This window comes from Furipterus horrens, unplaced genomic scaffold, assembly GCF_987537825.1.
Source record: "Furipterus horrens unplaced genomic scaffold, mFurHor1.1.pri manual_scaffold_1, whole genome shotgun sequence".
NCBI classification, from domain to species: Eukaryota; Metazoa; Chordata; class Mammalia; order Chiroptera; family Furipteridae; genus Furipterus; species Furipterus horrens.
This window is the reverse complement of record NW_028327171.1, coordinates 3915279-4197005: the sequence shown is the minus strand read 5'-3', so window position 1 is coordinate 4197005 and position 281727 is coordinate 3915279. Positions and strand designations below refer to the sequence as shown.

Below are 281727 nucleotides of genomic sequence, written 5' to 3'. Positions count from 1 at the left end.
ATGCCGACACCTTGGGAGGCTGGAGAACCACTGCGTGCAGGTCACGTGGCTGGAATCCACAGAACTGGGGGAGCAGGGGGGTGAAACTAGAACCAACGGCTGCCAGCCACCTCCCCAGAGTCACCCACCCACCAGGAGGCTCCCTGCCCGCCCACAAGGGTCAGGGAAAGAGAAGGAGCAAAGCAGAGAAAGCAAACCGTAATTTATTTATCTGGGGTCACAGGCGGGCAGGCAACACGTGTGCCTCACGGCTCAGCTCCGACGTCATCCCTGCCCCCAGGGGCTCCGTCCTGGCCTCCCAAGTGCAAAGCCACGGCCCTTCGTTACCCTTTGCCCTACAGAAAAGATCCAGGTGTTGGGTGATGAGGAAGGACAGGGGGCTTACAGGGGGAAAAAAGCAGAAGACGAATTTCTAGGCAGTCCTGTGAATGAAAGACAGAGAGGGCAGACGCAAGACCCAGGCCTGGATGTGCCCAACGGACGCGCCCGGACCGGGGCTGCTCCCCTCCCTGGCCCGGCCCCGTCCTCCCCCACCTTCGGCACCCCCCGCCCCAGCTTCCTTCTCCACACTGCATCCTAGCTCCCTGAGAAAACTGGAGCATCTGTCCGCACCCCGAGCGCCCGCTGCCCCAGCCCCAGACTCCCTGCACCGCAAGCTCCTCTGCCGCCGCGAGGCGTCTGCCCTCGGTCTCTGCCGGCCTCCCTGTGGGCACACCAGGGTCCCCGGCTGTCCCCTCTTCCAGGACATCTCTTCAACATCGTGTTTCCCTCCTTACGGATCGTTCGAAGGCGTACACGCAGGCTCCGGCTTCCCTCGTCTCCCCAGTAACAACCAGACCGAACAAGAGAAATCCTCTCCTGACCACACGCCGCGCCGGCAGCGGCCTGGGCTGTTTGTTTCCGGTGTCTGTCGTGTTTACCGGGCTGGTTGCTCGTTCTTTCTGGGACCCTCTGCCATTCTAGAGAAGCCTACGCATCTCTTCTCCGAGCAATGCTTTTACATATATAAAATAATGCACAGGATTATAAAGGAAGTCAGCTAGTATATACTGCAAGGCAGTTATCAAACTCGGTTAAAACCGTTTTGTTCATAGCAACTGATGTGCTTCTCTACCGAGGCATCACATGACGGAACCCAGCAGGGGTCGGACACCCGCCATAATTTTGAAGTAGCGTCACTGGTACATGATCTTCCCAGGCACCCGGAACACCTGTAATGCAAACCGTCAGTGATTTCTCTTGGTGATAAAGTCATAGGCACTGCTCATATTGCTGGAGGGGGCTGCTGCTATTCGCAACACAAGGAAATGCTTGTTTGCAGGGACAGGTTGATGAACTAAAGCATACAACGTTTCTTCCCGTCCAGTTGGCAGACGAGTACCCTGAATTCTATGGCCCCTGGACCCCAGACTAAGAATCCCCCTCCCCATCCTACACCTGCTTCATTTCCTGGTTCCCCTGGATGGTCCAAGCCCTCGAACGAATTCTCCGGGCTCACCCCCTCCTACCCCATCCCGATCCTCTCCTGAACCCATTCCAATTACTCTACCGAAACTGGGCTTATCAGGGCCTCCGGTTTCCCTCCCGTTGCTGAAAGCGCCGGTCACCTCTCGGTTCTCCGATTGCGTGATGACCAGACACAGTGGCTTGCTCTCGCGGACCTGGCGCTCCCCCTCCCACCATCCTCCCTCGCCCCCCCCCCCCCAGGTCCCCCATCGCTCTAACCTCTGAGGCTGGAGGTTCCTGGAGTCAGTCTGTGGCCCCTGCTGCCCCCTGTCTCCGCCCCCTTGGGGCTCTCAGCTCGGCCCAGAGCTTCCCATCCTATCTCTGTGCTGCTGGCTCCCAGGTAGGCTTCTCTTCCTCGGGGCCCCCCCTTGAACTCTGCACAGACCATAGATATCCAACTATGGGACGTACCCCGCTCCCCGCCGGGTGGGGAGAGCCATCGCAAACTCAGCGCATCTGAAATGAAACTGTTTCCTGCCCTGTCCCCTCCAAACCCAGCCCGGGCTACCTCCTACCCTCTCAGTACCTGGCACTCCATTGTCCCAGGTGCCCGAGACAGAGGCCTGAGGGCATGACTGACACCCGGCAGCCGACCCGTCAGCAGACCCTGCCAGCCTCACCTGCAAATGTGTCTGGGAACACCCTTGTCCCACACCCACCTTTGTCACCGCCAGACTCCTGACCTGGGCAGGCGCAGGAGGGTCCTATTTGGGCTCCCTGGTTCAGCCCAGCCATGGCCTTGGACGAGTTCCCGAGCCCCTCCAAGCCTCAGTCCCCCCATCTCTAAATGAGGACAACACACACAGTGGATTCGTGGGAGGATTCAGTAAGTTAGTGCCCATGGCGGCAGTTAGCAGTTGTTTCTCAAGGAGTAAACACCCCGTAAACCCAGCTCCGATCGCTTTTACTCTATTAACACTACAGCTTCTGTGCACCTGGGCTTGAAAGGCTAAACTGACAGAGAACGAGCATCAAACGTCGTTTTTAACCGCATCTTATTTAGCGCTGAGTAATTCTCTGTTTTACGTTTCCATTTGACACCACATTCTTCATCCCAGCTCTATAGTTCCACTTCGATGCTCAAGTAAATAATTTTCACAATCTTACAAAATTCACAGAAAAGTTCTCTTCTTCACGGAGGCCTGCAGCGACCGTGTCGTTTCTGTTTCGATGGACGTCGCAAAGGGAGACCCCACGGAGCTGTCCGGGATTTCCAACGGAGAGTCGGGACCGCTGTCTGAGTCACCCTATCTAAGCCTGGCCTGCACCCCGAATCTGGTCTTTATGGCCTCTGAAGCCAGGATCTGTGGACTTAAGCCAACCAGACAGCCGGTCTGAAAAGGCCAGCCATGCCTCCATGCAGCTCCACGTGGACCGGAGATCCGGGCCCGCGCCCACTCGGGGTATCAGCCAGGCCACTGGCCCACCACGTGGGTTGCTCAGCGCACCCGGCCCTTGCTCTTGAGTGTCCACAAGTACAGAGGACCTTCCAGATTCTTCCTCCGCCATGTCCTCTAGCCCCGCCCTACATTTTGTCCTCCACACTTGGGGACGGGAAGCTACCCACTGCCTTGATGTTTGCTGTGACAGACGTGAAGCCACCAGGCCGTGCTCGATGCCTTTCTGGAAGGGGACCCACTTCTTCTATTCAGACATGAGTCCCCTGTAGGGGTTCCCAGGGCTGCCGAAACAAGTACGCACGTCACAAACAAGGCGGCTTAGGACGGCGCAAACCTGTTCTCTGAGCACTCTGGAGGCCAGAGTCCAAAATCAAGGTGCCGGCAGGGTCAGTTCCTTCTGCAGGTCCGAGGGAGGCTCTGGCCCGTCCTCTCTCTCAGTTGCTGGTGTTGCTGGCGATCCTTGGGGTCCCCGTGTCTGCATCACTCTGTGTCCGTCCTCACGTGGTGTCCTCGCCACTTCTCTGTGTCTTCCCATGGCGGTTGTCTTAGAAATCCGGTCTAACTGGGTTAAGCCTGCCCTCCCCCCACATGACCCCATCTTCACCAGTCGATCTTCAATGACCCTAGTTCCAAATAAGGTCCCGTGCTGAGGCACTGGGAGCTGGAGCTTCAACGTGTCTTTTTCGGGGGGCACATCCATCCCATAACGGCCCTTATGTAGCAGCTTTCCCAAAGAACTCCCATGGTTCCTCATCTGATGACCACTGAACACTCGAGAACGTATGCTTAAGCCCATGTTTTTCCTCTTCTAATATTATCTGGTAGAGCAAGTTTTCAGTCGCCTGCACCTTGAAAGATGAGAAAGAACTTGGCCAACCTGCACAGCAATCGCGTCGGGAAAAGCCGCTATGCAAAGCGCCGATGTGGTTGTTAAGTGAAGTTCAGTAATTTCATTTTTAAATGTTGATCGAACGCCTCTCTCACGGACCCTAATGAAATCCGGCGAATTGGAGTTGGAGAGACAATGTCTCCTGGGAGCTGGCTGAGAGGTTTTGGCGGCTGCGGTGACGTTGCCTGCAGTTCTCACTGACTCACCAGCTTGCTCACTCCTGCTGAATTGAAAATGGCCCTGGCCCTGGCTGGTGTGGCTCAGTGGATGGAGCACTGGCCTGCGAACCAGTGGGTCGCAGGTTCAGTTCCCAGTCAGGGCACAGGCCTGGGTTGTGGGCCAGGTCCCCAGTTGGGGGCACATGAGCGGCAACCACACATTGATGTTTCTCTTCCTCTCTTTCTCCCTCCCTTCCCTTCTCTCTATAAATAAATAAGTATTCAGAAAAAAAAGAAAGAAAGAAAAGAAAATAGCCCTGGCAAGGATTTAACCACATGCCATGATTTCCATTTGAATGAACATGGCTTTTCCCCAAATCAGTTCTTGTCAAGAAAAATAGATTCTTCTTTCCTCGTCCAAAACAGAGGGCAAATTTTAAATCTATAAATTGTCATCTCTGTAAGATTTGGGCAGGCTATTTCACATTGGCTTTCCTCACTAACACCAGCAGGTTCTGACTGCTACGCTGTAATACATTAATCATACAATTATTCTGTCTCTGCCTTGCTCGGAAAGATTGCTGCGTTTCCGTACCATGTGCAGATGGCATAGAAGTCCTCGTAAATTCAAAATACAGATGCCTGCCAGTCTGAAAAACCACCCAAGGAAGGTTACAGACATGTCGGGAGCCGGAACGCCCACAGCACGGCCCATCCTAAATGAATAGGACGTGGGTTTTCCAACGTGTTCCTGGATCGCTTTCTCATGGTCCACATGTACTTGCGTCAGGTACACTGACGTAGCGCCTGCGGAGTGAGCTCCGAGGAAGGGTGGCCAGCAGGCCTTGCTGGGAAAAATCATGTGTGTTTAGGGATTCCTAGTTGGAGTGGCTTCATCCCGACGTGATGTGGAAGTAGTTTTCTTCTCTCCTGTTGGGTGGTTTTGCTAATTTAGCTCATTCGAGTGAATCCAAACCTCCCTTGAGTTTGTTCTTTGTTCTCAAATTCTAGCATTTATGGAAAATCTAATCAATAAGGAAGAGCAGTCAGGGGGGGGCAGGAAGGATAAGAGTGTCTTGAACGAGGTATTTTCTTAAGTTGCTGAGCATCAGCGCTGAGCCAGCTTGGCCTTCTTGCGAGGTGTCAGGGCCAGGCGCCTCCGAAGGCAGCTCCTCCTGGTCCCAGGCAAACTCTAGAAACAAACACGTGGGCTGTCCCACAGCACGTCAGGAGCCCTCGGGGCAGACACAGGCATAGTGACCCATCGTGCCCCAAGGGCTCTGACTCCGCTCCAACTGCAGGGCCCTCAAAAGCTGAACCGAGGCAGAGTGACCAAACCACCCACCCCTTGACCCAGACAGGGGCCACCCAGGGTGTTCTGGGTGAAGAGGCTTCTGCCGAGTCGGGCCAGCGCCCCACTTCCCAGGCCTGATACTTCCTCAGCAGTGTGCGAGCGGCGGGGAGTGGCCAAGGGGCCACATGTGTCCCTCTTCATCCCAGGGGCCCAGGGACACTGGACAGTAAAGCAGGAGCGGGGCCGGGCAAACAACACATCTGTCCCTTGTCCCAGCCAGGCCGTCCCCACCGGCCCCTGCTGTTGCAATGACACCTAATTGGGAGAGAAACTCCGGGACTGACCCAGCTGGGGTCCAGGCAGGCTGGGAGTGCAGGGTGGAGACAGAGCTCTGCCATGTGCTGAAGGGTCCTGCCCTTTTTTTTTTTTTTTTTTTAATTCTTGCCTTAAAAAAAACATGTAGCCCTGGCCAGTATGGTTCAGTTGGTGGGAGCATCGTCCCATAACCGAGGGGTTGTGGGTTCGATCCCCGGTCCAAGCATGTATGGGAGGCAACCAATCGATGCTTCTCTCTCCCTTCCTCTCTCCCGAAAAACAGTGAAAAAAAATGTCTTTAGATAAGGATAAAAAAAGCCATGTAGCTCACAGACAACAGAGGACAGAGATGACAGAACTTTATAAGGAAAAGCACCCTTGCCTCTTGGATCTGGGGCTCATCGAGCTGCATCAGCGTGTGGGGCGCAGCAGCCCTGGGGTCTTCAGAGCCTCCCCGGGGGCTGGCCCTCCTGCTTGAGCTCATTCACCCTCCGGAAAACCAACCTGTCTTTACTTTCAGAAGCCCCGTCTCATCCTTGCTCCATTAACCTTCCAAAGGGCTGACAGGCTCCGGTCCACCTGCCAACGTGAAGTGACTTCAAGCTGTCCCTCGGAAAAGTTGGGGGGAGGATGCCTCCAGTCAAGCAAGTTTAGAGGATGCCACACGGGAGACTTTTCCGGGAGAGTCACGGGGCACGTCTGCACATTAGGAGCAGTGAGGAGTCCTACAGTCACCACCTTTTCTCGAGCCTGCCTGGCCTCCGTGTCCTCCCCATGTGACAACTGGCAACACAGCGTCCCCAGAAGCCGTCCCCAAATCCTGCTCGGGCATGCCACCGAGCCCCACCCTGCCCCCCCAAGGGCTGTGCTTTGGGGTCTCTGCGGGCCCACATACAAGACCCAACACTGATTCCTGAAATGTGTTGCCTTGGTACATCAGCAATCCCCACTCGGCCTGACAAGGTCTTCACAGGACTTGACTCCCAGAACCACATGTGCTTTGGACTTGCATCTCTCCAGCAAATGCCTTCACAAGCACACACACGTCTGCAGGGAAAGGGGGGGGGGGGCGCAGGAGAAGCCAGGCCCCCAGCACGGCCAGTGGGGCCCCACACGCACTGGGAGGCCACGCCTGGCTGGGTCCTTCCAGAGCATCAGAGATGAGTTTTATGTGGTTTGCAAGGCAGTTCATTCACTTGAAGTTGTTCTTCCAGCAAATAGCTGCAAAGTGAAAAGTGGTGGCTGGGAGGTTGAATTATGACCTAATGGCAGGAGCAGCCGCTGTAACTAACTCCGGGGGCAAGGAGGTGAGGGGCTGGTGTCTGGGAGTCGGGGGCTCATTAATACTCACTTCTTCAATTAGCAAGTCCTTCCAGCACATGTTTAAAAATAGCAACCTAATGGTTTCTAAAATTAGCAGTCACTGCTCTCCATAAATATTTAGGCCTCCAGTAAACTTCGGGTCCACTTCCCTAGACTAATGGGGTCAAGCAGGCTTAGCTGTCACGCCGAATTCTTTAGGATCAGGCTACTTAACGGAGGTTGACCTTGACAGGGAAGGGCTGTGAGAAGCCTCAGAACGTCCTGGACCAGGGACAACAGCCTGTGGGGCCACCAGCCAGCAGGCAACCTCGGGGGGACCGGGAGGGTCTCAGAGCCATTTGGAGATATCTGCAGCCTCCGAGCTACTGAGAGGAACCAACCGCCCTGATTTGCCTGGGACTGTCCCAGTTTCAGCCCTAAAAGTCCCCTGTCCCAGGCATCCTCTCAGTCCCCAGCAAAGCAGACCAGCCGGTCACCCTGGCCATTGAAACCAGTACAACAGGCCCAGTTCTGAGACGTCTTCAGGGAGGAGCGACCATGGACGGCACCCCCCAGAACTTCAGTCCTGCTGAATTGAGAAAGATGGTGCGTGCAGGAGCAGATAAACCACGGGAAGGACTCGCCAGGCCACGCCTAGACTTCCCATCCCCAGCTTTCCCGCGCGTAAGGCCCTGGGTCACTGTGGGGAGGATAGTGGGCAGCCCATGCCCCTGCTGGGGAAGCACCTGCCCTCGCTCAGGCCCAGCGAGCGCATTGGGTAGGTGGGCATGGCCGCTCTGGCCCCCTCAGCGGGCCCCACCTCCTCCCCAGCTGTGACCCAGGACGGCAGTAGCCTGGGGGTCTGCCCAGCCGGGAGCCCAGCACCTGCACAGAGCACGCTCACTGAGCTGGGGGACGGAGCCTCCCTAAGGAAAGTGGGCACTGCAAGAAGCCAGCGGCCAGTCAGCAGAACGTTTGTGTGAGAAAAATGGGTCCTGACAAATAATCATTTAAAACGTCCGCAAAAGCCTCAGCCCTGTCCCCTGACCGCACCACTGCACGTCCTGGGGGCACCACATTGTTTTGTTACCTAGTTTTGTTTGCTCACCTGCACAGAGCCAAGGACTGCCTCTCGTGAGGCTAAGACATTTAAAGCCTCTGTATATTTTATTTTAATTATTTATTTGTTTGTTTATTTTTAGAGAGAGGGGAAAGGAGAAAGAGAGGGAGAGAAGCATCACTGTGTGGTTGCCTCTCACTCGCGCCCCCAACTGGGGACCTGGCGTGCAACCTAGTCACGTGCCCTGACTGGGAATCGAACCAGCGACACTTGGCTCGCAGGCCGACGCTCAATCCACTGAGCCACAGCAGCCAGGGCTAAAGCCTCCGTATATTTTAAAATCCATCTTTTGAAAACAGATGATGGTATGGGCTCCCAGCGGAAGTATCCCCTGTTTGTTACTAAGTGAGTCCTTCGTCGCAATTTAGTGGATTTCTTCTCCAGGGGCGCAGAACTGCAGACAAGAAGGATGAAGGATCCCCAGAGCCAGCGGGCGGGGAGCAGCGGCCTTGCCTGGGAGACGCCCTGCCGGCCCGTGCTGCCCCCTGCAGCCTCCCCGCTGAAGGGTGGGCCATGGCTCCCAGCAACAGGAAGAAGCGGGATTTTCACCAGCGTTGGACGCTGAAGGGGCTTCATCGGCTTAGACACTCGGGGTCCATGAGCCCCACCTTGCTCATTTTAAAGAGGAGGGAGCTCAGCCCCAGAGAGAGGCCCCAAGTGACCAGGGGCTGGGGGCAGCACGTGCCCAGGCAGAAGAGAGGAGCTCTCACGCCCACCCTGCCTCCCATCCTCCCTCCCGAGATTTCTTGAGCATCCTCTATAGGCTTGACACTCCCTAGGTGCAGATCCTTGCCCCCAAGGAGTGCTCTGGATTTGGCCATGAAACAGCTCTGACAGCCTTGTTTTGTAACAAGCACGCCCCTCTGCAGAGGCGTATGAGGGGAGGCGCCCCGCCGGGCAGGCGGGAGGGCCACTGGTTTGTGGTCCTGGTTGCAGCCCCAAAGGAGCTGGTGACCTTGGAAACCCCTGTGCCCTGGCATCACGGAGGGTCTCTAAGGTCACACTCAGCTCTGGATTCTGGAAGGCAGCATCGGACCCATGGATGCTAAACTCCTCCCTGCCTGAGCACTCAGGGGGTCTCCCACCGTCAGAAAGTCTTTGTTTTGACGCTCAGTCCAAGGCTATTTTCTTAATCATAAGCCGCGTAGACATGAGCATCGTCAGTCCTCTTGTGGACTTAACAACTGCAGTAATTACTGATGAAACAGAATAAAATGAAATGCCAATGCAGCAGAAGCCTTTGAGGGTGGACACGAGGTGGGACTCCCCCCGTGGGACTGGTACGTGCTGAGAGATCAGAAACCAGGCGCTGGCGTGCCCTTCCCTGCGATCATTGGGGGGTTCAGGCTGGCCAGACTCCCACTGTCCCCCCTTCCAGGAAAAGTATCCAAGATGATGAGCAGCTTAGTCATTCACCCAGGGAAGTCTCAGAAACTATTTTTTTTCAATATGTTAATTGTCATACCAGCTGCCTGTGGGGAATGAATGCACCGGGATAATCTTTAACCTGTGTCCTCTCTCCCTCCCGCCACCCCCGCTTCCCTAGGACTCCCGCGGGCGCCTGAGCGAGCGCTGCAGCCACCCGGGGCCATGGGCAGCACCGCCGTGCAGCTGATGGGCTTCGTGCTCAGCTTCCTGGGCATGGTGGGCACCCTCATCACCACCATCCTGCCGCACTGGCGTCGCACGGCGCACGTGGGCACCAACATCCTGACGGCCGTGTCCTACCTGAAGGGGCTGTGGATGGAGTGCGTGTGGCACAGCACCGGCATCTACCAGTGCCAGATCTACCGCTCGCTGCTGGCGCTGCCCAGCGACCTGCAGGCGGCGCGCGCGCTCATGGTCATCTCCTGCCTGCTGTCGGGCGTGGCCTGCGCCTTCGCCGTCATCGGCATGAAGTGCACGCGCTGCGCCAAGGGCACACCGGCCAAGGCCACGTTCGCCATCCTGGGCGGCGTGTTCTTCATCCTGGGTGGCCTGCTCTGCATGGTGGCCGTCTCCTGGACCACCAACGACGTGGTGCAGAACTTCTACAACCCGCTGCTGCCCAGCAGCATGAAGTACGAGATCGGGCAGGCCCTGTACCTCGGCTTCATCTCCTCGTCCCTGTCGATCATCGGCGGCACCCTGCTCTGCCTGGCCTGCCAGGAGGAGGCGCCCTCCAGGCCCTACCCGTCCCAGCCCAGGGCCACCACCGCCACCGCCACGGTGCCCTCCTACCAGCCGCCCGCTGCCTACAAGGACAACCGGGCCCCCTCCGTCATCTCGGCCACGCACAGTGGGTACAGGCTAAGCGACTACGTGTGAGTCCCCGGGGCCTGTCCCTCCCCGAGCCTGGAAAGGCACCAGGACCCAGGACCCAGGACCCTGGCACCAAGTTTACTTCTGGGCTGCTTTTGTGCCCAAAAGGAGAATGTGAACATGGGGAACTGGGCTTAGAACACAGGGATCTAGGGAAAATAAGAGGAGAAAAGGTCTATATACCAAAGACTGAAAGAAAAAAGAAAAACCGTGCTGGTTTTGTATTTATTATATGTATTTATGTGGGTGATTTAAAAACAGCTGGAGTGAGAGCAACTTGGGAGTTTGGTCAGTGGGATTTGTTTGCAATACAGGAATAAATCTTTGGGTGTGGTTGTTTATGAGATGGATAGTGTTCGTTTCTGTTTCCAGACTGTTATTCTCTCTGCTACGGTGCTGGGAACCATAGCGCCCTGTCCCGTCTTCACATTGCAGAGCATGGGAACCACTCAGGGAGTGGCCGGGACCCCACAGGACGGGACAACCAGAGCAGGGCTGGGCCGGGGTTCATCCGAGAGGCGCTGGAGTGACACCCCGCCCTCACCAGGTGCCATATCCTGGCTTACACCCCGGGGCAGGGCAGGAAGTACAGGGCTTCCTTGGGATAAAGATAATCGTCATAAATCACAAAGTAAAGACCGAGTCATTTTCTCCCAGTAGGCAGGAGGCCCCCACCCGTAGGGAAGCAAGTCGAAAGGCGTAAATGACAAAGCAGAACCTGCCTGGGAGCTCGGCTCCCCACGCCCTGGCAGGGAGCCCAGCGAGGAGTGCTGCTCACTGCCAGGGGCCTCAGCAGGCTGTCCCGGGCTCCTTCTCTTGGGACAGAGGCAGGATGGCAGCGGCCATCAGAGCAGGTACACGAGTCTGTCGACTGTTCCATTTGCAGAAAGATTGCTGGGGGGGCCTGAGGAGGTCTGATGACTTTAAGAACCCTGATGATGCTTTCTGGCTGCGGTCTAACTCATGGGGTCAGAGAACTGTAGGTGATCACACACATGTGGACATGCACGCACACACAGGCATGCACACACAGGTGCACACATGTATGCCACACTCGTGCACACACGTGCGCACAGGCACACGTGTGCACACACGCCCATGATGGGCCCTGATGGTGCCCTGCTCATGCCTCTGTCCCAAACCTCAAGCTCTGAATGTGGAAGGAAATACCCTGCTCCGTGGAAGGGCTGAGCCTGAGACCCACACACAGAGCGGCAGTTACATGAAATCCCTCCCTTCTCAACAACGTTAAAAAGCAGGGTGTAAGGAGCCGTCCTACACACGCTTCTTTCCTGCTTCTTGTGACCTCCGTTTGGGAGGAGGGGTGTGTGTGTTTCGGCTTCCATCTGACCGCATGGAAGGCCCGGGGGCTGGGACCTGCTCTCCCAGTTAGGCTATACATTTTTTTTCCAGAAGATCACCATTTATTTATCGTGAAACAAACAAATTGAACCTATTGTTTAAATTGTAAAAACAAACCTAAAAAATAAATAAATAAAACCTTCTAAAAATCAAATGATGTTCTGTCAGTCCTACCTTGATGGTCACAATTTAGAATGTTTTGTGAAGTTATTCTAGTAAATAAGCCTATTACAAATTAAAGAAACAATAAAATCACTTTTTTCAAACTTTTTCTCTGAATTCTATCACTACTAAAATAAATGTCCCTTTCTCCTACTCAGGTGAAAGACTAACAGTAAGACTGATTACAATTTACTGAGCACTTGTGTGCTAGACATACCTTTTGTTTACTGATTTGGTCCAATGAGATACATGAGAACCCAAAGAGAGAGATGCTAGTCTCATGAAGAAGATAATTTAAAGCACCTAGAGATTATTTGCCCTGGGCCACAGAGCTAGTGAGTCAAAGACCCAGGATTCAAACCCAGACAGGTAAGCAAGGGGCAGATACGTAACTGAAGTAGAGCAACGACCTATAGACTATTTACTTTTACCTTTAGACTATTTCTAAATGATCAAATGGATTATTTATGGCCATTTTTGGTTCTTTCTAGAACCATCACTCTACCAAACTACAGTTAGCCGGTTCTGGTTAGATTAGATAAAACATGGTATTGGACCCAGAAATCCAAGTCTGAATCCAGATAGAGAGCAAGAAGTGGCACACAAGAAGGGACACACAGAGAGCGCTGTTCTGCCGCTGGTCTACCAAACAGGAGGTCGATCCAGATAGGACCGTGACTGCCCCCCTCAGGTGCCAGGGTATAAGGAGGTGGCTCCCAGCTTCCACTTGCTGCTTTGTTCTCCTTTAGCCCCAAGACAAGCACCTGAGGTCCTTCGAGACCCTCTCTCGCCACATTACCACCCAGGCCATCAAGTAGACACTCCTGCTGCTGCCCAAATCACCAGGATGAGGCAGTTCAAGCCAAGGTTGTCTTGACAAAAGTCTGGGCTCCTTCTGCAGCTATAACACAGCCCCAAATCTCAGACTGGGAAGGAGACGAGAGTCCGACTCCGATGTTTCCCAGGAAACCATGGTTGTGGATATAATTACTCGTGGGGCAAAACATGCTCCATTCCTTTGCTTCTCTTAAATCCAGTTTGGCTCTCCTGCAGAGACATCTAAAGCCGGCCATCTTTCTTTTTCCGCCCACCTGCATTTAGGAGGCCCCAGGGCCCCTGGACTTGAGGGAGGGAGGGGTGAAGGCCAGTATCTAGTCCGTGGGAGCACCCTGGTTACCCACTGACTGTCAGGTGCAGGTGCCGTCACAGCCCGGGGGGGCCCCGTGCCCATCAATCCCCATAGTCATCCACGGCAGCCCCAGCCCCTCCATGTCCCTGGGTGCCAGGCAGTGAGAATGGGGGCAAGAGATGGGGGTTTGGACCAGGCGGCCACTGTGGAGGAGAGAAGGGATCAGACATGTCCGAAGGCAGAGCTGGTAGGATTTACTGACAGCTTGGTTGCGAATGGGAGGGGGAAAAAAGAGCCTGCAAGGATGATGCCAAGATTTGGGGCGGGACCAACGAGAAAAATGGAGTTACCGTTTTCTGAAATGAAGAAGACTCTGGAAAGAAAAGGTTTTGGTCTGCTAAAGCCGACTGTTTGTTTCACGTGTTTGGTCTCAGCTGTCTGAAGGGAAGAGGTCAAGGGGGTCTCTAGACATATAAGCTGGAGGGCAGGGAGGGGTCAATATGGGGGCCACCAGCCCAGGAAGCTTCTCGAAGCCATGAGCTAGAAAAGATCTCATTGGAAGTGAACATAGATGAGGAATCAAGGGCCCTCCAGCCAGGGCTGGTGGGTGCAGAGGGTTCCATTTGGGGGGGGGGGCGAGGCGGGAGGGGGAGGGTTGCAGTGAAGCAAGCAGGTGAAGAATGCGTGCAGTGAGCAAGGATGTCAGAAAGGACAGCATTCTGGAAGCCCAGGGGGAGGGCGTGGCCAGCAGGGCTAGATGACTTCCTTCAAGCTTCACAGTGACTAGGAGGGGTGGGCTCATGATTGTCCTCATTCAACGGATGAGGACACTGGGCTGAAAAAAGTAAAGAAGCTTCCTGAGGGCTGCTAAACCGAAGAGTCAGCAGCCAAGTATGGAGAACATAAAACTGAGACCAGTTATGTATAAAACTTATTCCCAGTTCCTAAGGGCATGATAGCCATTTTAAAATACGCAGGTTCTGCTTTGTTCAGGGTGGCTCAGTGTGTTGGAGCATTGTCTCATAAACCAAAGGCTGCAGGTTCGATTCCCAGTCAGGGCACATGCCTGGGTTGCAGATTCAATCCCTGGTTGGGGCACATGTAAGAGGTAACTGATTGATGTCTCTCTCACATCGATGTTTTTCTCCTCCTCTCTCTCCCTCCCATCCCCTCTCCCTAAAATCAATAAGCATGTCCTCAGGTGAGGACTGATAGCCTCCTCTTTCTGCATAAGCATCAGGCGCACCTGGGCATGGGCTCCTCCCCAGGTCACAGAACAGGGCCTTCTCACTGGGTTTCTGGCAGCCCTAAAGCCACCTGTGATTGTAGACTCCACTTCCGACTAATACTTTTACATAGAAAGAAAAAATAAATACATAAGCTTTCAAAAGAAAACCAACTCTAGTGAAATATGTTATCAAGATATTTAAAGAGTGTGAAGAGTAATATTTGTGCTCCTTTATAAATACACTCAATGACAATGTCCAACAGGGGTTTTAATAAATACTACGATTTGAAAACAGTAATGAGCATGAAGGATAGTTCAAGAAGCCCGCGACAACTATAGTTCAGAGTGGAAATATGTGTGAGTTCCAGCAGCAATAAAGTCACAAGGTCTAAAATGCCCACCCCCCACCAGTAAAGCAACCTGCTCAGGTGAGTTGAAGATACACGTAAAACCCCTTCGTGTCAGTGGAGCAGACAGGTGTTCTATTAGAAAACTGTCCACCAGACATGTATATGACGGCATTAACCAATGTTACCCCAATAAAGTTAATTTTAAAAACACCTTCTCTTGAGAAACTGTTCATGCAAGTGGACATGCAGATTTCGTTCTGCACATAAGGGATAGTTCACTTAACTGAACCCCAAGGGCTACCTCGGGACCCCAGAGGGCGTTATGTGTGTGTGTCGGGGGTGGAGCTGAGCACCGGTCCTGAAGGCAGAAGAAACCTGGTCCCGCATGAATTCTCAGAGAGCCCCTTCCCTGGTTTGTCCAATGAGGAGCGATACACCTGGGAGGTTTGTTCGTGGGGCACCTGCCGCGACAGAGCCATCGGGGTGTCTCGGGAGAAATGGACCACAGGTTCCCAAGGGCAGCGCCTCCTGGTGGCAGGAGGACCACCGCCGAGCGTCGTCAGGTAGCCCAGTCCTGGGAGTCAGGCGCGGTACCCCCGGCTGTCACTGCTCGGTCCCTAGGGCCTGGGAGGGGGCTCCCTAAACCAAGGCCAGGAGCAAGGGCAAAGCCAACGCACAGGAAACATCAGTGTTAAACAAATGTGATTAGAATTCGCAATGCTCTGTAGCTGCAGGGTCACTTGGGGGGGGGGGCGGGGAGCAAGCAGAGGACACCTCCGGGCAATGACCAGCCGAGTAAAACAGCTTTACCGAGACTTCTAGGATTAAAAAACCAAGCTGCGCCTCATCTCCTGTGGTATCCTCGCCCCGTTCTTGTTGAAGAGGAGCCAGTGGTGTGTGTGAGAGACAGACAGAGAGATTCAAATCTGAGTTTCTACCTATTTGAAGCCATTTCTTGAATCAAAAAGCACAAAGCCAATTACTGGGCAACTATCCAAAGAAAAACACAGAAATTTAATTCTAGTACATTTTTTAAAACACTACCAACTGGCTTTTGCAGGTGTGTGTGGCAAGGGAAAGGCATTAGCAAACAGCCGTTTCCTGCCCAGGGAAAGGTCAGTGGAGGTCCCCCCATAAATCTGGGAGTGCCCAGCCCCCGGGGGCAAATCACCCTCCTCCTCACACCTCTTGCTCTGCAGCTTTGCCCCAGGAAAGCCCAGCACCGTACACACTTTCATTCCCTCCTGCTCAGGGGCTTTGGACTTAGAAGCTGGCCACCCTGCCACCCGGGCCCGGTAACCACCTGGGTGAATGACGGAGGGCTGGAGTGCTCCATCCCAGCAGGTGGCCTCCCAGCTCCTGCAGGGAGCATCGGCTCCTGCCTCAGCTCCAGGGAGGTCTGCAGCTCTTTCCAGTCATCCCAGGCAGTTTTGCAAAATAAAGCATTTGCATGCATCTCCCACCCAGCATAATGAATAGCAAGAAGCAGCTTTCACGGCCAGGAAAGCAGCAGAGTTTTGGTCTAGTGGCTTCAACAGGTGTCTGGGAAGCTGGAGCCTGCTTTGGGCAGGAGATTGCCTGTGACCTTGCTGAGCACAGATGGCAGGCAGTAGGGAGCCGGCCCCAGGACAGGGAAGAGGTGTTGGGGTGTTGGGAATGGGGAGCCCGGTGCCACACCTGGGAGTTCTAGAACCCAGACAGGACCTGATTCTCAGCCCTCTTCTCAGATGACCCTCTCAGAGGGAGGGGTAGCCTCTTTCCCACACACACTTCCATAGATACTTCTGCTGTGAAATGCAACACTCAGGTTTGACTTTCTCCATCCTGTCCTGGCATGAGAATATCACATGCTTTGTTTTTCTAAACTCAGATCTGCTGTTGATTGAAACCATGAGATCCCACTGCATGCCCACAGGAATGGCCGAAATTTAAAGACTGACGATATCGAGTGTTGACGAGGAGGTGAAGCAACTGCAACTTACATTTCCAGGAAGGGTGTAAATCGGTGCCGTTATGTTGGTAACTGGGAGGGGATACCTGGGGGGCTCCTAGGTGCTGGTGATGTTTCCTCTCTTGACCTGGGTGGCGGTTATATTACCACTGGCAGTTAGCTAATTGTTAATAAAAAGGGGAGCAAAGGGGAATTAGACTTTGAGTTTAATGAACTGGGGGACATAAGCCTGTTTGCTTCACACCCCAGGGGACCACAACATTGCTCCAGCAAGGGGATAAACACTCCTTCCTTCCGCTCTCTGGAACAAGACTCTTGGGGGGCGCATGGGGAGTGCTTCACCAAAGAGGCCTGTCAGTCTAACTAGGGGATGGGCCTAACAAATGCCCACAAAAGCTTCAGAAGTTGATTTGTTCTTTTGACAAAAGCACCTGGTCCATCCCAAACCCAAGCTAATATAACCCTAGGGGAACAAATAACCTCTCTCTCTCTCTCTCACCCACCCAGTAACACATTCACCCCATCTATTCGTGGGCTCTCTCTCACCCAGAAGCATGTGATCATGTGGGTCTAGCAGCTACCAGGCCCCACAGCCGCTGCAGGCCCCAAAGGACTGAGCTTTAATATGAAGCTTAAACTCTGGGCACTGGCTTTGCTTTGGCCTTGCTGAGGACATGGTAGGACTTTTTTCTAGGTGGGATGAATGGAGATGGGAGATTGGAAACCCAGGGGCCAGCTTCTATTTCCACATGAATAGACCGCGTTACCACTCCCCAATCTCCCACGCGTGGGTCCTTGGAGTGCTTTCCTCCCAATCCCATGGAAGAGCCTGATTTCCACCAGCAACAGTTACACAGCGATACCCACTCTGTTGTTATTTATCCTGGTAGACACTTGTAGTTGGGGTCTCTGTTTTTGTTTTCTTTACACCTGTCTTTTCCCCACTAGACTGTGACCTTCCTAGTCACTTTTTATTCCCATGGCCTTGCCCTCGGGAGTTCTTCAACAAGGGACTTGTCACTGAATGAGTGGCCTTGTGGTTTACAGAAGAATACCACCGCTGAACAGAGAAGGAAAACTCTGATTCCAAAAAAACCTCCGCTGCCTTGCGGCATACCTCTTCAGGGGAAAGGCTAAGGGAGTAAACCCCGACAGAAAATCCGGAGCCGGAGTCCCTAAGGCGGTTCGACGTTGTAGTCAACACCGGCAACTCCTGCGGCGCACCTGAAGCCAAGCTGTATTGACTCCGTCTTTCCCTTGGACCCTTCAGCTGCGAAGAGAGGGGGGGTCTGCTGCATGGGCAACAGCAGACCCTCCATATCACCCTGCCCAGGTTCTGTAGCTTCAGCTTCACTGGAGAGGACACTCCAGCGTCATCGCAAGATGTCGATTCAACACGGGAGGAGACAGATACCGTGTCACTCCCGAGTCGGACTGCACAACCATTCTCGGCGGTGCAGATAGACTCTTAAGAAGCTACACCGTCGTCTCTCGAGATGGACGGCTGCCGACGACCACCGCTGAATCCCTTTAGAGATGCAACTCCTCATGTATTTTACATATAACTTAGTTTATTTTTAAAATCCACATGCACAGCCCTTACGGGTATGGCTCAGTTGGTTGGGCATCATCCCTCAAAACGAAAGGTTGACGGTTTGATTCCTGGTCAGGGCACTTGCCTGGGTTGCAGGTTCAGCCCCCAGTTGGGGTGTGTATGAGAGATAACCAATTGATGTTTCTCTCTCACATCAATGTTTCTCTCTCTCTCTTTCTCCCTCCCTTCCCCTCTCTCTAAAATAAGTAAACAAATAAAATATTTCTTTAAAAATCCATGTGCACAGAACTTCCCAAGACCATGGTTATACGGAAAAACAAGGACTCCTGGCCCCCTGGGGACCCTGCACCATTGGAAACAGGGCCAGATGCTTAAAGGGAGGAGAACGGCAGGGCGATGCATTCTGTATGGCGCCCAAGAGCCCCTCCCTTCTCCGAAGAGGAGGCTGAACCTCATTTCCCCAGGAAAGTCAATAACAGACAGCAGAGAGAAGCACACCCCCCTGTGGGCCCCAATGTGGGCAGGGTTACGGTCAAAGCAGGGCCCACGGGAAGGAGCTCTGATGTGTGAGTCTGGTGCTCTACAGCATCTGCACATATGGTCTTTCATGCTCAAAATCCTTTCATGAAAGCAAAGCCTTTCCATCCGTGTTTAAAGAAAAGGCCTTACCCTCCCCAAACATGAAATCCTCCACCCCACCTGTGTCTATTTCCATCTCTTCCTGCTTGCTTTCTGCTCCGCTCCCTCTCGAAAGCCTCCTTCACACAATTAAAATCCCAGTGCCTCCAGATGTATCCAGGCTGCCTCCTTAACTATTTCTCCCTGTCCTGTGTTGTTTAATTCTTTTATGTCCTTCTTGAGTTTCTATTTGTTCTATTAATTATTGAAAGGGGGTATTGAAATGTCTGGCAATAAATTGAGGATCTGTTTCTTTTTACAGTTCTGTAAGTTTTTACTTTATGTATTTTGGAGCTCTGTGTTTAGGTGACTTAGAAAAGCCAAAAGTAAAATTATAAGCAAAATTGTAGGTAAATGATATGTAAAATGATGGGCACCTGGTACGCAAAATGGTAAATAAAAGGAAATCAAGGGAAGAGGTATAAGATTGATATTAGAGGAATTTGAATTCAACAAAAACTCATTAAGCTATACACAAGGGTTACTTCATCATGATGAATTTTATAATGTACAATAAAAAGATATCTCTTGAGACTTCCGGCCAAGATGGAGGCCTAGACAGACACACTGCATCTCCCTCCACAACTAAGAACGAACACAACTACCTCAAAACTAGAGACAACCAGAAGTTCCAAAAATCAAGCTGCATGGAAGTCCAGCGAACAAAGATATAAAGAAAAATACTCGTCCGGACAGGTAGGAGGGGCGGAGCTGGGGTGGAGAGGACATGGTGTGGTGGCAGCGGTGGTAACAGCAGCAGGCTGGCGGAAAGCACAGCTCCACGTTTTAAAAAGTCAGGAGGGACACCTGGGTAGTGTTCCCAGCTCCTCACTGGACCTCACAGCTCACGGTCCCAGCACCAAGGAAAATCAAGCCTCATTGCTTCTGACTGTGCAGACCAGTGGGGGTTGCGGCGGAGGGAGAAATTGCTGGTCTCTCAGCAGAATCGGCTTGTTTAAAGGGCCCCCACGGTCCTAGAACATCCACAGACCCACCCACTCTGGGAACAATGGCCAGGGCAGCAGCTAGAGGGGCGCCAGTCCGGTGCGGAAGTGGGAGAGGTGCCTGGAAAAGGGGAGAGTGCTGGACAGGTGGCATTGTTCCTCTCAGACCCCTCCCCCACAGCACCACAACATGGTGAAACAGGTCACCCTATACGGAGGAATACCTAAGTCTCCGCCCCTTACAACATAACAGGTGCAACAGCTCTACCTAAGACACGAAAGCAAACACACACAGGAGACTTCTGGCCACAATGGAGGCCTAGACTGACACGCTCCATCTCCCTCCACAACTAAGAAGGAATACAACTACCTCAAAACTAGAGACAACCAGAAGTTCCAGAAAATAAATGGAAGTTCAGCGTATGAAGTTGTGAAGAGGTGGTGCTCGTCCAGAAAGGTAGGAGGGGTGAAGCCAGGGCGGAGAGGTCAAGCTGTGCTGGCAGTGGCAGCTGTGGCGATGGCAGCGGGATGGTGGTAAGCAGACACCCATATTTAAGGGGAGTTGAGAGGTGCCTGGGGAGCACCCTTGGCTGCAGACCAGACCCATCAGCTTGCGATTCCAAAGCCGGGGAAGGCAGAACCCATCTTGTACCCCCACTCCCATAGAAATTGCCACAGCATGGTGAGATGGGTCGCCTGGCTGTGACGAGTGCATGGGGCTCCGCCCTCTATAGCGTAGGAGGTGAGACAGCCCCACCCAGGAAGCAAAGGTAAACACAAAACTGTCAGGATGGCACAGATAATGATAGAGATCTCAGTGACGCAGCTGACCAGAAGCAAATATCTAATCTAAGGAAGCAGCAGATAGGAAATCTTTCTGAGGCACAGTTCAGAGCTTTGGTTATAAAAATGCTTACAGACCTAACAGAGAACTTAAACAAGACGGGGAAGGAATGAAGGCTAGTCCTGCTGAAATGAACAAAAACACATAGGAAACTAGTGGTGAGGGAAAGAAAACCAGGGACCAAATCAACAAATCAGAACATAGGGAAGGAACAAATAGTCAACCAGTGCAGAAAGAGGAAACAAAAAGTGAGGAAAATGAGGAGAGGCTCAGAAACCTATGGGACATCTATAAGCAGCTAACATCTGAATCATAGGGTTGTCAGAAGGTGAAGAAGGAAGAACTAGAAATTGAAAAATTGTGTGAAAAAATAATGAAGCAGAACTTCCCTAACTTGGGGAAGGAAATAGACTTACAGGTCCAGGAAGCACAGAGAGTTCCAAAAAAAGTGGACCCAGAGAGAACCACACCAAGATACATTATAATCAGAATGTCAAAAATTAAGGATAAAGAGAGAATCTTAAGAGCAGCAAGAGAAAAGAAGAGAATTACATACAAAGGGGTCCCAATAAGATTCTGAGCTAATTTCTCAAAAGAAACTCTGCAGGCAAGAGGGGACTGGCAAGAAATATTCAAAGTAATGCAAAGCCAAAACCTACAACCACGATTACTGTATCCAGTGAAGCTGTCATTCAGGATAGAAGGACAGAGAAAGTGCTTCCAGGACAAAGAAAAACTGAAGGACTTCATCAGATCCAAACCACTATTATTTGAAATGTTAAAGGGACTTTTTTAGGAGAAAGAGGATCAAAACTATGAACATTAAAATGAAAGCTGTATCACACCAACCAGCAACAGAAGCTAGGGAACCGAAACAAAGGCAGACTAAGTAGGCAACGAGAGTGGGAAAAGAATTATAGGTATGGGGATCATTTTGGGGGGAGGTCAGCGGGGAGGGGGAAGAGGGAAAGGGAGGGAGATGATGCAGGAATTAAGAAGCACAGTAGGAGGGAGTGGAGTAGACAGGAAGATGTTGAGAAGAACTATATGCACAACCAATGGGCATGGACTAAGAGGGGGGCAACTGGAGGGAGGGGCATCACTGGGTGGAGGGGAACAAAGGGAAAAGAAATTGGGACAACTGTAACAGCATAAACAATAAAGCATATTTAAAAAAAGATATCTCTCAGGAAATGGATAAAAAGGCAGAGACACATTAATACTAAGATATTTTAACTCACTTTTTTTCAGTCCCTATCAAGTAAGACAAGAAAACAAAGAACAGAAATCAGATGTAGATGGTAGGAACAATAAGATGAACAAGGTTGATCTTATATATGTACATCTAATTCTGTGTCCTGAAAAGAAAGAGAAAATACAGTACATAGTCTTTTCAAAAACAAAGAAGACTTACACAGTTTTATAATATATTAGATTACAAAGAAAACCTCAATAAATTCCAAGAAGTGACACAGAAACCAACTTCTCAACCTGTACTACAACTAAACATAATAAAGTTGAATCAAAAATATTGATACCCAACCTGTCAGAAATGGGAAAAAAGGTCTGTTTTCCCTGGAAATCAAACGAGAACAGCAGCCGACCTGGGAAATTACAACAATGAGGATCATGTATCAGACCGCGTGGAACAGGGTCAAAGCTGAAGGCAAAGTAAGAATCATATCCTTAAACACGTCCTGTAAACACTAACCAAGTATTCTAAAGGGAAAAATAGAAAAACCAATGTAAAACTTAAATAAAACAAGGGGGAAAACACAGAGGAATTTATAACAAACTTAAGATTTAGGGTTTTTTGAAAAAGAAAGTAGAAAGACCACAAAATAGCTTGATTACTTTTTTTTTTAACGGGCGTGGGAGACCACAGATACATAAAATTTGGATTCAGAAAGGGAAATGCTGATAAAAAACAATACTGTAGGCAGCTGTGTGCCAGTTAACAGTCCTCTGTGAAGGTATGTCTCACTAAACCTGACTGAAGAAGAGGTTCGCCCAGTGGTTTACATAAAAAGTTGTCACCCTGTCAATGAACTAGCCCCCCACAAAGGCCTCACGCAAAGAATTAATGGCAAGTCTTCTCAAACTTTGAAAGAACGGGCTTTGGAGGCTACTTTAACTATTTGAGGGCATGGAGAAAGCAGGGAAGGCTTCTAATTCTCTTTATTTTTAAATGTCTACTCTCAGGTCATTAAATAACTCAGAAAGTCAAACAGTCAGACCTTAAAGCAATGTTTTTGATTTCCAGTAAGACACGGTGTTTTTACTTATTTATTTTGCATAGTGTAATTCACTCTCGATAAGGCAAAAGATTATTTCCACCCTCTGCAAATTTCTTAAAAAGAATGGAAATCAGGGGATTTTACCTCCATTCACAGAACAAAGTCCCAGAGGAAGGCAATGCAGTACATTATCAATGAGTTGATTCTAAATACTGTATTTTTTGCACTATAGGATGCACCTGACCATAAGACGCACCTAGGTTTAGAGGAGGAAACCAAGAAAAAAATATTCTGAACCAAATGGTGTACTAAAATATTTAACAAAATATAACAGAATAATATTTCAACCATGTAAAGTGAACAGCAGTCAATAGCAGTATTAAGAACCATCATCACTGTCATAACAAATGAGGAGAGACTTTAAGGTTCAAGTACTCGTCTAGTTTTCTGGGAACCCCAAGAACTCATCATCGCTAGTGTCAGAACTGATAAAGCTCTGCTGCTCACAATCACTGGTATCACTTCCTTCACTGTCTTCATATATGATACTGTCTTCAGTTACATCTAAGGCCCTGCTAATGCCACATTTTTTGAATGACCGTACAACAGTTTCATCCTTCACTGACAGGTCAGGTAACACACATCATGGCCTTGACGCGATATTTGCTCCTAAGATGCACAGACACTTCTCCCCACTTGGGGGGTGGTGGTTGCATCTTATGGAGCAAAAAATACAGTAGATCTCAGAGGTCGTACAGGTTAGAAAAGAAAATATAATAACAACCATCACCAGAAGAGCCATTATGACATTGGATAAAGCTCCCACTGCCTTTTTTCATTGGAAAAAGAAGAAGACAAAGAAGTCAGGAAAAAGGCTCTTTGTATTTGCATAAAATATTCTGGAAAGACACACAAGACACTGATAACTTTAGTTGCCTCTGGGGGTGGGAGCAGAGGACAAAGGCTGGAAGACTTTTTATTTTGCTTTTTGTACCTTGTCCAAAGGGAAGGAAACCGGGTTTCAAATCAATGATTTGTAACACAAGGAAGCAAAAAACAGTCAACCAGTGCAGAATGAGGAAACAAGAATTGAAAAAATGAGGAGAGGCTTAGGAACCTCTGGGACAACTTTAAACGTGCCAACATCCGAATCATAGGGGTGCCAGAAGGAGAAGAGAAAGAGCAAGAAATTGAAAATCTAAGTGAAAAAATAATGGAGGAAAACTTCCCAAATTTGGTAAAGAAAATAGACATACAAGTCCAGGAAGCACAGGGTGTCCCAAACAAGCTAGATCCAAAGAGGACCACACCAAGACAGTCGTCGGCAGCCGACCGTCTCGAGAGACGATGGTGTAGCTTCTTAAGAGTCTATCTGCACCGCCGAGAATGGCTGTGCAGTCCGACTCGGGAGTGACACGGTATCTGTCTCCTCCCGTGTTGAATCGACATCTTGTGATGACACTGGAGTGTCCTCTCCAGTGAAGCTGAAGCTACAGAGCCTGGGCAGGGTGATATGGAGGGTCTGCTGTTGCCCATGCAGTAGACCCCCCCTCTCTTCGCAGCTGAAGGGTCCAAGGGAAAGACGGAGTCAATACAGCTTGGCTTCAGGTGCGCCGCAGGAGTTGCCGGTGTTGACTACAACGTCAAACCGCCTTAGGGACTCTGGCTCCGGATTTTCTGTCGGGGTTTACTCCCTTAGCCTTTCCCCTGAAGAGGTATGCCGCAAGGCAGCGGAGGTTTTTTGGAGTCAGAGTTTTCCTTCTCTGATGTGCCCTGACTGGAAGATCGAACCAGCGACACTTAGCTCGCAGGCCGACGCTCAATCCACTGAGCCAAAACCAGCCAGGGGCACAAGGAATATATTCAGTATTCAATACATATTAGCTTTTGTTATCATATGAAGAATAGAGCTAAACATTTTCTTAATGTTTATCCATCTCAGAGGTAGCTTTTGGTTTGTTTTGTTTTGAATCCTATATCCTCATAGAAAGTTACATCAGCCTGATCCCTTCCTACCTTTACCCAGGGGCTGGCATCTCAGTGTCCCTTAAGGGGCACTCGATGTAAGCAAGTTGTTTTTCACCAGAAAGGCCAGGAGAAAGAGGAATTGTAGAGGCTCCTGTTAATAAGCTCGGACATGATGGGTGAAAGGTTGGCTTTCACTGAGCAGATGGCAAGGTAGAGCTACCATTTTAGGAATCTTGCAAATGGACCAGCCCATTTCATTTATCATTCATCAATTCATTTAAATGGGCTGGTCCATTTGCAAGATTCCTACACCAAGACAAATCATAATTAAAATGCCAAAGGTGAAAGATAAAGAATCTTAAAAGCATCAAGAGAAAAGCAGAGAGTTACCTACAAAGGGGTGCCTATAAGACTATCAGCTGATTTCTCAAAAGAAACTTTGCAGGCAAGAAGTATTCAATGTGATGAAAAGCAAGGACCTATAACCAGGACTACTCTATCCAGCAAAGCTATCATTTAGAATGGAAGGGCAGATGAAGTGCTTCCCATACAAGATAAAGCTAAAGGAGTTCATCAGCACCAAGCCATTATGTGAAGTCTTAAAGGGACTTATTTAAGAAAAATAGGATAAAAACTATGAACACTAAAATGACAACAAACTCACAACTATCACCAGCTGAATCTAAAAAATAAAAACAAAAGCAAACTAAGAAAACAATCAGAACAGGAACAGAATCATAGGTGTGGGGATCATTTGCAGGGTTATCAGCTGTGAGGGGGGATGGGGAAGAAATGGGGAAATGGTGCAGGAATTAAGAAGCACAATTGGTTGGTACAGAATAGACAGGGGGAAGTTAAGAATAATATAGGAAAGGGTGAAGCCAAAGAACTTACATGCACAACCCTTGGACGTGAACTAAGGGGGGTGGGATTGCTGGAGTGAAGGGGGTACTGGGAAGAGGGGAGCAAAGGGAAAAGAAATTGGGACTACTATAACAGCATAATCAATAAAATATACTTAAAAAAACAAAAATAAAATAAAAATTAAAAATTAGTAAAAAAACAAAAACAGATAAACAAAAAACAATGTGTTCAGATAAAGGTATTTATATTCCTAGCCTCCGTACAACTAGATTTGGGCCAGTTAAATATAGGAAGTTGCTTTAGCCGATATTTTAAATCAACACTGGAACACAGATGCAATGCTGGAGGTGTGCAGCCACACTGTGCACAGGAGGAGGTGTACATAAAGTACCTGAGTTTTATGTTTAAACCCTTCAGCTCTCTATCTGGTATTCACGTCAAGATATATAGGCAGGTGCCCTCTTCTTAAGCCACAATGTGAGGTTTACTTGGTCAGCTATTATTTGTTCAGAGATGGGTGTTAGCTGATCCCATGGTACTGACCGCATCCCAGGCCTGACTTCTGGGCCCCGTAACATGGAAATTAACCGTAAACAGACTTACAGATGTGCTCGAAGCTCACCAGGCCAGAGGATCTTCTTTCTCCTTAATCTGCCATGGAGGGATTCCGAAATGGAGAAAGAAAATGCATAACTCTAAGAGCTGACCTCCCCTCTGATCCCCAGGCCGGAGAGCGGGGAGCCAGGTGCAGACGCGGGCAGGAGCAGCCTCGGCTGGGACTGGCTGGAGAGCTCACAGACATGCACATCCAGGCACCTCACGGCATCGGCCGTGGTGGCCGGTGTTCCGGAATGTCATCGCAAACAGCTTCCCCCTGTAAACACACTCTTCTGCTGAGCGTTAGCACTGCTCAGGGGGCCGGGCCCCGCGCCACCCCCGGCCTTGTTACAGGGGTGCAAAGCAGAAGCTTTCCAAGAGGCATTTCATTGACACACGCTGGTCACTGCCCTTTGGTTGTTACGTTTGCACGGCCGTTTCCTCTCTTCGCCCTGCTTTTTCATCTCCAAAAGTACATTTCTTTTCCCCCATGAACTAAGGAAATAAGTCTGTGACCGGTGGACTCCGCAGCAGGATACGGGGACACGCTGGTGGGCGGGAAGGGAGTGCACTTGACTGGGGAGTGGGGCGAGCAATCTCCTGTGAGGTGTGCTTTTGAAGCTGGGAGACAGCCTGGGTTTCTCTGGCCGGAGAAGTAACCCTGCACAGTGCAGCTTTCTCTGCAGGATGTGCTGGGAACGCAGCCTCAGCAGAACAGCCTAGAAGGTGTTGGTGAGATGCTGAGAGGCTGCGGGGGGGCGGGGGTGGGGACCGGGCTGCCCCACGGCTCTCTCCCTGCGACCGTCCGCCATAAACCACTGGGCTATTCTCAGAAACCTCTCTATCCTGAACCAGGGCCTTGGCACCCACTTCCAGGGGTAAGAGAATACCCGAGGTGGCATCGAGGTGACTCAGTCAATGGAGGTTGTCATCCTTATGTGAAGACACGAAGAAAATCAGCCTGTTTGCTCCCAGAGGCAGGACACTAGGCGCGGAGTCTGCGTGTGGCAGAAGGCAGGGAAGCCCCTCACACACACAAAGGAAGCAGCATCGTGTCCCCTCTGAGGCTGTGCCTTTGCCCGGCAGGGTCCGTCGCTCCTGGCTCAGGGGACAGTAAGACACAGGGGCTCGGGTGTCCTCCGTAAGCGAGAGCCCTCTACTGGGCAGCTCTGAAGTCCCGGCAGGCTTCCTGACACTGTGCGGCTCCAAAGCTTCCTATTTCATCCTCGGGGGCAAGGGAAGAAGGGGGGCTGCCGGAAACAGCTCCCAGGGCCCTGGAAGATGTCATCTCTCTCTGTAGGTGGGAGGTTTTCAAGCACCAAATACTGGGTCCCAGGCAGATCCGAGGGCTGATGGTTGAAGGAAGCCAAGCTATGGCCGGGCAGGGGCCTCCCTCATCCCCGAAGTGGTGAGGCCCGCAGGGAATCCTCAGAAGTCTCCTTGTTTTGAAGGCCTGTAGCCTTTCCCTGCAGGGCCTCCAGTGGGGACTGCCCTAAGCCCAAACTGCTGCTCCCACTGCAACACTCAGAGCCAGTCGGGCACATGAGCAAGCCCCAGCCCAGGGATGGGTGCCGGGCGTGGGGGGGTGAAGGGTGGGTGGCCGGCGGACAGCAGATGGGTCGGTGGGTCCGCTGGGTTAAGTGGACGGGAGGGCAGGAGGTGAGAGCCGGATGAACTGGAGCGTGGGGGGTTCTCTGGCAGGTGGGTGTTGGCTGGAGTGGTGGGTGTTGGCTGGAGCGGTGGGTGGGTAGATGGTGGGTGATGGTAGGTGAAGAGGGGGTTGGGCAAGTGAGTTATTAAGAAGCCATTTTTGTAACAGCTCTCAGAGAGACGTGACGGATGTTTATTCCCACAAATCCTCTGGCTCAAGAGCAGCGTGAGAGGTGAGTGCTCCTCATCATTTGCATGTGCTCCAGCTGCGGGTTGTCTCTTCACAAAAGGGGGGTCTCCAGCCGCATTTCTGCTACTTCCGGCCATCGTGTGCCGAGTCCCACAAGGGCGCCCCGCTCACCTCGATGGGCAGTTCATTCATCTGACAGCTCTTCATTTTTGTCTAGCTTTGGTCAGGCACCATGTCTATGTTGGTTCTACTTTGTTTTCCAATAAAAGGGAAACACTTGTAGTCTGGAGTAAGCAGACAGAAAGCATACAAGCAAATGAATCTTTAAGTATCAACTGTGATCAAAGCCATGAAGAAAATGAGCGTGGAGCAGAGAGAGAGGGACGTCCAAGACTCAGCGAGAAAGAGGGGCCGGCAAGGCTGAAGCCAAGGGCGGAGGCCAGCAAAGAGCCCGTCGCGAGGCAAGCAGGGAAAGGGCCCCCAGACCCGGGGCACAGCCAGTGCAAAGGCCCCGCGCAGCTCAACGGCAGACGGGAGGACAGTGGGGCTGAGGTGTGAGGCCCAGGCTGATGTGCTGGGACAGTCCCAGGCAAGGCCTGTCATCCCCGCACTTTCAAGGTCACGTGATGATGATAAGCAGGAGAGAAGCCATGAGCAGCAGACCAGAGGGGAGGGGTGGTGCTGACACTCGGCGAGGACTTGCGGCGCTCACGCCCTGCGCACTGAGGAGCGACTAGATGGCGCTTCTGCAACAGCCCAGCGTGCCGTCAACACTTAACCCGAAGGCCGCTGGCAAGTTCAAGACCAGGGAGTTCCCCCCATTCATAAATCAAGACGTATGTATTGAGTATACCAGACACTCCGCTCTGCACTGGGGATTTAAAGAGGAGGAGGATAGACAGATGGCCAATGAGCACGTGAAAAGAGGCTCAGCATCATCACTCTTGAGGGAAACGCACATCCAGGCCACGGCGAGAGACCCCTACACCCCCCGAGGACAACTGAAATAAAGCAAAGCGAGGGGAACGAGGGTGGGGGACGGGACGGAGAAGCTGGGAACTGTGCCCACTGCCGGTGAGAACATAAACCAGCACAGCCCCGGAGGAAGGCAGCTTAGCAGGGCTGCACGCAGAACTTGCAGGCGCCTCCGTTTGCCAGGACGGCCGTGGCAGAGCGCCGCCAGCGCGGGGTGCAGGCGACAGAAGTTTACTGTGTTGCGGTTCTGGGGGCTGGAAGGCAAAGCTCAGGGTGTTGGCAGCACTGGTACCTGCTGAGGCTGTGGGCAAGCCTCTGGCCCCTCCTCTCGCCTAGCTCCTGGTGGCCTCAGGCGTTCCTTGGCTGTTTATAGCTGGCTGTCTTCTCCCTGTGTCTCTATGTTGTTTTCCTTCTGTGTGTGTCTGTCGCTGGGCCCGAGTTCCCTTAGTTTATAAGGACACAGGTCTTGGTGGGTTAGGGCCCGCCTGAACGACCTCATTTTAACTTGATTATCTCTATAAATCTCCAAGTAAAATTACTAGTTGTTGAGACATGAACATGGTCTATTTGGGCGACACAATTCAACCCATTAGACCATACAACCCAGTATGTCAGGTCTATGTATTTACCCCAAAGAACTGAGAACGGGGACTCGAACAGATGATTGGTCACCAATGTCACAGTAGCCAAAAGATGGAAATAGCCCAAGCGTTCAACAAGTGAACAGATGAAGCAAAATCAAATCTGCTCTATTCCACGCGAGGCTCTATTCAGCCATAAAAATGAATTAAATTCTCATACACGCTGCAACATGGATTAACCTCGAAAACTATGCTCCTGAAATAGGTCAGTCACAAAAGGACAGGTACGGCATGATTCCACTTCTATGAAATATCTAGACTAGAATAGGCAAATTCAGACAGAGAGTAGAATAGAGGCTGCCTGGGACAGAAGGAGAGGGGTAGGGGTGTAATGCTTAATGGGTACACAGTTTCTGGTTGGGGTGATAGAGTTCTCGAGATACATGGTGGACAGATGGTGGACGGATGACGGGTGCTTGATGAATATAATTAATCCCAATGAATTGTACACTTAAAAATAGTTACAATGGTCAATTTTATGATATATATGTATATATCTGCAATTTTTTTTAATGGGAAGATCCAGTCCCTGCTTTCCGTGAGCTCAGACTGTGGGCAGCGATGGGGTGATGGGCGAACGGAGCAGGGAAGGGAGGCTCCTTCCCCTCTGGAGATGCCCCTTGGTGGCTGTCTTGGTGGCAGACAAGGGCCTGAGGGGAGGCTTCCAGGAGGCTCTGCAGCTGGCGGTGGGTGTGCGAGCCCCACTCTGGGCAGAGGGGCGTGGGCCAGCTCCAGGAGAGACAGACGACTCCTAGATTTTCTATCAATGGCCTTCTGCACAGAATGCTCTGACTGTCTCATTCTGTCCTCACGGACCTGGGAAGACAACAGTTACCAGGACCCTAAGTTTTCCCCAGGGAAACTAAGGCACAGAGGGGCCACGTAACTTGCCCAAGGCCACAGTTGCTCAGTGGCAGGCCAGGACCCCAGTCCAGCTCTTTGTGCCCAGGGCTGCCCCTCTCCACCAGCAGAAGCCCAGCAGATCCATCACAGTGGGAGTGGGGATGGGGGTGGGGACTGTGTGAACTGCGTGGGGGCGGGGTGTTTCTGGCAGGTGGAGAGCTCAGTGTCCCCCTGGTCATCCCACTGGCCGGGCAAGGCCCTCCACAGAACACTCGGGGCTCGGCAGAGCTCACCCCAGGACTCCACTGCACGTGGTACCAGCACTAAAGCCCGACGTGAGCACGTCCGGGGACAGGAAGGAGGCCGTGAAGAAGGGCCAGTCCCGACCTCAGCATCGCAGGGCCGGGCGCAGGCGGACGGAAAGGGGCCGGCTTCCCACTCCAGGCGGGGGCTGGGGCGTCCCGTCCAAGGCTCTCAGTTCCACTTCCCCATAAGCTGGGCACGCAGCCAACCCCACGTCGCACCAGAGAATACAACTCCTGTGTCCAATTCCCCGAGCTGACCGGCAGACAAGCCCAGGAAACCAACCAGAAGACGAGGCCAAGGCCACGGGGGCAGCGGCAGCAGCGCAGCGCAGAGGCGGGGCCAGGCCGCCGCACTGAGCTCGCTCGGCCCGGCCAACGCCCGCTGGGCCTTGCGTTTCTTCCACGTGCTTCAGCTGCCAGGAAACAGGAGCCGTCAATCAGGCCGAAGCTCCGGCCTTAGAAGTAAAAATAATCCGCGACTCACTGGAGCCGGGACCAGACGCAGCGGCTTTTGTCACTTGGCGGGGCTGCTCCACGAAGCCGCTGTGTCCCCCACACTGAAGCCCGGCCACCACCCTGGGCAGCGCGGAGGGTTGGCAGCCCGTCAGCGTGGAGGCCCCACTCTTCCTGCGTCGTGTCCAACCTGGAAGGGGATGCCCTGAACGGGAAGTGGGAACATCTGAAATGCAGGCGCAGACCACCTGGTGGGGCACAGAGGACACTGCCAGAGCTGGGTGATCCCGCTGATGGGGCCCTGACCACCCACACCACGTGGCGACGGAGCAGCCACCCCACGAAGGAGTGAGCTCCCCGCCCCGGAAGGGCTGCAGCAGAGGTGCGGTGGGATGGAGCCCCGACGCGCTGCACCTGCATCCGGAGGAGGGTGGGCTATGTGAGCAGAACTGGGGGGTGGGAAAGAGCGTGGCCCCAGGGCTCCATCTCCCTGGAAGCAAGTTTGACCCCTGCCCGTCCTACAGGGAGCGTGGGCCTCAGTGCCCCCATCCTGGATTAAGGGAAGCGGGCAGACATAGCCATCCCAGCAGACTGGCAACTTGCGGCTCTGAAACTCAAATCCGAAAGACCCTGCCAACAAGGGGGTACGGAATCTCCCATCATCAGCAAACACTTAACTACAGTAATTAGTCAGAATCACTGCAGTTGTCAACTTTTCTTCCCGTTTTATTGAGATATGATTGGCACGCAACATCATATTAATTTTAGGCACACAACACGATTTGATTATGTATATACAGTACGGTGAAACTATTATCACCCTAGGTTTAGAAACAGTGTGTGGTGATGGGTAACTTTTTTCTGGCGATGAGAACTGCCAAGATCTACTCCTGGCAGCTTTCAGATGGAACATTCTGGAGTTAGAACATTCTGGAGTTAGCCCCCGTGCTGTGCATCTGATCCCGACTTATAACTGAAAGATGTTTCCTCTGGCACCCTTCTTAGTGCCGCTGTCATCTCGATCTCAAACGCTCAGGGGTGCCCGCCCCTCTGCTCCCCGCCAGCGGTCCGGCGCAGGCCCACCCACGGCGGTCCCCGTGGGTCCAGCTGACGGCTGCGTACCATCCCCGTGCTGTAATTTAGCTCATCTCCCGCTGGCAGACCCTTAGACGAGTCCCACTCGCTTTCCATCTCAAGACGCTGCAGCTAATCTCAGCACATGTCTTCACAGAGTTGTGAGGCACCAGATATGCCTGTTGCTCAGGTGTCGGAAACGTCATTAAGACTTTTTTGGTGGAGAAATTAATAAACGGTTTTGAGGTTAGCTTCTTCCAGCTCATCATGCCATTGGTTGCATTTAACATAAACACCTTTTAAACCCAGCTACGCGTAGGTGCAGTTCTCCGGGAGTGCTGATCCCGTATGCGACATGGATCTGTGTAACCCATTGGAACAACAAAATAGCATTTAATCATAGAGAAATAAACATGTAAATGCATTGCAAACGAATAATATACTGCTTTGATAAGAATAGGATTAAAAAGCCTTTCATTAAAAAAACCATAAAACCAGTTAATAAGTTTGACAGGGGAGCTAAGGGCTAGCAATGCCGCCCCCTGGTGGCTTATCCGAGGACTCGTCCCATCAGGACTGAAATTCCTCACTTTCCTGTAGCCACAGTTAATAACGACACGGGGCCCCCCGAGGAACTAGCTTTGGGACTGGCGTCAGAGACCCGGCATCTACTCGTTCCTGTGACGTCATTTGGAAGCTGGGTGGCTTTGGAGCTCGAGTGGCAAAGCTTCCTTCAAGATTCAGCGTCCTCTTGGGTAGCTGAATACAGATATTTGTCATAAAATCAGTGACCTCAAAAGGATTTCCAGGGCCTTTGCTGCCGTAGCTCCCAGATCTGACGTCTCGCCAGCTGGTAGTTCTCCGTGCCGACTGCCGTCCAGTCTGGTTTGTTAAAGGCACGGGCCTGGTCGGGTGGCTCCCTCTCCGTAGCTGAGTCCAGGGCCTGGGCGAAGTCCAGACTTGAGGGTGGCTTTACAGGTGACCGGGTGAGGGCAGGGAGGGAAGAGGGGCCGGTGGGGGGAGGGCCGGCCTGGAGGGCTGACCCGCGCGGGCTTCCTCCCACGCACGCAGTTCTCAGGCCTGCCAAGGGCACCGGCCAGGGGCGGAGGGACCCACACTTATTTAAGCGGCAGCCTATTTGCTGTACTTGTGATGATGCCCTTCCCAGGTACCGTCCCATGACAGAGACATCAAGTTGTTTAGCCTAAGAAGAGGGCGTATGAACCCCACGTCATTACTAAGCATTTGTTGCCACAGCTTTTAAAGGGACGAGACTTGGTGCTCCCCAGGTCTCTCCGAGCCAAAGCCTGGGGAGAAAGGACTTCTGTAGGGACCCAGGGAGGTGACTGCTTTTCTCTGCATGCTGACAAAGGCAGGACTCGGGTGCAGGGCCCACCCAGTCTGTTGAACAAGGCTCCCCTCTGCGTGTGGCCACCAGGGACTGAAGCAACATCCGAGGCCACTCTGGGTAAGCCCGTCCGGGACGTGGACCACGGGGAGGAGGAAGAGGGGTAGAGCCTCAGGTCGAGGTGGCCCTGCCACGGGCAGTGGGACAGGGACGCCCAGTGGCCATGGCGATGGGCACGCATGTGCGCAGAGAGAAGTGGGATCCTCTCACTTGTCCTCTGACCCCGCCCCTAGGAAAGTGGGCCAGGCCAGGTTTTTAGAGCCGTAACAAACTTCTTCAGGTGATGTCATTCGTCCAAGGCCTGTCTGCCTTGAAGACAGACACAGACAGACGGATGCACACACACGCACATGCCAGGTGAGAGGGAGCAGAGACTGACATACAGCAAAGTAACAAAAGGGAAGCCGCGGGGCCCGGGAGACCGCAGGCCAGGAGGGCGGCCTCCCCTCCTCCGCCCGCCAGCCCCTGAAGCCCTCAGAGCCCAGGACTGGGCGCCGCCGTTTTGGCGAGAAGGGCCCAGCGCCCCGCTCAACGGCAGCTGCGCTGCTGGCAAGGACTGCGCGGTGGCCGGGAAGACGGGGCACGACCGCCGCTCCTGCCCCTGCGGCACACCCTTCCTGACTTCCCCCCGAAATGCTGTCCTGCTGGACACCTTGCTCGAGAGGGCTTTCCCGATGGCCTGGGCCTGGTCACGGACTGCCTGCCCCCCCGCTGTGTGTCCTGTGTGGTGTGGCAGCTTCACACTCTGCAGCCCCCTCCCTCCTGCTACCTGGCAAGCCCACCAGCCTTCCTCCCTCAGACGCAGGGGCGGGGACAGGCCCTGGCCCCCACGCCACACTCCCAGACCCCGGGGAAGGCATGGCAGGCCCCGCTGGCAGCCTCACCTGCCCCTGGCTCCCAGCAGCAGGGGCTCCGACCCCACGGAACAGCTGCCGGACGCAGCAGGCAACACCGTGCAGAGGCCAAACAGAACGCCGTCCAGCTACCACCTGGGGGCCGAGGTCCTCCCCAGCGGCCGCCCCGGGGAGCACGCTGCCCAAGCTGCGGCCTGGGCCCCGCGCCGGACGCTCCCGGTGAGCCGCCCGGTGCAGGCAGGCGGTGCGGGTCAGGACACGGAGCTACTGCTGCTCCGGCACTTGCTGAGACGCTGTCATTTCTGTCCGAGGTGACGGCTGCGGAGCAGATAGTGGGTCGCCTGCAAACACACTTCAGGCTGAAGGGGCCCTGTCGACCCCTCCCCCATTACTGATGCAGAGACAGACTGTGGAACCAAAAACACTCCCCTGGGGGGTAGCGCCCCAAGAGCACGGGCCCCAGTCACTGCTGCCTGCACAGGGACACAGCTGCCATGTCACCCCCGCCATGCACGGGGAAGTGAAGACGACCCCTCTGCCCTGAAGAGCCGGCAGCATCACCCTGGGTCGCCCTTCTGCCTGGAGCCCGGGGAAGCAGCTTTCTTGCTGCTCAGCGACAAGGCAGAGAGTATGCAGGGACGGGACAAGAAACGGGCTTTTGGGGGAAAGCGCGCAGCAGGAGACCACATCCGGGGACAGATTTCCCTCCCGAAGTCCCAGCCTTGGCTGCACATCGGCGTCCCTCGAGGACCTTGAAAGGGTCCCAAGGTTTAGGACAAGCCCCAGACCAATTAGGCCAAGCCCTCCAGAGGGGGCCCAGCGGTCACTGTCTTTGTCAGCCTTCAGTGACTTCAGTGCCCAGCTAAGGCCGAGAACCACTGGTCAACACAGACAAACAGTTTAAAATACCCCCATACTGTGTGTGACCCACCCCTGCGTGGTGACAACTCCGCGGGCCATCCCCTTTCAGTACTCTGCATGGCCAGTGGCCCTTAGCTGGCTACCTTTCCGTCCAAAAGGGAGGCAAATTTCCTCTCTTGTTAAGACAGGCCACGGGCTAAGCAACCAATGATGCCTGCCCCCAATTCTTTCCTCGCTGCTGACTGAGTTAGAGAGTCTTCTCCCCTTCCTGGTCAGAGGTGAGGCGGGCGGCCCTGAATGCCGGCTCACGGTCACTGGCCGTCGGCCAGGTGGGAAGGAAGCCCTGGCTGTGGCACCCTCACCTGCCCGACTCCTGTCCACTGTGCCGGGGTGACAGCAGCGGGCTGGCACTGACCTTCTGCGGTGACATCCCCTCGCAGCGTCACCTCCTAAGCTGGGGTTCCACCAGCTGCCACGGGGGCCGCCTCCTGGTCACCCCGCCCTGTGCCTCCTGCAGCAACAAACCCACTTCCCTGTCCTCCCCACAGAAGTAGAAGCCTTGTGACCCTCCTGGGGATCGGAGGGGGCAGAGGCACAGGCGCACATTGCCAAGTTACTTTCTCTTGCTTTGCTAAATCAATCAAAAAAGTTAACCTATTTGGATACCAGACTGTATCTAAAGTAAAATCTCAGCCCTCTCCATAAAACAAAATAAAAATGTGAAGAAGGAAACATACCAAAAGAGTAACAGGAGCTCCTCCTGGGGGTGGGATGATGGGATTCCTACACACAACCTTTTTTTTTTTTTTAAATTGACTTTAGACTTCTGGCCGTGATAGAGGTGTAGACAGGCAGGCTGCATCTCCCTCCACAGCTAAGAAGGAATACAGCTACCTCAGTACTAGAGACAACCAGAAGTTCCAGAAAATCAAGCTGCACGGAAGTCCAGCAAACAAAGATATAAAGAAGAAATACTCATCCAGACAGGTAGGAGGGGTGGAGCCGGGGCAAAGGACATGGTCTGGTGGTAGCAGCGGCAGCAGCAGCAGGCCGGCAGGCAGCGCAGTCACATGTTTTAAAAAGTCAGGCGGGACACCTGGGGAGCGTCCCCAGCTCCTCACCAGACCAGACCGTGCAGCTCACAGTCCCAGCACCAGGGAAAATCAAGCCTCATTGCTTCTGACTGTGCAGACCAGTCGGGGTTGGGGTGGAGGCAGAAACTGCCGGTCTCAGCAGAGTCCGCTTGTTTAAAGGGCCCCCACGGTCCTAGAATGCCCGCAGATCCACGCACTCTGGGTACAATGGCCAGGGCAGCAGCTAGAGAGGCACCAGTCCGGTGCGGAAGTGGGAGAGGTGCCTGGAAAAGGGGCGAGTGCTGAGCAGGTGGCATTGATCCCTCTCAGACCCCTCCCCCACACACAGAGCCACAATGTGGTGAAACAGGTCACCCTGTACTGACGAATCCCTAAGGCTCCGCCCCTTACAACGTAACAGGAGTGACAGCTCTGCCTGGGACGCAGAGGCAAACACACACAGGAGCCTGTCAGAATGAGGAGGCAGAGAAGTATGGCCCAAAAGCAGGAAAGGATCAAGCTTCCAGTGAGAGAACTAAGTGACGAGGAGATAGTCAACCTAACAGATGAGGAGCTAGAAAACCTAACAGACGCAGAATTCAAAACACTGGTGATAAAGATGCTCACAGGCTTGACAGATATGCTTGAGTATGGCAAACACATAAGAGAAGTGAGGGCTATGCTAAGGGAAACTAAGGAAAATCTGCATAAAACCAATAATGAAGGAAAGGAAACCAGGGTTCAAATCAATGATTTGGAACATAAGGAAGAAAGAAACCATATGTGTAGAATGAGGAGGCAAGAGTTGAAAAAACTCTTTTTGCAAAGGAGATGGACACACAGGTCTGGGAAGCACGGAGGGTCCTAGGGGAGCTGGATCCAGAGGGGACCACACCAGGACGCATCGTGACTGAGATGCCAAAGGTCAAAGATTAAGAGAAAGTCCTGGGGGCAGCAAGAGAGGCGGAGAGTTGCCTACAGGGGGTGCCTATAGGACTATCAGCTGATTTCTCAGAGGACACTTTGCAGGCAGGAAGGGACTGGCAAGCAGTATTCAATGTGATGAAAAGCAACCTGCAACCAAGACTACTCTCTCCAGCAAAGCTATCATTTGGGATGGAAGGGCAGAGGAAGTGCTTCCCAGACAAGGTGAAGCTAAAGCAGTTCATCATCACCAAGCCGTTATTATATGAAATGTCAAAGGGACTTACTTAAGAAAAAGAAGATCAACACTGTGAACACTAAAATGACAACAGACTCACAACTATCAACAACTGAATCTAAAAAATAAAAACAAAATCCAACTAAGCAAACCAGAACAGGAACAGAATCATAGGTGTGGGGATCATTTGGAGGGTTATCAGCTGGGAGGGGGGAGGGGGAGAAATGGGGAAATGGTGCAGGGATTAAGAAGCATAATCAGTTGGTACAGAATAGACAGGGGAAAGTTAAGAATAATACAGGAAAGGGTGAAGCCAAAGAACTTACATGCACGACCCATGGACATGAACTAAGGAGGGTGGGATTGCTGGGGGGAAGGGGGTACTGGGTGGAGGGGAGCAAAGGGGAAAAAAGTTGGAACAACTTTAACAATGTAATCAATAAAATATACTTTAAAAAATTTTGATTTTAGAGATTCTCCCATCTGTTGTCCCTCTTATCTACGCATTCACTGGCTGCTTATTTGTGCCCTGACCAGGGATGGAACCCACAATCTTGGTGTCTAGTTTACTAACTTTTTAGAATGAACATTATTACCTTTAAAATCAGAAAGCAAAAATTAAATGTAAGAAACTTCCAAAAATTAGTCAACTATTTAGAAACTGAATCTAATAACTGTTCAACACTCCGGAAGTCAGAGGAATCAAGCTTCACGAATTGCTTCCCAGCTGCGGCGTGCGGAGCGTCTGCCCGCGGCGTCCACACTTGCGGTTTCAGGGGTGGCCCACTGGCTTCTCATGGCAGATAATGCTGAGCTAGTCGAGGGTCAGAGACTCAACAACCAGAGGATGTGGCCTACAGACAGGGCCGCCTCTCTGAGGTAAGGTGCATGCTGACCCAGGAGGAAACACTTCTGGAGGGAAACGGGTCCATGGGTATCTTGTTACAGAAGCCAGTTTATGAGTGGCTGCCAGGCTCTGTCTGACGCCCAGGTCTGGGGTCTTCGGCCTCATACCCTTCCCTGTGCGCATGGGAGTCCCCAACTGGGCAGCCTGAGTCCTTAAGGGTCTGGACCTTGGGCACTGCTCTTGTTTCCCCCGCGCTTGGGCCGCTTTAGTCCTGGAGAGCTGCCCTGAGGGTCTCCAGGCATCTCTGAAACATTAACAAACGCAAGGTTGGCAAGTAAGTGAAGACGTCTTTAAGTGAAGAGCTGACGTTCACAAAATAAATTCTGAGACCAGTCCTGGCTGGCGGGGCTCTGTGCAATGAGTGCCGGCCTGAGAACCAAAGGGTCACCAGTTCGATTCCCAGTCAGGGCACAGGCCCGGGCTGTGGGCCAGGTCCCCAGTTGGAGGATCACAAGAGGCAAACACACATCTTTCTCCCTCCTTTCCCCTCTCTCTAAAAATAAATACATAAAATCATTTTTAAAAAACCTCTGAGCTACAGACAAGTAATTAAACCACCTGGCAAGGTCCTATGTGCATAGATGTGGCAGGATCTATACCTGCGGTTCTCACGCAGGGGCCGCTTGGCTCCCAAGGGACAGTGGGCACTGTCTGATGACATTTTAGAATGTCACGAGTCGGGGTGCTAACAAGCATCCTACAACCACAGGCCAACCCCCACAACAAAGAGTGGCCTTGCTCAGAACATGCGCAGCACCCAGGCTGAGCAGCCTGACCTACGTCACCCCCAGACACGCCACCCAGCTCACTGGGTGCTTTTGGGGAAGGTGGTCCCCCCGCTGAGACCGACGGGCAGCAGCGGGCCTGGTGACGTGCCTAGTCAGAGGCGTCCTTGCGGTCTCAGAACTGACTTAGAATGAGCGGACACTGACTCCCAAAAGGACAAACGAGAAGACAGGCTACCTGGAAGGCTTTGACACCAGGACCATGATCGCTCACCTGGCAGAAGTTCCTTGGGGGGAGGGGTGGAAGCCACGCTGCCCGGGTCGGAACGCGCAGTATCCGTCTTTAAGGGCGTCAAGTTCATTCTCCTTGATGAAAAGAAGTTGCAGGAACTGTTTGAATAGGATACATTTCCCAGCGACCCACAGGGAACACTGGAGATTTGCGGCTGATCCTGTCAAACCAGGCACTGCATGTACGGCCGATGGACCCACGGGCTCAGACGCTAAGTGGGGCACGTGCTACGCTAAACCATCGCCGGTACGACAGCCAGCCTAACCCCCAAGCAGCCGTCCGAGGGCTCCGAGGCCCGTGTGCGGCTAATCACCAGCGGGGCTGCTACTGCAGAAAGCCCCCAGACGTAGGCAGTTCTTTCTAAAACCCGCAATCTTAATTTTCAACAGTTATTATTTTTTTCAAAATTACAGCCGCAAGAAGCTTGCCAGACAGGAAGAGGGGAAAACTTGAATAGCAAAAATATTTCAAGAAACACCGACCCATTCCCTCCCCCTCCCCCTAGAAACAAATAGAAGGAAAAACGAAACGTTGCTGCTCATCTGCAGAGACGCTCGACTCACAAAGCGCTGAGCACCCCCCAACCCAGGCTGCGGTTCTGCCAGTTAAGTCACGTGATCTGCCAAGGACGTCATGTGCACATGGCAGAGAGAGGGACATGGCACATGTAGCACCTTCTGTCAGCCACCCCTGCAGCCCGGCGCCTCCCTGTGCAGTCTGTCTGGAGGCGGGGAGGCGGGGAGGCGGGGGGCTAGTGGAGGAAGCAGCACACAGCGGGGGACCCTGGCGGCGGCAGCGCTGCGGACAGAGGCGCACAGGGCGGTGTCGGCACCCCTGCAGTGGGGCCAAGCAACTTGGGCACGTTTACGGGCCGCCTGCCGAGAACAGGGACCACACAATGCACCGCCACCGGGGACGATGTCTGTCAGGCCAGTCGCCCTGTGCACCGGGAGCCGGTCTGCCGGACACAAGCACCAGTCCGAGACATCCCTTTGAGTCCCCACGTCCGGCAGAGTGACCGCTTCTGCTCTGGACAGGACACGGGAACAGAGGGGGCACTTCCTGCCCTGGGGACAGGAAACCAGCAGAAACCAAACCCGGCCATGAATGGGACGTGTTGTGGCAGAGAAGAGGGCTGGGCTGAGGGCGGACCCCGGCCGCCCAGGGGAGCGTGTGTCCGGGGCCTCCCAACGGAAGGTAACGGCGGAGGCCTCCCGGATGCAGCCTTCAGGGTCGGGCTGCGGAGGAAGGCCCTCGGGCCCAGGAGAGGGACGGCTGACAGTCCTGGCCAGAGGGCGGGCCACCGTGTCTCTGCCACAGGCAGGAAGCGGGGCCCACGGAGGTCTGGGAGCAAGGAGGAGGCCCTCGGGGAGCCGAGGCTAAGAAGCGTCTCTGGCAGCAGCACAAAGCGCCTGCTCCGTGGACGGTCACCTGCTCCAAGCAGTGGCCTTCCCATGGGTCCTCTCCCACCCCAGGTCCTTACCGGGGGTTCTTGCTCCAGGTCTGCAGCGTGTTCAGGGTGACCCTCCGGGGCGGGGGTCCTTTCGTGTTCTGACTGCCGGGCTGCAGGGTCTTCCGCTCCTCTGAAGGCCCGGGCGCGGAGCTCCGGGTGGCGGCGGGGGTCACGGGCATGTCCTTGGCCGCCGCAGGGGCTGGAGGCGGCTTTGCCTGAGCGGGCCCTGTGCCGGGACTGCCGGGGTCCTGCGTTCTGTGGGTGGGGGTCCCCTCTGCCGGCCGGGGTCCCGGCGGAGACCCTTGCTGCGTCTGACTCTTGGTTTTCCTGGCTGCCTCAGGGGTTCCCACGCTCAAATCCGGCTTCTCCTTGAAAGGCGTTCCAAGTTCATCTTTATCAAACGTCACGAAGGAACAGTAACCGTCGGTGGAAGAGATGGCCAGGAAGGCCCCGTCGCTGGACCTTTGTCCCCAAAACAGGAGGAAAAGTCAGAAACTTTACTGAAGTCTACGGGCTGCTCTTCACGCTCCCATTACCAGTGACAAACGGGAAGGCCAAGCAGAGCCACCAGCTTTGTCTGACGGGAAAAACACAGCCCAGAAAGGGTGCGAGTGGGCCTGGGAAGGCAGGGCTGGGGGCCTCCGTGGACCTCCGTGCGCAGCTGCCCTCAGACAGCACAGCGCTGGGCAGCGGGCGCACGAGCCAGGTGACCCCCCCAGACGACAGCCCCCCTCCCCGAGGCCTCCCCCCAGGTTATGAGAATGAATTCTCCCCGCGGGGCAGCCTGTTACAACAGGACGCGGGTCTGTTCACCAAAGACGGGTTTCCTGTTAACGTTCCTTCCTTTTTAAAAATTTGGTAAGTGAGGGCCCCAAACGCCTCTGCAGCAGTGACAGGCTCCCAGGCCCGAGGGTCTGCCTACTCCAGGGCGCGGACACCCCCCCCCGCCCTGCCCCCCGCGGCCGTGCCACAGCGCTCACCAGGAAACGTCACTCAGGGTGTGGTAGTGGATGTTGGACACGTAGCCGAAGGGGAAGAGCTGCTGGGTGTCGTAGAAGAGCACCGAGTCCTCCGAAGCCACGGCGAACACCAGGCGGTAGGGCAGGTGTGCCAGCGGCCCCTGGGGCGGCCCGTCTGCGGGCGGTGGGGACAGAGGGAGGACAGTCACACGCGCCACAGCCAAGTTCCCGCAGGACACAAAGAGCAAATGCTCCCCTACAAGCCCGCCCTCAGGGGACACACGCGACGCAATTTTACTGCTGACGCTTTACGAAGGAATTCACGTCTTTCTGTCAGTTTCCATCGGAATGCAGGGCTGAACGAGAACCACGCGTGAACCCAGAGTCCTGGGCGCCCGAGGTCCAAAGTGAAAAGACAAGAGGACGCGTGAGCGAGGCGGGCACTCCCACTGGTCACCCTCCAACAGGGAAAATAGGGTCACCTGGAAACACTGTGTCAAGTGACATCTGAATGCGCCTTCCTGTTAGTTAGATTCATTCACATAAAAGACTAGACAGCTGAAAACAGCTTTGCTTCCAGCCCTGTTCAAAACGATTGCGATTATTTAAGACGCTGCCCGTCCGCCGTGAAGGACGGTGTCCCCTGAGAGCTGGGGGCACTAACGCACTAAGTGTTACAATAGCCTCCGCTCACGCCTGGAGTTTCCAGGCCCAGCAGGTGCCCCGAGTGGGGGACACAGAACTGGGGACACAGAGCTGGGGTCCAGGCCACGGCAGAGACCAGAGAGCTGCAGAGGCTGGCAGGGGCCCTGTCGTCTGTGGCTGAGTGCTGGTCGGTGCGTGTGTGCAGGTGAGGAGACGGGAGAGCAGATCAATCCCCGAAGCTCCAGCGGGCCAGAAACTGCGCGTCCCCCCCACCAGGGGACAGGCTGCTATTTCGCCGCAGCAGCGGTGAGCAGTCAGAGGGCTCCGCCTCAGGACTGGGGAAACCCACCCTACTCGGTGTGGCTGGGATGCCCCAACACAGCTTAACAGCAGGACCCATAAGGAGCAAAACTTATCCAAGTAATTTCACCATGTCCCGGAATAAAGTTCAAGAATAGCTGTAAGAATACCAGAGGGGAGGGGGAGGGGGAGAACGGGGGAAAGAAGGGGAAGGGTCTAGTCAAGGAAATAGTGTAACGACCATGGCCATGGACAACCGAGGGGGGAGGGGGGCGGGCCAGGGGCGGGAATGGGACAACTGCAATAGAACAATCATTTTAAAAATGAAAAAAAAGAATATCTGGAAGAATAAAACGTACCCAGCACCCACTAGGGTAAAAGAGCAGGAAAACATGACCCAGAGTGAGGAGGAAAGAACAAACAGTCCAAACCAACAGGAGTTACAAAAACTGGGCCGCGTGTCCCAGGAGCAAGAGGAAGGCAAGGCGCAGACAGAACTTCAGAGGTGCGACCGACAGCGTCCCCGACACTCGCCGACGGCACCGCGGGCGGACACACAGAGGAGATTAGTGAACACAAACAGCCGCCAGACTGGCCACGGTAACACCCCGAGGGCAGCAGGGAACCCTGGGACTGCACACGGCCCAGGGTGTGTGGCCAGCGTCGCTGAGGAAGAGGAGGGAGAGGACGACGAACAATACTCGAAGAAACAGTGGCCGAAGCCTTCCAAACGGGAAGAAACAAGTTGAAGAACAAAGAAAAATGCACTGCATACACAATTCTATTACATACAAAATTGGCAACGGATGACTTTCAACCCGCTTCAGCGGACACCCAAGCCAAGTACTGAGATTCCCTCCCAGCTGCTTCCAGCAAAGGAAGCGTCTTCCAGGCGACGCCCACATTCTGGTAACATCGGCCTCTGCGCCGGCTCCTAAGAGCAACAAAACTGAGCCAAACTCACATGCTCACCTTTCCCCGCGAGACACAAACCCGTATCGCACCCCACCTGGTGACCCACGCAAGCCCTGCATTCCCACGTACCTGCTTCCGGCACCGGCCTCAACTCAAAGTAGACGGGGCAGCAGCGGACCGCGAGCGTCGCTTTCCCGGGACACGGAAGATGGGCGATGGGCCTACGGATTAGAGCTGGTTTCAGAAAAAGGCGCCAGGGCTCAGCAGCAGCAAAAAGAAAGGGGGAACGTGTCCAGGGGTTCTCCCATTGCCTACCTCTTAAGATTCTTCCTGGAGAAAACGTAAGTTGTGTTGGTTACATTCTCACCGGACTCCACGCACCCGGCTGGGGAGGCAGGGAAAGGCAGTCTTACCAAACTGCTCACCAGAGAAAAACCCAAGACGGCCAGTTCTGGGGCGTAAAATAATGTCCCCAAAGACGTGTTCCCCGGACCATGTTACTGTGACTGGGGAGGAATACTAACACCCTGTCACAGCCTGGGCTCGGTCCTTGCTCTGGTCCTACCTGCCTGTCCTCTCACCTGAGCGTCATCTCCCCTGGGGGCGCTCGGCCGCCCCCGTAGCCACTTCCAGGCCGGGGCGGGAAGGACGTAAAGTGGGAAGCCCTGCTCCAGAAGAGCTTTGCCCGAGAACCCAGCCTGTTCCTGCTGACGGGCTGTGACTACATCCCCGGCTCTGTGCCCCGGATTCCCCCTCCGCTGCCATTCAGACGCTGAGACAGGCCTTTTCCCATCTGCCCGAGGGAGCCACGAGGTCCAGCCCTCTGCCGAAATCTCCAGCCCTGCAGAAGCTGACTTGGCTTGGTCAGGGGTCGGGAGTGGGGGGTGGGCAGCCTGCACCAAACGTTTCTTCTACACTCACCCCAGGGTGTCCTTAAAACCAGGTCAGACCCTGGCAGAGAATGACCGTCGAACCCAGCTGCTCTTGGAAACACCTCCCTGTCTTACGTTGCCATTTGCTGATGCAGATACGCACGCACCATCTCACACATGAGCGTTCTGCATCTCCCGGGGAGAGCAGGAGCGATCCCACCCCGTCCTTCCTCCCCCGGGTACCCACTCTGACCCACCACTGCCACCTCCGGATGTCCTCCACGCTCCCATAATCATGGCAGCCAGTTATAGCTGAAGTGCATGTATGCGCATATGGTGGGCTTTTTAGTTTCTTTACGTTACAAAACGGAGTGAGTTAGATGTCTCCTTGTTTGGCTTTGCTTAGGCCACGCCTCGCGACAGTGAACTTGCAGAGCACTGATGCATTCCCTTTCTCCCGTCTTATCCTTGACTCTCGTCCTCTTGTATTTTTATTCTGATTTTTGCCTTTATGTGATATCCACACATTCTCTCTGATATCGGCACTCATGGTCAGGCACCTGGAGGTGATCTAGAGGTTCACACCCTCCGGCCAGGCCCTGGCGAGGCCCCGCTTTGTCCAACACACCTGGCGTGAGGAGCAGGGAGCCATCCGGGGTGAAGGTCAGTCGGCGGAAGAAGGACTTCATGCTGTCGTCGTGGAACATCCGGTAACTTCTCGCCTGTGGCATGAAGTTTAAACACTAATCCAAACCCTTCCGTGCCCAAGAAAGGCTTACTGGTTTCTAGATTCCATCTGAGCATTGATTACTGACAATAATAAATAAAACTTGAATGATCTATTACACATCTAACACTCCTGCAGGAATGCCGGAGTAATCGTTCATGAATTGACTCCCCTTTTTTCATGAAAGCTGTGTACGCGTGAGTACGTATGCATGTGTGCATGTGTGTGCGTGTCTATGTGGGCATGTGCATGTGTCCATGTATATGTGGGCATGTGGCTCTACAGTGAGTTTAAAAACCCTCTGTCACCGGTGGTCTGTGTGGGGAGAGACCGGAAGGCAGTGGGAAGACGACCAGTAGTCCTTTGCTTGTTATCTGTGTGTACGATTTAGAATTCTCAACCAAGTGAATACTTTTTAAAAGGAATATAGTTGAGCCCCGGCTGGTGTGGCTCAGTGGACTGAGCGCTGGCCTGCAAACCACAGAGTCACTGGTTTGAATTCCAGTCAGGACACAGGCCCGGGTTGGGGGCCAGGTCCCCACCTGGGGGCATGTGAGAGGCAACCACACACTGATGTTTCTTTCCCTTTCTTCCTCCCCTCCCCTTTCTCTAAAAATAAATAAGTAAAATCTTTAAAAATACAGATACGTACAGTGAACGTTAAACTGGTTACCACAGCTTCCCAGACATTCCCAAACACCCACGTGAGTCTGTGCTGCCTTCACCAACACTTGATGAACATCAAGACTGAATTCCCGAGAATCCAGGGAAGCACTACTTGCTTCATAAAGCGGGTCCCCGCCAGCATCAGCCAGCCCGCGGCCCCCGCGGCCTTCGCCTGCCACCCTGGGACTGGACGGGCCCTCCGGCCCTTTCTTTTGCCAGTAACTGACCGGCTGGGTTAGGCTGGGGGCCTGCCTGGTAGTCCCGATTCCTCCACTCGCCAGTTTTCTGGAGCAACATCCCTCCTACTCCCGAAGGCCAGCCCAGCGGCTGGGTCCCTGCGGTAGCTACTGGGGCGCTCTGCCCCCCTGCCAAGACGCTGGATGGCCTGCTGCCAACGGCTGCTATGCGGCCTGCCCACCTTCCGCGCCTCGCACGGGGATCCTCCCGGGCCAGTGTGCCTGACCCCAGCTATGCCTCGGGATCCCGCAGGCCCTGCCCGCCTCGAGCTGAGTGGAGCACATCTCTGGGCGTGGAGACCAGGCACCCATATTTTTTAATGCTTCCCAGGGCGGCCAGGGTTGGAAACCAGTATCCTCATCATCAGCTCTCCTCCAGCCCCTGGTGTCCCCATTTCCAGACAGGCCAGCCCCTGACACTAGCTGAGCCTTGACTGTCCGAGAGGAAACCTCACTGGGGTCCGGGTGTCACTGAGACAGTGATTTAGCTGCCAGATACAGAGGCGATCAGGCTTCCTGTGGCTCAGCTAACGCTCTGCTGCAGAAAGTCAAAGCTGCTGCTACCTCTCCTTCAGCGCCCGCTCCGGACAGCATCTTGGACACGTTGAAAGCCACCCGCTTCTTCTGTGTGCTGTACACCCTCAGGGTCCTAAGCAGAAAGGAAAAGTCAGATTGGCTTCTTCTAGCAAAAGAGTGAGGCTTCACACAGACACGACCTATCACCCAAAGTGAAGACCGCCTCAGTCCTTTCTGGCCTGCAGAGCCATTTACCAGCGACTCGCCCACAGAACTGCGCAATGAGGACAGAAGCCGGGATGAAGAACGGCTGCAAGGACGTCACTCACGAAGTGGAGAGATATGCCCCCTTACATTTTTTATTGAGTGCCTCAGTTTCTCGGGGAAGAGACATGCTAGGCCTGGCCGTTTGGCCATGGCCGTCGGTTTGAGTGTGGTGGAGTTTGTCACACGTGTCATCCTTGGGGATTAGCAGGAGAAAAAAAACCCAGCAGGGACATGTGACCGCTGGTGGTGCGTCTCATTCCCATCAGCCGGAAGCAACGTGTTTCCCTCCCGAGCGCCGGAGTAACGCACTTAATCAGAACATAAGAGACATCGGAACGATAACGGAAGAATCCGTGAAAAACACACACCAACTTTCCCATCTTACTTTCCTTCCAGGGCCACCCGAACTTAAATTTGCTCTAATAAGTAGTCAATAAACATCCCAAACGACTATTTTGACTGATGAATCATGTGCCTGGCACTGTGATTTTTTAAAGTCTTTGTTCTAAGAATATAACTCAATGCCATTATGCCAGTAAACACAGCAGGACGCCCTCCTTTCAAAAAAGACAAAAAATTTTATTTTTATAGTAATTCAAATAATCTCATTAAAACCGCTGCCGTAGTAAACTATAATAAAAAATAAATATCTAACCCTACCACTAGATACCTCTTCTTAAGTCCTATTTATAAAAGACTTTTTCTTTAAAAGTTGCCTGTGAAATTCGAATTTGATTCAAAGCTCTTTCTGCATTCACTCACCCATTCAGTAAAGATTTACCAAGTCCTGACTTCATGTAAGGCACCGGCCCTGACCCATTTCCCATTTTCCTTGTAAGAACAACAGACGACAAAGTTCTTCATGTGAAACCGAGAACAGAAGAGTGAAAGCCAGACTACGCTTTGTACCAGCTAAGCTGTGATGAAACAGCCCTGCAGACAGTTCCAAGTAAACAGATCTAGAGCCAATTGGTCCCATAGTAACGTACCTGTCACAGCTCAGGGTAGCAATATACTGTCCCAAAGGGTCCCAGGTTATCCCTTGCACGTAACTTTTATGTTCGTTAAAAATGGAGATCTTCTGTCCTACGAGCAAAGCACGCAACAGTGTCGGAAACCCCGCTCAGTACCAACGGTGCCCTCTGCCACTTACGGGTTCTCGCCTTTACATCAGCACTGCTCTGCATTCGGGAGCTGGGGAGCCCCTGCAGCACACTCTGGGCCGGCTGGGCTCTGGGGACACGGAGGGGACTTCACACAGCCCCCACCCCCAAGGCACTAGAGCCCCGCGGCAGACCGGCCCACGGACAGTGAGCGCACTGCGGTGAGACAGGGAGCGTGCTCACGGTCCAGGGGAGGCGGGCGGCTAATGAGCAGTGGGGAGGGTCCCGGGCCCGCGCTGGGCCCCGTTCTCAGGTCAGGCAGGACGCGGGGGTCAGGGAGCGGAAAGGAGGTATTCTCAGCAAGCCGCGGGGTACGGGCCTGCTCAGGTACAGGGAGCGCTGCAGGGACGGTTCTATGCGGCGGGGCCCTGGCTCCCAGCGGCACTGGAGGGCAGCCAGGGACCTGTGGGCTGACGCGCCATGACAACGGGGTTAAGCCAACGTCCTTTCACGGGTGCTCTCCTGTGACACACTGTGGGGGCCCAGATGGGGGGATGTGGGAGAAACCACAGCGCACGGAGCTTCTGCAATAAAACTGGATCGACCTTAAGGAATTTTACCTGTGCTACACACACACACCCCCTTCACAGAAAAATGAGCACAGTCCGGGGCGCTGGGGCGGGACCCCGATTTCCACACTCCCTCTCCCTGCCAAGCAGGCTCCTCCCTGCACTGTCCCAGCACAGGAAACAGCGCCACCGCGGTCACCTGGCTGTCAGAGAACTCAGAGCCACAGCCAATGCGTCAAACCCTGTCAGCTCTTCCCACAACCGGCGCCCCAGCAGGGCCCTTCTCACCCCTTCCATCACTTGCAGCCGGGCCCAGGCCACTGTCACCTCCCCTGAATTCCTTCTCCGCTCTCACAGCCCCCCCTGCTGTCTACCACCTGCGCTCTCCTGGGACCAATTTGCCACGCGCCACCCGGAGACATCTTTTTAAAACGTAAATAAAGTCCCATCACTCTTCTGCTCACAACCTTCAGCAGCTTGGGTCACACTTGGGGTACAACCTACAACCTCCTGGGGCCTGGCCCACCCCCTCTCCACCCCTACCTCCTGTATGCTACACAGACACACACACACACACACAGATGCACACACACAGATGCACACACACAGACGGCCTTCTCACTCACCGCAACGCTCTTCCCAAAACAGCGCACACAGCTCGCTCCCCAACTTCATTCAAGTCTGTTCAAACCCCACGTGCTCAGGGAGCCTTCCCGGACCCCCGACACTCTCCGGCTGCTTCCCAGCTCCTCTGCTACCTGACACCCCACTGGAAAGCAGCCACCTTGTTCCTGTACTGTCCCAGCACTTGCGACAGTGCCCAGCATGCTGGCAAAGTTCAGGGCCATTACAGGGCTCCACAGGGGCGCTGGGGGGACTGTCTAGGACAATGGCAAGATGTGAGGACAAGACGAAGTGGCACTTGTCCCTCATTAGAAAGAGCATGACAGAGACAGGGTGACAGAGCAGGGCAAGCTTGGGGACAATGTAGCTGGTGGCCTGGAACCGGAACAGACTGTGACAGCGTGGGCGAAGACTGTCTGTGGCAGCGAGAGAGTCAGCAGCCTGCACAGCAGAGCCACGTGCAGGAGGAGGTCTGGGAGGACAGCTCAGGCCGAGGAAAGGACTCAGGCACCAGCCACTGCTGACCAGTCCCTGCATTGCTCTCTAGACCCTGAAACTTCTCATGGGTCCCTTGTGTCCCCAACTCAGGGACAGGCTCTCTGAAAGCAGCGAGGTGTCCTTCCTCTCCCGAAATGAAAGCCTGACCCCACCGTCCCCAACCTGGAGCAGTCCGCGCCCCGCGATGAGGACTTGCTGACCCTCCCCAGGCCTAAGCTCCACCGCAGCAGGGACCCGCCTGTCCCCATCACGGCTGCACCCTGGGCACGTGGGACTCACGACTCCGTTGCTAAGCCTCTTACTTCCTGACTGGGACCCTAAAACTGAACTGGGCCCACTGCACACGAGCTAAACCCGCCCCTGTTGTGCCACTCCCCCGTTTCAGCTCTTCTTACGCCTTTACAGAGCAAGCAGGTGAGGCTTCCTAGACACTGAGACCGCCGCGTCCCCTCATGGGGACAGAGCCCGCCAGCTACCTTTGCCGACGTCCCACACGATGGCCGTGTTATCCACGGAGGCAGAAGCCATGAGGTTCCCGTCCGTGGCCCAGCAAATGTCATACACATCTTCCAAGTGGCCCCTGGAATCCCGAGGGAGAAGAGGGCAGAAAAGAGAGAAAAATGATCCAATATTTGGAAACCGGCTCAGAGACCATTCATTAGGGTGGGATTTTAGAAACCGCCACTGCTACCGTTAGCCACAGCTATAACCTGCCACATCCTAAGACAGCTGTGTCTTTAAAACGGATTCCGTTTCGTCTTTTAAAACTGTTCTCTCCTTTGCGTCTTGCAAAAGTGAAAGCTTCAAGTTGGATATAAAAGTCAAAGGACCCATCAGGCGAAGGCCCTCAGATCAAGGCGAGTCGCTCCGCGGCCCCACCCCACGTCACCTGAGGGTTTTCACGACGGTCCAGTTCTCCTTATTCAGCTCGGCCTCATCCTCATCCTGAAAGGCCAGCTGCTCCGGCTCCTTGTTATCGTTCACCTTCCACAGCAGGATGACAGCGTCTGTGGAGGGAACCATTCTGGACACCTCGAGCTTCGCTGAACGCGCCCCCCGCCTGGATGTCCAGGCTATTAAATAATGTTTGCGGTCCCACTGGGACCGTGCCGAGTGGCCTCTAAGGACCCTGACAGCAAAGGCAGGCTTGCCTTCTGGACTGAGGCTCCAAAATCAGACTCATCCAGGACCAGAGCTGCACAGTCACCTTAAACGGAGGGTCCCGGCGAGCCACACGCCACTGCAAAGCGACCGCTACCCTGACACGTCTAAAGGCAAAACCTAGACGTGACTGAACAAGAAAAGACAGCCACGCAGAGCCACCAACAAACACAAGGGCTGGCAAATCATCGCTAGCCGTGGGACCTTCAGCAAGTCCCCTGAGACCTCCGCTTCGGCACCTGTGAGATGGGGACCGTAACAGAACGCTCAGGAGTAGGGGGGCTCTTCTGCACAGAGCGCTGGAAGCACAGTGTCGTGGGCGCGGCCGCCTGAGTCCTCACTCCCCACGCTCAGGGCCCACGCTCACCACGCAGCCTCCGCCCCGACTCAGCTTCCCCCCGAGGACGGCCCGCAGGAGGGCAGCAAAGGGGACCGCTGAACAGACGCACATTCTCCCTCTGCACCTGGAATCCTGGGAGCCAGGCTGAGCGGAGAGGGGCCCTGACAGATGGACACTCTTCACGCACTGACGGCAGCCTTCTGGGCCTCCGGGGCTGAAGGACGTCGCTGCCCCGTGCAGCCTCACAGAAGAGAGCTGGTCGGCCCCGCCAGGGCGCCAGGACACGGTCCCCACTCACCTCCTTTCCCTCTACGCTCACGCTCAGGACATCTGGCACTGAGCTGAATAACCAAGCCTCTTTCCCTCCTGCCAACAAAATCTGGGATTTCTGTTTCCTTTTGTGCTGACTTCTAGACTGTTCTAGGGTGAAAGCAGGGAAAAAGATGGACTTTCCCGTACAGCTGGAATAGCAGAGATGGGGAACATATAAAATGAAGTCATTTTAGCCAAGCTGCTAAGATTATTCACATCGGGAAGGTTGAGGCGGGAGGAAAGACTATCCTTGTTCTAACTAACCTGGGAACTAACTTTTTGAACTTCCCAGTCCTGAGTAAACACCTGGATATGCATCTGGACACACACCAGACCTCCAGGGAACCCTGATGGCCCAGACGTGATCAAAGCCATGGCGCCTACCCTAGACCACTGGCACCACCCTCCTCACTGCCTGACACCTGACTGATGACCGTCCTGGACCAATCTGTGCACTAGGAATGCAGGATTGACAAGTCTCAAGAATGTACTTCTGACTATCAGAAACCTTACCTTTCCTTTCCTCACAGAGCATTCTGGGGTTTTGCGGACCTGTGTTCCCAGGGTGTAAACACTAAGACCCTTGAATAAATCGCTATCATTTATCACCAGCCAAAGGCTCCAGCCTCGTCTTGAATTCGCTGGACAAGTGTTATGGCACTTAAGCACAAGCAGAAAATATAAATCAATCTACTTCTACCAAACAAACATACGTTAGAGGCCCGAGTGTGTGATGCTCCCTGAGCCAATTAATTAACTAATTATACAGAAACGTGGAACAGACGGGGACCACTTACAAACTCTAAATGAACCATCAGGCACGGCTGGAACAGTGCCGTGAGGCTCCCGCAGATCCCTAAGTGCCATCCTCTTGTGTCCCAGCTGGCCAGGGGCGCGGGGGGCACGTGGGAAGGGACCCACGCTCACATGGGTCTTCTCAGCTTCAGTTTGCTGTCTTCCATCTGCTCACGCTCCCCAGAACATCATTTTTATCTTACTAAACTCTCAGGTGATCGATTGCCAGGGTGTCAAGCGACCTCTCAAATAAAAAAGCCTCCCTGGCTGAAATCTCACTATTTAACACGAGACACACGGGTATGTAGTGGCTACAGAATTTTGAGGTACGATTACTCACCGTCGCCCCCCGAGGCCAACATTTCCCCGTTTGGGGAAAAACGCACGACGTTGACAGCTTTGGTATGGCGAGCGAGACTGGATAAAAATTCAACAATGGCCTTTCCATCCGGTCCTTTCTCCACCTTCCAGATCTGTTGATACCAAAACGTTCGTGCAGAGAAATAGAGTGAGCACCGACCACACCGTGCACGCGAAAATACTACCACGTGACGCGTATTTTCAGGAAGGAAATTAGGTTTTTCTTTTGAAACCTAAAATGAAGGCCCCTCTCCATGAAACATAAGCCCACAGTCCCACTGCCTGCTGTCCTCCCTCCTCCTGCAGATTGTTCCCCAACAGGAACCTGGCACGGGACCCCGAAACAACGGGCATCCCGGGTCCCTGCGTCTAGGAAGCAGGCCCCTCGGAAGGGAGAACCTTTCTTCCGTTTTCATGGTTGGCGCATGGCCGAGGCTTAGCCCTGAGACTAGACGAGTGGGTCGGCGTGAGTTTTAAAGAAAACACGGGAGACGGCCGCTCCGGGGCGCCGCCTGGCTCACCCTCACGACCGTGTCGACCCCCGCGGACGCCAGCCGGTGGGTGCCGCCGGCCGCCGCGGCGCCGGGCTGCAGGTCCAGGCTGTACACCGGCTCCTTGTTGTGCCAGGCGATTTCGCAGGTGATGACCTTCATCCTCCCGCGTCGCCGAGGCGCCGGAATATTCCCCGGGCCCCGTTCTCTTCCCCACGGCGGAGGCGGCACGCTGGAGATCGCTGGCGAGGAACTGAATGTCACGGCGGGGCACGGGAACGCTTACTGGGAGCCAGGAACCCCAACCACGGAAAGGAGGCCGCGCGTGTCTTGGGGCGACACCTCGCCAGTTCCGACTGCACGCTCTGCTGAGCCTGCGGCTGTTCGGATTGTTCTGCTACGTCCGTCCGCACACGGAGGAAGTCAGGGGGCCGCCCCCCATCTCTGCACCGCCCCCTTAGTGAGGATCGGGGGGGCGGGCACCCCCGGAGAGCCAGGGCGCCGCCGGGGGAGGGAGTCCCCAGGAGGAGGGGGCTGTCCGGGGGAGGGGCGATCCAGAAAGGGGGACTGGAAGAACGAGGGGGCCGGGCCCGCGAGGGAACCCCACTTCCCAGGGGCAGGGCTGCCGGGCCTACTCCGGGAGGCCCCCGGGCCCAAGCTGTACGGGGCCGGGCGCTCGGCCCGGGAAGCCGAGACCTGACCTGGCGGGAAAGAGGCCGCGCGCGGCTGGGGCTTGGCGGGAACCGGCCGCCCGAACGCGCCCCGCTCCGGAGCTGTCCTGGGCCCCGCCGCCTGCCCTCAGAGACACCCTCTCACCCCGGCCCGGCCCGGCCCGGTCCGGAGACCCGCGGGGACGCGAGAGCCAGGGCCGCGCAAAACATACCTGCAGGGACTCGCTCAGAACCCCGGCACCGCCGCGCGCGCCACAGGCCCCGCCTTGTGGGCGTGGCTACGCGAAGCCCCGCCCCTTCCCCGGCGGCGGGGGCGGGCCTGCGCCGCAGAGTCGTCCAATCACGGCTAGCTCCTGCCGGCTCCGAAATTCCCCGCGGGCCGGACGCACGGGTGGGTGAATCCCTTCTTCCCGGGCTGATCCGCTTTTTTAGCAAGCGTTGCCACGTGTGCGCTGGGCCGTGTGCCGGCGCCGGACGCAGAGGGGACCGCGAAGCGGGCGCCGACGTGGCCCCCGGGTCCTCACCGTTCGGTAAAAGGAGGGCGGGCCTGAGTGCCGCCCGAAACGCCCAGGTCTCACGGGTGCAGCCGACATTTGAGCTGCGACCTGTATCGGGCCCTGTCTTGTTCTCTCTCGGTTCAACCGTCAATAAAATACAGAGGCTGTCCTCGGCCTCCTGTGGTCACGTACACAGGGATTATAACAAAAAGATAACGTGAAAAGGAGCGTGAATGGAACGATATGCTGTCAACAGTTCCAAGGACAAGGTCACTTGGGATTTGAAGGCTCAAAGGAAGTTTGAAGAGAGGGGAGCATTTAAAATGAGCTTCAGGCGATCGAGTTGGGGATGAGCAGTGCTGGGAAACGGGGACTCGAGCTCGAGAAACTCGCAGTTGACAATAGAGCACAAAAAGGATGGATGGGGCAACGACCCGGAAGCCTCTGGGCAGGAATGAGCAGGTCAAACGGTCTGTGTTTCAAAGGCAGTCTTAATTCTCAGTGTAAGTTAACTGGGATCCTGGTTGCATACATTAGTCTGGGAGCTTGTCCTGGCAGATGGACACCCCTTGTGCTCACGAACAGGTTTCTGGGCCTCCAAGGCCAAGGGACTTTGCAAAACAAGTGCTATCCTGGGCAACCTTGCAGAAGACAGCCTCCCCCACGTGCCTCTGGGACTCCCCCCGCCTTCCCTTTCCCCTCCTCTCCCTCTTTCTCTCTGGATTATCATGGCCCTTAAGTCAACCAGGTCATTCTCCTTTTGCAAGCAAAATATGGTATTTGTTCTTTATATATTGGCTTCTAGAACATTTTGGAAAGTTCAAAGCTATGGGATTGTTGAGTATCTGGATTGCTTATACCACGATTATACCAGGATTGGCAGATGTGGTTATAGACGCTTTTTAAAAGCAGAATTTAACATTTTAAAGGGAGGCTGTAAGTCGGAAGGCAGGAACAGATGCAGCAGGCCTTCCTTTTGAAATGGGACAATTTTCCAAATAGGAGTTTATGCATGAGCTTCCTAGAAGACCAGGAAACAAAATACCTTGGGATGCATAGCTTATGCTTGACAAAAGCAGCATAAATGGTTCATCTGCAGAGCCATCTTTTCCTGGCATTTTTAGGAAAAAAGAATCAACATGGATCCTTATATAAATGCTGGTTGATGCTTTTAGCCAGTTTTATGAAAAGTATAGAAATGGTCTACAAACGTCTTATTGACAAGAATGAAGCTCCTTAAACCTCATTTCTACAGGAAGCTAGGATGATGTAATCCAGATAGGTGGCTTTTAGATGTCCTCTCTTAAATCATGGCTAGGATTTAGAGAGCTTGCACTGGGAATGACTAATAAATTCTGTAGGTGATCTGGCTGCAGATTCCTAGCCTCACCCAGGCCCCCTGATTCAGACCATCCAGCAGGGGGCCTCAGGGTCTGCATCTTCATACGCTCCCATGTGAGTCTGATACGGAAAAAGCCTGGGATTCAATGTCTCTCATAACCATCAGGATTCTCCAAATTTCTGACCAATGCTGTCGACTCACAAATGAACCCTCTGACCACCTCTAAGGCATCAGGATTTTAGACTGTGGGCAAAAAAGGTAAGATGCAAGCTTAAATACACACTGAGGAGTTGGCTCTCTTGGTGAAAATTTTTGAGATCCGATGGCGATCCTTGCTTGGTGAACCACGACATGCAGGAGCTGGTCGCCCAAAGTGGGGCCCTGGGCTGTGCCAAGTGTTTTCTCAAGGAAGAAGGGAAAAAGGAAAAAAAATAAAAGGAACAATGTGCTACCGTGTTGCGAACACATTTTGAGAAATGGTCCACCCAAGGGAGTAAAAAGGGGACAGCCAACCCATGGGACAATTGCCTATACAGAAAAGTATAATCATAAGCCCAAGTTACTTTAAGTCAGTCTTGTTTCAGATCACAATACTATTAGGCTCTCAAAACACAGGCCACAACTTGCAACAGCATATAAGGGGAAGCCCGTGGGTGACGAGGAAGACTGGTGACTCACATATTCAATATTCTGTGAATCTAAAAGCAGTTACATTTGTCATGAAGACACAGCTGAGTCTGATTTAAACTGTCTGCGTATCGTTACCGTGATACTGAGCTCTGACTGCTGTGGGAGAAATTAACACTGATGCTTGAGGTTGAACTTGTCTCACATTTGAAATAGGAAATTGCATTCACTCACAACTCGTTCTTATTAGAATGTTTGTGTAGGAAATTAACCTGTGATTCACGCTTGTTTTTTAAAGATAAATTCACTTACTAATAAATGTATTTGAATGGCTTGAATTTACCAAGACACTCCTTTGGTCTTGACTTTCACCCTACAGGCGAATTTATGAAAATTAATTTGTGATCACAAAATTTATTTCTAAAAACCTAGCGAATATATATTTTCCTGTATGGCAAGTAGATATTATTGGCATTCCTTTCGTGGGCCATTGCTAATGTCCAAAAGAAAATATATGGAAAGACATGAATCCAGTCAGTCTGTTTATCAGACACTGCAAAATAAGACAAACTAGATTTTCTGAAAGCCAGGCACGGGCTGGGTCATGTTTGGGTCAAATCGACACAAGCTTTTAGATTCTTTAAAGCAGTGAGACAAAGAACCCAAAAGAAAATAGGCAAAGAATATGATGTGTAGTATTCAGGAGGAGAAATTAAAGTGGGCAATAAAACATATGAAAACATGTCCAACCAGAGACAATTTTTTCACATATCAGATTAAGAAAAGTTAAATCTAAGCCCTGGCTGCTGTGGCTCAGTGGATTGAGCGTCAGCCTGTGAGCGAAGCGTCGTCACTGGTTAGATTCCCAGTCATGGCACATGACTAGGGTGCACATCAGGTCCCCAGTTGGGGGTGCAAGTGAGAGGCAACCACACAGTGATGTTTCTCTCCCTCTCTTTCACCTTTCCCCTCTCTCTAAAAATAAATAAAACAAATAAATTATTTAAAAAAAAGAAAAGTCTGACGGAGAAAAGGAAAAAATACCCATACATTATTTTTCATAGGAGTATCTGTTCCTGCAACCATTTTTGGATGGCAACTTTATTAAAGTGTACATAGCATACACTCTTTGGCCTATCAATCTTCACTGCAGGGGACTTACACTCTGGAGATACTTGAAAAAGTATGTGGTGTGCATTTATTAATTTCCACAGTAGACAAGAATAAATGAGCACTAGGAACATTCACATCATAGAATATGACTAAAGTCATGGAAATGTTACCAATTAGATGGTGTTAACACCTTTGTGCAAATTTAATACAAATATGTAATCCAATATAAAGATATCAACTACACTGAACGCATATATGTGGATGTGTATACATGTATGCAGCTGACATTTCCTAGGACACACAAAATACAACGGCGGTCACCCTCAGGGAGCAGGTGAGGAGCTTTCTACTGCACCCGTCCTGTTCCACCCCAGGGACTGTTTCCTGCCCCCCTCCTTGCTCGCCCCATGCTGATCCCGGGTTTGTCTCTGGAACCGCCCAAGTTTAATGTTTGTAAATGCCCCTCACTGGAAGGAACAGATGAACGGTTCTAGGTTCTAGGCTCTGACGGCGTATTGGGAAGCCTTGAAAAAACACTAGTATCTGGTCCAATCCCGAAGACTCTGATTTCATTAGCATGAGGCACATCTCCACACTGGGAGTCCACACATCTCCCCAAGCGATTCTAACACACAGCTGGTGGTGAGAACCACCGGTACACACCACTTAGTTATTCCCCGGGGACAACTAACACCCTACTAGGCTGTGACAGTAAGAATCAAGCGTCTGAGGCCATGTGCAGTCGTGAGCAGCACCTGCACACCAGGAGTGTGCGGCACAGGTGACAGACACATCCATATGACACACCACTCCTGCCTGTGTCAACACGGAGCTCTACCAACTTTGTAGCCTTAGCTGACTAAAGCGGGTCCTCTTTGTTGGGGCTGTGGAGTGTTCTGGCTTACTTCCTCATGCTGTTTTTGTTTTAAAAATAATCAGTTTATCCAAAGAGGGCATACAGATGGCCAGTAGACATATGAAAAGATGCTCAACCTCACTAATCATCAGAGAAATGCAGATTAAAACCACCATAAGATACCACCTCACACCTGTCAGAATGGCCGTCATCAACAAATCAACAAACAAGTGCTGGTGAGGATGTGGGGAAAGGGGATCCTTTGGCATTGTAGGTGCAGCCGCTGTGGAAAGCAGTATGGAGTCACCTCAAAAAATGAGAAATGGAACTGCCTTTTGCCCCAGTGATTCCACTTGTGGGAATTTATCTGAAGTAACCCACAACATTAATGTTCAGGGCAGCGTTATTTACATTCGCCGAGATCTGGAAGCAGCCCAAGTGTCCATCAGCAGATGAGTGACTAAAACAGCTCTGGGACATTTACACAAGGGAATACTGCTCGGCCATAAAAAAAGAAGAAAATCTTACCCTTTGTGGCAGCATGGATGGACCCGGAGAGCATTATGCTGAGTGACATGAGCCAGTCAGAGAAAGACAAATACCGTATGATGTCACTCATATGAGGAAGCTAATGAACAAACTGAACTAACAAGCTACACAGAGACTCACAGATGGAGAGCAGGCTGCCAGCTGGGAGCGGGGAGTAGGGCGGGGATAAAGGAGATAGATGGTCATGGAGAAAATACAATAAAAAATAATCAGAGTGCTTCAGTGAGTTGAGCGCCGGCCTGCGAACCAGAAGGTCACTGGTTGAATTCTCAGTCAGGGCACAGGCCTGGGCTGCAGGCCAGGTTCACAGCTGGGGCGTGTGAGAGGCAACCGATCAATGTATCTCTCGCACATCGATGGTTCGGGCCCTCTCTTTTTCCTTCCCTTCCCCTCTCTCTAAAACTAAATAAGTAAAATCTTTTAAAAAAAATCAGTTTAAGCAATAATGCCCTCCTACACTATCCTTTCACAAATTTAACAAAAACGATAGGTATCTATACCTAAATGGTACATATGCCATGTCCTGGCTGGTTTGGCTCAGTGGATTGAGCGTCGGCCTGCGAGCTAAGTGTCGCTGGTTCGATCTTCCAGTCAGGGCACATCAGAGAAGGAAAACTCTGACTCCAAAAAACCTCCACTGCCTTGCGGCATACCTCTTCAGGGGAAAGGCTAAGGGAGTAAACCCCGACAGAAAATCCGGAGCCGGAGTCCCTAAGGCGGTGTGACGTTGCAGTCAACACCGGCAACTCCTGCGGCGCACCTGAAGCCAAGCTGTATTGACTGCGTCTTTCCCTTGGACCCTTCAGCTGCGAAGAGAGTGGGGGTCTGCTGCATGGGCAACAGCAGACCCTCCATATCACCCTGCCCAGGCTCTGTAGCTTCAGCTCCACTGGAGAGGACACTCCAGCGTCATCGCAAGATGTCGATTCAACACGGGAGGAGACAGATACCGTGTCACTCCCGAGTCGGACTGCACAGCCATTCTCGGCGGTGCAGATAGACTCTTAAGAAGCTACACCATCGTCTCTCGAGACGGACGGCTGCCGACGACATATGCCATGAAGGCCCATGTTGCTTCTTTTAAAATTGTTAGTCATATTTTTAAAGAATCAGAACTTGGCAATGTTTTCTTAAAGGGTGAAAAATATGTAAGTATTTCCAAAAAACCAATTTAGCAAACAAGATTCTCTTATTAATCCTATGATTAACTTTCCCATTAAGCCAGATAACATCCATATAAGATACATATATTTTTGAAAGAATATAGCTGACCAGAAGGAGAAAACAGCCAATTCCAGAAAGAACTGCTACCTAATATATTCACGACTTAGCCCTGCTCTATGTCGCTATGATTCGGACAAGCCTTCCTTCCACTAAATGATTCAGACACAAAGTTTCAAGTGTGAAATAAAAACGTGGGTGTGCACACACTGACACACACACTCCCTTCACCATGACTCTTAGAATCTTAATGGAGACAGTCTTAGTCTTCTAAATATAACTTGTAATTAACACAGTAAAATGAGTTCAAATTTAGGGTCTAAATGGACACAATTTCAGTTTTCAAAATACAGTTTGAATATAGAATTCAAAAGTATTATCTGAAGAGTTAGCCATCATATATATATCTTTTTATTTTTTTACAAGATATTTTAAAATTTGGGCAGATACAATTGTGACAGAAAGCCAGCTTCATACCAAAAATACTTTCAATTACTTTATCAAGCAAATAAAACAACCTTCATTTATTTGCTTTTTCTAAAACAAAATGTACAGCAAAAATTAGATATTACACATGACACACATGTAATTAAGCACACATACAAAAAACATATACTGAATGTTCAGAAATAAAAGTAAAAATAAATAGCAATGATAAAACTTTGAAAAAATAATTGCGCGTTTTAGTTGTGGAAAATTAATTACATATACACAGTTATATTTAATAGAAAGCCATCTCTTCAAAATTGCACGAAACAAGGAATCAATATTAATCAGCATTAATTTTTATGGCATGTAATACTATAATCCTAGGCCAATCTGCTGTGTAACTCCAGGATATAAAATACTGAGCTGTGTGAGAGAATAAAAAGTATGCAGTCCTGTTCGAGAGGGAGTCCATCTTTCCCAACTCACATGAACCTGTTGTCACCCTATAAAAGGCCATACAGGAAATTTCATAAAAAGAAATATTTAACAATTACTATGCCCACTCCATGCTAAGCAGCCAAAAATGGGCTTCCAAGTAAACATGGTCAAACAGTTAATGTACTTGATACTTCTTTATGCTAAAGATCCTTTTTGTATTCTATAAAAACAATTTAACCATGATTGGCAACCTCAGCAAAGAAAATATCCCCATAAAATGGATGCAGAAGTTGCTGCTTACCTTATTTTCATGAATAAAATGTGTCATGAGATAAGAATTCATAGTAAAGATACATTAATGCTCCACTCACTCACAACTTATCTTATCAAAATACACTTTGGGAAACCAGGAAAGACTGCACGAAGGTCAGGAGCAACCTGAAGACCTCCTGGTGAAAAACACTTTCATCCTCTAGGGCAATAAAAAAATATGTGCAGACTTAATTACAAATATTTACATTTTAAACCCAAAACATGAGTTAGCTGTTCAGCCGCTCACCAGCAGCGACTCAGGGGCATTTCAAACGGCGTGATAATGTGTTCAGGTATTTGTGGCCACGCCTGAATGCAAAGGTTAGGGTTCTTCCGTCTGTCACCTGTCACAGCTATAAAACAAAATTGTTTGCATTTGAAAAGCTGTACAACCAAGAGAACTGAGGAAATATTTTTATTATCTCATCAAATACACTTTAAGAACTACTGATTTCACTCATCTGTTCGACAACTTGCCCTAAAATCTCATCAACAACATCGACATCGTAATTCACTTGCTGAAGATCGAGGTCGGGTACAATCATGGCCAGCAGCTGTCCCACGTTCACTCGGAGAGACCGCAGTTTGAGGCTGCAAACACAAATGTTACATTTGTTAGATGAACGTTGTTTACAGTCTGATATTCATGTATGGCTTAAGGGAAACACTTATTTGATAATTCATAAATACTTAAGGGCAACATTCATCCACTTACTTGATAATCTATAATTCAATGTTAGTATTTACACATCTGTTGGTGAGTAATCTCTCATAACACTAGCGGCTCTCTTTGGTTCCAACTAATACAATTTTGATTTGAGACTGGAGAAAACATGGACTGGTAAAATATATAAATTATAAGATGTTATTCACAACTCAAAATATTGTTATCACTTAGAAAACAACAGTGCCATACTAGTGAGGACACTGGTCTCAGAATAAGAACGCATCTCCTTGAACTTCGGCTCCCTCTGAGAGAAATAAACTTAACTGTTCCCTGAATCGTGTTCTAGGAGCTGCCCATTGTTGCATAAGAAGAAAAAGAAACAGTTCTGTGGTTCAAATAAGCTTAGAAAACGCTGGGTTAAACAATGTTAAATAAGACTTTCTAGAATGCAAAACTTCATGCGAAAGGTTACTGACAGCCCAGTTTTCTAAATGTATTTCTAGGCGACAGTGTTTTGTGAAGATGCTGAGAAGTCCTGGATAAGGTCATTGTTATCATCCCTTCCACGTTCACATACATGCCTCTGAATATCAACATATTAGACCTGAGTACCTACAGCCAGGCGGCAGCCTGAGCTCAGAGCGGAGTGACACACGGGGACCGAGAGAAGGCTGCAGCCGCTGGCCTTGCAGCGCCAAGCTTAAGAAGCCCACGTCTAGTTCACAGACACTGGTCTCTGCAGACTGGGAATCTCTGAACGGGGCCCGGTGCTCCTCTCTGGGTTAACAACGTACAAAACTGTGATTCTAAACCGGCCCTGCCGGCCCACCTGGCAGGGTTCCACTGGGCCTTGGACAGAACCTTCCGTCACCCTCCGGGCCAGCCGTGCTCTGCACAACCCCCCACTGCCCTCCCTGCTGGGGCCCCTGATCCAAAGGCTTTCCTGGTTTGCTTTGCAGGAATTATTAACCATCCTATGTCCTGCCAAGAATATCCCCTTTCTCCTAACCAGAACCTTTACCTACAGGAAAGCAGAGAAAAGCCTAGGGGGACCCTGTGACCCTCTCCCTCATCCTTTAGGTCTTTGATGGTCTCTGGCTACGTCCCCCCGTCTACCAGACATGTCACCGATCCCTACTTGTAGTGTTGTGAGCTGCATACACAATTTTAAATGTTCAAATAATTCAGATAAAAAGTAAAATGAAACCACTCTAGTTGTTTTAGTTAACCCCACGTCACTAAAACATCACATCACTTCATCATATAATTAAAATATGTTTCTACTAAGGTATTTCACATCCCTCTTCCTTCCATCTCAGGCTGCGAACTCAAGAATGTATTTCCTACTTGCCGCACGCCTCTGCCCAGAGTAGCTAGACTTCAGGTGGCAGGAGCCACGTGTGGCCGGACTCTTTGGGAAGCGTGTGTCTCCACAGTCCTCCGCTACGCAAAGGGGAGCGCAGGGGAGCCCCGGGGGGCTGGCTCCGCGCCAGGCCCCAGGGCCGCCCCGCTGCAGGCAGCACAGATGCCCTGGTGCCCGATTTTAGCAACACCAGCTGGGAGTTATCCTGACAGCCTTCCCCCCAGGCTTGTATAAAAAGCGCTCTATTCCTTCTACTTCCATGATCAGATTTCGTGAAACTTTTCAAAAACTTCGGCTAAAACCCACAACAGCGATGCCAGGTGCGGACAGGAGACCATGTGACAGTGCCCTTTGGACCTGAGGTCCGAGCACGCCGGCAGGAAGAGCTGCCCGATTTCAGCCGGAATGTCTGGTTTCCAATGGGGGCCCCCAACACAGGCCCCGGCCACCCCAACTTCTCCATGCTCAGAAGCAAGACGGATCCAAACAGACCCCCGATTCTACGTTACAGCTTATTAAGGCAGGGTCATCGTTCGTCTACTGTTCTCTTACTCTCACAGAACTCCTGGTTAGTAACCAATCACCTGCACTGCGGCAATTATTTTAGTAACTTCGGCATCTCCTAAAAGTTAAGACTGGGGAAGGCGCATGGTATCAAAATGAGGAGAGCACCCCACGAAGGAACGGCGCCAGACGCAGAAGTGCAGTGGCACCTCGGTCCCCGCCGCACCGACGAGGGTGTCAGCGCTCGGCGCTCGCCCGCTGCTCACGGCATTTGCTAGAACGCGTACGAGTCACGATGCCACCCCGCGACAGGAAATGCTTCACGGACCGCTGCTCACTCGCCACCCGTGGGAACAGGTTAACGAGGACCGAGGCACCCCCCCACACACAAAGGGGTCCAGTGCTCCAAGCCACTCCGCCCCTCGGGGCGCCCCGGGCAGAGCGGGCAGAGCCGCCGCGGCGGGGCCGCCTCCCCATTACCTTTCCCCGTCGGCAAACTTCACAGACTCCTCAGCGGCGCTCGAAGTCGAAACATCCATCCCTTTCTGCTGACTCGCGGATTTCAGTTGTTCAATTTCAGTTTTCATTTCCTCGCACTGTAAACGAAGTTGGGATTTCTCCATTTCCAATAATTCAACCTGATGAAAAATTAATTTGTGAACTGTAACATTTTAAAAATACTAATTTCAAAGGACAAATTTAAGCTAAGAAAAGGAGAAAACCAGCTTGATGAAAAGCACCAGACAGCCTTCTAGAAGCAGAGCCTCGCTTGTTCCGCTTCACCTCCGGGCTCCTTGAAGCGAAAGGACACCAGTGCCAACGCCGGCCCCGGGGCCTGCACCCCTGCCTGCGCTCAGCCACAGCCCAGGCCGGTGCGGCTGTGACCCCTGCCCGCCAGCCCCGACCGCGCAGTTGCGGCGGCAGCACTTCCGGGAACGGCTGCACTCCTTTCCCAACTCCTCCTGGCAGGGAAGCCCTCCTCTCAGTATGACACGTCGCAGGTTTCCTTAGGAAAGGAGCCATCCAGCCCGGACCCGGTGGCTCAGCGGGCCGGAGCGCCGCCGCCGCGCGCACCAGAACGCTGTGGGTCCGATCCGCGGCCAGGGCGCGCACCAAGGCCGCGGGGTCAGTCCCTGGCCAGGGAGCGCACGGGAGGCAAACGGCTGACGGTCCCTCTCACATCGACTTCTTTTCCTGTCCTCTCCTCTCCCTCTCAAATCAGTAAACATGTCCTTGGGTGAGGACTTAAGAAAGGAGCTACCCAAATATGAACCGGGGGCACGTGCAGAGGCCCCCACTTACCTCCGATGTCCAAGCTTTTTCCTCAGTAAAACAAAACAAAAAGCCACCGGGACGAAGACGCCGCCGAAGGCCGCGACTCACCTCGCTCCTGTACTGGTCCCTGTCGACGGTGCACTTGTCCAGCTGCCGGAACACGTCATCGAGCTGCACGACCATCTCGTCCACCTCGCTCCTGCCCTCGCCGCCGGAGCACTGGCTGCACTGGGGCTTCACGCGCTGCAGGGCGCCGCACTGCGCCTTGAGCCGCTCGATCTCCTCCAGTGCTCGCTGGTACCGGGACGCCGCGTGCTCGGGGCTGTCCGACTTGCCATTGACGCTCTCGAGGAAACACACGGCGTCGGTCTCCGTAGACTGATGGCAGGTTTCCTTCTTCACGTGCTTGTTGCTCATCTCCACCAGCCTCTGCTGCAGCCCCCGGATCTGCTCAGTGAACACCTGACACTGCCTTTTATAATCTTCTTTCTCTTGGGTAACGAGCAGCAGCTCGTTCCTCAGTGCGTTTAACTGGCACCCAGCGTCACCCACAGATTTATCAAAGGCTTCCTGGGTCTCGTGCGTCTTTCCTTCAGCTTCCACCCTGGATGGCAGGACAGCTGCCCCAGTTCCTGGACTTATGTCATTTTCAGTAGCTTCTTCCTTTTTGACAACTAAGCCTGGCACTTCAGTCTGGGTGGCCACAGCAGCTCCCTCGTCACACATGGATGGTACGGTGCCTGCTGAACTCGTCTGGCCACAAGGCTCAATGTCACCCATAGGCTCGACCTGACCACCACCTGGCTCGATGTGAGTCTCTTCAGATTTCACTTGAACGTCATGATCTATGGCGGGCTTGGGAGTACTGTTTTCTTCTAATATGATGACATCTTCATCATCATCTTTATAAGCTGAATTTTCAAATGCTGGCTTATCCATCCTCCGATGCTTTACATTCAACATTAAGGAACGAGTAGAAGGTCTCCGTTTCATGCTGGAAAAGATTTTGTAGAAGTTAATATTATAAAATAATAGATATAGACAAAATAGATGACCTTTGAAGTAGTGTACCTTAAAATTTGAAAAAAGACCCATGCTTATTATTTAAAACACTGAGCTTTACTGCACAGGGCTGCCCAATCAGTTACTGTCTCCGCTTACATCTGTGCACAGCCGAACGTCTCTTCGTGTGCTGTCCCCTGGGCCTTTCAATGCACCCACGTCTCAAACTGAACGCCGCCACCCACCGCAGGTCCACGCTCCGTATCCCAGAGCTCGGCGGGTGGCACTGCCATCCCACTTACCCACTGTGGTTATCAACACTCAGGGGTCGAAAGTGAGCACCTCGTCAACCGGTCTGCCCTGTCCCTTCCTGTAAAATCATCTTCCCTGCATTAACAGTTGCCCCCGTTTCTTCACGGGCTTGCTTTTCTGTGTATTTATCACCCACTGATTGCTTTCTGCCCCACTCAGAGGGTAGTCTGTATTGGTTTGCTCCCCGGCCCCATGTGTCAGACCTCAGGTTTCCTTCCTTTCTCGGGCTTGCTCCCCTATCACGGGGCACAGTCGCCAGTGAACTCTTGAGAAAGCATACACAGGACATAAAATGTATACAATTTTACATGATAAAAATGTATTTATTTACCTCTTGGGTTTATTGGCTTGGTTTTACACCCTTTCAGGTTGGAAGTTACCTTCTCAAAACTTTAGAATCATCGTCCCACTTTCGCCTATCACTCAGGCTTTCTGCTGTTCCCCTCCCTGAGCTTCTGCACACAGGTTTGTCTTTTTCCTCTCTAATCCCCCGCCCCCCTTTTCCTTGTTCTCTGAACTTTCAGGACGTTGCTGGAAGGGAGCTTTCCCAGACGTTGTGCTGTGTACTTAGTGGAAATTCGGCCTTTCTTCCACTACTTCCTCTCCTTGGTTCAGGACTCCCCACTCCGAAACCCCCCGATTCGGCGCTGACCTCCCTGTACTGTCTTCTACCTTCCAGCACTGCCATCTTCCATCCCCCACCTTGCAGTGACTGTCACATGGCCCTTCATTCCTTCGTCGCGGTCTGTGCGTGGTGGCTCCTGGCGGTGTCCACCTCTTGCAAGGGGCGGGCTGGGCTTGTGATGCCAGGGCACGCACCATGGGCATCATCACCCCGATGGGGTCTCCTCCTGGGGCCCAGCACGGGCAGGCAGGGAGGCAGGCAGCGGGTGTCTCACCACCCAGGGTTCACACTCTGACTGCTCACCCGCATTTTCCAACAGGAAGCCCTGCGCCAGAAGGCTGCCCCCCACCCTGCCCCCGCCCCGGGAGAGCAGCTGTGCTGGCGGAGCTCGCACTGAGGACAGGCCTGGGCACCTGCGCCTCCTCCGACTGCTCGCAGCGCTGCCTTCCATCTGCAGGGGCAGCTGGTGCGCCACGTTCGGAGGCTGCCAGGGGTCTCTGGAGTTCATCGGTAACTGGGAGTTGCCCTATAATTTTTCTTATTCCTATCTGTCATGGTCAAGACTTAATTTAGGCAGGTCTCTCCACAGACCTTGGCTCTATAAATTAGAAAATAAATGCTTTGAAAATTAATGAAAATTTTCTATTCTTTCATTTTAATGAGTCACTTTTTAAAATAAATTCCATCCTTTTTTGTCTGTAAAGTTTACCGATTTTACTTTTCCTTACTTTGTCTGGAACCATTTGTAGGAAGAAAAACCAGGAATATGAAGGAGGCTGGTCTAAGAGATTTCACACAGGTTCCTAGTTAAGTGCAGTCCAGCCGCAAAACAAGTCCCCAAAACGCGGGCCAAACAGCAAACCGTTTTGCAACATGGCCTCTTTGATGTACATATGCACAGATGCAGCTACTTCTGATCTCTCCTGGGGTCAGAAACCCCCCCAAGAGCCCTGCTGGGAGGCCCAGTGGGTCGGAGAGTCGTCCTGTGCCCCGAGAGCTGTGGGGGCCATCCGGTCGGGGCGCACGTGGGAGGCAGCCAACTGACCACTGCTTCTCTCTCACACTGATGTCGCTCTTTCTCTAAAACCAGTAAACATACCCTCGGTGAGAACTTAAAACAGGAAAATCCCTTTGAAAATGTGATGAAGGCTACCAAACGTCTCGGAAACACTGGCCACGCCGTCAGAGAACCGCGCTCCGCTGCGTCCCTTTCAGCTGCGACCAGCACGCGCAGCCGGCCGGAGCGCCAGTCCCCGGCACCAGGCCCTCTCCTCGCCCGTGTGCACGCCGCGCCCTCTGCGCGGACCGCGTGCACAGCAGCACTTCCGGGGGCTCAGGACCCGACCTCGTCACGAAGCCTTCCCCGACCGTTCCAACGAGAGGTGGCTGGGCAGTCCGCTACCACGCACACTTTCTCTCTTCCTTCTACAACCACTTCTCCGAAATATACGGTGTGCCCCAGGTTACGGTAAGAATTTATGGGTCACACTTGACAGTAAAATGCAATCCTGTGCATTACTTCACGTTTTTCTTAATTACTGATAATCTTAAAAGCAAAAATTTTCTAACAACAGAGAATCTCAAAGAGGTGACAACTTGATCAAATTCCACAATAAATATAATTGATACCTTTTAATTGATTAAGCAGGTGACTTAACTATGGCGGGGTAAGTGCAGACAATAAACACAAAGCCACCTGCTCGTCAGGCAGCCTGGGGGCCAGCCCAGACGGGGCGCAGGGAAAGCCCCTGTGACCATCAGGAGGACCTGGATTGGGACGCTCTCAGCAGGAATGGTTACAGGCTGGTGGGACCACAGAGATGATGCTAGGTGGGTAGTTGAGAGATTCTATAGCTCAACCTCGTTCCCAGACACAATAGGGGCTAGATTCGTCTGATAGCAGAGAAGTGAGAATTCAGGAGCCCAAACCCAGATCTGAGTTTCTTTCTAGAAACTTCTTTCCTGGCCTTGAAACTCCAGGGTGTTAAAACTCCTGGATATAAAATAGATGCCAACAACGTTTTTCTTTTATGTATGAAGGTATAGATGATTCTTCAAATTAAAGATGGAAGCTGGTTTTTCTCACCAAAACAGTTTATAGAATCAACTTGCAAAAATGTAAGAGGCAGCAAACAAAGGAAAGAGTAAAGTATTTTCATTTATCACCCTTAGATTCTTTGCTAGACTGTACACTCCATGAAAGAAGGGTAACTTCCTTATCCTTAACACTCAGCCTGGAATAAATACTCAAGAAATATTTCAAATGAATCAAAATCTCCATTGACTTTATTATTTTTTTAATCCCTGGAAAAAGGCAACCATTTTTATGGGATTTCAGAGAGACCCTTAGATGGAATAACTGGGACTTACATTTGGACTCTGATGTAAAATGTATACAGAAGTGCGTTAAATTATCAGGGTACCAGTGAGTCTACTTAAAACTCTTCGTGTCTGATTGCGATGTTTGATCCTTTAAGAGGCAATAAGGAATGGCTACAGGAGCAAACTGTAAAAGTCACCCGAAGACTTCCTACGCGCGCACGAACACCACCCTCTGAGGGCTGCACGCCTGCCCCTCCGGTGCCCAGCACAGGCGCGGTTTACCGTTCGTTCCCCAAACGGAAGGCCACACTCCCGCCACTGACCTGGTGCCCTCAGGCTCCAGCTGCGGGGAGCCTCGGTGATTATTTACAAGTCTTGGTGAGTAAGTATTTGCTGCTTCGGAAAGATGGCCTCTTGGAACGTTGTCCTTCACGGGAGAAAAACTCCGGCTTGACATAGGGGTTGTCCGAGACACCATTTCGGTAGTAATCTGTTAGGGGAGGGGAAACCGGGCTTAAGGGGATTTTTTTATGTGCAAGGCCCAAAACACAAGATAAATGTTTTTCTTAAAAAAGCTAGTCATGAAGGTACTGCCTTTAAAAAACAAAGTAAGCCCACTCTTCTCTTCCCAGTTCTGCTCTCACCCCCAAACCCTCAGCCTTTATACATTACAAGCAAACACACACGTCCGCAGCTGACCGAAACTCTTCACCCAACAAGGACGACCCAGGACGGTGGTCCCCAGAGAAAGAGAACCCCAGGGTTAGCTCTGGTCCAGGTCAGCACCAGGACGTGGCTCCCGGGCATTCCTGTGAAGTCCTCCTTGACTGCTGAGCAACAAGATTCTTAAAAAGAATGTCTGCCTTTCCTTAGAAGATGCCCAACTAAATAGTAAAGTTGAACAGTCTGAATGAAGTTGTTGGGCTGAGAAGGCAGGGTTGGGAGTGAGGGCAAGCAGGGGTACAAGAGAAGAGGAGCCTGGCCGGGTAGCTCAGTTTATTAGAGCGCTGCCCCGGTGTGCCAAGGTTGCGGGTTCAATCCCTGGTCAGGGAATCAACGATTGAATGCGTAAGCAAGTGGAACAACAAACTGAAGTTTCTCTCTCTCTCTCTCTCTCAAAATCAATAAATACATTTTTAAAAAAAGAGAAACACATGAACGGAATGAACAAGATCACTCAATTTGTTATGCAAGTCCTAAGCTTTAAAAACAGTGGTTCAATGAATCACCACCCGACGTGAGACACAGCTACCAAACGGAAGGCTCATTACCTGAGGGATCCTTTCCAGGTATCTGATCCTGAATTTTTCCCTGAAAGAGAAAGCAGAAGACACTGAGGCTGACCTCATTACCACGCGCAGCTCCGTCCCGCAGGGACCTGCAGTCTCACTGCCCCGCCCCAGCTGCGTGCACTACGATCAGGGGGAAGCCCTGAGGCGGGGACACTTGCCACCTCATCCCAGAAGCACCCTAACTCCTGCTGGCCTCTGACTTCCCGGCCCTGTGTCTCCGCCCCTTACATGGGAAAACCACACAGCTTGCTTGCTTGCCCCAGGCCTGCTGGGGGCCCCACCCCGAGGAGCCACCCGGAAGCTTGGTGAACTCAGCCTCCGGCGTGCGGCACGCCAGCCTGAAGCCCACCACGGCCGCCGCCCGCCCGGCGCTCCCGCCCCAGCCCCGGCCCCCCCAGCACACCCCCACCCCACCGGGCGCGCTCACATGTGCACTCCAGTCAAGCCGAACACACCCTGGCCCCCCCGCCCCTTCCCATCCTCCCTGCAAGGCCCACCACAACGCGTCCCTCATGCATCTTCCCGCCCCGCGTGCCCGTGCGTCCCCAGGCCGGAAGTAACTCTCTCCCTAGGGGCTTCCCAACAGGACTGGGCTGTGCCTTCCATGGTCCTTGTCAACTTCCAGGTGGCAGCATACGCGTCTCACCTGCTGGTGAGACTATCAGCTCGTCCCGGGCAGTGTTCACTTCGGATGTATCTGTGTGTGACCCCCAAAGACAAACTGCTCTGTACGCACACTACTTGTACACAGGACAGCAACAAACAGCGGGTGCAACCAAGCAGGTACCCACAGCATAAACCTTTGTAAAAAGCACCTGCTGTTACGCGCCCACACCACAGTCTGTTGGGGGGAGCAGTGTCCCGGTGGCACACTCAGCCCATGAACAGCACAGGCTTGGGTGGTGTGGGTGCCCCTACCCACGAATGCGAGTCCAACAGACACACAGTTAGACTTCTGCATCCCTGGGTTTCCCACCTGCAGGGTCGTACGCAGAGGGCAGCTTAAGTTACAGGCAGACTTCTGACTGCGAGGGAGAGGGGGTGGGGGGTCGGTCCGTGCCCCTAACACCCACGCTCTTCCAAGGTCCACTCGCTTCCTCTTGGAGAGGCATTAGTTACTAGATACGGCAGACAGCCCCCTGCTGCGGACCCGCGCCCTTTTCCCGCTGCGCATTTACACAGCACTCACTTCTTTTTGTAGGTTTTCTCGTAAGTGGGATGCACCAAATCCTCATCTTCAGGTTCTTCTGGAACATCACAATTTCTAGTCAGAAAAATCACATGGGGAGAACAGGTCACCAGCGTCCACTCATACACCCTGAACAGCGTCGCCTCCTTTCCAGAAAGGGCACTACCAACTATATGGTACCTGAACTGTGGGTCAGGGTTATTGGAGCAATACCATTTTTCTGGAAGCTGTTCTATCCCATCTGGTAATTTTCGCCACTTTAGACAGGAATCACATTGAACCCATGTCTGATCAGGACGTTTCCTACGGCAAAACAACAAGATATTACCATGGAAACATGGATGCTAAATACACTTCCATTAGATTTTCTACATTATTTCCATCATAAAATGCCCCTATTATTTAATTCTGCCCCTGAAAATTCTGTGACACAACTATTATTATATACAGCAAGTTAAACCAAAACAATTAATTTTGGTTATTTATAAAATGTTGAAAATCACAGACCAACTTAAGCAAACTGACTTAAATGTATTATTTCATTGCATACTATTAAATTTGTTCTATGATAAGAAAAACTCAACTCAAAATATTTCAAATGCCTTGCTCTGAAATTTATATTAACTTAGCATCTGCAATGTCAAATCTAGATTTATTAGCACAATACATCACTCAGGTATAGAAAATAAAGTTGTATTACTACAGTTTAAACAATTTCTTATAATTATATTATATTTTGCCCTCTATTAAAGCACATCTCTGAATAACTAACATTTGTATATTCTTTCAGTTTATAAAACACTTTTATACTTGTATTATTTAAAAATCACACTAATCCTGAAAAGAATTGGTAATAGACTCATTTAACAATGAAGTCTTCACCTTGATGCCAATAACTTTTCAAATCTAAGTTTATAAAAATGCATTTTCTTATAAAACTTCAAACAATCCAGAAATTTATAAAGTAAATATAAATCTGTTTCAGGAAGTTATATTATGCATGTGTATATAGACACACACAAAAGTACAATGGGAGCCCTGGCTGGTGTGGCTCAGTGGACTGAGCGCTGGCCTGCGAACCAAAGGGTCACCGGTTCGATTCTCAGTCAGTCAGGGCACAGGCCTAGGATGTGGGCACACATGAGCAGCAACCGCACAGTTATGTTTCTATCCCTCTTTCTCCCTCTCTCTAAAAATAAGTAAAATCTTTTTTTAAAAAGGGAGGGAGATTAATACATTGAGTTGTATCTTTGTTTTTCATTACGCATCTCGAACACCCTTCCAGCAGTACACACTCATTCACGGGACTGTTACCATGTGCTCGGTGTGTTTCTGAGGGCTTGTCAGGCATCCTGTCTTCTAATTCTTACAATTCTAAGGGGTAAATGCTATTAATGTTTCCATTTTACAAAGGAGAAAATGGAAGCTTAGAGAAGGCCAAGTAACAAATTCAATGTCACAGTTACTTAAGCAGCAGAACTCAAGTCTAGCTTTACACTCGGGGTCCTACAACACAAAACCAGGGTTTTTCAAACTATGAGATGCAGCCTATTAGTAGATTGTGAAATCCAAGATGTGCTTTTTAAATGAAAGAAATAGTAACATACAACACATGGGTAACTACTGTTTCATGGATCTTTTATCACTACATATGAATGTACACAAGGTCTGTCCAGGAAGTACCCAGCCACATACTATGAAATACAGATGCATTTTAAGAAGATACAAGAACACTGTACACAGGACAGTGATGCCTCAGTCCCCTTCCAAGAAGGCACCGTGGGACCTCACACAGGAAGTTCCCCCAGTCGCCATCAGCTGTCCCATCGTATTTTCCTGAATCTCATGGACGGTCTGAAACCTCTCCCCTTTCAAAGGGGATTTTAGTTTAGGGAAAAGCCAGAAGTCCCAGGGCGCCAAATCTGGGCTGTAGAGTAGCTGAGTCACCTGGTGATTTGTTGTTTCACTAACAACTCAGCACGAGACTTGATGCATGAGTGGGTGTGTTGTCGTGATGAAGCTGCCAATCACCAGCTGACCACAGCTGCGGCCTCTGAATCGTCCAATTACTTTCCGCTGAAAAATGGTCAAACTTAATGCCAAATGTGACACAGATTCGTTGCTCCACTCGCTCAGTCATTTTGAATGTGACGACCACACAGTGCACATGCTCACTCAATGACCTCTACTGCCCCCACTGACTAGTACAGTGAAGTAGTCATTGTTCACGCAGGCGCATTCCAGTCCACGCTCCTTGGCTGCCAAGTTACATCGAGGTTGCGCAAACCATTCTTGTTATATTAACAACGGCTGCATTTTTCCCGGACAGACCTCGTATAGATTCATCAGTACATTTTACAGTATACTGATTTGAGCTGTAGAATTTATTTCTTACTATGGGTTAGAGTCAACTGTGAACACTGTACAATCACTACACCCTCCGGTATCTCACATCTTGATATTACAGTGGGTTGAAATTTTTAATGTACACTTACTGTATATCTTCAACTGGCAAATTTAGAGGATATTCTGCATTTTTCTTCACTTTCATTTCATTCCAATAGTCATTCAGTTTCTCTCCTAGTGCTAGTATTGTAAGCCTCAAAAAAATAAATTATAAAATCAATTTCAGGGAAAAGCACGGTAAAGATGAAAGCACTTCATAAAGCACAGTTAATACAAAACACTCAAAGTAACAACAATTTTCTAGGAGGACCTTTCTGAGTTCCTAGAGCAGAGCACAGAGCCAGGGTCGTCTGGGAACTAAGACACAAAACAATACTTGGGTACCCTGCTGTGAAGGCATGTCGCCAACCAATACCTGGGAGAACCGCAGGCTCTCCGAGGCTCAGCCCAACCTCACAAGCTGCAGTTCCAATCAGATCCCACACTTTTGGTCCATGAAAGTATGTGACCATTACCTGCAGGTGTGCTTCAAACAGCCTCTGTCCCACAATGAGACTTTTCACCTCTCCCAGAATAAGATGGTTCTTTAAAGAATTTGATTTCTTGGGCTGACACTGGTTAATAAACCTACAAGTCTCAGGTGTACAATTCTGTAACACATCACCTGTACACTGTATTGTGTGTTCACCACCCTAAGTCCCACAATAAGGTTAAAAAGCAGGTCAATGGTACCTACTGGGATAAATAAGACTAAAGCCACAATTCCTCTTCCTCTCTCCTTCTCACCACCTCCAGGCCTCAGCCCATGAAACTGCACCCATTTCTGCAGGGTCACCAGGGGGGCATTTACTTGACAGAGCACAAGAGTCTTAACAAATGGTCGGCAAGTTTCATACCCGCCAGCAACGTATGAGAGCCAAATGCCCTACATCTTGCTCACACCTGCTAGTTTTTATTTATACTGTAGATAATTTTTCCACTTTTGCCCATGATAGTTAATACTTTTCGTATCTTGTTTTTTAAAAACCTGCCTAACTAAAGATTATAAAAATATTCTCATTTCCATTTTGGTTTTGCCTTTCTCATTTAGGTCTATAATTCATTTACAACTGGCCTTCTGCTTCATTTGAGAGATAGAAATTAAAGTCCCTTTCATCTATATAGAGAGATAGAGAGACAACGGACCCAACACTTTCGGAAAGATGACCACTTTCTCACTACACGTGAACGCCACCTGCGTCATAGATCAGGTGTTCATGCGTATGAGAAGTGGGGGTTTGTTTTTCTGGCTTCTCCACTCTGTTTCACTGGACGTCTAGCCCTTCATTAACACCCACTCTCCTAGTTACCACGGCTTTACGAATGTCACTCAGCAGTGTAAGCCCTCCTGCTTTGTTGCTCTTTAAGGACTGTGTTGGCCAGCTTTGGCCTCCTGACTGTCCACATAAAATTTAGAATAAGCCTACCATGACATCAACACCCCCACACACCCACCTCCTGGGTTTTGTTTTTTTAACTGAAGTTGATTTAATTGTTTTGGAGAAAAACTGACATTTTATAATACCCAGTTTCCCAATTCTAGAACCTGATATACCTCCTTAAATTTCACTCCACAATGCTGTTAGTTCTTAGGGTGCTGATATCTTTGCATCTTATATTTACTCCAAAGTAACTTTTATTGATGCTATTATAAATGATTTCTTAAAAACTTCATGCTGTTTTACTGCTGTTGCCGGTATACAGAAATACAATTGACTTCTCAGTATTTCTTATCTGACAACCTTAGAATATACATTATTTGTTCCTGTATTAATTCCAGTTAGCGGATACTTTAGGACTTCCTGTAACTTTCTTTTTCTTGCCTTATTGTACTGGTTACTTCCTCAAGGGTGAAGGCAAACAGCTTATAGCTTTACCTCACTCTCACTCCTGACGGGGCAGCTAACAATAATTCACCATTTGAAATGATTCTTGTTGCTTTTTTGTAAACACTCTGTGTATTGATATTTGTAAATAACTGTATTATTACTATGCCCTTTCTATTAATGGTTTTGTAAATGTTCATTTTGTTTCTTAAATCACAACTAGGTATTGTTTTATCAAGTGCTTTTTCTGTAACTATGAAAATAACCATCAGTTTTCTTATTTAACATCAGTGTAAATTTTGAACGTTAAAATCCACCGATGCCATCTTACAATACAATCTACTTAGTTTTAATGCCTGTAACCCAGGCATGTGTCCTGACCAGGAATCGAACTGGTGACCTTTCCCTCTGCAGGATTATGCCCAGCCAACTGATGCACACCAGTCGGAGCTCATGCCATCCCTCTGACAGTTTTCGGGTCTGCAGACCTACAGTCATGTCCTCCTTTTCATTTGACATTGACGACGCCTGTTTTTCTCATTTTCTTCCTTAGTTGCCAGGTATTTATAGTCTATTAATTTTATCAAAGAACTGGGAGCTTTTTGATTGTCTCACTTATCAATTTATTGTCCCTCAGCTCCAAATCCAGTGTTCTTTGCTCAGTTTTGTGGTACTAGAGTCTGACCTTGTAAATATTTATCCCCTACAAGCCAGATCAATATCAGCCGGGGTTAGTGGGCAGTGACCCCTGCCAGCCGACAGCAGCTCAACACCTGCCGTTCAGGCTCTGGGATGGCACTGTCACTATTTGGTTGGAGCCCACTCGCCTCCCAGAGGCGCTCCAGCTGTGCTCTGAGACCTTGCTCTGCCTTCCAGCAAGAGACCAGGTCCAGCTCTGCCCGATCCTAGCAAAGGCAGATCCCCACAGCCCAGCTCCAGCCACCCACAGCCTCTGGCAACAGGAGGCCCCAGTACAGAGCAGCACCGGCCAGGCGGGTGGCTGTCCCTGTATTTATCATGAGCTCTGCAGGGAGATCTGGGCCTCTGACTTCAGAGGTGGAGGAGCGGAGCCTTCTCCTAGTTCCTTTACCGTCTCTCTTTCAACCTAGATTGCTCTTCTGTATCAGCTACTTCCGGACCCCTACCGTCTGTCCTCTTTTGCCCCTTTCAGTAATCACCTTCTACCATTCTAGTTGTGAATGAGAAAAGGGGCCACACACTAACCCTGACAAGCTCAGGGGAGGCCTGTGTGGCCGGCCTAGACAAAGGACGGTGTGAAACTAACACTTCCTCACTGGAAGCCCCTGCCCCCAGGCCTCCTTGTCTCCGCCTTCTCAGGGAGCCACAGCGGCCCTGCCCGGGCTCCGTCCGCACCTGGTCCCTCTCCTGCTGCTTCTCTCCCAGGCCCTTCCTTGTTCCACTGTCCCCAGCTGTAAGAAATGGCCTCTAAAACCACCTGGACTTCCGCTGTGAAATCTCTCCTGCACGAAGTCAAGGACCCACGCACCACTGGCCAGCCCTAGGCAGACCTGCTCAGGGCCAGGTCCCCCTTCCGGTGACACTAAGAAAGCAGGAACTTTCTATGACTCTCAGAAAGACCTCATCAGTGAAGGCGGGAGAATATACTTCTACTTGTAGGATGCAATGTCTAGGATGGAAGGCGACGTTTACACGTGCTTCCTGCACAAGCCTCTCACCCACTGAACATTCCCCTAACGTTCTACAATGCAAAAACATCCACGAGACAAAAGAAATGCAGCTGAGAAGACGCGACGGAAGTACCCCCAGAACACGCCGTCCCCGGGCAGCCGCGGAGAGCGGCAGCACACCTGTACTCGTTGGTGTAGTCGAAGTCCTGCTTGTTGTGCGTGGGCTTCAGGAAGTTGCACTCGATGATGCCCACCACGCCCACGCCCATGTTGTTGGCCTGCAGGGGAGGGAGACAGGAGGTTCAGGCGTGAGACGCGACACTCAGGGTAACTGCCCTTCCACAAAGATCTGTCATTTGAATCAAACATTTTCCTCTATTTTACGTCCCGAAGTGCAGGCTGAAAAACAGCTCCTAGTAGGTAACTTTCCGGGAAGTTAATTCCTAAACATAGCAGAGCCTTCCTCCCAAACCACCTGCACTGCTGTCGAGCACCCGTGTGGACAAGAATTATCCCCACTTTCACAGGAGGGACAAAAGACCCCTCTACTGGGAGGCAGCCTCTTAGAAGCAGAAACCACAACGACCGCACGTCCATACCCTCGGGGCCGAGCAAAGGCTCTGGCCCAGGTAAGCCCGCCAGGTAAAAACCAGCCGTTTACTCAGTTACACATCCAGCTGTTGAAGGCAGTGGAATGAAAGCCTACAGCAGTAAACACTAGCTAGCGTTTAAGTGCCGCTGGCTAAAACGCCGAGCTCCTCAAAGCACGATGCAGCCCCACTCCGATCACCGACGTGAGACAAGCGTGTTCAGTGCGCGATGGGAGCTTCCTCCTGAGGCTACCCAGAAAGTGAAAGAATACGGAGTTTATAAAACAAAAATCTTCGTAAACTTAACTCCACAGGGTGGGACAAAAGCAAGTTGACAGCTGTGAGCATGCGGACACTCACTCTTGGATCATCGCTTATTAATCAATCACAGTATGATTTCCCACATGAACAACCGTGAACCTCGTCCTGCCCCTCCCCCCGCAGATGAAACCACGTACATCCAGCCGCGACCTGGCCCCACAAAGAACCGTCAGGGGGTCTGCGTCTCACACCACCTGCAAACCACGGTGCCCTTCACCTTGTCGTTCACGTTCACCCTCGTTCCAGCCTCGTCCTCCCGTCTTTCCTGTCACTCTGTCCCTGACGTGTCACCTGGTCCCAGCCCAGCCAGTTCCTGCCTTAATGCAGGCGCTGTCTCAGAGGCGTCCCCCCTTCCTGTGCAGACAGCTCTGCTCTGCCCGGAAAGGCCCTGCGCTCCCCACACTGCACACCCTGCCATCCCAACTCCTCCACACAGCCGACCCCGCTCCAGGGGCACCCAGCCCTCCCCGCCTCGCTGCGCCCCGAGGGCCACCCTGCGTCTTACGCTGAGCACCTGGCATCAGAAGCTACAGCGGGTATCTGACACCTACTTAGTGAATGTTCACTGAATCCACAGAATGAAAACACTAGGTCCAGCCCATGGTCTGGTAAAAAAAAACATTAACAATTGGTTGTAAAAGCCTATTTTTTTTTTACAAGAGCAAACTTAACCAGAAATTATACATATGCAAATTTAACTGAGCAGGGGCTGTGCCTCTAAGTCAGAGTCCTCCATGGTGAAGGATGAAAAGAATTTACATTCTTTAGCAGATACTGTATTTCTTCTGAATACCAAAGCACTTGAGAACGAAGGCCTGTTACCAAAATGCATTTCCAATTACCAGTGAAATGCGGAAACTTCAATTGCAGAATATTTCTGATGAAAATTACTATTCTGATTATAAATGAAAATGAGCATTTAAAAAAATTATTGATACTTCATCATGGTTGCCATAGTTACGGATTTATCTGGTGACCAGCATTAATGGTTACAAAGAGCCCAACAACATTACTTTTGCAAAAACACTATATTCTGAGCTCACGCCACGCAGAGCGTGTAACGCAGAGTCAGAGCCCGCTGAGTACCCGCAGGGTAAGCCCACACCCTCACACCATGAGGAGCTCACATCATTCTACGAAAAATTCAGAACGAAATGCGATGAATCAAAAATGAAAGTCACGGAAACTGGGAAACAAACATGCCTGCACTTAAAACCTGTAGCAAATCTGACTTTCAGAACTTACCACTGAATCTTAGTGCATACACACACACCACTCTGAAAACACGTGAAGAACACACAGACTGACACGGGACAATCTCCGCTACCCTGAGTGGAAGGCCTTGGTGGGTGTGGCTCAGGAGGGAGGCTCTAACACAGTCAGGCTCCATCTCCAAGAAAGCACACCACCTACCAGACACTGTTTTTTCAGGCTACTGAGTCAGCACCGAAAACCCACTAATTTCATTCCAGCAGGAAATAAGCAGGGACCTACAGCCAAATGCAGTCAAAAGATGTGCATCTGTGTCTGAGATCCGTACTCATCACTAGGTCTGGGCAAGTGACTCAGCCCCAATTTCCTCAGCTGCAAAACAGAGAGAAAATATTCTGTCCCCCTCATAAGATTATTCAGGACCAAGTGAGGAATTAATATCGAAGTATTCTAAGTTCAAGAGCCACACCAATGTTATTAAAAACACTGACATTTAAGTCGTTAGGCAAGAGCATATCATTTCACATCTGACCCAGTAACAAATTATTCTAACTTTTATAAAAAATATGAACATTTTGAGCTTACCTTTAACTGATATCCAACTTTTTCATAAGCTTTGATGAGTCTATTTCTGTGATACATCATTATCCCATAATGATCTTTATTTCTGCAGTTGAATCCAAAAGTAATTCTCACTGCTTTAGTCTTACATGTTAAGGAACATTGTGAACACACCATCTCACTCCCTTCAAATAATACTTTCTATTGCATTACTTATTGAACCCAAAAGTGCAGAAAAAAGGGCAAAGTTGGGAAGGAGTAGGACCAGTATCAGGAAAAAAGGGGTTAGGGGAGTACCCCTGACTAATAAAGCTCTACACAGCATCATAAAAAGGAAAGTAGTCCTGGCTGGTGTGGCTCAGTGGACTGAGCACGGGCCTGCGAACTGAAAGGTCGCTGGTTCTGTTCCCAGTCAGGGCACAGGCCTGGGTTGTGGGCCCAGCTGGAGACATGCAAGAGGCAACCAGTCGGTGTTTCTTTCCCTCTCTTCTCCATCCCTCCCCTCCCTCTACAAATAAATAAAATCTGTAAAAAAATAAAAAAGAAAATAAAGGATACTAAATACTTTGGCCGGTAAACATCATGTTCGATGTAAGCAAGACTCTTTGACACGAGCTGCGTCTTCACCTTCTGCCCACGGAGGACGATCTGCATCCTTGGCTTCAGATACAATATGCTGCAGTAGGCCTGGAAGACACACAGGGCGGCCCGCCCTTGCGAAATGCTTCTCTGGAGGTTCGCTCAACACTTCCTCACACATGTATTTAAAAAGGAGCTACCATCTGACTTTCACAAAGGACCCATTAACTTTTCAATAAAATATACACTATACATACTTTCCACTAAAACCAAACTCAACATACTACAGCCAGTAAAAATACCTGTGTTGGTACGTTAAGTGAAAAAAGTTACAGAACAGTATGTACGGTACGGGCTTATTTTAACATATTAAGGAATGTACACAGGGCCCCGGCCGGCGGGGCTCAGTCTGCTGGGCACCGTCCTGCAAACTGAAAGGTCGAGCGACTGACTCCCCTCAGGGCACAGGCCTGGGTTGCAGGTGTGGCCCCCAGTCAGGACGCGTGCGAGAGGCAACCGACCAGCCAACGTTTCTCTGTCTCTTCCTCCCTCCCTTCTCCTCTCTCTGGAATCAATATTTTTTTAAAGAAGTGTGCACGTACAAAAAAGGATGGCCGTAATTTAAAAAACATCAATAAATTTTATTTGTACAAAAAAACAAACAAAAGGGACAGTTATAAGTTTGAAAAAGAAAAATTATAAATAATGCACCAACACGCAGCACTGTTTCAAAAGTGAGCTTTAACAATCTAAATGTGTTCTCGATTCTTAATGCAGGGAAGTTTAGATACTTTAGAAGCCTGCCCAGACTCTGCACCCTTCAGCATGTTTACAACCTGCTTTTCTGTGCCCGCCTCCGGGACATCAGAAATCTGAACTGCGTAACTCAAGGGCACGTGAAAGGGTCGCGCCAAACAAAAACTCGCCCTCCTCTACTACTTTTTCCCTGTCTCTTGGTTTCAGCAGCATCGAGTGGTGCTTTGGCCCTTACGAAACTGATTAATTATATTTTAGAATGCTGTACTTCGTCGTGCACTAAAACCGTGCCATCTGCTCTGGCTGCCTCCAGGCTCACTCATACTTGGGCAAGATTGTCTTAACAATGAGGATATACTTCAATAACACGTGGGGCATATCACATAAAAGCAGCACCTACCATTTTAAATGCTAACAAAAAGTTACATGGTAAACTTGTAAATGTCAAATGTATGCTCTGCTTGGGGTTACGGAATCAATGCAGCACAAAAATAAAGGGAACAGTTATAGTGACGGAGAAACTTAATGTCTTATTATCACTGTTATATTGAGATATTATTTTCAACCTCAAAAACAGCCATTTCTAGGATCAAAATTCAGAGATGTCTATCACAAAATTTTATTAATGTGCATTACCTCTAGTCTATACATAGTGTATTGCTTTAGGATGTCACGGTGTGTATATTCTAGAATGTTTTAAAATAAAAAAGAAACTCTGAACTTGGCAGCTTTGGTTGCTTAATCAACATGGCTGTCACAGGATACAGTGACCCCAGCATCCCCAACTTAAAGGACAGAGCCAGCCAGGGAAGAACTACCAGCTCTGTCACACCAGGTGACTTCACAGGGAAAAGCCTGTTTCTAAGGGAAAACACAAGAGTTGCTCACGAAGAGTGCAGTGACAGGGCTGCTGTCTGAGGGGCTGTCCCGGGGGGACCACAGGCAGCCGCTGCACCCCACCCCCCGAGGAACTGCCCCTTCCACGGGAGAGCCAGATACATACCCTCAGGGAGTAGTCGCTCTCTGGGGCAATCTGGTCCATCCTCTCCTGCTTCTTGTAGCCCTTCTTCCCTGTCACCTCATCTAAGTCCTCTGGGATTCTGATGTCGTATTTGTCCTTATCAAAATCAAACTCTGTTGCGCCTTTGTAGCTGTAAAAACAGTTTTTTAAAGGAGCAAAAATTTAACTTCAGAGCAAAATAAGCAATAAAATATTATTAGTTAACAAAACAAAGCAAGAAATAAAATGAAAAGAATCCAGAAAAATGCAAAAAAAGAAAAAAACAAACCTGTATTCACACACATTGCTGGTGAGAAGGTCAAATAAGAGAGCCACTTTGAAAAACATTCTGGCAGTTCCCTAAAAAACTAAGCATAACACTCCCCTATGACCCATCAATTACACTCTAGTCATTTACTTTAGAAAAATACAGACTATATTCCCACAAAACCTGCACACGAACGTCTGGAGCTTGGTTTGTGATGGCCCAGAGCTGGGCAGACCCGGGGGCCTTCAGCAGGTGCGTGGGTGGACACCCTGCGCGCCATCCACACGTGCGCCGGCACCAGGCAAGAAAAAAGGAAGCAAACTCCTGCCCCATCAAGAGCCTGCATGACTCTCCAGATTTATGCTGAATGAGAGAAGCCAGTGACAAATGGCTTCCCACTGCGGCTCCTTTTACGTGACACTCTTGAAACGACAGTTACAGAAATGAAGACCATGTTAGACGCTGCCAGGGATGACGGAGGGGATGGGTTGTGGACACAGAAGGACAACCCGAGGAACCCGTGTGGTGATAAAAATGTCCTGTGTCTTGACTGCATCAGTGTCACTATCAACGGTACCACTGCGCTCTAGTTTTGCAAGATGCTACCATTGGGGGAAACTGGGTAAAGGGTACGTGAGATCTTGCCACCATTCTTACAACTGCACGTGAATCTGTAAGTATCTTAAAATAAAAAGTTTAAATTAAAACTGGGGGAGGGACAGGAAAGCAAAAATAAAAAAAAAGGAAAAGAACACAGGAGATCAGAAAAGCACATGACTTGAAGTATTTTTGGTTTATCACTACTTAGGTTCAGTATGTCTTAGATCTCTCAATGTTACAAGTTCACCCTAAATTTCACAACTTTTATTTGCAAAGGATCTCATTGTCACCACGAGGATAAAGAACCACAAACCCTGGCAACACAGAAGTCCCATCTCTGTTACTCTGCTCCCCAGATGCTGAATCATGCTTACCTTGAAGTAACGGACCAGATAAACTAAGATTTGTCTTTTAACTTAAACAAGTTGGAACTTAACTGGGTTTCTGTCTTCTCATGCATTTATTTATTCGTTTGTTATGAGGAGAAGGGTGGAATTACAAAGAGTGAGAATGGAGTACTAGGGATACTTCACCTCGCTGTTGGAAATTTATTTTTAGTAACATGTAATTACCTCAATTGAAGCCAAAGTGGCCTCAATAAAAAACCCTTGGAAAAGACAAACCTTTGACTAAGCAAAAAAGCGAGCTCCTTCCAACGCATTTCTACTCTGTGTGACAACCAACGGATGGGACGTGACGCAATCATTCCCGCGCACCCACTTCACCTCCTCCTCAATGTTTAACTAGCCGGAGTCTATATTTACCTTCTAAGGTTCCAAATGATGATCCGTGTCCCCTTCTTACCCATAATAGCATCCAGTTCTGCTAGTAAATTCTGTTCCGTAGAAAACAGAGAATGTTCCAGAATTGCAGCGAGGCTTGCTTCTGATTCCACTAAATTAATCATCTGTCGTATATCCTAAGTTAAAGACTCAGACCAACAGCATATTTTCCACAGTTGCAATATGGATGCCAACTCAAAATTAAACAGAAAAATTACTTCCTAAACCATTTCCTACGTCGTAAATGGCAGTTTGATTTCAAATGAACCCCCAGAAGGAAGAGCGAGTTTACCATCCCTACTAATTAACCATTTCCAATATCTGAAACGTGTTTCCACGGAGGACGCTGTCCCAAAGACAGCCCGCCGGCCGTGGCAGTGAGCGGTTTCCCAGCCCACCCGCAGTGCGGCTGCAGGAGCTCAGCACGAAAGGCACCTGCCTCGCGGAAAGGCCTTCCGTGCGCAGTCCCCGCGATGCAGAGGACGACCGCGCAGGCGTGACGTAAGGGCACAGGCGGGGACAGGGACAGGAGCTGGAACGCAAGGTGTGATGAGAAACAAGAATCTGCAGGAAGGCCAAAGGACAGAAGAGCTCACGTCCTCTCTTCAGAGTTCCTACACAGTTTCCGTTTCAAAACCAAAAGGATATGGTGCTTGTTGAACGCCACGATGGGGACGACAACGTGCTCTGCTTTGATGGCCTCCAGGTAGGTCTGCGACAAGAGGCCCACGCTCATGGTCTCTCCGTTTTTGGTGAAAACAATGGCGTCCTGGCCCAAACGCATGGACCCGGACTTGAAGCCGTTCCCGTACAACCCGACTGGGACGTGGCCGTTCATGGTGACCTTGTCACTGAAGCCGAAGCTAAGAGAGAAGAGAGTTTAAAAATACATAAGACCTTCACGCTTTTAATTCGAAGCCTGTACCAGGTAAGAAGCCGGGTTCCGCGCGCTGGCCACCGCCTTCCTGGACGCACGCTCCTGGGCCACGGGCTAACCTGCCTCCCGCCTGCGGGCGCGTCCGGGGCGTGCGAAGGCGTCCGCACACCGAACAGGAGCCCGTGCCCACGGCCTGGCCCCCTGAAGTCTCTCCCCGTGAGCGTCAGCGGCTCTCTCGTTCTCAGCAAGCCGCCGGTGATGGGATGGCCGCTGGGGTCGCCCCGACTTTTCGGCAGCGCAGGAAGGCCGCTGCTACCACAGTCTCCCTCCGCCCGTGCCCACACTGAGTATCCTCGTTTCCATTCCAGGCGCCTTGGGTTCCATACTGACACCCGATACTGTGACCTAGAGCCCGAGGCCTTATGACTGTTTCATGCTCCTTCCCCCGCCTCTGAAGAATCCCTTTAAAGTTACCCCCACCCCAAGTGGTAAGTCTTACTGGGAACACTGGTGAAAACTGGTTTACACTAAAGCATAAACAACTGGTATCAACGTGCTACAACTCTATAAGAAGTGGCGGCATCCTAGATAGGCCAGACACGGCTGGCGGTGAGGGGCAGAATGGCAGCAACTGCCTAACAAACTGACAGCAGAGAACGAGGGAAAACTCAGGAGAACAGAGCACGCTGCGGACGCAGCCGCTCGTGTTTAAAAACCCAAGACTTGGGGCAGGAAGTGTGACACGTGACACCCTTGACCTGGGGGGCAGCAGTGACCCTCAGACGTGGGACACGGTTACACACCTCAGCATTTTATGCAGTTTATCTGAAGTCATGCCATTCCCATTGTCCGTGAACGTCAGGCAGACGTGGCTGTTTATCACTGTTTTGTCAATCCATATCTGCTTAGCATTCACATCAGGATCGTAGGCATTATCTGAGAAACAAGTTTTGAGAAATTCTGAGTCTGCATTTTGAAAAGAAGCAATTACTTCAGAACAATCCTGTAACATGCAACAGAGTAACATATTTTAAGGACGATTAAAAAGCTGAAATGCTCGGAACTCCTAGGACTTGCACACACGAAAGGCCAACACCGCGCCCTGCTAGGCACCACTCACTGACCGTCACACACACGTAACCCTTTCCACAGCCCCCCGTTCACTGCGCAGCGCAGATGCGGGCACTTGCCACCGAGAAAGCGTGACAACAGGAGGGGTCGCTGCGTTACAGAGGTCAACCAAGATCTGAAGGGCTGCTGCCCAAAGAACCAGCCTGGCTCCCACAGGGACGACAGGAGCCGAGTGTCAGCTGGCACTTGCGCTGACAGGGAAGGGACACAATGTGGCTGCTGGAAAGTGAGAGAGCAGCAGCGTTTCCTGCGAAGCTGCACGCAGAGAGGAAGATTTACCGTCCTCAGAGCTCTTCAAACTGTGGCCCTTTTCAATTGTTAAAGAGAAAACCACAGGCCCAAAATAGTGTCCCTCGTGCTAAAACCCCATGACACCAAACCCAGATTTTAATGCCGGATTTAACTGCAATTTTAGCCTCTCCCAGAAACATTATCTTACTTAACCTTCACCAGTCTGGACTTTCCTGGCCAAGCACCAGGTAATCTGTCCCTTGGTCCTCCCCATCTCCTACAGAAAGAACAGGCAAGGCAACCTACAGGATAATAAACGCCCAAAGGTGGGCCCCCCAAATCCTTTTTCTTTTGCTAATAGCTCCCTTGCTCCAGCCGGCTTCCTATAAAATCCTCCGTCGTACAACCGAAGGGCCCTTACAGCTGCCAGATGGGACGCTGCCCCACTCACGCATCGCTTCATGACAAGCTTCATGACAATTACGTCTCCAAATTTACTTGGTTAAATCATGTTTTTGAAAACAATCTAACCAAAATTTGTGGTTGATTTTACACTTCTATGATCTCTGTACACCTCCCATTTAACTTCCTCGTTTAGCAACCTTGTTTCTCTCAGAATGGGTTGCTTACAAAGGAACACATCAAAAGAAAAAAATTTAAAAATTTTCAACAGTAGCTATAATACAATTAACTTGTGAACTAAGATCCAGTCAAATATCCCAGTTATTGTAAATAATGGTTCTCAAGCTACCCTTCCGTAATTCAGACTAGAATTCAAACCAAATAATCTTTTTAAATCAGCCACTTCAGGAAAGACAGTGTTTCACTAAAACTCAAAATCCGATACACCACCCAGAGCTCTAGGACTTGCAGTTGCTCTAACAGAAAAGAAAGGCAGAGAATCACTGTATGTGAAAGAAAAATCCCAGGTCGGGGCGATTCTCTGGGTTGCCATGAAAAACAGTGACAGTGAACAGCTGCTACGCTGTAGCATATCCAGCCGGGTTTTTAAAAAACACCTGGCCCTGGCCGGCTGGCTCAGCGGGTTGGTGTGCTGTCCCGTGCACCGAAAGGTTGCGGGTTCAATCCCAGTCAGGGCACGTATGGGAGGCAACCAACCAATGTTTCTCTCTCTTTCTCCTCCTCTCTCTCTAAAAATTAATAAACATATCCTGAGGTGAGGATTCAAAACAAAACAAAACAAGACATCTGAACAGCATCTTTGCTGGGACCCTCTGGAAAACCTAACTATACCAAAGAAAAGAAAGGTGCTCAAAATTGCTTCTTTTCTAAGATAGATCCTTCCTTGATAAAGAACCTACAGTACATCTAAGGGCCCCGGCCAGGGAGCTCAGGTCATTGGAGCGTCCTCTGGATTACAGGGTCCTCCTCATACACGAAGGTTGCAAGTTCAGTCCCCAGTCAGGGCACATGCAAGAGGCAACCAATGAATATGCATAAATCAGTGGAACGACAGATCAATGTTGGTCTCTTTCCCTCTCTCTCATCTTTCTCTTCACCTCGCTCTCTCTCTCTCAAAAAAAAAAAAAAATCAGTAAGTTAAAAATAAAAAAACACAGCCCTAGCTGGTTGTGCCTCAGTGGATTGAGCATCAGCCTGCGAACCAAAGGGAACACCAGTTCGATTCCCAGTCAGGGCACAGGCCTGGGTTGCGGGCCAGGTCCCCCGTTGGGGGCACATGAGAGGCAAACACACAGTGATGCTTCTCTCCCTCTCTTCCTCCCTTCCCCTCTCTCTAAACATAAATAAAATCTTCAAAATAAATAAATAAATAAAATAATAATAAAGGACATTTAAGAATACCTAAGAATATAATTTTCCTTCATCATGTTCCTCAAACACAGGCTTAATTTAAATTCATGTGCATGAATCTCCCCACTCCCCCCTAAAATCATGACTCATACGTAAATCTGATCACTACCTTGTCTCTTTTCTCATGTTCATTGAAGGAAACAAGAATTTACTACCACAAATGTAACATAACATTAATCCCCCTACTTAACACTAGAAAAATTAATTTATTGTTTTCCAGATTTCCCAACTATTAAAAAATGTAATTCTCACTTTTTACAGTGGATCTATTTCTTTTATAATCAGAATAAAAATATTTTCAACATAAATGCTTTATGAACTTAGCAAATTAAAATAGTTTGAAAGTAGTACAGGAAAGGCTGAATAGTGATTAATTTGACAAACATTTGAATAGCTATTATGCTAGGTAAGCTTCAAGTTTTACCCATATTGTTATCCTTCAAGATACTTTTGTTTTTTAAAAAAGGATATTTACATGATATTTCTCAATGAAGTTTTTTTAAAACTTCAATTGCAAGTAACATGTTACACATGAAAAATATCAAGTTTACATACCTATTAATTCAGCAACTGCACTGAATGGCCACGTGTGACTCGTAGAATTTGTATGTAAGAACTTCGGGCAAAGCTGAAACAGACCAATGAGTCATGTAAATTCCAGGCTTGCGTTTAAGAACAGAAACTGAGAAAAGAAGCACCGCGAGGCCCTCCGTGAAAGCGCCGCAGGCAGGAGAAAGTCGGCGGCCAAGCGGCGCGCACCCCACGACTGCAGGAGGACCCCGGCCCAGCCAGGCCTGCCAGGGCTGCTTCCCAGGCCGGTCCCACGCAGTAAACGCAGTGAGCGTCTCCCCCTGGCGGCTCCGACCCGGTCCTCAGCCTGTCCCGCTCCTCCCGCCTGACACCTTTCCTACCCGACACCCCAGCTGGAGCTAATGTAAACTCTTTTTTATTTTTTTATTTTTTAATTTTTTTTATTTTTTAATTTTTTTATTTTGGTTTTTCAATTACAATTGTCCCCTAATGTAAACTCTTTGAAACAACTTAATCTGCCTTTACAAAACCTCATGGATGAGGGTGCCCGTCAGCGCCAGGAGAGGGGACATGTCTGTCTTTTGCACCCAGCTCTGCTGTTCTGGTTTAGACTTCATGCCCAGGTTCTGGTCCTTTTCTGGCTACCATTTGCCTCAATAAACCCTTTTCAGTAGAGCTTTCAACTGTAAGTTTTTGTTTGTTTAACAAAACCAATATAATTTTCTGCCCTTGCACTGAACAACACTGAGACCAAGTAAGAACAACCTAGCTGCTTCTTTCAGGCTATACCTGGAAAACACAGCCTAGCAGATAACTCTCCTGGAAGGCAGGGCTGTCAGTCTGCTCGCCAAGACTTTCTGCAGGACACCAGTCAAGACCGCGGTGCAGGCGGACGGGGCCCGCCTCCTCCCACAACCCCATCAAAATGACAACTGAACGCAGGACCACCGTCCTCAGAATTGTCAGAACCCGAGGTGGATGGAAGTCCGACAACCACGGAATTACAGAAACCACATCCATCCAGACGGGCAGGAGAGGCGCAGCGCAGAACGGGCTGGTCCCAAACCCACGTGCGGTGGGTAAGAAACCTAGAGCAGTATCTCGGGAGCGAGGTGCCCCAGCCCCACACCAGGCGCCCAGCCCAGGGTCCCAGGGCCAAGAAGATAAATCCCCACAACTTCTGGCCGCCAACACCAGTGGGGATTGAGTCGGTGGAAGAAACTGCTGGAGCCCAAACACCGGGGCAGCAGCTTGGCAGGCACCAGTGGCAACCGGGGAGGGACGGAGCTGGGGGACAGCCTTCTCCCAGGCAGAAAGACAAGCAGAGACCGCTGTTCCTTCTCAGAACCCTCCCCTACAGAGCCACAGGGGCGCCTTATCTGAGGCTCCCTCAGCCAGGCTACACTGTCAGCCCCGCCCTAGAGATCCCCTGAGACTGGGTCCCACACAAACTACCACTCAGCCTAGGGGCCCACCCAAGCTGTTAACAGGGGCTTTTCCATGTGAATGGCTGGTCTTGGCTCCTGCTGCCCAACTTCCTGACTCCTCTCCCAGCAGCAGCAGCAGCAGCAGCTGGCCGCAGTGAGCCCAGGCCCGGCGCCGGCAGCTGGCAGCCTAGCCTCACAGCTTGGCAGCGCGCGCATCTCCAAGCCCAGCGCACGCACGCGCACACACACACAGAGAGAGAGAGAGCAGCCATCTCAGATCGCTTTACAGCTCAGGCAGGTGCCCCGGGTAAAACACAGGCGGGGGCTGACCTTGGCCTGCACCCCCGGGAAACCCCAGGGCCAGTGCACCCAGCGGACAGCAGAGACCGCACTGGAGCACCACCACCTGCCCCTGCACAGCTGAGCCTCACGAAGGGCAGAGGTTGGTGGTCAGAGGTCACAGCCAGGCCTTGCAGCTGACTGGCCTGGATAAGTCCCTCCCATTGATCTGCCAACAGCAACCCAGGCTCATCTACAAGAGGAGGGTGCACTCAGCCCACACAAAGGGCGCACCTCAAGTACCCAGCTTGGGTGGTGGGGGAGGCTGTGTCACCGAGCCCTTCAGGACACCTACTACATTAGGGTCACGCTACCAAGACACAGAGTCAAAGCAGCTCCACCTAACACACAGAAACAAACACAGGGAGGCTGCCAAACTGAGGAGGCAAAGAAACACGGTCCAGATGAAGGAAGTTTGGGGGAGGATGTGGGGAAATGAACTCCTGCGTACTCTTTGAAGAAACATAAAATGGTACAGCCACTATAAGGGGGTTCCTCAAAAAACAAGTAAATAGAGAATTACTATGGAATCCAGCAATTCCACTTCTGAGAAATACAGTAAGTAGTCCCTCTCTATATCACGGTTCACTTATTGCGGGATTTTTAAAAAATATTATATTTAATTATTTATCGCAGATTTTTCACTATATCGCGGGAGTTTTCGGTACTGTATACGCATGTTGTTAAAGTTACGTAGGTTTAAGAGTGTAGAATATGTTTAAGAACATAAGTAGTGTTTATAAAAGTGTGGGAAAGGCTAATAACGGAGTGGGAACGGTTTATAAGTGCGTGGGAAGGGTTTATAAAGCCTTAAAATATATGTAAATACTGAAATAAAGGTAAGGTACCTACTTCGCGGGTTCTCACCTATTGCAGGGGGGCTAGAATATAATACCCACGGTAGGTGAGGGATCGCTGTATACTGAAAAGTACTGAAAATGGAGTCTCAAAGAGATATTTGTAAACCCATGTTAAAAGCATTATTCACAATAGCCAAAAAGTGGAAGCAGCCCAACTGTGTTGGCTGAATGAACAGATAAAGTGTAGCGTGTTTACACAATGAAACACTCTTCAGCCTGAAAAAGGGAACTCTGACACCTGTTACGACATGGATGAACTCTGAAGACATCACGTGAAGTGAGATAAGCTGTTCACAAAAAGACACAGTTATGATTCCATTTATACAAGGTCCTCAGAGGAGTCACATTCACAGCAAGTATTGCAGAAGGGTGACTGTCAGGGCTGGTGTTCCACCACAGTGACAAACAAATAAAAACCTAGTTGGCAAGCTGATACTTCTGCCTCCTTTGCCCTGCTGAGCTTCCAGAAGAGCTGGCAGACCAGCTGCCGCGGGCAGGAGCCTGGATGTCAAGTTCCTCTAGAAAACAGCACGAGCTCTCGTGGTTCTATCTGGGTCACCTACCATTACGCTTTCTGGATGACGTTCTTTTTGTCGTTGTTGTTCTCACTTTAAAGAAATTCCTGTGAAACAATATTTTAGTGATTTTACACATACTTATTTTATGGTCTAACACGTGCACTCTTCAGTGTCTGCAGACACGGGCACAGGGCGCCCCAACAAAGAAGCTGCCTCCTTCCCATCTGATCGCTCAATGCTGAAGGCCACCGAAGGACTCACTGGACTCGGGGATGGACATCGTTCGGTCAGCGCTCAGGGCTCACTCGGAAGTGGAGGCAGAAGGCCAGCCACCCCCTCAGGTGCGGCTCTGGTGGTCGGAGCGCCGTTCCACACACCGAAAGGTGGCGGGCGCCATCTCTGGTCAGGGCACATGCAGGAATCAGCCAGTGAATGCCTAAGTAAGTGGAACACCAAATCGCTCTTTCTCTAAAATCAATAAGTAAGCATTTAAATAATCAAAACAATACACTGTTAAGAAGCAAAGGTAGAGGTAAAGCAGAGTAAAGAAAACTTCAAAAGTACTATGACTAGTATGCCCAGCAAATAGAACAAATGTTTTGACCCAGGAGATTTTAAGAAGACATTCGGAAAACAACAAAGTGCTTATACTAATGAAATACATGACAAGAGCGAGGTAGGGGATCACATGGGAGAAGGCTCCCAGGAAGGAAAGAAAAACCAATGAGACAAGAAACAGCAGACAGACGAGGGCAGAAAAACAGAGGGAAGAAATCTGTTAAACAAATGAGAAGGTTTTCTTGAATTTCCAGCCCACATACCCAAGGCAATGCATAGGGCTCTATTCAACAGTAAAACATGTCTTTAAAATTTTGAGACAAATCATTTCTAATCTAGAATTTCAGACCTAGCCAATATACGGAAAGAGCAAGAAATGGTACCAAAAACAAATTTCCAAGAAATGACATAAAAGTTTTTCTTCCCAACTGTAATAGAACAACAATTTTAAAAATGGGGGGAAAAAGTAAAATAAAAAATAAAATTTAAATTAAAAAAAAATGTTTTTTCTTCCCATGTACAGTTTTTAAGAAGTTGCACTGGCCTTGGGAGGCTCCGTGGACCCCACCGTGCCAGTAACAGAACAGCCAGGGTCTCCCCCGTGCTTACAGCAGGCACATGCCCTCGTGCGCACTTGCGAGCTGGGCAGGGTTATTTCCCCCACACTTCAGGCTGGAAACTCAGGCCCAAAGAGCTTAATGTAAGGAACTTGTCCAGGGCCCCGGATCCAGTTGTTGGCCAGACTCTGGTCCCAGGCGGGAGGGCGCCAGAGCCCGTGCTCTTAGTCACTAAGACTCCGTGCTTACTAAGGGAGAAAACCTCAAAAGAGGAATACGTGATGGCGACTCAACCAAAAGGGGAAGGAAACTTCCAGAAAAAATGACAGAAGGAAGTCCCCAGATCACTACTGAACCAACAAAACTGAGAATACTGGGTGTTTGAACACATCGGGAAAGATTTCCCAGCTCTCAAAGTCTGAAAGAAAAAGTGGTCAATCGGTACAGAGCAAAACTAAGCAAACAAGCAAGTAAAATACAAGTCAATGGTTAAGTTCAGGGAAAAGAAAAAGCTGCACAGCCGAGAAAACACAACCGTACTTCTGCCCGACTCCCCTGCCAACAACAGGAAGCGCGATAAGTCGTCCGGTAAGTCAACCAGCAGAGACACGCGCCCTGGAGGGACGGGAGGGAGGAGGTGACAGCGCGTGCAGGCGCCAGCTCGGCCCGCAGCGGGATTTCGGCTTTGGACTTAGAAACCTGGAGGCAAAAAGCGAGTATTTAAGTGAGTTTTTGTCCCTCCACACTGCACTCCGGGATCGCCCAGCCGACTGCGGGACGTTTTAACTGCACGCGGGATGGCGCGCGCTGCGTGCCTCACGATTCCTGGACCCTCGGCTACCGCGGCCCCGGGGCGCGGTCCCGTGGGCGGATGAGCGCGGCCAGGCTCCAATGACTCGTCCGCGTGGCAACAGAGAGGTCTATCTCAGTTCTCATGGGGTACGAAACGGCCTTGGAGTTGTCTGCCTAGGCGTCCCTCAGCCCCTGGGCCACGCAGAAACCGGTGGCAGGCTGGACCAGACCCAGGAGCCGCAGCGGGCCAGCTCCTGTCCTCAAGCCACCAGAGTCCAGACGCTGCAGGTGGGAGATCTCGGTCAAGGGGGCTCCGAACGGCCGCCATGACCCACAAAAGAACGGCTTCGCTCCCGGGCAGCGGCTTCACCCCGACAGCCAGCGAACGACAGGGGTCTCGCAAGACTGTCCTGACTCTCCTCCCGCTTTCTGTCCCCGCTCAGTCTTGAACAGCAGGGGGAGGGAGAAGAGAACCCAAGGGCGCACCTGGGAAAAGCCAGCTCCCGGTTTGTCCCCACTGTGGGGTCCCGGGCCTGCATCTGGCCCAATCTGGGGACGGGGTTGGGCGGGACAATTCAACAAGCCCCAGATATGAAACCAGAGGCGGCCAGACTTGACAACACCTGCCCTAAGCGTGGCGCCCTGGAACCTGCCCGGCTTCGCCCTGTGCAGCGATGACCCACCGGCAAAGAATGCTCCAGCCTGCAGTGAGAAAGCAAAGCTGCGCGCTCCGTTCCAGCTGCTCGGTGCCATTCCCTGCCATGAGCCGGTCCTGTAACCGACCACCCTTCACTCAGCACGGGGGAGAGCGCGCAGGAGCCGCGCCCCCTCCCCGGGAAGAACGAGGAGCGCAGAACGTCGGGCAAAGCATCGGCGTTCTGCACCGACACCCAAAAGCCGACCAGCCTGAAAAATGAAACACTTCCAACTCCACACGCAGCCCGGGGAACGCGAAGTGAACCCAGACGCCGTGTCACGCGCATCGGGGCTCCAGCCCCACGACACCGGGCGCCGGGAAGAAACGGCCAAATGAATGAAAGCCGCGCAGGGCGCCGTTTCGAAGCTCAAGAGCAATAAGCGCGGAGGCCGGGCAGCCAGCCCCCGGCGAGGGCCAGGTTTCATCAACGACCACCAGCAACTTCTCCGGGTAATCGGGGAGGAGCGCCACGCCCCCGCTGTAGGACCTGCGATCTGAGTCCGTATTGCGTGCCCGCTCCCCGCGCGGGGACCCGCAGACTCGGGCCAGGCTGGAGGGTGTGCGGGGACCCGACGGAGGCGCGGCGGAGGGGCGCGCGGGGAGCACGGGGAGCCCGAGGACCCAGCTCCGCCCGCGGGAGCCGGCAGGGGTTTCAACGAGGCAGCCTCGCCCGCGCTCGCGGCGCCCCGTGCCGCTGCCAGGGGTCAAGGCCACCGGCGTCTCTGGGCGCAGCCCGCCGCTCCCGCCCCCCCCCCCGGGGTGCCCGCAGGCCCGCAGGCCGAGAAGGGGCAGGGGGCGCGCGCGATCCGAGGCCGGCGAGCCAGCCGCCGAGGCCCCCGCTGGCGGACCAGAGCTGCCAGACAGCCCGGACGGAGCCGGAAGGAGGGGCCGCGGCCCCGGCCCCGCCCGAAGCCTCGGGGGCAAAACCGAAACCTAACGCGGAGGACACGGGACGCAGCCCGGGACGCGGCCCGGCCCGGCCCTGTTCGCCCGCCGAGCCGCTCCGCCGACCGGACAGCGACGGCTGCCCCCTCCCCCGACCCCGCCGCGGCCCGAGCCGCCCGGCCGGCGAGTCGCCACCGCCCACTGCCGGCCCCCCCTCGCCAGCCCGCCTGCCCGCCCTCCAGGGACACGGCCGCTCCACCCCTCGCGAGCGCTCACCGCGCTGAGGCGGATCCCGCTGGGTGGCTGCGCCGCCATCTTGAGCGAGCTACAAAGCCAGGACCGGCCTCTGCCGCAGCCCGACCGGGAGGGAGGCCGCGGGGACTGTTGTGGGGCCCGCGCGGGCCCGCCCACTTCCGGGGCGGGCCTCGCGGGCGCCCCGCCCACTCACTTCCGCCCGCGGGCGCGGTGGGGTTGGGTGCTTGCGAAAGGCGGATTGCCCGGCGGGGAGAGGCGGTTGCGGCCACGAGGTTGGGCTCCGAGCCTGCGGGGGCGGGGCGGGCCCAGAGCTATTGCATCAATGGACCTGGGGGCATGAGGGTCTGCATTCCGAAGCCTGCCATCGCGACGTGCGCTGGTGGCCCAGAAAGACAGACCCGAGGCGCTTGACCTGGCCGCCTGTGAACTGCGCTGTGAAAAGCCGTCCCTTGCCCGCCAGTGGCAACGGGATCTGAAAGCTTATTAACAAAATGAAGCACTGGTACCTCCTGGATTTACCCTGAAAATTATCATCATACAACCTGGTAGAGCCCTGTTTCTCGCGTGCACATTTATTGATCCTTTTGCTCCACAGACTTATTTGGTGACTTATTTGGAGGTGGGCATTGGACGGAGCAGATATAGAAATGAGTAAGTCAAGGCGAAACCGGAGAAGTCCGCGTCGGGGCTGCCTGTCGCCTGCCAGACCCCATAAGCAGAGACAGATGTTACAGAAACAGGGGAGTCCAAAAACAAACCCCAGAGTTTGCAGCTGGGAGATAGGCAACAGGAAGCAGCTTTCAGGATGCCCTTGCATGCCTGGAGCTAGTGGCTGGAAACATTGTTGCAAAGATCCGCTTTACTTCCAAGACTCAGGAAGATGGGAGGGATCTTGGGCTGTGGGCTGGTATGGAAGAAGCAGACAGAGCCTACTTAGGGTTCTGTGAATGGTCAGGACTGTTTGCAACACCCACTGTGTGAGAGGACGCAGGGGGAGAGAGGAGGCAGGGAGGGAGAGAGAAGCAGGTGTGGACATTTTGGGCTGGCTCTGGCTCTAGGAGGCTCTCTCTCAGGCTCTCTCTGGCCCTCACGCCCTCACTCTCTGGCTCTTGTGGGCTCCCTCCATGTGGCTTGGAGCCGGGGTCTCTAGGCGGCTTTAAGAAGGGGCTCTTGCCAGGCTGCTTTGAGGAGAGGAGATCCATGCGATTTGCAGGAAGAAGGCAGTTTGCAAGGAGGCTGAGAATCCAGGTAGTCCTGCATTGAGAGCTGGAGGGCACCACAGCAGAGAAAGGACCTCCCCAATCAGAACTGAGTGATTGGCAGCTACTGGTAAAGCCGAACTGTGCCTAGGAAGTGGGGAAACGGTGTTCCTGACTTTTCTAAGACTGGCCAGGTCTGGGAGGGGGAGGCAGAACTATGTGCAAATAAACAATTCTTTTTCTTTTCACCAAACCCTGGTATTCAGAGTTATAATTCTGGCGGCGGGCAATCGGACCCCTAACTAAACAGCCCGGGGGTTCTGCTTCAATCGGAGCAGCCCAGGGTTCTGTTACACAGGGATTTAATCTATGGGCACTGTATTCAGATGCTCGGCAATCTGCGAAGATGGCGGTTCCTACCCTAACAGACCGTCTTAGATTCCATTTTAAACAGACCCTTGTTATAAGGAGAAGAAAAGTGTAGGTAAGGGGGTTGAAATTCAGGGGAAAAGTCAATCAGTTAAAAGCTGCGGCACCCTTCCACCTGTGCCCTGGGCGGTGGTTGGTGGTCACCTCACCCTGGAGCCCAGTGGCTCAGATACCATCTTCATGGCCCGCAGTCCTCCTGAGGCACAAGGTGGAATGGCTCAGGGTCTCCCGGAGTCCAGGTGGGTCATACCTCCAGTTCCTGAAACAATAGTGTTTTACGTACATTGATTACTAAGTTCATTAGCTATTACCTGAAACTAAATTTTTTCCAACACGTGAGCCTCCCATCAAAGGGCTGTCTACACTGAAAGTAAAGAAAAGATTGAAAAGTTTTTAAAATATCCATTGCGTTTTTGACTGTAAAAGTGGTATTTTCTTTGTAAAAATTCTAATAATACAGAAATGTAAAACAAAATTGAGCCCCGATTCTTTCACCAGAACATATAAACAATGTGGTATATATTATTCCAGACTTGAACCCAGTAAAGCTGGCACTGATGCGGCCTGTCACTACCTGAACCAATAAGTAGACACAAGGATTGAGTCTTCATCAGCACTTTATTCGGGTGCTGGCGATCTGACAAGACAGCGGGTCATGCACCCTAAAAATACCATCTTAACATCTCACCTCAAGCCACCGTTTCAATAGGGACAAGGAAAGGGCAGGTAAAGGGTTTGGAAAGAGGTTAATCAGACAAGAGTTGCAGTCCAGCAGCAAGTTTCTTAGTATTTATTTATCTGCCTGTTACAGAAACAGGGGAGTCCAAAAATCCCCAGAGCTTGCAGCTGGGGGATGGGGAGAAGGAAGCAGCTTTTGGAATGCCTCCACATGCCTGAGGCTGGTGGCTAGTGTCTTTCTTATGCAAATGGCTTTAATGCATCCAAAGCCTCAGGTAGATGGGAGGGGTCTTGAACCAGGGGACGGTATGGAAAGCACACAGAGCCTACGTAAGGGTCTGTGAATGGTCAGAACTGTTTGCAACGCCCACTGCGTCAGAGGACGCAGTCGGGGATATATAAGCAGCTGCGGACATTTTAGCTCAGACTCTCTCGCTCTCTGACTCTCGCTCTCTCGCTCTGGCTCGCGCGCTCGCTCTCGGGGTCTCGCTCTCGCTCTCGTGGGCTCCCTCCATGTGGCTTGGAGAAGGGGTCTCCAGGCTGCGTTAAGAGGCTCTCGCCATGTGGTTTTGAGAAGGAGAGGAGATCCGCGCAGTTTGCAGGAAGAAGGCAGTTTGCAAGGAGGCTGAGAATCCAGGCAGTTCTGCATTGAGAGCTGGAGGGCACCGCAGCACAGAAAGGACCTCCCCAATGGGAACTGAGTGATTGGCAGCTGCTGGTAAAGCTGAACTGTGCCTGGGAAGTAGGGAAACGGTGTTTCTGACTTTCCTAAAACTAGCTTGGTTTGGAAGGGGGGGAGGCAAGGATATGTGTTTGTGGGTGTTTTAAAGAGCATAAGACTTAATAACAGAAATCCGCAAATAACTAAATCTATATAACTGTTAAATAAACAATTCTTTTTCTTTTCACCAAACTCTGGTATCGAGAGTTATAATTTTGGCGGCGGGCAATTGGGCCCCTAACTAAAGAGCCCGTGGGTTTGTTTTCAACTGGAGCAGCCCAGGGGTTCTGTAACATGCCGACCAACAGTTCTTCATCGGTGTCACGTGACTCTCCCTCCCTGGGACACATTGGCTCAGATACCGTCTCCGAGGCTTGCAGACCCCCTGGGGCACAGAGGTTGAATTGCTCCCCGACCTCCTGCAGTTCTGCCTTGCAGCTCCTGGAGTAACAGCTTTCCGCACGCATTGGTTTCTCCAGCCTATCAACTGTAACTAAAGCTAAAATCTTTAACTCTTGAGTTTCCCGTCTGACTTACTATATAGTACATGTTATTTACAATAGGGGACTAGACCTTACAGCTTCTTCTGCCACTTGCGTTTTAATTTTACCTAATTATTTCAACTTGAGGCTTGTAAGTACTCAAAGTTTTGAATTAATGAATAAGTAAATGAGGAAGAGTTAAAAAAAAAATCACACAAAAAACCCCCTTTGTGTTCTGTTATCACCCTGGCCACTGATCATTGGGTAAATGACATGATGTGAATCACCTAAGAATGCTAGCTAGTCCTATCAGAAATGCTTTGGACTTAGTAATTTTTTGGGTTTCCTCCAGCTTTAAGATTGTGGGGTAGGATAGTAAGAAGCCAGGGAATTCCTTGGCAGGTGGAACAAGGAAACAGACTCATAGTTGTGAGGAACGGTCACAATAGAACACCAGGACACAGGACTTGGGCAGCAAAGGGGGGCATTTATTCACGAGTCTGCAGAGTCAGGCGCACAGCCAGCCAGGGACACGCACTTGCGAAGTAGACAAAGAAAACTGGTTTTATACTAACACGATTAGCTCCTCCCCAGTTTCTCCATTACCGGTTAATCCGGGTTCACAATCTAATGCAATTAACTATTTAACTAAGGGTGTGATTAACTAAGGGTAATCTAGTTATAGGTCTACGTATCTCCAACTTATGTCCAAAGTTATCTAGCTACATCTTCCCATTTCTCTGTGTTTGGTGAGGACAATCTTCCTCCTTTTGATCCCAGAGATGAGTGTGAGGAGCTGCGGAATGTCATTTCCTCGCCCCTTGTCCACGATTCATCTGTTAATTATCTCCTACTGGTTTGAGAGTCACTGGCTTATCCCTTACATAGTTGATTCAAACTGGTCTCATTCAGCGATCTCACCTCCCTACCTCCCTCTCCCTTGCATTTCCACTCCCCTTAACCATTAAGCCCTCAGGAAAATGAGGTTCTGATCAGCACCAAATAATCGTAGGAAAAAGCCTCCACTCTGCTGACCGTCAGCAGCCGTCCGTCTCGAGAGACGATGGTGTAGCTTCTTAAGAGTCAATCTGCACCGCCGAGAATGGCTGTGCAGTCCGACTCGGGAGTGACACGGTATCTGTCTCCTCCCGTGTTGAATCGACATCTAGCGATGACGCTGGAGTGTCCTCTCCAGTGAAGCTGAAGCTACAGAGCCTGGGCGGGGTGATATGGAGGGTCTGCTGTTGCCCATGCAGCAGACCCCCCCTCTCTTCGCAGCTGAAGGGTCCAAGGGAAAGACAGAGTCAATACAGCTTGGCTTCAGGTGCGCCGCAGGAGTTGCCGGTGTTGACTACAACGTCAGACCGCCTTAGGGACTCCGGCTCCGGATTTTCTGTCGGGGTTTACTCCCTTAGCCTTTCCCCTGAAGAGGTATGCCGCAAGGCAGCGGAGGTTTTTTGGAGTCAGAGTTTTCCTTCTCTGCTGACCACAGAGACAGAATTTTAGTCCTACTAAAGATAACACGTAGGCCTCAGTTATATTTCAGCTTCAGGCCCAGAAAAGCAGCAAAAACATGAAGTGATGCCATGGCTGCCCGGACTGGGTGCGATGACTAATCGAAGGGGTAACTCAAGAGTTGGAAAATTTTAATTTTAAGTAATAGTTAATAATTAATGCATGTAAAAAGCTCTCATTTCAGGAACTGAAGGTATGACCCCCCCCCCAATCCAGGGGACCACAAGAATTCTACCTTTGTGCCCCAGGAGGACTTCGAGGTATCTGAGTCATTGTGCCCCAGGGAGAGACGGCCACCTCCAAGGACACAGATAAAGAGCTGCCAGTCAGCGGAGGAAAGACTGCAGCAGCTTTTATCTGATTAACCTTTTCCCTGAATTCCTAACTTCTTACCTACACTCTTCTCCTCCTTATAAAAAGCCGTCGGTTTGAAATGGAATGTAGGATGGTCTACCATCTTCTCAGATCGCTGTCCATTTGAATAAAGCGCCCGTAAAGATTCAATCCCACCCTGGCTGGTGTGGCTCAGCAGACTGAGCGCCAGCCTGTGAACCAAAAGGCTGCTGGTTCGATTCCCCGTCAGGGCGCATACCCAGGTTATGGGCCAGATTTCCCAGTTGGGGGCACACCAGAGGCAACCATCGGTGTATCTCACACATTCATGTTTCCTCCTCATTCTCTCTCCTTTCCCCTCTCTAAAATATAAAATAAAATATTTTCTAAAAAAAGATCGAGTCCCTGTCTCTGTTTATTGATTCTGGTGGTGCCAGGCAGCACACAGGCTGACTTTCCTGGTTTCATAATGACTCCTGCCCTAGTGCCAACCAATCAGTAGAGACCACCACCCTGAAAGGACCCACCTGGAAAGCTGATGAATGTTCTATTGAGATCCTCCTCTGAGATCTCCCCTAAAATTCCTGCCTGCAGAAAACATAAAAATTCTCGAGACAAAGGACCCAGGGCATTCACACACTCGCCTGCGTCTTCTCTCCCCCACCCCGCCCTCTCTCTCAGGCCTTGCCTCCCCACTCCTTTCCTGAGGCACAGTATCTGTGCTTGCTTTCTCCAAGGGCCCTCCGTTTGCCTCGGTAACTTGTTTCCTGAGTCCATGCAGCTCTGCTTGCTCACTTCTCCTGCCTCTGGGACTTTCTTCCCAAAGGGCCAAGGCAGCCCCACCTGGGCCCATCCTGTTGCTATGATCTTGCCTCTCCTATCTAAGCCCTTCCCTTGTTTCACTGTCTCCAGCTTCAGTAAACATATTCTCAAAGTCACCTGGACTCGTAGCATGAAATCTTCCCTGCACGGCGTCAGGAACGGAGAGCCCACACGGCCTCTGATCGGCAAGGTAAGGCACTAAGCGTGCAGTGGAGACCAAAATATAGAAGTCCCATGATGTCAAGGTTGCATTTATTAAATATGTTGTGAAATCAATTTGGTGAGTCTCAACTGGCACTTTACAGGAAAGAAAGTAGCGTTTTAATTTAATAGTAGTGCCATGTCTCTCCAAGCCCAAATCCAACTTCTTCACTTATTAGCTATGTGATGGTCAGTAAGTTACTTTGCTTTTGAGATGAGATTAGCCTAGATTGTCCAGGTGGGCGCTACATGCAAACACAAGTGTCTCTGCCCTGGCAGGGTAGCTCAGTTCATTAGGGCATTGTCTTGATAAACCAAGGTTGCAGGTTCAATCCCAGGTCAGGGCACGTGTAAGAATCAATCAATGGTAGGTTGTGGGTTTGATCCTCAGTGGGGAGTGTGTGGGAGGCAGCTGATTGATGTTTCTTTCTCATGTCAATCTCTCCCCCTTCCTCTCTCTCTAGAATCAATAAACATACCCTCAGGCGAGGATAAAAAAAGGGATCAACCAATGAATTCATAAATAAGTGGAATAACAAATCAATGTTTCTCTTTCTCTCCCCTTCTCTCTCAATTAAAACCAAACGAACAAACAAACACAGACGTCTCCGAGACAGAGGCTGAGCAATTCAGTCACAGAAGACTGACCGCCAAGGGAGAAAGCAACTTGAAAATGCTATGCCACTGGCTTTGAAAACAGAGAAGCCATGAGCCAAGAAATGTAGTTCTAGAAGCTGGAAGAGGCAAGGGAACCCTATTGTAGGGCCTTAGAACATACAAAGGGAGCGAAACCCTGCAGACTCCTTGGGTTCAGCCCAGTGAAACTCATCAGGCATCCGGCCTCCAGTACTGGAAGACAATACATTTGTGCAGATTTAAGTCACTGTTTTTGGTAATTTGTTAGAGCAACAACAGGAAGAGACAATAGTTAATTCGTGTAAAAACAAATCCTTACCTGTAAGTACAAATTCTTGCCCCACCCCACCCCTTTTTTAAACACGATGGAGCGTACTGTGCAATTCTGCATCCTCAGGGCTCACTCGTGGGGATGAAAGGTGAGCAAACACGTATGGGCTAACCTTACAGTCGGCTGGTATAAAAGGGGCGTTTACAGGGGAGGCGATCCTTCACCGCACCCCTCTGGTGCTTGTACCAGACTCAAGTTTATGTACTTGGAAACCTTTGTTTTCAAAAAATGTCAATGCTGAATTTGATGTGATTTTGTTATGATTAAAAATGATCTTAGCCCCGGCTGTTGTGGCTCAGTTGATTGGAGCATCATCCTGTACGCCAAAAGGTTGGGGGTTCGATTCCCGGTCAGGGCACCTACCTACGTTGTGGGCCCAATCCCCAGTCCAGGTGCACATGGCAGGCAACCAATCACTGTTTCTCTATCAGATAGATGTTTTTCTCTCTCTCCCTTCGTCTCTCTCTCTAAAAGCATTTCCCTTTCTATAAAGTGGGTGAACTCCTTAGCTGGCCCACGTCCTAATGAACGATACTCTCTTTTTTGGATGATGTATGGTGTTAGTTTTTCATATTCACTGGTTTGTGTGTCCCACTAAACTGCAAACAGTACCGGGTAGAAGGCACTGTCTTACATCAGAGCATTTAATTCCAGTACAGATTTCGGTATGGGCTCTCAGACCCTTGTTCAAAACTTCAACTCGTTCCACAAACCTAGCCAGTGGCACTCCTAATTTAACTGGGCGTAACATACAAATCCTCGATGCTAAGGCCTGTTCTCCTTTAAAACATACCTCACCACTCCTTGAGAGCTAGCAGCCACCCCGTGCGGTGACCCTCAGACAGGTGATTTTGCAGGAAGTCAGGTGGGTGGGGCGGTCTGAGAAACTGTCTGCACGCCACACCCCACAGCCAACTCGAGGTTTTCCTGTTTGACTTTCTCAGCACCGGGGCTGAGAGTCCAGGGCTCCAGAGCGAGGCCGACCACGGTTTCGGTTTCAGTTCCTGGCTCTGCTGGCACCATCCTCATCTCCGCGGGGGTGGTGAGAAAGCAAGCCACGCTGGGGACATACTGAGCATGAGGGCCGGCCTCCGGATGGCACCCCAGAGGCAGACATAGGTTCGTGGCCTCACATACCTACACAGCCACCACCATCCCTGCAGCTGTCAGAGCAGCAGTCCGTCCTGTCTGCTCTGGCTGCCCTTGGCCCCTGGCTGTCCTGAGACACTCAGTGCAATGGCCCCTCGGTCGCTGGGCTGGACACAGGGCACTAACTCGCTCTGGGAGGAGCTGAGTCTGAGCAGTCCTCTCCACTGTGGGCTGCAGAAGGGCCCTGGGGGGTGGGTAAGAAGGAAATATTAGAACTGCTAATTTTGTTTCTCTTAGTTTAAAAATCTCCATTTCCTCTTTTATGACATGCACAATGTTTGTTGGTATTCAGATTAGAATACCCATTTCCTCTTCTGTGAAATACACAGTGTATGTTGGTACTCAGGCTTAGGGATACTGGCTGTGGGCAGAGGCTTCGTTTTTACTGATGAGTGCAGGATCACAACTGTCTGTAGGGACCACAGAGGTGGCAGAGATGCTTAGTTGCTATAACCTGGAGAGGCAGTTACCACTGACACTTCCATTTTACAGATGAGAAAAATGAAGCACAAAGTATTTTCCCAGGCAAGCTGATGTCTGAGCCTGTATCCTTACTACTGTGTTCATGCTGACACAAGAAGAGATCTAATGCACACACATTTATGAGACTTCTTACTGTTCTATGAAAACCAGGGATGAGTTGCTCACTCCTTGTCCTTAAAGATTTCTCTTGAATAAGTATTACATTACATATGGTATTATCAGACCATTAAGTTGTTTTAGATACCGGAGAAGAAACAAGAAAAACAAAATTTGTAAATCTAAGCATAGATATAAGAACTGCCTTTCATAGCAGAATAGCTACTAATCATGTAAATAAACTCATTTTTGTGAATTTTGATAGACGAACATTTATATCCACCTTGATGTTAACTACTAACGAGGACACGGTTGTCTCCTCATGACATGAATTATAGGTAATGCATTGTATAAGTTACACGGAATTTATAATTCTACATTTCAGTATTTAAAATTTTAGTGGCCAGACTTCGGGCCAAGATGGAAGCAAAGACAGACACGCTGCGTCTCCCTCCACAACTAAGAAGGAACACAGCTATCCTAAAACTGGAGACAACCAGAAGTTCCAGAAAATCGAGCTGCATGGAAGTCCAACAAACAAAGATATAAAGAAGAAATACTCATCCAGACAGGTGGGAGGGGCGGAGCCGGGCAGAGAGGACAAGGTGTGGGGGCGGCAGCGGCTGTGGCTGGCCAGCGGAAAGAGCAGTCACACATTATAAAAGCCAGGAGAGATACCCAGGGAGCGATCCCAGCCCCAGACCAGGCCGCACAGCTCACTGTTCCAGCGCCGGGGAAGAAAATAAAGCCTCATTGCTTCTGGCTGTGAAAACCAGTGGGAGCTGGGGTGGCAGAAGAAACTGCCAGTCTCTTTGCAGAGTCTGCTTGTTTAAAGGGCCCCCACAGTCCTAGAACTTCCACAGACCCACTCACTCTGGGAACCAGGACAACAGCTAGAGAGGTGCCAGTCCCATATGGGAAGTGGAAGTACCTAGAAAAGGGGCATGTGCTGAGCAAGTGGCATTGTTTCCTAACCCCTCCCCCACATACAGCACCACAGTGTGGTGAAACAGGTTGCCATGTACTGATTAATATCTACGGCTCTGCCCCTTACAACGTAACAGGTGCGATAGCTCTACCTAAGACACAGAAGCAAACAAACACAGGAGCCTGTCAAGATGAGGAGACAGAGAAGTATGGCCCCAAAAAGGGAATGAATCAAGGTTCCAGTGGAAGAACTAAGTGACAAGGAGATAGCCAACCTAACAGATGCAGAGTTCAAAACACTGGTGATAAAGATGCTCACAGACTTGACAGATATGCTTGAGTATGGCAAATGCATAAGGGAAGAAGTGAAGGCTATGCTAAGTGAAATGAAGGAAAATCCACACATAACCAATAGTGAAGGGCAGGACACCAGGGTTCAAATCAATGATTTGGAACATAAGAAAGAAATAAGCAGTCAACCAGTAGAGAATGAAGAAACAAGAATTGAAAACGAGGAACCTCATTGCTTAGGAACCTCTGGGACAACTTTAAACGTACCAACATCCGAATCATAGGGGTGCCAGAAGGAGAAGAGGAAGAGCAAGAAATTGAAAACTTATATGAAAAAATAAGGAAGGAAAACTTCCCAAATTTGGCAAAGGAAATAAGACATACAAGTCCAGGAAGCACAGACAGTCCCTAACAAGCTAGACCCAAAGAGGACCACACCAAGACACATCATCATTAAAATGCCAAAGTTGAAAGATAAAGAGAGAATCTTAAAAGCAGCAAGAGAAAAGAAGTTACCTACAAAGGGGTGCCTATAAGACTATCAGCTGATTTCTCAAAAGAAACTTTGCAGGCAAGAAGGGAGTGGCAAGCAGTATTCAAAGTGATGAAAAGCAAGGACTTACAACCAGGATTACTCTCTCCAGCAAAGCTATCATTTAGAATGGAAGGGCAGAGGAAGTGCTTCCCAGACAAGATAAAGCTAAAGGAGTTCATCATCACCAAGCCATTATTATATGAAATGTTAAAGGGACTTATTTAAGAAAAGAGGATCAAAACTATGAACACTAAAATGACAACCAACTCACAGCTATCAACAACTGAATCTAAAAAACAAAAAAAAAAAACCCAACTAAGCAAACCAGAACAGGAACAGAATCATAGGTATGCGGATCATTTGGAGGGTTATCAGCTGGGAGGGGTGAGGGGGAGAAATGGGGAAATGGTGCAGGGATTAAGAAGCATAATTAGTTGGTACAAAATAGACAGGGGGGAGTTAAGAATAATATAGGAAAGGGTGAAGCCGAAGAACTTACATGCATGACCCATGGACATGAGCTAAGGGGGGGGGGAATTGCTGGAGGAAAGGGGGTTACTGGGCAGAGGGAAGCAAAGGGAAAAAAAAAATTGGGACCACTGTAACAGCATTATCAATAAAATATACTCTTAAAAAAAAATCTTTAGTGACCAAACCTACAAATTTTTCAAAGACATCGCCCAACACACAATAACCATTTCCATGTAAGTTGTATGAACACCCTTATACCTAGTGGTGCCTTTTGATTCTTATTTTTAGCCCTTGTCTGGGGAACCAAGTAGTGCTGCGCTCTCAGATCCTCTATCGGGGCTAACGACACACCCGGCTTCCGCACTGCACACAGACCAGTGAGGAGCGGGACGTGAGGAGACACTTAATCCCTGGTGCTGGTCAAATTCCACCTTGTCCCCAGAAAGGATGGCATGGACAGTAGGGAGCATCTGGCCAGGAAAGTGATTTCATGCTCTGGTGGCTGAAAGGGGGACAGGAGATAGGCAGGTGCGGATGGCAAGCCCCAGCAGAGGCGGGGCACCCAGCCAGGGTTCTAAATGTGGGAGCTGGCGCAAGACAGAAAGGCCTGGGGACAGCGGGACGACGTGCTGCCAGGCGGGAGAAGTCTGAGCCTGGGAAGGGGTGACGCTGATGAGCAGTGATGTGTGCACCGTGGCAGAGAGACTTCAGAAGGGATCGAGGGAAAGGGAGGAGTCCCGAGAGGGAGTTCCGGTAGCCGCTTCAGGCCTGCCTGGCTCCGTGACTAGGCGGGCTGATTATGTGAAGATGGAAAAGGACTGGCACGGCGCGTGGTGGAACATATCTAAGGTGACAGCTGTCAGACTTCTGAAAACTAGGTATTTCTTACGCAGCTGAACAGCACAAACATGTGATTTTAAAAGGCAAGAGTTAAACACACTCAGAAAACTTCAAGCTTCCACCGCTGCTCAAGAGTCCATCGTAAAGGGCAAACAGTTTCTAGAAAATATATTTTAGCTCTAAAATACTTTAAAAAATATATGTGTGAAATGCTAAAAATAATATTCAAGACCCGGCTGGTGTGGCTCAGTGGACTGAGCGCTGGCCTATGAACTGAAGGGTCGCTGGTTCGATTCCCAGTCAGGGCACATGTCTGGGTTGTGGGCCAGGTCCCTGATTGGGGGCGTGTGAGAGGCAACCAATCTCTCACACGATGATGTTTCTTTCCCTCCCTGTCTCCCTCCCTTCCCCTCTCTCTAAAAATAAATAAAATCTTAAAACAAAAAATTCAACAAGTTAAAAATTTAGAGATGTACTGAGACCCACTTGGTATCAGCAACAACAAAAAAACTTCATTCTCTTCATACTTTATTTCAACTTAAAAATTTTGTGCTATTGTTAGATGATATATTATCTTTATTTTCTTTACATAAATTGAGGAAGAAACATATAATTCGACCCAAATATATTACAAAGCATTTAGGGAGGTATGTTTTGTCGCCCAACAGAAAATTATCTGAAATCTGCTTTCAAAACTGAAATACGCTTGTTTTTTAAAGTCTACCCTGGCTCTCTTCTTGTTTAGAATACATCCTGGTTTCCGCTGACGTATCAGTAAATAACTAAACAAATTGCCTTAGAAGGTTAACATTCCATATGTTCCAGGAAATCATATTCGACACACTCCTCCAGGTGTTTGAAGACCCTTGGACTGCCCGTGACAGGAAACGCTGTGGCCGGGGGCGCTTGGTTGTCGGCAGGCGGTTTATTGTGGGTTTTAAAAGCACAGTTGAGAGTCTCGAAGAACGGCCTCAACTGCCTGACGCTGGACACGGCGTGCTGACGCAGGAGGGGGAGCTCCCTCTTCCCGCTGATGTCATCAGAGCCGCCAGTGTCCTGGGAAAACACACACACACACAATGACGTGGCTTCGCTAGGGGTTAGAGATGTCACGCGCAGGCGGCCCGTCTGCAGAGACGGGGTCCTCACGGAAGGACCAGCACTAAGGACAGCAGCGCAAACTCAGGCTCTAGGTCTGCAGTGGACTTTGTCCCCCAGGACCTGGCCCCAAGCCCGTCCAGGGCAGGCCCCGCTTTCCTTCCTCCAAGGAATCAACTGCTTCGACATGACTGTGCTATCCAGGAAGCCTTGCCTCTCAGCAGCTGAGAGAAGAAAGTGACTTAGAAACAAAAAATAAAGATGGAGCCTTGGCTGGTGTGGCTCAGTGGATTGAGCGCCAGCCTGCGAATCAAAGGGCTGCCGGTTTGATTCCCAGTCAGGGCCCAGGCCTGGGCTGTGGGCCAGGTCCTCAGTTGGGGGTACACGAGAGGCAACCACACATTGATGTTCCCTTCCCTCTCTTTCTCCCTCATTCCCCTTCCCCTCTCTCTAAAAATAAATAAATAAAATATTTTTTTAAAAAAAGAAAAATAAAGATGGAATTTGTAACCATCTCCAAGCTTTAACACTCAGGTAAGATATATCGTGAATATTATTCCAAGTGACTAAAATCAGGGGGCACATTGAAACCGTTCCCCTTCTCCCTTCCTCCATGAATACACTTTAAAAAGAAGAGCGCTTACCCCATACTTTAACTTCAGAAGTTCTAGAATCCTGACTGTGTGGGGTCTGCATTCTTGGTGACCCTCCTCCAGGTCTGACAGGGTGCCAGGGCCCTCTGTGTCCACTTCTGGAACAAAGGCCCACCTGTAACTGCATGGAAAAACCCAAGGTCAGCCATGCTGGCACGGGGGCCTCTTAAAACATTTTTTAGAAGTAGTTTTACTGGGATGTAATTCACAGACCATATAATTCACCTGTTTATAAAGTGTACGCTTCAATGGCTTTTACTGTATCACAGAATTATACCTCCATCACCATAATTAATTATTTTAGAATACTTTCATTACCTAGAAAAGAACTCCTGCTCATGTCCCCCTTCAGCCCCCGACACGTACCCTGCAATCTAGGGCACAACTAAGAGTTTGTCTCTACGGATCTGCTCACTCTGGGCATGTCCCACAAATGGAACCATCATACACCATGGGGTTCTTTGTGTCTGGGTTCTCTCACTGATGCTGTCACGGTCATCCGTGTGGTAGCATGTCAGTGCTTCGTGTCTGTGTACTGCTGAGTACCTCACTGTGTGGCCAGGTCACGTGTTACTCATCCATTCAATAACCAACGGGCGTTAGGGCTGTCTCCACTTTTTGCCTGTTACGAATAACGCTGCTTTGCATACTCATATACATCATAACCCGCTTTCTAAAAAAGGCTTTCTTTTTAGGAACAGTTACAGTCCCAGCAAAGCTGAACAGAAAGGACAGAGTTCCCATACATCCCTGTCCCCAAATGCATAGCCTCCCCAAGGATCAACCCCCTCCCCCACCAGCGTGGCACAGTTGTTATAACTGATGAGCCTACAGTGAGACGCCCTCCATCCAGGGTCCACAGCTCACACTGGGGTCCCGCTGGCTTGCTGCGAAGCATCCCATGGGTCTGGACGGATGGAGTGGCAGGTACCATCCCTACGGTACCACACCGGGCAGTCCCGCGGCCTTACAAGTCCTGTGCTTGGCCTCCCTCTCCCCAACCCTGGGAACTTCTGACCTTTTTCCCGCCTTCATAGTTTTGCCTTTTAAAGAAGGTCATATAGTTGGAATCATACAGAATGTACCCTTTTCAGATTGGCTTCTTTTACTTGGTAACACGCATTTAAGGAGAACAGGTTTTTTAACCACAGATAAATCTAGATGATTCCTCTCTTTAGTGGAATGGGACACCGAGGAGGGGCATCTGGGGCCACGCATGAAATTAACGTATGAGCAGGTGTGTTATGCCCACAGGGAACGTAAGCCGGCAGGGGCAAAAGTGATTTTGAGATGGAACGTTCCATTTATTGAATGAAAAACAGACAAAAGAATCTACACAAAGGCGGGAGGACCACCAGTGCGTGACTCTGGTTTCATAAGCGTTCAGTAGCAAAAAGCACCTGAACACCCACCAACGCGCAGTCCACGACCGTGAGCCAGCTCACAAAACCACGGGTGTCAGTGACCTGGGCCGCGGGGGGCGGAGTGGGCTCACTGGCCAGCAGGCCCCGCCCCGCGGCCTCCCACAGACCGTCCTGGGAAGGGCAGGGCCAGTGCTTACGACAAAAGAGAAGTCACCCGCCTCGGCGAGAGCACACGGTCTCCTCCGACTTACATTTGGAATAATGGCATCTTGTCCGGTGGGAAAGAGAGGGCTGTGTCCAAGAATTTGCAAGCTGATAAATATAAGACGAGTTCACTCTGGGGTATCTCCCCCACCGAGGGCCCATTTCCATCCGGGACGGAAACTTTCGTTCTGTTGATTTTGTTGCTGTTCCTACAGATTTGCAAAGAAACCCTTGTCAGAAGCGCACCCCCGTCCGCTGCGGTCCGCCTGCCTATGCGACCGTAACTGAGTGAAACGCCCCAGGTCTCCGAATCCACCCTGTTCAAGCCGGCCTTGTTCCCATGGCCTTCAGGCCCGCGGCATCCTGCAGACAGACCTACTAATCATTAGAGAAATTCTGCTTGTAGCTTGAGTTTTACAAAAACAGCCACTTAGCAGAAAGTGCCTCTCCCAGGAGTTAAGGGAAGCACGCAGTGTTTATCAAAGATGTGCAGGGACCTCCTGGCCGGACGCACTTTAACCGGGGGGGACAGACTAAGCACAATCCTCCTCACACCCCTGATGGCGCCCAGATGTCAGTGGCTGTCAATCACCTCTTGCCCCTCCCACTGCCCCTCACTCCCCACCCCGGGAATGAAAGAAGCCAGAACTCTGTACTTTCCTAGGATGGGTTTGAGCTGCCACCGTGTCTCCCATCTCATAGGTTGGCGCCTACTTGATCAATAAACCCTTCCTTACTTCACGCTCTGCCATTCTGAGTCTTGGCCTTATGAAGCATACCGGTAACATAATGTCCACCAGCAAGTTTTTACTTTTCAGAAATTATCAAAATATGTGATCCCTTCACAAGAACTTCAAGAAAATAGTATTTAGCATTACATTAGATAACCCTACACCCTAAAGTGATACCCATTAACCTTCACATGGGTGCGTAGACCCTTGCTCTTACCTCAATGATTCATCATCCTCTTTCAGGTCCTCCTCCAGCTTTATGAACGTCTGAATCTTGAAAATAAAATGTGAATTCAAGTTACTATTTGAAAGAGGTTAAACCTAGCTTAATGTTTGAAATTTATGTCCATAAAAATAGCAAATAAAGCAAAAGAAACAATTGACAAAATGAGAAGACAACCTACTGCTAAAGAGCAAACCACAGTTCCAAAATGGCATCACTTGTGCTAAAGGCCACGACACCAAACTTTGATTTAATACCAGAAGTAACTGCAGTTTCAACATCTTCCAAAAACATGATCTTAATCAACCAGTCTGGAATCTTCTGGTCAACACCAGGGAGGCAATCGGTCACAAGGGCCTACTACATTTCCCAGAGGAAGAGGCAATCTGCGTGATAAATTCTGTCCCATTCCGTCCTGGAATCCTTTATTTTCTTTTGCCAGTAACTTCATTCGCCCATCCTTATATCTACAAAACCCTTCCATCTGTACAGTCCCTCCAGAGCTATGAGCTATCAACTTGTCTTCTGCACTGATGAGTTTCTAGAGATAAGGTCCTCTACCTCTTCCTGGCACAGGGAGGAAGACACCCTTACAAATAAGATTTCCCCTACAAATGCAAATGTCTTTTATGTTTTACTTGGTTTTCAGAGTTTCTCCCATGTCTGTTGTTTCTCAAAACTAAGTAGCCTGCCCTGGATGGTGCGGCTCAGTGGATGGAGCACTGGCCTGCAAACTGAAAGGCCGCCAGTTTGATTCCCAGAGATCAGGGCACAGGCCTGGGTTGTGGGCCGGGTCCCGGCTGGGGGCGTGCGGGAGACAACCAACTGATGTATCTCTCGCACACCGTTATTTCTCTTCCTCTCTTTCTCCTTCCCTTCCCCTCTCCCTAAAAATAAATAAAATCTTTTTTAAAAAAACTTAAAAAAATTCACTAGCTTATAGTATTGATGCCAAATATACATATTTTGGGGTAACAAGTTCTGTTACCCTATAACCATCTGACTCCAAAGAAGGCCTCTGTATGGTATAAAAGGAGGGGACCAAAAACAAAGAAACAAAAAAACCAAAACTGGAATTCTCTACTGGAGGGCAGGCCCCTTGCAGCCCAGGCTCCCCTGCTGAGTGTTCAAGGAGTCCATCTGGATCAGTGCACCAGCAGGCGTTCTTGTGAGAGGCTGCGTTTGGCTTTAGTGGAATTTTATTTTGAAGATCTTTCAATGCGTTTGCCCATTTAATGACGGGTGATTTACGAGCGCACCTGCCCACACCGCGCTGAGTGGCCAGCAGTTTCTGACCAAAAATGGCATGTGCATGGTCCCTGTGCCCCACTCTCCCTATTCACCCGATCTTGCCCAGAGCCATTTTTTTGTTTGTTTTTTTCCCCGATAAAAAAGTCATTAAAAGGAAACGTTTTGTGATGTGGAAGAGGTGAAACAAAAAATGGCAGAAGCACTAAGAGGCATCAAAATTGATGAGTTCAAAAACTGTTTTGAGCTGTGGGAAGTCTCAGTGGGTATATTGCATCAAATGGAGGTTTTTTGTTTTTTTGCTATAAATCGTCATTTTCCTACTAAAATAATTTTAAAATTTAATCTTTGTTGTATTTTTCTTACATTACCTTTTAGTCCCCTTATACCTCCCACTGTCGTCCACGAGTCCCTTCTCCTTTTTGCTTGATCCCTCCCCCTGCAAACCCCCCCCCCCCCCAGCTGTCATCTGCTCTCCATCTGAGTCTGTCCCTAGTCTCCTGGTTAGTGCAGTGTGCTCATTAGCTTCCTCGTATGCGTGAAATCAACAGTACTTGTCTTTCCTGACTGGCTCATGTCACTCAGCATAATGCTCTCCGGGTCCAGCCATACTGTCACAAAGGGTAAGATTTTCTTCTTCTTTTTTAACAGCTGAGTAGTATTCATCCCAGAGTTGTTCCATCCACTGATCCGCTGATGGGCACTTGGGCTGCTTCTGTATCTTGACGATTGTAAAAACGCTGCAGTGAACCCAGGGGAGCTTATGTCCTTCTGAATTAGCGTTTGGAGTTCCTTCGTATACATTCCCAGCAGTGGGATTGCTGAGTTAAAAGGCAGATCCATTTTTAATTTTTTGAGGTATCTCCATACTATTTCCACAGCAGCTGCCCCAGTCTGCATTCCCACCAGCAGGGCACCAGGGCTCCCGTTTCTCCACGTCCTCGCCAGCCCTTGTTGTTTGTGGATTTATTAATGGTGGCCATTCTGACTGGTGTGAGATATCTGATTGTGGTTTTAATTTGCATTTCTTTGATAATTAGTGACATTGAGCATCTTTTCATATGTCTACTGGCCATCCGTATGTCCTTTATGGAGAAGTGTCTATTTAGGTCCTTGGCCGATTTTTGAATTGGGTTGTTTGCTTTTTTTTGTTGACTTTTATAAGTACTTTGCAAATCTTAAATATTAACCCCCCGTCAGATGTACTGGTGAATATGTTCTCCCATGGAGAGTACTTTGAAGGTGACTGAAGTTTAAACATATAAGAATAAACACACAATTTTTTATAAATAAATTCCAGGGTTTTTTTAGGTCCCCCTCCTCGTATATGGAAATATTAAGAGTTCTCATCATAGGGAAAAACTACTTCTTTCTTCTTGTATCTACATGAGATAACGGAGATTAAGTGAACTTATTACGGAAATCATTTCACAACACATATCAAACTACTGTGCTGTAACCTTAAACCTATGTGCTGCTGTATGCCAATTACTTCTCAATAAAACTGAAAAGAAACATTTAAAAATAGCAACTAATGATAGATATGTATATGAAACTTACATGGTCTTATTAACCAATGTCACCCTAATACATTTAATAAACATATATATTTAAAAAGCAGGTAAAAACAGTACAAATTAATTGAAATAACTGACTTCTGAGAGATCAAATAGGATTACAGGGTAAGATAAAACATTCTGTATTTAACCAAGAGCTGATGAGCGCTACCAACTTGATAGGAAATTCTGCAGATAAAGTCAGATGTACGGCCGTGCCACACAGTGACGTTCTGGTCAGCGATGGACGGCTCAGACCACAGTGGTCCCGTAAGATTATCACGGAGCTGAGAAGTTCCCGTCACCCAGCGACCTCAGAGCTACCACGAGGCCCCATGTGTCTGTGGGGACGCTGCTGTAAACACACTCACTGCACTGCCCGCTGTCACAGTGTGGCACGTACAGTTAGGGACAGTGCACAATATTTAATAATGGTAATAAATGACAATGCTACTGGTTTATGTGTTTACTGGGTGTTCCTGCTATGTCAGCCTGTCCTCCTCCTTGTAAACTGAGCTTGAGGTCCACACTGCGCCGGGTGACCCCCGTGGCTGTCCCCCGCGGGCTCCCTTGCGCCCGAGTGACTCGTGGCGCTCTGCACAGTGACGTGTGGCACCGGCTCGCGGCCCGGGAGGCGCAGGCAGTGCGCAGGGCCCCGGGGAGCGGTGGGCAGCGCCATCCTTGGCGGGTGGCGAGCGCACACCGGGACCTGCTGCCGGCGACAGACGCGCCTAACAACTCGCTTCCCAGGACGACTCACTTCCCAGGACGCAGCCCCGCTGCCCGGAGGCGCACGAGTATATGGAACAGGTTACTATCCCCGAGGAAGCGTTTTCAAAAGCCCCGACGTTGCTTTCCGGGGTGCAACACCCATACTTACTAATTCGGAGACCATTATTGGCCACAATGAAGTCAAGTGCTGAGGAGATACCCTTAGCAGCAAAACTCTGAAAAACAGAAACATCTGAGCAGCAACTAGGGACGTCTGTCCGACTCTGAGATTGTCTGTCAGGCGTTCTAAGGAGAGAAGAGGTCAAAGACGTCACACAAACGTGCAGTTCTGGGTGTCTGAGCACACGCAGAGCAAACGAGTCGTCACGGCCCTGACACCGCCCCGCCGCCCAGGGTGAGGAGTGGGTGCCGGGACGGGCTCTGCGCCCTGGTCTGCCCAGCCCTCCCCGTCGCTCGCGGCCTTGGCCAGCGGAAGGGATGACCGTGGCTCTCAGCCCGGGCCACAGCCGAAGAGAGAGGCACACCCTGCTGGCTGAAGCCGGGAATTCAGCGTGGGCTCAGTGACCCCCTGCGTTTTCTTCTAAGAATATGAAATATGAGGCACAGAAACCAAAGACAGTCCTTGGGGAGTGAGGGGACCAGAACAACAATACACCGGCTGGCAGGTGACACCACACTTCGGTGGGCAGAAGCAAGGGGGCGGAGTGAGTGCATGAAACAGATTTAATTGGTAAAGTTTAACTCCTGCGGGGGAAAAGAGTGAGTTAAACTCCTGTGGAGCCCAAAAATCTTTGCCGCTTGTCTATTGTAATCCTTGTTCCTACAATGGGACCTTTTCCTTGTAATTTAAGGTTTCTTAGGAACCCAAAGTGCTACAGTGAACAGCCACGCCAGGCAAGAGTCTCCTTATTCAGCGAGCTTACGGGGGTGCCGCTCCCCACCCTGACAAGCGCTCTGACAAAAAGGGCACGTGCCCAGCTCAGGCACCTGACAAACACGTCGGGGCTTTTAAAGAGCTGGCTTCTGAGTCTGGTTCCATTCCCTCATGGAAACAGAGAAGAAAACGCCCCAGAACAAAATACCTAAAGCAGCGGAACACTGAACGCCGAAGGACAGGCGGCAGGACCAGCAAGGAACCTGGAGGTGAGCTCCCTGAGGTTTTTTTTTTTTTTATTTATTTCCTTTAATTTAATTTTTAAATTTCATTCCGGCCTGGGTACCAGAGAAGACTGTTCCCTGGGATGCCGAGTCTCACTGGACTGTGAGAAGACAACCAGCAGACTCCAATGCGGAGATCGTACGAAGGCTGGACTCGTTAGAGTTGGACTTTCAAAGCGGACCTGGGCCCTGATCGGGGGCCTCCGTGGGGGGTGAAGTCTGTCCTCCTCCTCATTTTACACAAGCAGCACTTCGCCCTTTTCCTTTTTTGTAAGAAATGAACTGCTTTGGGCTTTTTTGCAGCTCTTTTTGTGATCAATGGAAAACTTATGTCACTTTGGGCCCAGATGTGCGGAGTTGGTCAGGGCCCACCCCACGCACATCGTCCTCGCTCAGATCCCTCCCCACTGAGAGCCCCGCCTGCCTATTTAAGGCAGTGTGACACTGATTTCATTTTACACACACATGTATAATTACACATGCTTTACATATAACAGACTATCTAATGTAAATAGCAGTATACTGCCCGTACTTCTCTCCCCCTCTCCCAGGCATGATTTCTCGGAACCACTGGGCGTTTAAACCCTGCCAGGGTCAAGTCCTCCGCCCGCTTCCCTCCTCTACGGGGAGAGCCAGCTCCCCAGTGCGCTGGGACCTCGGGCCCATGGCTCGTGGACTCCCGGACACGGGGCTCCCTGCCCCTTCTCCCTCCACACGGTGCGGGAAGGTGACCAAGTTCGGCTTAGACTCTGCTTCCAGCCAAAGTCCGGAGGGCTGCGGTCACCTTCACCGCCATCCCCGCCCCCCGATGGGATCAGCCTCCTCCAGCCCCTCGGGAAAGCTACGCCAGCGTCTGAATGCCTGCTTGCACAGGACAGGGAGAGGTGAAAATCGCCTCTGGGCCTTACGTGCTGACATTACGTCAGCTGCGGTCTAAAGCTATCTGAGTGTCGCCAGTAAGGAAGGTCCTAGTCCTATCGACAACTGGGGAGGCCGCCGCTGTTCTGAACTAGAACAGGGCCTTGCAAACAGCTCACCGCGCAGGGGCGTGGGCGGCCAGCCAGTGCTGCCGCAGAGCCCTCAGGGGGGGCGTGCGCCCTGCGAGCCGACGGAGCTACAATTCGTATCAAAATTCTACCTGGAAACAACCCCAACTCCCTCCCGCGGGTGAGCTGGTAAACGAATCACAGGACGGAGGGTCATTCCGTCGTAAAAAGGAGCAGCTATTGGTGAACACAGTAGGATGGACGGCTCTCAGGTACGTCACGCCAAGTGGGGGAAGCCAGACTCAAGGCTACACCTACTTACACTGATCACGTTTACGTCACATTCTGGAAAGGGCGAAACCAGGGGAGCAGAAGCAGTTCGGGGGTCGCTGGGGTGGGGCCGAGTGGTGGCTGGCTAAGGGCAGGAAGGAACTCTCTGGGGTGAAGGGGACGTTCTGTCCCGACGGCGGCGGCGGCTGTGCGACTGTTTACACCACCTCACAGACCTGTATAACCGAAGGGTGACCTCCACTGGGCTTACGTGACACCTCAATAACCTGGCCCCCAGAAAGGGTTTACACCATAATTCTAATATTTATAAGGTCGTTTGTGACAACAGTCTTCATAAGAGAAAACAAAAATCCTTTGAGAACTGGATGAGTTTTATCTGATCCCACACAGGCTATGAGTCTTAGGGAAAACCCGTTCCTAGTTGAGAATTCTGTCATGTCTGGAGGAGAGTGAATTAAAACAGAAGGTCTGTTTTGCCACACCAATATTTTATTTTATTTTAATTAATTAATTTATGGGTGCCAGGACCAATGATCATTAGCTGCCCAGATACTAAAAAATCGTGCTTCTGAAATCTCAATGTCAATTCCACACGTAGAATAATCAAGCCGCCCTGCATGTGCCACTCATGACAGAAGCCCTTTTTTACACACCGATATTTTATAAGGAGAAAAAAAAACCTTCAAAATCAGGTACAATATCCACAATGACTCGTTTCTGAGGCAGACAGAACAATAGAGTGAGTATGTTATGGAGAAATCAGGCACTTCTCCCAAAGCCTCCCGCTCACTGGCCTCGGTGTCGTAAACTCCACGTATCCTGACTGCAGGAGGAACCTCGTACGGTCAGGTTCCTAAAAACTAACAGCATGATGACCATCGGCTTTACAAACAGTCTCAGTTTACGGCCCTGTTCCTGCAGTCCCTCGACAATACCCCGCCAAGAGCACAGCTGAACGTTCTGCGAGAACGTGCCGGGCCCCGCAGCAGCCCGCCCGCCCGCCTGTCCCCGCCTCCCGCGGGTCTGCCTGCGGGCGCTGTCGGCGCTCCTACCTTGTATCAGAGGAAGGTAAAGGTGGTACTGGTCGACTTCGCCACTGAAGACAGCAAACGCCTGGCGCTTCAGCAGCATGGCCTTCTGCTCAAAACTTGAGAATAGTTTTAAGGAACTGCTCTGCATGTCTAGAATAAATGTAGGAAATAAGTTCCATTTAGTGAGAAAACTACTAGTCAGGGCTTGTAGTTATTATTTCTATGTTTATTTGAAAAAGTACTTATTTCTGCCCTGGCTGGTGTGGCTCAGTGGAATGAGCGTCAGCCTGTGAACCCAAAGGTCGTTGGTTCTGTTCCCGGTCAGGGCACAGGCCTGGGTTGCGGGCCAGGTCCCCAGTTGGGGGCGTGTGAGAGGCCACCGATTGATGTTTCTCTCGCACATTAGTATTTCTCTCTCTTTCTCCCTCCTTTCCTCTTGAAAAATAAATAAGTAAAGCCCTGGCTGGTGTGGCTCAGTGGACTGAGCGCCGGCCTGGGAACCAAAGGGTCATGGTTCAGTTCCCAGTCAGGGCACAGGCCTGGGTTGCGGGCCAGGTCCCCAGTTGGGGGTGCATGAGAGGCAGCCACACACTGATGTTTGTCTCCCTCTCTAAAAATAAATCTAAAAAATAAAAAAATAGATAAAATAAATAAGTAAAATCTTTTAAAAAATACTTATTTCTTTAATGATAGTTAATGATAAGGGAGAGAAGAAAAGTACTCCTAATAAATAATGATAAACTTAGCATAACTTTTCAAAGTTTCCCTCCACAATAAAGCTGTAGAAAAGCTCGCGAAGGCAGCTTGACCGCAGGCAGGACCCAGAGAGGCTCCCTCACTGAGCCTCGACATGTGATGCCCATCACGTTACAGCCTGCGGCGTGGACGGCACACAAAAGCCTGAGGGAGACCTGAAACCCATGGTCAGAGCTGATTACTGTGGCGTTGGTTCCTTAAAGTCACGGTCCCTTAAAGTGTGACTTATGTGCACGTAACCCAGAACTTACTCATTAAATCTTTAAACATTGTTTTCTCATGAGTCAGAAGATGGTCAATAATGGACTTCCAACTGCACATTAAAAGAAGCAAAATTAGTAGCAAAATTAGTTAAATATGCAAAAGATGAGTCTGATCAAAAGCCTCAAGGAAAGACCAAGCCCCTTTCAGATCTACTAAAAACTACTTTCTGAAAAGTTAGCGAAATGAGTCGTTTTAATTGTATATGGGAAAGCCACACCAAAGCTTTTCACTCACAACCTCCACACGGGGGATGGACAGCGGGATGGGTAATACGGATGACGACGAATAACTCCGCTTTACCAGAAAAGGAAACTTAATTGGCGAGGGCCTGGGCTTTTGCCAAGGGCTGCCCCCAGACCCGTCCCCACAGCGTGATGCTCATGCGCTTGTGTTGACGGGAAGAAGGGGGGGCGGCGAAGACAAATACACGTCTTCAAGTGGGCTCCCGAAGGCCGACAGCATTACAGGGTGGGAGCCCCTGGGACGGCGGTGGCTGGGCCAACTCCCAGGCCACACGGCAAAGCTGACCCATCTCCACCCTCTGTCCCCTCCATTAATAAAGACACGTTCGGTCACACCAGGAAGATAGCCACTGAGTGGTTCTGTTGGCCTCCGAGGGAAAGATGCAGCAAATTCACTTTGCAGCTGCATCTCTGTGGACCTCAGCGGCCGGCACAGGCCTGGCGGCTCAAGGGCCCACAAAGGACTTGTGGTGGGTGAGCTGAGACGCGGGACCAGGACACGGCGGTGCCGAATACTCCATGACTGCGAGACAAACCAGCGCTGGACCAAGAACTGCTGGGACCCCGTAAGTAAGCTCTTCAGGGATAATATGCTCTTAATTGGGATTGTTTTGATTAAAAAAAAAGAAGTACCTTCGTACTTTGGAAAGACTGAATTCCTTTCCCTCGAGTACACAGTTAACACTGGAGTTTGTGACTGGGATGTCCTACGTCCTACGGTCTGGGTGTCTGCTAACTCTGCTGCCCTTTCAGGTAGGAGAGTCATTTGTGTAACAAGAACCCTGCCCCCCCTTTTCCAGTGGAGACTCAGGGAACATTGGATCAGGACAGCATTTCTTACTGCACACAGGACGTGTCCATCTGAAAGAAAGCAGGGTCCAGGAATAAGTCCAGCACTTCTTTCTTCCAGGCTCGTTTCGTGTAGGCGTAACCACTCAGAGAGCTTAGCAGCTGCGCGCCAGCCCGGAAGCTGGGAGCGTTGTAGGCGCTACAGGGGGTCAGAGGGGAGAAAGGTCAAGACCAGATACTGCCCTGCCGAGGAAAGCCACGAGGTGCGTCCGGTCCAGGGGCGGGCTACAACGGAGGGCCATTACCTGTGGTTGCGTAGGTAAGGAAACACGTGATAAAGCAGACGGGAGACCAGAGGCACGGCTTTGTCCTTCTCATCGCTTCGGTAGACCATGTCCAGGAGAGAGGCCAGAACCTAGAAGAAGGGGATCGCAAGGAAACAGAAATCTTCTGAGCCCAGTGGTGGTGGGAAATCTCGTCCTCAGGGGACACACAGCGTAACAGAAAACGCCGTGGTGCAGCCTGAGGCCGAGATAGACGGGGCTCCCCAGGGACAGTGCCATCCCGCTCCCCGACCCGAGAAGTCACGCTGTCCCAAAGCCTCGGGCGCAGTCGCTTCCGTAAGGGATGACGGGCAGGCGTGCACTTACCTCTGCCAGGAGGGACAGGGCTTGCACGCTGTACACCGAAGGGGCAGAGGCGGACACCATGGTCGCAGTGGCGGCCGCATCTGCTAACCAGAGAGGCACCTGCGCTGTGACCTTGCGGGACGGGTCCCGGCTGCCGCCCGCATGGACGGAGCCATGAGATCTCGCCTTTCATACCGACTGTGTATATGAATATGGCTTAGGCACTGTTCTCGGTGACGGATGATCTGTATATTTTGTTTAAATAAATCGGCACCAGCTCTGTCTTCCTCCCTCTCATCATCCTGGAAACGTCAGCATTCCCTTGGGTGATCCGTCTAACAGCCTGACCTCTGCGGACCTCGACCTTTTCTCTTCCAAAAATCGTCAACGCTGCTCCAGCTCAGCCACCCACTGACACTGTCACTGTCACACCCGTGGCCTCACCAATGTCCAAAGCCTCCATGTCATGCCTCCTGGTCGGACCACGTCTTTATCTTTCCTGCCCACTTACTCCCGGAATGCGCTCCGGCACCTCCTGAATGCCCCAGACCCTGAGTCTGCCTGCCTCCACTGCCCACGGGGCCCCGGGGCCCTCCCTGCCTCACCCCGCCCCCGCCCCTGACCCCGCCCCCCGTGACCTGCGTTGGCCTCCCCAACACCCCTGCCTCTTGCTTCTCTCCCCCTCGGAAGTCCTCCCTCAGAGAAGGGCGCAGTTCTGGGTGGCTGAGGGCTCTGAAACCGATCCTGCTTTCTTTCATGCGCATGGATCTCGGAAGACACCTGATGGGACCAGATAACCCCCTGGGTGGCAGGCTGCGTGTCCCCCATCCCCTCCCCTCCCGGCTGGCAGCCTCGCTTCATGCTTCCCTGAGAAAACCGCTGCAATGAGAAGGGGGCTCCCGTCTGACCGTCCTGGTTACCGACCGGGAGCATTTACACCTGCGTTCTCTGCCAGGCCTCCTGCTGGAGTAGACGTGCCCCCGGCTCCTAGCAAAGACCAGTACTTCCGTTTCTGATACTAATCCCGGCCCTGTGGTCACCAAGCTTTGCTTTCTTTCCTTTTCTTAAAAATAATTTTTAATTGACTTTTTAGAGAGAGAGGAAGGGAGGAAGGGATGGGGAGAGAGGGGAAGGAGGAGAGAGAAAGAATCATCGAGTTCTTGTTGCAGGGATTCACGCATCACGGGCTGACTCCTGCATGTGCCCTGACCTGGGATCAAACTGACAGCCTCGGTGTATCAGGATGATGCTCTAACCAATTGAGCCCCCAGGGCAGGGCTTTGCTTTCTAATCGTCTTTCTCTCTGGTATTAATCTCTTCCTCTGTGTGCGCCGTTCCATCGCCACACAAATATGCTTTGGCATACTCCAATTTAAAAATAAATTCCAAATGACAAAAAAACGGTCCTTGGTCCTCAGGTGTCCCCGGTTACTGTCCCACTGACCACTAAGCTCAGAGAGTTTCGTGCAGACACGGTCTTCTGTTCCTGCCTCCCCTGCTCTTCCCCAGCCGCTCCGATCCAGTGCTCGTGTCCCCAGGGGCGTGCACGTGGTCAGAGAAGGACAGTGCGTCTCTGTCCTCATCTTACTCTACTCCTCAACAGCCTGTCACTGTGTTCCTCCTCCCTCCTCCTTGAGACACTCCTCTCGTAGTTTCCGGGACTCGGTGAATGCTTAATTGTCTTTTCGGGTCCCTTTTCGTACCCAGACAGCACCCGTGTAATCCGTGCAAAACCCGGCTCAAGTTCACTACCCAGATGGTCCTGCTGCAGTCTGCCCCGCCTCAGTAACTGCTTCCGCCAGAAAACCCTAAGCCACGGACTGACCATTCTTCCAGCCACCACCCGTGCTCTGCCCACAAACCCCACCAACTCTGCACGGAAATCTGTCCGCCTTCCCCATCGCCCCCACCTCCAAGCCAACCTGCGCTCTTGCCCAACCCACTGCAAAGCCCCTTTAAGTGGGTTTCCCGCTCCCGCGCTCGTCCTATGGCCGCTGTTGCTCACGGCAGCCAGAGTGGCGTGTTCAAGAGCCGGCACGGCCCCCGTCACTGCTCTACGCACTGACCGGCCTCCCGCCTCCCCGGGTTCCCCGGGCTCGGCCGCCCCCACCCCCGGGAACTGGCCTCCCCTCCGGGCGGAGCCTTCCCAGCTCTCTGCGAGCCTGCCTCTCACTTTTCTGGGGGACAAGCTCTGCAACCTCTCGTGTGACCCCGCCTCCCTCCCAGCCCCTGGTTACAACCTTCCTCTGATGTCCATAGAATAGGAAGAGCCTCCTGAAATTCTCTCGGTAGCATTCTTGCTTTTTTTGGCCCTTAAAAACACTTTTGCTTGGGACCATTTCAGATTTGCGGGAGAGGTGAAAAGAGCCCTGTGTGCGTTTGGCTTTGATCACCGCCTTCCACGGCCCCACGGGGCGGGGGGGCCGCTTGTCTGTTTGCCGTGGTGGCACCAGCGTCCAGAACTCGGCCTGCGGCACATGCCAGACACACGTTTACACGTGAGGGCGTGCGCAGCTCTGCATGCACCGAACTTCCGGGAGCGGAACGCGCGCCCCTTGGAAGCCCCTGCCGTGCCGGGGGCAGGGGGACGGTGCGGACGCCTGGTCTGCCCCGGACTGAGCAGCACGCGGTTGCGGTGCAAACACCCCGGTCCCTGGCGCGCTGTCCTGTGCAGACTACGTCTTCCTGAGAAGCTCAAGTCACCTCAGCCTGCAGAATGCTGTGACTGCCGCCCCGGCTGGCGTGGCTCAGTGGTCTGAGCGCCGGCCTGTGAACCAAAGGGTCGCCGGTTTGATTCCCGGTCAGGGCACACGTCTGGGTTGCAGGCCAGGTCCCCGGTTGGAAGCGCACGAGAGGCACACACCATCAATGATGTTTCTCTGCCTTTCTCCCTCCCTTCTCCTCTCTCTTAAAAGAATAAATAAAATATTAAAAACATACTTTTAGAATACTATGATTTCTAAAATCAAATCAGGTAATTACTACAGTAAAGGTAATTACTGCACAAAAGCCAGACCCAATCCCTCGACTGGCCACCGGCAGCACAGCGGGGCAGGTGGTGGAGACACAGGTCACCCTGTTATCAGCACACGTGACCGAAACACCCGAGGGCTAATTAGCCAAGGAGATGCAAGAGCTCTTTTTCTAGAACAACTAACACCGTAAGCACAGCCTGAGAAGCATAGTCATCGGTTTGTATCAGCCAGTAACAGTATACCAGTATCTTCACTGCAGAGTATAATTATTTTTTTTCTTATGCAAACCACTCAAATACTAAACACACAAGGCAGAAGGGCTGGGGGTGGCACCACGGCCTGTCCAGCGCCCCTTCCTCCTCTGGGCACAGACCCCCTTTCGGGTGGGAGCCCGGCTCCCGTGGCCCCGTGCACCGGTCCTCCCTCCCCCACTCCGGGTCAGCTGCGCGGCCCAAGGAGCCAACCAGAGTCCCCTCGTGAGACCTGACTGACCCCATCTGGGCGCCTGCGCCTGCCCGGCCTGAACCGGGCACCCACGCCTGCGCTTCCCACGTGAGGCAGCCCGTCTTGTGTGGTTTCTGTGTCTGTCAGTGGGAAGTGGATTTCTGACACCTGCAAAAGGAAAGAGCCCACCTTCCCGACACTTCTCCCCCCGTGGAGTAAAAACCACAAATTCTGTGTCACTGCTGCTGACGTCACTATTGCTGATGATAATCAGATAACGAACTTGCTAGAACAGCTTCCAACACCTGCTCTGTGGTGAGCACTGGGTCGCTGAGGACTCGTGTGTTTTTCTGCCCTGTGCAAATCAAACTGAGCCCAGGCCGGTTTTCCCGTCCAACGTTAAGCAATATTGGGACTGGACACACTTTCCAGTCCCTGTGTGAAATAATCCTGCTTAGCAGCAAAGATGACTACTTCCTCTCAGATACACGTAGCCCCGAAAGAATAACTACACACCAGCCGACACAGTTTGCGTATCACAACGAGCCGTATGGTCAGCAAGACCCACTCTGGCCCCCGCCCTCCGCTGTGCCTGCCGGTCCAGAGGCATTTTGTCACTCACTTTGCCCGGTCCCAGCCAGGTCCCACACAGAGAGATCTGCCACAGACCACTCAGCCGAGACCCTCCTGAGGCAGGGCAGGGAGAAGCTGGGAACATTCCTGGGCGGGTGGAATGGGGCAACGCAGACAAGGAAGTTAAACAAGGCCAGACACCCTGAGCGACTCCCGGGCAGCTGGGGGCTGCGAGCCTTATCTCCCCCACGCAAGGACACTTGAGCGCGCGGTCACCCCTCCCCTCCCTGACCAGAGCACACGCAGCCTCCCTGGCCAGGAACCACGGGTGTCCGGGGAGGAGGGGAGCGCCAAGGTCAAAGGCCAGCAGGGAGAACAAAGGGAGCGAGCTCGGGGAGAGGCTGTGCGACTCCCCATCAGCTCCCCTTGCTCCCGAGAGAAACAGCTCCTCTGCGCGTCTGCGCTCCCCCTAGGAATGCCCCCCCCCCCAAATCCCCACATTCCCCTGTACAAACGTGCTTCTGAAAGGTCACGGTAGGGAGGGGGGCTGTTAGGGCTTTAACCCGCGCCTTCTCAGCCTGCTGGCCTCTCCCAGTGATAACAGCAGTTGTCATCCAGCCCTGTCCCTGCTTTCCGGCTGAGCTGTGGTGGCAGCAGGGCCGGGCCGGGAGCTGCCCTCGGTTTCACTTCCGCCCCCCCCCCCCCCCCACTGCCCCCGAAGAGGCGCTCCTGGACTCTGCCAAGTTCCTCCGTCACTGCAGGTCCAATAACCCAAGGTTTGCGTGACCGACAGACTTGTCTGGTGGTCTCTGGGGCACCGGCAACTGACCATCTACACTACTGCACTGAATTCAGACTCTTTCCAGGACAATGTTTGGCTGACCAGTGGTCCCTTGAGTAGACGGATGAGTTGCCTCACTGTGTTCCAAGGAAGCCCCAAGCTAACTAGTAACCAGGCCAGGCTGTGCCCGGCCTGTGTGTTGTCCCTTATAACACCTTCGCATCCCGGGCAATGACAAACGACCAGCCGGGAATGAAAGACAGTGTACACTGCCTGACAACTCTGCTGCTATGCTCTTTCTGTCTGCAGCTCCACACACGGAAACATACATTCACACACACACACACACACACACACGCACACACACACCATGCAGATGTCTATCACCAAGTCCATGCAAACTGCTCCAAGAAGTTCCCTCCGTGGCTCTGTCAGGGCCTAACCCGCCAGCACGCTACTCCGGACACCATTAGTGGGACCCGCCTGTTTATTACATGTATAATATGTTCTAAGAAGTAAAAACAGAGTTTCCTTTTAAGGAGAAACCAGTCCCACCAGCTGGCTGCAGGCATCATTTTCTGACCCTTCAACACCTACCGCACAAATCTTCCTCGGCGTCAGATTCTTCCAGAAGGATCTGAGGCTGGGCCTTCACCTCCAGGTTCCTGCTCAGCCAGCTGGTCTGCTCCAAGGAGGAGCCAGCGACGTTCGCCACAGCTTCCAGGATTTTTTGAGTGACCTCCTAGGAGGAATCAGGAGAAAGGGGAAAGGCAGTTCGTTAAGAAAAAGGACCTGAAGTCCCTGGAAGACATGCAACAGAAATACGATGTGAGCTGGCCCTGAGAGCCCCGTGGGTAGTATGACGTTTCCCAGGAGCCGCAGCGAAAGGTGTCGAAAGAAACATGCTGGTCATGTTGGACCCAATGTACCCAGAAGAGCCCCGACACGGAATCGGCGCAGAAATAACTAACGGCGTTCCGCATTCTCTTCTGTGGGGCTGTTTCTGACACCGCTGTGTCCTTTACGCTGACGGCACCTGCAGCTGACGAGCCACATGCAGGTGCTCAGCAGCCACCTGCACGGAGCGGCTGACTGTACACACGGCTCCGGCCGATGGAGAGAAAACAGTGTAAATAGGATGTCACGGCTGCACACTGCACCCAGCAGATTACTTTTCTGCTTTCTTTGGAACCATGAGGTTTTGCTAGAATGAACCTCCAACAATATCACAAGGGGAAAAAACACAGAAATGGACTCGATGAGGGTGAAGGGAGGAGTCACCCACGTCAGGGGTCCGATGAGCGGAGGATTTGCTCTAGCAGTGGGGACAGAGAGGCGGGAACACGGGCAGCTCCTCAGGCCAGTGTCACCGAGCATCACCAGCTGGGCGCGGCTGGAGGTTCCTGATACCTGAGGACCAAACGATCCTGACTCCCCTGCAAGCCCGGCAGGTGGCGGTTGTGTTTGGGCGTGAAGGGGGAGCACACCTGCCTGCTGGGTGGCGAGGGGGTGCGCCCGAGCCCAAAGCTCTGCAGGGGGAGGGGCTGGCTACAGGCAAAGGGCCTCCAGGTGCGCCTGGGCAGGTGCTGCCCCAGGACCGGGCGCGGCGCCTGCACGCTGATGATGCTTCTTCTCTCCAAGTCGAGGCCAAAGGCTTCCTGATGACGCGCAGTGGTTCAGCACTGGGGCCTGGACAGACCTTTCACAGGTGCCAGCAGACCCTGACCACGGGCCGTAGTACTGCCAAAGCCATAAAACATCCATCCCAGCTTCCAGCAAAGTCTTGGACTCAAAAAGCCCTTCCATCAGTGATTATAACGGCTTAAAAACGAGTTGTTTTATAACTCCATCGCTACATCTATTCAGAGTTGCTTCCACTGTAAGAACAAGACTTTCCTTCTCCTCTGGGTAAGTTCCGCCTTTAATGTTCAGTATTCCTGAAATTTCCCATGAGTGTGTCCTGCGCTAAGTAGGGAGGGGAAGAAGGTGTGAGGGAGATAAGTTACTTATGCCCATCACGCCTAGGGTCAGCTCCATGTACACGTGCCAACAGCGGACAGGAGAGGGCAGCTGGGAAATTCCCCAGCAGACGCTCAAGCTGAGCACCGTCGCCAGGAAAGTTCCAAGCCCCCTGAGGACAAAAGCAGAGGGAGTGAGACCTGCGAACACGCGTGGTCTGAAGAGAGAGAGGAGCCGATCCTGCCAGGGGGCACCACGAAACCCTCGGAGGCGGACGGCCCCCGGGGGCAGTAAGAACCTGCTACGCTTCTCACACACAGACCTGCAGGTCTTTCTGGTCCTTCTTGCTTTCCAGGCTGGGGGTTCGAGCCACGAAGTCGTTCAGCATGCTGTGGAGAGACAACGGGCTTCAGACCAGGAACGCTGCAGAAATGTGATACATTCCAGCAGAGGTGGGGTCACTGAAGGGGGTCACGCTACCTGAGAAGCAGGAAGTGCCCGGGGGGAGCCAGGTTCAGCTGCACAGACTCCTTTAACACACCCAACAAGGAGGGGAAGTTCTCTTGCAAGGCTGGGACTGGGAGTCTAGTGTCAGAAACACAGGAAAAACACCCAACCGTGAGCAAGTCAAACAAAACGTTTCCTTCCAAGCCGATCTCGGGTCCCGACAGCTGGGAGGCGGAGGGAAGAGGGCGTACACGACCGATCTGTTAGTCCTTTAAAGCACAATGGACACAGGCTGAGGTTTCGGTCTCTGGCAAGAACTTGGCGTTGGGAGACCTGAAATCCCCTGGCCGCCAAATCAGATGCTCCTGGTTTGCTCCTCCATAAAAATAAGTCTTAACCCAGAGGACCGTCTTCGAGCATCTGGGCCTGTCTAGACCCCCACTCGGCTCCTCCAAGGACACTGGGGACAGTCACCCACGAGAAGCTGATACTCAGCAACCCTCAGGCCAGGCCTCATGGGGAGGGAGGAAGATTCGGGGTTGCTGCCACAAAGCGAGGTCACACAGCACAGCCACCGCTGGGGGAGGGGGGCCCAGGCTCGTGTCCTGGTCCCCGACTGGCTCCTGAGCGACCGTGGCAGGCCCCCCTCTGCAGGAGGATGGCGGCATCTGATCTGCAGCTGCTGTGGAAGCGCCTGTGTCCCTGGGGCCACGGTAACAGACACCGCTGTTGTCACCACGGGAGCCACCACGAGCCGTGACAGCTCAGTAACTCCAGGGGGAAAGAGCTAACGCGATGCTGGGGGTCAAGGGTCCAGACTGGTCTGGACTTAACCCCAGAGGCAGGGGGGCCTGGGGCTCTGAGCGGCGACTTCCCTCCCCGGGACGTCAGGACGTGGTGAGTGGGGAGAACTGCGGAACGTGAACTGTGTTCCCCCGGGGCTTAAACTGTCAGATTTACTTAGAGAGAGACCCCTGAGAGACGGAGAGGACCCCGGTTCTCCTGGGGGGGTCTGGGCCCTAGCTGCCGCAGCAGAGGATGCCGCACCCAGGGGAGGGGCCGCGGCGAGATCTGCCCGAGGAGCTGCAAGGCTTCCCTCCGGGCCCCAGAGAAAGGCCGGAACGGCTCCCACACTCCCGCGACTGAGCCTACTCAACGCGGAGACGAGCCGCGAACCCGGGCAGAAGCTGCCTGGCAGGGCACGCGGGGAAGCCCCAAACGCAACCATTTCTCCTTTTCTAAAAGGCGTGTGGGCCTCGAACACTTTTTTTTTTTGGTATCAGTGTAATGCAAACTTCTTTGAACGTTCACCGGGCCTCACGTAAAGCTTTGCTGACACGGAGCGTTCAGCAGACAGCACGTGGATTTTAAAATGTCAGGTCAGGTCTCCGGAGGAGGACAGGGGAGGCCACCCGGGCAGCCTGCGCCTTGGCGCAGTCAGGGCTCCGCGAGGGTGTTTGCCGCGCTCGGACTCCCCAGCAGTGAGGACGGGGACCGGCGGCATGAGCTGCAATCACTGCCGCACCCTCTGCAGCGGGGATGCGGCTCTGGGCTGCGTTACCTCTGGACGAACGCGTAGCAGAACTGCAGGACCGGGACATCCACGAGCGGCAGCTTCTGGAAGGAAAAGCAGAGCCCGTGATGCCAGGCTGGCAGGAAGTGAGGCTCGCCCAGAACTCCAGCGCAAAGCGAGAAGTTCCACATGCTAACAAGGCGAAGGTTTTCAGCGAGAGACCCTTTCAAACGTAACAACGGACGCGGAGGTATCCCCGCGTGTAACCAAAGCGAGTGCATCCGACGGGGCCCCTAACCATGAGTGCCCCTCAGGTCAACCTCCAGAGCCACTCCCTTTGTGTTCCCCTCCTTCCCATTCGGGCCCCTCACAGGCACCCGGGGAGAATGTGGGATTATAACTGAGCCCCCAGAGCAAAGAGTGGGGGCCAATGTGGACCCTTCTGGACACCTGTGACCAGCTACAGACGACCAGCGATGAAAGCTTCTAATTCTCAGCTCAAGGAATCCCCTTAAGCCCCGCCCTGGCAACCTTCCCAAACCTCAGGGGGCTGGAATTACTTAAACACTGGTTTCCTCCTTGCTTGGGAACAGCTATTTGTAGAAATTACAGAAGTAGAGCTAATTGGCTGAACTAACCACAAAATGTGATTTTGTTATTGGAACAGTCAAAAACCTAGTTAAGGCCTGGTTATTCTTAGCCTGGAGGTAGAAGCCACAGGTGTAGAAACTCGAGCACTGTGCGAAAACAAGACCTACAGGCTCCTGCTCCGACTGCCTGCCGGGGGCCGCTCTCCTGCCACGCTTCATAAGGACAGCCCCCAGGGTGGAGAGTCAACCCCCTGGCCTGACACCCGCTCAGTCACCATGGGATCCACACAGGATCCTACAGCCCCTGCATCCCTGCCCCGGTCCTCCAGGGTCAAGTTACTTTCATGTTAATGTATCCGAGGGAAGGGCAACAAGACTACCGGACCCTCGTGGGAGACCCTCCGCGGACCTCCATTTCGTGTGGAGGTTGCCGTGGTCATTCCACGTTGATTCCTTAAGTGCCTGGCTGGTTCTGTGCCCTGGCCTCCCAGCACCAACTTCTAGGCAGGCTTCTCTCTTCTGCCGACCAGAACACAGGCTGGCGGAGGCCCAAGTTTCACCGACGCACGAGGCTGACTTTCAGCAAACGAGGGCAACGACGGGGACGGGTCACCGGGTCCCGCGCGTCACTGACGTGCAAGGAGCCAGGCAGGGCCAGGCCTCCCAGCGAGGACGTTCCTGCAGAGGCCTCTCTGGGCCACAGGCTAGAGGCCCTTCCAGAGGAGAGGCCCCAAGAGAAGAGTCCTGCTCCGAGGCCGGCAGAGCTGCACCAGCTGCCAAAACAGTCTTGGTCCGTTTTCTCACCACGGGGTGCAAAGCAGCCTAAAACATTTCTGATTCCACATTCAGCTTCTGCTGACCATCTTGAGTGTGATGACCTTAGTGTCTACACACAATATTCCTTTTCTTACGAAAATGTTTATCGTGGTGAACACACATAAAATTTACCATCTTAACCATTTTAAAGTGCCAGCTCAGTGGCATTCAGCACACTCACATTTGGGGGCAACCACCACTGTCACCTCCAGACCTGCTGCTTCTTCCCCACCGGGAACTATGATCCTGTGGAACACGGTCACCCCTGGCAATCGCCGCTCTAAGTCTCCGTCTCTAGGAACCTGACTGCGCTAGAGACTTCGTAAGTGGATCGTGTAACATTTGTCCTCTCGTGACGGGCTCCTTTCACTCAGCACAATCGCCTTCTCAAGTTCATCCGGGTGGCGGCGGGTGTCAGAACTGCTGAGTAATATCCCGTTGTATTAATGTACATTTTGTTTATCTGCTCATCTGTTGATGGATACTTGGGTTCTTTTCTGGGGTTTTGTTCTGTTCTTTCACTTAGGCCCTACCTCTTTGCCCCTTCCATCTGGCGGCCTGCCTGTGTTTCTGTGCATCAGGTAGAGCTTTGATTCCCTCGGTAGCGTGGCCTATGTAGCAAAGGCCCCTGTAAGTTGTGGGCAGAGTGTGAGGCAGTTGCCAGGGCGGGGCCACCTGCTTCACTGCTTTGTGGCTGTTTGTGGCTGGGGCTAGGAGAGGGGACAGTGCTGCTGCCTGGCTTCTGGTGATTTGCCTGGCACTCACCCCGTTTCCAGTCACTTCACCCACCTCCTGTATGCGGTTGGCGCCCCTCCAATTGCTGCCCTGGGGTTTGCGCATGTCCTAAGACCGTGTGGGCCCTGTATGCCGCAAAAATCCAGCAGTTTCTTCTGCTGCTCAACGCCTGCTGGTTTTTACAGACAGAGGTAATGGGGGTTTATCTTCACAGTGCTGGAACCCTGGGCTATGCTGTCTGCCTGGGCTGGGATCGTTCGCTTCTAGGGTGTCCCTTCAGATTTTTATCCACCACACGGGAATGTGGGACCATCCGTTCCACTACCACTTGTCCCAGCCACACCACCTCTCCGTCCCGTCTCTGCAACTGACCCTCCTACCCGTCTGGATGAATGTGACTTCTTTAAGTCCTTTGTTGTCAGACTTCCATATAGCTTGATTTTCTTTTTCTTTCCTTCTTTCTTTTTATTTGTTCCTATTTATTTTTAAAGTATATTTTATTGATTATGCTGTTACAGTTGTTCCAATTTCTTTTCCTTTTGCTCCCCTCCACCCAGTACCTCCCTTCCCCCCAGCAATCCCACACCCCTTAGTTCATGTCCACGGGTCGTGCATATAAGTTCTTTGACTTCACCCTTCCCTATATTATTCTTAACGTCCCCCCGTCTATTTTGTACATACCAATCACGCTTAATTCCTGCACCTTTTCCCCATGTCTTTCCCTTCCCCCTCCCAGCTGATAACCGTCCAAATGATCCCCATACCTATGATTCTGTTCCTATTCTGGTTGTTTGCTTAGTTTGTTTTTGTTTTTATTTTTATTTTTTAGGTTCTGTTGTTGATAGTTGTGAGTTTGTTATTTTAGCATTCATAGTTTTGATCCGATTTTTCTTAAATAAGTCCCTTTCAGATTTCACATAATGGCTTGGTGATGATGAACTCCTTTAGCTTTATCTTGTTTGGGAAACACTTTATCTGCCCTTCCATTCTAAATGATAGCTTTGCTGGATAGAGTAATCTTGGTTGTAGGTCCTTGCTTTTCATCACTTTGAATACTTCTTGCCAGTTCCATCATGCCTACAAAATTTCTTTTGAGAAATCAGTTGAGTCTTATAGGAAATCCTTTGTAGGTAACTCTCTTTTCTCTGGCTGCTTTTAAGATGCTCTTTTTAACCTTTGGCATTTTAATTATGATGTGTCTTGGTGTGGTCCTTTTTGGGTTTAGCTTGTTTGGGACCCTCTGTGCTTCCTGAACTTGAATGCCTATTTCCTTCGCCAAATTAGAGAAGTTTTCCTTCCTTATTTTTTCACATAAGTTTTCAATTTCTTGCTCTTCCTCTTCTCTTTCTGGCACCCCTATGATACGGATGTTGGCATGTTTAAAGTTGGCCCAGAGGTTCCTAAGACTATCTTTGCTTTTTTCAATTCTTGTTTCTTCATTCTGTACTGATTGTTTATTTCTTTCTTATGTTCTAAATCATTGATTTGAACCCCGGTTTCCTTCCCTTCACCATTGGTTTTGTGTGGATTTTCCTTCATTTCATTTTGCATAGCCTTCACTTCTTTCCTTGTGCGTCTTCCATACTCAAGCATATGTCAAGCCTGTAGGCATCTTTATCACCAGTGTTTTGAACTCTGTGTCTGTTAGGTTGGCTATCTCCTCGTCACTTAGTTGTCCCACTGGAACCTTAATCTGCTCCCTCTTTTAGGCCATACTTCTCTGTTCCCTCAACTTGACAGGCTCCTGCGTTTGCCTCTGTGTCTTAGGTAGAGCTGTCGCTCCTGTTACGTTGTAAGGGACAGAGCTTTAGGTATTTGTCCATACAGGGCGACCCGTTTCACCATGTTGTGGCACAGTATGTGGGGGAGGGTCTGAGAGGGAACAATGCTGCTTGCTTAGCACTCACCCCTTTTCCAGCCACCTCTTCTACTTCTGTATGGGACTGGCGCCACTCTAGTTGCTGTCCTGGCTGTCGTTCCCAGAGTGGGTGGGTCTGCGAATGTTCTAGGACCGTGGGGGCCCTTTAAACAAGTGGACTCTGCTGAGACCGGCAGTTTTTGCCTCCACCCCAACTCCCACTGGTCTGCACAGTCAGAATCGATGAGGCTTTATTTTCCCTGCGTCAGATCTGTGAGCTTCACGACCTGGTCTGGTACTGGCAGCACTCTCCAGGTGTCCTTTCCTACTTTTTTTAACGTGTGACTTTGTTTTCCGCTGGGCTGCCACAGCTGCTGTCACCACCACCACACCGTGTCCTCTCCGCCCCGGCTCTTTCCCTCCTACCTGTCTGGATGAGTATTTCTTCTCTATTTCTTTGTTTGTTGGACTTCCATGCAGCTCGATTTCCTGGAACTTCTGGTTGTCTCTAGTTTTGAGGTAGTTGTGTTCCTTCTTAGTTGTGGAAGTAGACACAGTGTGTCTACCTACATCTCCATCTTGGCCGGAAGTCGGAAATAAAATATAGCTCGATTTTCTGATGGTTCTGGTTGCTATTTGATTTTAAGATCTGGCAGTAATTTTTTTTACAGTTGCACAAGGAGGTGAAGCATGTCTACCTATGCCTCCATCTTGACCAGAAGTCTGAGTAACATATTTTAATAATCACTTTGTCCATTCCATTCATTTTCGTTTGGGGAATATGTCTTTAAATTTTCCTAACTATATAATTTTAAATCACTTGAACGTAGGTGATTATTTCAAGATTGAAAGAAATACCCAGTTTTTTAAACCAATTTAATTAATCTAGAATAAAACAGACTGAACTCTATTTGGACTCCTCCAAGGCCTCTTCTCAGCTAGGCCTTGACTTTGGCCTGGAAGGACTGAACCCTTTAGCAGAAACGATTCTGTCGTCTCCCAGTCCTCAGAGATGTGAACAACGGCAGCATGCTTGCCAGCAGCTGAAGGCCTTGACCCCAGGATGAGGACCCACCAGCCCCCTGAAAACACCTGCCTGAGAAAACCTGAGGCACCTAAACAATTAACTGGCCATCCGTTCAGCCAGCCCGAGGGGCTCTGCATCCCCCTTTCTTAGAGCATCTGTGAAGGAAAGTGTAGGTTATGAATCCTTCCCCTGTGCCTTTGAGACGTATATGCACCTCCTATAACCCAGGAATGTCTTTCTTGGGGACCTGCAAGCCTCTCTTAGAATTATCACCCAGAAAGACAGGGCCCCTGTCTCCCAGTCTCGTGGGCACGTAGGAGCCTACCTTCGGCAAGCACCTTAGCAAACCTGGATGGCCTAACCACGCTGCCCGACTCCCCGCTTCCGAGTCTGCTGGGGCCCCTGTCCTTTCCCCCTCTTTGCGCCCCTGATTCTCTGCTTAAAATACCAGGTCACCTCTGTTTGCACGAATCAGAACTGAACTCATCTCTCACCTCTCCCACAGCAGTTACTGAATAAAATCAGTCCTACGCCCTTTAACTGGTGTCTGGCTTTATCTTTGACATATTTTAGGCTGCAAGTTCCTTGAAGCAAGGGCCACTTCCTCCTTGTAAAGGTGTCATTCCACTTGTCCCCAGTAGGTACTTCATGGGAACCCGGTACTGGGTGCGCACTCCGCAGCAGGGAGCCAAGGATGAAAGACGGTCCCTGACCACAAGGAGTCCCTGCTTCACGCAGGCCCACCGAAGCCCGTGGGGAGCATTTCACGCCCTGTCTCCAGAGCCCAGGAGGAATGCCTCCGTTTTACACCCAAATTCCTAGCTGCTCTGGTGACTCATTTCCCTCCCTGACACAACTAGTAGGATGTGGAGTTATGAGAACAGCCCGTGTTCATCTGGGGTCCCCCGGCTCCCGACCTGGTCCCCACGGATCTGCGGCGGCCTCTTCACCACCTCCTTCACCAGGTGCAGCACCGTGTCCATCTGCAGGGTGCTGAGCGCGCACACCAGGTCAACGAGGGTCAGCTGGGACGCACTTGCTGCCGGGACAATCTGCCAGGAAAAAAACCAGACAGAAAACAAGAAGTAAGAACGGACCACGGAAAGGATTCTGTAAGGGCTGCCTCTGGAGAAAGAGGTTTGTTCTCGTCTTTTAATTATTTAAGTGAAAACGGGGTAACGACTCTATGGGGCATGAAGGGTTACGCATTTAATCATTTAAGCATTCGTATCTGATCCAAACTGGGACCAAAAGGTGCATCTGAGGACAGGCCAGCAGGATTGGGATGTTGCAGCTCAGAAAGCATTTTAGAAACAGACACACTGAATTTGAAGCAAATAGGTTGGCATCGAGACACGGCCTGAAGACCCAAGGGCAAGAAGAAACACTGATAATCCAGTTCCCGGGAGCCAGCCTTGGCAGGACGCCCGCTGTGGGAGATACGTTTTGATGACGGAAGTCTCCACGACACGGGCATGTGCACCTGGCGCATCAGGGCCATCCCCGGGAAGGATGCACAGGCGCAGAGTAGTGTGGCCTGGGCCGCCAGCCCCTCCCGCCTCCCCAGGGAACAGGGGCCTGTGTTGGGCGCTGAGATGACACTGGGGGGTGGGAAAGACCTGAGGCGGGGTATAAGGTAGGACCCTGGATGGTCGGGAGAGGGAGCGAAGGAAGGGGGATGCTGGTTCCGCACAAACAGGTCCACTGAGCCCATGCAGGGCTTTGGGACAGACCAGGCTGTGGCTGAAGAACGACGAAGTGCAAACTCAAGTTCAGGCACAGGAATGTGGCGATCTAAGTTTTCCTTACCATCATGGACAAATCCTATTTCTACAAATTAAGGGAGCCTAACAGTAACTATGGACTTCAGGCAGCGATGAGGGATCATCGGGGGATACTGACCATCGGAGGAGGTTGTGTGAGGGAGGGGAGTCATGGACCTCTCTGTACCTTCCTCTCACTTTGCTGTAAACCTAAAACTATAGTCTTTAAAAAATGGTTAAAACAAAGAGCTATAGAATGGCACCACTGCCAGGTACTGCGGGGTCTTCACAGGCAGGATCACGACCCCTTCCTTGAGAGAGCTGGTGGGTTTGGGTAGCACTTTGGTCTTTGAAACATACACGTTATAGACGTTGTGTGCATGTCGTTAGGTAGTAAGTTTAAAAGGCTAAACAGAAAAAAGGCGGGGTGCGCTCCACTGCCCGCCCCCCCAGCCCAGAGAGCTAGTTGTCCTGAGACTCAGCTGCACCATCTCTGCATTTAAAACGGTGAAACTCCGTCAATATTTTCCCATGTTGGCCTCCGATGTCACCTTTGATCACTCAGGACCTTCTGCCACTTTGGTCAGGGTATGTTTAGCCACTCCTCTGATTGTTTAAGTTCACCTTCGTCTTACTGTGGCGTTTAACCCTCTTCCTGCTCCACACGGCCGCGACAGCAGCTGTCAACTGAACTCCGAGATGGGCTGCCAAGGGGTTCAGGAAGTCTAAAATTTTTTGTCGTATCGTCTGAAAAATGGGGAAAGAAAAACCAACAGTTACGGCAGAGCGGTGTCAGGGCTCCCGTGTCCCTGAACCTGACCCTCACCGGCAGTAAACCCCGAAGCAGGGCCGTGTGGGTCGGGGTTCCCAGCACCGTGGGGACAGGAGGATCGGAGCTCCTCCTGGAGGCCCTGGGTGTGGGGCAGGGCTCTAGGTGCCTGGGGGCCGACTGGGTGGACAGAAAGGCAGACAGCGAGGAGGCGAGGACGCTGCCCTGGAGCAGCTGTGAGCAGGGCCGGGGACAGCAGGAAGCCACCGCGTGCTGCGCCGAGAGCGGGACGGGGAGCCCAGGCAGCAGAGCGGGCTCCGTCGCCATCCAAACCCCACAGTCAGTCCCTGCTTCTCTCCGTCAGCCCAGGAAGGGCTTACATTCATTGGGAAAGACGTTTTTCAATTTCTAGAGATAAGTACCTTTAACTAATTTTATTAGTTAATCAATTTAAACCAAACCCGCGACACCCTGGATCACTTCCCGCTCTCCCTCTCACGACACCTGGCTCTTTCTCAGGGCCTGACGCTGCCCTCTCCTTTGCAAATCCGGCAGGTCTGCAGCCCCCGACACCCCTGCCCCGGCCACGTCCTCCCAACCTGGCTCGCAGCCCCACCCCTGCCTCAGGAAGGCCGGCCTGAGACCCAGGCGGGTTCCTTGCCTGCCCGCTGTCAGAGCACCCTGCGCTTCTCTGTGGCGTGGTCAGCCTTATTTTTTAAGTGCCAGTTAATGCCTGTGACTGCCATAAGGACAGGGACCTCTGTTCTGGCGGGTGATCAGGGCCCGGCACAGCAGCAGGCACGGAGACATTCACCAGACACGCGGATTTGCCGGACACTCACCGTGTCCCCAGGGCCTGGGTTTAGTATCACATTAGATACCACTGAGCATGGGACGGAGATGTCCCCTCCATTCGGACACGGTTTCTGCTCCAGTGAGACTACTGGGAGGTCTTTCAGGGAGGGCTTACAGTTAAGTGCTCAACAAACGTTAGCCATCATCAAAATGAATCTTTCTGTCAGCCCACGAGGTGGGATACTAACAACAGACCCGTTTTACAGATGAGAACACTGAGGCTCAGAGATCAAGTGCCTACAGGTTTTCTTACCCTTTTTTAAAAAAAGACCTGGGCTTTAAGCAAGTCCCTGCGACAGCTTGAAATGCAGATTTCCCTCAGAGGGCAGCCCTGGAGCGGACAGAACGTTCTGGAGGCCTCTGCATCACAGTATCTAAGTTGGGTGTCAAGACTGCCTGGGTCTATTTCACTGTCCCCGTTTAGCAGACATGCTCACTCTCTGTGCCCCGAGGTCCTCGTTTGTAACTGAGAATGTAAAGATGCTAACAAACAGAGGGCGCTTTGGGACGCTGCCTGGCATTGTGCTTCTGACTCAAGGACCACAGGGCGGTGGATGAACTGGCCCGAGGTCCCAGGGAGCTGCAGCCTGGCTCCCTGTGGCCTGAACCGCTCTGGCAGCGGGGGCGCTCAGCCAGGGGAGATGCCCCTGCCCCCCCCCCCCCCCCCACTTGGCCTGCATGCTCTGGGGCAGAGACCGACATGGAGAGAGAGAACCAGGCAGGTTCTGGGTGTGTGTTTCTGGGTTAACAACAGCAAGAACAACAAAAACTCGGTAAGACAAGAGCCAAACAGAAAACCCCCACATTCCACGCTGACACACCCACATGTCCAAGGCGCTTCCGAGAGCGGAATGCGGGGTGAACTGCCTTAGCCGCTGGGCTGGCAAGAGACAGGTGAGGCCTTTAGGAACCCACTTCAAACCCCCAGAGACTTTATCTTTAGCTTAAAAAAAAAAAAGGCAAAGGAGAAATAAAATAGGCTGAAAGCCACTGACAAAGCCTCTGGTCTATGAACAGAAAAATGACTTGTCATAAGCAAACCGGAGACGTCTACTTCCGACTTATTTCCGACGTGAGCTCCCCCGAGCACACCACGTTTCATTATTCACACATGCATGTATTTCTGGTGGGACATACAAGACAAGGAAAATAATAGAATCCCAGAGGAAGTCGCTCACCTTGGTGGTTTTAAAGTAAACGGAAGAGGACCCCTTCGTGGCTCCAAGCAGGTCCACGGGCCTCTTCTGGGTCTCCTTTCTGAGAACGCTCCAGAGAAGGGCCGTGGTGTTAACGAGCCGGGGCAGCTCCTCCAGGATGGCGTTCCTGGCATTTCTCAGGTCGGCGGGATCACTTGCAGCTGTGGCCTGAAAGGGACGTGACACGTGAGACGCGGCCGCGCTGGGGGCAGCTCTCCCCTCGCTGTGAACGGCGGCCGGGGCTGGCGGAGGCGGTCGAGGCTGCAGCCTCTTCTCAGCGAGTCCCGTGTGCACTGGGCTGGGGGCAGGACCCTGACCCTACCTAACCTTGACCCTGAGCCCTGGAACCGGGGCCTTCGCCTGTGAGTCGGAGAGCCCACATGACAGACTGTCCGCCGTTCCCCCGAAGCCTTAGCTGCCTTCCTGAATTCAATGCTGGACAGGGGAGGGCGACTTACACCTCGAACGCCCCCCAACGCAGATTTCAGGAACACCAGGAGAGCAAGGAAACACCTCGTAGGAAAAGTAAACACACGCCTACAATCAGGGAAGCGGCTTTACTGATGGAATAACGGGCTCGGACTGAGGGACAGACCACATGTGCACTCCTTACATTGGCACACAATTTGTACGCGTTTGCATGATGCTGGCATTACATACATGCATAGATTTGCATAATAGTTGCAGTACATACAAACATGTCTTATTTGAAACAGTCATAACCTAATGAAGACAGAACAATATTATAAAATTGCCCCCAACTCAGAAAAAAATATTTACCTTTTTATTTTGGTTGGTTTGTTCCAAAAGACAGAAATGACTAATGGCTGTCAGCCCCTCCAAAAGAGTGAGTGGGTAATCCGGAGAAATATTTTCCCTTTTGGAGGTTACGCTTTGGTAAAGAAACAAGAAAGTGGGTCTGAGAATTCTTAGGAAAGAAGCAGTAATGATTCTCACCCCCACAAACACACACGGGAACCAGAGATGGCACGACCTTAAAGAAACTGGGGTTCTCGTAAGGAAATACTGCTACAACACCAGCAGGCATATTTGTGCTATTTTTTAGTCACGCAGTCACTTTGGAAAAATGTTTTTAGATGTTTTAGAATTTCTGTGAAGGTGAGTCACGTTTTTGTTTCTGATTTGCAAAAACAACAGAGTGACTGACTGTCCTGCAACATCAAGCCAGCCCAGGTGGCTGTGTGGCTGCGTGGGATTAAAACTAGAGGACCTGGACACTCAGTCCCTTGTCACCCCCCCACTCCCAGCAATACTACACTGGCTTCTGGTTCGGTTATAATTCCCTCCGGCCGGCTTCTATGGCCAAGCAGACATTATTCATCACAAAAGCCGTTATTAAAGCAGTAATAACGCATCAAGGGATCGCCATACCTGGTAGAGGGCTTCACAGACTCACTTTCATACTGTCTGACCAGCTCGTCCAAGTTTTTGCAAATCTGGACAACGAATGGTGTCACTGTCCAGCCCAGGGACTTCCCGAAGTACGGCAAGGAGTGCGTGACCAGGCTCACCCAGGCCGGGTGCATGCCGTAGCCGTAGGCCGGCTGCAGACCTCTCACCACGGCGGACACCAGCAGCCCCTGGGAGGTGAGTGGGTGGGGGTGGACGTACTGCACGGCGCCGATGGCCTGCTGGAAGCTGAGCGCCCTCCGCCACTCCCGGGACAGATCCGGCTGGCTTTCAGCCTCCTCTTGGGCCGGGCCCAGGTGGTGCTCTAGGACGATGAGCACCTGCAGGAGCTTCAGCAGCTCGATCTGCAGGGGGTGCTCGCTCCAAATCTGATCCTGCCCCAGGTTGATGAGACTCTCCTCGAAGAGGCCATCTTCCTGAAGGGCCTGGTCTTGCTCCGCGGTGGCCAGGCCGTAGCGCTTCTGGCTCGTGTACATGGACGCCGACAGGGACAGCAGGACAAACTCCTGCACTCGGCACCTCTGCAGCAGGCTGCGGATGGACTCCACGGTCTTCCCTTCGGCAGACTTGGCCACCGAGACCAGCTGCGCCATTATTCTAATCAACACCTCCACGCTTTTGACCTGCACGTCCCGGTTGCCAAGCAGGTCTCGGTGGGAGACCTTTACGTGGCAGGGGTAATAGCTGCGCAGGAAGCTCAGGCACAGGTAGGTGAGGAGCTCCACCAGCAGGGAGTGGGGGCACACGTTGGGGGACTGGGTCTGCAGTTTCCCGTAGAAGCTCTGGCCCACGAGGGCCTCCTGGTGGCGCGCCAGGAGGTTGGAGATGAGGTTGAGGTGCGCGGTGGAGCTGGTGTCCAGGCTGGTCCCGGACACGGCCTCGATGAGCTCCCTGGGGTTGGTTTTGAGCACGGCCTCCAGCACCGAGAAGGCATAGCGGACGCGCCGGGAGTCGTAGGGCTGCAGGTAGAGCAGGATGTGCTTGAACAAGGCCTTGGTCGTCTCCCGCCGCTCCTGCTGCTGCTTCAGCAGCCTGCACGTGGCGAGGGCGTGGAGCTCCGCGTCGGCCTCCTCGTCACTGGAGAACGACTCCGAAGCCTGGGTCTTGTCTGAGTCCACGCGCACCAGGCTTAGCTTGGCATTGGACCTGAGGCTTTCCGCCTGGAAGGCCGCCAGCAAGTCTGAGCGCCCGGGGGGTGCCCGCCCGCTGGAGGGGTTGCTGAGCTCCTGCGGGTCGTGGGAAGGGGAGGACAAAGAGGACGTGTTCTCACTGTCCGTGTGGCCGGAGCTCGTGTCTGCAGACTCGGTGTGCTCGCTGCTGTCGGGAGCGTCATGGGCTGTCCCGTCCAGAAGGTCCGCGTCATCGGGAAGATCTTCCTCACTCAGCCGGCTCCCCAGAGCGCGCGTCTCGGGTTCCTTCTCCACCTCGGCCCAGATGGCCTCACGGTCCACGGGGGTGAACTGGCTCAGAGGCACGCTGTCTTCTGAGCTGCCTTCCTGGGGCTCGGGCGCGCCACACGCCTCCTTGGACGAGGTTTTCTTCCTGTTAAACCAACGGTGCAAGTCTTCTGGAAATTACAAAATGACAAAGGACTTCAGAACAGAGGGTGAGAGATGGTATGTTAGTTCCTGAGTGATCGTGGTCTTAAAGCCAGACAGACAGATCAATAGTAATTAAATTCCCCCATAAAACTACAACACCAGAGTCTAGATTACGTGATGGACAAAAGCAAAGCGAACCGGTCTTTAAAAAATGTTCAAGCAATCAGCCCTGGCCAGTGCAGACTGAAAGGTTGTGGGTTCGACTCCAGGTCAGGGCACATGCCCAGGTTGCAGGTTTGATCCCTGCTCAGGGAATCTATGAGAAGGCAGCAGGAGGGGCTGTGAGACTTTAAAACTCAATAAGCCATGGATTTAAAACTTTCTTCTTAAAACAAAGGAATAACAAAAAATGTAGCCGCCATACATGGCAAACATTTTTTATTTGTTTATCAGGTGTTTTTTTATTTTTTATTTTCTACTATTGACACTATTAAAGATGCCGCCCACTTTCATGCCCCAGGTCCCGCCCCCCCCCGGCCTTCATCGCACTGTGGTGTTTGAGTCGTACATGTATGTTCTTTGGCAAATCCCCTCCCCTTCTTTCATCCAGGCCCCCCACGCCCACCCTTCTGACACCTGTCAGTCTGTTCCATGTATCCCTGCCTCTGCTTCCATTTTGTTAGTTTCTTTTGTTCATTAGATTCCACCTACTGGGGAGATCACATGGTATTGTCTTTCTCTGGATGGTGCTTAGTTTATACATGAGTCTCTGGACTTCACTCTCTTACACTGGAAGAATGGAAAGCCTCCTCCCGGAGAAGGGGGCCAGCTGACCTTCCTCATGGACAACCAGAAGTCACGGTTTTAGGCAAGGAATCTCGTAAAGAGGGCGCCCTCTTGCAAATCCGCGCTTATGTACAGTAGGTGCTAGGCCGCTCGTCTCTTAAGAGAAGACTGAGACAACATTGTTTCCAGCTGGCGAGCTAAACACACGAACTCAAGGCTGTGGGGCCCGGGCTCAGAAAACGGTGGCGTCTCCGCAGGTCTCCGCGGGACGTGACAGTGTGCGGGAGCGGCGGGAGGGGCTGAGCCTCGTGCCGAAGCATGGCCGGGCCATGTCAGTCTTCCGTTTCTTCTCACCGCCTAGATGCCCTCGCTTGTGTTCAGGTGCCCTGGAGATTCTCCGACCCCGAAGGCTTATTTCTTCTGCATTTCTGACTATATGTTAACAGAATTTTTGAGCTGGAAAGAACCTCAGACAGCAGCTAGAAAAGAAATCCTGCAGATTCTGACCCTCTTGGTCATGCATGCTTGAATCTCGCCCCCAGGTCTGAGCAGGGACCTGGGCCGAAGAGCTGGCCTGGCCAACCCGGACATGACTTCACGCCAGGCCCTGGATGCGCGTCTCCCGGGCCGGTGCCGGCGTGGGCTTTGGAGACCTCTGGGCGGGTGTCTGTCGTTCTCGCCTCCTACCTTGCACGCCCTTGCTCTGCTTTCTCTAGCAAAAGAATCAGGAATCAGCTACCTTTTACCAGAACATGGATGACTAAAATTTTTGCATTTCTTCAAGTTTTTTTTGTTTTCATTTTTTAGGGAAAACCCACCACCTAGCATTTCTAAGTGATGGTTCATCTGATCCTTAAAATTTAAAAGTCCCCACAAGTTGACGAAGTGCCTTCGCTGCCTGAATCCAGCAAAACCATAAAGCGCGTCAAAGCGCCGTAACTGTCACGACGGGCAGCAGGGTCCGGGACGCCCTCTCCTCCCCCTGGGGACCCTGCTGACACAGAGCTGGCCCGGCCGCCAGGCGCGGCAAGCTCACCCGCCAAGTGCTCCTGCTTGAGGCAGTGGATGGAGGTCCTCTGGGTCTTGGGCTGCAGCAGGAGCAGGAGCACCGGTTCGAGGATGCGCGCCACATCGCCCAGCGACAGCGCCCGCACCAGCCAGCCCTGGGCCGCTGCGCCGATGGCGCCGTCCGTGCAGGTCAGGCTGTCCAGCACGACAAACAGGGACCTGCGGCGGGAGGGGCACCGTGGAGCCGGCTGCGCGCCCGCTGGGCTGGCAGACCCAGCAGATGAGGCTTCATGCCAGAACCAGCGGGAGCGAGCTTCTAAAATCCTGACCCCCAGGCCTCAGCCCCAGTCGGGTCACGCGGACTGCGGGGCGGGGCCCCAGGCACCCCGATGAGCCGGCCCCTCCAGCCGTGGGTCAGGCCCCACCCCTCGAGTTCTGGAGACAAGGCTGTCGGAAAACAAGCTGGATTATAAGGGATCTGCAGTACATTCGCACCTTCAGTGAACAGCTAACGTCTTTATAAGGACACACGCCCAGTGTGGCCTCCACTCCAATCCAATCTACACCGTCTCCCTTAGCCCACAACCCCGGCCCCGTGGGGCAGGCTCTCGGAGCTGCCCTGGTGACCGAAGGCCCCCGAGTCCCCCCTGTGTGTGTTCACACATCCGGCCCACGTCCACCTAGGGGGTCACGAGGCCGCTGGCAGTGGGTCAAGGATGGGAGGCCACGTGGCCCATGGCCCACCCCTCTCCCTCCACAGCCCAAACGATGACCAGGAATCTGTGCAAAGTGTCCCTGCGTCCTGGGTCAGCGATCACGAGGACGCCCTCACCTGTCGAAGGAGCGGTTGTGCGAGGCCACCCGAATGCCTTGGATCTCCCGCGTCAGGTGCCACAGGACAGAAAACCGGAACAGAGCCTCCAGCCTGGTTCCCTAGAGTAGGAAACAGGCGGGCGTGAGGAGCCTGGTTTCCCGACAGGACACTGTTTTAGTCCCACCAAACGCCATGGGAAAACCCCCGAGGGCTCCGGAGCAGGACGGCAGCGCAGCCAGCGGAGGGCGCCTGTCCCTGCGCGGGGGCTGACCCGCAGGCGGAAGGGCCTGCGCCCTCTCCCCTCGCACACGGGACACAGTGCACCCCGCCCAGGGTCACAGGTGGGCCTCTGGTCGAAGGAAAACACAGGACAGGTGGGCTCTCCTGCACTTCCCTGGGGAGTGACAGCCACGTGGCTTAGAGCACAAGGACACCGCCAGACTGCGAGGGACGGCCAGAGCTGAAAGGGCCGACACAGCGTCCCCAGAAGCTCTGCAGGTTCCTCCGGGGACCTGCCACACCAGAGGAGTCTGGGCGGATTTCCCTGGTGCGCCTCCAGGTGGACACAGACCATGTTGCCAGGCCTCGGAAGGGGACACTGGGCTTCGGGAGGCCTTCGGTCCTGACACCTCTGCCACTTCTGCTCATTTATTGAGATGTCCACCGAGCCCCAGAATGTCCTCAGCTGTACGTACGTACGTCTGCCCTGGGCCCGCAGAGGGACAGGCTGGCCCTGCAGTGGGGACCCTTGCAGGAGGGAGGTCGGGGCTGCAGACTCACCTTGTCAGGGTCCAGCAGGGCGTGGCAGATGAGGTCCTCACAGATGCTGGCCATCGGGGCCAGGCAGTGCAGCCGGTAGAAGAGCTCCACGCAGGTGACGTGATACTCCCGGGTCTCCTCATTCAGTTGGCTCCACAGCACACGAGCCACCCTCTGGGACAAAGGGGACACCATGTGAACACAGGGAGCACCCGCCCATTTCCTCCTTGCCTGTCCAGTCCTGGTCGCAAGGTACTGGCTTCTACTTATTTTTGCTGCATGAGAATCCTTAATATACAAAGAAACATCGACTAAGCAAACCAAAATCAAACTCTGAAACTCAGCAGAAGTCATCCAGGCAGAGGCCATGACGCAGGTCACACGTGGAGCTTTGTGACCAGCAGAGAACCCCCACTTTCGGAGAGGGGTCAACTGGAGCAAGAACCTCCTGGTAACGCACTCTCTGAAGAAGCACAAACCAAGCCTGCCTGCATGCCGGCGCCGGGGTTCCAGAGACGCACCCTTGGAAAGTGGGTTTGAGAGGGTCGCCAGTCGTGAGGTGCACCCATGGGGGGCGGGATTCAGGCTGCCTTTCAGCTTTATCTCTATGAACTGGTTGTCCGCGTTCTCATGACAACGCCGTGACCAATGCCTGCTCACTGTCGGGACACAGACAGTCTCCTCCACCTCCCCAGCCCTGGTGCCGGCTCCTCAAACACAAGGGGTCTGCAGCCGGCTGCACGCCTCCCTGAGTCCCAGGGAGCACCCGCAGGGGCGCCCAACCCAACAGGGCGAGGCTCACAAGCAGGGTTGGTCCCCATTTCCGGGAGGGGGATTTCTGAAGGCGTTCCTCCAGGTCATTGGAGAAGAGGTCCCCTAGACTGTGATATTTTGGGGACAGCTTGGATCAGATAGCCTTTCCTGGCCCGTTGTTTCTACGTGACAGAATTGTCTTCTGTGCACAGAGCAAACAAACCACTGATCGGTTCCAGCCCCTGACCGTTAGTTAGTTCTGTTTCTCCTAAGGAAACGTGGTTTCCAGTTCTCAAGTTACACCTGAACTGCTGATCCTGAAAACTGGCTCCAAGGCTGGAAACTGCCAAGCAGCCCCCTCTGCATGTCAGCAACACCACCACCTTCTTCAGCACAGTGACAATGGCCTCGGGGACAGCTTTCAGTAAACAGTCTGGGAAGAACATCCCAGGCCACCCCCACCATCTTCCCGGTGGGCACTACCTGATAGAAGTCTGTTTTCTCGGCAATGACCTTCAGGATTCCTGGCGCAATGGGGGGCACCGTCACCATCTGCAGCTTGCCGAAAAACGGGTTGTACCCCGAGCTTTTATAGCGCTTCATCTTGTCCTCGATGACCAGGGCCAGGGACTGGGAGTGGTTGATCACCTCCAGCAGCGTGGCGACGGCCGTGTGCTGGAGCTCACAGTCGGCCCCGCAGCAGCCGACGGTCATCAGGGCCTTCAGCCACGACGGGAAGCTGGCGCTGCCGGCTCCTGCAAGGAAGCGACCAGAGAGGATGGGACGGACGGACCCGCCGGGGAGGGACGCTCGGGCGTGCAGGTTCTGAGACTCCCCGAGCCCCGGAGCCACCCAGCCCTTCCGGTGGTGACATGGTGTGCAGTCAGCGCTTGGGGACACAGGGCAAGTGAGACTGGGTCTGGTTTGTCAAATAAGCTTGTCAAAGTATTTGAGGTCTACCAATGTCAAGGTCAGGGCTTTGAAATGATTCCAAGCGTTCGTTTTCTATGAAAAACTTAGAGATGGTAAAATTCCCACTAAAATCTTAGCCCTGGCTGGTGTGGCTCACTGGACTGAGCGCTGGCCTGTGAACCACAGACTCACCAGTTCGATTCCCAGTCAGGGCACAAGCCTGCACTGCAGGCCAGGTCCCCAGTTAGGGGGCGTGAGAGGCAACCACACCTTGATGTTTCTCTCCCTTTCTCTCTCCCTTATCCTCTCTTGAAAAATTAATAAAATTAAAAAAAAAATTATATAAGGTAAAATTCACACTCTGGGGCATAGAGTTCAAATTGCTTTTGGGGGAGACCTCTCTTGGTGGCAGGGCACATGGCACTAGCTTCAAAGGGCAAACACAGGTGGCGGGTACCCATCGCTGGCAGCTAGAGCAGCAGACAAAGCGCGCGGAGATGTAAGCTGACAGCACCGGACATCCCCACCGACCAAATCTCGGTTTCCCACCTTCCCTCCATCCCTTTTCCTCCCTCCTCTTCTTGGATAAAGTGCTCCCTGCCTGCTATGGACTGAATCAGTCTACCCAGGACTCATGGTGAAGGCCTGGCCCTGGTGCGGTGGTTTGGAGGTGGACCCTTCGGGAGATAATTAGGGTTAGATGAGGCCCTGCAGGCAGGGTCTGCGGGTGGGGCTAGTGCCCCTTTACAAAGGGACATCAGAGAGACCCCCCCCCACCGCCCCCAGGATGTGAGCATCCAGGGAGAAGGCTGCTATCCCGGAAGTGCACCCTGCTGACGCCCTGACCTGGAACTTCCAGCCCCCAGGGCCGTGGGAAAGTCTAGTTCCGTTGTTTCAGCCACTGGGTCTACGGCAGTTTGTCAGGGCAGCCTGAGCTGCTACACTGTCTGCAAGGGGCCGAACCGTGTCCCCCAAACGTTCTTATGTTCGGGTCCTCACTCCAAGAAATAGGGGTGATGCCGATGTGATTAGTGACAGTGAGGGCACAGTCCAGTGGGCCCCTGGTCCAATATGACAAGTGTCCTCGTCAAAGGCGACGTGAACACAGGGACGCATGCAGGGGGCACGCCGTGCAAAGGCTGGCGCTGTGATGTCCCAGCCAGGGAACTGCCAGACCCTGGGAGCCAGACCTGCAGGCCCCGCCGCTGCCGCCCTGACCTCAGACCTCCGGCCTCCAGAGCGTGAGGAAGACGTTTCTGCTGCCCGAGCCGCTCAGGCAGCCCCAGCGACCAACGCATGGATCTGGAAACAGGGTACTTGCCAGTCATTACCGAGCCCCCTTTATGCTGCTGACCTTCCAAGGGGCCAACACCTAATGTTTAAAAATCAAGGCCCGGCCTCCCCAATAGGCCACCTGCACGCACGTCAGTTAGAAACTGCGCAGGGTCCCTCCCTGGCCCACGATTCTAGCTGCTCTGGAAACATCACCGGCCTAAGCACCGAGCCCCCCGTGGGTGCTCGCGGGCCGCCTGCTCACCGGGGAGCTGGAAGAGTGTGTCACAGAGCCGCTCGGTCTCCTCCACGGACAGGTAGACAGGGAAGGTGGCGCAGTCCAGCAGCAGGTGGCAGGCTGCGGCGAAGGCCTCCCTGCAGTCCTCCCTGGGGGCCCCCAGGTCAGTGACCGCCTGGCCCACGGCCCAGTCTCCCTCCTCTGTTCGGCCGGCGCTGCTGGGCACAGGCGAGGGCGGCGGCACACTTTTGGTCTTGAATGGAGACCCCCGCACTGTGAACCAGTCTGAGAGCATCTGCTTAAACTGGGGCATGTTGATGGGCCTGGCCTCCCACGAGTTCTTCCTGCCACCGGGCTCTGGGCCACGCGGCCCGCCCTCGTCCCACTGGCCTGCGGGCTCCCCGGCCCCGGCTGCCTCTGCGGACGCCGTCAGCGGGGCTCCAAAGATGTTCTTGTGGGCAAAGTTGGCAATCAGTTCTTGGACGCAAAAGAACGTCCTCTGTATACTCCCGCCCATCCTCCACACGTCGTCTTTCTCGGGAGAGACTCGGGGGACCCGCAAGTGCTCGCAGAGCTCCGGCGACGACGCGCTGAGCCCGATTCCGCTGTCTTCAGATTTCAGCGCCGGAAACAGGACGTCTTCATCCCCGGGGACCACTGCCTTTGTGTCTAAGGCCATTTCACTGTTTTCACGTTTTATTGGGCTCTGCAAAAAACGGAAGTTTGTAATGTGCACGTTGGAAGACCAGAGGATTCAAATATCAGGCAAATGTGGCAAATGGTAAACGTGCACTTCCTGGTTCTTAAAACCGTGATTCTCTGCACCAAGAGGACCCCTGTGCACAGCGAGTAACAGAACAGAGACGGCGCACAGGCGGGAGAGAGGCGGCGGCCCCGCAGGAGGCAGACGGCCCGCCACGCTCTTCGGGTAGGCTGGCCTTGACCTGCTTATTTAGACGCGTCAGCGTTAACAAAGTTAGTTAAAAACAAGTTTCTGACAGATTTCAAAATATAACTGAGGCAATGGGGCTGAGGGTAAAACAAAGGCGTGAAGAAATAAAGTAAGAAGAGGGAGCTGGAACAGTTTGGAAGCGCGCACACACACACACACACACGTATAAAAGACACATGCACAGCTATGTGTATGGGAAGTCCTCCCCCAGTGCCATCGATAAGTGGGTTCTGTGACATTAAGCAAAACGACGAATAAGGACGCAACCTCGCCACAGGCTCGCCGAGAGGAACAAGAGAGAAGTCCCCGCGGCACCTCCTCACCGTTACAACGGCACGTCACTCAGAGGCCTGCTGTATGCGTTTCTGTGGCTTCTCCAAAGGGATGACACAGCGATCCTGCAATGAACCAACCCCTTTCCTTATGCTGTTACTTAGACAATACACTCAAGTTCCTCAGCTTTCAACCCATGGGGCTTTCTAGGGAAGAATAAGAGTATCATGCAACTTTTGAGACATATTCTTTTTCATCTGCAGACTACATATATCTTAAATAGTTCTTAGGGTCACTGTCCCCAATAGCGAGAACAGCTATTGGAGAAAGAAAAGGAGCGATTTTGTCTGTGAGGCGGCTGCCAGGCTGCGCGCGGAGGCTCCATCCCCTCAGGCGGCCCCCTGCCCCCCGAGCAGTGCCCGGGACATGGCGCTCAGAAGCCTGGCTCCTCGGTCTGCTCACACGCCTGCGGCCACTGCGCCCGGCGGCTTTCAAGGGCAGAATCTTCCACTCCCTAGACGCAGCAGAAAATAAAGATAATCCCGAGACCGTGCACCTCCAACTGCGTGTGGAACTGTAAGGGTCCGTCTTTTCAGAGGACAACCTGGCAGCCTCTCTCCTCGTTTACAAAAACATAGATTTGACTGCGATCGTTTCCAGGAACCGACCCTCCCGAGACCCCCGTGACTCTGAACGAGCTGCGCAGGGTGCGCAGAGATCACCGAGGTAGCACCACAGAGGGGGGGCTCACCCTGGCGGGTGCAGCTCACAGCACTGCATGCCGGCTGCAAAGCGAAGGGTCGCTGGCCCAATCCCCCGTCAGGGCACATGCCTGGGGGTGCGGCCAGGTCCCCAGCTGGGGGCGTGCGAGGATGGAAAGCTGTCCCCAAGCAAAGCAAGTCAGTGCATGCTATGGGTTGAACTGTGTCCCAATGCCCAGTGCCTGTGAGCCCCAGTGCCTGTGAACGTGACCTCACTTGGAAAGAGGCTCCTTGCAGATGATCAAAGTAAGATAAGGTCTCAGGGTGGCCCTAATCCAGTGACTGGTACCCGTACAGAAAGGGGAGACGTGAACACACAGACACGCACGCGCACACACACAGGGAAGACGCCACGTGAAGCTGAAGGCCGACACCGGGGTGACGTGCTGAGCAGCCAAGGGGCGCCCAGGGCGGCCAGCAAACCAGCAGAGCTGGGGCCTCGGAGCAGGGCCTCCCCTCACGGCCTCAGAGGACAGAGCGCCGTCGCTCAAGCCGCTCCGTCTGCGGCCCTCTGTTCCTGCGGCCCAAGGAAGCTACTATCTCACTTCTATTTTTAAAAACAGGAGGATGCTCGTGCCAACAAGCAGAGGAAGGCCTGGGCAGCGGCCGCATCTAACCACGGGGCGGGGGAGGAGCAGGGACGGGGCAAAGCGAAGGCGTGTTAACGTCCCCGCGGAAGGCTTTTATAAAGTGAGGACACGAGGAGAGTACTGGAGATACGACCGACGTGTGGGCCAGTCCTCGCGCCTGTCCTAACCGGCCCGAATCACTTTCTGCTCTGGGCTCAGAGAACCATCTGGGCTGCTCCCGGCACGTACCGAGTTTCCGCTGGCGGACTCCGCGTCCAGGTAGGAAGGCGGCATCTGGACCTTGCTGAGCACTTTGAAGCACGTCCTCAGCGCATGCGTGAGCTCGGGTAAGCTCAAGGCCGCCGCGTCCTCGGCCAGAGGCTGCACCAGGCAGGCAAGCAGCTGTGGGAGGTACTGGGTCTGCACCTCTGAGTACAGCTCCTGGGAATGAGAGACACGGGTCTAGTGACCGCGGTGTCAGGTCACCCTCACAGGGAGAAAGTGCAGCTCACGACGGCTTCTCAGGACGCTCAGTTTCTTTAGCGCACAAAGAAGTTTCACGGTAACTCCCAAATCAGAAAACAAAATATTTCTTTTTGAGTCAGACAGATCAATCTCCTTTCAAGCAGCTTTACCCTTAAAAATAGAAAATCCCTGCCACATTTAGTTCCATGTTAAGAAAATTAGTTTCCTTTGAGAAAAGTGGCCAACTACAGAGTTTTAAGTAGGATACACATTTACTCCCACTCCGAAATACTGCTGTACAGGAGCGCGCGCAGGGCACCCTCCGGTTTACGTGATTTCAGCTCAAAGTCACAACCTCTTTTCAATAAGACACGAAACATATAGGAGATTATGTCTGGCTCCATCCTCCACGTTGAAAGGAACATTGAAACAGTGCTGTTTGTTTATGTCAGACTGCTTCTCCGTGAGCCCACAACACTAACACAAACCTGACAGGAAGCGTCAAGCCCCCCCGCACCCCCTTCCGCAGCCGAGGACCTTACCAAGGGGATGACATCCAGCAGGAACACGAGGAGGGTGCAGAGCTCCGAGACCGTGGGCGGAGGGCTGACGCACTTCCCGGCGGCGGGACCCTGCTTCGCGGGTCTGCGGAAGTCCCGGGAGAAAAAAACAGATCAAGTCTTTCTCCCGTAATTTTAAGTGTTTCTTTCATTTTCAATAAAAGTACTTGTTCTTTCCCAAACACAACGAGAGACAGCTTTTCTAGTTCAAACCATGAAGCTCTGGTGCCTGCAGCCTTTTAACACAGAGAAGCATCACTAAGTGTCTTGGTTCTGCTTGTCTCCCAGCCGGGTTTGCTCTGATGTGAACTTCGCCAGTTCGGTTGGGGGGCTGGGGCGGGCAGTCCACGCCCACAAGGGATCCCCACCCAGCAGACCGGGGGTGCTGTCAGCGGCAGTGACGTCAGGCCCCCAACGCAGGGCAAAGGCCTGCTCCCCGGGGGGAGCCTGGCTGGAGGGCCTGGCGGGGGCTCGGTGCAGGGCGCACACTTGCCATGTGTGGCACACGCTATTCCCAGAGGATGCCGCCACCCGAATTTCTGAGCTGGTGGAGTTCACCAGATGCAAAGGGACACAAAGCTGATCAGAGTAGCTAAAGCATTCACGCTTTGATCTGAGGAATGAGATCCTGATGATGTCACGCACACCCTCTCCAGCCACGAGCCGCACCACTAAGCTTCTTTCCGGCATCAGGCCTCCGAGAGGACTGCACGGAAGGCGCCTTTCATCCGCGACTAGAAAAAGCACTCGGGACTTCCTGAAGTTCGAGGTCAATAAATAAAGAAGGTCCCGGGTTATTTGGCAAAGATGATGCGAACCTCCTTACTGGCAGTGTGTTCGATTCTGTTAGAAGTTTAACTGAATCCTCTCCTGCTCTGTGCTCAGCAGGGAGCGCTTACCGCCAGCCAGTCACCTGCCACCTGACCACACGCAGCAGCCGTGAAACCAGGAACCCGCTCGCCCTTCCTCAACCCTCACCGCCCCGGCCTGGGTCCCTACCTGAAGCAATCCTCAAAGCACCTGCTCACATAGTCCCAGAGGAAGTCCGAACTCAGAGACGTGATCAGCAAGTTCACCGTTTTCACAATCTCAGAGGCATTTCTGTTTTCTTTAATGGCGCTGCAAAAGGACAGGGGCATTTGTAACTACATCTGTGAAAAGCCCTGTTTGACAGGAACAGCGCGTCTGAAACACGAAGTCATTTTATCATCTACAAGTTATTTCTAGGGAGACGGGCAAACTCGGTTAAAGACAAAAATATTACTGTTCTCATAAAGGAAAGGTTATGTGCAATCCTCTTAGAGATACACTTAAAGCTATCGTAGAAAGAATGTGATATAGAAAACCAGCTTTAGTCCAATTGAAGGCATTTAGATAATTTTTTGGTGGAATAACATGGTTCAATCATTCAGGAGAGAAATCTGGCTGACATTTAAATGTGTATCCTTTCCAAATACACAAGAAAATAAGAAAATCAAGATTTTGTGTTTTTCAAATAAAATGTGTATCTTCTATGACTCAGGGACTTTACTTAAGGGGTTTATCCCACAAAGCTTTGCACACAAAGATGTCAGCATAAGAAAAACACTGCAAATACTGACGAAGTGGAAACCACCTAAAGAGCGGTCAGTGAGAGAACAGCCACTCAGTCAGAATTTCTTAAATTAAACCCTTACCGAGGATTCTAAGGCAACCATCACATTCCACAGGAAAAGAGAGCAGAGATACTCACAACTTGCATTTAAAAAAAAAGGGGGCAACTAAACAGTGTAATTCCATCTTTAAAATAAAAGACAGGCATTTCTCCACACACACACACACACACGCACACACGCACACACATACACACACAAACATATATAAAGTCTGGAAGGAAATGAAAATGTATGTTTTCCTCTGAAGGGGTTATGGGTAATATCTTTTTTCTTGATACCTTCAAATATTCGGATATTCTACATGAATAATACTATATAAATAATACTGTTTTCATATCCATGAGAACAACAAACTACTTGGGAAGCAAAAAGTAAACACTAAGAATTCTTTGTACACTTAAAATTAATAAAACCAGAAAAATTTCCCAATTGATTTGTATTTCCTATATACCCAATGCTAATTCAGGCAGACGGAAACTATATCAAGAGTAAAGTATTGTAGGAGAAGGGGTGGGCTGGGTGGCAGGGAGCAATGGGGAAAAAATGGGGCAACCGTAATTGAAAAACCAAAAAATAAAATTATTAAAAAAAAAAAAAAAAAAAAGAGTAAAGTAGTAAGAGGTCGTACCATCTTAAAAAGAACAAAAACAGCCCTGGCTGGTGCGGCTCAGTGGACTGAGCGCCGGCCTGCGAACCAAAGGGTCAGCGGTTCGATTCCCAGTCAGGGCACAGGCCTGGCTGCGGGCCAGGTCCCCAGCTGGGGGCGCACATAAGAGGCAACTACACAGTGAAGGTTCTCTCCCTCTCTTTCTCCCCCTCTTCCCCTGTCTCTGAAAATAAATAAAATCTTTAAAAAAAAGAACGAAAACAGAACACAGGGCTGATAGGTAACCAGACACTTGAAGTCCACACGCCCCCTGCCCTCAGGGTGCCCTTCCATTCACCTCCTGGCTCCACTTCCCGAACTTACGCACCCCATCCTTGTCCCTGAAACTCAGTACTTGGGTATATGAGACACAGATGCCATCGTTGAACAACTTTTTTAAAAAGAAGATTTTATTTACTTCTTTTTAGACAGCGGAAGGGAGAGAAACTTTGATCAGTTCCCCCTCGCACGCCCCCAACTGGGGACCTGGCCAGTAACCCAGGCCTGTGCCCTGACCAAGAATCGAACTGGTGTCCTTTCGGTTCACAGGCCAGCGCTCAATCCACTGAGCACACCAGGCAGAGCTGTTGAACAACTTTTTATACCTGATCAATAAATGTGGTTTTCACTTCCCAGGCTGGGGAAGAGACTAGATCAAACTCCTTTGAAGCTCCTCCCAGTATTCAATAGGGACAGTCAATTCACGTTGACAGACCTGTCGTCCAGATAACCTGAGCTGCACCTCCAGGTCCCTAGCACTTCGCAGTCCCAGGAAACAACAGGGACAAGACCGCGGCCTTAGGGAGGGAGGAAGAGCGTCCGGCGGCGGCTGAACACTCACCTTGTCAGCGCATTTCCACTCTGCGTGTAGCTAAGCTGAACGTCTGAGCCCAGAGCGTCTCTGCAGTAAGAATAAAAGGCCCGGATGACTTCCAGGAACAGACTCCCAACCACCGGGGGCCCTGCAGTTAAAAAGAAAACGGCCAGAGGAAGGTGAACAGCCCGTTTTTAAATCAGTAAGTGACACCCACACACGGAGCGCACAGAGTGACTACATGCAGACAGCTCGGTCTAAGGCACAGAAACCCGAGGCTGTGGCGATGACCCCTCTAGCCGGGGATCAACGCCCCTGAAAACGGCTGGCATCTTCGCCAAGCTTCTACGCGCCGGCCATCACCCTAAGCATCGTGTACCTGCCGGCTTACTGACTCCGCGCAGTGGCCCCGGGACCGGACGCCACATGGCCGTCCTGACTGCAGACGCAGGGACTGGGCAGAGGCGACACAGCCAGACTCCGCTGGAGCAGCCAGGGTCGGTGCACAATGTTCTGCTCTGGTTTTTTTTCCTCATCCTGAGCTCTCTTTTATTTATTTTTAAATTTTTATTGACTTTATTGGGGTGACACTGGTTAAGTATGTGCAATGTTTTAAATGTGCATAAACAGCTTGGCCAGAGACATGACTCAATGTAAACTCAGAATTCTTTTAATCGTGAGCCGGGCCCCACAACAGACACCAGCAATCCTGATGCTTATGAAGGTCGCACGAGGACGGGACCCGCTGGGAGAACGTGGTGGCTGAGCAGGCAGCTGCGAGGTGGCTGGGCGTCTCTGCCCAGCGGGCAGCAAGGACGGGCTCTCCCGTGTCCCCAGAGGGAGGAAAACAGGGTCAAGTCAGAGAAAAGAAAGCTCCGTCAAACCTCTGTGCAGAAAGCAGCCCGCAGATCAAGGTAATCTTTTATCAAGGGCAGAAGAATGCCGCGTCCTTTTCCCAAGTGAGGGCAACTCTGCCGCCCCCGCTGGGGAGGGGAGTGAGGCGGTGACCGAGCCTCGGAGCAGGAGGACGGACGCAACTGAGTGCCTGCCCTGGGCCGCCCGTTCTGCGCCGTCCACTGCTCTGCTTCTCGGTGTGTCTGCTCTCAGACAACTACGTGACCAGACAAAACAAAGCAAATGACTGTCCCGACTGGGCACAAGCCTGCCATTCGTCCCTTCCGGAAAATACAATTGGGGGCCCAGCCGGGCAGCAACACCTTCGACGGCTCCAGGCGCGTGGCCCTGACATAAACCAACCAGACGCAAAGTGCCACCGCGCACGCTGTCCTTGGAGTGCTTCGCCAGGTTACACAGCACGCCCCCCGTGCAGGCTGAGAAGCCATTCCATTTCTCAGACGACACCATGACGTTCCCGAGCTGCAGCCGCTCCGCGGTAGGCGGAAACCCCCCGGGCCCGCTGCCGGCGGACTGAGGCGGTGGGGCGGGGTGTGCACACGCACCCGTGGGCAGCACCTCAGGGTGCAGCCTGCAGAGACTATAAAGGCTTCGCGCTCTGACTTCGGCCAGCAGCAGCCAGAGCCGCCCCCGCCGGGCGATGCAAGTTCACCCGTGGACCCCGAGGAACGGCACGGGCTGGCGCGTCTGAGCGGCCTCAGGCCCACGGCAGCGTCCTGGCCAAGGAGCTCGGGCTCCGGGGCTCAACACCGGAGTTTAAATCCCAGCTCCTGGGTGGCCCCAGACACATGACTTACCCTTGGTCGACCTTAGCCTCTCCCTCGGTGAGATGGGTCCAGTGAGCAGGCCCACCCGGTGTGGAGGCCTGGAGGTAAGTGTGGAGACCTCACTAAATGGGGGTGCCAATCACTCCGCAGGGAGGAGCTGCTCAGCCGTGACCACACACTGGGACCTGCGTCCTCCTTCCCGCTAATGTGACCGGAAGCGTTCCTTCCTCTGCACCCCCGGAGCCCGGACGGTCCCTGCCGCACCGCAGAGGCCCCACACCTCTCTCACCGAGCCAGCAAAGGGCTCCCCCCGGGGCCGGAGGGACAGGGAACAGCAGCCCGGCGGCGGGCACCCCCGAGGCGCAGACGGCGCCGTCGAGGCCGAAACCCAGGGAGGTGGGGGTTTCCTCCCCCAGTGCGGCGTCCGGTGCGTAGACATGAAGGTCGTAAGAGAACGGAAACTGCAGCGTTTCTCTTGAAAGCAAGACAGACGGAGGCCACGTCTCTCGGCCGCTGCTCACAGGCCCGCGGGGTGGAAGAGGGGACCCTTTAGGAGCCAGAGTCTAGTTCACCCCCCTCCTCTGACAAAGGAGAAGACTGAGGCCCAAGTGGCAGACACACCTTCCCCTGGGTCAAAAGGGAAAAAGAGGGAGGAGGGCCCCCCATTTTCCAGGAAATAAAATGGAAGCCCATCTGAAGTCTGACATTTGATGAGGGAGTATTCTTACAAAGTCACTGCCTCGTGTGCTCTGTGGGCCCCTCTGCGGCCACGCATGATGGCAAGAGCTCAGAGGGGTTTTCCTAACAAACATGCTCAAAGCTTGTGTGTCAAACTGTTAGGCGGTGACCAGATGTGATCACAGAACCACGTAACGTGACGCAAGTACCCCGGGATTCTGAGGTCCCAGACTCCCTTAGACTGAAACAACGCGCTGACTGGGCCTCGCCGGGTGAAACCCCCCGAAATGGCCGGCGCACGGGGCACGTGGGGGTGCCCGGCCACACACAGTACCTATCTCCGGCTTGTCCAGCAGGCTGACGAGGATGCGGAAAGGCCTCAGGTACGCGCAGTGGCGCTCCTCTGCGTCCGTGTCGGCGAACTCCTGGTGCAGCAGCTCGGCCAGGCCCTGTTCCGTTTAAAGCCGCACGTTAGGGTGTCGCCGACGGTGAAGGACGCCGGTACTGGCTGTTCTCTGGGACGGAAGGAAAGCCAGGCGCACAGCACGAAGCTCGCGCACGGGATTTTCCTAACCGTGTCCCGAGGAACCTGCCCGGTGTCTACTCGGAGGCCCTGCAGAGAAACACCCTGAAGGACATGACCAGGAATTGGGGTTGAATTCCCAGAAATGCTTCTTTACCTCAATTAAAAGATCCTTGGAATATTTTTCAAAAAAATACGAGGACTGGTCTTCGTAAGAGTCTGAGATCTCGGATTCCGGCACGACGGTGTTTCCTTTGATGTCTGAACCTGCAAAGGACCACGCGCGTGAGCTGTGATCAGAAAGAGCCTCAGACCGTGCAAGGCCTCGCGCGGTGCTATTTATTCCTGAAGATGCAGCTCCCCCAACAGAACACACAGCCAGCGCCGGCAGGCCCAGGCCCGAGCCCCTGTGACAGCCATCGGCGCTCAGCGGCAGACTGACGGAGCCCCACACCCACAGGCGCCGATGGGGCTGTCCCAGGAATGCGGGCCGACTGCCTCCGACAGGTGTGATTTCCAGGAGCTACCGGGATGAGCGTCATTTGGAAAGCCAGTGTGTATTTGCACAGCACTATGGGAAAATGCCCACTGAGTGTCCTTGGTTGGGCCTTGGGCACGTCTGGGAGGTCCTCGGGCAATGAACAGCACCCCCGGTTCAAGCAGAGAACCTGAGGCTCTGCAGCTGTGGCTACGGGGTCGGAGGTGACACTGGGCTCGGTCCCGGGTCCTCTCTCTACACAACAAGACAGGCCCCACTAGGAGCAAGCTGTGCATTCAGCAAAATCACCCTCTGGATAAAAATACTTAAAGAGCCCGTTAGTATTCATCTTGAAATCCTTCCTAAGCTGCCATGCCGTGGCTCTGGAACTTTTATCACCAGGGGAAGGAGGGAAGAAAGGGTCAAGCGGACTTCCTGGCTTAGGGGTGTTAAGAGCTGTGTGTTGGGGGTTAGAAAAGCCTGGGAGCAGAGGGTGCTGAGGGCAATGAGATACCCTGTATGACACTATGGTGATGGATACATGTCATCACACATTTGTCCGCACCCAGAGCGTGTGCAACGGAGTGAACACTAATGGGAACCATGGACGCGGGGGGTGATACATGTCAGTGCAGGTTCGTCAGCTGTAACCCATGTCCCACTCTGGGGGGCTGTCTGTCCAGGAAGAGGGGTTATTAAGGGAAATCTCTGTACCTTCCTCTTAATTTTGCTGTGAGCCTAAAACTCCTCTAAAAAAATAGTCTTAAATAAAAGGAAGACTCCTTCCACCATTGCTTTGTATACCATCTTTTCCTCGGTACACGCATGTGGGGTTTCATGAAATGTGTGCAAGTGCTGCCCTCTCAGGCTGTGACTTCCTGACCTCTGTCCCCGTGAGGCCTGCCAACCGACAGTCGAGGGCTCCTTTCCCCCAAGTTTGCAGGCTGTGGAACACAAGACACGCGCTCACAGAAACACGTGCCCCGGCTGCTCAGCCCCCGTTACCCACATGTGCCCCAAGCACCACTATGCCTCGCACATGCCTGTCCACGCGGAACCCTCTTTGACACGCAGTCCCTGTCTGTGGGTTCCCCTCACCTGCCCTCCCTGAGAAACTTCTCCATAGCAACGGGCTACCCCTTGAACAAGGTTCAGCTACAGGTTTTTGTGGCATTTCAAGCTTCTTAAAATGGAACCGAGCGTGTCAAAAATCTCACTGATTATTTCCCTGTTTTTAAAGTAGTAGCTGTGAACCAGCCGCAGCCACGGTGTGGGCAGAACGCTGCCGGCCCGTGCCCCACACGGGGGGCGATTTCCCACACGCCAGGACTCGGAAGTGTGCCGCCAAGACCACAGCTGGGCCAACGAGCAGCGCCGAGAGGCCTCTTTCACGCTCAGGAACGTGCGCTCCACGGTACCTAGCAGCCATGCGTACAGCCTCCTGTTCAGAGACATGTCTCTTCTCAGCAGCGTCTGGGCGGCGGCCGAGAGAATCCGCACGAGGTCCGGTCTGCGCAGGGGAATGGCTTGCTCCCCGGGATCCTACCAGGACAGAGGAGGCGGCCAAGTCAGTCCCCGATTTTCTGACGGGCAGCCCTTCCGACCAGTCTCCAGAGCTTTCTCTGAAAGAGGCAGCTCTCCGCGGGGCCCCGGGACAGAAGCAGAAGTGATTCGGTTTTTGCTACGTCGTCACCATCCTCCCGACGCTGAGAGCAAATGGCGACCGCGGAGCGGCTGCGCACCGCCCAGGACCAGCACCGGGTCTCGCCTGCCCACCCCGCCTTCCCGGGACGCACTGCGCCGTCCCCGGGAGAGCACAGGCAACTCACCAGGCAGCTATAAAACGGGAAGAAGAAGAGGACGATTTCCAGGTTATTTCTCTGCACCAGGACGTTGGAGTCCAACAGTGATGCGCAAAGAGCCTTTACCTGGAAATGACAAACGATGTGAACCTTTCGCTCCCAAGACATTTACCAACGTCCGCAGGGTCCTCTCTAGCAGGAAAAACGAAGCCACCTTTCCGGGGACACTGACACGGCCGTGTTCAATCACAAGGAACAGAACAGTAAGCCACATGCGTGGGCAGCCTGGGTCCCAGTCCAGACGCCCAGGCTGCGTCACCTTGGAAGGCTGGTCTGCGGCAGCCTCTCCTGCTCCTCTGGGAGCTGGAGGGCTGTGGGCCAGGCGCTTGGGTTCTGAGACTTCAAGTCCCTGATTCCAGAAAGGAATGTCTTCAGGTTCCAGCAGAAACTTTCGGTTAAACTCAAACTCCAAAGATATTCACTCAAATGGATTCCCAACCAATTCAGTGCCTGTCTCGCGTGTCTCTCTGAGGACAGACTGTGACACAGCTGCACAAGGGGTGACGGGGGGCTCTAAGCCTTTAATAAAAGCTAGGAGAGTTCAGAGGAGAGAGGGGGAGACCCTTCTCTTGGGAAAACAGGAAGCTCCGTGGGGAGCTGAGCTAGAAGGACAGGACGCACCTCCCCTGGGCCCCTGGGACAGGGACGGACAGCGTGAGCAGGAGGCAGCAGGGGCCAGCGTCCGAGGCCAGGCTGGGCAGTGGGGGCCCCCGCTGGGGAGAACAAGGTATTTGGTGGGTTGGGAGCAGGCAGTTAAGACTACTCCTGAGTCTGGATTCGAGGCAACAGGAAGCCAGCTATTTTCAGGAGCGAAGCTATTCAAATCTCTTACAGATTGAAAGGGAGAGGATGGGAGAATGGGAAGGGGAGACACCACTTAGAAGTCACGTCGTGGTCTGGAAGCAGGACTTAAGAAGCTGGAGCAGTTCTGGCTGCTGTGGCTCAGTGGACTGAGCACCAGCCTGTGAACCGAAAGGTCACAGGTTCGATTCCCAGTCAGGGCACAGGCCTGGGTTGCAGGCCGGGTCCCCAGTTGGTGGCACACAAGAGGCAACCACATGTTGATGTTTCTCTCCCTCTCGTTATCCCTCCTTTCCCTCTCTCAAAATAAATAAGTAGAATAAAAAAAAAAAAAAAAAGGAAGTTGGAGCAGGGCCGTGAAAGTGCAGAGGAAGAGACGGCAGGAGAGGACTGGGGGCCTCCTTTGCAGGTGCTCGTCACCCACTCTTCACTTAACCCCCAGAGGGTCCGTGAGGCGGATCTGGTATCCGACTTTGCAAACAGGAGTGGACCCACGGGTAAGTAATTCACACCACGCAGCCGCCGGCGTGCTTACCTCGGAATTCAAATGCCAGCCTTTTAGGTTCAAAGCGTGGGTTCACCACTAGGTGGCAACAGAGAGTGCGCCGTCGCCACACAGGAGGCGAGTTTGGGGAGGAGGCGAAGGCGTCACTGCCGGAAAGAGAGCTGTCCGCGAAGGGACAGCGGACGGGCCCCTGAGGAACCCCGACAATTTAGCTTTGAGGGCGACAGCGGCTGGGGCCGGACACAGGCAGTGGCCGGCATGGGGTGGGGCGGGGGTGGCCAGTGTGACGCTGGGGGAGGGAGAAAAGGGGGCGTCGGCTGAAGTGCAGCGCTGAGCACGGCTCCCCATGCACCGACGGCTCACTGTGCTCTCGAGAGCCGGGGCCTCCAGGAGGGCCCCCCGGGCGGGAACAACACTCGTCTGAACACACACACCGCCCTGCACACTTAAAAACAGACAGCGCCGTCCCGGGTGTCCTCGTGCGCGAGGAGGCTGCCTGCCCGCCTGGCTCAGCAGCTCCACATGACCCCTCGGACGGTGCGTCCCCACTGCGGCCCAGTGACACACCCACCGTGAGCTGGTGGTCTGTGCCCAGCATGTACTTCTGCTCCCTGCCGGGCACGTCCCTGCTGATGTGGCCGACCACGAAGAGGGAGGCGGGCAGGCGGACGGACGGGCCGGCCAGGACACTCCCCCAAAGGGCAGCATAGAACACCTCTCTGCCGACCACCAGGGACAGCCTCAGGAGCAGAGCGTCTGTTCTGTGGACGAGAGACGCGAGGGTGAGGGTTCAGTCCCGCCCGCCCGCCCGCCGCTCCCCGGGCTGCGCCGCGAACACGGTGCAACGCTGCAACGGCCCAGCGCATCCTCTCGGCCGCGCAAACCCCGTCCTCGCCGCGCTGAGCGGCTGCCCTCTCTCTCCTCTTTCTGTGTTTGTCCGCCCGTCACTGTCGCTGACATGGGATCTGCTAAGACACACATACCCTGAAGGTTACGGCTTCCTGGCCCACAGATAAGAGTGTAATCGGCCGCGTCTGCCTCTGGCCCGGCTGCGGATGCCGGGCTACGTTCCAGGAGGCGGGGGGCCACCACCAGAAGGGGGCCGACGAGCAGGGCCGCTGTCACACTGGAAGCACAGGGAGTCACTAACGCGCCCGAAAGAAAACTGGAGGTGGCTGACTGGAGACTTGAACGATGATGAAGCTGCTCCCTGCGAGAGCACTGCCAGCCCCAACCGTGCCACGTGACACCTGACTTCAGAACCACGGGGGACAAAACCTGCCGGGGCCTCCCACTCCACCGCAGTTTCCAAAAAGCCTGGGACAGCGCTTCCTGCCACTGTGCCCACAGCCCCTCCGTGCCCTGATTCCCACTCCAGGAAGCTCTCCTGCGGAGGCCAGCCCGTACTCCTCTCTCATCTGTAACCAGGTCTCTCCCTCCCACGATGCTACGTCAGCAGTGCCACCAGCGGGTTGGGGCCTGCTCTTCCCGACGCCAGCCGCGGCCAGGCGCCCCTTTGCTCAGGCTGCACCTGCAGCTGATGAGGGCACACCCCTGCCAGCAGGGAGGACGAGCTGGTGGCCAGGTGAGAGCACCTGCCAGTGACAGCAGAGCCAAGACCCCGCAAAGGGGCTTCACTGTAAGCGTGACCTGACCCAGAATCCTCAGCCTTCCGTCCCTCACACGCTTCCTGTTTGCACGGAGACCAGAAAACAGTCCCAGAAAGACTGGCCCGAGGGAGTGCTGCAGATACAGCTGGTGGCCTCCCCGGGTGTCCAGTGTCTGAACTGTATCCCCAGGACAACGGGGACCTCTGTGCGTGTCAGCTTGTTGCTACGGGACAGGAGAGGGATGGAGACGTGAAAAGGATGTGAGTCTCGGGTAAAAAGCTCAGTGGAGGACAGAGCCGTCACTGCTCGGTCAGTTCTGCTTGTGAGGTGTCCCTGGCGCCCTGAGGAGAGTCTGACACACCTGGCACTCAGAACAACGGCTGCTGTTTCCCACTTATAACCCGAACGGCCTGTAGCTTACTTATCAGCGATCAGTTCAGCATGTACAAAGATTTCAGACAAGAAGCCTACTACCTTTTTATGTTAGAAATGAATTCTATTCTCCTTAAAACTAGTCTGAGCCTTTTTGTCTCATAGAATATTTGTAGCCCTGGCTGGTGCGGCTCAGTGGGTTGAGCGCCGGCCTGCAAACCTAAAGGTCACCGGTTCAATCCCCAGTCAGGGCACGTGCCCGGGTTGCAGGTTGAGCCCCCAGCTGTGGGCCTCTGAGAGGCAACCAATGGAAAGAACATTCCTCGCATAGTCTCAGCTGAGAAATTTTAAAATTAGTGTGTGCACTTTAGAGCCCAGAGCTCTCATCTTTTCTATTCAGAACGAACCACCAACCAGAAACAAAGCAAAGCCCCAGGCCCCACTGCTTCCCCCACCCCCTGCGTCCTGGCCGCTGCCCCCCGGCACCTCCTGCAGACGCAGCTCGGTCAGCTCCCACCACCGTTCTCCCCCCAGCCCCGCAGAGATGAGGCAGTGACGGGCCGTGCGCTGTAAGCACAGCCCGGGCTGGGTGGCCACCTCGCCGCATGGGCAGTCACAGAAGACCGAGCCGTCACAGCAGCGCACAGGCAGGGTGGCGACCACCATGTCCTGAGCCGCCCCCTGCCCGGACGGGACGGGGTGAAGCGGCCAGCAGGCTGAGACCCACCTGTCATAGACCTCCGAGCCCTCCTCCAGGCCGGGCAGCAGGCCGATGACGAAGGCCTGGAGGCTGGGCAGCAGCAGCCTCTGCAGCGGGAGGAAGTACTTCTCGTATAGGCCCAGCAGCACCGGCCTCACCGCCATGGCTGCGTGCGCCAGGAGAGGAAACAGCCCACAGCTGTGGGGGAGAAGGGGGAGGGGGTGCATGAGACATGTGCTGCACTCAGAAGTCCTGGGTCATCAGCCAGCCGGCCCCCTAAGCTGGGGATGTATCCCTGGCCCAGTGGTTCTGCCCATCGGAGCGTCACCGTGCAGACAGAATGGTCACAGGTTCAGTCCCTGGTCAGGGCACACGCCCAGGTCGCAGGTCCCATCCCTAGTCAGGGTGTAGATGGGAAGCAACCAACTGATGTCTCCCTCTCTCCCTCCCTCCCTTCCTCTCTCTCTACAAGCAACGAAAAAACGTCCTCAGGTAAGGGCAAAAAAGAATAATAAGTAAAATAATAATATAATAAATAAACTGGAGCTATAGATGCCTGCCTGTCCTGACATGGTTTTTAATTAATAAAACAATAAATGAACTGGAGACGCAGGCGTGCACCTGTCCCGACGTGGCCCCAACGTGCCACTAGCAGAGCGCAGGCCTTGGGCAGGATGCACACCCCCTCCCTAAAAGCCGTCGGGAGGAGGGGCTCCAGGGCTTCACGGGGTGCGAGGCGCCTGCCTGTGTGAGCCCCGCTCTTGCCCAGGGAGCCCGCCAGCTGACGTGTCACTGGTCCTGGGACCTGGGGAGGCCAGTGTACCTGTACAGGAACAAGTCCTTGGCCAGCCATTTGGTCCCCACGATTTTGAAGACAATCTCGTAGGTCTCCAGAGCTTTCAGGTGCACACCGCTGGGCAGAGCCGGGTGCAGGCATTGCGCCAGTCTCTTGCTGATGACGCGTCGCCGCGGCAACAAGGAGTACCTCAGGTTACTCTGCAGCGCCTGGAAAACAGGAGGAGCCCAGGAGGGGGAACGAGGTGACGCTGACAGTGGGAGACACCAGCAGGTCTGGCTGGAAGGGACGAGGCAGGACAGGAGGACGCAGGGGCTGCATGGGGTGGGGGGGGCGGGGGGACAGGGGGATGCCACAAGCCAGGCTCCAGGACACGGTGCGGGGGATGCCCCGGCACTGCTGCCACGAGGCAGGCTCCCGTCTCGAGAGCAAGGGAAGCTGCCTCCCTCGAAGTGACCTTGTCGTCGTCCACCAGCTTCTTAGCTACCTGGCACCGTGCGTGCGGGGGGGAGGGGCCGTTTGCTCCTGCCCAGGGGAGCCCCAGTCTGCACAGACCAGGCCCAGCGCAGGCCGTGTGGAGGGGGTGCCCTCCCATCCCTGTGCAGACTCTGTGTGCTCCGGCAGCCCCTGAATCGTTGCCCAGGGGTCACAGCCAGGCGGCTCTGTGTGGGACAGTGGGGATACTTCCAGGCTGTGACCCCTGGCATTTCACCAGTCATGCCCACAGCTGAAACATGGGACCCTGCTGGCTCCAGGGCTGTGTGTCCCCAAGCAGGACACAGGTCTGTCCGTGCTAAAGCTCCCTGGCTGTTTGCTTGCCAGGAGTGGGAGCGGCCGACACCTGTCCTCAGGCCCCGGACACCGTGGCTGGGCGGGGCCTCATGACTCAGTCTGCAACGCTGAGTGTCTGTCGCGCCGGCGGACGGTGGACGTAACTCACACAAATATGTACTGAAGGCCTACAGGGGGAAGTCCATGCTGCTTAAAGGGCCACTCGAAGGCCTCAGAGCCCGACCCCGCCTGCCTCACTCACACCCTGTGACGGCGCAGACCCACGTGGCAGCGGCTGCCTTTCCTCCCAGGCACCTGCCAACTTCCCTCCCTAAGGCCAGCGTGGTGCCCCTCAAGGAGCAGAACGGCCGCCCCCCATATTTAGTTTCTCCTCCACTGGGTGTCACGTGCGCACCTGTCATCGACCGACTTACAACGCTCTTCTAACAGTCACCTGCCCGGCGGTCAGACTCAGGGGCGGGCCCCTCAGAGGCAGGTCCGTGTCCCTCCTGGTCACCTTCAGCCCTCTGTGCCTACAACGTGGCAGGCCGCCTGGAGAAGTCACAGACGCGGGCAACGCCAGGTGCTCCCTGTTCGTGAGTCAGAAGCATGGGCCCCAGGACCATCTGGTCTCAGGGCACAAAAGCTTTATTTTTATAAACAAACGAAATGATCCCACCTCTAAAATAAACACCAAGGCTGTGCAGGAGGTAAAGGACGAGAAGGAAAAGAATACTTTCCATCGGAAGCATGTGGGCTAACTGAACTCTCCAATTCAATACAACTATATTTTTAAAAAACTGATAAACTAGAGGTCATCAAGGAATATCTTAAAACATTATTTTATGAGTCTAATATCTTAAAACAAAGGTAAAGCCAACAAAATATTTAAATGTGTTTATGTCCAAAAAGACCCAAAAAACAAACAGTTGAGGGAGAAGGTGACCCGAAACTCAGGCTGTAGTGGGGAACAAGGACAAGGTGACAGACAATTCTGGAAGAGAGGAAACGGACTAGGAAACACACAGGAAACAGCGTGTTTTGTGATGGGCATTTTCGAACCTACAGAAGAAGAGGTATAAGAACAACATCGCCACGATCCAGTGTCCACAAGGTCAAGTCCCGGCCAGTCCTGCAGACGCAGTGTTTAGGAAGCAACATCCGGGATGCGGCCGGCCACCGGGCACGTGGTCCTGGGCTTTCTCCGTAACTCAAGAGTGGGCGAGCGGAACTTAGACTATTTTGTCAGGACACAGTTTCTGCTTGTCATGCCAAGTCCCTGCCAAGTCCATGGTTGTCAGGTGCAAACGATGGGGTCACCTGTTCGGGGCTCACAGGCACTCGGTTCCCTCAAGCCCGTGGCTGCGTTTCATTTCTCTGCCCTTCTAGACCCACCTGGCCAGGGAGATGAGTGGAATGACACGTGCCACTCCTGGCACACGCTCTAGAAGTGGTACTTAATGTAAAGCTTATGAAGAAATGCTTTGTGCCCTGGTCAGTGTGGCTCGGATGGTGGGAGCATCATCCCATAAACCAAAAGGCCGCAGGTTCGATCCCCAGTCAGGGCACATACAGGAGGCAACTGATCAATGTTTCTCTCTTTCTCTGTCCCTCCCTTCCCTCCCTCTAAAATCAATGAGCCTGTCCTCAGGTGAGGATAAAAAGGAAGGCGGGGAGGAAGAAAGAAAGACTTTGTAAGTTGTAAGACTGGAGGTTAGAATCACCAGGTGAAAATGTTTTCAACGTAGAGGACTCGAAGCACTTCCGGGAACAGGACGCCCCCACCCTGAGCTCCTGCTCCCCAGGTGACAACTCACGCAGGGAAGGGGATTTCGGTTCCCAGCGGAAACCCCTTCCGTGTGAGCAGTACTGAGTAGCACCTCAAAGACACGCCTGAGGAGGACCTGGCCCACCTCGTGATGCTGGCAGGAAAGGCACCCTCTGCTCTGTGCCGAAGCTCGGGGGCCAGACCGCAGAGGAAGGACCAGTCGCATCTGGTCAGTGGTAAAGGCCACCACGAGTCCCCACGCTGTCTCCCCGAATGTCTGCCCTCACAAGAGCTTTCCTTCAGCCTCACAGACGGCTGACACAGCCTTGGGGGAACATCTCCTTGTTGCAGGGCAACCTCAAAGCGCGTGAGAGTCATCTCGTGATTCACGCTGTCCCTCCGGCTGCTAGAAATCCTGAGCTCAGTGCGCTGCGTCAGCCACGTGGCTTCTTCGGTCAGACACCCTTGATTCGGAAGCTGCCTGCCCCGCGAGCTGTGTGGGCGGCGGCCCGAGGGGCTCCCAGAGACACTTCTCGGAAGGGAACTGGAGGGGTCCTGCCGCGCCCTCTCTGAGAGGTGGGGTCACACCTGTTGCCCACGGCGGCGGCTGCTGCTGCTTTTGAAAAAGTCAATATTCTACTCAGAGGGGCCCGGGCCAGGGAGGCTCCAAAACTGTGTGGGCCTGCGGCAGCGGCTCCTCCCACACAGACACAACCACCTCATGACCCAGCAACCCCACTCACATGGTCTGCACGCCCACGCTCACTGCAGCCCTGAACACAACGGCCTAAGGGGGGCCACCCAAGTGGACAAGCGGAGCGTGGCCCGTACGATGGGATGCGGCCCGGCCTGAGGAAGGAAGGCCGGTCTGACACAGGCTACATCACGGAGGAGCCCCGGAGACCTTGTTCTAAGGGAGCCCGTGACAGAGGGGACAAGCACGGTGTGCTCCCACGCAGAGGAGCTCCCTGGGGCGCTCAGGTTCATGGATGCAGAACGCGGAATCGTGGGTGCCAGGGTGGTGGGGGGTGGGGTGGGATCACGTTTGGGAAGACGAGGAAGTTCCAGCGACGGCGGTGGCAGTGAGCTTGCACAATGACGTGAACGCCACTGAACGGGGCACCTAAAAACGGGAAATGTGTTTTACCGCCGCCAAGGGAGAAAAGAGGAACGAGCCCTGGGTTTCAGGCAACGGTGCTCAGCGGAGCTGCGGGGGGCGTGGGCTTGAGCGATGTCTGCGTGTCGGACAGAACTAAAAACTCGTCCCTGACCAGAGGCAATGGAACTCCTTGTAACAAATGCTGAGGGCCCCAGGGACCCCGTTTGGCCTCTGCTGAGCGTGGGCTTTAACCCCTCATCAGCAGCCCTGAGCTGGACACCACCTTCTGGCAGCTGAGAGCCCCTGGTTTCCCCTCGTTCCCTGCCAGCTCCGGGGTGGCGACGCGCCCGCCCCTCTCCTTCCTGCCCCCGTCCCGCGCCCTGCTTTGGGAAGACCCTTCTCCAGGGGAAAAGCGCAGAGAACAGTTCCAGGGAAGTTCCACTGTTTGGGCTGTTTTTCAGGAAACCAGAAACCCAAAGTGACTGGCCACTGAAAACCGTGAATGCTAAAAAAACAAAGAAACACACACACAAAAAAACAGGCCATGATGTTCTTCTACAACTATAGGATAAATATCTCAGGGAAACCAATGAACTGGGGAGGATAAAATGGTCTGGTTTTCAAAATGACTTTTTAAAGGGCTAAACAGAACGGAGACACCGCACTTAAATGAGAAATCAAACTTCCTTATTTTACTCAGGCACCATATTATTTTAAAAGCATTTCTTGAGCCATAATTAAGACATAATTACAATATTTTTAACCTCACTGTATTCATGGGCTTCACAGGTGGACCTTAAAACAAAATAGTAAAATACAGAATGAAAGTTTGGAAAAAAGGGTTCGAACCACATCGGAGCTGCATCACTAGAGACCGGGAGGTGTCTCGTGTGCCCCACCCCCAGACGACGTCTGTTTCACTTCGTTTTGCTCAGACGTCTCCGGGGCGCTCACCATGATCAGCATGGTTCTGCCTAAGAAACGTGGTGAAAAATTCAAAAGGGTGGACCACGGACTCCAGAAGTCATTTAATGCACTTAAAATGGACTCAGAAGCTGATCTGATACATTTTATGTTATGTGTATTTTACCTGAAATGGTTAAGATGATAATTTTTTGCATATTTTATCAGAATTAAAAAAATTTTAAAGGCAACTTTACAATACGGGTGGGAAAAACTATTCGAGTTTAAAACGCTGACGCTGTAAAGGAGCACACTAAGTGTGTCCTTTGTGGCTCCTACAGTGAAGCAAAGCGGGGGGAAGGGCCGAGTCAGGACGCTGGGGCCGCGTCTGTCTGTGAAGAAACGGGAGCAGCCCACGGACAGGCAAGTCTCTCGCCATGGAAACGGGAAACTACCGCACATCCTCCTCCTGGAAGTCGGTCAGCTTTATAAGGATGCTCGTTTCACGCCCCCAGACGAGGCGGTGCAGTGAGTGAGGCCGGCCGGGAGGCAGCAGCCTGCACGCTCCTCACGGGTTTGCCAAGGGCCACCCACGGGCCCCTCCAGGGAGAATGGAAACAGAACAGACTGAGTAAGAACAGGACTGGCCGGGACTTCCCACACCGCTGGCAGCCGGCACGCCCTACCTGAATGGCCGTGACTTGGCCACCTGGCCCGCTTGGGAGGGTGGGGACAGGGGTGACAAGACGCGGCTGCAGAGGCAGGCACAGAAGGGCCAGTGAGGTCAGCTCTTGTTTAACTGGGGGACCAACGCCTGTTCAGCTCCTCTGTAAACAAGGAGCTTCCTTCTCAAAATTGTCACTACATTGCACGCAGGGCACCTGATTGGTCAACTCCCAACATGGTTAAGCAGCCACGTCCCCTGAGTCCAGCCAGCAATGAAGCCGCCAGCAGGATGCTCTGGTTAACTCTACTTTCTGCGTCAGTTACATGCACTGGAATAGATTCTTTTCTTTTAAAAATGTCTTTATTCTCCTTCTTCTGAATCGGCTTTACCTTACTGCCACAGTGAACATTAACCTGCATTTCTGGGCAAACGCCAGGCTGCCTGCCGGTGGACCACAGCCCAGGTTGAGCACGGCCACCTGCGGGAGGCTGGACAGAGGGCTGACTCGAGGGACAGGAGCAGCGCCCCCAGGCCGGGTGCAGAGGCCGGCCCAGCGGCGGTCCACGCACAGGCGGTGCTAACTGAACACCCAGGAGGAGCAACCCTGGGGCCGGCCTGGGCCTGCCAGTGTCACAGGCTCATGTGGGCAGGGCCACCGGCTGGCTCAGCTAGAGAGGGAGTGCTCTGCTGGTCCCATTCAAGAGAGAGCCCAGAACGGCAATGGCAGGGACACAAGGAGGGGCACGGGCTCCAGACCAGACCTGAGCCGGTGCCCCACCTTTCATCAGCTGGGCAGCGCCGTCGCCTGCCCATCAGCGGTCGTGTGCGTTAGACTCGGAAAGGAGCTGAATGACGCGGAGATGCCTCCCGCCCCTCTGCCCCAGTGTGTCGTGGCTGACAGGGACCACAGCTGCACAGGCACTCACGACAGGGGCGCCAGGCCCCTCCCGGGCTCTCGGTGAAGATGAATGACCCGGCAATCGATGGCACACTGTCTCACGGAGGACTGCCTACGGCACACAGGTTCCAACGCTGCGCTTTGTTCTGACCCCTTCTGAGTTTATTACAACACGTAGATCGTAAAAGCCACTCGCCCTCACTGACACCCACGCTCCCAGGGTGCCATGCAGGAGCGTTCGATGGCTGGCTGCCACGCTTTCCACGTCCCCAGACTTACCCATTTACACCCACAGCGCAGTCGCTAAGCGCTCCCTGACCCCCACACCCTCCGCCCTGACCCTGTGCGGGCCTCCCAGGGGCCCGGGCTCAGCTGAGATCCTATCTGTGGGGCTGGGAGGCCTCGAGCAAGTCTGAGCCCAGTGGCTTCATCAGTAAAACGAGTCCAATGGCAGTGACTCTGGATGATTAGACTTGAAAAACAATGGGTGACAAGCATGTAATGGGGCTCACTAAAGGGAATCACCCTCTTTTGGGGGCTACGGGCCAACACGCTCAGAAATGATAGAAAACGGCGAGAAGAGGTCAAGGCAACTGAGTCCTACAGTAAAACACATGGAAATGAACTTGAGGGACACACACACTTCAGAACATGCTCTAAACCCCGGAACGCGCCTGATGCAGAGAAAACCGAAACACTTAAAAATTATAATCACAAACCGGAGATCTAATAAAAGTAATCGTACCATGGAGACACTAAATGATGCAGTGTATGGGAATGTGTTATTTTTCTGCTTTTGCTTAAACAAATTGTAATTCACATACAAATGATATATTTAACATACCAACCAAAGCCTATTATTTTGGAAATCAACTTATTAAATTCAGAGCCAGAAGAGAAGAAAGAACATCCTGGGGACAGAGGCTCAGGACAAATCTCAAACAATCTCCCAAACTCCTCCGTTAGAACTCAATATTCTTGCAAGGTCTCGCCCGGAAGAACAGGACTGGCTAAGTGAGACGAAACATCACCCCTTGCTGCACGGGGCGGCCCGTGCCATCCTCAACGCTAGAGCGGGACGGGCGCAGAGCGGCTGCCAGAGCTCGGGACACGTCCTCCCAGGGCGCTCTGGCTCGGCCAGCCCAGAGGCTCGGGCACTGGACTGTGACCCGGGACACCCAGGATGGACGTAACTCAGTCTCAGCTGGGAGGCAAGGACACACCTCTCCAGGCTGCAGCACCTGCTCATTCCGATCTGCATCTGACCTGTGCTTCTGCTCCCCGGCCCCCAGACAAGCTGTCTGCACAGAAGCAGGTGCCCGAGCTCTCAGGACGGGAGGGAGGTGGCCGCGGACAAGGCCCACAGGAGCAGTGACCGAGGCAGGAGCCCGGCCCCCTCTGGGTCAGCTCCCGCCAAAGCCGGCTCTTCTCTCCAACGCCGGCAGCTGTGAGACTGCCTGGAACCCCGAGAACCAGGCGGCAGGCTGTGCGGCGGGCACAGCGCAGGCGCTGGAAGAACATGAGCTCCCGGGAAGGACGGCGAAGGTTCAGTCCTCTGCTGCCTCTCTATAAAGCTGACCCCAGCCAGGGACACGCCGGCCAGCACAGGACACCCCGCATCTCTCAAGGATGCACAGACACCTGGACTGTCAGGAATGAAGGGAGCCCGCACCAGCCCTCGGGGGAAGGGGGCCCCGGCGGGCTCGGGGTGGTCACAACGCTTCCAGCTATAAAGAACAGGCTATGCAGCTGTACGGGTCTGAACGAAGAAATGCGTCGCTCACAACCCGACGTCCAGAGCAGGAACAAGTGGCAATGTTTGGCCATGTCTCTGGGTGTTGCAATGGGGGGGGGGGGCTGGCATCTAGTGGGCAGAGGCCAGGATGCTGATGAGCACCCTCCTGTGCAAAGGCAGCACCCCCTCTCCAGTCATAGACGCCGCCAGAGCAGAGGCCGAGCGGCCCTGCTCTGGAGCAGCATGTTGGTCAATGAGAGGGGTCAATGGTGCCCAAAAAGCTTTCTTAGGCTTCTTTCCCGGTGGTGAGCTGATGCAACCTTGGCCTTTGCCTCAGGTGTCTGCCACACACTCAGGTACAGCAGTCTCTCGCTATATCGCGGTTCACTTAGTGCGGCCTCACTGTATCGCGGGATTTTTAAAAATATTATAGTTAATTATTTATTGTGGATTTTTTGCTATATCGCGGGAGTTTGCTGTACTGTGTACGTATGTTGTTAAAGTTGCATAGGTTTAAGAGTGTAGGATATGTTTAAGAACGTAAGTAGTGTTTATAAAAGTGTGGGAAAGGTTAATAAGGGACTGGGAACGGTTTATAAGTGTGTGGGAAGGGGTTATAAAGCCTTGAAATATATAGAAATGCTAAAATAAACGTAAGGTTCCTACTTCGCAGGGGGGGCTAGAACGTGATACCCGCGGTAAGTGAGGGATCACTGTATTCAATCCTCACCCAGCTACAGAGGAGGGGAAAAGTTCAGCATCTGTTCCTTTCCTATCCTCCTGTGTTAGAGGAAACCTCTTCCAGGAGCTGGAGGCCAGAGCTCACAGGTCGGAGAAGGCCACATGCCCAGGTCTGGACCAACCCCTGCCCAGGGAAACAGAAGGAACAGGGTTTAGCCCTGGAACAGGACTGCCTGATGCTGGGGCTGGGACACGGGACCACCACCCTGCAGCACGTGGCCACCTTACCCCTCTGACAAGAAGAGGGGAGTAGCGGTTGGGTGGGCAACCAGCATGTCTGCCCCAGACTCAGAAGTGGTGACCCTGAACTTGAACCCAGGTGCTCTGCTCCCAAGCTCAGGGCTCCGTCCTTCACGCAGCACCCGAATCAGCCCCCCTTGCAGGCGCTGGGACTGTCAGGCTTGAGTACACTCACCATCGAAGCACACGGGAAACAGGTAAGGCAGAGCTGTGCTGCTCGGAGAAAAGCAGCTCAGCATTTCCCAAACCGGTCAGGCACCGAGACAGACGGCACGCATTTCTTGCTACACAGAGATAAGAAGTTACTGGGTCAGTCAGTAAGGAATAAACTGACCCACAGAGAGCCGGGCCGCGGGATGGAGCCCGTGGGGTGGAGGGACTGACGACGCACTGGAGGAGCGCCCATCAGAACTCCTGCGCGCGGCTGGGGCGGGGACAGGCACCGTGCACCCGGGCGCGCTGCCCTCTGCCCGAGGGCCGGGTGGCAGAGAACGGCGCAGCCTGCAAAGCCACGTGTCAGAGACGGCGGAGGCGCTGGTCTGAGCCTGGGGAACGACCACGTGGAAGGGCGCTGCCCCGTCTGGAGCACCGTGCTGAGCTGCTACCACGGTGGGAAATGAACTTCGCTCTCATGGGCGGCACTGAGTCTTCGGACTTCTTCGTGCCAGCAGCTGACACTACTGTGACAAAGACACTGACGGTATCGTCGCTATTTAAACTGTCCCAGAAAGTGCTAGCAAAATACGAGGGAAAACCACAGATGGTATGCCTGCCTACCTGAGGAACTCAAGACAACGGCTGAAAAACTTAGAAAAAAATTTCACAAAGATGGCCAGTTTCCAAATTCCACAAACTGACAGTCTCCTACATGCCACCAACCAGTTACAACGCACAGTGGGAAATAACTCCATCCAGAACAGCACAAACGCACGTATAAAATAGCTCATGTATTTTAGAAACAGGAAGGACTTATGCAGGAAGAACAATTAAATTCTTCGGGACAAAAGCGAACACTTTCTAATCCATGAAGACAACGCCCACATTTCTACGTGGGAGGGCCCAGCTGTGTAGACAGCACTTCCTCCGCTCAACCCCCAGTCGATTTTCGAGCTTTACACACGATTCCGAAGTTCATCTGGAAGTGGTGAAAATATTCTGAAACAGACAAGGGGCTACCTGCCCCCCGGCGGTGAGCGGACGTAACTTTGTCCTTTCAGGCTGTGTTTAGAACCTGGTCCCGCTGGGTCCGGGAAGCTGGACACCAGGAAGCTCCATGGCTTTGACACTGTGGCTCTGGCACCAACGCAGACACATTAGTGGATCAAAATAAAGTCTGCACACAAGCTCACACGTCCAATTATTCGCCTCTCCGGCCAATGACACAGGAACTCCTCCTCTGGCAGGAGACCTTGACAAACACCTCCACGTGCGGAAAATGTTCACGAGCACTTCACTGAGAACTACGAATACCTGGAAGTAAATCATCCAGCAATCGAGAGCTTCCAGATCTTGCCCATCCCTCCACGGCACACACGCACGCACACGTGACCAACAGGGCTGCAGAGGAGCTGCTCACCCTGCCTTCTTCGCCCCTTCGTTTGAAGCGTGAGCTGTTACCACCGTGTAGTCCTCTTCACCTGAAGGCCACACACGTGTCTGGCATGACACTGCCGTGTCCTGACCGACCGCCGCGCCACTTCCCCACTGAACAGCCACCCCAGGAGCTGCTGACCTCCGTCTCTCCCTCTCAAAAGGCCACGGTCCCATCAGATCAGGGCTGCGCCCTTGTGACCTCATTTAACCTTACTTCCCTACCGTGGGCCACACAGTCACACTGGGGATTGGGGCTTCAGCACAGGAATGTAGGGGGGACACTCAATTCAGTCCACAGCACCTTCCTCCCCGTGGCCTGATAGGACGTTTCTAGCTTCGTAACTTTCTTGACAAAAATGTAAGTGGACCACAAAGTGCCTTCCCTTATCCACAAATTCAGTTCTGCTGGACAAGTTTTTGTCATTTGATTACTGGAGAAATAACTCATCTGTCCAAATCTATGTCCATCCCCCCAGCAGACCTGAAAGGAAAGACGGCAGGACGATCCTCTGCCCACACACAAAGTAAACGGGCTACCCCGGCTCTCAGGTCCCGGGTGTGTGCCCGATGGCTTTCCGCACAGAGAAGGCTCTTTCCCAGGGGCGTGTCCACCCGGTGTCTGGCGGCTCACAGGGGGGCACCTCTCCGCCCGAGCCAGCGGCGTCCTTGCCTATTCTCGGCTCCTTCTGGGGGTGGGGGGGGGGGGGGAAGCAGGCATGCTGTCTGAGCCCCGGCACGTCACCCACCAAAAGGAGGCTAGAATACGGGCTAGGATGCCACATCCCATGCGCTGCATCTCATAGATTCTGATGCCAAGAAAATCAGACCCTGCTGGAAATGAAGGGGCCTTACACTGCCCCCTCCCCCTGGCCCCGCCACATCTGCTGCAGAGGCCCCCGCCGATGGCATCCCAAAGTGCAAGGGTCCGTGACTGCCAATGATAGCCCTTCGGTTGGTCTCTTCTCAGAAGGCCCGAAGGCCTGCACCGTTCCAGCCTGTCCCTGACACCCCGCTCACCCGACGGCTTCCACCCTCCAGGCCACCACCCCAGGTGGCAGCAAAATGTAGCGCGGGAATGACTGAAATAACTGTCCCAAACCGAGGTCTCATACTGGGACATTGGGGCCCCAAATGTGAGGTGACGAGAGGAGCGCAGACCCTGCTCCAGGCCACCTGCTTGTCCGTCTGGTTGGGAGGGGGGTGTCAGCAGCAGTGGCTGAAGCTGCGTCTCAGTGGGAGGATGACTGAAAGGACCCACCCCAGGAGACACGTGGAAAAGCCCTCCCTAGAGGGGTGAGTCCCCCAAAAGACACTCAAAACACAGCCCCACAGAGAAAATGGTGCAGCCAGATGGGCCTGGATCCTGACGCTGTGGTCTGAACATGTGTGTCCCCCAATGCAGTGGAAGCTGGAGGCGGGGCCCCTGGGAGGTGATTAGGTCACGAGGGTGGAGCCCCGTGAGTAGGATGCGTGCCCTTGTAAGAGAGACCCCAGAGAGAGGACACAAAGACTCTTGAGTCTGCTGACACCTTCACCTTGGACATCTAGCCTCCAGAAGGGTGAGCAAGTCACCCAGTGACTCTGTGAAGTCACCCAGTCTGTGGTATTTTCTCACGGCAGCCATGAAAACTCATCTGGATCCCAAACTAAAGACGCTTCGTCTGCACTACTACCTCGGAAAAAAGGAGATGGTTAGCGCTGGGGTGAAAATCGGGACCCAGTTCAGACTCACCAAGCTTTCGGGCAGACGAGGCGTTGGAGCGGATCTGCAAAGGGCCAGGACAACCACCTGGTCCCCAAGCTCCCGCCTCTTCCCATGATGCCACCGCGCTAGCTAGCTGGGAAAGCCACAATAAGGAGGCTCTACTTTAAAAAGGAGGGGTCTGTAATGAAGCCGTGAGTTCAGAAGCTGAAGCATGACACCCAAGACCTCCATTTCCTGGGCTATGCCTGCTACCCGCCGTCTGACCATTCTGTGGAACAGCAGGGCACTGAATAAAAGCAGCAAAAAAGGGGCTTCGTTTAGGAACGTGACCCCGCTCTTTGAAAAGAAGCTTCAGTGGTAAGGTTTCTAAGTGTGCAGAGCTGATTCATGTGTACTACCCTTCGTTTGCATAATTAAAGTTATAATCCAGGCTAGGTAGGGTATTGGGTTCATAAGAGCTCAAAACACACTTGATCTAAAAATACTCAATGAGGGGATGACCTGAAGTCTCGGATACACAACTAGGTAGACACGACCCTATGTGTGTACACGCGCCTAAAAACGATTAAACGTCTCTTAACACAGAGAATTCTAGACGTGACACTGAAAGCTGAACGGGTTTTAAAAACGACACGATGAGGCCGTGTCTCCAGCCCAACAAGCCAGGACCTCTCAGGGCTCAGGGTCCGCGTCTGCCAGGGAGCCTTCTGCGGAGTCTGCGGTTCCCGTCTGATGGCCTGCAATCACCTGCTTCGGCGAGAAAGCATCGTGGCCTAACCTTTGCAGACGGCAACATTACTCCTGTTTGCATTGGGAAGATATTTTACCAATTCATCACTCATTCGCTCACTGAGGTCTGTGTACATGGTTGAAGCCAAGGAATCTACCCATCACCAAAACCTGAAGAAAACCCCTTATTCACCTCAGCGCCTCGCAGGTGTCCCTGGACGCTGATGGAGGCTTGCTCCCTCTGCTCACCAACACCCCCCACGGAGTCCGTGACCCTGACCTGGGTGCTGGTGCGGCCCCGGCCTCCTGCACAGGCCTCCAGGCTCCCAGGCTCCCCAGGAAGCGGGCTGAGCGGCTCTCCCAACAGGTAAGGCGGCAGTCGTCCGGCTCAGTGCCTTCCTGGAAGCCCCAGGGCTTCCCTCCCTCCCTCCCAGCACAAAACCCGGGATGGGCCGGGGCTGTCACCTCTGTGCCCAGCCACGCCCTTCCCCCCACTGTACCTTGGACACAGGCCCACACCCCAGATGGCCTCCCCGCCAGCTCGCTCGCTGCATCCGGGCCTCGGCTCAAATCTCAAATGTCACGTTATCAGAGAGCCCTCTCTGTCTCAAGAGCACCCCGTCCTCCTTCCTCGCTACCCCACGTCCCTGGTTAAGTTTTCCCCTCGGTGTTCAGCTCCTGACATCACATGTGTACATGTTGTCTGTCTCCTGCCACCAAACCTTACACTCCTGGAGAGCGGGACCTCCGGGTTCAGGCTGTGTCTCCGGCCACCACCGGGCAGTGTGCGAGGCCTGCTGTCAAAAAGCCCCGCCCAGCAGGCACAGCAGAAATGGACGGGCTCCCAGTCTGGAGGCCGGAGGTCCAAGACCGCGGCGGGGGCAGGGCTGGGCCCTCCTGAGGCTGCGAGGGGGCGGTCCGCTCCACTCGCTTCTGGTGGTCGGCTGTCCATCTCTGGTTCCTCAAAATATAACTGCATCGCCCCAACCTCTGCCGTCATCCACACGCGGCACCTGCCCCATGCGCATGTCTGAGCCCGAGTTTCCCCTTTTTATAAGGACACCAACCATCCATGCTGAGGAGCCACCCTAAAGGACTTCATTTCGCCTTGATCACCTCTGTAGACCCAATCTCCAGACAAGGCCCCGATTTGAGGTGTGGGGGGTGGGGGGCGGGGGAGGACTTCAACCTTTTTTTTTTTTTGCGCATACAATTCAACCCATAAAAATCCCAGCCACGTGACTGGGCACGTGAACCTTCATCAGCACAATGGGGCTAATTAGGGCACTTCCCTCATCCGGATAACGAACACAGCGCCCTGGCGGCACAGAGGGGGCCCTGTCCCCTTGCGTGAGCCACCAGGCACTGGCAGGAAAAGAGCTCAAGTCTGGGCGCTGCAGCCGGACAGCCAGGAGTGAGCCCGCCTCCGCCACCTGCCGGCTATGCCCGCGCACAGGCTGCTCAGCCTGCGACCTGTCCCCAGGCAGGCTGTGAGGGGACACAGGGACGCGCGGCGGGTCCTCAGCGCACAGCACGCTGAGAAAGCGCCTGCCACAGATGGGGCTGAGGTGGGGACAGTGTCACCCTCAGCCCCCCACCCCCCGATGCTGTGGAAATTCTTCAAGGGGGCGGGTTGCTGCCACTCACTGCCCAGTCCCAGCCCCAGGACAGGAGGCTCAGGCCAACAGGACACAGGACGTGGGTGACACAGCACTGGGTACCAGCTACAGCGAAGAGCCATCGTTTTACGTTTTTATGCAACATGACTCATCTCCACCAGCATCCGCACACCCACCAGACGGCCCACCCTGACGCGTCCCAAAGTGACGCCCGGTACCCCTGCCGCCCACGGGGACGGCCCCTCCCGTCTCCCGCACGCCTCCCGTCTGACCCACCAGCGAGTCCCGTTCCTACAGCTGCGAAGTGTAGGGCTCGGCAGTGCACTCGGAACCCAAGCCCGGCCCCACGGCAGCTCCCGATGGTCCCGTCTCCGCCACCCGGGACCCTCCGTTTCCCGACCCCAGCGGAGCCGCTCGGAGGGCTTCCCGCACGCTAGAAGGGAGCCAGGCCGTGCCCCTCGGCTCGCGCGCTCTGGGGCTCCCTGCTGACTCGATGGCCGCTGTCAGACGCTGGTTCTAAAGGACCTACACGGTCAGGAGCCTGCCGCAGCCCTCGCCCCGTGGCCTCGTCTCCTGTGCTGTCCCACCCCCACCCCCGACTGCCTCAGGACCTCACTGGCCTCAGACACGCTAGACCCTCCGAACCTGGTCCAATGGCACCTTCTCAGCAAGGCCTCCCCCAATGACCCCGCTGAGTATCGCACCATCCCCCCAACACTTGCTGTCCCCTCCCTTCTCTGCTGTCCCCACAGTTCTCATCAGGCTGAGAGCGCAGCTCCCCCTGATCCCCATGAGGACGTGGGCAGGGTCTTGGTTTTGCTCTGTGCTGAACCCAGACGCCTGGAACAGAGCCGGCCGTTGGAAGGGCTCAACTAGCTAGTGATGAGTGAGTGGCCAACGCCTGAACCTCCCTAAAGAGGGGCCGCACTGTATTTGATAACCTGCACCCGAATCCCACCCCTAGGTCTATGCCCCAAAGAAGGGAGGACAGGCGTTCAAACACGAACTTGTACACAGATGTGCACGGAGCACCAAACAGCCCAAAGGCGGACGCCAAGGCCGTCACCGGATGAACGGATAAACCGACCGCGGTCTACCCTTACAATGGAGTATCACTCAGCCACAAAAGGGGATGAAGTACTGATACGCCTTACAGCACGGATGAGCCCTGAAAACTGCTAAATGCAAGCGGCCAGACACAAAAGGCCACCTACTGCATGATCCCGTTCCCACGAAATGTCCGTAGACACAAAGTGTATTGGTGGTGGCCAGGGGCCGGGGCAGGGGAGGGGCGGGAGGGGTTTCCTTCTAAAATGGTGAAAATGTTCTGGAACTAGATAGTGGTGACCCACAATATTGTGAATGTACTAAAATCCCCTTAACAATACCCCCTAAATGGTTACATGGGAAATCTTGCGTTAGGTGAATTTCACCTCAACATATAAATGTAACGAGCACACGCCCTCCCAAAATAAGCGTGCTATTTTTAGATTCCAGGAGCGTCAGGTACTGAAACAGGGCCACACCCGGAAGACCATGACTACGCCTGAACCCCACTGCAGCGCTCCGCCCTCTCCCTTATAGTATGACAGTGAGTGTGTCCCAGCCGGGGGGCTCCTGAGCTAGAGCTCTGAAACTGAACTTGGGGCTCTTACTTGCTCTCTTCTGGCCTCTGTCCACGCCAGCCAGTACCCAGCCATGACCTCCACGGGTTGCAAATATACCTTGTGAGACACGACACAGTTTCCCGGCCACCACCTGTCTATCTGCGCTGTGCCCGACAGCCCCCGTGCGTGTGAAGAGCTGCTCTCTGGAGGTCATGGTTGGCCTGCTAGAATTCTTTCCTCCCTACCCTAGTCCGTGAAGAGGTAAATGGAGAAATTCTTTCTCTTTAGCAAGGTTTGTTAGAGACCCCGGTGTCCAGGAGCTGGGGACAGGGGAGCTGCAGAGGAGGGCGGGGCAACCCCTCCCAACCCCCACATAGCACCAGGGCTCCAAAGTCAGGCGTCCCGGCCAGACGGCACAGCCTCTTCCAGCCCGAACACCTTCTACCTACGGTCTCAGTGGTCACCTGAGTGCCTGGCCGCTACTGTGCCACCCCCTTCTGAGCAGGACGGAAAACTACGATGGTCTCATCTACAGAACACGGTGATCAGTTAGGGTCTCCTTAGACCTGACCTCTTTCCTCATCCAAACACACCAGTTTCTGGGCAGAGGTCAGTATTTACTTTACCCTCTATTCTTCCAGGAATTTCCAGAGCAGTAAAATGGTCAAAAACGTAGACCAAAGAAGAAAAAGACAAGTAAGTCCTAAGCATGAGATGAAGAACAATTCATCTTTGCATAACTGATTAAACAACTTCACTGCCGAGAAGAAGACTATTCAGCTACTCTACTTGCACACCCACACTATGATTCTACGCTCAGGAAAAAGGCGAGGAAGAGGAATGGAGAGTGACAGGGTAACGGCAGGTATCTCCGGGGGACAGATTGGGGTGGTTTTTCTTGCCTGTATTTTCTACCGATTATAATCAGCATGTGGTGTCATGATAAGACAATCCCTTCAAACAAAGTCAAAGGGCGCTGTGACCCTGCCCTCCCGCGACCCAGACCCACATACCTTGTTGAGCTTGCCCAGGGAAGAGATAAGATCCGCCCATTCGCTGGAAGACTCAAAATTTCTTAAGGCCTTTTCAATCACCGAAGAATAATTTCTGTATCTGTAGTCGTTTAATAGTTCCTGCTCTTCTGGATCCATCTTACATTCTTGCAGCAGAGAAAGTACCTGAAAGTAAATAAAAAATAAACCAATGGGCCACTACTCGGGGACAGAAACCGTGCCCAGCCCAGAGCTCCAGGCCTGCAAACACTACCTTGCACAAACTCTCTGGGAGGGCGGTCCAAGACCAATATTTACCAAGGCTTCTAGGCCAGGCACTACGGGAGATGAAGGATAAACAGATCCGGCCTCCTGGATTCTGGGAGGTCATGGAAGGAGCAGGCACAGGAGAAAATGCTAAGGTTCCACTTCATTGACAAAATTAATTCTAAGAGCAAAAACTCCCAAGGCGGGTAACTACACACTGTTGCCAACTGGTAATTCTGAACGCAGATGGCCCTTCCCACTGCAGGGCTTTTATAAAACCTAAGGAAACAACCTATTTGGCAGTCCAACCCTCTACAGCTAGACTAGAACGGAGGATTGGAAATATTCCAGAAGAAAATCTGGTGGGGGAAAAAAGTGAAAAACCACGAGGATGAAAGTGTTGTGTCTGCCATCCTGTGCAGTTACTAAGCGCCAGTCACCTACCAGACCCCCCACCGGCTGCTGCCCTGGCAGCTTTAGGCCTGAGTGTAGGGTCTGGGCGCAGGGTGGTTACACCAGAACCCAAGCCACCATCACTTTGTCCTTCCCACTCCTGTATATTCTTTGACAGATTCTTTCGTCTTTCCCTGTGGCTAGACGCATTCATTATACGTGAACCACCTTAGCTATTACAAAGCCCAGGACGTAGACAGTCTAATCCCAGCTACAAAAGCAACCACTTCCCTTTATTTTTTTCCCCCAATGTGACAAAAGGAACAAAGACCAGGGAATGCGGCACTAACTTGACTCTGTGAAAACATCCATCATTTATATGCTGTCATGTACACAATACACTTGCACACTTACGTCAAGTTTTGTTTTTATTTCTTCATTATAAAACCTAGTACTTCATGCTGATTATGAAGCATGCTGCATTTATAACTTTGAGGACTCGTAGGTACCAAAGGACACCCTCTCTCCAGTCTCGGGCCCCCAGGGCCAACTCTGGAGGGCAAGTCTGTGCATTTATTTCTCTGCTCTGTAGGCGTACATGTCCAGAGTCCTGTAACGTTTTAGGGTACCGTCACTACATACTTTGTGAAATAAAAATATTTCCTATAAAAAAATTTGCAGGTCAACCCATCGGTCTAGTCAAACAAATTACAACTCTGAAAAATACTCCACAGGGTGTGGCAACGTGGGGATTCCTGACACCAGTCCTCGGGTCCTCGTCCTTCCTCTCTTTTCCTCAGTGAGAGGACAATGACCCATGGATTTGTGACACCTGCCGAAACCTCCCCTGCTGACATCTGGGTTCCTGCAAATGTCTACCTGACCCCTCCATCTGAATGTGGCCAGGGGTCTCAAACTTAGTGCATCCTAAACTAGACTCTCAGGTGTACCTCAACACAATGTGGTCTAGCCATATTCTTTGTTTGTTTGTTTTTAAGATTTTCGTTAGTTAGTTTTAGAGAGAGGAAGGGCGAGGGAAACACCAATGTGTGGCTGCCGCTCACAAGCCCCCAACTGGGGACCTGGCCTGCAACCCAGGCATGTGCCCTGACTGGGAATCGAACCAGCGACCCTTTGGTTCCCAGGCTGGCGCTGGTCTAGTCATATTCTTTTACTGTGAAAGAATTTATCTCCTAATTGGCAATGAGAAGGAACCAAGTACTGCAGGAAGAATGAACCCGGAAAATACACACTTAGTGGAAGAAGCTGATCACAAAGGCCACATCTGATTCTGACTGTGTTAAGTGCCCAGAACAGCTGCAATTGTAGAGATGGGAAGGAAGATGCTTGGCTGCCGAGGGTAGGAACAGGGAGTAACTGCAAATAGAAACAAGGCATCTTTTTAGGGAAATGGAAATGTGCTAAAATTGGCTTATGGCAATGGTGGCACAACTCTGCAAATTTACTAAAAATCACTGAGTTGTATACTCGAATGAGTGTTATGGTCTGTAAATTATACCTCAGTAAGGCTGCTTAAAAAAAACCCTTTCCTCTTGATTCCATCTGCTCAGCCTGCTGCTTCTCCAGTCTTCCTTTCCTTAGAAAGTGGCTCTACCGCCCACACCATTCTGGACTCTTCCTTCTCTTCACCCGTCAGACTCAACCCAAGCCCAGTGGCCCTTCTCCCCAAACACCTGTGGTCTCACGCACCCCCCGACCGCAGCACGGGAACAGCCCCGCTCCCCGCCAGCCTGCACGGGCCCCCTAACTCTAACGCATCCCCTTAACTCTGCCCCTCCCCAATGCACTGGGCACACAGCATTGAAACACACACTCTGGCCAGGCAGCCGACAGCCCGAGGTTGCTGGTTCAACCTCCTGTCAGGGCACAGACAGGTATCAACCAATGAGTGCACACGTTAAGTGGGACAGCAAATCAATGTTTCTCTTTCTCTCTCTCTACCCCGCTTCCTTCTCTCTCTAAAATCAGTAAATTAAAAAAAAAACAAAAAAAAACAAAAAGCATCCCGACCATGTATAAACTCCCCATTAAGCTTACAATAACTCCAAACCCCTCCGCACTTGCCCCGTGGCCTACAAGGCCCCACGTGCCTCTCTTCAAGGCACTCTGCTGACATAGCCTAACACTGACTCATCCTGCCCCAGAGCCTTTGCACATGCAGGGCCTTTGCAAAAATGTACTGGACTGTGCATATGCACCCGCGCTAGAGCACTGCCTACTCATTTTGGGGAAGGCCTGCCCCTTTTTCTGAAATAGCCTCACACTTTGAAAATATGAGGGATGGTAAACAGAGGTGGTAGTTTATTTTGCCAAGAAGTCAGTACATCCAAATACATAGTAAGAAGTCAGTACATCCACATACATAATCCATAACTACCCACCCCCCCAGGGAAATTTGCAGGTCTGAGATCCCAGCATCTCTGAACCACTGAACTCTCCAAGCACAGCCTGTTTACTATAGACAGTGTCCAAGAACTGGGGAACCATGGGAAAGACTGGGTTCCACTCTCAGTTCACAGTCCAATGAAAGGGAAATACCTAGATACATAATGTCAATTTAACATGGCACACACAGGGACAGAGGGTGAGCTGAAGTAACAGAGTGACACTGGTCAGAGGAAAGGTCAGAGGAAGCCCAATGACCAGCAGACGGGTCCTTGAAGTCACAGGTGTGGGCGGCTACTGAGCAGGGAGAGAGCTTGGTCCTTGGTAACGTGTTTAGGAGGTGGGTGGCAAAGGAGCATCATGGCATGTGGCAAGGAGGGTGTCGACTAGGTAAGAGCAGGGAACTAGAGCAAGTCAACATCGCGGGTGGCTAGATGAAGAAAGCACTATTCTGTGTAACTAACAGCGCAGCTCAGTTTGAAAATGGTCATTCAAGCAAGCTCCTTTATTTCAGTGTATGGGGCATTTGCTGCCATGCTATTAGGGAAGTCTCCTGGGTGGACTTGGTTAAGCCCACCATTTATGCATGGATTCATCTCATGCTGCACACAAGAGTCCTGTGAGAAGGGTTATCGCTGGCCTCCAGATGAGGGTATTGGGAACTGCCCAGTTACACAGCAGCTACAACAGGCAGACTTGGGTTCCAGCTCAGGCCACAGCACAATGCCACAGAGCCTTCACCGCACTCGGCTGCAAGTCGAATGAATAGTGCAGCCCCTGCAGGAGCTCTTTGGACAATGATTTTGCAATCGATCCTGAATACATTTTCTGCGCAAGATGTGGTAGCTCAGAAAAACTGGTAAGAGTTCTACAGCCTACGAACAGTTAAATACACAAGAGTTGTCACTTAAACTAAGTGTCACCTGACCGGGTATATCTGCTTAAAAATCTAAAACGTCAGCAGAAAAATCTCTCACCTTATCCATTCTTAATTTTTTAAAAAAACAAGTTCAAGGGAAAACTCCACGGCCAGATCCAAAAGTTCACTGTAAAGATGATTATATGAAGGAACATTTCTGACTTAGATGCAAAGGAAAACAGTGCAAAATGACAGCCACCCTCCGATGAGCATGAACACTCATCAACAGATAATGACCCTTAGTCTACAGCACTCAGCTGCAATTGGTTAACTGGTCTAGCCAACGCTAGGGCACGTTACTTTGAATTTGGTCTTTCAGAGTGGTCATTCCATTGTGGTAAATTTAAAGACACTCATGGGAGCTGACTGGAGGCCGGTGTGGGGGAGGGGGAGGCCTCCAGCTCCTTATCAAAAAAAAAAAAAAAAAATGCTACAAAGGTTTTCCTTATTGTAGGACAGCTGTCCCAGGCTAGGGAAACACCTGCTAAAGGGCCACCCACGCCAGCCACAGCCGGCAATCCTGCCAGACGCAGGGGCCCGGCGCGGACAGCGCGCACTGCGGCTCGGATCCCTCCTCCTGGGGACAGGCTGGCTGACTCTGGGGTCTTCCCTTAACAGGAAAGCCCTCGCCTGATAAAGGTCTCTGTCCCGAGCCCTCCTCCCCAATTAGGACGGCACAGCAAAGGCAGATTCTCCGCGATCAGCAGGCCGAGGTGGGGGACTGGTGGGCCCTGACCCGCCTGACCTCCACCTGCAGAACCAGAGGCCGCGCCAGGCCGGCAAGGGCGGGGCCGCACTTCCCGCACCGCCCGGAGATGGTGGAGCCGCGAGGGTACCCTGCTCAGCCTCCAGGGCTGTCCCTAGGAGGTCCCGGGCCGGAGCCCACGCCCACGCGCGGCCTCGCCGGAGCCGCCCCGCACTGCAGCAGTGCCGGCCCGGGTCGCGCTCCGAGAACCACCTACCCTCCGGGATCTCCCCCATTGCGCCACCGGAACCCTGCGCGGCCGGGGGAGGACGCCCGCGCCGCCTCGCTGCTCGCGCGCCCGCGGGCGTCGCTCCGGCTCCCCTGGCTCCGCTGGCGGCCGACGGCGCGGGTCCGACTTACCCACAGCGGCGGCGGCCTTTCTCGGGGGCGCGCCCACGGGCGGCGAGAAGGAGCCAACCGGATCGAGGAGGAAGAGCGAGCGGCTGCTCCTGCGCAGCCGGGAGCTGGGACCGCGGAGGAAGCGCCGCGCCCGGGCCCACGGGCCACCGCTCCACGGAGAGGGGCGGGATCGGAGGTGGGGCTTCCGTGCGCGGGGGCGGGGCCTCTGCACGTGGGGCGGAGCTAGGAGCGGACCCTGAGGGCGGGGGCAGGTGGGCGTGCCTTCCGCGCTCGGGGGCGGGGCCAAGGGCGTGCCCTCGGTGCGCAAAGTCCTTGGTTCTGGGGCAGAGCGGCGGGCGTACCTTGGTGCTTGGGGCGGGGCAGGAGGCGGGTCCTTGACCCGGGGGCCGATCAGGAGGCGGTGCCTCGGCTTGCGGAGGGGGCTGGGAGGCGAGTTCGCAGCGTGAGCGGGCGGGCCCGCGCTCCTACAGCTTCCCTGCGGGCCGGGGGCGTCGCTATCGGCATAGACTGCTAGCCTGCCCCGTCGCCTCGGGACTGCCCCCGAAGGCCTTGCACCGGTGGGCGGGGTGGCTCCGCCTCTCACCAGGAGCTCTTCGGACCCCACTAAAGAACGGGAACTTCGGCTATTGGGTGAGCCTGGCCGAGGAGGGGCTTTGGAGTTACAGGCCGGGGAACCGGGGAACTCCGGAAAGGTCGGGCCCATGGCACCTGGTTCACCCCGTCCTTCCCATCACCCAGACCCTCGAGGAGGAGGCGGACCGCAGAGGCCTGCAGACTCTGGTTACGGGGCCTTGTCCCTACAGGACGCATCTTTCCGACTCTTGGCATCAGAGGAGGTGAAAGATGAATTCCTGAAATGAGCTTCGGTAAGTGCGCCCCGGCTCAGCGAGGGGGCCTCTCGTCAACTCTAAAGAGCATTAGTATTTACAGCCAAACTGTAACCCCCTCCTGCCAGTGTCACGAGCCTTCGGACCTGGCCAGTTCAGACCCACACGACCGGGTCCGAGAGCTGCAGGGCGAGAGGGCCCTGGCAGGACGGGAGCCGGGCGGAGCGCACCTGAGCGCCGCGGCTGCACCTGCGGGGGCTCCCGGCCAACACAGCAGCGCCGCCTGCTGGGTGAGGTGGTAATTTCTATCCATTTAACCCTTTAAGTTCCCTTGGGAATTTTCATACCTAGTCTGGGGCTCCTGAAGGCAAAGCAGCCGCGAAAGAGTTTGAGAGGTGGGGTGGGGAGGGGGAGGATCGTGAACACTATAAATTGTACAGAACGTTTCGATTCCCAAGGGGATCCATCACCTCCCCCAAACTACCTAGAATATTTTAATAGTTTGGGATGCTGGATCTCTGGCCTCGCCTTCTCGGTCTCCATTTGGCGCATCCCGAGTGCCCCAGGTGTAAATCCTCTAATGGTCAATTTGGGGAATGGTCTTAAAGGAGAAGCAGAGAAAAACTAAAGGATCACTTAGCAAGAAAAAAAATTAATTTCATGAAATTGCTTCCCTAATGAAGATATGATAAACTTTGTTGTTTTTTTTTTTAAATGAGTTGACAAACGATGAGATTTTTCAAATCCTAGCCACACTGCACTGAACTAATACGAGATGAAAGAACTGTTTATCCTCACCCGTGAAAGAGAACCAGTCTGTTTCAAAACCACCAGGTACAACTTTGTCCTAATACACATGCCTTGTATTTATGTCCCTTATCCCAAAGAGCTCCAAGTGTATGGGAAGTTACTTTAAATTAACTGACAAATTCAAGTAGTAGTTATACTACCATTTTTAATTGTGTGGGAGGCTAGCACCCCTAACTCCCTGTTGTTCAAACTCAACTGTGTTTTAAACCCTTAAAATAATAACTCCATTTATAACCAGGATTGACAATAAATGGACAGCATTAAGGTCTGAAAGTTTATTCCTACAAGAAATCTGTTTCTTGGGTCAGGTTGTCTTGTCACACTTAAAAGTCTACTTAGTTACGTTTATCTGTTTAAGACCTGTAAATAGAGCAGGTTCCTTGCATCATAGTACTCAGACTACTCAGGGCCCTTCAGATTTAATTTAAATCAGAACTTTCCTTCTTACCTCTTCTGACCACAGAGAAGGCGTTATAAATCAGAGATGAATGCATTCTCTGGCTCGGGCTGGCCCACCCATTAGAAAAATTGGCTGGGTAAACACATTCTGAGCTTCTGTGTGCATTTCAGCCTGTCTCTTCCGTAAACTCTGTTCTACTCCACCCGTCTAGATAGAAGTCCTGCATTGTTCCATATCTGATGCCGTGCCCACTTGTGGTTGACTCGCAGGAACAACTAAACCTTTGTCGGGCTTGTCATTATCACTGGTCTCATCGCCACACTACATCCCTGTTCAGCGTCTTGGTCTGTCACAATCCTCGTCGCAGTTCAGTAGGTGAGGGAGAAGGCCGAGGCCAGGCCTACGGCAGGAACTGTACCAGCCCTAAGGCTTATCACATATGTGTCAACCTGAAAAAGTGTATCGCCGAGAAGCCGATGTGGACGGGCTCGCTGGCTCCTAAAAAACACATCTTCTGGGATAATCCACTTAAAGTATGCCACTTTCAAACCGTATTTCAGTTATCCACTTCATGGGAAAGTTCACATAGAGGCTAAGTTGGGGGATCTGACAACCACATGGCTTACAACTCACTTACATTCAATGTATCACCTCCCTTCATTTCGACACCAAGGGAGTTGCCCATTGTCTCTAGACTCACGATGGTGAAGCTGCACATGACAAGTGCTAGGTTCCCAGAAAAGCCAGGGAACTCTGCGCTAAGACAGACCTGGAGACAATGCCGGCTCGGCTCATGGCTCTCAGCTCTGTGATCCTGGCAAGTTACTCAGTCTCCCCAAGCCCTTACTTCCTCATTTGAAAATGACATTAATACCTACCTTCTGTAGAACACTGTCGAGAAACTCTTCGTATGCCGTGGGTTCTCAATTCATGATTCTTTTTCTTTTTCCCTTCTGATTCCAAGCCTAATTTATTTTCCCCTACCGCATACCAGGAAACATTTTTCATGCACGTTTGTTAGACTCCTTTGGTTGCAAGAACAAGAACCTTGTTCAAACCAGCTTAAAAAGGGAAATTCCCCTGAAGGACCCAGAGCATCTTGGAGCATGTCTTAGACTTGGGGATCTCAGGAATGCTCTGAGGCCAGGGGAGAGATGCCACCGTGGGGAGGGGGCCGTCTCTCTTTGGGCCACCGTAACTGCTTCTTTTGAGCCTCCATCACCTCCTTCTCAGGCAATGCCTGTCTCCCTCTGCTCCTTGGACCATGCGGGTGAGGTGGGGCTGCCCACAGTGGCACCTCTGAGCTTTCCCTTGTCCATTTCAGCTCGTCCTAGAGCCGGCGCAGTTGGTTGAGGCTAGCAGGGCAAAGCACCTTGTGACTGCTGCAGCTGTAAACTCAGGGAAGAAGCAGGGGGTAGGGGGCAGGAGGTAATTCTTGGGAGATGGTGCTGGACAGGCCATCCCATAAGGGCCCCTGCGACTTTTTCATAAAAATGAGAAATGCCGTTCTGATCAGCAAGTTTTCCAAGTGGGCTACATGCTGATCAAAAACTGTCAAGGTGAGATCGACTAGAGACAAAACAAACAAACAAACAAAAGCAAACCAGGAGGGTGGAAAGAGAAGAAACAAAGGGATTAGCCTGGTTTGCTTACCTGTGCGCTTCCCGTCTGTGATTGCATCAGGCCCACCGAGGGTGCTCAGGGTGCCCGTGCCTTCGCCCTGCCGAGGAAGACCAGAGTGGAAAAGGGACTCAGGAAATTTATGGAAAGCCATTGAAATGCTTAGAGCCAGACAAGAAGTCATTAAAATGTCTCAGGAGCTGTGGTCTCAGATGACCATGGAGCTGCTGGGTTTAGTCGGGAAACTGAGAGATGGCTGGAGGAAGGGAGGCGCATGCCGGGCGGGATTCAGACGTCGCTCTGCCCGAAGGGGATGGAGAAGCGAGGCGAGGGTTTCGCCACGCTGCCATTGTAAGGCGGAGAGTCAAGAAAAATGGCTGCCTTGCACCCTGCGGCAGACCAGCAATAACAGGGTCACCGGGGGAGCCCTGGTCCCCTAAATAAGTGACACCTTGAGCATTTTCACACTTTACTGATTCTCAAATGAAAAGCGGCATTGTCTCTTCCTTCTGTTGTCAGGAGACGTGGCCTTTGTTGTCGTAATCAGGTGACAAGGTTGCTCTTCCCCACTGTGACCAGCCCGTCATAAACTTGGTGGACACGGGCTTTCTTCCCTCCGCATGTTGTCCACTGTGCGCCTGTCATTCCGACTTACGTCTCGGCTCCTTTGCAAGCTTTCCTCCCAAGTATATTTCTTCTCTTTGGCAAGATCCTTTGGTCTCCAAAAAAAATTTTTTAAGTATATTTTATTTATTATGCTGTTACAGTTGTCCCACTTTTTCCCCCTTTGCTCCCCTCTGCTCAGTACCCACCCCCAGCAATCCCACCCCTCTTAGTTCATGTCCATGGGTCATGCATGTAAGTTCCTTGGCTTCACCCTTTCCTATATTATTCTTAACTTCCCCCTGTCTACTTTGTACCAACCAATTATGCTTCTTAGTCCCTGCACCATTTCCCCATTTCTCCCCCTTCCCCTCCCAGCTGACAACCCTCCAAATGATCCCCATACCTATGATTCCGTTCCTAATCTGGTTTGCTTAGTTGGATTTTGTTTTTATTTTTTAGATTCATTTGTTGATAGTTGTGAGTTTGTTGTCATTTTAGTGTTCATAGTTTTGATCTTTTTCTTAAGTCCCTTTGACATTTCATGTAATAATAACCTGGTGATAATGAGCTCCTTTAGCTTTACCTTGTCTGGGAAGTACTTCATCTGCCCTTCCATTCTAAATGATAGCTTTCCTGGATAGAATAATCTTGGTTGTAGGTCCTTGCTTTTCATCATCTTGAATACTGCTTGCCAGCCCCTTCTTGCCTGCGAAGTTTCTTTTGAGAAATTAGCTGATGGTCTTATAGGCACCCCTTTGTAGGTAACTCTTGGCTTTTCTCTTGCTGCTTTTAAGATTCTCTCTTTATCTTGAACCTTTGGCATTTTAATTATGATGTGTCTTGGTGTGGTCTAGCTTGTTTGGGACTCTCTGTGCTTCCTGGACTTGTATGTCTATTTCCTTCGCCAAATTTGGGGAGTTTTCCTTCATTAATTTTTCACATAAGCTTTCAATTTCTTGCTCTTCCTCTTCTCCTTCTGGCACCCCTATGATTCAGATGTTGGCATGTTTAAAGTTGTCCCAGAGGTTCCTAAGCCTCTCATTTTTTTTTCAATTCTTGTTTCCTCATTCTGCACTGGTTGACTGTTTTTTCCTTACTTATGTTCCAAATCATTGATTTGAACCCTGGTTTCCTTCCCTTCACCATTGGTTTTGTGTGGCTTTTCCTTCGTTTCACTTAGCATAGCCTTCACTTCTTCCCTTACGCGTTTGCCATACTCAAGCATATCTGTCAAGCCTGTGAGCATCTTTATCACCAGTGTTTTGAACTCTGCATCTGTTAGGTTGCCTATCTCCTCGTCTGTTAGGTTGGCTATCTCCTTGTTGCTTAGTTCTCCCACTGGAAGCTTGATCCATTCCCCCTTTTGGGCCATACTTCTCTGTCTACTCATCTTGACAGGCTCCTGTGTTTGTTTGCCTCTGTGTCTTAGGTAGAGCTGTTGCATCTGTTACATTGTAAGGGGCGGAGCCTTAGGGATCATCAGTACAGGGTGACCCATTTCATCATGTTGTGGCATTGTGTGTCGGGGAGAGTCTGAGAGGGAACAATGCCGCTTGCTCAGCACTCGCCCCTTTTCCAGACACCTCTCCCACTTCTGTATGGGACTGGCGCTTCTCTGGCTGCTGCCCTGGCCATCGTTCCCAGGGTGGGTTCTGCCTCTGCCCCAACCCCCACTGGTCTGCACAGTCAGAAACAATGAGGCTTTATTTACCCTGGTGCTGGGACCATGAGCTGTGTGGTCTGGTCTGGTGAGGAGCTGGGAATGCTCCCCAGGTGTCCCTCCTGACTTTGTAAAATGCGTAACTTTGCTTCCCACCAGCCTGCCACTGCCGCCGCTGCTGCCACCACCACACCGCGTCCTTTCCGCCCGGGCTCCGCCCCTCCTACCTGTCTGGATGAGTATTTCTTCTTTATATCTTTGTTTGTTGGACTTCCATGCAGCTTGATTTTCTGGAACTTCTGGTTGTCTCTAGTTTTGAGGTAGTTGTTTTCCTTCTTAGTTGTGGAGGGAGATGCAGTGTGTCTGTCTACGGCTCCATCTTGGCTGGAAGTCTCCAAGTCTTTTTTCTACAGGGTATTTCCAGAACCCATGAGACTGGTTGCAAAATTAATCTGATTTGAAAGTGGTGAATGTGGAGTTACCTGTCATCAAAGGGACTACAGAAGGGGCCCCGCGGAGGTCTCTGAAGAATCACCCTCGGCTGTAGCCCGGAGGGGAGCTGGACGTAGGAGACACCTGCATGTGTCAGAACCAAGAGATGGTCTGGACAAAGATGCCCACGTGTCACAAGTGAACAAGATCAAAGAAGTGGCAGGGCCACCTTGCAAACAATCTGGGAAGAACAGAGAATGCAAAAAAAAAAAAAAAAAAAAGACATTTCTCCTGAGTCCTGCAAGCTACATATCCTGTTGTATTTCATAAGTATAAGAACCAATTAGAAGGCACTCAAGTATAATAAAACAGAATGAGAGATGAAGCAGGGCTGCAGCGCTGAGGCTAAAGCATCCTCCTCAAAGGCTCACCACCTGAGAGGCAGCAGAGGACAGGTGGGGCACCGCTCCAGGGCCTGCCACCCCTCTCCGGACCAGGGTGCTCAGCGTGGTTCCCAGCAGCAGCGGCCCCTGAGAACCTGGGAGAAGTGCCTGTTCTTGGGCCTCACCTCTGGGCCGTGCCGTAACACGCCCCCCAGGTGACTCTGATGCCCTCCAATAGGCGACAACCCCAGGACTGGCTCTTCCTCGCAGGCTCAAGTTTGGGTACAGCAAATTCACCCAGCCTGAGTCCAGAACAGGAGCTCTTCTCCCCAGGACACCCCCAACTGGCGCTCCCGAAGGACAGAGACACATCAGACTACGACGGCAGATTTCGTTCAGTCGTTCGGTTTATTGAGCATTGGGCGCCAAAGAAGGCCTTCACCAGTTCTGGACGACTTTGTCCCGGACTAGCTGGCCGTGAGGCTCGGTGGCATCTGGGGGCAGGAGGGCCAGGTAGACGGGGGTCTCAGCCCCCTCCTCCACAGTCCTGGAGCCGTAATCCCCCGCCATGTCTGTCTTTACCCACCCGGGGCAGCACGCGTTCAGCAGGATCCTGTCGGCCTTTCTCTTCTCATCCAGGCGCCGGGCCAGGATTCTTGATAAGACCGTGACCCCCAACTTGGACACCCCATAAGCTGAGTTGGGCCAGCCTTCCCGCTCGTGCACCTCATTCCTGGCATCCTCCACGAACTTCTTCATGAGGTCCACCAGGTCCTCCTCTGTGAGGGTCTCAGAGCGGAACTTCTGCTGCAGATCTTCGCTGCAGCTGTCAAGAGCTTTGGACCCCTGCAGACTGCTGATGTTAACCACTCGGCCTGAGGCAGGACAATACAAAACAGGAACGCAGTCACATAAACGGCCATGGGCTGACAGTGCCAACAAGTGACTATGACCGAGTCACGGTGCAGGTTTAAGTGCCGATTAACAAACATGACCCTGGGAAGCACCGGTGGGTTTACTAATGTTTTTTTTTGGTCCCATTCTCTTAAAGGGGAGAACACCCTTCCATCAGTAGCGGGGGCTAAAGAGCAGTCATTGCCCATGAGGTGAGGAGGCCTGTAGTACTGTCACCCGGTAGTTTATAAACACCCCCCCACACACACACTCCAGGTGCCTCTGAACCTCCTTTCCTGGGGGTAGCACCTTCACCTGGAAGTTAAAGCTCTCTATTGGTCTCCGCATTTCCTAGGGTCAAGCCATGCCTTGGGGATGACCCTTGTCCATCTTTAATCATGGCTACTTTCACAGTGAAGTGCATGGATTCTCCACCCTGGCATTGATTTTCCTTCCATTTTAGGTGCTCGTTAATAAAGAATTAAATGTAATTAATGAGTTAATGTTCATAATAACAATACTTCACAGCTGCTCGAGACAGAGTTCTGTTCATAAACACAATTATGCAGGCCCACGTTATCAAACAATTTGAAGTGTTGGTGGAAACTCAAAACCCAGTATACGTGTGAATTTACACATTTTATCCAATAGAGAAACACACCAGTTTGGGGGGATTCTTTTCTTACAATTTTCCTGAATCCATAGCCTTTGCGTCCAGTAGGATAACTAGATTTTATTTTGTTTTCTGAGTGACATTCTCAAGGACACAACTCTGTGTGAGTCCGCTCATTCTGCCCCTGAAGGAGAGCACCCTCTGATTCCCCAGGTACCTAAGACTCTTCAGTAGTTTCTTTCCTTCCTTCATTACTTCTCTCTCTCTGGTAATATATATGTCCTGCCCAACTTTCACTTTTACCTGAAACCTACAGAGAAGTTGCAAGAATAGGTCAATCAATACCCATATACCCTTCCTCTAAGTTTACCAATTGTTACCACTTTGCCACACTTAAGACATTTATCGTCGTACAACACTATTACCTTAAGCAGGGATTTTCAGCCAGGGTGTCTCAAGAATTTTTAAAACATGCAATACCTGACTATTTGGGCAAGGGCACCGACCTCTTTTCCCTGAGATTGTCAAATGAAAAATGACAACAGCCAACACAGCAATAGCTGTCCGGTGTGAACGCCCTGCCTTGAACCTTAAATATATAGGTTATATAACAGAGCCTCATCTTAGTGGTCAAGTCGCATAATAAGGTTGTGTCTGATTGGTTAATTCTTGGTACCAGAAATCCTTATATACAACTACAGACACCTGATGTTTTAAAAAGTAATTTTCAAGTGTCCTGGCTGGTGTAGCTCAGTTGGTTGGGTATCATCTTATACACCGAACGGTCACAGGTTTGATTCCCAGTCAGGGCACATGCCTGGGTTGCGGGTTTGGTCCCCGTCAGGGCGCGTGCAGGAAGCAACTGATCAGTTTCTCTGTCATACCACTGTTCCTCTCCCTCTTTTTCCCTCCCTTTCCTCTCTCTGGAATCAATAACAAAGAAAAAAAAATTTTTTAAGTCACTTTGGAGCAGAAAGGGTAGGTAATGACTATTATTATTATTTTTTTTTTGTAATTCAATCAAAATTATACCCACTTTTTGTCGGATTGGAAAGCATATTTTTTGAGGTGCCACAGAATGTTAGTAATGAGGTTACATGTGCCGTGAGCTGCGAGGGCTGAAAATCGCCGATCTAAAGGGTAACCCGTTCAGCCGTCCCCAGCCGTCTCAGTGGTCTCTTCCTTTACGGGTCTTGTTTGTTTTTGTCCAGGGTCCAATATGAGATCATGGATTGCATTTATTGTCATAGCTCTTTAGTCTACTTTACTCTGGAGAACTTGACCTTCCTGAAGGCTCTAGGCCACTACTTTGCAGTATTTCCCCCAGTTTGGATTGGCCTGATGTTTTTCTTTTCATTTTTCTTTTTTAATTAAAGACTTTACTTATTTATATTTAGAGAGAGGAAGGGAGGCAGGCAGACAGGGAGAGAACCATTGATGTGTGATAGATACATCAATCAATTGGCTGCCTCTCCTCACACCCCAGACCAGGGACCTGGCGCACCACCCAGGCATGTGCCCTGATCAGGAATCAAACCTGTGACCTTTCCGCGTGCAGGATGATGCCCAACTGAGTCCCACCAGCCAGGGCTGGCCTGTTTTTGTTTGTTCGTTTGTTTTCACGATTAGGTCCCCTTCAATATTTTGGCCCGGAGTCCCACATCGGAGATATTGTGTGCTTCATTACTTTCTAAACAGTTTTGTTCTCAATCACTTGGCTGCTACAGGGAATTAAATTTAAAAGGGAAAGAAAGATAGAAAAGAAAAGTTGCCGGAGCTACTCTATACCTCTGATGGAAACAGAAAACCTTCTTAGGGGAGGAAGTGTCCTCCCTGCTCTGAGGGCTCACCGCTGGGAGAGGCCAAGTGGTGACAGTCTCAACAGCCAGACGGGTCGGGTCAGCTCCCAGAAGGGCGGCACCTGCAATACTCGTACCCAGTCTGCTGAGGGCCAGGTGGCCACAGCGGTCCAGGAACACCGCCCTCTTTTTGGAAAAAGTGGGCTAGCTGCTCCCCCTAGTGGTTTGATACTTGCTTAAGCTATTTTCTCAGACTCGAACCAATAAGCAAGCCGCCTAACTTTCTTTACAGTGATATTATAAACCTAAATAAAAAGTGGCCTTTACACCAGGGAGAAAGCAATTGCCAGCACATCAAGAGGCAATAATACTCAGCATTTTGGCTTCCTGGTAAACGTGAGGTTTATTGCAAAGTCACAAATATTCTCAACGCGTTGTAAAGCAGAGATTCTGCTTTGGGAAACGCTGTTCTAGAATGAATTAAAGACAGCGGTTCACCTGTCCTGGGTTGTTCCCTGAGCCCCATCCTCCTTAGGGCCTTCTTTTTTTCTTTCCAAAGGGCTTGGTCTGCAGTCACTTGGCGCTACAAGTCTTACTTCACTAGAATTAATTGTCCTGATTTAATTGGAAGCCTGGATACTGTTTCCAGCTCTGTTCCCACCTGGCTGCGTTCACTTCCGTTGGCCTCAGTCTCCTCTGAAAGCGAAGTTGCGGGACCGTAATTTCTCCAGTAACTTGCAGCTTTCCAAATAATTCTAGGGTTCTAAAATCCATGGGGAGGAGACTTCCTGGTACTGGGTTAGGAGACATCCCTACCATGAAATCCTGTGCAGTGGGGAAAAAGCTTTCTGTCCTGATCAGGCAAGAGCCCCTGGCAGAATAAATGAAGAAAACAAGGTGGCAAACATTATACTTAATGTTCCCTTTTGTGTTAAAAAAAAAAAAAAAAAAGTAGAAAATAAACATTTAGATCTGCTTAGATTTGAATTTAAATCTCCATTCCCTAGGCCCTGGGCACGCAGCAGCTCCCTGAACCTGGACCCAAGGCTTCCTCCTGCCAGCATCTGCAACTCTACTTGTGGGGTTTCCACGATCCCCACCCCCCACCCCCGAGGAACCAATAAAAATCACCCCTGGAGGCTGGACATGGGAGCTGGGCAGGGCGGTGGGCAGGGAGGCCGGACAGCTACAACTCTCACTAGGTGACTTTTTAGATTTTAAGATTTTTGCACTAGGGATCATCTTTATTCAAAACGTTAAGTTTTATTTACTTATTTTTTAAAAAGATTTTTATGTGTTTATTTTTGGAGAGAGGGGAAGGGAGGGAGACAGGGAGGGAGAGGAACATCAATGTGTGGTTTCTTCTCTTGTGCCCCCAACTGGGGACCTGGCCCACAACTCAGGCCTGTGCCCTGACTGGCAATTGAACCAGTGACCCTTTGGTTCACAGGCTGGCACTCAATCCACTGAGCTACACCAGCCAGGGCAAAACGTTAAACTTTAAAAACCGCATTTGTAATAAGAAACACAGAGTCGTTTTTCCTTAGAATCACAGCCCTCGTCCAGCACAGTTGCCATAGAAACTTATGATTCTTTGTTAATGACAATTTCCCCCAATAGACTCTGTGCTCCAAAGACATGACTGTCCGGGTCCATTGTATACCCAGCACTCAGAGGAACCACTGGGTTATGGCAGGCACTCAACCAATATTTGTGGGAACGGCAATTAAAGTTATTTATTGACTAGTTTGGAATGTAGGCAAGATATTTTCTAATAAAGGAAATGTCCTCTTTTTTCCCAATTAGCAATAATCTTGCCTCAGATCAACCTCATTGGCTATGATACTTGGCAAAGCTAAGAGAAAATTTTCTTGTGGGTGTTGTGAATCAGCCCGACAAAGTTTGGTACAAGAGGAAAGGAATACAGGGAGTGTCATAATAACGCTAGAACACACACTATGTCCCAGGCCCCCAGGTGACATGGGTGTGGCCCTGTCACCTTGGGGAATTGGAGGAGGGCTCATGGAGGTCGAAAAAAGGCAACAGGACTTTGGAGACTTGCAACACCTTATTGTTCTAGGGCTGAGCTTGTGCCAAGGGGGACCCCAGATCATTGCCACGTGTCATACATACCTTTTAAGGCGAAAGCTACAAGGTTGGGGTGAGGAGCCAGACACACTACTATCAAAAATTGCCATTTTCTATGTTTGCCCTGCAGAGAAATAGCACCCCTGGGCAAGTGCTTTGGGAAACGTAGGTGCAACTGGGCAGCCCACACACCGGACTCACCGTGAGGTTTTATTATCGGCAGTAATTCAGTGCAGACATTTCTCGTCGCAAAAAAGTTTGTCTTCAGCGTTACCTCAGCTTGAATGTCAAAGGGTGTTGGATCATCAACTTTGATACAGAGAAGAAAACAAAGGAAAAAAAAATCAGGCAATTCCCCCTGAAATGTATGACAAAGTGAATTTTATCTCTAATTAAAGGGGGGGAAAAAAAGCTAACTTCACAGCAGTTTTTAAACCACTAGGTCGGTGGCCCTTACATGTCAACCACACACTGAATCAGGTGCGGGGCTTGTTAGAGCAGCTTTCTGGGTCCCACCCCCAGAGTTTGGTCTGCGCTCCCAGCGGACGCTGCAGCTACTGGTCTGCGTGCCTGTCTGGCTTCTCAAGCTTGGACGGGCAGAGGGGGCCCCTGGGGATTCCGTTAGAATGCAGATTCTGATTCAGCGGGTGTGGGACCAAACCTTAAGTTCTGTGATCGCAGCGCGGGCCCAGGGTAGCAGGTGCTGCTGCGCCCCGCCCCTACCTCGAGGAGCAAGGCTTCCAGCGCCCGTGGGTGTCCCCCACGTGCAGTCCAGGAAGCCGGGTATTTACCCACCAGTCCGTCAGCCATGGGCTGCCGGGGTGTCAGCCACCTGCCCCTGCGCTCCCGGGAAGCCTGCAGAGCATTGCTGAGCACTCAAGGCCAAGGGGACGGCATTCATGCTTCACACTGGTTCGTTTTACTCGGTTTTGCCTCGGTTTCTCTTCCCCATTCGGTTGTGAGTGAGGCTGGGCTGTTATTCCTTTTTACCCGCAGCACACGGCCGCTCAATAGCTTTCTCAATTGAGTAATAGAGAAGTAATCGCCTTGATTCCCGCCCCCCCCCCACGAAGTATCAAAGATGCTACTTAAAGGCACCCTTGTTTGTTTGATAACAAACACAAGTCCTCTGGGGGAGGGAACAGGCTCGCTTCCTTTACGCCGGAGCCTATCAAAGCTCTCCATTAAACAAAGTCCCGAGTCCACTAACATGCGAGTGCACGCTAATCGTGTCTCAGAGATTCATTTCCTGTCCCGCGCAGATGGCTCCTGGCATCTGTGAATGCGCCCTTTCTAGAAAGCGAAAGCGCCAAGTGAGCCCCGAGACCCTTCGCAGGAAGCTGATGAGCTAAGCAGGGCGCGGCCCCCGCCCAGGAGGCGTTTACTTGTTGCAAACCGCAGCCAGCAGCTGGCAGTTCCGCGAGGGCCCTGGGCTGTGCCCGGGCCCGCACAGGACGGCAGGCGGGCGGGGCGCCCTGGGAGCTGCGCCGGGGGCCGGTTGGGCGCTGAGCGAATCTCGCCCGCAACTCTGGGACGTGAGCAGCCGCCACGGGACGGGAGAGCAGAGGGCATCCCGCGGGGCGCACGCTGCCCTTCCCGGTCACTCAAGTGGGTGGGTGGGGGCGCCTGCGGCTTGCAGCCCCGCTCCCTTGGGCACCCAGGGACCTCCCACTCCCGCACCTACACTTAAAGGCGATGCCCGCGTTGTTGATGAGTACGTTGAGCCCCCCGTACTCCTTGCGAAGGAAGTCGCGCAGGGCGCGGATGCTCTGCGGGTCGTCGATGTCCAGCTGGTGGAAGCGCGGGCTCAGGCCCTCGGCCTGCAGCTGCTGCACCGCCGCCTGGCCCCGCGCCGCGTCCCGCGCCGTGAGCACCACGTCCCCCGAGAACTGCCGGCACAGGTCCCGCGCGATGGCGAAGCCGATGCCCTTGTTGGCGCCGGTGACCAGCGCCACGCGGCTGCAGGACGACATGGCTGGGTTGGGGGCGCGCGGGGCACGTGCGCGGAGAGCGGATCGAACTGGAGGCCACGGGGAGCACCCGCTTCGGAGACCCGGTCACGGGCAGAGAAGCCGCAAGGAACTAATCTGAGATTCTGTGCTGCGACTTTGGGGAACGAGGCCCTGGCCTCGGTCCCTCCCTCCAAGGAGGGGCCTTCTTTTCCCGAGGCTTTCGTAATGCCCCATTCCCGGGTCCGCCCCCTCCCCGCACTGCGTCCTCTTAGAGGCTCCTCTGCGCCAGGCGGTACCGTGTCTGTCGGTGGAGCGGTTGTCGTTTTCCCGACACCAGACCGTGATGGGTTGATAGCGCCTAGAGATCCCGGCAGTTGGACAGAAGAAACTATTTTAGGAGAACCCCAAACAGACAAAAACAAGTGCTGAGTTTTTCTTGGGTGTGCGCCCAACATCCCCTGTAAGATGAGACTGTTCGCTTTTTCCTTAAAATGCAATGAAATTATTTGGACGTGGTAACAGCTTCTGGGGACACAGGTCTCATGGCCTGCTTAAGAGAGTCTCAGGAGCGGGAATTAGAACCAAATGGCCTTATGAGGACATGCCCAGGTGTGCGCAGGGTGCCCATCGCCCTGTGCGCCCCCACGTGGGCGGGAATGTTTATGAAGCTCTTACCGTGTGGCAAGCCTTTCACTGGAATGGTTTTCTTTGATCTTTACATAACTCCTAGGGGTGTTACGTGTCTGCATTTCAGGTTTGTCCAAGGTGATATATATAATCTTTTCTTCTCCCAATGAAATCTATGTACCCACAAAGTACAAATGAAAAGGAACTCCCAAAGGTGTGTCGTGCTGTGGATTAGGACGGCCCCACCCGCCTTCTTCAGTGTAACCTGAGTGTGTGTGATCCCAGGCGTTTCACGGTGACTTGTAGATTTATGGAGAGCTTCGATCTCATCGTGACTCAGCTTTTCCCACGCAGAGCTGGCTAAGCTGCCTGCCTCTGTCGCATTGACTCTACCTTCTCCGACAAGTGACCAGGTGAGGTCAGGAAGGTGGGCACCTGCTATGTGGCCGTTCCCAAATGTGGCTCAACCAATATTTTTTTGCCCCTATAGATTATTTAGAACTCCATTTTAAAGAGATAGGGCTATTCAGATTTTGTTTCTTCCTGAGTGAGCTTAATTCATGTTTTTCAGAAAATTATCATATTTCACCTAAGTCGTTGATACTGTTGCTATGAAGTTGTTCCTCATATGCCTTTATTAATCCTTTTCATAATGGGAGTGATGCCACATTCTCATTCCTGATCATGATAATTTGTGTCTTTCATATTTTCCTTCCCTTTCCTGCCTGGCTAGAGGGTGATCAATTTTTTGTCTTTTCTCAAGTCACCAGCTTTTGGTTTCGTTGATATTTTTCTCTGGTTATATTATATTTTTCATCTAATTTTTATTTCCTTTCTTTGGTTCACGTTGGGTTTTATTTGCTTCTTCTAGTTTCTTACCATGGAAGCTGGGGTCATTGATTTGAGATCTTTCTTCTTTTCTACCGTGAGCATTAAGGGCTATTAATTTTCCTTCAAGTTAGAGGCAACCCATAAACGTCAATACGTTGTGTTTCAATTTCAATCCGTTTCAAGTACTTTCTAATTTACTTTCTAATATCTTCTTTGACCATCGGTATTTAGGAGCATATTTTTTATTTTCCAACTGCTTTGGGATTTTCTAGATATCTTGCAATTATTGGCTTCTAATAACTTAATTCCACTGTAGTCAGAGAACGGATTAAGCCTGTGTATTTTTTTTAATAACTCATTTTCCCTCAGACCACCCCTTCAAACCACCTAAGGTTGCATTTATAACAAGAATTTACCACCCAAATGTTAACAATAATGTTAGCATTTGTCTCAATAATCTAAGATCACAGTGGTCTCTTGCTCTAACAATTTCTAAAGTTCTTTTGCCCGTTTGTTGACTGTTTTGTGAGTCAAACCCAGATGACCTCTTAGTGTCAGAGATTTCACAGGTCTATAAAACAGACAGAGACAGGAAGTACAACAGACTGTCTCGGGCCTGGACTCAGAAGGATGCCGTGTGATGCTACCTTCAAGGCGGAATAACCTGCATTCTAGCTGGAATAAACTTTAAATTCATGTTCCTTTTTGGTTTTCTTGTCCAGTTGCTCCCCAATCAGACTTCATCTTTTTTCGTTTTATTTTTCCTTTACCTCCCTCCCTTCATTCACGTGCTCATCTGAGAAGACTTTTCCAGCTCTGGACAAGAACTACTGTACTTACAAGAGAACTGTGGCCCAAGGGTCAGGATGTGTTTTTTTTTTTTAATGGAGCATGTATATGATGTAGCCAAGGTCTTCACTCTGACTTGATTATGAGATGAAAGGAAACAGCATTGTTCTAGCAGCATCCATTCTTGTTTAGAGACCTTTGTATTCCAAAACAGGATCTCAAGTATTTTGTAATTTTTTAAAAAATCCTCTCCTGAGGATACGTTCATTGATTTTAGAGACAATGGAAGGGAAAGAGGGAGAGGAAGGTAGTTTGAGCGTTTCTAATACTTCTGCTTTGGTGCTTCCCAACTCCAATAGAGGTTTTCTCCGATAAACTCTTAATTTTTTGATATGCCTCAGTTTATCTAACACTACTAAATAGTTCTGCCACAAACAGTTCATGCTAGATAAAGTAAAAATAACAGTTGGTCAACGGGAATCAAGGAGGACAAAAACATGAAAATGTATGTAGTGGCTTTACGGGATGGGCTAGCTGTTCCTTTCAATGTCTCCTTACCCCACTCTGGCTCCTCCAAATGTTAGGCATACTTCTGGTACCATTTCTGTATCTGTTGTATAAACTGTGTATTAAATACGCTCTATGATCATTGTGCTGGAAGAGAGCCTTGGCGGAGCTCCAGGAGTGACCTGTGAAAAGGTTTGGCCCTTTGCCCAGGGCTGCTGGGGGTAATCTTGAACCCCTTGCACTGTCCTGCCTGATAAGACTGTCCTTGTTTACTTGGGGGTTAGGGTCAGGCTACACCATGTATGTTAACAACATGATGACGGTGAGGCACCTGGTATGAGCTGGGCTGGAGAGTAAGGTCAGCCAAGAGAACGATGAGCCACGTGTAGGTGACCAACTCCCAACAAAAACACCTGAAACCAAGGCCGAGGTGAGCGTCCCTGGTGGGCCGTGCCCTGTGTACATTTGCTAGAATAAATCCACGCTGTCTGCAGGACTTCCTGGGACAGGACCACTGGAAGCTCCGCGCCTGGCCTTTCCTGGACCCTGTCCGGTGAGTTTCCCCATTGTGGATTTGAATCAGTCTGCATTTCCTAGCACACACTGTCATTTTGAGTGTTATAGCTTTCATTAATTTTGAACCTGAGGGTGGTCTTGGGGACCTCCTGAACTCGTAAAAACTAAGTGATATTTATTTCAGATATGTATGGTTGGTTTAGCATCTAGAAACCAATTGATGTATTTAATATGCTGTATCAGTAGAGAAGAAAGGAAAGCCCACGTGATCAGATCCAGAAGAAGACTTTCGGGGCCTAATGAATTGGTGGCAGTGAAGGCCCCACTAACCTGAGTAAGATCCCTCAGAGAGAGGGAGAGGGAGGGGGGCGGGAACTGCAGCACGTGAGGGGCACGAGCAATGACTGGCCTCCGAGGAGACTTCTGAACACCGGCCTGAAGGGTAAGAAAGTGCCAGCTGTAGCCCTGGCCAGATAGCTCAGTTGGTTAGTGTCATCCCCATAGGTGGCAGGTTCAATCCCCAGTCAGGTCACATAGAAGAATCAACCAATGAGAGGCTAAGGAAGTGAACCAACACAGCGATGCTCCCGTCTGTCTCCGTCCCTCTCCCCTTCCTCTTCCTCTCTAAAATCAATTAAAAAAATAGAGCCAGGTGTGCAGAGACCAGCGGGACAGAGAGCACTGATGACCACTGGACAGGAGTGTACTGTCCTGAGGCGGAAGCGCCCCGGCCGGCGGGGACACAAGGGGGCAGTGTTGCTGAGCAGGGAGCGGGAGCAGGGGCTGCAGACAGGTCCGAGGCAGGCAGGAGGATGGTTCTGGAACCTGGACAGGAGGGCTCCTCCTCCTCAGACTCACCTTGGGGTTTCACGGGAGGCAGGAGCTCCGTGCAGACATCTTGGGTCCTAAAAGTTTGTTTTCATCATCACTTCTGCTTGAATATGAAGTGGTGTGTGATCATCATGTTACAGGGAGAAGTTGAGCGGAGTTGATGAATAGTATTCATGTGGTGAAATTCCATAGTTATATAAAATTTTTTTTTGCAAGTAAAATGTGGTTAATTCAAAGTAATGGCTGTAGGTCACAGTATTGTGCCAATGTCAAAGTCGTGGCTTGCTAATCTTTTCTAGTGCTGTACGATGGTACTATTCGGAGGCTAGGTGAAGCATGCAAAATGTGTAGTTTTGCAATTTTTTCCCTCCAAAATAAGTTAAAAATCAACGAACTACTCTAAAGTACAATCAAAGAAAATGTGCAGAAACCTGGAGGGGGTCCCTGAGAGTCTGAACCCTGGTAACGCAAAGACCCTCTGGTTGGAAAGCCTTGCCAGTCACTGAGGTTTCTGCTGTCTCTGTGGTCTCCAGTCCTCCCTAGGGAGCCTGTTCTAGGTCCCATAGGAGCTACTATCCCAACTGTCCCCCCCCCCCGGGGGGGTGCTGGCTCCCCTGGCTGGTCCCCCTCATGAAAGGCTCTCTCCTCTGAGCTAGCATGTACTTACCCTAACCAGAACGAAGATGCTCACATGGTTGATCAGCACGTTGAGCCCTCTCTCCAACCACAGGAAGTCGTGGAGCTCTGTCACGCGATGAGCAACTTGAACAGAGAGCAGGCAGTGCTGTGGGCCGCAGGGGTTGGAGGGTGTTGTCTTGCTCTATGGTGACCCAGACAATCCCAGAAGTGGCACTGAGTTCTGGGCTCCAGACTGTGACTTCTAGACAGACACCCGCCTCTGTCCCTCCCTCCACGAGTTTGCTAATGCCCCCACTCCCTGTCTGCCCCTTCCCCATGCCCAAGAGGCACTTCGGCCCCAGGCAGAACACACACAGCCCTCTTTGATGCCAGCTCTGAGCCCAGCAGCAGATGGGGCTGGAGAGGCGTTCTTCCCCCAAAGCACACTGGTTGGTGCTGATAATGGGGCTAGACTGATGGCCGTTGAACTAAAGAAACTATTTTGGAAGAGCCCCAAAAGGTGAAGAGTTGTGCAGGGTAATTGTTTTGGGTTTGGACCTATTATCCATTGCAGAACGGGATTGGTTGCTTTTTCCCAAAATGCAATGCGATATTTAGACAGGGTACCTGCTTCTGAAGACATACAATAGATCACCTTCCTTTCTTATTAAAGAAATCGGTCCCGTGATTACTTTCAGTGTGGGCAGCACTGCTCCCGCTGGGGATGCCCCGTGCGTGCCAGCTCTCACTCTGTGCTTGGCCATCGATGGCACATGTGTGTCATGGTTAAATAATCCGTTTTCTTCAAGAGCCTGCATGTTGGTGTGGCCCCGGGTCACAGTTAATAGAAATATGTAAAACCCCGCCCCGCTCACTGGTTACAAGTGGTCTGGGGCTGCTTGCACGCTGCACCGGCAGATCTGAGCCATTCCAAGAGATTGTGGCCTGCAAAGCTGACGATCTTTACTCTCTGGCTCCTCCTAGGCTGGTGGCAGCCGAGTCAGGCTGTCCTTCCTTGACCTAACTTTTAGGTCTGTTAGATTTCTGAGCAGGTTCAGCATGTAAGTAGAGTGCACAGTGGATCTGTAGAGCGAACCGTTTAATCATCTGCGGTTTTCACTCATTACAGCTGTCCCTCTCTATATTGCAGTTCACGTATGGCGGCCTCACTGTATCACGGGATTTTAAAATATATTATATGTAATTATTTATCGTGGATTTTTTGCTATGTTGCGGGATTTTGCGGCGCTGTACAGTAAATACTAAAATAAATGTAAGGTCCCTACTTCGCAGATTCTCACCTGTCGTGGGGGGGGGTCTAGAACGTAATACCTGCGGTAAGTGAGGGGTCACTGTACTCTCATCCACAGCACTCTTTCTCCCCCTGTATCACAGAAAAAAAAAAATCACAAGACTCACAGGATTAGTAGCCAAGTTAACCAATACTTTATGGAGCTATATTTTGGGACAGAAATTATTTGACAGCGTACAGGCACTTTTGGTCCATTCAGGACAGACAGCATCATGGGGCCCATGGAGAGAGCTGGGAGAGGGGCTCACCATGGTTGAACCTTTTTCTCTGAAACAAACTGTCCATGAGGCCCCTCAGCCTCTGAGGGCAGAAGGGCCAAGTACACAGGGGTCTCTGCTCCTTCTTCTGGGCTTTTGGTGGCATTGGGTCCGGCCATGTCAGTTCTCACCCACCCTGGGCAGCAGGCGTTCAGGAGGATCCTGTCCCCGCTCCTCTGCTCGCCCAGCTTCCTGGCGTGGATCCTGGACAGGACCGTGACGCCGATTTTTGAGACCCCATAGGCGGTGTTGGGCCAGCCCTCCTTCTGGTGCACCCCGTTCTTTGTATCTTCCACAAACTTGTTCATGAGCCCCACCAGCTCCTCCTCGCTGAGGGTGTCGCTTCGAAACTTCTGCTGCAGTTCCGGGCTGCAGCTCTTCAGAGCTCTGACACTCACGAAGCTGGACACATTCACCACTCGGCCTGCAACACAGCAGGAATCACGACATAGAAAGGCGCACACTGGCATGACGGCTGCCGAATCTGCTGGGGTTTGGGACCAGGAAGTTGCTATTGGAGAAGTTTCCAGTGTGCTATGAGCATACATGAAGACTGTCTCTATGAGTGGAGGATGGAAGACAATCTAGAAACCTGACCTTCCCATCATGTCTCAGATGAGGTCAGAGACATGCTTTAACAAGGAGGCAGGGCAGTGCCCACAAGTTCCATAAGAACATGAAAATGGTTTATACAAGTCAAGGGGAATACAAAGAGGTACTCATTGCGTTCAGGAGCAGACCGCCTCTTTTCCCCTAAGACTATTTTGGGGAACAATTGAGATCTTACGGTCACTTATGCAGGGCTCTGTGAACAGGTATCTGTGGACCAACAAAAGGCAGCTCTAAGGCGAACAGGCACCATCCGGGTTTGGAGGCGCTACTCTGATCGAGGGAGGTAAACACAAATCAGCCCAGTGGGCCGACCGGCATGCTGTGCTCTCCACGTTTGGGCTTTATCAGCGTGGGAGCAGGTGGTGAAGGGGAAGTGGGCAGCTGCAGGGATGGGGAGGTGGGACAGCTGTTGACAAAGGACTCCTGCGCTCTCTCTGAGGCACACCCTGCCAAGGACCGTTTTCTCTGTCAGTGAGAGAGACAAAGGCTGCAGGTGGGTATGCCAGAGGGTCCCCACGGAGACTGGACAGGAGGGCTCCTCCTCCTCAGACTCACCTTGGGGTTTCATGAGAGGCAGGAGCTCTGTGCAGACGTCTCGGGTCCCAAAGAAGTTTGTTTTCAACGTCACTTCTGCTTGAACGTGAAACGGTGCGGGATCATTAACTTTAAGGAGAGAAGGGGAACAGAGTTAATACACAGTAGGCACGTGCCAAAGGTCCATAGAATGATAGAAAACGTGCATTTTGTGTAAAACTGGCTCCTGGGGAGAGTCCTCTACACTCTCCTTGTTTGGTGACGTTCTGCACTGTTGCCGGATGGCACCGTTCGGGAAGGCCGGGTGCAGGGCGCACAATGGGATCTTTGTGAACCGGACTGTGCTGTTTCCTTTATTTAACAATTCGTTAAAAACTCACCCAATTGCCCTAAAGTAAACCTGGAGAAACTGTGACAACCCAGAACAGACTGCCAGGCCCTCAGAGCCAAGCGTTTCCAAACGCAAACGAAGGTCCGTTTGGCCAGAAAGCACTCGGGCTTCTCTTGCACTTTGACCTGCGGGCTGCCCTGTCCCCACCCCTCCCACTTCCCGAAGGAGCCGTCCTGCGCCCCATGGGTGCAAAGAAGCCCCATCGCAGCGATTCCCTGACAGATCCAGCCCGACCCTGGCGGGAGGTGCTCGGGGTGGCTCCTCCCTGGCGACCACCCCGCCCCTTACCCTTGAAGGCGATGCCCGCGTTGTTGACCAGCACGTCCAGGCCCCCGTACTCCTGGCGCAGGAAGTCGCGCAGGGCGCGGATGCTCTGCGGGTCGTCGATGTCCAGCTGGTGGAAGCGCGGGCTCAGGCCCTCGGCCTGCAGCTGCTGCACCGCCGCCTGGCCCCGCGCCGCGTCCCGCGCCGTGAGCACCACGTCCCCCGAGAACTGCCGGCACAGGTCCCGCGCGATGGCGAAGCCGATGCCCTTGTTGGCGCCGGTGACCAGCGCCACGCGGCTGCAGGACGACATGGCTCGGTGGGGAACCCGCGCGGCACTTGCGTGGAGAGCGGACCGCACTGTTTACACCGAACCGCTCGGCACAGCTCACGACTCGCGGGCGTCTCAGCGCGTTTGCGCGCGTCCCGGGGTAGCCTGTTGCGCGGAGCCCGGAGCCGTCCCTCCCAGCGCGCAGGCGCAGGCGCAGGCCCCGCCCCGATCCCACCCCCCGAACCCCCGTGAACTGCGCGGGGTGCTGGAATGCAGGGAAGGGCGCCCGGGCAGGGTTACGAAACAGGCGGGCTGAGGGCGAAGGCCTTTGGCTGCCGGCGCCTGTCCGTGCGTCCGTCCGCCCGCAGAGACCCGTTCTCATGGGACTTGTGACGACGCTTAAACTGAACCCTTGCCCCCGGCTCTCCGAGGCGTTTTCCTCCTGGTCCCACAGCCGAGGAGTCACAGCTGCGCCCGAAGAAACGAGGCATTTGTACAGACTTTTCCACCCCCCGATGTTTGAGAGACTGGAGCTTGAAAACGAAAGCCTCTGCAGCCGGGGTTGTGGAATGAGTGAGGAGGACATGACGGCCCGCGCGTGTGTCGGTCTGTCCCCTGCGTCGGCGGAGACAAAGCTGCTGGCTCATCCTCGGCTGGTTTTCACGGAACAGTGGGCCGCGCTCACTGATCACCTCCCGGGAGCAGCGGTTTTCAGCGTAGTCAGCCGGTGCGCTGCGAGGGTCTTTAAAACGGGCAACGCCTGGCTATTCAGTCGGGGGCGCTGACCAGTCGTCCCTTGGATTGTGAAATAAGAAAATAACAGTCAACACAACAGCTGTCCGGTGTGAATAAGGCAAAACTAGACCTGTTTTTCTGTTATAATGGCAAAAAAAAAATCTATTTCCTGGTGTGCCGCAGAATCCCAGTAATTAGTTTGTGTGTGCCACGAGATGAAGGTTGAAAGTCGCTGCCCTAGACACTTGAAGGTCATCGAGTGACCTGTATCCAGGTCCGCAGGTGCACAGGTGCCAGGTGGCTTTGCAGCCATTTTTCACACTCACAATAACTAGTCAGGATGCGTCTTGTTATCTCCATTTTAAGTTGAGGTCCTCAGGCCAAAAATTAGTTGTGATAGGAAATGAATTTTCATTCATTTCTTTTTTTATTGTTGCTCTATTGGAGTTGTCCCATTTTTCTGCCATTGCTCTCCCCTGCCCACCCCCAAGTCAATCCCCTCCCCGTTGTCCATGTCCACGGGTCATTCATACTTGTTCCTTGACCCGACCCTTCCCCTTCTTTACCCCCTTTTCTTCCTCCCCCATTCCTTCTGGTCACTGTCAGTCTGCTCCTTGCTTCTATGCCTCTGCTTCTATTCTGCTCGTTTCTTTGTGTTGTTCATTAGTCTCCTGTATTAGGTAATATCATATGGTATTTGTCTTTCACCACCTGGCTTATTTCGCTAAGCATAATTCTCTCTAGTTCCATCCGTGTTGTTGCAAATGGTAAGAGTTCCTCCTTTCTTTCTGCTCCATAGTACTCCATGTGCAAATATACCACAGTTTTATAATCCACTCATCTGCAAATGGGCACTTAGGCTGTTTCCAGCACTTGGCTATTGTAAGCAGCGCTGCTGTGAACATAGGGGTGCATAAGTTCTTTTGAATTGGGGTTTCAGGATTCTTTGGATATAATCCTAGCAATGGAATTGCTGGTTCAAAAGGCAGTTCCACTTTTAGTTTTTTGAGGAAATCCCATGCTGTTTCCCACAGCGGCCGCACCAGTCAGCATTCCCCCCAGCAGGGCACTGGGTTCCCTTTTCTCTGCATCCTCGCCAGCTCTTGTTGTTTGCTGATGATGGACATTCTGACAGGTGTGAGGTGGTATCTCACTGTGGTTTTAATTTGCATCTCTGATGGCTAGTGATGTTGAGCATCCTTTCATATGCCTATGGGCCCTCTGTGTGTCCTCCTTGGAGAAGTGTCCGTTAGGAAGTGAATTTTTTCCCTTCCTATTTAGTATCTACAACAGAGGAAATAGGGAACTATAAAGCCAAGTTTCATTTCTGTGCTGTCCCTTATGGTTACCACTAGTCACAGGTGGTCATTTAAATGTAAATTTAAGCTAAGTAATACCATTTAGAATTCAGTTCTTCAGCTGCACTAGCTACACTTCCGGTGGCCAGCAGTCACAGGGTTCTCTCTCTCTCTTAAATCAATCAATTTTTTTTAAAAAAGGGAGTGGGATGGATTAAATTTACTTAGAGGGCCACTCATCCATAGCACATGGTGTGTACGGAACGTCACGAATCACAATTTTCAGCCTCATTTGTTTAACATATTGGTACTGGTAGCAACACAAGAATTGACAGGTCAGTAAGGCAGGATGCTTCAGAAAACACAATATATAACGTATGTTGCAGTAATACAAATTTAGCATATGATATAATTGCATTAACAATTAATGGGGGAAAGGAAGAATTATTCCAAAAATGGTACTGGGGAAAGGGAGCAACAAATGATTGGAAAGAAAAAGAGAGAGAGATACAACATATGCCAATTAATTTCTGAAGAGAGAAAAAACTGCTTCCTCACTTTTTAACTTCTTGTTTTATTTATAAAACCAGAAAACAAGTATAAGGATACTTAAGTAAAGTGTATATTTCTCCTTACGGGGAAAAGGGCTTTGTCAACATGGGAACAGGGGAAGACTTACAAAGGAAAGTACTGACAGATTTGACTATGGGAACATTCTTGAAAATTTATATTGAAAAAACATGCTAATTTAAAGCCAGGGAATTAAGCTCTACGTGGATGATTTTATGTCTCTTTTCCTCTGTTACATTTGGGTCTTGACCTTGGTGGTGTGTTTGAGCCCCTCGCCCTCCTCACACACAGCACCTTGTCTGGGTTCTGAACAGCTTGCAAAATAAAACAAGAGTCAAAGTAGAGGCCAAGATCTCTGTTTTTACGGCTAATGGCTGACGTAGAGGTAATCCTTACACTGCGAGAATTAAGTCTGAGGTCGTCCTGGCTGCACTATGGAAAAGAATTTTATCACAACGCGTCCGTTAACTTGTGGAATAAACTCATATCTTTACCACTCACAGTTATTTCATGTGTCCTAAAGTACAGAGTTCCGTGGCGTCTTTAAAATAAGAAATGTTGGGGAACAGTACTGTTCAGTGGTAAGTTATCAAGCTCGCGGGGTCTTCCCTTGCCCGTGATTATTTACCTTCAGAGAACCCACCCTGACCCCGGCTTCGCTCTCTACACATTGTCTGTATAGGGTATTCGCTGTTTTCCTACACGGGTGGAGCACGGACTTTGAGTCTGAGAATCAAATCGTGGCTGCGTTGCTTAGTAGGTAGGTTAACTCCAAACAATTAATTCTGGCCAAGATGAAGCTGGATACTAAAGTCGTAAGAACAGACCTGAATCGGTAACATAGTATTGCAATAGGGAAGAGGGTCCAGTGTGAACTGAACTCAGCCTGGATGTGTAGAGAGGTGACTGGGCTCTTCAAAGGGAGGGGGAGGGAGGAGGGAGGGGGACCAGCGGGGCTTGAGCAGAGTCAGGGAAGTGAAAGATGCTCGAGTGTCAATGCTGATTCGGTTAGGACCGCTGTGTGTCTACAGCGACCGGGAGACAGACGGAAGCCCTCTCTGTTCTGATAGTCACATTTCAAAGCACGGGCTTTCAGATCCTTGAGAAAGACTCCTGAGTTGTAGGAGATACACAGTATCTCCGAGGCACAGAGCAAGGATTCTCACAGGGCACGGTGAGCCTTTGTGGGTGGCAAAGGGTCATCAAGCGTCGCCTAGAACAAATAGTAAATGTTCTTGGCAGCTTTGAGCTCCTTAAGGGGGGCTAGCGTCATTCTAGGGAAACGAGCCTCGAGCTGGGAGAAACTCTGCTAGGGCTAGTTTACGCCTTTGAAGGTGGCGGGGAGTGGATGGATGGAGCCATTCGTGCCGAGCCTGTAGGCTGCATAGGCTGAGGCCTCGTGGAGATACAGGCGCAGAAGAGCCCAGCGGCTTGGCCAAGGGGAGAATCTTTGTCAATGGGCGGATGGATTATCTTCCTTCATCCTAAAGGAAAATACCCATGTGTTCTGCCCCCTTTCCTCCTGTCTTGAACGTACCTGTGTGAGGATGTGAGGACTGGAGCTGAGCAACTATCTTCAAACCACGAGGAAACAACACCCAAGGAGGGTCTTGTGTGGAAAATTAGAAAGAGCTTTGATTTTTTGATGACATCACTAACTCCAGGGTCCAGATCTGGAACCATCTCTTTCTAACTCTTTTCTTTTCAATCAGTTTTAGATTTACTGAGAAGTTGCAAATGTAGTACAGAGAATTCCAATATGCCCCCCATCAAATTCCCCTGTTATTAACCAGCTCACTGTGATGGTTCGTCACAACTAAGAAACTAGCATTGGAACAGCAGTAATAGCTAAGCTTCACGTTTTATTTTAATTTTACTAGTTTCCCCGCTAATATCCTTTTCCTGTTGCCTGATTCCCTGCAATATATCACATTCCACTGAACTGTCACGTCTCCTTAGTTTCCTCTGGTTTATGACGGATTCTCAGTTTACTTGTGTTTCATGACCTTTGGCAGACTTTAGGAGTGCTGATCAGGTGTTTTTGCTTATCTCATAGAAGACCCAGGGTGATGAGGTTTTGGAGAGGCGCACCACGGAGGTCAAGGACCCTCCCTACATCCCGGGCATCCTATCAACATCATTCGTCACTGAATGATGGGAACCTTCATCACCTGCCCCCTGCACTGCCCCCCAGGTCTTTCCACTGTAAGGTTCCTTTTCCCTAGTTTTTTCTTTAAAAAAAATCCTCACCCGAGTATATGTTGATTGATTTTAGAGCGCAGGTTAAGGGGGGGAGGGGCGACACCGATGTTAGAGAAACCTATCGGTTGCCTCCCATACTGCCTCGACGGGGAATCGAACCGGCAACTTCGATGTGTGCCCTCACTTGGTTCTTGCAACCTTTTGGTGTAGGGAGGACGCTGCGACCCGAGCACCGGGCCAGGGCACGTTCCCTGCCGCGCTGTACCCTTGGGAAGCAGGCCACTATGCGGCCCCTATGATGGAGGTGGGTGGGTGGGGCGGAAATTGGGCTCCATCTCTCGCTGGGAGGTCTATTTACCTAAAAGATACGGAATTCCCTAGCAGGGCTGATCCTGGGAAAACCAGGCCGGTGAGCCCCCGTAGTCCAGCAAAGAGGCGGGCCTGCGCCCCGGAAGTGGGGGCGGGCCCAGTCTGTGGCTGCCAGCGCTCGCTGGTTCCGGGGCGGGGCGGAGGTCGGCGGGTCAAAGGACGGGTGTCTTCCCTGAGGGTCGCGCCTGGGACGGCCACCTAGGAGGTTCCTCCCTTTTAGTCTCAGGGGCGCCTCCTCAGAGCGCAGAGCCCCCTAACCTGGGTCCGGGCGCCTAGATCCCGCCGGTTTGGGCGTCCCTGGCGCATCCGGAAGACCGCGCATGCGCCAGGCGACAGCGCTGCGGAGGGAGGGCGCCTGCTGGCCACCGAGAGCTTGGTTTCGGGTAGTGGGGGCTCCAGGCAGTCCTGGCGGCGCCCGGCCTCCCCCTCTGCTGCTGCTGCTGCTGCGGCCGCCTCGTCAGCTCGTGGTGTTCCGGGGTCCACGCGCCTTGGGCCCGCTTCCCCGCCGCCGAGGTGAGCCGGAAGCACTTCCGGGCCGGGCCTCCCGTTGCCCGGGTAACGGGAGCGGCGTGCGCTGGAGCCTTTCATCTAAGACGGCGACCTGAGTTCGCGCTGCATGCCTCCGCTAGGCCCGGAAGTCGTCCTCTTGGCGAGTTCTGGTCCAAGAAGCCGCTGTTAAGGCGCTGGCGAGAGGAGGGCGGGATGCGAAGGAGCCTGAAGCCGGGGGTTGGAACCAGCCGGGTCTGGGAGTGGGAGGAAGGACGGTGCCGTTGGTCGGGCTGTCACCCAGGCTCCACGTGTAGCGCTCGCTCCCCGGACCAGGGACCCGCGCGCAGCGGCCGGGGGTCAGCGTGGGGGCGGTGCGCTGGGCACCAGAGCGGAAGAGCGGGGGTGGGGGTCGGGGGAGGGCGTTGGGCCCAGTCGGGTGCACACGGGGATCCCACTCCCCACCCCCGGTAGATGGAACAGTGACCCTTTCAGGGGGGCTGCAGTGCGATGTTCATAGTGCCCGGGGCTCCTGTCGCGTTCCTGGTTTCTGTCCGGCATCCGTAGTAGATTTTGCAAACAGTTGTGTCGTTGACGTGCACACACAGAAACGCAAGTGATGTTCACATCCTGTTACGTATTCATAAATCACGTCCTGTTACGTATTCATAAATCACAGAGGCGGAGGATACAGAAGTAACAGGCAAAGCACCGTCCCCTTGCACATCTTTGAATATCTTCCCTTAAATCCTCTGGTTTTATAAACACATATAATGTGCTCAGAGGCAAACCTAGAAGGGATCCTTGAGTTTGTAATGTTCTGCGACTTAGTTTTTTCACTTAATATATCTTAGACGTTTTTACCTTTTAGTGTATATGTTTTTCCTGTTAGTCGCTGCGTAATACACCTAAGGTTGTTTTTAATGGATTTTGTGTTTATGTTTCCAAGGAAGTAACATGGAGAAACTAGTGGTCATTTTAGTTTTTATGATTATTTCTTTGTTTTGTCTGTTTTCTCGGCTCATTCTCTCCCCGACTTGTTGCGAACCCCAGTTAATTATATCTGCCTCAGGATCCTGTTTTTTTGTTTTTGTTTTTCTTTCCAAGACTTCCTGGGTGACAGACGGGGCGCGTCATGGCTCCTGTTTATTCAGAAGTGTAGTTTGGTGCTTAGTGAATGTCGCTTAGATTGTGATGTACAAGTCCCCGAAGTGTGAGAGCAGAATGAGCGGGCCAGAGGGGAGAACAAGGCAGGGCCTTCACCATTGCCATCCCACTGAGAACTTCACACAGGAGGCGTGGAGCAACAGAAGACGGGTCTCCCCCACTGACCCAGGATCCTGGTCCGATAAGGCTGCCAGGTGTTTTGAGCAACACAAGTGGGCTGTGATATTGCAGCGGGGGAGGAGCCCTGGCACGTCTGCGTGTGTCGTCTCCACGAGCTGGGAAAAGAAAAACCTTGAGACTCTGTGTTCATCCCAAGGCCTGGAAGGAGAGGGGGACTGAAGTACCCAAAGGAGAAAATAACCCCCCCATAAAACAGCTTTGGTTAACTGCCTGCTTCCTGTCACATATATAAAATGAACAAATGAAGTTCAGAGCACGATAAGGATTCGGGCTAACAGCCCCCCACCCCTACCTGTGTTTGGGTGGTCACATGTCCCTGGGAAAGCTGGCACCATCTTTACCCATCAATCAACTATATACTTATTTTTTGCTCCATAATATGCACTTTTTTCCCCCAGAAGTGGGGGAAAATGTCTGTGTTTTATGGAGAAAATATTGCAGCACAGACCATGATGTGTATGACTTGACCTGTCAGCGGTGGTGACAGCTGTTAGAAGAGGAAGCGGTGGGCCCACGCGAAACCCCTGGGGACGCTTAAATGTCCCACTTTACTGCCGAATCTCAGGGCATCTGGTCAGTATGAAGACAGCGAAGAGAGTGATATCAGTGATTGTGAGCACCTGAGCTTCATAAATTCTGACAGTAGCAATGATGAGTTCTTGGGGTTCCCAGAAAACTAGAAGAGCACTTGAACCATAAAGTCTCTCCTCATTTGTTAATGACAGTGAGGATGGTTTTTAAAATTTTAAATTATTTATTTATTTTTTGGGGGGATCCCCTCGCTCTGTAACAATTCTCCCCTCTCAGACTTAAGACCCTTTATAATCTCATAAAGGACAATGGGCAAAGGTCTCAAGCTCCTCTAGCTGCTTCAAGCTGGACATGGTCGTTGTCCTACCTGCCCTTGGATCCAGAAATCCCTAATAAGCATGGGGGTGAGGAGGGGAGGGTGGCCTTCCCACGTGGTGAAGGATCGTGCAGACTCCAGGTCAGTTGGTTGTCCCCGGACAAGGGCGTGCTTGGTTTAACAGGCTGGCATTTTTGTTGTATTCTGGGGGCAACAGCTTTGGCAACAGAGTTAGAAGGCATCATTCAATCCATAACCACTAGATAACAGAAGGCAGGGATTAATTTTTCGATGTCCCACATTAGGGGAAGAAAAAAAAAGGGCTTCTTTGGAGGAAGGTGTGCCAGGCACATCTCACCTGTCCAAAACACTTTTGCCCACTATACTTAGTTTGGGCTGAGGGGAATATTTTAGGTTTCCCCCCCTCTCAGACCTCTGGGCCTTCCCGTCCAAGCCATTAGGATAGAAAAGAGAAACCAGTTTTAAAGTGAAGCCCACAGACCACCCCATTCTTCACCAACCCAGCCACTTAGTTCAGCCAAACTGTTGAGTCTCAGGAGGCAGCAATGCAGACAGGATTAAGTGAGGCCTATACGTACAGACAGTCACTCAGGCAATGAGATCGTAGGCTTATACCCTATGAAAAGTGAGGATGGTTCTTAATCCCGCTGTTGACTGCTGTTCACTTTACGTGGTTGAAATATTGTTATATTTTATTAAATGTTTTAGTACACCATTTGGTTCAGAATATTTTTGTTCTTGTTTTCCTCTAAACCTAGGTTCATCTTATGGAATGAAAAATAAAGCAAGTCCTCAGGACGAAGGACTTGCTCTCCTCTCTTGGCCCTTTGGCTACCTGGGCTCTGGCCACATGGTTGCCAGTCACCCAGCCTTTGGCCATCCTTGCTTTGGTCACCCCTGCTTTTGCTCTCTCATTCAACTTAGCACTAATAAACTTTGCGTGAACGCTAATAGGCTTGCTGGTCTGTAATTCTTTACTGCGTCATGGAGAAGAACCAGGGTTTCTCCTGTAACAAAAGCACACGATTATCAAATCAGTTATAAGGATTCACGTGATTAATCAGCATTTAATTGGCTCTCAAGATAGAACTGTTTTAGAGTGACCAATAAGATGGGCATTCCTTAACTGCACTGTGGATCATGATTTAGCTCAGTAAAACGTCCTGTATACAAAAACACTTTAGAGGAATGGTTTAGCAAATAAAATATGTTTGTCTATTTATATCTTTATAGGTACAAAGAACAGTGATTATCGTACACTGGGAGAGACGGCACCTAATCAGTAACTGCTATTTCAGTATGAAGAAGGGAAGAGGAAGAACAAGCCGAATCAGGAGACGAAAACTCTTCAGTTCTCAATCAAGAGGAGGTACAGTTTTGATTTTTTGGTGCCAGTGATGAAAAAAGGAATTTATTTGTTGGCTTGGTATTAAGAGATGCAAATAGCTTTTCTCAAAGGCACATGGGCAATGTTCACAGAGAATGCTTCTTAAAGAATACTCCGTAGTTGTGCCATTATGTTCTTTCTAACCCTTGTGGGAATGTAAATATATTTATCACTCCTTCAATTGTGTCTTCTCCGGGGAAGACTTCCAGGTTTCTGTTTCTAGCCCTAAACTCTCTCTTGACCTCTAATTACCTGCAGGGCACCAGTGTTTGTATATAAACTCATCATTCTGAGTTCAGGGTAGCCCGGTTAGAATGACCTCCTGTGTGTGAAAGGGCCTCGCTACCTGGACGGTACCGCGTACATCATAATGTTAGATTTTACGGTTGCTTTTCCTGCCTCTCTGAGATGATCGTGTCATTTTTCTTTTTAGTTTACATGGTTTGTACATTGAAAAATTTATTCCCTTTTATGACAACACTGAGACAAGTCATCAGAGATTTTCTTTTTAAATGGTGATCTGATTATGTGGTAATTTTAATCCCCATTTTCCCTTTCCTTTGATCAGTGAACGAGAGCTTCAAGCCTGAGTTTATAGAGCTTAAGAAGTGGCTGAAAGAGAGGAAGTTTGAAGATACAAACTTAGTACCCGCCTGCTTCCCAGGTAAGTCCGTTCTCCTGGCCTTTGTCCCATGGGACGTGGGCACAGGGGACAGGAAGGCACAGGCGAGCCTTGCAGGTGGCTGTGCTCTCTCTGGGAGCTGGGCTTGTGTTGTGTGTCAGGCTTCCTGCCTGGCAGCTGTAGCGTTGGTGGAGGTGGGTTAACATACTTGACCTTGTTCTAAAAATAAAACGGCCTGTGGGGAGCAGCTCCAACATGGGGAAGTAAAATTCGAAATTAAAAAAGGGACCTGGAAGTAGAAAACTGAGGAGAAGGCAGGGACGAGGACACTATGTAAGGACAATGGTAAGACCGCGCGCGTCCCCCAGAGGGGAGCCCCAGCTCTGATGCCCCCCTCCAGCAGCTCAGATACATTACGTGGTTGTTTACCTGCACCTCGGCGTCTGCACACCTCGGCTGTCCACAGCAGAGGTGCAGGCGTCCCTGGCACTTAGGCCTGAGGGAGATGACTTCACTGGGTCCTGGGGGGGTGGGGAGGGGGGGCTGTGTGCACTGTGGCCACAGCTGCCTCCTCCTCTCAGCGCACTTATGGGGAGGTCCTGGGACCTGCCAAGCCCTGCAGGCTGACGGGGTTACCCCACAGCTCAGGGGGTCACAGTTGCCTTCTGGTGGGGGGGGTCCCAAACGGCCAGTGGATGTGGGGTTCTCTGGCATGTGTCTTGAGACAGGCGTCCCGGGGAGGCCTCAGCTGCTCCCCAGGTGCCGTCCCCTGCCTGAGCAGCGGGGGTTAACATTCTCTTCTGAATTGGAGCAGCTCGCTGTGGAAGTTGAGTTAATAGTCTTTTCTGGAAATTGAGCATCTTCTCATGGACTTTGGGTTAGCATTCTCTTCCGGAACATTCTCTTACAGAAGCCAGGCAACTTGCTGGGGCTGTGTGCCTGCGTGCAGGGCCGCCCGGCTCTGTCCAGAGGTGGGCTTGGGGTGCCCACGGGGAGGACCACGACGCCCTTGCAAAGGATGTGCGCCTGCTACAGCGCCGAGGCAGCTGGGCACTCAGGGCCTGGACAGTCTGCGTCACAGTTCGGGTGCAGGCATTTTACCCGATAGGAGATTTAAGTCACATGTGTCCGAACACCCCCCTGAGCCATTACAATGGTCATTCAAGTACCCACCAGGTTATTGAACTGAGCACATTGACGTCCGTACACATCACCCCAGAGAAACGATTGACCACGTGTGCCCTGGCTGAGTCAGGGGACGCAGTCAGGGTCGCTGCCTGCGTGTCAGTTACACACGGTGACCTTGGCCTAAAATACTTGTCTGAGCCTTTTTCTGTTGGAGCTGCTCTTAATGGTGGTGAGTTGTACTTGTCCATCTGTGACCGACGCTCCTGTTGTCGTGTGTCAGGGCGCGGTCAGTAAGAGTCCCATTCTTAGGTTTTACTGGGTGAGTTCTTCACGCGGTGGCGGGGAGAAATGAGCCACGGGTGGGCACTCGGGGCCTGAGGCCGGCCTGCTCCCCCGGCGTCAGCTTGCCTGGAGCAGGAACTATCCAGCAGGAGTGGACGGAGAGTGTGAACGGAATGCCTGGAAATAAGTAATCCGTTTATAACGTGGAGCAGTGAAGAGTTCCTGTTTTCAAAAGTGGAAACAAGTCTCTCTGGGCCCCACTCCAGATTCACAGTCATGGAGGCACTCTGGCAGAATGTACACAATTTGGGGGAATTAAGCCTTAGCTGGGGGTGGGGCGGGGCAGGGCTGGGATCCTAAGATGCAGGCAGGATTCAGTCTTCAGACTGTCCCGTGACTGATGCTTTGGGAAGTGACCCCAGTGTGTCCTTCCACCGCCGGAGCACCGGCTGGCTGTGGCCCCCCGGGAGCTGTGTGATAGCAGGGTTTTAAGGCAGTGGGGGGTCTGTAAAAAGCTTTACTTTGGTAAGACCCCAGTGGCTGCTTCCTGCCTCGCCACAGTGAGTGAGGTTCTTGTGGTCTGTTTTCTGGTCTTCGACGCTGCATTGTAGAAACACAGGTAAGTATCTTCCAGATTTATCCCACAGCCAGGTTCTGTTCATATCCAGGGGTGAGCAGAGTAGGTTTACAGTTGTGAGTATGTTAAACACACAGATCATTCTTAGATTATTACTTATTGTTGTGTTACTTACGTGTGTCACAACTGTACAGCTATCTAGCCCACTCCTGTGTATGCTTGGAGATAATCGTCCCCTTAAATTATCATGCAAGCCTTTTAAAGGATGACCCTGGGGTGGGGGGTGGGGCGTTTTCTTAGTTATTGATTCCAGGAGGAGTTCTGGCCCGCAGGGGCGATTACCTCCACGTGGGACACGCACGAGAAATTAAATTCTTAAAACCGAAACCACGTGTCTGATCGGGTGGTGTGCTTCTGGGTGGGGAGGTGAGTTTGGACTGGCCAGAGGTCCCGCAGACCGAGAGGAAAAAGGCTGAGAGCTGTGAGTTTGGAGAGACGAGTATTCTAGGCCCATGTAGCCAGGACTGGTCACGTGGCCCCTCTGCCGGCCCGAGGGGAGCCTTGGGCACGTGGGGCGAGCCCTGGGGGCTGCTGCTGCTGGGGATCCTGGGTGTGGCCGTGCCGGCCAAGGCCTTGGCTCACAGGGCGCAGATGGCACCAGGTCCGCCCCACCGAGCTCATCCACTTAAGGAAAGCGCCCAGTCTCGTGTTGCCTGGTGAAGGAAGCGGGGGGTGGGGGGCATAGCCTAGGCTTTGTGGGACCCGACTGGGCATTACGGGTCAGTCAGTCAAAGAGGCCTCAAGTCATTATGGGAAAAGCTGGGTCTGGGAACAGGGGCCTGAGGCCTCCAAGGTCGGGTGGGTGTTAGGAGTAGCCCCCTGTCCCCGGGCTGGTAGGCCCCAGGAGAGAGAGGCCCACTTAAAGTTCTGGTAAGAGGCCCGGTAGGTAAGGGGCCCGGCAGGTAGGGGCCCAGCAGGTAAGGGGCCCGGCAGGTAAGGGGCCCAGCAGATAAGGGGCCCAGCAGGTAGGGGCCCCAGCAGGTAAGGGGCCAAGCAGGTAAGAGGCCCAGCAGGTAGGGGCCCCAGCAGGTAAGGGGCCCAGCAGGTAAGGGGCCCAGCAGGTAGGGGGCCCAGCAGGTAAGAGGCCCAGCAGGTAGGGGGCCCAGCAGCACATCTATAGAAAGCCCATGATCTGTAGGTCTTGGCTCTGAGGCTCACTTTGCCCTTCAAGGATTACAGCCCAAAGGAAGGGTCAGGGCCTCTTCCAGAATTGCTTGGGGATCCTCGGGGGTTGTTGGGGTCAAAGGATACAAGACGCCCAGCTTCAGCTCTGTGTGATTTTGGAGTTCATTCACGTCTCTTATTCAGGTGTCTCGGAGCCCTGGAAGCCGTGGTAGGGTTTATTTACCCTTTTCCTGTCTTTGTGTTCCTAGGTACGGGAAGGGGGCTGATGAGCAAAACGTGTCTGCAGGTGAGAATCTTTCTCTTCCGTTCGAAACCCGGTATAGATTTTGCTGCCTTTTTATTGTGGCTTAAATCAACTGATTAAAAATATTTCAGACACACAGGCATTTTTTACCTAACAGGTGTGTTTTAGCACAGCTCTGTCGGTTAGAGTCTAGTTTGCTGCATGTAAGACGCACCCAGAGTAACTGCTTAGACGCAGGAGTGCATTTTGCCGTCACGCGCACAGGCCTGGGTAGGCGGCCCTGGCTGGTGTCATCGGCGGCCAGCAGTGGCCCAGGCCCCTTGCGGCTCTGCCCACGCCCTAGAGGGGCCTGACGCCCTCGGGTCCCGCGTGGTCGCCTGTGGGCGAGGAGGGCGGGCTTCCTCCCGCCGGGAAACGCCGGCCTCAGCTCATGTGCCCGCGACCAGGCGCGCGGCCCAGCCGGCTTCGGGGGAGGTGAGGCCCGGCGCAGTGCCCCGCAGGTGGGGTTGGGGAGGCTGTGGACGCCGCGGCCGGTGGCCTCTGCCACGCACGCTTCATTAGTCAGATCGCGTATTCAGCGGGCCGGTGGCGGGGGGCTGTCATCGGAGAGGCCTGCTCAGTGGAGGGGGCGGGGCCTCCGCTCTGGTTCCGCACCTGGGTGACAGCTGAGCCCCGGGGCCCGCTGTCGTGCTTTCTGTGCCGTGTGAAGGACACGCGACACCTTTCTGTAAAGCTACCGGTTAACTTCTTAATTTATTTTTAATTACTTAAATTTATAATTTCATAACTTGTGTAAGACCCAGTCACGTACGTATGTTTACTGTAAAGAATGGTAACTTAATGTTGTACTTCTATGCTATTGCAAATTTTAAATTACTTAATAGTTTTTAATTGTGGCAAAATATATGTAACCTAGGATTTACCATCTTAACCATTTTCAGTATGCAGGTAATTACTAGTAAGTACATTCCACATGGTTATATAATATTTTTATTTTCGGATGGAGGGGTAATCCATTCTGTAGCAGGATGGGGGGATATACCTCATGTGTGCGGCAGGTTATTTTTGTTTAGACCAGGGGTTCTCAACCGTCCTAACGCCGCAACCCTTTAATATAGTTCCTCATGTTGTGGGGACCCCCAACCGTAAAATTATTTTCGTTGCTACTTCATAACTAATTTTGCTACTGTTATGAATTGTGATGTAAATATCTGATATGCAGGATGTATTTTCATTGTTACAAATTGAACATAATTAAAGCATAGTGGTTAATCACAAAAACAATATGTCATTATATATATGTTTTCTGATGGCCTTAGGTGACCCCTGAGAAAGGGTCGTTCGACCACCAAAGGGGCTGCGACCTACAGGTTGAGAACCGCTGGTTCAGACCGTGAGATGATAATGGGCAGATGCTGTGCGTGTGCTTTGAAATTTGACGTCTGTGTTAGACTTTCTGGAAATTGAGACCTACTTTACACACAGGGAAATGCACAGATTTTAAGTGTCCAGTGGGATGAGTTTCGATGATGAGGGTGTTTACCCCAGTCAGGACAGAGAACGCTTTACCCTGTGGCTTTCAGAGACCAGAACGCCATGGCTGTGGGCACAGGACGGGCGGTTGTCATTGCCTGGCTTACGCTCGATTTCTGGAGATGGAACCCAGATGACCGTTGGCTGAATTTCTGACTTCAGTGCTGGTTACAAAGACAATGGGTGCTTACATCTGGCTTCTTAGTGCTTTGTTTCTGGTGTCAGTTACCTGACATCTTCATTTTCCTTCCTACGTTTCTGTTTCAGTGGGAGGAACTGAAATACTGCTTTTGTAGGTGGTAAACTGAGGCCTCTCCTTAGCCGGGGGCACAGGCTGTGTGGGAGGAGGCCACTGCCTGGAACGGTCCCTGGTGCCTGGGTTGCACCAGTTGGAGTTTTTGGGTGGCTTTCATCTTTCCCAAAGGCGACACAATTTCCTTGCCTGAGTCAACAGAGGGACAGTTTGATTGGAGTCGTCCCAGTGTCTCCTTAGTCCTTCCTGTGAAGGGTTGGCTGGTGATGGGTGTCAGTCACCTCCCTGACCTTTAGCTCTTGTCGGGGTCACAGTGCCTGCACGGGAGCAGCCCCACCTGTATCTGCCGGCTGAGGCTGGGTTGCCTGGGGCTCTCAGGAGGGGGTGGTGGAGACAGGGCTTGGGAAGACGCATCCTCACAGGCCACTCCCAGAGTGCAGGTGCGCTAACCCTCAGTTTCTTTCTCCATGAGGAGGGACAGGTGATCATATCGTTGCCCGAGAGCTGCCTGCTCACCACGGACACAGTGATCAGGAGCTACCTAGGGCCGTACATCGCTAAGTAAGTGACCCACATGTGCCTACGCGCTTCTCCTTCCAAGTCTGTGTCATCAGCAGGCATGTCACCCAGACAGCGTTCATGAGGACCCAGCCCCTTTGCGTAGCTGATACCTGCAATGATGCGGAAGGTCTACTCTGTTCCGTGAAGTTTTGTCTCAACTCATTGTAAACTGCATTTTAAAGGTTTTTATCTGGCTGCCTGGCAGGTGGGGTTGCATCCTGCCCAGTCACTTCCAGGAAGTAAAGATTAAATGGGGTAAAAGAGGTAAATCACCGGACAGGCTTGTAGGAGCCCGTTCTCCATCATAGCAGAGCTTGAAAAACATTAACTGCTCTTTTATTTTTACTTTTGTGGTACTTGTTTGCATTTCGTTCCAACTCTGAGGAGCTTTGGACATTACGGAAGCGTTAGCTTTATTTAGCAAAGAGGAGAGGAGGCCGCGTTGGAGCGGAGCGCTGTCTCCCGGCACGTGTGATGGTGGCCTTTGTTTGGGGGCTGTCTTGAGGACAGCGTGCCTGAGAGCCTCAGCAGACGGGGTTCTAAATCGTGAGGGTTAAAAGGCTGTATTGTTTCTTAACCCGGGCTAAGTTCTGGGTGTAACCCCCACCCCACCTCCCTTGCTTTTGTAGGAGGCCTGACGCTCATTTATTGGCCTGAGTAGAGGCAAGGATGCTCTTAGTATGAATATTTTCTGTATCATTCTGAAATTTTGAGTACACTATATGGCAATATAGGAATTTGGACTTTGAAGGATTAATGTAAACTTTCTAAATACGTTCTTGCAGCATGAGATCTTTTTATTGGGAACAAATGAAAAAACTGTAGTGTATAATTTACAATAGAGATGGTAAGTTTAGGATTAAAATTGAAATAGCTACATGTACCCAGTGGATGGGGCAGGTCTAGATTCTTCCCATCAGTCCCCTCCCCCCACCAAAATTTATATCATTATCCAAGTAAAACAGGTGACTTCCACCAAAAGCTTTAAAACCAGAGAACCAAGTTGGAAGCAAAGAGGTGTTTTGCAAAAAGGAATCTCTTGCGAGCAAAGCTGGGATTTGGGTTAGTGAGTCCGTCCTTGTGTCGATGTGACTTGCTCAGAGGACTTGGGTTGGGGTGCTCTCTGGAGAGGGAAGCCTGGGGAAGGAAGGCCCTCCCGTGGGCGCATGAAGTAAGCGGGGCGAGGTGTGACCATGGCCCAGCCCCTCTGGGAGCCGAACCAACCACGAGGGTGTCTGTATCTCTCAGTAAAGTAATTCTTTCATTCTGGCTTTTGATTTTAAAAGGTGGCAGCCTCCTCCGTCTCCTCTGCTGGCTCTGTGCACCTTTTTAGTTGCAGAAAAGCATGCCGGGGATCGGTCTCCCTGGAAGCCTTACCTGGAGATTTTACCGAAGACCTACACCTGCCCTGTTTGTCTGGAGCCAGAAGTGGTGAATCTTCTCCCCAGACCTTTGAAAGCGAAGGCCAGAGAGCAGAGAACCCGTGTGCAGGAGCTGTTTACTTCCTCTAGAGACTTCTTCTGCTCCCTGCAGCCTCTGTTCTCGGAGGCCGCGGAGAGCATCTTCAGCTACAGCGCCTTCCTGTGGGCCTGGTGCACGCTCAACACCCGAGCCGTGTACATGAAGCGCGCGCGGAGGCCGTGCTTCTCCGCGGAGCCGGACACCTGCGCGCTGGCCCCCTACCTGGATCTGCTCAATCACAGCCCGCACGTCCAGGTGAGAGGTTGGCGAGGGGCACCTGTTCTGTCTCGACAGGAAGGACTCCGACATGTAGAACCCGGGACCTAGAATAGCGAGGGGAACCGCGGGGGGAGGTGGAGCTGGCGGTAGGGAGCCCTGCCTGCCATCCGGTGCGCGCCTGCCTTTCCTCCCGCCCCGTTTTCCCTCCCGACACCCTTTCCCTTGGCCCTGTTTGCCCTGCTCTCCGGGCGCGCAGAGCCTGGTGCCACATCCGCTGGAGGGTCTTTACCAGCAGGCCCCCCACCCCCGCCCCGTGGTGTACAGTCCCCCTGCCTCCCTCCCAGAACTGGCACTGAGGTCTGGCGCGCTTGCCTGTCCCGTCCCCCTTTACGCTCGGCGTCGCTGTCAGCTTTGTCTGCTGGGATCACTGGTCACCTTCCTTCTTTCCCGTCTGAGCTCTGCCGTCGCAGACGACGGGGACTTGTTCCTCCGTGTAACCTCAGTGCCCGGCTCAGGGCCTGCCGCGTAGCAGGCATTCGGGAAACCTGTGTTGAATGGATAAATATTTGTGCGGAAAAGGAGTCTGGGAAACTGTGAAAGGGCCTCGCTTTAGGAGACAGTCTCAGATCCTTGTTCCCCAGCCCCTCTCCCTGGGCACAGGAAGGAGACGATTCTGTCTGGGGGCCTGCTGGGCAGAGGCCTGCTCTGAGGGTACAGGGCGTCTGGGCATCGGTCCACCAGTGACCCACTCAGTCCCCTTGGAGGCACATTGGCTGGGACCTATGCTCACGCTGTCGCCTTCGCGCCCCGTGCCAGCCTGAGAAGACCCACTGCCATGGGAGGAGGGTGAGGGGAGGCCCTCACTGCGCTTTCTGAGGCCAGGACAGTCTCCTTGCTGTCTGCTTGTCACTCATGTAGAAAGCTGCGTCCCTACAACATTGAGCAAAGGAGGCCGGGCTGGAGGGTGTTCCTGTGGTCGATGTCGATGAGTGATGTCAGGGGTGTGCAGTACAGCAGGACACCGGACACAGGGACTCAGTCCCCACTGGCGTGACGTTCGTGCATCGATGCCCCGGCCCAGTGATTTTCCAGTTGAGTGTAGGGGCGCTGCCCGCTACAGCCTGTGGGCCTGTGGCTCAGGGGCCCCGCGTGGGCCCTCCCCAGCCCTTCACGGCAGAGCCGCCGGCCCCTGTGCTGCAGTTGGCCTTTGGCCTGGACTGCCAGCCCGCGGCCCTGGTCCGTCGTCGGTGCTGCGGGGCGGGACTTCCGGCCTGTCATCGGCCTGCCAGTCATCCTCCCCTTGCTGGGCTCTGCCACGTGAGGGGGCTCAGTGCTCACACCCACTCCTCACTGTGGGCAGCAGTGGGTCCTCTTGCTCTTGTCCTCCACACCTGTCAGCTCACGGAACTGTCACAGAGTCCGGACAGCGGTGTCAGCCAATAACAGCATGCTCAGGGGCTGTGTGTTATGAGACTTGGAATTCTTCGGGCCTCACAGGGCCCCGGGGTCCTGATTGTGAGTCCTCCGCTCTCCCCAGACTGTCCCCCCGCTGGCGGGGAAGGCTTCCCACCTGGCCAGTTGCTCTCAGCCAGACTAGCTGCCCCCCTCCTGGTCCTCAGCCTACCAGGTCCCACCTCCCTGCCAGCCCTCAAAGTTATTCAAACAAGCAAATCACATCTTCCCACGGAGCCAGGGCAACTGGTGACCCCTTGTTACTACGAAGCCGCCTCCGATGGCCCTGCTGGTGACTGGTCCTGAGTGCAGCCCTGAGTGGCCTGCTGGGCCTTCCCCCATTGTCGGGGTCATGTGTTCACCCATCCTGAGAACCCCAGGCAGGACCCCTTCCCCCCCAGGGGCTGAGTGCAGCGAACCCGAGGGGCTGCAGTGGGGGTGGGCGTTGTTCCTGCTGTGGGTAAAGGCAGTGTGAGTGTCTGGAAGGGGCTCCTGGCTTACATCAGTGCAGTTACTTAGTCTGTTTAGTTTTATGTTTTGCTTTAGAAAACCACTTACCCGGATTTCCCTTTACAGGTAAAAGCAGCATTTAATGAGGAAAGTCACTGCTACGAGGTCAGAACCGGCTCGCGCTGGCGGCCGCACGAGGAGGTGCTCATCTGCTACGGCCCGCACGACAGCCAGCGGCTGCTCCTGGAGTATGGCTTCGTGGCTCCCCGCAACCCCCACACCGGGGTGCACGTCGCGCAAGGTTGGGCTTTTCTTACTACAAAGGTGGTGGGAACTTCTCCGCATCTGGGGCTGAGGTCATTTTAAGTTTTAATAAACACGGCAGACCTCCAAATGCATATCATTTATTTTCTCCTCGGTAGGGCTAGCCTCACCCTTGCTGACCACATCATTGCAGTAACGAAGTAAAAGCGACGAAGCTTAGGTCGGTATCGGTGGTGAGAAGAACCGGAAAGAGTTCATTGCATTAGGTCAGGTCATGGAATGGAAGAACAGGCGACGTGCTGAGGGAAGAAATGTATTAATAGGTGGAGAGAAAGGGAAATTTATGTACTGAGACATTTCACTGTTACTAAAAATAGAAAAGGATTAGAAAGCAACAAATAATATTTACTAAGCACCTGTTCTATGTAAAGGACTGTGTTAATTGCAGAGCTTGTTTTGGGGTTCAGTGCCACAATGAGGTACTGGTTTTTTTCCCTTTTATTGGCGCCCTGACCAGGGATTGAACCCGCAACCTTGGTGCATCGGGTCGATGCTCTGAACAACCGAGCTGCCGGCCAGGGCTGAAATACTGCTTTTATTTATGTTCTTTTGTGACCTATTAACTAGCCATCATCATTGGCATGACTGTTTTTTAAGATGATAATTTAGCTATTAAACTTTGCTGTGAAAGTTCTAAACACAGTATGAAAAACTACATAGAAGACCGATTTCCCCCCCTTCTCCTGAAGCAGCAGAGAAACAGTTTTCTAGGCCTTGAAGAAATGGCCAGTTACTATGTGTATAATTTGAGACAGTTTTAATGTAAGTTCCAGTGGAAATAGAAACTTGGTTGAGGCCATACTGCTCCCTCCTTTAGGCAGAAGAATAATGCTGTTTATGAAAATGAAATAGAAGAGAAAGGCCGGCGCCTGGCTGGCTGTCCCGGGAAACCAGCCTGCAGCTCAGCCTCAGCGTCAGAATGACCGTCCTATTGACGGCCGTGAGCCACATTTATGTATTAGTTGTTACACTTAAAAAGTAAAACCAAATATTAAAAGGACATTTAAAGATAGAAAAATCCCCCATGACCCTCTTACCCAGTAGCTTTGTGAATTTTTGCATATTTCAGTAGCTTCTGATCGAGATCACAGGCATCCAGACCACTGTGAATTCTGGCTTTTTGTGGGCGTTTTCTTGGGCTTGTGCAGAGCCTGCCCTTCCGGGGGCTGTGCTCCCAGCAGTCCTGCCGAGGGCCCCGCCGCCTGGCCTTGTCGGTCGCTTGGCTTAGTGGGAGCAGGAGCTGGCCTGTGGGTGTTCGGTCCCCTGCCTTGGAGTTCTGGTGGCTTTTCTGGAGCTGATAACGGTCTCATTGAGTTGGACTTGAAGACCAGATTGTGTGTGTGTGTGTGTGTGTGTGTGTGTGTGTGTGAATGAAGTAAAACTGTTTACATATGTTTTGATTGCCAGTGGGAAGGAACGGAAGCTGAGAAGGAAAGATTTATATTTTTGTCTGAGTTACACCCTAAATCTCAGTCTAATTTTTTTTTATATAGATATGCTTGTTAAATACCTTCCATCAACAGATAAACAGATGAACAAAAAGCTTTCCATTTTAAAGGATCATGACTTTATAGAGTAAGTGTTTTTCTTTCTCTCAGAATGGTTCCATCAGGAAGTTTTGATGAGAAAACGAGGGTTAGGGTTTGTTTCTCTAGGGATGAGATGCCTTCAGACGGTCACCAGGGGCCAGGTAGGAATTTACTGAGCACTCACTGTTCGCAGTCACTTATGCTTCGTGCTGTGGGGCACACAGGAGAGTCAGACGCTTGGCAGGAAACGTTCTCAGGGACTGAAGGTGCCAGCTTGAACCACGGAGTCACTGTCCCAGAAGAGAGCCCTGTATGCGTTGGTGGGTGGCCCCGTGGGGCTTGTCTCCAGCCTGTGGTGAGGTGGGGGGGGGGGGGGGGCGCTGGGCTGTGGGGGCCTGGCTGGCCCCCCGTCCCCTAGCCCTGTGGCGCAGGCTCCTGGAGTGGGGGTGGCTGGGCAGTGTCACACGAATGGGCCGAGGAGGCTCGAGGTGCCCCCTTTCAGGCCTGCTTCTGGGGTGAGACGCCGCGGTCAGTGACCCAGCCTCAGCGGGAGGCTCTCCAGCGGTGTGGTCCCCAGGACAGCCCAGCTCCGTCTCTGTTTATCCCCCGGTGACCGATGGCATGGCCTTCCTGCTGGGACCCCCATCCAAGTTCAGCTCCTCACCAAAATAAACTGGGAAGTGGCTGTTTACCTTTTTTCTTTTTAACAGGAGAGAATTTTCTGTTACTCAGGCTTTGCTGATAAGTATTTGCAGACTTGTTTTTCTCTTCTGTCTCTGTGACCAAGGTCGCAGGCTACATAACGTTCGGTGGCCACTTTAGAAAAGCTGTTTGGCCCCGGAGCCATCTGTCACGGTGTCGCGGGGCACTGGGAGTGACGGGCTCGTCCCTGTGTTTCTGCTTTAGAAATCTGACATTCGGGTGGGACGGACCATCGTGGAGGCTGCTCACGGCTCTCAAGCTGTTGTGCCTGCAGGCAGAAGAATTGTAAGTTCCCCATGGGCTGGCCGCGTGCTGGGTGACACCCTGGGATGCCGGTGCGTGTGTCGGGGTGCGGGTTTCACGTCTCAGTGTCTCCGTTTCCGGGTCTCTGGTGTTAGCATCGCAATCAGAGTGCGTGGTCTGGGGACCTTCGTGGTGCCTGCTCAGGGATTTTCCCCGGCGACCTGCAGCCCCTAGTTCAGGGTAAACCCCTCAGAAGCGTGGGAACTGGTCCCGCCCAGAGGAATGTCTGAGCGGGTGGGTTTTCGCCAGGGGCCGATGGAGCCCCTGACCAGGTGTGCCCGGGGGGCAGACCCAGACCCCTGGGCAAGGAGAGGCCTGGATGTTTTCATGGTGGGGCTGGTGGGGGTGCAGACACGCGTCCTGGCCGTTCGCCAGCCAGAGCCCCCGGCCGTGCTGCCCTGCCCGGTGCCGGTCAGGGAGCAGGGAGCGGCTCGCTGCATGGCCGGCCTCAGGGGCGGGGAACCGTGTGCGGAGACTTCCCGGAGACCCGGGAGAGCAGGGAGCACCCTCGGGTGGCCGGAGTGTTAGCGAGAGTGTGCCAGAAGTGGGCCTCAGCGCGGGCCTGGGGAGCGGGGCGGGCGCTCGTTTTCGGGTGCCTCTGGTGCTATTACATTGCACCCTTTTCTTCTGCGGGGTGTTGGGGAGGAGGGTCACTCCCTGGTCCCCACCCCAGCAGCGGCTGGGTTTACTCTCAGCCCCAGGAGCCCCGGCAGACGGTGCTCCGTGGGCGGCGCAGCCTCCGCTCCCCGCTGCTCTCTCACCTTGGTTCCCGGGCCCTTCCCCTTTACTTTGCCTCGTGGGTGCCCACGTGCGCCCCTTTCCCTCCTTCTTGGGAAAACAGTGAGCCCTTTGCAGGCAGGGCCGCCTCAAATTAAACATCAATGGAAGCTTGCGGAGGCCGTGCCGAGGCCCCTTCCCTCCGTCGGGCTGCGGGGCCGGGGTGCCGCCCCGTTCCTGGTTTCTCTGCGTCTCCCGCGGGGGTACCCGCGCGCTCTCCGCGGGCGATCGTGAGGGTTCGGTTAGGTGACGGTCACGGGTGAACGCCCTTCCTCTGTCCTTGGAGTTCCGGCCACTGGCCCTGACGCCGCGGACGGCGGAGACCTTCTGTCCTGCGTGGCGTGCTGTGGGCGGGCCTGCCCTCCTGAGCGCCTTCTGCTTACACCCTCCCAGGGCGTCCCGGGCACCGGCCCGGCCCCCGCCTGTCCCTTCTGAGCCACCGCCTCCGGAATCGGTGCCTCCGCCCAGTGTGCGGGTCGGCCCTGCCCCCTCCCTCCCGCCGCCCCGCACACCGGCCCGCCCGCCCGCGAACCCCACCTGCAAACGTCGCGGGCGCCCCCGGCCTGGCCTGCGTGTTCGTGTGCGGGGCGTGGGGAGGGGGCCCGCCGCAGGCTCCTCCGTCCGCGGCGTCGGACTCTGCGCGCGTGTCCCTGTCCGTTTGCTGTCGCTCAGGAAACTGTCCCTTGAAGAAAAGGACACGCCTGCCTTTCCCTTCCTGGCCCTTCGGGCTGTGGACGCGCCTTCCCGCGCGTCTCCTGCTCCGTCCCCGTGGCCGGTGGCCGTGGTCCCGTGATGACAACAGTGCCGCCTCCCCGCTGCTTTTTGTCCGTCGTTCCTGCTCTTCTGGGCCCTTGTCTGCTTCTCCGCGGGGGCGTGGGGGGCCGTGGGGAGGCAGGGGGGGGGGAGCGAGGGGGAGGGGGCCCGCCTCCGGGAACACGGGGCAGGCGCTGGGGGGCCCTGCTGTGCGGTGCTGACGGCTTCTCTGGTTTTTGAGACCCTGTTGAAATGACCTTATTAAACATTCCGGTTCTAGTCCGAGCTGGAAAAAAGCACTTCTTGGTGAAATGGTTTCAGACGCAAACGAGAAGACGAGCTTGGACGTGGCCCGGGAAATCTGCCGCCGTTTCACCGGGGAGACGGCCGCGGTGCTGCGGAAGGTGTGTTCCTGTCCCCGCGGCTTTTCCTTAGAGGCGGGTTTTGATGAGGAAGCGCCTCCTTCCGACGGGCTGGGGGGGCGGTGCGCCTTCGGGTGCTGCTCAGTGCCGTCCTTACTCAGCGGGTGTAGGCGGACTCTGCTTTTGACTTAACATTGTGTCCGAACCTTTTATTATTATTTTTTCTTGGCAATTTCATTCTTTTTAAGAAATTTATGTTTAGTGTGTTTTTTCCATCACCATTGCTCCCCTTATGGCCTCCCCCCGCCCCCTGCAGTCACCCCGCTGTCGTCTGTGTCCCTGGGGCCTTAACCCTTTTCACAGGTAGCATTGTTGTATGAATTCTCGGTGATGGAGCTTTAAGTACTCTCTCCCTTTTATTTTTGTCTAGTGAAACGTTATAATTGAGTGAGAAATCAGCTTGTTTGAATGAAAACATTACTGGGGTTTAGGAAATTTTAATGAACCTTGAAGACAGCACTATGCTCGCTGAAGCAAACCCGCACGGGCAGACAGATGCTCTGCGGTCCCACGTGTGTGAGCTCCAGGCTCGGCCAATTTACGGAGGCAGAGCTGCGGGGGCCGGGGGCCGGGGAGGGTGACGTGGGGACGTCGTGTTTAGTGTTGAATGGGGACAGAGTCTCTGCTCTGGATGACGGAACAGCTGTGGTGATGGCGACGCAACATTGTGAACAAACTTAATGCTACCGAATCGTACACGTAAAAGTGCCCGAAGTGCTACAAGTCCTGTGCCTTTTATTACAATCAACGGTCCTAACAATGACTTCCAGGTCTCTCACATGAAAGACGGAGAACCGTCTCTGAGAAGCCAGCTCGCTTTGGTGGAATCCCTGTGGACAGAGGAGCTCGAGGTCCTGCAGGCGTCCGCCGAGGCCCTCGGACGTTTACAGGCCGCCTGGCTGTGACTCGCCGCGGGCATTCGCGCCCTCCTGTGGCGGGGGTGACTTCTCAGACGTTCTCACTCCCAGGTGTGTTTCATACGGAATCACGGACAGTCAGCGACTAGTTTCTATTAAACAACGATATACTTAGTCCTCTGCCTTCTTTCTTTGTGGGATTGAGTGGTGGCTGCCCCCGGGGACCTGGAGGGACATCTGCAGGGCAGAGGGCTCTGGGTGTACTTGGCCGCGTGGGGACGGACGCGCATCCTGGTGGTGCTTCTAAACTCAGTGAACAGCGGTCTGAGGCAGGTGCCGAACTGAATGAGGGGAGCCTGGTGGGCGAGGGGTCGGCCGGACCCGCGCGTGGCCTGCCTCTCCCTGGGTGTCCTGCTTGCGGGACTTGGCAGCTGTGCAAGGAAGGGCCAGAAGCTGTGCTCCCGCTGTGCTCCTGCACCATCGGGGTGGGGGGGCCTCAGCGGTGGGTGGCTTCCCTACAGGGAGTGCTGGGCTGTCCCGGGCGCCCCCCGGCCTCCGCCCCCACTGCTCTGCACTGGGCAAACCACCTTGAATTTTCCACCCCTGACCCCCAGCTGCAGTGGGAGTGTGGACCTGAACAGTGGTTCCGCCCTGGGGGCAGCGGGCCCCTCCGCACCTCACAGCTCTCTGAGAGCCAGGGGGTTAGGTGCTGAGAGGGACCGTGAATGGAAAGTTCATTGTCACTGTTAAGCCCAGAAGAAGTGTGGGGCCCACCTCCGTCCTGCTCCCGGTGTCCCAGAGCTTGCTGGCGACACCCCTTTGCTCTTCCCTTTGTGGTGGGCGCTCGCTTGCCTCTTCGATTCTGCTGTTTTCATGGTGTTGTTGGGAGGGTTAGGAGGACAATGCTTGTGCTCAGTGGCCATTGAGAATTACACCTTTTTACAGAGAATCGTGACAGCACTTCAGGCCCTTGACCTGCCTCTGAGCATGGCTTTTCTATGAAGTGGGCTTTAAGTAGTCCTTTTGAGATCTGGGCTCTGGATTTATACTTTTCAGTGTTTTTGTGCCTGTAAACTAACATTCAGGACAGCTGGGGCCGGGGTGGGGTCAGAGCAGGTACCGGATGATTCCACACAAGCAAGTATGTGCTTATTGCAAAAACTGGACGTTACTGAAATAAGGCAATAACACTCATTAAATATTGGTGTGACTGGGTGCAAGGCCCTCATGCGCAGCATTCTTTTTAAAAAATATTTATTTTAGAAGGTCGGGGAGGGAAACATCAATGTGTGGTTGCCTCTCAAATGCCCCCAGCTGGGGACCTGGCTCACAACCCAGGCCTGTGCCCTGACTGGGAATCGAACCAGCGACCCTTTGGTTCGCAGGCTGGCGCTCCATCCACTGAGCCCCACCAGCCAGGACTACACGCATGGAGTTTCAGTTCAGCCTGCAATTACCCTATTTCACGAGGAAAGAGGTGGAGAGCTAAGATTACATGCTTGGTGCGCAGCGGGGTGGAAAGGCCACTGGCCCTGCCCTCAGTGGGACCCCTGTTCCCAGCGCTGTGTGTGTGCTCAGAACTCACTGTGCCATCCTCATGCGGGGCTGAGTCCAGGTCCCCTGCCCATCATCTGGATTTTCAGCAGGCCCCACACGTGCATGCAGTAGCGCCGCTGTGAGGCTCACACACGTGTCCCTGAGCACTGCTGACTCACGGGAGGTCTTGTTGGGGGGCGTCCGAGGGCTGGTGTTCTCCCTGCCGCACAACTGAAAAGCCCTGATTGAAAACGAGGTGGGAGCCCTGCCTGCCGGAGAGGAGAGCCGCCTTCCGCCGCCTGCCGTCCCAGCAGCCTGGCCAGCCTGGCCTCACTGCGCAGCCCTTCCCTGAGGGGGATAGCAGGAGGAGGCGCAGGGGCAGCGCGGCAGGGGGGCTCTTGCTCGGGAAGCAAGATGCCTGTCTGCTCCGTGGACACAGCTCCTCGGCCCACGTGTCCTTCTCATGTGGGCACATTGAGGTAGGTGTTGCAGGAGCCTTCTGGGGGGCATGTTTGGGGTTCCCAGGAGGAGGATGTTTCCGCTACACGTGCTCCTGGCCTCTTGCACCCTGAAGCAGCGCTTATCTAACTGCTGATTAGGGAAGAAGGCCTGGCCGGCCATGTGGTTCTTTCAGGTTCATTCCTGGGGTCTGTCCTGTGCAGGCCTCTCCAGCTGGGCAGCCAGGCCCCAGCCAGCACAGCGGAGCCTCGGGATGTCTGCTCGGGGTGGCGTTCACGTGGGAACGCTGACCTAAAGCCACCGGCCCATCTGGATCTCTGTCTGTACTGTGTTATTTTGTGTCCTATTCAGAACCAGTGTGGGAGGAGGGGGCATTCCTTCTACGATGCTCAGCGGGCTCTGGCCTCTGGGCCTGGATCTGTCATGCGGGAGGTGGGCCATGGAGGGACCTCCGGACTCTCCGAGGCTGGGGCGGGGCCTGCTGATCCTGCCTGGGTGTGGACGCTGCTCCCCCCCAATCCAACGTTTCTGTTGTCCAGAGCCCTGCTGACTTCCTCCCAGGTTATCCTCCTTCCCAGTGAACGAGGCCCTCTGACCCCAGAAGGCAGGCAGCGTTGGAGGTGCAACATTTCCATTACTGTGGCTTCTCATTTTGTCCTGTTCATGCATGCCGTGCGTGTTTGTTTTTTAATAGCTGCCGTCTGTTTTGTGATATGCTCTATGCCAGGGGTTCACAAACTTTGTAAAGCGCCCAAAAGTAAATATTGTACGCTTTCTGGGTCCTACAGGCCTTGTCCCCACTGTCCTGCACAACAGCCATAGATGACATGGAGCAGCCTGAACAGCGGTGCTCTGTGGACAAAGGCAGGTCACAGGCAAGTCATGGCCATACTTGCTGAGCCCGGTGCCGTCCCAGCCCTTTCTTCCTGGCCCCCGTTATGGGTGGTTAGGACCCAAATATGCTCATTCCTACGTGGAGGTACTTCGCTCCTTTCAAAAATAAAGCCCCTGCACATGAACAGCTTTGCAGACCATGGGGTGATTGTGCTTTAGTCTGTCCAATGATTAGAAAAAACAGAGGCAGTGACAAAAAGTGACTCCTCAGAGACACGGACATCTCGCGTCACCTGCCCCAGACCCAGATGGAACTTTAACTGAAAGACAGTGCGTGGGGCGTTGTGCCCTCAGGCTCCTTGGGAGACGTCCGGGGCTCCTCGCGGGGCAGTCTGCCACCTGCAGCCTGGGCCACTGTTCACAGGCGACAGGCCCCTCCCTCGGCTTGTCCTTGCCAAGTCACCGAGAGCCAGCAACCCCATCTCCGCAATGGAGGCTCAGCGGGCACCGCCCTTTCACCAGGGACGCTGTTTTCTTCTGTTTTCTTCCTTACTCTCTAATTCGTCGTCGTCTTCCTCTTTTTCCGGTTTTCTCCCGCCTGGTGCAGCAGAGGCGCCCAGCATACCTTCCCCTCCTGGTGTCCGGTTACTGCGGAGTTTGTGGGTGGTAAGCCGCCTGACGCCTGGCGGGGCCTGAGGGGACAGAGGGGAGCAGTTACATTCTGCGACGCTTTCAAGCGACAAAGAGGCCCTCAGACCTGGGCGGTGCTTCTGTGGGAAGGTGGGCACTGCTAACGGAGATCAGAGCTGCAGTTGAGAAAATGGCTTTCACTGCCCCCCCCACCCACGACCACCCCGGGGAGCCAATGGGGGTGGGGAGAAGAGGGAATTTCTTTTGCGCCCCAGTTGGTACACAGCCGCTCTGAGTTGTGGGTAGATTGATGCCTGGCAGTGAGCTTTGTCCCCAAGAGGAAAGGCGACAGGAGCGGAGAGCTTTGCCAGGAGTGCCCCCATGTTGGTTCCCGTGGAGAAGGACCTGCGGCTGTAGGCCCAGAACGTCACGTGGGGATTAAAGGGAACGGGGACACTAGGAGGAGAGGAGCAGGCCTGGTGTGCTTTTCTACAGCCCTGCTGGGGGGCCCCACACGCTGTGCCACTGTGCCGCACGGCGCCGTGGCGGGGACCCCCGCAGCTCCGGCAGCTGGGCCAGGGTCCGCGCAGACCCCGGGACACCTCGGCCGCCAGTGCCCGCCGCGGTGAGGCTGGGGGGCTTCTCCCGCTCTCCTCCTCAGCACCGCTGCCCTGGCCCTGGACTTGGGGTGGGGGTGACGCAGGTACTTCCTGTGCTTTTCTGCGGCTGCCCCGTCCTCGACTTTTGAGCTCGGCAGGTTTTGCTGCCTCTGTGTGGTGGTCCAGGGCTGGCCCTGAGCTCTTGTCACTGGTTGGGCGTTGTGGGGGACATGAGCATGGGGACCCCTCGCGGAGTCTCTCTCTGTCACAGGCAGAGACGGCTGAGACTGGGCTCCCTGTCCCACCTCCCCCCCCCCAGAAGGTGTAACTGAGTTGTTCTGGGGCGTGCCAGGATGTTGGGGGGCCTGCAGCTTCCAGGCGACTCTTGTCTGCCCATATTCCTTTCTGAGCCTCTGGGCCATGGGAACAAGCTGCTGTAACTTCTCCCAGCCGGAACGTTCTGGTTTTCCGAGGGCTGCAGTTACAGTGGTTTTGGGAGGCAGGACAGAGCGTGCCACTGCTAGACTGCCCCCCAAGTTCGAGCTCCGAAATAATCTTTGTGGTAGGACCGGCCCCTGTGGAGTACAGATTAACCCAAAGCCGCTTTAACAGCCGGTCCGCCCGTGCCCTTGAGCAGGAGTGGCCCGACCACCGCAGGAGCTCTTCAGTTCTGTGCGCGGGTCTCCTTTTAGAGCAGGCCACCCCTGTGCGGGCCCCCAGGGCCGGGTGGAGTCTGGGAAAACTCGAAGGGAGCCCTGAGTCCGCTCTGCAGCGAGCCCCAGACGCTTCCCTGTCCGCACGCTGGATGGCGGGAGAGGCCCGCCGCTGAGCCGGGCTGGGCTCCCCTGCGGCTCCGCCAGCTGCAGCAGCAGCAGCGGGACAGAGCAAAAACAACGCTGCGTGTCGCTGCGGAGATAAAGTGCAGGCGTCCCCGTTCTCCTGGGGGCCGTTGGACCGCACTGAGGGACAAACAGGCAGATAAACGATCGTTCCAGGTTGCGGGGGCCCGGCCCGGAGTGGGGGGCCCAGAGGTGGGCGTGGTGAGAACATGCAGGCCCGGCCTGTCTCTGCCTACGGGCAGGCCATAAATACATGGTGACATGTGGCACTTTTTTTTTTTTTTTTTGAGATGGAATATCTCGCAGCAGGTAGCAGGTTTTATTTACTTGGTCACTGAGAGCAGACAGAGTGGGGTCCCCACACGCAGGCAAACAGGAAGGGTCACGTTGAAGGAGCTGGAACTGACCACCCACACGAAGAAAGGGGGGCGCTCCTGTGACTCCCCTCCTGCCAGGTGCTTCTAGAGTCAGGAACGAGTACAGCTGCGGGAGCCGGGAAGGAGCCGTTTCCTCTGACCGGGGTGCGCGTGGGATCCGAGGCCAGAGCCTCCGCGGGGGGCAGGGGAAGCCCCAGGTGTCGCTGGCCTCCCCACCGCATCAGTGGACAGACTCCAGGTCCCACATCTCATTATGTCCCTTTACACGTCCCTCTGTTCTATTTTGTGATGTTGTCCTGTCGTGTGGCAGAACTGCCTTACTGCCAATCAGTTCTGTGGGCAGAACGTTTGCTGCAAAGATGCTGTCTGCGGCCAAGGTCCTGTACATGGACCGCAGGCCTGGTCTGCTCGGTGCCACGCGGCCTCCCCAGGGGCCGCTCACTGACTCCGGCAACATCGCGGTCAGGTGTAAGGACGGGTTTTGTGGGGGACGGACTTCTTTTAGTTTGTCTCAGGCCATCTGGGGTTCGGGGACAGGACGACCTCAGAAGAGGAGGGGCATTCAGGGAGCCGGGGCGTGGGGAGGACCAGATGCTGCCCCCCCCCCGAGGGTGGGCCGGGCCTGTTCTGTCCCGTGGCAGCTGGTTCTGACAGCTCCCAGCTTGGTGGGTCAGAGCCGGGCGGGGCTGCGGGCGCCCTGGGGCTATGGCCGTGCCAGTTTCACGCATTGTTCTTCCCCTTTAGTTCAGGTTTGTGCAGAATGCGGGGAAGGCACCTCCTTCCCTTTGTTTATATACCTTTTTTTTCTTTGTGAGGGGGAAAGGAGCTGGCACCCTTTTAAGGGACACGAATGCTGAGTTTTGTCTTCCCATCCCATTACTGTCAAACAAGAGTCACATTCGAACCCAAGATGACATGGGGCCCGTCCTTGGCAGGAAGCGAGGCTCTGCCTCCTGAATGGGTCCCTTACTGTACGTTCTCAGCAGACCAAGAAAAATGCCTTTTATCATGTTCTGCTTTTTTCCTCCCACTGTTTTATTTCACTTACAACATCACTCAGGCCCAAATGGTATCTGTCAGGTGTAACTGGCGAACGCTGGGGGCTGTGTGTTCGGTCTGCCTGAACGAAAAATCTCAAAGCGGTTGTCCATGTGGAAAGAAAATATTACATTTGATCTTTTTTAATGATTTCTGCAGACACGATGCGTGCCTGTGTTTTTTAGCCTTCTAAATCCTTTATATTCGAGGGGAAAGCCCCGGCAGGAAGTGGCACTTCACAGTTAATTTACTGTGTACCCGACAAGTGACCACAGCACGAGGGAAGTCACTTTAAAAACACCACCGTGGTTTATTTTTATTGGTCGTCGCATAAACTGGCGCTGGCTCGCAGGCTGTTCTGCGCCGAATTACAATGTTCAGGTCCGCGTTTCCTGTCCACTTCCAGGAGGACGTTTATTCCTCTGGATGGAGCTGTGCCTGGGGCCGGGGTGGCCGCCGTCCACAGGTGCTGTGACGTGCTCTCTGCTGCTTTTCCACGCAGGACCTTGGGGGCCAGCACGTCAGATGCACCCGATCTGACTGTGATCTGGAGTGGACAGCAGGTGACAGAGTGAGGCAGGGCATGCTGGGGGCCTCCCACGTGGTCCTGTGTATGTTCTTAGGTCCACAGCACGGGGCCCGTGATGGAGTTCGGAGGCTTTTTAAGGTCCCATAACCGAGTGTAAGCAGACCTTCCTCCATGTCCCACATGTGTACCTGTACACACCTGCAAGGAAGTGGCCAGCCCGGTGACAGGATGGCGGGGCTCGTGGGACATACTGACACCTCACACCTACTGCTTGGGGATTATAAGGAATAAGAGTCCCTTCAGCCCTTCAGTGTTATCAAAACTCTAGGTCAGGGTCAGCAAACTCTAGCCAGCCCCTATATTTATAAATAAAGTTTTTATAAAATGCAAACTTTTAAAAATTGTGGTAAAATATGCATAACATGAACTCAGCCACGTGACCCAGTTGGGGCATTGGGTATGATATTGAGTAACCTCGCCGCCGTCTATTTCCGATTCTTTCCCGCACCCCAGACAGGAATTCTGTGCCCAGGAAACAACAGCGCCCCGTTCCCCTCTCCCCGAGCACCTGCCGCCCTCTAATCTGCTTGTCTCCGTGATTTGTCTGTTCCAGATATTTCGTGTCAGCGCCATCAGGTAACATCCATCCTTTCGCGTCTGGTCTGTTTCACTTAGCGCTGCATTTCCGAGGCCCCCCCACATCGTAGCCGGTGTCAGAACCTCGTTGCTCCCCACCCCCGCTGTCTCTGCTTCAGCACACCTTGATGATTCGGTAAACTGACACACTATGCCCTAACCACCACGATCAAGCCAATGAGCGTATCCACCGGCTCACAGAGGTACCGTCTTGTTTTGAATTTCACTCAGGATGTATTTTCAATAACACAGACATCAAGGATCAGCAAAGAACTTGTTGTCTGTCTTATTGAAAATATACCCCGAGTGAAATTCAGAAGAAGGTAACAAAACTATAAAACCACACCTGACAAGCAGCGTAACAACTTGTACCGAGGGCCCTTGGATTGCACGTGACGGGACAGGGGACTGTCTGTCCTTCATTCTCGCCCAAGGCTTTGTTTGTTTGTTTGTTTGATTGTTTTTAAATCAAGGAAGCACATCAGGAGTGACATGATTTCAGGATTGACGTTAAATCTATGTTATTAGAAGAGTAACGTAATTAAGTTTTATTTTAGAGCTGTTACGTTTTTATCAATAACATTATTATTTGTAAGTTATTATTAGTAGTAGTAGTAAGTTATCAATAACAAATTATTTGTGCATACCTGGTGGCTGGCTGGGATGGTGTGAAGGTTGATCTTAATCAGCAAGACGAATTCTCACCCAAGGATGTTTTTATTGATTTGAGAGAGAGAGGAAGACAGAGAGAGAGAGAGAGGGGGGGGGGAGAGAGAGAGAGAGGGAGAGAGAGAGAGAGAGAGAGAGAGAGAGAGAGAGAGAGAGAGAGAGAGAGATTGATTGGTTGTCTCTCATATGATCCCTGACTGGGGATCCAGTTCACAATTTAGGTATGTGCTGTGACCAGGAATTGAACCCGTGACGTTTTGGTATATGGGATGATGTACCAACCAACAGAGTACAATTATTTTTTGAAAAGTTATTACTCAGTAGAAATTGTTCAGGTGCATCCAGCTGGCTTGGCCACCTGTCCTGTTCCTGCTCTGGGTATCAACACAGCTCTTCGGTGTCACACTGGGATCCTGCCCTGACCTGTGGTGTCACACTGTTCACAGAGTGATTTTTAAAAGAAATATGATCATCAAACCTGCCGATTTGCTGTTACAGATTCCTCTTTTCTTAGGCTTTGATGGGCTCAAAGGTAGTTGCATGTGTTTCTAGCTTGTAAGACAGCAGAAAAGGAGGCTGAGAAGTACCCTGAGAGTTGCTGTTGGACTCACAAGGAAAACGAGAAATCAGACGGAGGGCCTTTTTTTTTTTCAAATTTAAAAAATGTCCAGTCATTTGTACAAATGGTTTAAAAGCCTTGAGATTGTAAGAATGTGTATTTGCAATTATTCTTCTTTAATAATTAATTACTAATATGTTTTAATCACTGAGAACATTGTTTTGATCATTAAGAATTTACAATGTAAAGATTATTTCAAGGTCAAATTTCAGTATTAATCACTGTAACCTAATGCATGTAAATCTCTACTGAATTCAGTTTAAAAATAAAAAGTAAGTCATTAATTCGAGCTAGCACACTTACTGGAAATTGTCTTTCATTATGCTCTGCTGTGGTTCAAGGTCATTTCTTTAGTCAAACCTCAGAGTTTGATCCACAGTCATGAGAAGAAAAATCATTCTTTCCCTAAAAATACAACTCTCCCAGGGAAACCTCGCTCCACTCTCCTTTCTCTGAAGGGTTCTCAGCTCATCTTTAATTATCGCTGCTGCTCTGGTGCCCTGCCTTGCCTTCCCTTCCTTTCTTTTCTTCTCTCTCCTTTTCTTTTCTCTCCTTTCCTTTCTTTTCCTTCCTTTTCCCTCCCTCCCTTCCTCCTCCTCCTTCTCTGCCTCCTCCTCCTCTTCCTTCTTTTTCTTCTTCTTTGTCTCTGTCTCTCTGTCTCTCTCTCTCTCTGTTGAGGGCAGATTGTGTCACAGGCAGGAGACACTGAAAAGCCACGCAGATTCCCCGGCTGGTGGAGCATGTTTCCTTGATGCTTTCATGGGAAAGCTTCCCAGGGTGGTTCCTTTGTCCTTAGTGGGCATCCTGAGCGCCTGGGGCTCCTGCCTAAGTGTGTTCTGACGGGGGCCATGCGGGGTATGGATTATAGGCACGGGCTCTAGACGGGGCCCCAGCTGGGCCTGGCCTGATACATCGCGTGACACTGGCCAGTGTCTGCCTGTCCTGTGCCTCCGCCCCTCAGCTGTAAGTGGGGACAGGCCGAGCCCCGACTCCGCGGGCTGCGCCAGGGTGACCCGTACTGCGCTTCCGCGCAGGGACGACGGGATGGCTCCCCTCTGGCTGGGCGACCCGGTCTTCCGCTGAGCCCACCACACGGTTATATCGGGTAAAATCTGGCTTTAGTTCCCTCTCATCCAATTGAATGGAATTGAACTGAAGCAGCTCCCTTAGGCAGTAGCCTGAAGAGAAACATGCCCCGTGGCCTCCTGTTTCTTCTCCTGGAACGGCTCTGGGCAGGAGGGGCTGTGTTTACAGGTCACCCCCTCCGTGCGGCCATTCTGAGAGGGTGACCTGGCAGCCCGCTGTCTGGGCTCAGGCGGTGCCCTGGGGCACGTCTGCCGTCTCTCCCTTGGTAACCCCACCGGCGGGGAGTTGCCCTGCTGGCTGTCAGCTCGGGGCCCTTGCCTCATCTTCATGGCACGTTTCAGAATGAGCATGCCTTAGTGCTGCCAGACCTTCCAGGATGGGTCTGGGACCTGGGCTGGACTCGGGGGCAGCCTGGAAGGTGGCCGTCATAGCCCGGCCCACACAGTTGGGCTGGATGGACTCTCTGTCTTGGGTGTCCTCACGTGAAAAATACTACGCTTGTCGGCTGGCATGTTTGCGTACCCCTAGATTCATGTGCTGAAGCCTTACCCACCAGTGGGATGGTTTGGGGCCTTAGAGAAGTGGTTAGGGTTACATGAGGTCATGAGGGTGGAGCCCTCGTGGTGGGATTAGTGCCCTTATCAGCAGAAGAAGGGACCTGAGAGCCCTCTCCCTTTCCCCCTCCCCTCCCCCTCTCCTCCTCCCCTCCCCCACCCCTTCTCCGTGGTCTCTTCCTTCTTCCTTTCCCCCTCCCTTCTACCCCACCTCTCTCTCCCCTGCTCTCCCCCCTTTCTTCCCTCCCCGCTCTGCCCCGCTCTCTCTCTGCCATGTGAGGACACAACGAGAGAAGATAGATGTCTGCAAACCAGGATGAGGCTTCTCAGCAGGACCTGACCTCATGGGTACCCTGACCATGGCCTTCCCAGCCTCAAGAACTGTGGGAAAGAAATGTCTGTTGTTTAAGCCACTGCCTCGCTGGTATTTTTGTCATAGCAGCCAGAACAGACTGATACTTGTTCTCATCTGCTCACCTCCCTGGGTTTCTGTCTCTTCACTCCAGTTCACCCAGGGTCCAAGGGGCAGGGCCTGTCTAATACTCCATGGTTCAGTCCTCCAAGCCCACCTCTGTCTCAAGTTTAGTTAATCGGAGGGGAGCATTGAGGGCACCTTAGTCACTTCGTGAATATAATGTTTTATACAGCTCACCCTAAATATTCCTTAATGAAGTAAAAACAATTTACTATTGAATTAGCAATAGGGGAGGGTAGCTAACATTCCTATATTATGCTTTTTTGGGTTAATAATTTAGGAACAGCAATCAGAGAAAAATACGGGACAGTATAGGTTCTGTTTGGAAGCTCTTCAGAGCTTTGGTGCCCGTGATGGGGAGAACTTGGCCTTGGTCCTTCTGACTGTGGAGTATTAGCAGCGAATGTTTCCCAATTTTGATGCCATTTCAACCATCTTTGTGTTGAATCAGTCACCTTAAGTAAACTGTGTCATCGATATACAAATACCTTTATGACAAAGAAGTTTGTTCCATGGATCAGGGTCAGGGGGATGGTTTTGGGATGATTCAAGTACAACACATTCAAGCTCACCTCCTGCCGTGTGGCCTGGTTCCTAATTGGTCTGGACTGGTACTGGTTCGAGGCCTGGAGGGTGGAGACCCCTGGACTATGGGACTTCTTGGCTTCCCTAACGATGTGAGCTGGTTCTAATCCTACGTCTCCTCTTATATATTGACATATATCTTATTGGTTTTATTTCTCTGGAGAACTCTAATAAATGAAATCACGAGGGTGGGGCCCAAATCCAATAAGACTGGTTTTCTTATTACAAGAGGAAGACTCCAAGGATGTTTGCACACAGAGGACCACGTGAGGACGCGGAGCAGACGCCCCTAAAAGCCAAGGAGAGAGGCTGCAGGAGAAACCCAAGCGGCCGATTCCTTGACTTTGGACTTCCAGCCTCCAGAACTGTAAGAAAATACATGTTTGTTGTTCGAGCCACTCAGACTGGGGCGTTCTGTCATGCCAGCCTTAGCGAGGAAATCTGAAGTGCCCAGGACGTGCCCCAGCGGGTCACAGCCACAGTGCAGGGACTTAACGCCCTGGCCTATGGAAAACATCTTTTCCTTTCAGGACCGGGAATCTGAATAACCAAAAAATGCTGGGCGTGGAAGGACCAAAGTGTCCATGTGCAAAAGCTGGTAAGGGCACGGATATCTTTACCCCGTGGGCGGGTGAATAAAGCCATAGGCGCCCGTGGGGCCCCTTCAGCGAGTGGCCTTGACTTGGTAAGGCCCGTGTTATGTAAGTGACCAGCGAAGAGCTCCCTTAATGCGTATAAAGAGACATAAAAACGGTACATGGTGGTGCTTTTTTTTTTTGTTTAAGAAAGCGAATGATAAACTAATGGAGAAATCTGATTTAGTGTAGAAACAGAGACGCATGTCTGTGGTTACCGGGACAGGGACGGCCAGGGTGCGACGGTCGCGGCACGGGAGTGGGTCCGGAAAACCTGCTCCTGAGCCCTCTCAGCTGCTTCCGGGGCGTTTGCTGATCAGCCCCCCAGCCCTGCGGCCAGGTAGAGGGGCCTCCCTGCCCTCCCTCTTCCTCCTGGACCGCCCTCCCTTTGATGATGCTTCGAGCTGCGCTCCCCTTGGGGCGCTGCCACCCCCGCACGTACAGCGAGAATGTTTTCCCCTCACGTGTCAAGTGCGTCCTGCAAACCCCACAGTCGGCCCATTTCCCCGCGGCTCTGCACAAATCTGGTCCTGCCCCCAAAACAACGACACTCGATATTTAAGAAGCAAACGGATTTCTTAGTTATTTTTATTGCAATTTCAAGGCTTTTTCCCTTCCCCAAATCTCCCTGGGCTATAAATTAATCTTAGTCAAAACACGCTTTTAAGAGAGGGGGACTCAAAGTAGGACAAGGACTTGTTCTTTTTGAAATTGCATATGATTTCACAGGGAGCAGCCTTTGAAGCGGAAACCCGAGCTGTGGAGCATCGCCGCGGCATTTAAGGCAGCGCTGCCCCTGAAAGCCCCATCTCAGCGGAGGCAGGGGTTTGGTTTCAAACGATCAAAACAGCCTTGTACTCTTCTTGGAGTTATTTTGACATCTAAATACTAGTTCTGGCGTTTCTTTCAGAGTGTAAATCAATAACATTGACTTAGCGGGGTCACCAGCGCGTGGGGGGAGGCGTGTGGCACGGCTCTTTGTCGGGAACGCGGGGTCAGGACGCAGAGCTTTGGTGGGGAACAGGCGGGGGGCTCTGGCCGGGTCTGCAGGGGGCATGGGACCTAGGACGTACTGGGCTACGGGTGGGTTTGGGCCCCTCCTTGGTCCTGCTCCCCAGGGAGCGGAGGAGGTGAACTCTTTATTCCTTCACCAGTGGCAAGGCCAGGGCTCACCGAGTTGGGTGCTCTGGCTTGCTCAGAGGCCCGGGAGAGAGCTCACGGAGAGCCTTGACGACAAGGGGCATCGGAGTTCCCCTGGGGTGCTGGAAACGCGGGCCGGGTCAGCGCACTGCATGCCCGTCCCCGGCTGAGGTTCCCGCCAGGGTGGAGGCTTCCACGCAAGGTGCAGGGGCTCCCTCTGCAGAGGGAACCCCACGTTAGGTTCCGCAGACTGTGTGCTCCGGTTCAGCGACTTCTCTGCATACTTGGGGCCGCTGGCGCTGGAACTGGGGGGAGGGGCCGCCGAGACGGGGTGCAGATGGTTCTCTGTAGGAGAGACAGTGGTAAGGAGCAAGGGACCGGACCGGGCGAAGGACGGCGCCCTCCGCTCACCCTCGCGTGACTTGCGGTTGCGTTAACTTTCTGTGCTTCCATCTCCTCTGCTCAGTTTTCTGTGTGGCCGTGAAATGGAAACAGGGCCTGTCCTGTAGGTGGGAAGGAGAAAGAAGTGCGGTTGGTATGTGCCAAGGCCCTGGCCTGACCTAAGCGCGGCTTAAACGTTAGCTGTCATTTAAAATATGAGTGCACACTTAATATTAATATTGATTATCAGTGAATGAAAACTGTTTGAAAAGAAAAAAGTAATGCTGACTTTGTGTGTCCTTCCCTCCTATTTTCTTTCCTTGCTCTTTTATAACCTCAGGCCGAGTATTAATAATTAAGTCTCAGCCTTAGGTTTGGCACTTTGCCCCTTAGGACATAGTCCCCTAGCTCTTCCAGAACGTTCTGTTTCTGGGAAGAAAACTACATCTGTTTTCAAAAGCAGCTAAGTAGGTTTAGCAGGTGCCTTTGACACATTCCAGGTCCTTCTTTTCTGGGCCCTGTGCACCTCCCTCCTGTCTTTGTCACGCGCCACTGTCTTTCATTCCCCCCGGCTCCTCGCCCGGGTTTCTGACGGCTGGTCTGCCGCTGGCCCCCCGCAGCGTCACCGGTGCCTCTGGAAGCTGCCACCCTCGGGCCTCACCCCAGACCCAAGAATCCGAACCCCTGGGGCCAAGGGCCTACGACGTGACGTTCCCGCAAGCACCCAGAGAAGCTTTGGGCCTGCACACCTGAGAAGCTCTGCCTTCTGCCTACCCGGTTTCCCAGCCTCTCTCTCCAGTCCAGGGACACTCTGAGTTGTTGCTGAATTCTTAAACGCTAGCCTCTAACAGGGCCATCGCTGTATTTTCAAAAACGCCCCAGTTCTGAAACGCTTACGATTCGGTTTGGCTTTGGAACCTGCAGAAGAGGGGAGGCAGTGTGGTGCAGGAGGGGGCGAGGGGGTGGGGGAGGGAGCAGAGAGGTGGGGATGGGGCGGGGAGGGCTCCGGTCCCTCCGACCCAGGTCTGGTTTCAGTCCTGCTGCACCACCGGCTGAATGGCCTTGGTTTCTCTGACCCCGCGGAACTCAGATTTCTCAGCCCTTCCTGGGGGCGCGCGGGGCCGGCTATCGAGCAGGCTGATCGGGGGCATGAAACGCCAGGCGGCGTGGCTGCCGGGGAGCCTGTACTGGTCTTTAGGTCATTCCTTTTCTCGTCTTCTTCCTGCACTTCCATTGGGCTGCCTGAGCTCTTCACCTTTTTCCTTATTATCCCGTCTGGTGTGACAGTCGTCCCCCGGAAGGTGACGGTTACCTTCTTAAATTCTCATCTTTGCATCTTCTTCTGATTTCGGCTCATTCAAACCTTTAAGTCTTGACCTTTTTTAGGTAACAGACTAGACATTTCTCAAGCTAAGACATCTGCTTTCTGGCCTGTTTGGTAGCCCTCCCTCCATACCGGCCCTTTTCTTCACCTTTGGGGTGCTGCCATTCCTCCCCCATCCCATGGGATTGTGAGGAAGCCGGCCCAATGGGCACCTGACTCAGGCGTGTGCCAGTCAGGGTCCCACCTTCCTTCCACCGTGGTGACTGGTGCCAGGAATCGTCACGTGCCACAGCAGGGCCAGCCAGTGTGACCTGCTGCCGATTTCTAAGTTGGACTTGCAGGCCGAGCTCCCTGTGCTTCCGCAGCCCCAGTTGCCTGGGGTCAGGAGGGTCCTTCAGGCTGTGACGCCTGCTTTGGGGGTTCGGTGTAGGTGGGCGTTGGAGCAGGGGAGAGGCAGCGTGTGTTGCCTCCTGGCCTTGTGGTGTCCCGAGGCTGACCCCCCTCCCGTTGGTAAGCAAACACCTTTCTCACCTCTGTTCTCCTGGAGGGGGCCCTTTGTGGCGATTTTAGGATCTGGCTCTGCTGGGACTTGGTTGTTTGTGTTCCGCGCCCGTGTTCTTCCCAAGTCCCGTGCACACTGTCAGCAGGGTCGGACCTGGGGCAGCTTCTGGGCAGAGGCGTTTGTCCTACCGGGAGTCACCGGTCCCCTGTATCACTAGGTCTTGTGGGAGGCTGGCCTGTCAGCTCCCACCCCTTATCCAGCACCGTGGGCCCTTTCCCAGGAACCCCCCAGTGTCACCAGTTCCTGTGCCCTGTTGATTTCCCTTGCTGGGCCCGGTCCTACCTTCCCCCACGCTCAACAGGTGTTCAAGGATTTCCGAGAAGGCTTCTGGCCCCCATGCTACTTAGTGGGGGCCATGCGTGTAGGAGGGTCACCTGTCTCCACAAGCTTCGTCCGCAGCCCAGCCAGGACTTCTGAAACACACATGCTCAAAGAACAGTGCAGCAGTGTGGACACGTCCCTCTCACATCCGGGGACAGTTAATAGCAAAGGGGACATCAGCGGCCCAAGGTCAATCATTTCAGTTTCATTGGCAGAAGCTTCAGGGGGCGGTAGTGAAAACAGGAGAGGGTAGAGGTCAAGGTTACTCACAATACTTGGGCCCCTGCCACTGAGGAGCTGTGAACTCTAGACAAGTCTGAAGACCCTCCTCCCACAGTTTTCTCATTGGCAAACGAAGGGTTGGGCCTCCACAAAACCCCCTGATGGCATCGCGCCTGACCTTACGACAGGTTTTTTGGTGGAAAGTGTGGGCCACGGCGGTGGATTCTGAGCTGCGTGCCCAGGGCCACAGTGTGAGGGCTCGGGCCTGGGGTCGGGGGTCTTTACTCAGAGGATAGGAGGCGGCCGAGGGAGTGAACCTCTGCATCTCCATCCTCTGACCACAAGAAGACCAGTGCCGATTTGACTGATTTTATATGTTGAAGACCTTCGTAACATTTTATTCATCGCAACTCCCAGGTGCCTGCCCCCAGACCCGGCCTGCTCCTACGAGTGAAACCGCCCTCGCCTTGGTCTAGCCTGGTATTAGCCAGACTTATCTTTATTTTTTTTTTTTTTTGGTTTTTAAAAATAGTTTTAATTTACCTCTTTGTTGCTATGGGTAGATTTGAACATTTCATGTATTTCTTTTTTTTTTTTTTTTTAAGTATATTTTATTGATTATATTGTTACAATAGTTCCAATTTTTTTTTCCCCTTTGCTCCCCTCCGCCCAGCAACCCCCTTCCCCAACAATCCCCTCTCCAAGTCCATGCCCATGGGTCGTACATACAAGCTCTCCCGCCTCACCCTTTCATATATTCTTCTTCTTCTTTTTTAAAATTAATTAATTAATTAGTTAAATATTTTAACAATAAAAAATAACAATTCCTCCCTCTCAGACTTAAGACCCTTTACAATCTTATAAAGGACAATGGATGAAGGTCTCGAGCTCCTCTAGCTGCTTCAAGCTGGACATGGTCGTCGTCCTACCTACCCGTGGGTCAAGAAATCCCTAATAAGAGTGGGGATGTGGAGGGGAGGGTGGCCTTCCCACAGGGGGAAGGATCGTGCAGACTCCAGGTTGGTTGGCTGTCTCTGGACAACGGCATGCTTGGTTTGACAGGCTGGCATCCTTGTTGTATTCTGGGGGCAACAGGGTTAAAGGACATCATTTAATCCGTAACCACTAGATGACAAAAGACAGGTATTAATTTTTCAATGTCCCACATTAGGGAAAAGAAGGGCTTCTTTGGAGGAAGGTGTGCCAGGTACATCTCACCTGTCCAAAACCCTTTTGCCCATTATACTTATTTTGGACTGAGGGAAATATTTTAGGTTTCCCCCATCTCAGGCCTCTGGGCTTTTTCTGTCCAAGCCATTAGGATAGAAAAGAGAAACCAGTTTTAAAGTGAAGCCCACAGACCACCCCGTTCTTCACCAACCCAGCCACTTAGTTCAGCCAAACCATTGAGTCTCAGGAGGCAGCAATGCAGACAGGATTAAGTGAGGCCTATGCATACAGATAATCACTCAGGTAATGAGATTGTAGGCTTATGCCCTTTGAAAACAGAAAACACATGTTAATTTATGTAACATAACCCACATACAAGTCTCTAAGTCTGTAGGACTGTCTTATCGGAAGGAAAATCCTTGTCCTTCTAATATTCACTGAACTTGCATTTCTATTCTTTATATTTTTATTCCCCCCCCACTAAAAAATTTTCTGTTTGTTTGTTTTTCCACTACAGTTGTCTCACTTTTTTTCCCCCTCTTGCTTCCCTGCACCCTGTCCCCCCCCACAGTCAGTCCCCACCCAGTTGTCCATGTCCATGGGTCATTCATACATGTTCTTTGACTAGACCCTTCCCCTTCTTACCCCTTCTCTCCCTCCCATCTCCCCCTTTGTTACTGTTAGTTTATTCCTTGTTTACATACCTCTGGTTCAATTTTGCTCATTTGTTTGTGTTGTTCATTAGTTTCCTGTAACAGGTGACAGCATAAGGTAATTTTCTTTCGTTGCCTGGCTTATTTCGCTAAGCATAATTCTCTCTAGTTCCAATCATGTTGTTGCAAATGGTAGAAGTTCCTTCTTTCTTTCAGTACTTATTCATTGTCATTTTCCCCCTTTGTACTCGTGTTCCTCTCTGTCTCTCTGTTTCTTCATCATCTTAAAGCAGACCCTTTAGTATCTCTTGCAATGCTGGTTTGGTGGAGATGTATTCTTTTAGCCTTCTTTTGTCTTGGAAACTCCTTATTTCACCTTCCATTTTGAATGAAAGCCTTGCTGGGTAGAGTATTCTTGGTTGTAGGCCTTTGTTTTTCATTGCTTGGAATATTTTTTGCCATTCCCTTCTGGCTTGTAGTGTTTCTGCTGAGAAATCTGATGATAGCCTTATTGGAGCTCCCTTGTATGTTATTAGTTGTTTCTCTCTTGCTGCTTTTAGGATTCTCTCTTTGTCTTTGAATGTTGGCATTTTAATTATGATGTGTCTTGAAGTGGGCCTGTTGGGGTTCATCTTCATTGGGACCCTCTGTGCTTCCTGGACTTGCGTGACTCTTTCTCTCGTCATGTTAGGGAAGTTTTCTGTCATTAGTTTTTCAAAGAGGTTTTCTATCCCTTGCTCTTCTTCTTCTCCTTCTGGAATTCCTATGATACGGATATTATTACGTTTCATGTTGTCCTGCAGCTGTCTTAGAACCTCTTCAGTCTTGTTCAGTCTTTTTTCATTTTGTTGCATTGTCTGGGAGTTTTTGTGTAGGTTGTCCTCCAGCTCGCTGATCCGATCTTCTGCTTCCTCTAGCCTGCTTTTAATTCCTTCTACTGTGTTCTTCAATTCAGAGATCGTATTTTTCATTTCCTCCTGGCTCTTATTGATAGCTTCTATGTCCTTTTTCATGCTCACGTAATTTTCTGTGAGTTCCTTGTAGTTTTTCTGGAGTTCTTTGAAGTTTCCGCTGAGCTCATTCAGCTTCTCCATAATCCATGTTTTGAATTCCATATCTGATAGTTCGCTCCCCTCTATTTCATTTAGCACTCTTTCTGGGGATTCTACCTTTCCTTTTGATGGGAGGTTGTTTCTCTGTCTCCCCATTTTTTTGACTCCTATTGTTTGTTGGTGCTTCTTGGAATGATCTGCACTTCCTGGATCTGCCTCTGGTGGCGTCAGATCATGTACCACCAGACTTATCTTTAGATCGCTGGCTGATAACCTCCCAGCCCCTTACATAGCCCGTGCCCATCCCTGCTTACGTGGGTTCTGTTTATAACGCTCTAGCCTTGGAAAGTGAGGCTTTACGGGCTGCAGACTGTTCAGTTCCTGAAGTAAGAGACGGGTGTCACTGAGCAAGGTAGTGTAGCTGGGCTGAGGTTACGAATGGGGCCACACTGCTCGCGGGAGGGACACAGGAGTAAAGGAGGTGACGTCTCAAGCCTCTGAAGCTTCTGATCTGACACCTTTGTGGGCGGGGCAGCGAGGAGTCAGGGAGGGTGGCCGTGGCCGCTGCAGGCTGTACCTGGCTGATCATGAGCTTTGTTCTGATCACGTTGTTTTTCTGAACAGCCACTGGGGATGGCGGTTCAGCTGAGCAGCAAAGCCATTAGGGGTCACCTACCTCCTCACTGCTCCCTCTGCTCAGGGCTTCTGGGCCGGGGCCTCCGTGTGCGCTTCGGGTCTCTTGGAGCTGCGGTGGTGGGCGAAGGACAGGCCTCATTCCTCACTTCCAGGCACCACCCCATCCTGCGAGAGTGTGTGTTGATCAGGTCTTAATGGAAGCGTTGTAGTTTAATGAAGATAAATCACCACAGATGACAGGAAGGATGATAACACTTTTAATGTAAGACACGGCTTTTCTTCTGAAGGGCAATGTCACCGTGGAGCTCAGCCTCTGCAGGGACACACCCCAGTTCCCAGTTATAGGTCCTCGGGTCTAACATTCCTTTCTCATCTCGTCCTTGTTTACTTTGGTCATCAAGGTGACATGTTCGCATTAAAGGAATGATTTGTACTGTTTCCCAGTATTTGAAAAGTTTTATGAGGGATTAGAATCCTTCTCTCTTGAATGTTTGATAAAACTTACTTGCAAAACCATTTCTTTGTGGGAAATTATTATTATTTTTACTTTGGCATACACTTGACATTTCCCATAATAAAGAGTGGAGAGGCCCAATCCCATGTGCATACCATTCAGTGGAGGAAATACTTTAAATTAATAATTAAGTTTTATAAGTGTTTATAAAAATTCAGGTTTTCTGTTTCTTCTACAGTCGTTTTTGATAGTATTTTTTTCTAGGTCTTTATCTTGACTAAGTTCTCAAATTATTGGTAAACACTGTTGACAATTTTCTGTCTTTTTATTGTGCGTCTGTCTTCTATTTCTGGTTTAGTTCCTCGTCCTTTTTGTTTGTGCCCCCTCGCCTTTCAGTGCGACTCAGCCGTGTCTGAGAGTCCACTTCTGTCTCAGTGTCTGGACTGAACCGCACGCCAGGGCTGGGACTGAGCTTGGATGCAGACTGGAAGTATTAGACTAAGTGTCCAGCTGAGACGTTTACTGGGGAGCAGAGGAGGGGCTTTGAAGACCAGGCTAAAGAAGGTCATTTGCAGGAATACACTACAAAAAGCAAGCTATGCCTTCCAGAGAAAGACGACAAAAGTAAGAATTCCGGTTCTTACTTTGTATCTAAAATATAGGCCTAACTCCTGTGTGCTGAGCACTAGGCCAGGTGCTGTACACGCACTGACGGGTTTAATTGTCACGAACCTGTGAGATTCCCACCACTGACGCCATTTTCAAAGATGGAAAGAGGAATTGAGTCATTTCCTCAAAACCATGTAGTTTCTCGATGGTGTTTGGCTTCAAAGCCTGTGTGATCCCTGTTACCCCACCTGCCGGGAACAGAGGGACAGCGGGGTGGCTTGCTGGAGAGCGTGGGAGGCGGGGCCATAAGATGAGAAAAGCCGAAGTGAGGAAGTAGAGGTTCAGCTTGTCACCTGCTCCGGCGGCCATTCTGGGCCACACGGTGCGTGAAGCTGACCCAGCTCTATTTTCAATGGCTGGATCTTTATTTTATTCTGGGAACCCCAGTGAGAAAAAACTTACCTGGTAAAAAGATCCAAATGGAAATTATATTTTTAGTACAAGGGAAAGGTATTTCTTTAGAAATCAATTTTTAGTGTGAAAAATTTGAGCGAATTGTTATTAAAATTAAAATACAGTATTAATGATTGCAAAAAAAAAAGCTGCATTGAATGACCTTATAAGCTTTCAATGTCTTAGTTTTTCATAGCAAAAAACATAAAGATGATAATTTGGCTTATTGTTTTGCTTCAGTACCTTTCCAAGGATATCAATATTTAATTTCTCCGAGAAAACAGGTAGTAAGATAATTGGTAACAAAATCTAGTTAACAGAATGTCTCTAAAATCAAGGCTATTGTAGAAACAGTAACTTAAACGGTAAAAAAAAAAAAAGACTATACTTCCTCCAATTTAGCCTATTTTTATTGTAATGAAAGTAGGTATTGCCAGAAATATAAGCATAAAAATTATCTCAGCATTTCAAATATATTGTAAAAAAACTCTGCTAAAACCTTAATCTTCTAGTAAAATCTTTGCTTCCTTTGACTAATATAGTCATGAACCTCATAATCCGGAATGTCATGTAAAGTTGTCCCTAATGCTTGGAAACACATGAATAAATATACTTGATGTCAAGGACATCTTTAATATATTAAAAAGTAAAATACTGTTAGCTATGTTTCCAGATTTTACTTTTTAAAAACGTTATTTACTTATTTTTTAAATTTAATCTTTATTGTATTTCTTTCTATTCCCATTTGGTTCATCAGACCCCCCACCCTCCCCCCAGCAATCACCACACTGTTGCCCACGTCCATGAGTCCTTTCTCCTTTTTGCACAATCCTGCTACCATTTTACTTTTAAAAGAATTTTATTTATATATTGTTGGAGAGAGGGGACGGGAGGGAGAAAGAGAAGGAGAGAAGCATCAATGTGTGAGAGATACATCGATCAGTTGCCTCTCACACGCCCCCAGCTGGGGATCTGGCCCGCAACCCAGGCACGTGCCCTGACTGGGAATCGAACCTGCGACCTTTCGGTTCACAGGCTGGTGCTCAGTCCACTGAGCCACACCAGCCAGGGCTGTTTCCAGATTGTGCGAACACCCTGTATTATAATATTTTTGGGTGTTGGACCATGTCTAACAGATGGGCCTTTAGCTTCTTAGCCTGATATTTTGTCCCTTAACACCCTGGATAGTGCTGTGCAGAGGGGGACGACTTCCTCTCTCTGAGGGCTGTGTGCTCCCTGTGCTTTCATACCTCAGTAGCTGCCGCTGACACCCACTGTCCTTCGTTTGTCTGGGCCACTGAGAGACAAACTGGGCGCAGGAGCTTTCCTGGGCACTTGGAATTGGGTCTTGGAAACTGTGGATACCCAGGGACATGAGACAGCCCGAGAGTCGTGGGTGGCCACCTAGTTCCTTGGAGCTGAGGGGTGGCCCTCTTCCACCTGGTGAGAGGTCAAGCCAGAATGGCAACCATGAAAGAGTTAAGAATTAAGAAGTTGGACAAAGAGAAGCAGAGATGAGAGGCAGAGAGAGCCGGTGGACTGCCCAGTGCCCGAGTCCTTCCGTGGCCTCCTGGTCCTCAGGGTTTGGGAGGTGCCCTAGAGTATGTCTTACACACCTGTTTTCTCATGGCGGTAGCCCAAGCTGGTTTCTGTTACGTGTCATACAAAGAACCTTGACTAAACGCTCTCCACTGCTCCAGAGCTAGTGCCCAAAGGTGGTGTGGCCCTTGGGCAAAGGGTTATGCAAGAAAGTTCTAAAATAAACAATATTATTTCGTTTATTATTATGGAAAGAAGAGGGCCAATCAATCAATGTATTATAAAAGGAGGGAGTGGGATGTCTCCTGATCCCTTTCACGTGGAGAGATCTAAAATCATTTCACCAGGAATCAGGAGAACAGGTTATCAGGAGGAGTGGGAGGCTGCCAAGCAGACTTTTGTTCCAGAACTCGCGTTCAGCTTATTTAAAAAGCTACGACCCTTGCAGAAACAATTACCCGAGGAACATGTATTGAGTTGGTCAAAAAGTTTGTTTTATTTTTTATTTTTCCATAAGATGGCTCTAGTAGAGCTTGTTGTCTTTAAATTCATTTGAAGCAATTTTGTTAGATTGTACTGTGACAGCTGCCATATCAGCAAGCATTAAAAAAACTTACTAAAATTGGTGAATTTTTGTGCAGCCATTTTAATATGGAAGCTGGAAGAAGATACGCAACATTTTCGGCAGATTGTGCTTTATTATTTCAAGAGAGGTAAAACCACGACTGAAACGCACACACACACAAAGATGTGTGCAGTGTATAGAAAAGGTGCTGTGACTGATCAAACGTGTCAGAGTCGTTTGCGAAGTTTCTTGGTACCGTTGCCATTTTGGCCAAATAATTCTCTGCTGTGGGGCTGCCTTTTGCACTGGAAGGTGTTCAGCAGCACCCCCGGCCTCTACCCACTGGAGCCAATAGTGGGAGATCGCAGACATATTCCAAATATCCAAATCAATAAAGTTAATGGTGAAAATAAAAAATGTGTCATTTATTTTACAGAAAAAATGTAACGGACTCTTTGGCCAACCCAATACGTATGACTGCCTTTCTCTGGAACAACATGAGTCTCTGTCCCCTCGGGGTCTCGTATCAAGTTCCTATGTTTGAGTGCACCTCCGGGCACGTCCAGGATAGGCATACAGTAGATGCCCAGGTTTCTGAGTTAAACAAACCAGAACCCCCTTATTCCTTCTGAAACCCCCATCCTGCTCCCCTCTCAGCACTGAGCCCCGCGCGGTGCCGTAGTGCTCTCTGTGACGATGGGGATGTTTTGTGTCTGCTGGCCATGGTGGCAGCCGCTGACCACGTGTGGCTGCTGAGTCCGGAACGTGTGGTCAGTGTGACTGAGGAGCCGAATTGTAAATTTTATTTCATTTTAATGAATTAAAAATTAAACTTAAGTAGCCGCGCGTGGCTCGTGACGCCTCTGTTGGACAGACGGACTGCGCCAGTGATGCTCGCTTCGTCGTTGGGACGCCCGGCTGTGTCCGCGTGATGGGAGTTACCCACCTGAGCTCCCTGGCGCTCACGTTTCCTGCTTCAGAAAAGCTGGTGGTTGAAGGAGGCTGGCCGTGGTGCCTCTTAACCAGACTCGGTTCTGGTCTGCGGGTGGGACCCTCGGCCTCGGCCCCGGGCCCCGCTGGGCGCGCAGGGACTGTGGCTGTCTCCTGTTCGGCCGGCGCCCGCGAACCGCACCGCACGCTGCGGGCAGTCACGTGTAACCCGGGAGGAAGGGTGCTTGCTGGTCTTTCCACTTGTCTGAAGCCCAAACCACAGCACGCTGGGACAAAGGAGCTGGTGAGGTGGGACCAGCAGACTCCAGAGAGACTTCCCCTCGGCTCACCACAAAACCTCAGCGTCGGTCTGCCTTTCTCTTCTTCGTGGACCTAAAGGACAGGCTCTTCTGGGTCTCGGTGGCCTGGAAGACGTTGCTTGAAGAGGGGAGTAGGATCTTTATTGCATGTAATTATTTCCGCCATTGCCCCAGAGTTTTAATAAACTGCCAGCAACCCTTCCTCCTCGAGGGGGTGGACATCTTTGTGTTCCTCGTGGGTCACCTGTCCTCCCAGTTCCTTTTAGAGTGGTCTCCAGTCTTCCCGTCCAGTTCAAGCATGCTGGGTTCAGAACCGGGCGCTTTGGAGGTACAACTCAGTGCCTCGGTTTAATGGACAGAAACTGCAGGCCCGTCGCAGAAAGTGGCCCATCTCATGGGGACGGGCGAGAAGGTGTCTCCCTTGCTGTGTCTGCTCAGGTTTCTTCATCAGGAACTTGCTTCCTCCGTACCCTGCTGAGAAGCGGGGCTCGTCCCCAGGGGCCGGGTCGTTTTTGTCTCGTGCGTCTTGTCCAGATCTGGGGCCGTCACCAGCCCCAGGCTCGGCAAAGCCACTCGACGCGAGCGTGGTTGTAGCGGGAGGACTTTTCTCCCCCACTCTTCATGACGAGGGGCGGGGAACATCCTCCCCGTGGTGGCCGTCTGGCGCGGGCCCGCCTGGGATTGGCGGGTGCAGGGCGGGCTGCCTATGTGTGCAGTGAGGGGGAACTTCACCCCCCTGGGGGCTGGGCACAGGGCCAGGAGCGGCAGCAGGTGGAAGTGGGAGGCACGTCCTGCTCTTGTTGCTGCAGGTGCCCCATTGTCACGAACACGAGCAGCCGGGCGTGCCCTCGCGGTTCTCGTCGTGCGTGCCCCTGCATTTCACACGGCCACCGCTGGAGCAGCGGGTCTCTCAACATGTGGGTCGCGGCCCCTTTGGGGGTCGAACGGCCCTTTCACAGGGGTCGCCTAAGGCCATCGGAAAACACATATATAATTACATATTGTTTTTGTGATTAATCACTCTGCTTTAGTTATGTTCCATGTGTAACCATGAAAATACATCCTGCCTATCAGATATTTACATGACGATTCATAACAGTAGCAAAATGACAGGAAGTAGCAACGAAAATAATTTTAGGGTTGGGGGTCACCACAGCAGGAAGAGCTGTATGAAAGGGTCGCGGCGTTAGGAAGGTTGAGAACCACTGGCTTAGAGGAACGCCGGGCAAGGTGCGGGAGCCGGAAGGTGTGCCCGGAGGCCTCTTCCTGCGCCGCCCACCGCGGGCCAAGCCCATGGGTGAGTCAGGAGTGGACACCCGTGGGGCTCGCTCCTGGGCCTCCCTGGTGCTCCCTCTTTCAAGCAGCACTTTTACCCCCACTGAGCCGAGCTGAAGATGGCGCTCCAGGGGGCCCCCATTCTCTCCCCGCACCCCGACACTGACTTTGTGCAATAATTACTTACTGAGCGCCAACTGTACCCCTGCAGGCTTCACTGGGGTACAGTCGTCAGTGAGACTCACATGGCCTGGTCCTGTCTCATCCACAGAATAGCTTCTGGACGCATTTCTTTCCTTCAAAGCTCTCTCCGTATTCTTTTATGTCCTCTACCTCCCAAGGACAGCGGGAGGGTTATCTAGGTTATTCAAAGTGTCTTTTTCTAGTCGATTCCTCCCTTTGGAGGCAAAATGAACATCATGTAATAAAAACAGGACCGAAGGAGCAGAGTTAGAGAGAGTCTACAGAAACCGTTCGGTGCAGGATCACGCACTGGGGTGTTTTCCCTACTTCCGATTTCCAAGGGGAGACCAGGGTGCCTGTGTGGCAGAGGCAGGGGCTGTTCTGTTTCCAAAACCAAACTCTCTCATCTGCAGAGGGTGGGGGCAGGGACGGCGATGCTGAGGCTGGTGGTGGTGGGGGGGGGGGGGCTGCAATTCCTGTGTGAGAGATGGGGTGTGTGTGAGAATAGGGGTGCACGTGAGAGTTGGGGTGTTTGTTCTTCAGTGGCTTGGGCCTTTGTTGGGGTTCAGTATTGTGGGGGGAGGCACTAAACAGGAAGGGGGGCCTCGGAAGCTGCTGAGACAGACCCCTGGGCCTGAGGTCCTCTGGACCTGGGCAGTGACGTCACCGAAGTTGAAGGTCCGTTCACATCTGTCTCTCTCAGTTCGGGCAGCTGTGGGCAAGGGCCGCGAACCCTAACAGAAGCCTGTCAGCCCGTGTTAGTAGCAGCATCGTTCACAACAGCCGAAAGGCAGAAGGAACCACGTGTGCACCAGCGAGTGAGCAGGAAAACAAAGCGCAGTGTATTTATATAGGGGACTATTATCCCGCCTTACCAAGGGAGGACGGAGATCCTGACGCAACATCAGCGGGCCGTGAGGTGACCTCTCATTATACTGAGTGAAACGAGCCGGTCACCAAAGGCCGCCGATGCGGTGTGACTCCGCTTACCCGAGGCCCCTGGTCACATCCACAGAGACAGAGAGTGGAATGGTGGGTGCCAGGGGCTGGGCAGGGAGATAGGGGAGGGAGTGCCTCACGGGGGCGGAGTCCCCGTTTGAGATGATGAGGGAGGTGTGACGGTGGAGGTGGCAATGGCTGGCCAGCAGTGACAAGGCTGTGAGTGCCACTGGACTGTGCCCTTCAACGTGGCTGACATAGTACATTTTATACTAAGTGTGTTTTACCACAATGAAGAGGAAACACGAAAGGAGAACAGTGTGGGCCCGATCTGTCACGGCTTTCAAAGGGAAAAGAGAAGGCTGGAGCAAAGCTTGTGAAGAGCAATCTGGGAAAACAGAGGGGCCACGTCACGTCCCAGGTAGAGCCGACTTCTGGTGCGTTACTGTATAAGAACTACAGTCCGAAGTCCCGTGGGCAGTGAGCTCTGTCCTGGCCGCCAGGCCCCGTGTCCTGCGGGGGTGCGTGGGGCGTGCCTGGAGAGAACCGGGTGTTCATTTCCCTCCCAGAGCCCTGGGGAGAAGTGGGATGGGGCCAGGCTGCTGGGGTGGCGGGGCCTTCTTCAGGGCTGCCGATCCAGTCCCTTCTCCCCGGTCCCCGACGTGTTTCGGATGCCAACCCCTGGAGAGTGCGGTTTGTATTCTTGGCGTCCGCCCAGGGTGCTGAGCCCCCAAATTCTCTAACGGGAGGGGCAGTGCAGTCACGTGGGTCCAGCCCTGGGGAGGTGTTTGTCCAGTCCACGAGCAGAGCGCTGACCCCCTCAATGGCCCGTGGGGACACCGGCTCGGGTACAGATTGCACAGCCGGGACCAGGCAAAGGAAGCCCTCGTCCAAGAGCCCAGAGGGCCACGGTGGGTTGAACCGGACCGAAGACTCCTTTCCCCAGGTGGTGGGACTAAACTTTATCTATTGGAAGGGTTCTGGGGGAGACTGGGTTTGCACCGCGTCTCCGGGAGGTGGCGAGGCCAGGCGCTTTTATTCCGAGAGGGACCCCGGGGGGCAGAGCCTGGCAGCACCCAGGACCGAGGTCCTTTCCCGGCACCATGCCACCCCTGTCCCTGCTGCCCTGTCCCCCAAGGCCACACCCGTTTCCACCGGGAAGCTCTGCTGTGAGTGTATTTGTGTTTAATGAGTGGGGGACAGGGACTTCTCTGTCAGCCCCGGGGCGAGGTGGTGGCCCCGCTTGCCTCTCCTTGTAGCAAAGTCAGAAGGGGGTGTCGGGGCGTGAGTGGGGGACTTGGCCTCACGCTGCTGCCATGGGCCCGGCCTTCGGGCGTCCAGCCTCCATCTGCGGCCGGTCCTGTTGCAGCCGCTTCAAGGTGAGCTGCCGCCTTTCAAGTCCTTTGATATCGTGACTTAAGCAGCTGTCCCACCGGAGGCCCGACAGCCCGAGTCAAGTAACAGCTGGGGCCCTTTATGGAGAACTCGCTCGTCTCACATTTCTGGCTGCATTTCTTTTTGGAGACAATGTTTTATGAATCACCTTTGAAATGAGACTGTATCTGCTTAGGGACTATTCTCTTTGAATTGTCAGAGGAAGAATGAACGTCACCCTCTGAAGTGAGTCCAAGGCCACCATGAAGACAGAGATGGAGGCCCCCAAAGCCCCTTCCGGGGACTGTGCTTTAGTTGCTGTTTTTTTTTTCCCCAAAGAAGAGCATGGCAGTTCTCACCTGCCGCTTTTGTCTCTGCGCCGAGCCGTGGGCCGGTCCCCGGCCGCTGCTGGCCCTGCCTCCCTCGGCGCCTCGGTCTCCTCGTCTGCGCAGTGGGTGTGATAGCTCAGGGCTGTGAGGGTTGGCGTGTGCGTGTGCGCAAGTGCTGTCGGAACGGACATGATTCTCCTGCTCCCGAACCCGTGAGAGGACGGGCCGCTTGTCCCCCGCCGGGCTCCCTGCCTGGCAGTGAGGTGTCTCGAACGTGCGGCTGTGTGACATCTCTTCGGGAGTGAAGGTCGCGTCTCTCTCCTCCTCCTGTCTGGGACGTGATGAAACGTGGTTTTCATTACGTTTTCTCTTTCCCGGTTAGTGTGGCCTCGCTGCTTGGAGAGGTCCTCAAAGGTGTGGCCCTCGAATTTCTGCTCCTGCTGTCTGCTTTTACAACAAGGTCAAGTGAAGGCGATGCGTTGAGTCTGTGAAGGTGCTGGAAAACCAGACCCCCAAGGACTGATGTGGACGTGGAGGTGGGAATCTTTTTTTGTCCTTGGAGAACGTTACTGGGAGGACGAAGAACCACAGAGAGGGGGCCCCGCTCAGGGCTCCTCTCCCAGCAGTGCCCTGCCCACCTGCCTCCGCTTTCCGCCAGGATCCTGGATCCCTCTGCCCGGGCCCGCAGGGAAGTGACTTCGTACCTGGTCAGCGGTTTGTTTAAAAGCCTGATGTGATCGTGTGATTCAGGCCAGGAGTGTCCTTCTCCCGCCAGTGGTGGCTTTGGAGGAGCGCTGGGAGGGGTGAGAAGTTACCCAAATACGGTGACGCGGGAAGACTCTCTGTTGGTTTTAATGTAATTTGTACAGTTTTCTGAGCGCTTGGCAGCCGGCGGCGGCCTGATTCTCTGGGTCACACGAAGCCGCCTCGGGTGGGGCTCATGATGCTTGGAAGCATGTGGTTGATCAGCGGGCCACCCGGACACACGTGTGCTGGGTTTTCCTGCCAAGCGCTGATCTGGGGGGAAGGACTGGCTGGCTCATCAACCCATTGTCTCTCCCTGGCCTTGGGTTCCCAGCAAGCCGTGAAAATGACTGCCCTGTGATAACTTTAGTGGTCTCCGGGTGGAGAAAGCAGAAAAGGATACATTATACAAAAACTGTCATTGTATTTGGCATTTTGGCGGGCTGCCTCAGAAGGGTCGCTGTTGTATAACACGATCCGCTCTGTCAAGGGCCGGAGGGAAACAGGAACGAGCTTGTAACAATTGTTAGGTCGTTCGGGATGTCAGACAATTGGAAGGAAAGCTGGTGAAGTGCAGAACACAGTGGTGGAACCCAGGAAGCTGGGAGCCTTGTGCCGTCCTGGGAGAGAGGATGGATGCGGAAGGCACCCCTCCCCCACCATGTAGGTGAGATTCCAGACTTTGAATAATCATAGATTCACAGGAAGCTGCAAAAATAGTATACAGGGAGGTCCCATGTACCCTTCAGCCCTGTCACGTCTCGCATAGCTGTGGTGTAAGGAAACTGGGACAGGCAGCAGGGTGCTTTTGAAGCAGGGCGCACGTGAGGTCATGGGGCCTCAGTACTGCTGCAGAGATAGCGGCAGCATGTTTCTGAGCCCCTACTATGTGCCGGTACATATCCTGGGCCTCATTCGGTCTTGGGTGCTCCCCTGAGGGAGCTAAGAACAGCCAGGGAGACTGGCATTACATCAAAACGTGTGCCGATACCTCACTAATCATACTGGTGATAAGTGCCGTGGCAGGGAAGCATCCCCAAGAGAAAGAAAGCTGACCGTGTGAAAAGATGCCTTAAAAATTTCCAAGCTGTTCAGCTGTCTTATTTCAGGGTTTTCCACGTTCTCCGGTAGCTACAACTTCAACGCTGAGTCCTAGTATTACCTCTGCATCTCTGTCCTTTGCAGCATGTGGAAGCCAAGTGTGTCCTGGAATGAACGGACCTCATGGCTGGGCCACCGGTGGCGGGCCTGGAGGGGGTTTGGAACATACCACAGCGATTCGACTGCAGGAAGGGAGTCAGACCTCAGCCAGCGGCTCCTCGCGTCACCAGCCATTAGGAGCGATAACCCCAAACAGATGCCTGCTGGGGGGAGGGGCTCTTGGCTGTTGGCCGAGTTCGAGGGGATCCCCCAAGCATCTTCGTGATGGCAGAGCTCCCCGCCACTGATGTCGGAGGGCAGCGCTGATGAGTCACACCGAGTTAAAACGCGTGAGGTATGTTCTTGGGGTTCGGCGAGATGATCCGATCCAGAACCCTTCTGGTTTAAGTGAAGAGAGGCGCCATTCGGTCTGTGGTCTCTGCTGCGCGCAAGAGGCGGTGCCGGGCAGCTCCAGCTGCGCTCACACGAGAGAGCTCGCACCTGCCCACCTGCTTGATAAACTTGGCGCCGGTGGCGGAAGTCACACCTGGATAAATACCGCCGGTCACGTGGGACATTTCCTTTATATCAACACTTGCTGCAGGAGGCGCTCACTCCCGTGGCTTTGGCCGAGCCAACAGAGTGTTTCAGGGGAAACCGAGGCTGGCCAGGACCGGCCGCGCGGTGGCCGCGGGTTACCCCGCCGTCCCACGGCCGCTCTGGTTTCTGTTAGAGGCAGTCAGTCTGGAATTAGGATGCCGGCCACGAGGCGCGTGGGGTGTAGAAGTGCTGACTTTATGTTTGTCAGAGTGAAGTGTCTTTTGTAACTTCTCATTCCTCGTGCTCTGTTCTGCGTCACTGAGCCTTGCAAAACATGCTCTTGCTACAGAAGAAAAGCTTGCCCTTCAATTGCTGCATTTGGCCACCTGAAAATTCCGGTAACTGGCCTCCAGCATTAGTCTCAATAAACGAGGTGGGGGTAGGGGAAGGCCCCACAAAATCCAATGTCCTCAACTGAACTTTTCACCCTCTGCAGGGGAATTGCAGGGTCTGCCCACGATCCTTTTGACGTTCATCTTTTCATTGAATTCCACTTTATTATAATTAATTATGCTATTTTCAGGGTTTTTAAAGCTATAATCTTATTGAAAGGGATTCAACGGCTACACATGCTAAAAGGAATTAATCATAATTTTAAAGAATGATTTCTTTTCCCCCAGAACGTTGGGGTTGAGTTTGGGAGAATTCGTTATTTTTAACGAGTGCTGGCGGGTGGATGGGAGTCCTCCTGCACTAGACCTCGCGGGCAGATGCTGTTCTCACTCCTGGGATGGGTCCCGGGGCAGAGCAGGCACCCTCTCGGGGCCTCGGTGTCCTCGTATGTAAAATGGGGATGACACACCTGCCACGTAGAGCTGTGAAAGTGTCATGAGATGGTACTGATTCAGCCCTTTATATAGACCCTGAGGGTTGCCTGTCTACCCCATTGCGGGTGAGCCCCGGGGGGCGGGGGGAGGAAATGTCACGTTCACTGTTGTACCCAATGTCACGTCCGTAGTAGGTGAAAATGTGTTAGAGAATTTTCCATGATTTTACTGTGAAGAGGAAGAGTCTGGTTTAAAGATTTGAGGAATAAAGACACAAGACAATCATAATGAAAAAAAAATAATAATTGGACCAAGATATTTTTGTCAGCATGAGTAATCTAGATGTATCTTAGTATTGGGCATTAATTCTATTTATAAGTCAATTTTTTGTTTTAGCTAAAAAAGTCATTACTTATTCTTCTAGATGATGTTTTTTGGGCTTCCTGAGAGAAACGGACTCACATGTCACTAAATCTTTGACTACATACATGTACGTTTTAAGCAGAATCAAATTTTTTGCTCGGAACATGTTTTCGATTTCTTATCTTCCCCCCTCCTTCTCTCTCCCTGTCTTTTCTGCCTCCAAGATGAAACACTACAGTGCATTTAAAATACTTCTGAGAGTCAAGGATGTAGAGAATATTAGCTTCTCCAGGAAAGTTTAAAATACAGTCAAAATAGTGTTTGTCCTTACGACTTCCTCGAGCTTTGTGATTCCATTGGTAATTCGTGTTTTTACCCAAATCTGGTCCCAACTGGGAGCACCAAGAGGTGTCTGACTCAGCTGGGGATGACGCGGGCACTCAGAGTTCTGGTGACAGAGGACCCAGGGCCTTCAGGGTTTTAGCGAGAGTCTTCAACTTGCCACCAGAGGGAGAAGGCACTCCACTGAAGTTCAGTGAGATGTTTATGTTCTTAAAACAGGTCTGGGCACTTTTCTCCTTTCTGGACTAAATGGTTAGCATTTTTCTGGATGCAGAAAAGAGAGCAACTCGCCAGGCTTGTATTTTAATATTTTATGGAGGATATAAATACATGTTAATACAGATTCTGGCGCTTATTTGCTCACTTAAAATATCTAAAGGGTTCTGTGTGTTTTTTTTTTTTAACCTTTAAGAGACTGGTATTGACATATAAATGTGATTTCTGTTTTCTTACGGTAAGGTAGAGTGCGGTTTCCTATTTCGTGACTTCCAAAGCCCAGGCTGTCTCCCGCTTTCTGTGCGGGGCCACGGCACAAGGTTAATGATCTAGGAGAGTGGGGGCGACCCACGGCTCTGTGTCCCCTCAGGTTGCTCGGAGGTGAGGTGCTGCAGGGTGTGAGTGAGGCTGTCTAGCTGCTGGCCCCTGGCCGTGCATGAGGGGTCCCTTTCCTCCACAACCTCGCCAACACTTGTTGTTACTTGTCTTGTTGGGAACGGCCGTCGTAACAGGCGTGAGGGGGCCTCTCACTGTGGCTTTGATTTGCTTTTCCCTTATAGCTAGTGAAGTCGGGCTCAGCGGCCATGGGGATGGCTTCTGGAGAAGTGTCCGTTCGCGTCCTCTGCCCATTTTCTAATTGGATTGGTTTTTGTTGTTGTTGTTATTCTTGCTGAGCCGATGACGCTACTTTTACCAAGTACAAAATCCAAAGCCCACGTTGTTTGGGGTGTCTGGCCTTCACGGGAGAGGGCGGGGGGTGGAGCTCGGGGCCTGTCACCAACACCTGCGTCACCTCCTGGGTGAGGGAACACACCTGTGACTTAGTTTTCAGTTCATGAGGAAGGTCGAACAGTTCTGCTGTTTTCACCAGGTCCTGTGGGTAAAAGCCCCGGGCCCGTGTTCAGCGCTGAGACCCGGACTGCCAGGCAGGCTGGACGTCACTGAGAGGTCAGGGTTCTTGGGGCCGCGACTGGTACAGGCACAGCCGGGAAGCAGCGGCGCCAGTGCGGGAGGTCGCTCGGCTTCCTCTGAGCGCGTCGCAGGTCGGATACAGACGGATGCTAAGAAGCAAGAGGGTGTCCGTAGCCAGTGATGCGGGATTCGGATTGTCAGAGACTGCCCAGGCGGGCAGCTGGGATATCGGGGGGCGCAAGGAGGCTTGACGTCGCCTAATGAGGAGACGCAAGTTCAAGACGGGGCTTCCCTCTTCCTGCGGTCGTCGCCCAAGGGCGCGGGTTCCGAGTTCACTGTGGCCTGCCCTGCAGGCGGACTGTGCGCAGGGTCAGACCGCGGGTGGCCTTGGCATTGAAGGAAGACCCGGTTCCTTCCGGTCCGTCCTTCTGTGGCGGAGTCCCAGCGCTTTGAGCCGGACGCACTGGTCCCAGCTCCAGCCCGCCCCCCCTTCCCGCGCCTCTGCAGCCCCATTCTCCCGGAGCATCCGCCCTTCCCTAGGACAGTCCCCAAGGGAGGAGTGCGGCCCGGCTGGGGCACAGGTCGCCGCCTGTCAGGGGTTATTCGTTCCTTCATTCGTGTGTTTTCGCGGCCTCTCATCTTGCCTCGGACACTGGCATGATGGGGGGTGGGCAGCGGGGGCGTGTAATGGCCGCTGGGAGCCGGAGGCAGGGTGTGCGCTCTGCCGTGGGCACGACAGGCCAGATCCGTGTGCAGAGACAGCACAGCACAGCACAGCACGCGTGGGGAGGTAGGGTGGGGGGCGGGGGGCGCTGCGGAGACCCCGGGACCCAGGCCGCTGGCCAGGCTGCCGCCTGCGTCCTCACTTCCTGCCCAAGGGCTCCGGCAGGTTCCAGTCCTGGCGGGAAGCGCAGCCGGGCCTCTCGTCTGCGGAGCATTCTCAGGCTCTGGGACTGACCACAGGCCTGGATGGACGTTCTCTTGAAGGAAGCGGCAGCTTCCCTGGGAGATCAAAGGGCTACGCAGCCGTTTGCCATTTGGCTGCGGTGCCCAGAGGCTGCTCGGCCCGGCCCTGGGTGTGGCCACTCTCATCCCATTTTGCCTGCATCTCCCACTGTTTGCCCAGCTGGGGCCTGTTCAGGGAGCCATTTAGCTTCTCCCATAGAAAAGAAAGCTTTCCATTCTCGGAGAAACCGCAGCCATTAAGTACACGGAAGAGAAAGCGCTCTGGTGACCAATCAGCACGGAGTCATTGATTCCCTGTCTGCGTTATAAACGCGAGGGGCCTGGCCCGCAGCTCTTAGCGAGACTGCAGGTGTGGCTGGGGTGGGGCTGGTGGGGGGAGGACCGCACAAAAGCCACCGGGCGGGGGACTGCAAATGTTCATGGTGGGATCAGGGCACCCGTTTGGAATCCGACCCAGGAAGTTCTTCCCCTTGGTCACAGGAGAAAAAAAATACGATCTGAGGGCACAGGAGTTTTTGGTTCGCTTACAAGCTGTTGTTGGAGGCCGCCTGACCTAAGCTCTCTGTCCCGGGGGGCACTTTCCACAAAACCTGACTCGACGCCCAGAGACGCTCCCGTTCTCCTGCCTTTCCACGCCACTGAGAATGTGGGAGACCTCCTGGGGTGAGAAGCTTAGTGACGGCCCACGTGGCCACCTCATGAGATGGTTCCAGCATTTAAACAGCTTTGGTTCTTTAAAAGGACTCCCTCACTTGTGATTAAAAATTGTTCCCCTGTCACTTTCATCTGTTGCTCGTAGTGCTGCCTTTTGGAACTCCACGGAAAAGTCCAGCTCTTCTTCACACTGAGTGTCTTGCAGCATTTAAAGATGGCGCTCGTGTTTGGCTGTCTAATTTGTGAATATCCTCGCTGCTTTCTGGTTCGAAGGAAGAATGCTGGTCACCTTCCTGTCGCCTCCTGCAGGCGTCCCCCAGTTCTGGTCACAGAGGGGCCTGTGGCCTCCTTTTTTCATGACACTATACTTCTATTAATCCATCCCAAGGTCTCACCACGGGCTTGTGTTTCCCTTAAAGCCTGAAGCGCAATCCACCTAACCCCTCGAATTCCCACGTGCCCGGGGGGTTTGGAAAGAAGTAGAAGCAAGCATTTTGACCTAGTCACTATGGTCTTGCTTCTCATCAAGGCCTCTGGGTACGGCACTTGATATTAGACTCTTCAGCAAGTGGATATATTATGTTGCCATGCGACTTGGCATATTTGTTCACATCTCATGTGATAGGATCACACTGCAATGCGTGTTCTCTTTTGGGAATGTGCCCAAGCGCTGTTAGAGCCTGAAAGGAGCTATTTGTGCCGGCCACGGCCACCTGCACAGTGGAGGCAGATGAAGATGGTAGACTTGTCAAGGAGCTGACCTGCCCCACTTAGAAGTTTGAGGACATGCGTGGGCAGGGTTCGCAAAGCCGTGGGGTCCTCTGCTGACATTCTGTAAATGCCCTTTGTGTGCCTGGTGCCGATGTCAGGTTCGGGCTGAGCCCGGGGGTGGCAGGCACGGACCCCGCCTTCAGTGTCTGGCGCAGACTTTGTGTAACTGCCCTTGTACCCGACACAGAGCAGCCCCCCCAGAATCATCTGTTGCGTGGGCGCACTCTTTCAAAAGCATATTTGCTGTATCTTCCTGCGTCCTAAGGGCATATCTGCTCTGAGTGGACAGAGCCTGTCTGGAAAGCTCTCTCCGTCTCTGAAAGCAGGAGGTGGAAGGTCAAGGGTGAAGATACCCGGTCACTGTGGCACTTGACCCACTTTGTGGCAACAAAAACCGTAAGGATTGTGGCATGGGGTGGTCCCTCCTGTAGGCATCCGCAGCCTCGTGGACAGGAGATGACAGGTGCAGGGCAGCTGAGTGCCGCCCCGAGGTTCTCTCTCAAAGCCCTGGGAGCCCGTGGCAGCTGTAAAAGAGGGTCTCATCTCTTAAAGCTGCAGGGCACAAGGTTCTAGAAGTCAGGATATGATTACGGGAGACAGGGGGGGGGGCAGAAATGCGAGAGACTAAATGTACAGCTTTAATGGCTCCTCAGTGTCAATGAAAGTTCCCTGCTAGGGAAACAGTGGGATCTGGAGACCTTGGACGGTGACATTTGTCTGGCCGAGGCTGAGAACACTGGATCCCAGGTGGCCCAAACCTCCTCGGATGGCGTGGCGGAAGCTGTCCCCGAGAACTGGCAGACGGAGGCGATGTCCCACGGCTGACCATTGTTTTCCTCAAGATCTGTCCTCACTGTCTCCTGCCAACAACCAGAGCCACTTCCTGGTCCAGGAGAAAACAATCTCCGTGTCAGAGACTTACAGGAACTGGGAAGTGTGCATGAGCAAATCACGTAGGAATGTGTCTTGAGTCAGATTGTCGCGGTCACCTGGAGCCAGTCTTCATTGTCATGGGGTCGCTCCTTGGCATTTAGACAGGATGACGGCGGACAATGGTCAGGTGGAGAGTCTAGAGCATGTTTGGCATAATGTTGAGGGAAGGGTCAGGCTCACAGAGTTGGGAGCATCAGAGGGGAGTGGCCACGGGAAACCCGAGAACCCTCCACTTGACTAGGTTTCTGGAAAGGACCATCCCATCTGTAGGTGATAGGGACACGCAGTGAGGACTCAGTGGCATCTTTGAGAGGCCAGTGCCCATGTGCTGTAGGCCGGGGTTGATGCTGATACACACTGCTGTGGGGTGCTGAGGCTCAGGACTAGGAGACTGGATGTCAGCTTTTGGCCACCAGAAGCACAGGAGGCCATGGTGAGCAGACCCAGGAGTGCTGCAGAGTGGCAGTTAGCAGTGGCTAATAGGGCTCAGTGTTCTAGACATGGGACAGACGGACAGCTGACCAGGGCATTGTTGACAGTGGGTAAGAATAAGCAGAGAGGAAAGCTGGAGAACAGATGTTTAACAGAAGTCATGGCCATGGAGGATCATGGCCTCCTGCCCTGATGTTTACACCCCGAGAGGCCACAGGTTCTCAGGGAGGCTGAGGTCCCCTTGAAGATGGGTGCTGCCATTTCCCACAGGTAGATGTGACCATTTAGTCTGCAAATCCTCGACTTCAACGAATCTGTAGATATTTCCCCAAGTCACTAGTGCTAGAGACTAGGGACTAGCCAGGCTTCTTGAGGATTGGTGCCTACAAGGTCCAAGCTGACACTGGTATCAGAGGTCCTGAAATGCCACGTGTTGGTCCCGGGTGACTAATGAAGTTCTACCCCGAGTCCACTTCATAATGGATCCGCTGGGTGCATGAAACTGCCCTGTGATTATTTCTCAGGCCCCCGAATGAAACGGGTGTCTTTAGGGGTTGGCTGAACTCCCAGTCTGTCTTCTGACTTTGGAGTGAGGGACAATGTGGTAGGAAGGGCAAAGAAGAGCCACCTGAGACTATTCTCGCCCATTATTCAGGGCAGTAGGTCAGAGATAAGACTGCGTCTCAGGAGGAACTGTAAATATTACTGCCACCACCAAGGACATAAAGGAGTCAAGGTGATGGGCCCATATCACCTCCATCCACTGATCCCTTCAGTCTTAAGAAGATCACTGGCTGCTCTTTGGAGGACGATGGGGTGGAGCAAGGGTTGAATCGAGGAGACTCGCTGGAAGTGAACTCCGGTGAGACCAGGGTGCAGGCTGCTGTTGGGAGGAGTGGACGGATTCAGGAGGAAGTGAACTCAAGTGGTCCCGATGACGGGCTGTGTGGTGGGGAGGAGAATCGTCCAACAGGGACAGGTTTCCAGGGAGCACAGCGGAATGCAGGGGCTGCCACCCCCCGAGAGAACACATTGGAGGGGTGTTTGTCAGAGGACATGTTGACTGGGAGGACGCTTGGGCTTCCTAGGAGATGACTAATGACCTGGATAGGCGATAGACCGGCCATGTCCCAACTTCATGCCTTTATTTTCTAGGGTATATGAAGTCACCGCAGGCTTGGGTGGCAGGATCAGTAGCATGTCGCTCACGTGTAACTCTCACATTCTTTATTTCTCTCCACACCACAGCCGTTTCTGACAAAGTCATTCTCCGCTCATCTCTTTCCGAAAACACGGACCATGTGTTTAGGGGCCCTGGGTGTCCTTGGCCCCTTTGTCCAGCGGCTCTGGAATGGGAAGACGGTCGTTTCCCCCCCAGGGGCCTCTCGCAGGCTTTCTCGGGTGGAGTTTGGGACGCGTCAACAACCAAGTTTTCTTTGTCCTTCTGGCCCCCCTGCGAAGGCTTAGCTGTTAATCCTCCTTCGCATCTCACGTTTCGTTTGTGCCTTTGAAAGGACGGCCTCCTATTGTTGTTCTCGCCCCTGGTTCCGCATGGACAGGCCTGTCTCTGTTTCCTTTCATCCTGCAGCAGAATGAGTCTGGTAACGTGAGACTGCTACTGGGAGCTCAGCCCACAGCCACGGGCCTGCGGGCCTGCCCGTCCACCCACCCGTGCCCACATTCTCCTCTGCCCAGCGATTCACGACGTCCTTGGAAAAGGCAGTGGGATCCCAGGAAGTTCCCCACGGGGAACACTTCTCTGTGTCAAAAGGGGAGAATGGGAGATTCCTTTATGTTTCCCAAACTGGCATCACATTATGAGCTTGAAAAATGCTGTTTGTTACTTATCTGACTATGGAATCACAGTCGGCACAGAGCACGGTGACCTCCCGGGGACATGGAGCAACCTGCGTGCCTGATCCAAGCGTTCTGGCCCGCAGGCTAGTCTGCTGACTGACTTCCAACAAGCCTCTAAGGCCAGCTCTCTCTGGAAATGTGTTTCCTCCTAGCAGTGCAAGGCCCGCTTTTCAATGCGCGAATCTTTTCAATGTCTCCGACCGGGGTGGTGGGTGAGTGAAGTCTCACTGTGACGGTAGTGACAAGGGGATACAGAAAGATGACAGCAGCTCAGCAAGGAAGAGAGAGTGAGAGAACGAAGCCCGTGACTTTCCCGGGGCCCAGGTAGAGTCTCAAACTGCTGGCCCTTGGGTGTATTTTGTTGGGCCCTGTGGTGGCTGCGAGCATGGCCCCAGATCTCCCGTGCCGGGGGTCATAACTGCCCTAGAGCCCCAGCTGCCGTGCTCTGAAATCTGCCACTGCTTGGCACGGAGGCCACATTTCCCGTCACGGAGCCAGGCGGGACACTGAGGCAGGTGTGTGACGTGGAGAGGTGGGACCCGCCGATGGGGCTGGAGGCCTCCCCTGGCGCCCCGCTGAGCGTTCTGTAGACACGCCACAGGCCGGGACACGGGTGCTCTAACTCCTTCTGTCCCCGTCCTTCCTGCAGGCCACCTGCACCGAGGTCCGCCCTCCCTCCTTTCCCGTGTTCTCTCAGAGGCATTTTCCTTATTAAATTACTCGCAATTGGGTTTTGCTCTTCAGAACGCCCAGGCTAACCCGTGCTCAACCAGCACCTGCGGTCCCCACTGTCCCCCCTCTTCTACAAGCTGGCGCTCCGCCTGCGTCCCACGTTGGGGTGCTGGGTCTGGCCGTGGAGGTGCTTGGCCACACTTCTGCTTGTAGCCTCTTTTAGAAAACAGGGAGGGGGAGAGAGAGAGAGAGACCTGGCCAGTTAGGAAAACATTACTCGGCTGAGAAAAGGAAGGTAAACTATTGGATTGATTAAAAGTTATCAAATTTAGACGTCATGGTAAGTTAATTTATGAATGATCCATCTCACTTTTATTTTTTAGCAGTTAATTTAAGTTTTCTCTGTTTTGCTTGAACCTGTAAGTCCATAGTTTTCTCAACATCAGAAAGTTGCAGAATTAAAGATGCCCTTGGCTTTTTATGAATCTGCATAATTTTTCAACAGCCAAATTCTCTCCAGCATTTGAGACCTCTTGGGCTACGTCCACCCATCCCTGCCTCTTCCCCTGGGGAAAGGTGGATTAAATAATTTTGTTTTAGTACGTGGTGCACTCAGTAGAGATTGTCACATGATTTCAAGAAATAACTTTTTGAAAAGTTTCCAAACAACAGAAATTATTTCCAAGCTACTACTATTAACATTTCCAGTAATTATGTTTATAAAAAAACTTTCTTTCCAAAAAGCAATTTTCCTTCCAAAAGCAGCTCATTGCCTCTGCGGCTCTCCTTCATTTCGGACTTAATGGAATCTAAGCTTCGTGGAGGTGGGGGCTGTTCGCCAAAAAGATGGTCTTACTGCTTTCAGTTTGGGGGGCTAGACGATAAGGCAGTGGCTTTTCTGCACCTTCAGAAGCGGTGCTGCCTTCCACAGACAACGTGTGTACAGCCAGGACCAACCACGTAATTCTAGGAGCTCAGTGCAAAGTGGAAATGGGGCTACTTATGGAAAAAGTGGCGGGGGGAGGTTCTGGCAAGGATGCAAAGATGGGAACCTTCTCTCTGTTCCAGGTATGTCTTCTGCTCGTATGCACCTCCATCGTCCCATGGAACCTCATTTGCAAAACACGAGTTCAAAGGTAAAGTTAAGAATTTCAAGACAGAGGCAGCAGCGCATGCAACCGAGCACAGGGTCCTTCCGGCGTCCGGCCCAGTGTGACGACGGGGCTGGGGCTCCCAGGAAGCTGGCCCCGGAGGGAACTCACCAGCAAGTCGGGAAGCAAGACAGCCGAGGGCAGGTTTCCCCGCTCTCGGGTGGGGAGTGCCCGGGGTCATGGCGGCAGCTGGAGGCAGGGCTCTGACATGATGGGGCGCACAGGGCGCTGTCTCCGACCGTCAAGGGCATGAATCATCTTTTTCCTTCTCTCGTGGCCTTGGCCCCCCTGGGCAATGGCTTCCCCACGCCGTCTGCCTGAGTGAAGAGAAGGGGCATTGCTGGGTCATGGCAGGCAATTTTATTCTATTTTGACGTCCCATCAGACCCTTCACGTCACTGTGTTGGCTGGGTGCCTGCCGCATGCTGGTTCCTTTGGGTGTGCTTGGCCTCTCCCTGGGCTCATGGGGCTCCCGTTCCCATGGCGGGGGGCGGGGAGACATACAATAAGCCATGTAAAGGGACAGACCATGTAAAGACCGGCAAGCGTAGGAGGGTGATGAAGGAAACCGAGGAGAGGGAACTGCTGGGTGTGGTGGGACTGGCGCTGGTCAGTCACCAGCAGGTGGCATCTGGATGAAGGCCCGAGGAAGAGAGAGGGGGCAGCAGCCTCTGGGACCGTCTGGGACAGTCAGGGCAAAGAGTCTGCGGCAGAAACCAAAAACTTTGTTCTCTGCTGACCTTGTGTGAGCTTTTGGCATGACTTTAGCTCGCGCAGATCTAAAGCCTCCTTTTCCCTTTTTAGGTAGAAAAATGGCCTTCTCTGTCGATTCGGTTAAAAATGACTGAATGTGGCCCCCGCCGCAGAAGCAGCACAGACCTTTCTTGTGAAAGGACATCTCCTGCTAATGGCCGGGTTCAAAGCAAACTTTAAAATATCCAATCGATTTCTCATTTATAACATTTTGTTTCGTAAAAGATTTTATGTCAGTGATTGCAGCAGGAGGTGCCAATAGTAAAGTAATTGGTGTATAAATGGAAAGTTAATCAGGCCTTTTCCCCTCTCAGCGTCCTCTCCAAGGTCAGAGCGTGACTGAGGTGCGGAGAGAAGGCACGTGCGCGGTGGCAGGTGACAGGGTTACCGAGGCGGCCCAGCAACCTCGAGGCTCCTCCCGGAGGCCAGCGTGGAGGCGGAGGGCTCTGAGCTTCAGGGGAGCAGCACACGAGGGCACCTGCAGCTTCCTTAGGTGGGATAACAGTGACGAGAGCTCCGGCAGCCTCAGGTTGCAGAGCCCGTACGGAAGACCTCCCCTGGAGGGCAGAGCATGGCTGTTTTGCAGGTGCATTCCAAAGGTGCGTTACATTCCTCGCACTCACTTGGTATGCGGGTTGCCAGAAGATTCTTCGGTTTCATCCAGACAACTCTCTGCTTTCCTGGAGTGTCAGTGAACGTGGGGGAAGCAGGGGTCACAGACGACCCGACTTTTGCCTGAAAGTGTGCGCTTTGTGTCCTGGTTTCGGTGAAACAAGGCAGAAAGGCAAAGGCCCCATTCCTGCAACTGTTCCTGTTTACACGTGGATGATGTATTTCTTCAAGGCGCTGACTGGGACGTAACATGTCTCACCCAGTGACCGGGTCCGCTTCGCCGATTGGCTGCTTTGGGATTCCGTGGGCATCTGTTGAACATGGGCTATACTGTCCCGGAAAATGGAATATGAAAACAGTTCACAGGTTTCTCCTAAGCTGAGCTGAATTCCAGAACAGCATGTAGGTAATCCTACCTGATTCCCCTTCAGAGCATACTTCACCTTTGAACAAGAACATGTCCATGAAAAAAAAAAAAAAAAAAGACAGACAGGTTTAACCACGTTGTCACTCCAGGCTCTCATCTCTCTGATCTGTACTTGGGGCTGAAACGCCCTTCCATGCTACCAAAACGTCTACTAGGAAGGAGTTGTTGGGTTGTACAGCAAATTCCAAAATCCTCGTAGGACATTCTGGGCACGTGACAGAGGGATAGTCAACAACCAGCTGTGTCACCGCCGGTATTTCTGTATTCACTTCGGGACTGGCTTTGGAAGCGTGTAGGTAAGTAGGAATTGCACGTGCCGGCCACTGTAGTTATTGCAAGGTGAATATGCCGTTCTCTCCTGTTTCTCTGGTCCTTCTTTACAAGAAACGCAAAGTTATTAAGTTCATTGTTACTTCCTGTTTGAAGAACCGTGGGGGTCGGGTGCTAAAACACCGTCCCTAAGAGTAGTCACTTAAGGACTCCACTGCGCATGTTTTCCGGAATGTGTCACTCGCTCTTCCTTTTCTGTTAGGCAGAGACCCAGGGCGGTTAGGTCTGGAATGAAACACAAACATATGCACAGCCCTCGATGGGACCCTTCCAACTAGTCAGCTGTTTTCTTCCTTCCAGAACCCACTGCCACTTTTGACAAGCTGCCCCTGAGGCCCGGGGACACAGGAGCGTGGGAGGGGCGTGGGCAGGCGTGTACCGGAGCTCCTTGCCCCTGCATTTCCGCTTGGTTGGCCAACGCTGATGAGGAACTGGGCAGACACAGCATTTGGACTAATGTTTTGGCACAGGAAATGAAGGGAAACCAGGCACAACAGCCAGTATAGACCCATGTACTTCCTATACGAAGAAGTCATATTTTTAAGTTAAATTGACTTCAGAAGCATAAACCAGAGAGACTTCAGTTAAATTCTTAGTCACCAGCATGGGTGCCACAGCCTTCCCTCAGCTACACCCTTTCACACAGGGGCCTTCACCCCCATTTCAATGCCACAGGTCTGGCAGTGAGCACACACCTGTCCGAGAATTTCTGTAGTTGCCAGAAGCCCACAGATGAAAGCATCTGGGAGCTTTTATTTCTCAGCTGAGATGTCTTCTGGAGGACAAACACGCATAGTGTCACTGTGACACTTAAAATCTTAGTTTCGAGTCTTTTTCCTATCACAAAGAATAGTTCTAACTGCTGGAAAAACTGCCAGCTTCGCCAAGAAGCCAGATCCTTTGGAAATTATGCAAACACACTAAAAATAACAACAAAGCCAGCATTGCAAAGTGGGCGAGCAAGCGCCTGTGGAGGTCTGTTCCTCTTGGCTACTTTTGGTAGGGGCCAGGACAGAGCCTTGAAAGTATGATGACTGGGATTTCAGTTCCAGGCCACAGGACATGGCCTAGTGAGGGGTGGGGTGTATGTCCACTTCCAGTGCAGAAGGTCTGGCTTCTCAGCAGTGGCCACGTGGCCACGAGTCACACTGGGGCTTGGACAGTGGGCACGTTTGCTCTGGGACAGTTCGTTGGGGCTCAGGAATTTCTTCGCGGTTCTTTACCTCTTCTTCTGCCATCTTGACTGGCTTCGCTGTCATCTTTCAGAAGACTGGCTCAAAGGGGCCAACCCTGGGTGATCATAGAAACAGGGTGGAAGGACCCCGAATGACTACTGGCTCATTGAAGGCCTCTGGTCTTCTCTGCTTCTCTGTCCTCGCTTGGCTGGGCATAGGAGAGGGTCTTCTGTGGAATGGCCACTGGGCAGTCTCTGCAGGAGCCTCTCTGGGTGGCTCCCCTTGGGGAGTTACCGGGCAAGGAATTAACCTTGGGTGGCAGGCTCAGGAAGGCTATTGGGTCAACATATTAAGAGAAGGGCCGTCTCTCTCTCTAGTGCAGATAGAATTAATTCACTCATGAGACCCAGGTGCATAACCAGAATTCTCATCCATTGATTTTCCACAACAAATATAACTGCAGAAAGGTTGGGGTCTCAAGAACCCCAGAGAGGCCATGCTGCTTGAGGACTGAAACCATAATTGGAAGTGTGGTCAGCCAGGAATCACAGGGGTTAATGATGAAGTTGCAATCAGAGGGATGCATACTCCCTGCAGTGGGTTAAATGGTAGCTCCCAAGAGGTAATGTTTACCTGGAACCTGTGAATGTTACCTTTTTTGGGAAGAAGGGCCTTTGCAGATGTAATTAAGTTAAGGATCTGAAGAGGAAATCATCCTGGATTAGGGTGGGCCCCAAGTCCAGTGACAAGTTACTAATTACAAGTGTCCTTAGAAGAGAGGGGGAGAAGACACACAGAAAACCCGGGCCTGTGAAGACCGGGGCAGAGGTTGGAGTTATGAATCTACAAGTGAAGGGCTGCCAAGGCCCGCGGGGGCTGGGCCGCTCCCACAGCTGACCAGTCTCCTCGGCAAAGAACACACTGATCTTGCTGGGCTGGCAGCTCTTCTCTCCCTTGAACCTGTCTTTGTAGCGAGTACCCAATGGCTTTACAGCTTAACTCTCAGAGCGAGGGGTCAGCTGATTCCCCCAAGGTTCTTGGGGAGAGCGATGAAAGTGGAAGATACGCTTCTGGGAAAGTGTATTCCACCGGGGTGGGAAATGCCACGTTGGATTTTTTTGTTTGTTTGTTTCTGTGTGCATTTTCCCGGAGACCTTGCCAGCTCTGATCGGTGCCATGAATTGTCTGTTTTCCTGGAGACTTAGTAGC

At 52.4% G+C, this 281727-nt stretch overlaps 7 protein-coding genes and 1 non-coding gene across 11 annotated transcripts in view; 2 read left to right on the top strand and 6 right to left on the bottom strand.

The window, feature by feature from the left end:
• Positions 1–10626, top strand: part of CLDN14 (claudin 14) — a 14577-nt gene extending 3951 nt beyond the window's left edge. Inside the window, exon 2 of the mRNA XM_090288817.1 lies at positions 9531–10626. Within this exon, the coding sequence (XP_090144943.1) occupies positions 9575–10291 (717 nt within the window). The 5' untranslated portion in view covers positions 9531–9574 and the 3' untranslated portion in view covers positions 10292–10626. The remainder of the gene's footprint in view (positions 1–9530) is intronic.
• A 27440-nt stretch (positions 10627–38066) lies between these two features.
• On the bottom strand, positions 38067–53615 carry CHAF1B (chromatin assembly factor 1 subunit B). Its single transcript, XM_090271691.1, has 13 exons — positions 53407–53615; positions 52866–52998; positions 50807–50924; positions 50394–50497; positions 48113–48209; positions 46905–46989; positions 45340–45433; positions 44155–44224; positions 43969–44060; positions 42001–42154; positions 41051–41482; positions 39550–39641; positions 38067–38794 (listed from the first exon to the last, which is right to left on the bottom strand). Exons 1-13 carry the CDS (start codon positions 53536–53538, stop codon positions 38703–38705), a joined length of 1695 nt encoding a protein of 564 aa, XP_090127817.1. The 5' UTR covers positions 53539–53615; the 3' UTR covers positions 38067–38702.
• Positions 53616–61828: 8213 nt separating this feature from the next.
• MORC3 (MORC family CW-type zinc finger 3) lies at positions 61829–96203 on the bottom strand. The gene is made up of 17 exons (XM_090271686.1): positions 96084–96203; positions 89199–89271; positions 86252–86384; positions 85220–85434; positions 84554–84701; positions 82925–83072; positions 81145–81273; positions 80611–80730; positions 78083–78180; positions 74478–74582; positions 72163–72285; positions 71983–72057; positions 70773–70812; positions 69825–69991; positions 65349–66234; positions 64446–64603; positions 61829–62022 (listed from the first exon to the last, which is right to left on the bottom strand). Exons 1-17 carry the CDS (start codon positions 96120–96122, stop codon positions 61869–61871), a joined length of 2811 nt encoding a protein of 936 aa, XP_090127812.1. The 5' UTR covers positions 96123–96203; the 3' UTR covers positions 61829–61868.
• Positions 96204–108722: 12519 nt separating this feature from the next.
• Positions 108723–183919, bottom strand: DOP1B (DOP1 leucine zipper like protein B). The gene is made up of 36 exons (XM_090271679.1): positions 183762–183919; positions 166701–166882; positions 165905–166075; positions 163767–163956; positions 161857–161955; positions 161446–161569; positions 159707–159816; positions 159361–159475; positions 156694–156814; positions 154551–154670; positions 153534–153636; positions 152776–152967; positions 149999–150677; positions 148033–148304; positions 146818–146970; positions 146056–146156; positions 145252–145442; positions 141850–143455; positions 141238–141349; positions 140440–140625; positions 138262–138384; positions 136792–136926; positions 130897–130952; positions 129369–129473; positions 129211–129277; positions 127527–127671; positions 122178–122260; positions 121833–121942; positions 121580–121726; positions 120484–120545; positions 119498–119626; positions 116159–116295; positions 112469–112524; positions 111568–111729; positions 109944–110073; positions 108723–109257 (listed from the first exon to the last, which is right to left on the bottom strand). Exons 1-36 carry the CDS (start codon positions 183897–183899, stop codon positions 109006–109008), a joined length of 6864 nt encoding a protein of 2287 aa, XP_090127805.1. The 5' UTR covers positions 183900–183919; the 3' UTR covers positions 108723–109005.
• LOC150020534 (U11 spliceosomal RNA) lies at positions 118960–119091 on the bottom strand. The gene has a single exon (XR_016513742.1). It is a non-coding gene; the product is annotated as a U11 spliceosomal RNA (small nuclear RNA).
• Positions 183920–195957: 12038 nt separating the features above from the next.
• Positions 195958–203113, bottom strand: LOC150020532 (carbonyl reductase [NADPH] 3). Its single transcript, XM_090271672.1, has 3 exons — positions 202647–203113; positions 201164–201271; positions 195958–196443 (listed from the first exon to the last, which is right to left on the bottom strand). Exons 1-3 carry the CDS (start codon positions 202933–202935, stop codon positions 196007–196009), a joined length of 834 nt encoding a protein of 277 aa, XP_090127798.1. The 5' UTR covers positions 202936–203113; the 3' UTR covers positions 195958–196006.
• A 5943-nt stretch (positions 203114–209056) lies between these two features.
• On the bottom strand, positions 209057–211440 carry LOC150020531 (carbonyl reductase [NADPH] 1). The gene is made up of 3 exons (XM_090288808.1): positions 211028–211440; positions 210370–210477; positions 209057–209626 (listed from the first exon to the last, which is right to left on the bottom strand). Exons 1-3 carry the CDS (start codon positions 211314–211316, stop codon positions 209190–209192), a joined length of 834 nt encoding a protein of 277 aa, XP_090144934.1. The 5' UTR covers positions 211317–211440; the 3' UTR covers positions 209057–209189.
• A 5235-nt stretch (positions 211441–216675) lies between these two features.
• On the top strand, positions 216676–235868 carry SETD4 (SET domain containing 4). 4 transcript variants are annotated; one of them, XM_090271664.1, is made up of 10 exons: positions 216676–216961; positions 220448–220518; positions 221105–221200; positions 224579–224616; positions 226833–226921; positions 228208–228637; positions 230630–230804; positions 232321–232402; positions 233263–233343; positions 235172–235867. In XM_090271664.1, exons 2-10 carry the CDS (start codon positions 220449–220451, stop codon positions 235443–235445), a joined length of 1335 nt encoding a protein of 444 aa, XP_090127790.1. In that variant the 5' UTR covers positions 216676–216961; position 220448; the 3' UTR covers positions 235446–235867. The 4 variants fall into 4 exon arrangements, with proteins under 4 accessions (XP_090127790.1, XP_090127779.1, XP_090127785.1 ...); XM_090271653.1 differs by lacking the exon at positions 216676–216961 and having other exon boundaries at positions 220425–220518; positions 232351–232402; positions 235172–235868; XM_090271659.1 differs by lacking the exon at positions 216676–216961 and having other exon boundaries at positions 220425–220518; positions 235213–235388.
• Positions 235869–281727: the final 45859 nt, after the last annotated feature.

Bases quoted from the DNA above. Each gene is read 5' to 3' on its own strand.
- CHAF1B (XM_090271691.1), bottom strand. From the start codon at position 53,538: ATGAAGGTCATCACCTGCGAAATCGCCTGGCACAACAAGGAGCCGGTG. The intron at 52,999-53,406 runs GTGAGCCAGGCG...TGGTATCAACAG, and splicing joins GGGTCGACACGGTCGTGAGG to ATCTGGAAGGTGGAGAAAGG. The intron at 48,210-50,393 runs GTAGCTGGCGGG...CTTTGCTCGTAG, and splicing joins CGTGTGGGACGTCGGCAAAG to GACAGAAGATCTCCATTTTT.
- MORC3 (XM_090271686.1), bottom strand. From the start codon at position 96,122: ATGGCGGCGCAGCCACCCAGCGGGATCCGCCTCAGCGCG. The intron at 69,992-70,772 runs GTAATGAGCCTT...CTCCCCTAACAG, and splicing joins ACCTGGAAAGGATCCCTCAG to ATTACTACCGAAATGGTGTC. The intron at 64,604-65,348 runs GTGAGTCGCGGC...ATTTTTCATCAG, and splicing joins GGGACCAGTACAGGAGCGAG to GTTGAATTATTGGAAATGGA.
- DOP1B (XM_090271679.1), bottom strand. From the start codon at position 183,899: ATGGATCCAGAAGAGCAGGAACTATTAAACGACTACAGATACAGAAAT. The intron at 163,957-165,904 runs GTGGGTCTCAGC...TCTCGTCCACAG, and splicing joins GGCTCGGAGGTCTATGACAG to AACAGACGCTCTGCTCCTGA. The intron at 136,927-138,261 runs GTGAACTTAAAC...TTTTCCTGGCAG, and splicing joins AACGCCACAGTAAGACGAAG to ATTGTCCCGGCAGCAAGTGC.
- LOC150020532 (XM_090271672.1), bottom strand. From the start codon at position 202,935: ATGTCGTCCTGCAGCCGCGTGGCGCTGGTCACCGGCGCCAACAAGGGC. The intron at 201,272-202,646 runs GTAGGTGCGGGA...TCTGTATCAAAG, and splicing joins CGCGGGCATCGCCTTTAAGT to TTGATGATCCAACACCCTTT. The intron at 196,444-201,163 runs GTGAGTCCGGTG...GTCCTGCCTCAG, and splicing joins GCCGATAATAAAACCTCACG to GCCGAGTGGTTAACATCAGC.
- LOC150020531 (XM_090288808.1), bottom strand. From the start codon at position 211,316: ATGTCGTCCTGCAGCCGCGTGGCGCTGGTCACCGGCGCCAACAAGGGC. The intron at 210,478-211,027 runs GTAAGGGGCGGG...CTCTCCTTAAAG, and splicing joins CGCGGGCATCGCCTTCAAGG to TTAATGATCCCGCACCGTTT. The intron at 209,627-210,369 runs GTGAGTCTGAGG...GCTGTGTTGCAG, and splicing joins GCCTCTCATGAAACCCCAAG to GCCGAGTGGTGAATGTGTCC.
- SETD4 (XM_090271664.1), top strand. From the start codon at position 220,449: ATGAAGAAGGGAAGAGGAAGAACAAGCCGAATCAGGAGACGAAAACTC. The intron at 220,519-221,104 runs GTACAGTTTTGA...TCCTTTGATCAG, and splicing joins CAGTTCTCAATCAAGAGGAG to TGAACGAGAGCTTCAAGCCT. The intron at 224,617-226,832 runs GTGAGAATCTTT...TTTCTCCATGAG, and splicing joins TGAGCAAAACGTGTCTGCAG to GAGGGACAGGTGATCATATC.